Consider the following 288,358-nt stretch of genomic DNA (forward strand, 5'->3'; position numbering starts at 1 on the left):
CAACCACCAAGGATATGTAGGATCACAGATGCCATTAGATCTTATGCCCAGACACCCTTAGAGACCCACTACCTCAGCCTGGGGCAACCCAACAACAACTATAAGTAGAAGCTTTTTATATATTTATATATATTATATTTATATATATTATAAATGATCCAGTATCAATAAATTAATTTATTGACCCAGGAGAGTTCAAGTAGTACAGCGGATGTAAGATGTCAAGATCTGATAAAACCTAGTGGCTACATGGCTCCCTAGGGTGGGTTGTTGAGAGATGCCACTAATTTCTATGGGCCCAATGCAAATTTTACCTGTTTCCACTAACATGTAAGTAAAACTTCATGTTTTGATCCACCTTCCCTTATGATCTCATGGGGGTGAGGTGGTGCCTACCCATTGGGGAGGGGCAGACACTGAAATTCTCAGAAAATCTGAGTGGAGGCCAAGTACTCAGAAGTGAAAATTACTGAAGTCTCAGGCCTTTTGGGTCATGAAGGAGCCTTTGACACAAGGGTTACGCTGAAACAAGCCAGCCCTCATATGCAAATCATTGGGTGCTGTGGGGTCAGATGATGGTGAAGGTTAGCTTTGGAAGTAAAATTAGGTTGGGGGTGGAGGACATGACCTTGGACTCAGCCCTCTTTTTTTTCTACTCCCTTTTTCTTGTCAATCTCATTCCCTCCTACAGTCTCAATAATTGACTTTATTCTGTTAATTCCTAAATCCCTACCTCCAGCCCTGACCTCTTTCTTGCCTAAGTGAGAGTTCTATATTTCTAACTCCCTGTTAAGTAACTCCAACTGGGTGTTTTACTGGCATTTTGAACTTAACATTTCCAAAATGGAACTTGTGAGCTTCCCCCCCCCCCAAAATGTGTTCCTTCTTCTAACTTCCTTATTTCTATTGATGGTAACTCCAGGCTCAAATTCTAGGCATCTTTCTCTCATCCTACATATCTAACCAGCTGTACAGTAAATAGAGCACCAGGCCTGGAGTCAGGAAGATATGAGTTCCAAACTGGCCTCAGACACTTAACTAGCTGTGTGACCCTGAGCAAGTCACTTAACCTGTGTACCTCACTTTCCTCATCTGTAAAAATAATCTGGAGAAGGACATGGCAAACCACTTCAGTATCTTTTCCAAGAAAACCCCAAATGAGGTCATTGTCACATGACTGAAATGACTGAGCAAAAATAACTACAGTTGACAAACCAGCCCACAGATCCTCTTTGAAACTATCTCCTCCATCCATTCCTTTCTCTTAATTCCCATAGTTACCACCTCAGTCCAGGTCCTCATTTCCCTTATCAACTGATACCTTGGCCATCAAAATTACCTCCTAACTGGCCTCCTTGGATTTATCCAGCATACACTTCCAAGGTTACCTTGGTAAGATATCACTATTTGCTTGTGCTGAATAATCCCTGCCCCGAAATTGTCAGTGACTCCTCTCTGACTCCTGGATAAAGGTTAGGTTCCAGCTGGTTCCCTGAAACAGGTGGATTCAGGGATGGCTGGGGTAAGGGAAGAAAGGATTGGCGCATCTTCGTGTCATGCCTACAGTGCTAGTCAGAGAGGAGGCAGAAGGACCTTAGATGAACTTGTAGGATTGTAGGTGTTAGAGTATGATGGGACCTAAGATAATCTAGAGGATTTTAACCTTTTTTTTTATTTCTTGGACCCCTCTGTCATTTGAGTAAAGCCAGTGATTCCCTTCTCAAAATTATGCTTTTAAATACACAAAATACATAGGATTACAAAGAAAACCAATTATGTATATACATATTATAAACATAATTTTTTCTTGTCCAACTGCATGGACACTCTGAATCTATCTATGGATCCCTTCAGAGGGAGCTATGGGCCCCAAGTTAAGAATATATCTAGTCTACTTTCCTTTTACAAATGAAGAAACTGAGGCCCAGAGAAGGGAAAGGTCCATAGTCATAGAGGCAGTAAATTAATAAAATTTTTTATTTTATCTATCCACTGGTTCTTTTCAGGGGGAGGACAGTTTCTTGGACACTTGTGTAGCAATGGGACTGGAGAAGTTCATGTCCTGCAGTTTGAAGATAGAGAAAGGAAGGTGGCTGGCAAAGGATAAGCTTTGGAGGTCTTGTGCCATACTTGACGTTCAAGACTGGGTGTTTTCTGTAGCTTCCCTTCCCTCTCCCCTAGTCCAGGTCTGGGTACTCAAGTTTCTCTTTTGCCCCACCTCTGACAGGGAGAAGATTCCAGATCACAAGGTTAATGGGATAGTGCCTGGGGCAATGCAGGAGCATAGAGCTAGAGCTAGAAGAAATCTTAGAGGCTCCTGAGTCCATCCGCTTCATTTCACAATGAGTAAACTGAGGTCAAGAGAGGTCAAGAGACTTGCCCAGAGTCACACAACATTAAGTGTCTGAGGCAGGATTTGAACTCAAACCTTTTTGATTCCAAGTCCAGTATCCCATATTGCCTTTCAAAGGAACCAAAGTAGAAACATCTTGGGAACACCATAATTTATTTTGCTGAGTGATAATTAGGCCAGGCAACTGGGACTTTGCCTCAGGGTAGCAAAGTTTTGAAGGAACACATATGCAGAGTGCATCATGTGAAATGCCAGGCTGGATGAATCAAGAGCAGGAATTAAAGTTGCTGGGAAAAAATATCAACATCTCAGTTATGCAGATGATACCACTCTGATAGCAGAAAGTGAAAAGGAATTAAGAAGCCTCTTGATAAGGGTGAGAGAGGAGAGTATCAAAGCTGGCTTGAAGCTTAACATAAAAAAACTAAGTAAAATCTTGGCAACTGATTTCATCACTTTCTGGCAAATAGAGGGAGAAGAAATGGAAGCAGTGTCAGATTTTATATTCTTGGGCTCATCTTTGAGCCCTTGGAAGGAAAGCTATGGCAAATCTGGACAGCATACTAAAAAGTAGACACATCACTTTGCCAACAAAGGTCCATGTAGTCAAAGGTATGGTTTTTCCAGTAACAATGTATGGCTATGAGAGTTGGACTATAAGAAAAACTGAATGCTGCAGAATTGATGCTTTTGAATTGCGGTGGTGGAAAAAACTTTTGAGAGCCCCTTGGACAGCAAGGAGATCAAAGCAGTTAATACTGAAAAAAATTAATGCAGACTATTCACTGGGAAGTCCAATACTGAAGCTGAAGCTTAAATACTTTGACCACATAATGAGAAGACAACACTCATTGGAAAAGACCCTGATGTTGGGAAAGATAGAAGGCAAAAGGAAAAGGGAATAGCAGAAGATGAGATGGATAGCGTGTCATGGAAGAAGTGAACATGAACTTGGACAGACTTTGAGAGATAGTGGATGACAGTGGATGACATAGCCTTTTGGGCTATGATCCATGGGGTCACAAAGAGTTGGACACAATTCAACAACAACAATAACAACTTTATTTCAGCCCCTCAATGCCTCGGGGTAGAGTAGCCAATGGTAGTGGGGAGAAGGCCCCATAGTACAGAACTCACTTTTCATCATTCAGTGAAAGAGCTTTGGAGTTAGTGAAACAATCTTCCTTCTGTAGTGATGAAACTATGAGTATTGGCTAGGCATCTGCCCTATGATTAGTAATTAAATTCTTTAATCTCATTCCCATTCAACCAAAAATTTTTACAACAAAATTTTTATTGATTTTTTTGTCTTCACACTGTCTGAATTTTCCCCCTAATCCTTCCTTCGCTTCCTGCCTCCTGGAGAGCCATCCCATATAAAAAACGATTTCTTTAAAAAGAAAAAAGAAAATGAGGAAGATGAGAGAAAAAAACCAATACTTTGAAAAACTCTGACAGTAGAAGCAATATTCCACACCCATGCCCCACCACCGCCCTCTCCTGTAAAGAAGTTGGGGGAGGGGTCTTCTCATAGCTCTTTGGGGTTAAGTGCATTCTTTGTAATTCTGAAACTTTCAGTTTTGATTGGTTTGGGGCTGTTCTTCCCATTTACCTTGTTGCAGTTACTGTGAGTACTGTTTTCTTGGGTCTGTTTACTTCATTCTGCATCAGTTCACAGAGATCTGTCCAAGTTTCTTTGTATTCCTCACACATATAATTTCTTACAGCATAGTAACGTTCCATTACATTCTTGGACCAGAGTTTGTGGTAGATGGGCAATAAGTAAATGGGCAGCTATTTTGTTTTTAGTTCTTTGCTACCAAAAAAAGTGCTGCTATTAATACTTTGGTATATCTGGTGCCTTTCTTTTCATCAATGCCTTCCTCTGGATACCTGATGAGCAGCAAAATTTCTAGGACCAAGGGCATAAACACTTTAGCTCTTTATTTGAATGATTTCAAATTGCTTTCCAAAATAGTTGTACTAATTGTAGCTTCCCCAACAATGCATTCATGTGCCTACCTTTCCATAACCCCTCAAATGAAGCTTTCTTAATTACTTTTGATATTTTTTCATATCATGAATTATGGAGCAGCGAAGTAGGTCAATGCATACAGTGTTGCCTTTGGAATCAAGAAGACCTAAGATCGAATCCTGTTTCTGACAATTACTGGTTGGATGACCTTGGGAGAATCGCTTCATGGCTCTGGGCCTCCATTTCCTCATCTGCAAAATTAAGGGGTTGGACTCTATATCCTCTAAATCTATGATCCTTTAAGTATGAATAAGGTGGATATGAATTATTTCTTTTGCTTGTTATAGGCACCACAGTTGCTAGCCAGGGCTCCATTATCTTGTGAGGTCACCCAAGGACAGGGCAGAGGGACAGCATTGGAGGTAGTGGGCTCATCGGAACTCCAGGTGCTGGTCTGGAGGGACATTGTATTTGGTCTTGTGGGCTTCAAAGAGGTTGCATAGTTCTGTCATGTAACGCTGGTGCAGAGAGTCCACTTCCTCCTGGGATGGGTTGGCATTTTGCTCTACCTTGATGGGTTTCCCCACTGGGAGATACAAAGCAGAAATAGAGGATGAGAAGACTTATGTACTTACCCCACCCAACAGAGATCCAATGAATGGGCAAATTCTTTGGCCTAAACTGACATTCACACCAACAATCATATGTGACACCCTAGGGCTGAGGCTAATAATATACAAGATCTTGGCTTGTCTGCCTGCCAGAATTTATCTAGTGCATGCTAAGTCTTTGAAGCATTTCTAACTATCATGGATGCTCAGGTTCTCAAGGTTAGGGCTACTGGATGCCTAGGTATGAAATAGGCATTGGTAATAGAAATAAGGGGCAGCTTGGTGGCACCATAGTGTACAAAGCACTGGGCTTGGAGTCAAAATGACTCATCTTCCTGAGTTCAAATGTGACATCAGACACATACTAGCTGTGTGATCCTGGGCAAGTCACTTAACCATGTTTGCTTCAGTTCCTCATTTGTAAAATGAGCTGAAGAACGAAATGACAAACCACCTTTGCCAAGAAAACCCCAAAAGGGGTCACAGAGAGTTGGACACAACTAAAACAACTCAAAAGCAACAGAGAGAAGGTCCAGTGCAGGGAATTCACCACTGTTACCATTTAACCCAGTAGCTTCAGGGCCAGTGAAGCAAGATTCCTGCTGAAATGAAGGCCATGTATCACATATTTTAAAGGTGGAAGGGGCCATAGAGGTCACTGAATCCAAGATCCTTATTTTACAGACAAGGAAATTGAGGCCCAGAGAGGTTAAGTAACTTGCCTAGGGTCACCAGTATCTGAGGCAGGACTGGAATCCAAGTCTTCATGACTAAGTCCAAAACCCTATCCACCACTCCTCCCTGGCTCAGGCCACTGACTCTTATAGGAAGGTTTCCAACCCTCATCTTGCCAGGGCACAGGCCACATTGCAACTTCCCACATCTTCTTCCCCTGGGTGAGTCCTGCCCTCTCTCCCTTTTCTAGTTCCCCTAGATAAATTGCTTCCTCCATTAGGATGTAAGCTGCTTGAGGCTAACAGCTGTCTTGTTTGCTTGTGTTTGTATTCTCAGTGCTTAGCACGGTGCCTAGCAAGTGATTAAGAAATGTTCTCTCTCTCTACCTCTGCCTTTGTTTCTCTTTTGCAAAGCATTTTTTTGTATCTTTTTGTCTTCGCAACAGTCTTGGAAAGTAGATGCTACTGTTATGCCCACTTTGACTATGAAGATAATTGAGACAGAGGTGTCACTTGCCCAGGGTCACATGGCTATTAAGTTCTTTAACTCAGGTCTTCCTGACTCCAGGTCCAGCACTCTACTAACCTCTATCACCTGTATGCTACCTAACTCCACCTCTCTCTCTTTCTCTTTCTCTCTCTCTGTGTCTCTCTCTCTCTTTCTCTCTCTCTCCCTCCCTCCTGTCTTCTCCTCCTCCTCCTCCTCCTTCTTCTTCTCTCTCTCTCTCACTCCCTCTCTCTCTGTCTGTCTCTCTGTCTCTCTCACTCTGTCTCTCCCTCCCTCTCTCTCTCTGTCTCTCTCTCAGCATAATAATAATAGCTAGATTTTATATTACACTTCAAAGTTTGCAAAGTGTTTTATTTTATATATTTTTATCCTCACAGCAACCTGGAGGGTAAGTGCTACTGTTATACCCATTTTTCACATGAGGATAATTGAGGTAAACGGAGATCATCACTTGCCCAGGGTCACACGGCTATTAAGTGTCTGAAGTCAAATTTGAACTCAAGTCTTCCTGACTCTAGGTCTAAAATTTTATCTGCTTTATCCTTATGTGCCACCTAATTTCACTCCCCCTCTCTGCATGACATCAGTAGTACAAAGATTATTATGCCCACTTTACAGATAAGGAAATTGAGGCTCAGTAATGTTGACTGACTCTCTCCCAAGGTCAATCTAGTAAATGCTGAAACCAAAATATTAATAATGGTGACAGGAATACTGATGATGATAGTCTGGTAGATTCTACTAAGCTAGAAAGACTTTGAATATAGGTCTACTGCTAAGGACTAGCCTAGGGAAATGGGAAGGGCCTTATCATTAGGTGATCAAGATTTTCAGCCACAACAACTCATTAAATAAATAGCCTACCAAAGGATAGAAGAGCCATAATCTTTATGTGTACAGAGAGGATTCACATGAAAAACTACTCTGCAATTTAATACAACAACGTCTCCCTTCCCAGAAATCAGTTATGTAGCAACCTTCCTTTATCAGAAAACAGTTAAGAACTAAGCATGAAACAGACAGCCTCTGAATAGCCAAAAACACCTATCATAAAGCCCATAAAGTGCATGTCCTTTCCTCATTAGGGAGTGCTAAAATATCATTATTAATATTATTTTATGGTTATTATTTTAATATTATTAATTAAATATTATTATAATTTAATTATAATATAATTTTATTAAATATTAATAAATAATATTTAATATTATTATTGTTTTGGCCATCTCTCAGTGCCAATTTACTCTTCATTTGCACATAAGCAAAGCTCAATGAGCATCAGAATGCTATAGTAGCACTGGCTTTGGAGTTCAAGGACTTGGATGACAATCCCGGTTTGAAAAGAGGAGATTCGAGTAGTTGATCTGAAAGGTCACTTCCATCTCTATTTCCAATTTTCTGGACTTTTATCTCCTGCTATCTCATCTTGGAATTTCTTTCAAATCTAGGGCCTCAACATAACCCTGAAACATGCTGCCATCCTTGTAGCTGCTCACGTTGGAATATCTCTCTTTAAGGCTTGCCCCTCAGCTCCTACTGGTGGGTGACTCCTAGAAGCTCCATCTTGTGAAGGGGTCAAAGCCTTCTTTCATTCCCCTGCCTTACTGTTCCTGACTTTCTGGACTCCAAAGGTACCTTCACACTCTCCCTCCCTACTCTTGTTTTCAGTTTTCTTTTGTGAGATGTTGGGTAGGAAGTTTTCCTTGATATCAAATCTAAATTTGGTTTTCTGCAGCTTTTACCCATTTCCTCAGCCCTTCAAGGCCAAAGATAAGAGGTATTATCCTTTTCTCTCTTTTTTTGCAAGGCAGTCTGGGTTAAGTGACTTGTCCAGGATCACACAACGAGTGACTATCAAATGTCTGAGGCTGGGTTTGAACTCAGATCCTTCTGACACCAGTGCCAGCACTCTATGCACAGCACCACCTAGCTGCCCCTTTTTCCACAAAATTGCTCTTGCTCCTTGAAGCCAACAACTATGTTTCCTCTCCAATCTTCTCTTCTCCTGGCTACAAATCCTCAATTCCTTCAACCAATTTTCACATGATCTCCTCTTCTATCCTCTCACTATCTTTCTTATCCTCTTCTGGATGCATTTCATTTTTTTGAGCCTCCTTACAATGCAAGCCCAGAACTGGATAAAATATTCTAGATGTGTCTGATTAGAGCAAAGTTCAGTGGGATCATCATTTCCTTTGTTCTAGACACTAAGTTTAAGTCTCAGTTTAAATTCAGTTTCAGACACGTAGTAGCTGTGTGACCCCTGGAAAGTCAGTTCTACACTGTCTGCCTCAGTTTCCTCATCTGTAAAATGGGGATAATAACAGTTCCTAGCTCCCTGAGAGGATCAATTGAGTTAATATTTGTAAAGTGCTTATGCTTGGCACATAGTAAGTGCTATTATACACGGTAGTAATTGTTGTTGTTGATAATAGCAATAATAAAAGCTCACATATGAATATATTGTATTATGATCCTATAATAGTAACTGACATTATCTAGCTCTTTAAGGCTTACAAAGTGCTTTCTTCTAGAAGGACAAGATGCATCCTATCCTGGGGCAGAACTAGGGATATGGAGGCAAGTATGTAGGAGAACACACATGGCACAACGGTACCCCTCTCCTCATCTATAAAATGAAGAGATTGGACTGGATGATTTCTAAGATCTCTAAGCTGTAAATCAATGACACTATAACTCTAAGTTGCAGATACTTGTTTCCGCTCCATATAAGGAAGAGGCAATTAACAACCAACCCATTCTAAAATAAAATGGGCTGGCTGCCTTGGGCGAGGGCAGGGGAGGTTAGTGAGCTGCCTGTAACTGGAGGTATTCAAATGGAAGGTGGATGTTCATTTGTTGAGGATCTGTGCTTTGGGCTGGATGACCCTTGAGGTTCCATCTAATTTAGATGTTCCATAAGTCCTTGTTTGGTGGCACTGGACTTCACCCCAAACTGATGAAAGTAACATTCTGGTTTTGCTGTTTACTGCCTTGGTGAATTTGGGAAGAGCTACCTTTGCTCTCTGAGCATCAATTTTCTCATCAGCAAAATGAAAAGCCTGGATCAAGTTTCCTGCCAGATTTAAGTCCTTTGATCTTAGGACAGAACTCCTTTGTCTTTTGGCTTCCATAGAAGGAGATCTTAGAGATCAGAAGGGGAGTGTGGCTGTACTTGGAAGCTATCCTGGGACATAAGCAAGAATACAGCTTGAAGAGTGGGACGCTTGGAACCCATCTCATGCCAGTCCTGCATCCCTTGGCATCCTTGTAACTTACCCACAGTAGTGATTTGCTGCCGGTAAGGGAGCAGGCCAAAGTTGTACTGGAAGATCCCTCGGCCATGGAAGAGTGGGAGGGAGATGCCCATGACCTTTTGCAGTCTTTCCTGGATCCAGCGCAACCAGGACCCCTGGGGATTGTCAATTTGGTTGAAGACTTCATTTTCTCCAAAAGAGAAGATCGGCAGCAGAGGTGCCCTAGGGAGACAGAGACGAGATGAGGCAGAGGTGAGAAGAATGCTCATGGGGTGCTCAGGTACAGGGAGGACGAGGATTCTGAGTTCAGTACCAAGGCCCCTTCTCCAGGAGCTCTGGTCAACAGCCATTGAAGGACTCTGTGAAGAAAGCCGAGGCCACAATTCTTGACTCAAATTCTCCATTTGAGAGCAGGACTCAACCCTTAATCCCCCAAGTCCCCTCAGGTGCCCACAGCATCACAGAATCTCAGAGTTAGAAGATGCTCTAAAGACCACTTAGTCCTGAACAGGAATCAGTCAGTAACAATAAGCACTTTTTAAGGCACTGTGCTAGGCACTAGGGATAAAAAAAAATCAATAAGGAAGGGATAACTGCATTGGCTTAGGACTGAAAGTCTGCTCAATAAAATATAATTTATTTTGGCATCTTGGCACCAGAATATAAGACATATTGGTTTTAGAATGACTAAAAAAGCTAAGAATGAACCTTACCCATGAAGCAAAGCAAGTCTAACAAATCCTTTCCGTTTCCTCAGTAGTAGCGTGTAGCTTCCAGGCCGAGCATCCAGGGCTTCCTGGGATCCTCCCACAATGACCACCAGCAAATTTCCACCTTTCTTCTTGCTCAGCAAGTATGAGACACATTCCTTCTCCGATGTGACTAGACCTGATGGAGGTGGGGGTTAGGGAACAGGGAAGGAGAAAAAGGCACTAGGTCTTGGCTTTGGGATGGGATGCCCCTTGCACACAGGAATGGATATGACTCTCCTTGTCCCCTTGAGGGAAGGGAAGGGACCCAGTAGTCAGTGCACAGGAAGGCAACTGAAAGGGAGAATTTATGATGCATCCTAGAACAAGTATTATAATGCATTTTCATTTTCCAAAGGTCATCAAAATGTAGTGGAAAGAATGATGAATTTGGAGTCAGGACACCTGGGTTCAAATCCCAACTCTCAAACTTACTAGCTGGGTAGTTATGGGTAAGCTACTTTCTCTCTCTTAGACTTAGTTTCCTTTGCTGTAAAAGAGAGACACTTGTATGACTTTCCCTACAGGGAAGTAAGGTTGAGGGGAAGGCTGGAAACCTAGGTGTCATCCTTGACCCCTCACTCTCCCTCCCACCCCCTTAACCAGTCTGTTGCATATTCTGCCACCCTCATCTTTGAATCATCTCTAGTATGTGGCCTGTTCCCTACCCTGAAAGTGCCACCATGTTGGGGAAGGCCTTCATCACCTCATTCCTGCTGGCTGGTCTCCCTGTTTCAAGTCTCTCCTCTTTTTATCCCATCTCTCACTCCTCTGTCAGTGACTTTCCTAAAGTGCAGGGCTAGCCACATTACTCTCTCTATTTAATATATTCCAGTGGCTCCCTATTACCTCCAGGATCAACTGGAATATCCTGTTTGGTTTTCTAAGTTCTTCATAACCTGATCCTTATCTACCTTTAGTTGCCTCAATATAAGCTAGGTTCCTTGCTTTTCTTTGCGCAAGACACTCCATGTCCTGAACCCAGGCATTTTCACTGGCTGTCCTGAATGCCTGGAATACTATCTTTTCTTGACTTAGCCTCCTGGCTTCCCTGACTTCCTTCCAGTCTCAGCTAAAATCTGCTTAATGTAAGTGTCTTCTGGGGGTGTACTGGAGACAAATCAAACTGGTTCTTGAAAGCCTGACAAATATTTATAAGCCCACCTTCCCTTAGAAATTACTTCCAAGTTATCCTGGTTTGTATAGCTGGTTTCTACAAAGCTGTTTGCTTCTTGCCTCCCCCATTAGATTATAAGCTCTTTGAAGGTAGGGACTGTTTTTGACTTTCTTTGCATCCCAAGCACTTAGCACAATTCCTGGAATGTAGTAAATGCTTAACAAATGAAGCCTCTAATAGTTTCATGAACTTAGAGCTGGAAATTACTTCAGAGGTCAACTTGTCCAAACCTTTATTTTACAGAGGAAACTGAGGTTAGAGAGTTAAATGACCTGCCTAAGGAAATATAGTTAGTAAATGGCTGAGTCATGACTTGAGCCTGGGTCCCCTAATTCTTTCCTATGATCCAGTGATCAGTATTCCTGACTCTGGAAGTCTAGTTCAATGTTTCCCAACACTTATTACTGAAATCCCACCCACCACTCATTTAACAAAAATCTTTCTTATTGCATATCAGAGGCCATTGCCTTGGTAGAGGGATAAATACCATTGGCTGGTCTCTTTTAACAAGTCTTTCTATCTTTGTGAGCCAAGTCTCATCATTGTGCAGAGACATCCTCCTTCCCAAATCAGATATGGGCAGGGATTAACAATGGGGAAATGGAAAGGGAAAGAAGCATACCTCCACCCATGATATACTCCCTGAAGAAGGGAACTCGGAACCACAAAGTCAGCATCATCAGGTGGGAGCGGATCCCAGGAAATATAGAAGAAAAACTGGTGCCTTCAGTACAGAAGTTGGTGAAAGCTCCAACAGACAGAACACCATGTGGGTGGAAGCCAGCAATATAGTTCTGGTTTGGGTCCAACTCTGCTGTCTTGATGAGCTAGGGAGATACCAACCATTGGAACAATAAGCGCCTTCCCCATCTCAGTGGCTTTAGAAACCTCATGTTACAGAATCTCCCAGGAATGATCAGTGAATCTTGCCTTAAGAAAACCTGACATATATAAACATCTAAACTTGGAAAACATCTGAGAAGAGATGATTATCTATATAATGAGTACCATGCTAAGTTGGGCATCCTTTTGTACATTTATATTTTCATTACAGCTCTATTCAGGTGCTAGTGGTGTAGATGAGACCTTGAGTTCTTGAAGACATATTAATTTACTTGTCTTCTCAGTTCAGTTCAAGAAGCTTTTATTAGATACTTGATATATGTGGGGTTCTGTGCTAGGTCCTGGGGATACAAAGATAGAAATCAATACAGTTCCTGCCCTCAAGGAGTTTACACAGTTCTGGGGGAAGGGATACAACATTTAAGCGGATGGATATAATGTGAATTTAAGGAGGGAGAGAAAAGCAACAACTAGGGGAATCAGGGAAACCTTCACATAAGAGGTAGCATATGAGCTAAGTCGCTAAGAAAGCTAGGGATTCTAAGAAACAGAGGTGAGGAGCAAGAGCATTCCAGACACACAGGACAGCCTGTGAAAAGGGATGAAAATGGAAGATGGAATGCTAGACTGGGGGACAACAAATGAGTCAGTTTGGCTAGAATATAGAATGTGCGGAAGACAATAATGTAAAATAATTCTAGAAAGAGAGGCTGGACATTGTACAATGATCAACTATGATAGACGTAGCTCTTCTCAACAATAAAATGATCCAAGATACCTCCAAGAGACTCCTGATGGAAAGGGCTACCCACATTCAGAGAAGGGACTATGGAGTCTGAATGCAGAGTGGAGCAGATTATTTTCACCTTTTATGTTTGTTTTTTCTTTCTTGTGGTTTTTCCATTTTGTTCTGATTCTTCTTTCACAACATGACTCGTGGAAATATGTTTCCAAGGTTGCACATGTATAGCCTATATCAGATTGTTTGCTGTCTTGGAAAGGGGGAAGGGGAGGGAGAAAAATTTGGAACTCAAAATCTTACAAAAATGAATGTTGAAAACTATCTTTACATGGACCTGGAGAAAAAATAAAATGATAGAAAAAAAAGCTAAGTTGGAGGCAAAAAGAATGTGAAGGGCTTTCAATGACAAGCTAAGAATTTTGTAGCTTTTCCTTCCAGCAATAGGGAGCAAGTGAAGACTTTTAACTGAGGGGAGAAAGACCCATGGTTTCAACGTATCACTTTGGCAGTCATGTAGAGGACAGTGTTGTTCAAGCACCAATGCCTTTCTTGACTCCTCCAACAGCCAGTGCCCTCCTTCCCTAATTACTTTGTATTCATGTTATATCCATTTATTCTATAGATGCTTATTATATATGTACATATTATCTTTCCCAAGGGAATGTAAACGTTTTGGGGGGGAGGGATTATTTTGTTTTTATCTTTGTATCACCAGTGCTGGATACAGAGCAGATGTTTAATATATTCTCCTGACTCATCACTTCATTTATTGATGAATTTGGGGAAAGGGAGATTAAAAACAGGGAGACTACTTGTGGGGCCTAATGAGATAGTCCAGGTGAGAACTAAAGAGGCCCTGAATCAGGTGGGTGCATGTATGGATGGAGAAGGGAGATGCGAGAGACATTGTGGGGGAGACTCAGTAGTGAGTCATCTGAGTGAATACTGGTCATGAGGGACAGAGAAGAGTTAAAGAGGAATAAGAGACTGGAAACGGGGGTGAACTGAAGTATAAGGGCACCCTCCTAGGAAGTCTGGCAGAGGGGGAAGAGGAAACATAAAGAATTCTATTTTTGATTAGAAGTATAGATTGAGATCTGGATTTTTGTTGTTGAGGATGATATAAAATTGTTACAAAGGAAGATTTTTTCTTTGGAGGAGATGTTGGGTTAGGGAATAAAAAGTATCAATAATAATTTTTAATGTACAAATATGAAAGCAAAGAGAGGAGCAGAAAAGACACAAATAGGGCAATTTTGCAATTAACTTATTGCAATTAATTTGAAATTAATCTTATACTTATTTAAAAACCAAAACTGTCCATAATAGAAGTCCATAGTCTAGTCTACAATCCTCTTTCTTATTTTCCTTTGTATATTGAAATGTTTGTGTTTTTTGATGATTTAGGTCACAATAAATAATATTTTGATTTTGAACATGTTGAGTTGATTGTGCTTGCAGACTTTAAGCAGTGGTGGGCTCCTCCAAACCGGAAAGGCTTTGAGAAGGTTCCCAGTAACAGTCTGTACCTGCCATCCAAGGGCCAGCCTAACTGAGCAAAGATAGCCTCATCACTGGAAAACAGATCATATGGTAGAAAAGAATTTGGTCACTGGGATCGATGAAATAAACAGAAAGACAGAATTGTCAGGGCAGGCAGGGCTAATAAGGATGCAGTTTTTTATGATCTCCAAATAGAAATTTAGGTATTAATCTTATTGGTGTTAGTCTTTCAATGTTAGTTTTAGTTTTTCAGTGACCAACAAGTTGCCATATTACTGGAAGAACATTCTTTTTTTACATATTTTTGGCTTCATTTCTGATCTTTCTCTCACACCCCCACTGTCCCACATACCTACACACCCCATTCAACTTCCCAGGGAGCCTTGTATTTTTAACCTTGTATTTAAAAGAAAGAGAAAAAAATAGTTTAGCAACATTTGTCAATAAAGTGCCTATGTCTAACAGTATATACAATATTCCATTTCGAACAGAACCGTGTATAGAACTAAGCTCCCCTACCTCCTGTACTCCTGTTCCTAAATGGGGTTGCTAAATGGAAAAGGGCTTAGACAACCCAAGGAGAGAGCATTAGGAGAAACTGGTGAAAATTAAAGAGAGATTGATTTTTGCTCCTGATAAAGAAAATCTGTCCAAATGTTGAATGGGCTGCTTTGGAAGGCAGCAAGTTCCCTTCCATTGGAGGCCAGTAAATTAACAAACATTTATTAAGTGCTTGCTCTGGGTCAGACACTGTGCTAAGATCTAGGGATGCAAAGGTAACAATGAATAGTCCCTAGCCTCCAGGAGCTTATTTTCTATCTGGAGGGATCATATGTACAAAGAGGTATAGACACCACAGATACATAGTGATTTTGAGGGAAAATGTCTTTGAGTAGAGACTGAATTGTTACTTGCTGGGGGACATCTTGGAGGGAATTCTGTTACAGTAGGAGGAAGGCTAGATGCCTTTTGAATTATAGCCCTTTCTAACTCATACTCTCAGATTCTAAGAATAACACCACATCATACGCTTTTTCATATTACTGCAGCATATTGTATCAGTCAGGTAATGAGCATCTGTTAAGTGTTTTCTGTGCGCCAGACATTGTGCAAAGCATTGGGGATTGAAAGAAAGGCTGAAAACAATCTCTGCTCTCAAGAAGTTGAAACTCTAAAGGGGAAGATAACATATAAACATCAAGATACACAGAAGATACATACATAGAATAGATAGAAGGTAATCTGCAAGAAGAAGGCAGAATGAGCTAGGAGATTGGGAAAGACTTCTTGAAAAAGATAGGATTTCAGCTGAGTCTTGAAAGAAGCCAAGAAAACTAAAAGGTGAAGAGGAAGAGTATTCTAGGTGTGGAGGGCAATCAAAGAAAAGGTAGAGAGATCATGTCACTTCTCGCTGAAAGGGACTTCAAGGATCATCCAACCTCTTATTTTACAAATGAGGAAACTGAGGCCCAGGTAGGTTAAGTAACTTGTCCAATGTCACACAAATACTTACATCAGATGAAGCAATACATATAAAACCCTTTACCAACCTTCAAACACTATATACATTATACTCCAGCTATCTGTGATTTCATGAGGATGGGTCTTCCCTTCCCCAATGCAGATGTAGCTGCCTATGCCTTAGGGTGGGACCTAGAACCCTAGCAGGGGCTTACTAAAAGTTTGTTGATTTAAATGGAATTAAGAGATGGGTCTTCATTGGATGCTGTAACAAAACAATAACAATCCCTCCTTCCAAACCTTACAAAACTGTGCCCATGCTAGCCACCCCTCTGGGGATGAGCCTCTCTGCCCTCTCAGTCCAAAGACTGGTCGGTCCTTGGATGACCCCAATACAGTCCATCCTCAAGTCTAGACTTTAAGCTTTACCAACTAGGTAGATACAGAGTCACAGAATTTCAGAGTCAGAATGTATTTCAATAGATAGAAACCAGGCAATAAGCATTTATTAAATACCTACTATGTATCCAGCATTGTGCTACCTATACTCTGTCTCCATTTCAATATGTGACAGAGGTGGTCGAGCATCTTGCCTCTGCTTGAAAACTTCCAACGAGAGGGACATCACTCTCTTCTGAGACAGCCCATTTTTGTACATCTCCTTCTCTCCTACTAGACATTGGTTTCCATGAGATAGAGTGAAGGCCAGTTACAAAATGGAGTTGATTTGGTGTGGGAATCAAGAAAGTCAATCAGATTTCTATCTCATGAACACTGACTCCATCTTATGCTGCCACATATTTTCTTCTCCATCTTGTTTTTCTGCAAATCATCCATGGGAAAGCAGATGGTATAAGCCACCTATTGTTTCATAAATGCAGGTAGATGCAATTAACCAGCATCTTTCAATTCTGAGAAAAGAAAGATCTTGAAACATACTTGCCACCTGTCCAACTTGACCAAGACTCAACCTTCTTCCTCCCAACTTAGAAAGCTCCTAACCTTTCTTCCAATTAGAAATCAGATTGCCTAATTTTGTATCCTATTAATTGTTTTCTTTTAATTAATTGATATTATTTGATTAGTTTTTTTTAATACATAAAATCCATTTTACTCTGTATTCAAGATCTTTGGACTGACTGGGGAGTCCACTGACCCATTTATTATGCCTGTATTTCTAATAAATTGTATAGTTCACATTGTATTTCCTCAGTTATTATTAATTATCCACAACAGTCGGAACTGGGCATGATTTAGGATCATGGAGTCACTGATCTAGAGTAGGAAGGCAGCCCACACTCAATGTGGTCTAACTTCATTCACAGATAAAGGAACTGAATGGCAGGGAGGTTAGTTAACTTGCCCAAGGTAACCTGCCATCCTCAGGGGTAGTACTTGACTTGGGATCCTCTAACTCAGTGGAATACTAAAACATAGGGGATTGGACTAGATGGCCTCCAAAGCTCCTTCCAACTCTAAATGCTATGATTTCTATGATCTTTGGTTTTAGGAGGGAGACAAGTTCCCTGCCCTTAAAAAAATCCCATGAAGAAGGAAGAAGGGAAGAAAGGAGATTGAAAATGAGTTTTAGACAAGGAGGAGGAAAAGCAGAAAGGAACAATATCATGGAAGCCAAGTGAATTGACAATTAATTTATGAAATTATGAAATGAGGCAGGCACATTTGGTTCTTTGGGCGCTCCCTGTGAAAGAGCACAATTGGCAGCAAGGAACGAGGCTGAAATCATACTTTAATAAGGTGCACAGGGTGTAGGGGCAAATGGTGTAGAAAGTACGAAGACAAGTGGAGGAAAAGGATATGGAGGCAGAGGATGTGGCGGAGAGAATTGGGCAAAGGCTGGTGGTGTGGGACAAGGACAAGGAGGGAAAGAGGTCAAGGATATCACTTGCGTATCTATGGATTCCAGTTGAGAACACTAGGCAATAAAGACCCTTGGGAAATGAAAGACTGCTCAGAGGAGGAGTTTTCATTTCTATAGGGTATGGAGGGAAGAGACTGACTCTTATCTGTGCCACTTTGTGATTAGTTCATTAACATATACAAATTATCTCAAAGTTGTTGGTATAACTTTAAAGTTCACATGTCCTCATCATCCCAGAATTATCAGCACCATTTGGCGTTCTGCCAGTCTTATTGAAGCTATCTGGAACTTGTCTGAGACTTACTTCTTGTAGCATGGAAAAGACCTGACATCAAGGCCTAGATAGCTTCCCTGGATTCAGCGCATATTATCAGGATGCAGTTTTTAGTTAATATGTGCATGTAAATACACATACATATATCACACACACACATATATACAGATACATACATACATACACATATATATTTTGTTGTTGTCGAGTCATTTCAGCTGTGGCCAACTCTTCGTGACCCCATTTGGGGTTTTCTTGGCAAAGATGCAAGATGAGGGAATGGTTTGCTTTTTCCTTCTCCAGATCATTTTATATACAAACAAACTGAGAAAGACAGCGTTAAATGACTTGCCCAGGGTCACACAGCTAGTGTCCGAGGTCAGATTTTAACTCAGGTCTTTCTGACTCCAGGTCTGATGCTCTATCCATTGTGCTACCTAGCTGCCATTTTTTATACACATACACACACACACATACATATGTGTGTGTGTGTCTGTGTGTGTATATATATATATTTTATAATATGTATATACAAAATGTAAATATTTTTAGTTAATATAACAATTTGTAAACTATGCTCCTTAGATCTTTGAGATGGTTTGCACATGACTTCCAGGTTCCCCTTTGCAGTCTTCTTGTTACTGCCACTTTATACTGGCTATTTATAAACTTTCTTATTATACTGACTAGAAGGGTGGGTGATAGGATGGTCAGGGGGACCAGAACAAGACATAATTTTAACACACAGGAAGGAGCGTCCAAGAGAAAGAGGTGGTCAACAGTATCAAAAGGCACAGAGAAATCAAAGAGGGTGAGGGCTGAGACATGGCCATTGAATCTAGCAGTGCAAGATCATCAGCAACCTTGAAAAGAACAGTTTTACCCCAGTAGTGTGGCTGAGATCCAGATTAGAAAAGGTTAAGCAGTGCAGAGGGATTAGAGATGGGAGCAGTCGGTCAGAATTGTGAGGAAGAAGATTTAGGTTTGGAGTCAAGAAAAACTTCTTAACATTGGAGTTGTCCAAAAGTGGAATCAGTCTCCTTGAGATGGATGGATGGATGGGTGGATAGATGATAGACACATGGATAGATACATTGGAGGGCTGGAGGGCAGAGCACTAAGCTCCCAAAGTCTCCCTTTCCAGAGGGCTCTGAACTTTCAGAATCTTCCAGGCAATTCTCCATTTTCCATCAGCAGCTCTGCTTGGTTTCAAGTCCAGGGAACATCCTGCCCAGAGGCCAGGTACCCTCTAACAGTCCGCCCCTCAGATACACGCACCCCTGCCTCTAGCATTATATTGTAAGCTCTTTGAGGGCGTGGACAGCCTTTCTAATTTGTAGCCCCAGTGCTCAGTATAGTCCCTGGCACACAGGAAGAATTTAATGAATGTTTGTAAATCGATATTTAGCACTGAGGACAAACAACTCAGGAGGGCTAAAGTGGATAGCTTCAGTATTTAAAGGTCCTTCCACGTTTGTAAAGTGCTTTGCAAATCTTCTCCCCCAGCCCTAAATACTCCCATCCCTTCTATCCCGTGCCCTACCCTTTCTCACTCGCTCTCTATACCCTCCATTTAGGCCTCCTCCCTTCTAGTTCTCTTGATCCCCCCAGCTCTGCTCCCCCCGAGCTGTCTCTGTGCCACCCCAGCCACTTCTCCCCAGGTCGGCTCCCTCTCATACCTGTTCAGTCCTTACTCCTTCCAACCCTGTTCACCATCAGTGCTCCCTTCCCCACCCCATACTACCTACACCCAGATAGCCCTTTGCCCCTGCCATATTTCTCTCCAATTGCTCTAGTGGACCCAACAGTGATAGGCGCCATGTTTCATGGACCTGTGCCAGCCAGTTCTGGCATTCATGATCTTCAAGAGGATTGTGGGAAGCAGGTGGAGTCAAGAAAGGATAAGGAATAATCAGATGGGACAACGAAAGAGCACAGAGTTAAGGACTGGGGAAAAAAAGTATGTTAAATGAATTAGATGTTTTATTGACTGAATTTAGGAAGGAAAGTTAAGGTTATATGATATCAACTGGGCCCTCACTACTGCTAGGCAATCCTGCTATACCTCCCTCCTCACCTCACTCTCTACAGTAGCTCTTCCAAACTTTTTCATCCCTTCTCAAACCTTCCACGGCTCCCCCTTCTCCCATTCTATCAGGTAAGAACTTTGTCTCATATTTTACAGAAAAAAGTTGAGAGCATTTACCATGAACTCCCTCTTTTCCATCTCAAGTGGCCTTTGGCCACCACTATCTTCTCCTTCACCCCTATTTGTCTCACTCCTTCCCAACGCTAACTCCTCAATAAATCCCATTCCATTGCATCTCACAATAGATCACTCCTTCTGCCATTCCTACTTTGTCACTTAGCTGGTTTTGTACTGCCTACAAACATGTCCATATCTCCCCTATTGTTAAAAAACTCTCATTTGATCCTTCCATCCTTGAAAACGATCATCCTATATTTCTTCTGCCCTTTGTAGCTAAACTTGAAAAGGTTGTCTACAGTAGGTGCCTCCACTTTCTCTCCTCTCAGTTTTTTATTAATTTCTTACAGTCTGGCTTCTAACTTCATCATTCCACTGAAACTGCCCTCTCCAAAGTTATTAATGATCTCTTAGTTGCCAAATCCAGTGGGACTTTCCTCAGTCCTCATTTTCCTAAACCTCAGTGCAGCCTTTGATGCTGAAGATCACGCTCTCCATTTTGATACTCTCTTCTCTTTAGGTTTTCAGGATGTCACACTGGGCTGGTTTGCCTAGTTTATTGATTATTCCTTCTCCATCTCCTTTGCTGGATTCTCATCCAGAGCATACCCTCTAACCATAGGTATCCCACAATATTCTGTCCTGACCTCCTTCTCTTCTCTTTCTATGTTACTTTACTTGGTGATCTCATCAGCTCCCATGGATTTAATACCATCTCTGTGTTTATGATTCTCAAATCTACCTAGCCTGACCCAATTTCTCTGCTGACCCCCAATTTTGCCTCCAACTGCTTTGGACCTCCAACTGCCTTTCAGACATTTTAAACTGGATGTCTAGCAGACATCTTAAACTCAGTATGTTCAAAATGGAACTATCTGTCCCCTAAATCCTCCCCATCTCCTACCTTTCCTATTACTGTAGAGGGCAATACCATTCTTCTAATTCCTGAGTCATCCTGGATTCCTCACTATCTCTCACACATTCCACCCTCCTCCCCTGCATCCTGCCCATCCAAGTTGTTGCCATGGTTTGTCAAATTCATTCTGCAACACCTATCAAATACATCCTCTTCTTTCCTCTGACACTGCCACCACTATTGCAATAGTGGGATGGTGGGTCTGCTGGTCACAAGTCTTTCTCCACTCCAATCCATCCCCTATTTAGCCACCAAAGTGATCTTCCTAAATAACAGGTGAAACTACATCACCACCCTACTCAATATACTCCATTGGTTCTCTTTTGCCTCCAGGATCAAACACAAAGTACTAAGTTTGGCATTCAAAGCCCTTCATAACTCTCCCCCTAACTGTCTAGTCTTCTCACACCTTACTCCCCATTATGAACAAGACCCTCTATCTCTCTCCTCTGGGCATTTTCTTTGGTTGTCCCCAAGGCCTGGAATGCTTTGCCTCCTTATTGCTGCCCACTGTCTTCCTTTAAGTCCCAACTAGAATCCCATTTTCTACAGGAAACTTTTCCCAAACCCTTTTAATCCTAGTTCCTCCCTTCTCTTATTTACTTCCCATTTGTCCAGCATATAGCTTGTCTGTACATATTTGTTTGCTTGCTGTCTCCCATATTTGAATGTGAACTCCTTGAGGGCAAGGACTGTCTTTTGCCTCTTTTCTTTCTAGTGCTTAACACAGTGCCTGGCACATAGTAGAAATGTTGACTAACTGGATATAGAAACATTTCCTCTCCTCTTTTAGTTTGGACTATAAGCTGATGTTCAATAGTTCCTTCCTGCTTTTGTCTTGAACTCCAGGTTCTTTCCACCATGCCAAGGCAGTAACTCATCCAATCTCAACTCCCAGTTGAGCCTCCTTACCGAGACAGGAAAGTAGTCTGCCAGGTACTTCCACACACGCCATCGTTTTAGGATCTGGATCTGTCTCCCGCCTTTCCTTGGGGTGTCTCTGTCCAGGTACCACCAGGCTGAATAGAGGATGCTGATGAACCAAAAGCGGGTGAAGAAGAGTCCAATGAAGATGATTGGGCAGATTATGCCTGGGAGATGATATACAATGCAGTCAGCATGTCAGGCTCGGGCTCAAGTACCCAGTTCAGCATAAGCAGATACTTACATCAGGGTGGTCCAAACATGAGTCAGGTTGCTTTTTTGGGGAATGATTGTCTTATCAACAAAACTTGGGGGAGCTTCACTTGGAAGACATCACTTGCATATATTCTCTCTATTGTAGTATTCATCCTTTGATTAAGAAGAAGATCATGACATCAGAGAAATGATGACATGACTTGCATTTGACTTTGCTTTGAGTAAGGGAGGGCTGTGCAAGGTCACTAGCCTCACTTTCTCCTCCTGAGCCATCTGGATCCAGTGACCAGATATTCATCAGGATGACTGGAGATGGCCCAGGATGCAATGTGAGACCTTGGCCTTTTTAGGCTAGGCCTTATGACATACTCACTTTGAGGGAGGTAACACTCATTGAGGGAATAGACCTCTTTAAGAAGTAGTCAGCCCCAACTGATAAATGGTCAAAGGATATGAACAGGCAATTTTCAGAGGAAGAAATTAAAGATATCTATAATCATATGAAAAAATGCTGTAAATCACTTTTGATTAGAGAGATGCAAATCAAAACAACTCTGAGGTACCACATCATACCTACTAGATTGGCAAACATGACAGAACAGGAAAATGATAAATGTTGGAGAGGATGTGGGAGAGTTGGAACACTAATTCATTGTTGGTGGAGCTGTGAGCTTATTCAACCATTCTGGAGAGTGGTTTGGAACTATTTCCAAAGGGCTACAAAAATGTGCATACCCTGTGACCCAGCAATATCGCTTCTAGGACTGTATCCCCAAGAGATCGTAAAAATGGGAAAGGGTCCCACATGTACAAAATTATTTATAACAGCACTCTATGTGGTGGCCAAGAAATGGAAATCAAGGGGATGCCCATCAGTTGGGAAACGACTGAATAAGTTATGGTATATGAATGTAATGGAATACTATTATGCTATAAGAAATGATGAACAGGAAGATTTCAGAGAGGCCTGGAAAGACTTATATGATCTGATGCTGAGTGAAAGGAGCAGAACCAGGAGAACTTTGTGCACAGCAATGACCTCAGTGTGTGAGAGTTTTTTCTGGTAGACTTGGATCTTCATAGCAATACAAGGACATTAAAAAAAAAAATTCTCGATGGTCTTCTAAGGCAAAATGCCTTCCACATTCAGAGAAAGAACTATGGAATTCAATTGCAGAATGTAGCAGATCATTTGTGTGTGTTGTGTGTGTGTGTGTGTGTGTGTATTATGTTTTGGTTTGTTATATGATTTCTCCTATTTATTTTAGTTCTTCTACACAGCATGACTATAATGAAAATGTATTCAATAGGAATGGATGTGTAGATCCTATATAGAATTGTATGTTGTCTTGGGGAGGGAGGGGAGTAGGGGGAAAAATCTAAGTTTTATGGTAGCGATTGTAGAGCATTAAAAATAAATAAAGTGAATATATTTTTAAAAAGTAGTAGTCAGGGAATGGCCCTTTAAATAAGCAAAAGAAAAAAATATTTAAATCAAAGTGGGAGGGAAAGAGAAACTGTTAAAATTGATAATCACTATTGTTGTCCAACCTACGGGCTTCAGAATGCACTGGGTTTAAGGTCTTGAGAATGAGGAGGGAAGGAAGGAAGGAAAGAAGGAACGAACGAAGGAAGGAAGGAAGGGGAGAGGGAGGGAGGACATCTATACATAACTAAGAAAACCTATCAGGATGAGAGAGAAAAAGAAATTCCATTCAAAGTAACTAGAGAAATATACATTTTCTAGAAATCCATCCAACATGATGCTCACAGGACTTAACATGACTACTGCTACAAAACACTTTTTGCAAAAATTAAGAAAGACATAATTTTTTAAGATCAATCAATCAAATAAAAAGCATTTATTAAGCACTTACTATGAGCAGTACACTATGCTAAGCATTGGGGATACAAAGAAAGATAAGAGAAAACAGTCTCTGCCCTCAAAAGACTCACATTCTAATGGAGGAAGAGAAGGTTTAATTAGGTACGCACAAGTTATTCAAAGAGTGGATGGGAGATAATTTTAAAGAAGACACTACCAGCTGGGAAATCCAGGAGAGGCTTCCTGCAGATGGTAGGACATGAGCTGAGACTCGATGGAAGATGTGAAGAGGGAGAAAACTATGGGCACAGGGGCACACCCAGGGCAAAGGCAAATGTAGAACGCAAAGATCGAAGACAGAGTGTTGTCTACGAAGAGCATTAAATTCAGCCTAGCTGGATCAGAGTGTGTGGAGGTGAGCAAAGTGTAAGAAGACTGGAAAGGCAGGAAAGGGCAAGATTGTGAAGGACTTTAAATGCCAGAGGACTTAATATTCGATCCTGAAGGGAAGAGGGAGTCAAAGGAGTTTATTGAGGGGCAGGGGTAACATTAGATCTATGCTTGAGGAAAATCACTGTAGCATTTGAGTAGAGGACCAGCGGAAATAAGTAGAATCTCCGGAGGCAGGAGGGTCAGTTATTCCAGGCAAAATGGCCTACAATGGAGTGGTAACTGAATGAAAGGAGGAACCAGGTTGTGAAGGTAGAAACAAGATTTGGCAAGAGATTGAATAAATGAGATAAGTCAAAGTGAGGAGACAGCACCAAGGCTGTAAGCCTAAGTGCCTGGGAACTTTGTAATGTTCTTAATAGTAATACGGAAGCTTGAGTGAGAGGAGAGTTTAGAGGGAAAGAATGAATTCTGCTTTGGACAGACTGAATTACAAATGCCTACTGGCAATAAAGCCATTTAGTCATGTGGGACTGTAGCTCAGGACTAGGACTTAATATGTAGATATGGAAATCATCTGCATAGATATGATCATTGAACCCATGGAAGCTGATGAGATCACAAAGTAAAACAGGCTAGACTAAAAAGAGATGAGGGCCCAGGACTTGAAAGCCTTGGCTTCATCAACACTTTAGTGGGTACAGCGATTTCTGGGGGCAAAGTCAAGATAGTAGAGTAGAAGAAGCAGCTGAGTTCTCCAAACATTCCTTTCCAAACAACATTAAAATAATGTTTCAAATGGAATTCTGGAGTAGGAGAACCAACAAAAGGTGGGGGTGAGATATTTTACCAGCTCTAGGCAACTTAGGAGGGAGGTCAGAAGGAGAGGTCTGTGACACTGAGTTGGGGGCTGGCCTGGAGCCCATGTGGCAGTAACAGCAGCAATGGGCCTCCGAGGTAACAGCAGTAGCTTTAGGATCTCTCAAAGCACAGAGAGTAAGGGGATCAGGGTACTAGTCAGAAAGAGATTATAGGAGAACCCCTGTGCTAGCACTGGGCACAGAACATGGTGCTACTTGGTGACTCCATTGCCTATACCAACTTCCAAGTCATAGTTCCAAGGTGGAGAGGAGTGCTTGAAGTCCCAAGGGAGTGGAGAACCTGAGGAGTGGTTATCACTTCTGGTTGCAAAGGGTGCAGTGACCACACCTCTCCCCAGATCACCACCTTGGAAGCACTAAAAACTTCCAGCCCCCCCAAATTAGGTCTGAAAATAATATTGCAAAAAACCCTGACGCTTGGGATGGGAGCTGTACCCCCATCCTCATCCTGGGAACAGAGTCCAACTTTAACATAAAGCTTAAAGTTAAGAAATAGGCCAGAAAAATTATCAAACAACAAGAACAAAAAGAACCTGACCATAAAAAGCTACAATGATGATAGGGAAGATCAATACAAACTTGAAGAAGACGATGTCAAAACAGCTACAAGCAAAGACTCAAAAAAAAAAGTGAATTTGACATTATTGATAAGAATTCCTGGGAGAGATAAAAATGATTTAAAAAATCAAATAAGAGTGATAGAGGAAAATTTGGGAAAAGAAATGAGAGTGATGCAAGAATATTATAAAAAAGACAACAGCTGGTTAAAAAAGGGGGGGGGGCACAAAAACTGAGATGAGAAGGGCTATGTCTATCCAAGGCAATCATTACACACTGTGGCTGTTACTGTGTATAATGTTCTCCTGGCTCTGCTCACTTCACTCCGTATCAGTTCATATAAGTCTTTCCAGGTTTTTTTGATGTCTGCCTGTTCATCATTTCTTATAGCACAATAGTATTCCATTACATTCATATAACACAATAGTATTCCATTACATTCATATACCACAACTTGTTCAGCCATTCTCCAGTTGATGGGCATCTCCTGAATTTCCAGTTCTTGGTCACCACAAAAAGAGCTGCTATAAATATTCCTGTATATGTGGCCCCTTTTTCCATTTTATGATAACTTTGGGATACAGCCCTAGAAGGGATATTGCTGGGTCAAAGGGCATGTACATTTTTATAACCCTTTGGGTATAGTTCCAAATTGCTCTCCAGAATGGTTGGATCAGTTTACAACTCCACCAACCATGAATTAGTGTTCCAATTTTCCTACATCTTCTCTAACATTTATCATTTTCCTGTTTTGACATGTTAGCCAATCTGATAGTTGTGATGTGGTACCTCAGAATTGTTTTGATTTGCATTTCTCTAATCAATAGTGATTTAGAGCATTTCTTCATATGACTATAGACAGCTTTGATTTCTTCCTCTGAAAACTGCTTGTTTATATCCTTTGACCATTTATCAATTGGGAAATGACATATTCTTATGAATTTGACTCAGTTTTCTACATATTTTAGAAATGAGGTCTTTATCAAAGACACTGGTTGTAAAAATTCTTTCCCAGTTTTCTGCTTCCCTCCTAATCTTGGTTGCATTGGCTTTGTATGTGCAAAAACTTTTCAATTTAATGTAATCAAAATTATCTGTTTTCCATTTCATAATGTTCTCTGTCTCGTTTGGTCATAGATTCCTCCATTCTCCATAAATCTGACAGATAAACTGTTTCTTGCTCCCCTAATTTGCTTATAGTATCAGCCTTTATGTTGAACACATGTACTCATTTGGACTTTATTTTGGTGTACGGGGTCAGACGATCCATGCCCAGTTTCTGCCATACTGTTTTCCAGTTTTCCCACCAGTTTTTGTCAAATAGTGAGTTCTTATCTGAGAAGCTGGAGTCTGTGGGTTAATCAAATAGTAGATTATTATAGTCATTGACTACTGTGTCTTATGTATCCTTTTTTCCTAATGCTAACCTCTCCACTTGCTTTTACAATCCCTTCTTTCTAATCTTCAATCTCTCCCTTTCTACTGGCTTCTTCCCCAGTGACCAGAAATATATTCAGGTTCTCCCTAACCTTAAACAATACTTCCTTTAACCTGTCATCTCTTATCCTTTCTCTCCAAGAGGAGCCTGCCCTCAGGGCTTCCCCTTTCTCACCCTCCATTCACTCTTCACTTTATAGACTTAAGAACGCATACTGTTAGACCTGGAAGGCTCTTATTTTACAGATGAGAAATGTTTAATGTATTGTCCCAGAGTTTAACGTATTGTTCAAGGTCACACAGGTAAACATTAGCAGAGCCAAGATTTGAACCCAAATCTTCAGACTCCAAATCCAGGGCTCTGTCCTCTACACCAGGAAGTCTAATGTCTAAGTCCTACAGGACTTAGGAGATCCTGGAATATTTCTAGCAGAGAAAACATTTTTTTGACTTGAATTCTAGAGCCGAAGTGTCAGAAATGCAGTCTATTGGACTAAATTAATGTGCGGCCAGTAGGAATCCCTAAGAAGTGTATGTTTCTATTTGAGTTGAACACCACTGTTTTAGAACTTTGGTTTGAATCCCACCTCAGGCATTTAATAACAGTGTCTCTTGGAAAGGCACCTAACAGTTCTGTGCCTTGATTTCTTCATCCATACAATAAGGGAGTTGGACTCAGTGGTCTTTGAGGTTGATTCTGGAGGGTCATAGCTCTAAATCTAGGACGTAAACCTATAATCCTACTCATCTAGTATGGTCAGAGAGGAAATTACAGTAGACTTGGTGTCAAGTTGACATGCATTTGAATGTCAGCTCTGAAATCACCATTTGAGTCTGGGCTCAGAAGGTCCTGCCATTCTCCCCCATTGTTCAAATGTCTTTCCTGTTCACTTCCACCTGTCCAGGTCTCATTTCATCCAGCTCGTAGATTATGTGCCACACCTACCAGGAAGCCATTCCTGATTCCCCAAGCAGTCAGAGCTCTCTCTCCAAGGAAATAACTGTGTGTTTATTTATTTGTTTCCTTATGTGTCTCCCCCAGTAGAATATTAGCTCGGATGGTTTTTCACTTCTGTCTTTGTATTCTCAGCATTGAATAGTGTTCTGCTTATGTTAATTAGGCATGTAATTAATGTTAGTGGAATTTAATCGAATTTACTAGTTGCTTGAGCACCACCAAATCATGCAACCTATTCCTGTCTGAAGTAGGCTGCACTGAAGCCCAGCCATCCCCGGTGCCTGGAAGGCACTCCTTCCTCCCCCTTCCCTTGTACTCAGAAGCCTTCCTTTCCTGCTAGGCAGAGGGTAGGTACCCAGGCTTATTATGTATATGAACCCTCAGATCTCTCAGCTTTCCCTAGTACAGTCTTTGGATATTGCCTTTGCCCCCAACACTTCCTCTACTTTACATAAGGTTCACCGTTATGGATGCTATCCCTCCTCTCAGGAAGTCAACTCATTACATTACATTACATTACATTACATTACATTACATTACATTACATTACATTACATTACATTACATTACTCCAAGCCAACAGAGGTTGCATTGCACAAAAATTGTAACACACCAAGTATGATGTAATGACAGGGCTTGGTTCATAGTAGATGGTAATACTTATTCAGCAGAGAGCTCAGGACATAGTAGGTGCTTAATAAATGTTTGTTGAATATTGTTCATTTTGAAGTTATGGATTGAGCCTACAGAGTACTATATACACTTTCTCTTTTAGCGTCACAGAATGTGCCTATGAGAAACAGTGAGAGAAGACAGAATGTCCCCAAAGTCTAGTGCCCTTTGAAGCTTACACGTCTTAAAACGGCAGGGTGATTTAGGCAACCCTATGTCTGTTCTGTTTTACAGGAGGAAACTGAAGCTCGCCAAACTTGCCTAAGGTTTCGTAGTCAGTAAGTAGTAGAGTTGGAAAGGACCTCTAAAAGATCCAATCCATTCTTTTAGAGGCTGTCGGCCAACATGTTATGTTCTAGCTTTCTGCTCTCAAGACACTGGACAAGACCGCCACCTCTACCTCTATCCAAGGCACAGATAAAAGGTGAAGCCCACAAGGGATCAAGACCACAACCCTGGGCACCGTCTAGATGGGCTTACCTTTTGTCCTCTACGTGGCCTTTCCATCGCCCTCCCCTTCATCACCGAAACACCCTCGTGGAAAAGCAGATGGGGCTGAGGATCTCCCAGGCTACCTTCCAAGACTGTCCTTCCCTCGTCTCTACCAAGATCAGACTACAAATCCCTTTCCCCTCCAATTTCCTCCCATTCCCAGATCGCCTTTCATAGACCAACCGCTTGATTTTACAGATGAAGAAACGGAAGCCCAGAGGGGTTAAGCTTTGCCCAAGATCTCACGTAGGTAATGAATGACAGCGCTAGGATTAGAACTCAAATCTTCGAACTCGGTCCAAAAGGAGCTTTTTACCCCTCCGGCTTTCTTCCCTTCCCTCCATTCCCATCCATCACCAGGACCCTGGGGGAGAGGTGAGGCAGAGGGGCGCTAGGCTGAAGAACCCTTAGATTGTTAGCCAGTATTGGTCCCTTCTTTGCTCCTCCTCCTTCCTCTCCATTCCCTTTCTTCTCCCTAGGGGCCCTGAAAAAGGAAAGGACAAGGGGCGCTAGGAAGATCCCCATGGAAGGGCAGGCACATGCAGCACCACCTTCTTTCCTTACCCAAAGCCAGGAAACCGGTAATCCACTGAACCACAGCTAGAGTCTGCAGCCACCGCTCCAGCGGCACTGAGAGGGGCGCGAGAGAGATCATCGTGGCCCCAGGGACCTGGTTGTGTCAGCGAACTCTCCCGGGAGAAGGCGGAGGGAGCGGGGCTCTCTTGGGCTGTCTGGCGGGGACTCAGTCCTCGCGGAGCAACCTCCGAGGCTGGAAGACTCTGGCAATTTGGCCTCGCCCAGCCAGGAGCTCATTCCTTAGGGGCGGGACTTTGACTCTTCAGGGGCTGAGCTGGTCAACCTTTGCTTTGAGCTGTGCTCCTGCCCCGCCCTCCATGCTGCTTTCAGTTGTCACTCAAACCCCAGGAGGGAGGTGAAAAGACCTCCCTGAGCTTTCAGAGGTTGTTTGTCAGTCTCAGAGAGGGGAAGTGATTTACCCAAGGTCTCCCAACCAACAAGCCTCAGAATGGTGTGCTTGACAGACAGCTTGTTGGAAAACGAAAAGTGAAAGGGAGAGATGCTAGACTAAGGAGGTCCGTGAGGACCAACGATACGAATTTACACTTTTTTCAGACAGCAACGGGGACCCATTGCATTTTTTAGTCAAGTAATACGATTATAGCAGTGTATTGAAAAGAACTGCTCTGATTCTCCAATTCCCCAAAGGATATGAACAGGCAGTTTTCAGACACAGAAATCAAAGCTATCTATAATCATATAAAAAAATGCTCTAAATCACTCTTGATTAAAGAAATACAAATCAAAACAACTTCGAGGTACCACCTCACACCTATCAGATTGTCTAATATGACGAAACAGGAAAATGATAGACTTTGGAGGGGATATGGGAGAATTGGGACATTAATGCACTATTGGTGGAGTTGTGAACTGAACCATCCATTCTGGAAAGCAGTTTGGAGCTATGCCCAAAGGGTTATCAAATAGTGCATCTCCTTTGATCCAGAGATACCACTACTAGGTCTCTATCCCAAAGAGATTTTGAAAAGGCGGGAGAGGAAGGGACATATTTGTACAAAAATATTTATAGCCGATCTTTTTGTGGTGGCAAAGAATTGGATGTTGAGGGGATAGCCATTAATTTGGGAATGGAACAAGCTTTGGTATATGATTGTAATGGAATACTATTGTGCTATAAGAAATGATGAGCAGGATCATTTCAGAAAACCTGGAAAGACTTACACAATTTGATACAAAGTGAAGTGAGCAGAACCAGGAGAACACTGTATACAGTAACAGCAATATTGTACAATAACCAACTGTGAATGACAGCTGTTCTCAGCAATACAATGATCTAAGACAATTCCAAAGGACTCATGATGAAAAATGCTATATCCAACTTCAGAAGAACTGATGGAGTCTGAATGCAGATCAAAGCATACTATTTTTCACTTTTTTTTTTCATTTTTTTGTCTGTGTTTTCTTGTGCAACATGACCAACATGGAAATGTGTTTTGCATGATTGTGCATGGATAACCTGTATAATATAAAATTGTTTACTGTCTCAGCAAGGGAGAAAGGGAGAGAATTTAGAATTTAAAAAAATGTTTTAAATGTTAAAAATTATTTTTATATGAAATTGAGACTTAAAAAAAACCAACCCTGCTCTTTCAACAGTTTATTGGATGGATTGAAGAGGGAAAAGACAGGAGGTGAGAAGACTATTTAGGAGGCTTTATAGCAGTGGGCAGCTAGTTGGCACAGTGGACAAAGTGTCTTCCTGGAGTCAGGAAGATTCATCTTGATGTGTTCAAATCTGACCTCAGACACTTAATAGCTGTGTGATCCTGGGCAAATCACTTGACCCTATTTGCCTCAGTTTCCTCATCTGTAAAATGAACTGGAGAAGGAAAGGGCAAACCACTCCAGTATATTTGCAAGAAGAGATAAGGAAATCAATTAGAAAACCCTAACACAGTAATCTAGGCAAAAGGTGATGAGGGCTGAATCAACACCCCCAATCTTCTTGTTCCCATACCCTACCTCTTTAATGTCTGCCCCTTAAACTGAATACCCCATGTCCTCAGTCTCATTCTTTTGCCCCAATTCAGTCCTTCAAATTCCACTTTCTCAGTCTCCTCAGTTCAATTCAACTCAAAAAGTATTATTAAGCCCCTGTTGCCATGTGCTGGGGATATAGAGATAAAACAGTTTCAGTCTTTAAGGAACTCATATTCCACTAGCTTTTTCTTCCTTTGGGCAGAACACCCTCAGGTAAGGGCATGATATAAGAAGAGAAAAGAGGAGAGGAGAGGAGGGGAGGGGAGGGGAGATGAAGGGAGAGGGCAGGGTGAGCTGCCCAGCTGTTTTGGCTTGGACTACTCATAAGTCGTAGTTGGTCCTTCATTTCCAAGAGGATCATGACATCAGGGAGATGACAAGACTTGCAACTGACTTTGATTTGAGTGAGAGAGGGATGTGCAAAGTCACCAGCTTCACCTTCTCCTTCAGAGCCATCTGGGTCCAGTAGCCAGATATCATTCAGGTTGACTGGAGATGGCCCAGGATGTAGTGGGAGACCTTTTAAGCTAAGGTCTTTTCAAATTCTTACTTAGAGTGAGGCAAAGCTCATTAAGTGAATAAACTTCTTTAGAAAGTGAGTCAAGTGATGGTCCTTTTAATTAAAAAAAAAAAAATGAAACTGGGACGGGTAGACCCTCAGGATTTCTGACCAAAAGAGAAACAGTTACTATTCACATTCACTATGTACATTCACTCTGAGCCTTTGTGGTTTACTGTCTAGATTTCTTTCTCAAAGACCAAAGATTACTTTCTCAAACCCAATTCACTCTGGATCTTATGGACTGGACAATAGTTCCCTGCCCAAGCACCACTTTATGGTTATTTTTTGGGTCCTTCTGGCTCAGGATGAAGGTAAATAGTAACTATTTCTTCTTTGGACAGCAACCCTCAGGATTTTCTCCTCCCAGTTTCTTTCTTTCTTTCTTTGGAGTGGGAAGATTGAATGCCAGGTTCAAGGACCATCAAGTGGCTAGATTTAGTGAACATAAAGTTTGCAAATGGATGGATGATGAATAGTCAGTTTGGTGGTGCTGACTTCACATAGTGTAGCAATCCAAATGGGAAAAAGTATCAGTCAGAGAGTTAGATCACTTAGTTATTCAATCAGTTATTTATGTATTTATCAATTTAGTTATATCAATCAGATCATTAGTTTTTATGGAAATGTTCAAGATGGCAAGTTTTTTAAAAAAAGAAGCACATTTCCAAATACTCATCAATGGTCCTGATGAGATAGATATTCCAAGTTCAGCTGGCTACTTCTTCTGGTTATGTATCTTAAGAAATGGTAGTTAACAGCTGAGGCCATTTTCTTGTACCTGGTTGTCTTCCAAATCTTCCAGTATCCTTCAGTAGGAGGGAGAAAAGGCTTCCCATAGTTTTGCTTAAAGTAGCTACTTTAGATGTCAGTCATCAAAGGGGCAAAATCTGTGGTGCAGATGGACAATGTTAGATAGAACCCAAATGACCTAGGGTTTGGTTATATGTCTCAGTGAGTGAGCAGCAAGAACAGTTCTCAGTTACTTAGATTTACACCAGACCAGGAAAATAGAGATAAAGATGACAAATAAAGATAGTCAGCGCAAGGCACATAGTAGGAATTTAATAAGTAATAATTGATTGAGATAGTGACTGAAAGTGAAAAAAAAATCAGTACTACCTGGCACCAGGAAATTTCCTCAGGTTTTTTCCATTTGTTGCTTCCTAGATACATGTGTAACTTTCTAGTGTCTTCTACCTTTCTAGCTGATTGGAAAATTTCTTGCTGAATTTCTCATTTTCATAGTCAATTTTCATCTTATGTTGCTAGATTTCTAGATTTTTAGTTGGCATGTGATAACGTTTAATATAAAATTTTGGAATAATCTCTTTGCTCTCTCTGAAGCAAACTCAGAGAATGCCTCTTCCTATGTCAACAAAAGCCAGCCAAGGCTGACTTAACATTCCTTTAGAGACCTTTAACCTAAGACACTATCTTGAATAATGGGACGTTTTCTATTATCTTAATATTTGTAGACATATCTATGTTATGGCATGTTAATGGTAAAGTAAATACAAACATCTTAGGTCGTAATTTCTATTTGAAACTTTGTCAAATTTTATCTTATTGTATTTACAACCCATGCAATTAAGAAATTCCTTTTTAATAGTCTAGGTAATCACTTATGGAGATCATAAATCTGAAGGACACAGAACACTTCTTTGTCCTAAAACATATTTAAGGTTGTCCAATTCTTTGTATCGGTAGCCAGAACGTTTTTCTGGCTCCATAATGCATTATGTTACCATTTTCTTTAATAGGGAATTGATTAATTAATTAAATCATAAAATGTATGCATTTAGCCTGTTGCCTTTTCTTTAACCAAGTTTTCAGGTTAACACATGAAATTGTCTTGTTCTATTTATTGCTTTCTAGTTGGATTTCTAGGTTAAATCAATGGTTCATTTCATTGTCTTTCTACATTTTCCCCTGTCCTGTCCTGTCCTGTCCTGTCCTTCCCCCAAACCTTAAACCTACTTCACTCTGAAGTTCGGAAGCCAATGGGGCTCTGCCTAAGGGCTCTTCTGGACCCTTCTAGCTTTAGAGTGATTATCAATAGTAACTGTTGCTGTTTCCCTCCCAGCCCGATGTTTTTCTTTTTCTTGACCTCATTAAAGGCTCCATGCCCTGGCTACTTCTGAAACAAACAGGCCTATTCAGTGAATGGGCGTTGCCTCACCCTAAGTGAGTACCTGCAAAGATCTTGGTCAAAAGAGTACAAGTTCTCCCAGTGCATCCTGGGTCATCTCCCATCATCCTGATGAATATCTGGTCACTGGATTCAGATGGCTCTGGAGGAGAAGTGAAGCTGTGACCCGCACATCCCTCCCTCAGTCAAAACAAAGTCAAGCGCAAGTCTTGTCATCATTTCTCTGATGGCGTCGTCTTCTACGGCAAGGACAAACACATTTTCATTGGTTATCCTTTTCCCTGAGCCTTCTGGGAGTTGTAGTTCTGGCTTTTTCTTCACCATCTTTACCCCACTGGTCTCCTAGAAGATGTAGACCTGGCTCTCACTGCCTCATAGACTGCTGAGCCTCTGCTCTCTACCTGCCCCAAGAGTCAGGAGAAGTTTTCCTGGCCCCTATACCTGCTTAGGTTTAATATGATTGTACGTGTTAAGGTTAATATTATAGGGCTTCTGGGAACCGTAATTCTTCCTGTTTATATCCATATCCAGGGAATAATTAGAGCTTTAGACCTGACTCTTGTCTTGTATGTCACTGTAGTCGGCTATAAACACCAAAAGAGCTCAGCCAGTCTCATTCAGAAGCTTCGGCCAACACTACTGGAAGATGGGCGAAGGAGGTCAAGACCAAAGGGCTTGGTGATTTAATTTAGGAAAAGCAACAGTAGAAAACTGTCAGAGCTGCTAAACTCTATTTTTCTACAGTTGTGGGAAAGGTAAGTTCATACCTGCTGTGGGCACTCGAGAGATAGATCCAGCATTGGTTTGTCAAGAGCTGAAGTCCACTGTGCTGACATGAGCAGCCCCTCTCAGATGGCATCAGGGATGGGGCTTCTTAGGCCCTCTATGACTTTAAGCCAGGGGTGGGGAACCTATGTCCTTGAGGACACATATGGCCCTGTAGGTCCTCATACGTGACCCTTTGACTGAATCCAAACTTCACAGAACAAATCCTCTTAATAAAAGGATTTGTTTCTGAAGGGGATAAGAGGGGGGAGGGAAGGGTGATAAAAGGGAGGGCAGACTGGAGGAAGGGGTAATCAGCATGCATATTATCTCAGGGTGGGAATTAGGGGAGAGATGGGGAGAAAATTTGGAACTCAAAATCTTGTGGAAATGAATGTTGAAAATTAAAAATAGAGGGTGGAGCCAAGATGGCATAGTAAAAGCAGAGACTTCCCTGAGCTCTCCCCCAAAGTCCTCCAAATACCTGTCAAAAATGATTCTAAACAATTTCTAGAGCTAGAGAAAACTAAAAATAAATAAGTTAATTTACAAAAAGAGAAAAAAAAGGATTTGTTCTGTAGAACTTGGATTCAGTCAAAAGACTGGACCCAAGAACCTAGAAGGCCACATGTGGCCTTGAGACCACAGGTTCCACACCCCTGCTTTAAACTCTGCTTCACCAACTTTTCCTGGGTCTGTTCCATTAGGATTTATGGGATCTCATGCAGCAGCAACAGTGAGGAAATAAGATGTGGCATGTTCTACTGAACAAAAGATACCAAGTGACCATTAAAATCTCATCATTCCCCGTGAGTGTTCTACTTCCCTAATTAGCAACCCTGGCTATCATTCCACCACTTCCTATGTCTCACCCCTCTTAAACCTATTCTTCCCCTTTATGGAAACTTCTAATATCTGTACTCTTCTGTATTTCTACAGTATTACTTACCCCTCTATGATCTCACTTTTCTCTCTCTTCAATCTCAATCCCAAACCTCAGCCCTGGATTGCTAGCAAATCTGCCACCTCTGCTCATACTCACTAGGTGCTGAATGAAACTGGAAGAAATCTCCTAAGTGAATACATTAAAGAATGACAGACAACCTTATCAGGGTCCTCACTTTTAGTCCTCCCTAATTGATTCCCTGTCCTATTCCTCATAGAAGGTATTTCAACTTTCTCTTTTCTCCTCAAATCCTCACTCCTCCCTCACAACCTTCCTCCCCCGCCCCACTATTCCTACCCCAGATGATGACCCTGCCTCTCACTTTACTGTGAATATTTCAGCCATGTGACAACCTTCCTGTTCTCCCATTCTCTTCATCTCAAAACCCCTTGGCACCATCTCCCACTCTCCCATTCTTTTCCCCACTCTCTGATAAAGAAGCTACCCTTCTCATTGTCAAGGCCAACCCCTCTATGTGTGCACTTGATACCCTTTTGTCTTCTCTAGGATGATCCTTAAACATCCCTACCCTAATCTTGATCATTATCATTTTTTTACTTTGTGCCTGGCACATAGTAGACAATTAATAAAAACTTGTGGGTTGATTGGTTACCTTCAAACATGCGCAAGTCTCCCACCCTTAAAAAAGCCTTTATAGATCTTACCATTCCCAATGGCTATCATATCTCTGTCCTTACTCTTTTTTAAAAATTAGTTAATTAATTTTTAATTTTCAATATTTACTTTTATAAGATTTTGAAATTTCCCCCCTCCTCAAGACAACATGCAATCTGATATAGGTTATACATGTATAATCACATTAAACATATTTCCACATTAGTCATGTTGCAAAAGAATGAGAACAAAAGGGAAAATCCATGAGAAAGGGGGAAAAAAAGAAAAAAATAGTGTATTTCAATCTGCATTCAAGCTCCATAGTTCATTCTGTGGATGTGGTTAGCATTTTCCATCATGAGTCTTTTCTCTCCTTGCTTTCTGAGCCAAACTCCTTCTGAAGTCTGGACATTGGTTCCTTTCTTCTTCCTGGACCTGACACTTGTTAGTTTTTCATGTTTGAAAGTTTCTCTTTATCTGCACTTGCTGCTTTTTATGTCATCTCCTGTCCTTCATTTCTCAACCCTTTCCAGTCTGGCTTCTGACCTTCATCTGAAAGCACTCTCTCTAAAGTTGCCAGAGATCTCAATCTGATCCTTGCTCAATCGTTATCTCTCTCGACCCATCTTCGGGATTTGACATTGCATTCAAACACTGTATTTGATATCTCTCTTCCTGGATACTGCCTGATACCTCTTCTAGCTCTCCTCCAAAGTATTTGAGCACTCTTTTTCAGCCTCTGCTGATTCATCATCCACATCACGTTCCTTACCTCTGGGTATTCCACAAAGTTCCATCCGGGACTCTCTTCTACGTCTTCACTATCTCGATAACTTCAGCAACTTCTGTGAATTTAACTGCCATCTCTCTGCAGATGAGTCAGATCCATAGGCTCAGCTTGTCTCTCTGAGATTCAGTACTACCTCACCAGATGCTTCTTGGACATGTCAAATTTCGATATTCCAGAGACATTTCAAATTCAGCATCTTTCCCCCTAAACTAGGGGGTATGCTGGAAAGAGTTAAGAGAGAGCAATTTGTTCATTTTTCAAGGTGAGCATTTACACCTCAGAAATCAACAAATGCTACAAGACAGGACTTGGTCTCTTAGACTTTAAAAAGTGAGGGAGAAAACGTTAACCACACAAATTAGATTCAAAAGTGCATCACACATACATATCCAACCCCAGTACTGATAAACATTTACCAGCCCAGCCATGCCCTAAGCCCTCCCCACTTTCAAATTGAGTTATTTCTGCTGACGGCACTACCATTCATTTCATTCACATTTCCACTTGGCATGTTCAGCATTATCCTAGATCCTCATCTTCTCTTCTGCCACGTATCTAATTGGTTGCCAAATATTGCTGTTTCTACCTCCCAAAGTCTTTCTCAGCTGTGACCTACTCTCCACTTTTTATCATTACAACTTAGTTAGAGCCCTCATCACCTTTTACTTAGATTGTTGCAATAGCCTGGTAACTATTGTCCCTGCCTTTAATCTCTCTCTCCTTCCTCTCTATCCTAACACACTGCCAAAGTAATTTTCTTTAAGGGCGGATCTCACTACAGATCTGACTCCCCTATTGAAATCCACTGGCTTCCTATTGTCTTTTAAAAATTAATTAATTGATCGATTGATTTTTAAATATTTAAATTATTTATTTTCAGTTTTCAACATTCACTTCCACAAGATTTTGAATTCCAAAATTTCTCCCCATCTCTCCCTTCCCCAGAAAAATGTGTACCCCAATCACCCCTTTCCCCAATCTGCCCTCCCTTTTATCACCCCCCTTCTCCCATCCCCTTCCCTTCTATTTTAGCGTAGGGTAAGATAAGTTTCTATATCCCATTACCTATACAACTTATTTCCCAGTTGCATACAAAAAACAATTTTTAACATTCATTTTCTTTGTCTCAGTTCTAAAAAGCTTTTTCTTGCCTCTTTTATGTGAGATACTTTACTACATTCTACCTCTCCCTTTCTCTTTCTCCTAGTACATTCCTCTCAACACTTAATTTTACTATTTAGGTATCCTCCCTTCATATTCAGTTCATCCTGTGCCCCCCCATCTATCTATATCTATATCTATACACATACACACATATATACATACACACACATATATACATACACATACATATACACATACTTACACAGATATCATATACTCTGATATGGTCTTCATTGAAAATGAAGGATGAACACAACAATACACATACATATGTACATATGTATGTATATATGTGTGTATATGTGTGTATATGTACACATACATATATGCACACACATACATTCCTTCTAACTACCCTAATACTAAGAAAGGTATCATGAGTTACAAATATCATCTTTCCATGTAGGAATGTAAAGAGTTCAACTTTAATGAGTCTCTCATGGCTTTTCTTTCCTGCTTACCTTTTCATGTTTCTGTTGATTCTTGTATTTGAAAGTCAAATGTTCTATTCAGCTCTGATCTTTACAACAAGAATTCTTGGAAGTTGTTTATTTCATTGAAATTCCATTCTTCCCCCCTGAAGTATTATACTCAGTTTTTCTGGGTAGGTGATTCTTGGTTTTAATCCTAGCTCCTCTGACCTCTGGATTGTCATATTGCAAGCGCTCCAGTCTCTTAGTGTAGAAGTTGCTAAATCCTGTATTATCCTGATTGTGTTTCCACAATACTTGAATTTTTTCTTTCTGTCTGCTTACAATATTTTCTCCTTGACCTGGGAACTCTGGAATTTGGCTACAATATTCCTAGGAGTTTTCCTTTTGGGATCTCTTTCAGGAGGTGATCAGTGGATACTTTCAATTTCTGTTTTATCCTCTAGTTCTAGAATATCAGGGTGGTTTTCCTTGATAATTTCTTGAAAGATGGTATCTAGGCTTTATTTATTAGTCATGGTTTTCAGGTAGACCAGTAATTTTAAAATCATCTCTCCTGGATCTATTTTCCAGGTCAGTTGTTTTTTCAACTGAGATATTTGCCACTGTCTTCTATTTTTTTCATTCTTTTGGTTTTGTTTTATAATTTCTTGATTTCTCATAAAGTCATTAGTTTCCATTTGCTCCATTCTAATTTTGAAGGAATTATTTTCTTCAGTGAGCTTTTGGACCTCTTTTTCCATTTGATCAATTCTGTCTTTTAAGGCATACTTCTCCTTATTGGCTTCTTGGACCTCTTTTACCATTTGGGTTAGTCTATTTTTAAAGGTGTTATTTTCTTCAGCAATTTTTTTGGAGTCTCCTTTAGCAAGCTGTTGACTCATTTTTCATGATTTTCTTGCATTGCTCTCATTTCTCTTCCCAATTTTTTTTTCTACTTCTCCAACTTGCTTTTCAAAATCCTTTTTGAGCTCTTCCATGGCCTGAGACCAATTCATATTTTTGTTGGAGGTTTCAGATGCAGGAGCCTTGACTTTGCTGTCTTCCTCTGATTGTATGGTTTGGTCTTCCTCTAGTTGTATGCTTTCATCTTCCTCTTTGAAAGAAAATACCTTCTCGCCAAGAAAGTAACTTCCTATAATCTTATTTTTTTCTCTCATTTGGTCATTTTCCCTGACAATTACTTGACCTCTGAGCTCAGGGGCTTTGTGCAGTTGCTTTCTGAGATATCTCCAGGGACCTGTAAATTCTCAGCTCCTCCAAATTGGTATGATCAAAGGAGAGGTGTTAACTCCTCTCCTGACCTGCACTCTGGTCTGTGAGCAACCACAAGCACTCTTTTCTGCCCTGCATCTGCAAGTAGGATTCCCTCTCCATAGCTACCACCAGTTCTGCCATGCCAGTGCTCCTACTTGCACAGGGCTGGCAGCCAGGACTGTGACTCAGATCAGCTGCTTGATTTCCCTACTCTCTGTAGTCTGAGAGCTCCAGAAGCAGCCAGCTGCTGCAGCAGTGGCTGACACCACCCTGGGGCTAGGGATGGGATCAGACCCAGTTCATCCAGGTGAGAGAGCTTTCTTTTTGACCTTTTAAGCTGTCTTTGATACTTGTGGGTTGAGAAGTTTGGAAACCCTGGTGCAGTGATTCAGTGCCATGAGGTCTGTTCCAGTTCGATCGATGCCTGGGGCAACAGACCTCTTCTGTCAACTTTCCAGATTGTCTTGAGCTGTAAATCTGTTTTATTCTGTCATTTTGTGGCTTCTGCTGCTCTAGAATTTGTTCAGAGTCATTTTTTATAGGTGTTTTGAAGGGTTTGAGCAGAGAGCTCAAGGCAAGTCCCTGCTTCTACTCTGCCATCTTGGCTCTGCCCCTTACTGCCTTTAATAACAATAATTTACATTTCTACAGTGGTTACAGTGTACTAAGCACCTTACAATTATTATTTCATTTGATTCTCATAACGACCCTGGAAGGTAGGTGCTATTAGTATCACATTTTACAGGTGAGGAAACTGAGGCTAAATGACTTGCCCAGAATCACACAGCGAGTAAGTATCTGAGACTGGATTTGAACTCAGGTCTCCCAGTCCAATTCTCTATCCACTGCACCACAGTTTATTCTTTAAGAGAAACTCCTTTGTACCTTTTAAAATGTTGTATGACTTGACCCCAGCCTATCTTTCCAGCCTCATTAGACAGCATTCTTCCCTACACTCTGCAATCCAGCCCAACTGGTCTTCTCTCTGTTCTTCCCACACAACCATCTATCGCTTTTCTCTGTAACTTTGCACTGACCTTCCCATGTGGAATGGAAAAAATGTCCTTATTTCTGCCTCAGAGAAGCTTCCGCTTCCTTTGAGGTAGGTCAAGTACCACCTTTCCTCCTCATCAACTACAAAGGCCCTATTTACTATATTACCTTGTAACTAACTACTTTGTATGTATTTGTATGTATTCCCCTTACATTTATTCTAGATACATCTATATGGGTACTTATTGTCTCAAATAAGCTCTTTGAAATTAGGGGCCATTTCATTCTTTGTACTTATATCCCTAGTATCTGGCTTATAGTGGGTGCTTAATACCTGTTTGTTGATTGTCTTGAACAGCATATGTTTGTACAAACTATGTTGTGTCTGGTCTTTATAGACTGCATGGGAAGAGCTGTCCATATTTGTTTTATATCATGGGGAACTGTAATAAGCACTTATTTGGTGCCTACTATGTGTCAAACACTAGGCTAAGAGCTTTACAAATATTATTTCCATTTGATCCTCATAACAACCTGAGAAGTGAGTGCAAAATTATCCCCATTTTATAGTTGAGGAAACTCAGACAAAAAGAGAATAAATGACTTGCCCAGGGTCACACAGCTACTAAGTGTTTGAAGCCTGATTTGAACTTGTTTCCCTACCTTCAGGTCTAGCACTCTATCCTCTGGACCACGGGTGGGAAACCTGTGACCTCAAAGCCACATGTGGCCTTCTAGGTCTTCAATTGCAGCCCTTTGACTGAATCTAAGCTTCACAGAACAAATCCCCGTAATAGAATTCTGTAAAACTTGGTCTCTGTCAAAGGACTTCACCCAAAGACCTAAGGCCACATGTGACCTTGAGGGCACAGGCTCCCCACCCCTGCTCTGGACCATCAAGATGCCTACTATAGTATCCACCAGGAAATTCACAGGCGTGGAGAGAACATGGAGACCAAACTTCTGGCATGTGTAGACCTGGCAAATATCTCTGGAGTGGCAGTATTGACTGAAACCAAATCTAACCCATTCAAAGTAATAATATCTAATATAGTGCTTTAAGGTTTTCAAAGTGGTTTACAGATATTTCTCATTTTATCCTTATAGCAACTTTGGAAGGTAAATGCTGTTATTATCCCCATTTTACAGAAGAGGAAACTGAAGTAAAAAGAAGATAAATGACATGTCCAGGATCACAGAGCTAGTTAGTGTCTAAGGGTAGGTTTGAACTCAGGTCTTCCTGATTCCAGGTCCAGTATTCTATTCACTCTTTCAAGTAATAATTAATTTTTAAAAAGTAGCGATAACTAGCATTGGTAGAACACTTTTAGGTTTCCATGTTTCTTTACAAATATTTTCTCATTTTATCCTCACAACAACTCTGAGAGGTAGGTGCTATTATTATCCCCATTTTACAGTTGAGGAAACTGAGAAAAGCAGAGATTAAGTGACTTAGATTTGAATTTAAGCCTTGCTGTCTCCAGGGCTAGCACTCTATCCACTATGCCGCCTAGGTGCTGTAAAAGAAACGATCATAATGGCAATGATAATAATAGATAACATTTGTACAGTACTTTAAAGTTTCTGAAGTTCTTTTTTTTTTATAATTAAATTTATTTATTTAACTTTTAACATTCATTGTCACAAAATTTTGGGTTACAAATTTTCTCCCCTTTTATCCCCTCCTCCCCCAAACACCAAGCATTCTAATTGCCCCTATCACCAATCTGCTCTCTCTTCTATCATCCCTCTCTACCCTTGTCTCCATCTTCTCTTTTGTCCTGTAGGGCCAGATAGCTTTCTATACCCCTTTACCTGTATTTCTTATTTCCTAGTGGCAAGAACATTACAGTTGATCCTAACACTTTGAGTTCCAACTTCTTTACCTCCCTCCCTCTCCACCCCTTCCCTTTGGAAGGCAAGCAATTCAATATAGGCCAAATCTGTGTAGTTTTGCAAATGACTTCCATAATAGTTGTATTGTATAGGACTAACTATATTTCCCTCCATCCTATCCTGTCCCCCATTACTTCTATTCTCTTTTGATCCTATCCCTCCCCATGAGTGTCGACCTCAAATTACACTTTCCTCCCCATGCCCTCCCTTCTATCATCCCCCCCACCCTGCTTGTCCCCTTATCCCCCACTTTCCTGTATTGTGAGATAGGTTTTCCTACCAAAATGAGTGTGCATTTTATTCTTTCCTTTAGTGGAATGTGATGAGAGTAGACTTCATGTTTTTCTCTCACCTCCCCTCGTTATCCCTCCACTAATGAGTCTTTTGCTTGCCTCTTTTATGAGAGATAATTTGCCCCATTCAATTTCTCACTTTCTCCTCCCAATATATTTCTCTCTCACTGCTTGATTTCATTTTTTTTTTAAGATATGATCCCATCCTTTTCAATTCACTCTGTGCACTCTGTCTCTATGTATGTGTGCATGTGTGCATGTGTGTGTGTGTACTCCCACCCAGTACCCAGATACTGAAATGTTTCAAGAGTTACAAATACTGTCTTTCCATGTAGGAATGTAAACAGTTCAACTTTAGTAAGTCCCTTATGACTTCTCTTTGCTGTTCACCTTTTCATGCTTCTCTTCATTCTTGTGTGTGAAAGTCAAATTTTCTTTTCAGCTCTGGTCTTTTCATCAAGAGTGCTTGAAAATCCTCTATTTCATTGAAAGACCATTTTTTCCCCTGAAGTATTATACTCAGTTTTGCTGGGTAGGTGATTCTTGGTTTTAGTCCTAGTTCCTTTGACTTCTGGAATATCCTATTCCATGCCCTTCGATCCCTTAATGTAGAGTCTCCTAGATCTTGTGTTATCCTGATTGTATTTCCACAATACTTGAATTGTTTCTTTCTAGCTGCTTGCAATATTTTCTCCTTGACTTGGGAACTCTGGAATTTGGCCACAATGTTCCTAGGAGTTTCTCTTTTTGGATCTCTTTCAGGCGGTGTTCTGTGGATTCCTTGAATATTTATTTTGCCCTCTGGTTCTAGAATCTCAGGGCAGTTTTCCTTGATAATTTCATGAAAGATGATGTCTAGGCTCTTCTTTTGATCATGGCTTTCAGGTAGTCCCAGAATTTTTACATTGTCTCTCCTGAATCTATTTTCCAGGTCAGTTGTTTTTCCAATGAGATATTTCACATTATCTTCCATTTTTCCAATCTTCTCGCTATGTTCTGTGATATCTGTCTTTCTCACAAAGTCCTTAGCGTCCATCTGTGCCATTCTAGTTTTGAAAGAACTATTTTCTTCAGTGAGCTTTTGAATCTCCTTTTCCATTTGGCTAATTCTGCTTTTGAAAGCATTCTTCTCCTCATTGGCTTTTTGAACCTCTTTTGCCAATTGAGTTAGGCTAGTTTTCAAGGTGTTATTTTCTTCAACATTTTTTTAGGTCTCCTTTAGCAGGGTGCTGATCTGCTGTTCATGCTTTGACTTCATGTCTCTCATTTCTCTTCCCAGCTTTTCCTCTACCTCTCTAACTTGATTTTCAAAATTCTTTTTGAGCTCTTCCATGGCCTGAGCCCATTGGGTGGGCTGGGACACAGGAGCCTTGATTTCTGTGTCTTTGCCTGATGGTAAGCATTGTTCTTCCTCATCAGAAAGGAAGGGAGGAAATACCTGTTCACCAAGAAAGTAACCTTCTATAATCTTATTTCTTTTCCCTTTTCTGGGCATTTTCCCAGCCAGTGACTTGACCTCTGAATATTCTCCTCACACCCACCTCGCCTCCTGATCCTCCCAGCCAGCGTTTGGGGTCTGAGATTCAAATGCTGCTTCCAGTCTTAGGGCTTTTGGCGGGGGCAGGGCTGCTATTCAGTATGAGATTAAGTTCAGGTGCTGAGGTCGGGGCAGGGCCTCCTCTCAGGCTCAGTTCTCTCAGGGGGTTTATGCACAGACCTTCCACAATGGATTCAGGCTCCCGTCCACTTGGGGAGCCCCGGTCTGCAGCCGCCTCTCAGCTTCTACCTCCCGGGGGGGCCTGAATTATGGGGGCACCCCACTCCCCTCTCGACCCGCCAAAGAGACTCTCTCACCGACCCCTGTCACCTGTGGGTGGAGGGACTTGTGCGGCTGCTGGAGATCCCGTCCCTGAAGCCTGCTCGGATCTTGTCCTCTTGGTGCCGCCGCCACGGCAGGGCTGCACTCAGCTCCCAGTCCACAGCGCGAAGGACCCCCCGCGAGAGGTTTGCAGGTCTCTCTGGAACAGAAATCTCCCTCGCTCCTATGTTCCGTGGCCTCTGGGTGCAGAATTCTCCGTGAGTTACTTCCCTGTAGCCGTTCTATGGGTTGTGGGTTCGGAGCTATGTGTATGTGCGTCTTTCTACTCCGCCATCTTGGCTCCGCCCCCTCTGAAGTTCTTAACATGAACTAGAGCTTAATATCCATAAATGACCAAGTCTTTTCAGGGGAGTCTAGCAGCTGGGAAAAGGGGGTGGAAATTGGGACAGGCTTCAGGTAGGAGGTTACACTCCAGCTGGTAGGTGGGGAATATATTCCAAACACTGGAGAAATCCAGTCAGAACCTGATAGCTCAAGAGTGGATCCAGAGGTGAGTGCTGTCTTTGAGATGTTCTAGTGCCGAGTGAATGGAAGTTTCATTTCAAGGAGAATCTTGGCATGAGAACTGGGGGATTCTAACTGGTTAAGTAGGAAATGCCCATGGAGCAACATATAAAATCTACCTGAATGATTCCTGGCTTTTTTTAGAACAGTCTTGGAAGCGTTGCCTTCTCTAAGATTTAGCATCTCAAAAGTCACCTAAAAGAACAGCTATTTAGTGTCATCATCATGGAGTCCCTTAATCCATATAGAAAGTACTACCTATATTGAATGTGGACATTGTAGTTGCTGGAAGAGCTGGAAAATGCCATGCCAGAGATATTTGCCAGGTCTATACATACCAAAAGTTTGGCCTCCATGTTCTCTCCATGCCTGTGAATGTCCTGGTGGATACTATAGTAGGCATCTTGATGGTCCAGAGCAGGGGTGGGGAGCTGTGCCCTCAAGGTCACATGTGGCCTTAGGTCCTTGGGTGAAGTCTTTTGACTGAGTCCAAGTTTTACAGAATTCTGCTAAGGGGATTTGTTCTGTGAAACTTGGATTCAGTCAAAGGGCTGCAATTGAGTACCTAGAAGGCCATGTATGGCCTTGAGATCACAGGTTTCCTCATATATGAGGAAACTGATAAAATCACCTTGGGGATAATCACAGCCTCCCAGATAAAACATGAAGGAGAGACATACTGTTCTCATGACCACATAGAGACCTAGCATCAGGTGAATTAACTGAGAGCTCCTATATAAGTGTCTGGCCTCAGATACTTACTAGCTGTGTGACCCTGGGCAAGTCACTTAACCCTGTTTGCCTCAGTTTCTTCATCTGTAAAACAAACTGGAGAAGGAAACGGCAAACCACTCCAGTGTCTTTGCCAAGAAAACCCCAAATGGGGTCACAAAGACTGAAATGACTGAACAACAACAAACCTGTTCAAAGGCAGAGCCATGTCTGCAGGAATATAATGATGATTGCAGGGCATTATGTTTTATTAGTTCATTTGCATGTGACTGTTTTTAGAATTTTAAAGGTTATAAATGAGAAATGGTGCATCAAGTCACTATGTGGGAATCATAACTGACAGAAAGGTGGCATTTTTGACTTTCATACCCTGTTAGGGATGGATGACTAGAATTCACTCTTGGGAGCTATGATGGGGCATGGATTTGAAGCATGAGAAGCCAGAGGAGAAATTCTAGGAAGAAGCCAGTAGGAGTAAAGGAGAAGAAAATGTGAAGCTGAGTGCAAGGGAGTCAGGGACAGGGCTCAGAAAATGGAAGAACAGCTGCACTGAAGACTTATGGGGTCTGTAGCTGCCGGAAGGTCATTGGAAGAGAGGTCAGTCCTAATGTTGTGAGAGTGACTTATTGATTCCTGTGGGCAAATGAGAGCCTAAAGTCTCATGGCCTGTCTTTGTATGGCTTATAAGATTCTTTTTTTCGACTTAAATAAAGTTTTATTGGAGAACAGCTATGATTGTTCATTTAAGTATTACTACAGCATTCTTGAAAAGTTGCAACAGAACAGAGACTGTACAGGATATCCATCCCTTCGTTCAGTGCACACCCAATCACAATGATGCAGTTACAACTTGATGGCGTTTCAGATGTCACATTTTTTTTTTTTAAAAAAGTACCAGTCCATATTCATCATGTCAAAACCAGAAAAGAATAGGGAGCAGGGGGAAGTTTTGCTGAGATTTTTTTGAGCTCAGGACTGAGATGGAAAATTTTCAAAATAAGAATTGCCCTCAAATGCTATTATTAACACTGGATGACTTTGGAAATTAGCTTTTGCAGCAGACTTGGTACTGCCTCTTAATGAAGTTATTCTACAATTACAAGGCAAAATAGAATTTAATATGTGACTCATATTGCAGTAAAGTCCATTTGATGAAGGATAACATTGTTTGAATCATAAGTAATTTCAAGTTGCTTTAAACATATTCCATGCTTTCAAAAATTAAAACAAGAAGCAAGAGTTCCATTTCTACAGTTTTGCAGAAATACACTTTTGGAGTGCAAACTATAGTTCCATGGTGTTTTTTGGACCTCAGTGCAAGTGCAAAAAAATTTTCATATTTCAAAATCTGTTTAACTGTGCAATTGAGGAGGCTCCACTTAACCTTCAGGTGGAAGTAATTAATGTGTAATGTAATGACTTGCTAAAAAGCAAAAATCAAGACAAGAGTCTAATAGGATTCTACAAATGCCTTCCAAGTGATGAATATGTTCAAATAAAATCATACGTTTGTAGATCAATATCAGCATTTGGCAGTACGTATCTATTTGAAAAGTCATTTTCAAAGATGAAATGAGTCAAATATCATTAGAGATTAGTATTAGCTGATAAACATTTGCAATTGTTTTTGTTGATAGAGAATATTAACCTTGAACACCAATTCAGTGAAATATATTCCCCTAGAAAGAATTCCATTCTTTTCATTAGTAGACCTGTATTATTAAAAAGTGTATTCAATTAATATTAGTATATTTTAATTTCCTCAATAAAAATTGACAATTTGTTTTCTTTCTTTTTATGTAAGTACTTTTATTACATAAGTACTTCTTATTATATAAGTACCTTTTTTATATGACATCCTTGATTTTTTTCTCCCCTCAAAGCATAAAATATTTACTATCTGGCCATGTACAGGAAATACTAACCAAACTCTGCTCCAGTGTCATCTACAGAATGAAGAGAAGAATCCTCTCAGGAGAGCCTATGTTGCCTTCTACTGAGTTCTCCTGTCTGAGAGCGAGAAACAGAGGCAGGAGAAGATAGCCTGTGCAGTGACTTTCCTCTGAGAAGAAGTTTTGACTTTGCTGAAAGCTGAGTGGACAAAAAACTACTTGCTATTAGAAGAGTTTGCTAGAGGAAATGGATATTTACAGCTTGAGAGAAAGAAAATCTCCTTTGAGCCTCAGAGCAGATCTGAGGAGCTTGGCAATTCTCTGGCTTAAGGTACCTTATTGTCAGCACCCTGTAAAAGTTGGCTATGTTCTTAAAGAGTTTGTCACCAACTCTGCAACCTGAAAGTAAGTAGCAGAAAAGTCGCTTTGACTCAGGTGTGTTGTGAAGCCCAGACATGAAGGAGATTGAAAAGAAGTGGTTTTGCCCTTCATGGGAGATCGGATGTAGACTATTCTCTAAAAAGACCAAGGACATCTATCTATAGAATCATTTCACACGTATAATGGATATCATACTGCTTGTCTTCTCAGTGGATGAAGGAGGGGCTTGAGGGAGGCAAAGAATTTGGAACTGACAATTAAAATTTAAAAAAATCTGTTTGTATCCTTTGTCTACCCATCTGTTAAGAAATGACTTCTGTTATTTGCCTTGTTTATGATACAATTTGTGGTCTGAAAGTGCTTTTCCGCCTTTATTCTAAACGTTTTTGTTATTTACTTTGATATTCTAGATCTTTTATTCCTTCATATGAATTTGGTTTTTGTTCCTAGTTCTACAAAGTATCCTAATAGTAACTTTATTGCTCTAGCACTGCAATAAATTTAGGAGTATTGTCATTTTAATTCTATCGTCTCAACCCAACCACAAGTGCTAAACGCCTCTTCAATTATTTAAATTCTCTACTTCTTTAACAAATATTTAGTACTTATATTTATAAAGGCCTTACATGTGCTTTGGTAGATTGATTCCCAGATATTTATTCATTTTGTAGTTCTTTTGAAGGGGATTTTCATTTCTAATATTCCCTTCTGGATTTTGTTGTTACTATATAGAAATACTATCGATTTTTGTGTCATTAATAAATTCTGACACCCTCTAAGATTTGCTTCACAAGGGCTAAGGAAGGTAAAGGTACTGGCTAATTACAAGTTCATTACATACTGCCACACAGAGAAAAACAAAATGGAGGCTGAAGCCTTATCCTATAGACCTTGAATGTCTACATTTTTAAAGATGTCCACGGAAGGAATGGAGGTAATTTATTATGTAAAAAGGAAATAAGTCTTTAACACAGGAAACCATAACTGATACTCTGGGACTTCCTCTGGAAAGTATGCCACAAGTAGAAATAAATGTTGTGGCATTGGGCCAGTCCTCATTGCTCTGGCTGTTATCCTCTCATACTTGCTTCTGGCTCCACTATGCCTCAACCACCTTCTCTGCCCAAAGATTCCTCATGCCCTGTACCTCCCTCCTCCAACAGGTGAGTCCCCTTAGAACCTACATATTCAGGAAGTGCCCAAGCCAGCCATGCTCACTCCTTCAGCCATTTCCTTGCTCTACTCCTGACCCTCAGGACTTCTCTACCATAACCCTGTGTGGCAATCTTCTCTCCCCTGGCCACACACTCTCCAGCCCCTTTTTAATGTGTTGTCTTCTTCCATTAGAATGCAATGTCCTTGAGGACAGAGTGGTCTTCCTTTGTCCTTCCATTTGTATTCTCAGTGTTCAGCACAGTGCTCGACATACAGTAGGTGCTTAATAAATGCATATTGTCATTAACTTGTGTTGTAGATGATTTTCTGGACCTCTCTTTTATTCCAGTCAGTATTAATCAATTTGATAAGTTTTCATAGGAATAGTAATTGTAAGTTCTGATAGTGGGCCTCAGAGCTGTGAACCACAGACTGTAAGTTTACTTGCTTAATCCACCCTTGTTTTTCTTTGTTATTTTCCTTGTGATGGTGATCAAGCCCAGTGTGGCTGAGGTGACTCAATGACATGGAAAGCATACCAGCTATTTTTGTTGCCCCACAGTCCCTTGTCATGACTCTATTGCCTAACAGGAGGAGGTATGAGCAGGTAGCCAATGAGTGACCCAGGCTGCCATCCTGCAGTCTGCCCTTCTATCAGCCCATTGGCCCAAGTAGATGTTTTGACATCTGCTCACCAGCCCAACCCTATGAACCTGCTCTATGACTTTGGTAGGTTAGTCTATGTAAGGTCTGCTCACTAACCCTTTGTCAACCAAAGGAATTCTGTATTTTGTGTAGACCCTCCTAGAGGACCAAGGGCAAGGTCTATCAACCAATAAGATTCTATATTTTTTGTCTGCTTCACCTGTATTGTCTGGGTGTCCAACAACATAAGGCCTTGGAGGAAGGGGGCATCTCAGATCATGAGGAAGACCTGAAGGGACTGATGGGGTTCAGTCTCTGGGAGCCTCCTTGAGTTCCCCTTGAATCTTTTCACTTAATCTGGTCTTTCTTACTCATATCTAATCTTCCCATTTGTTCTGACAGTCTCAGGAAGCCCATGAGCTTTTCATCATCACTGTGCTCAGGTCTCTGCTGCATTCCCCAACTTTGATCCCATCAAAACCCCATTCCCCAGGCTGCTGACCACTCCCATCAAGATCTTCCCTAGAGTCTATCTGTATTCACCCCAAGGTACCAGTCATTCCCATACCACTCCTATCAAGATCTCTGGATTGCCCCACCTGCTTCCCACCCAAGTCCTCCATTGTCTGCTATCTCCTGATTAAATCTCCTGATTGACTCTAGCTGTTTATGAGTCACCCTAGTCCCACAGAGGACCTCCTTGGACTTCTCCTCCAGACCCTCGCTAAACCCCTCCTCCCATTACCCTAGACTACCAGACCACCCCCAGATCCCTCCTATAGTCTTTCCTGTATTTAAGTTCCATCTCACCTCCATGAAGGTGTTCAGATTCAATCCAGTTCAGACTCTCTCTAGATGAGATTCTATCTGGCCCGCTTGTGAATATAAGCATTACAAAGGCTTAGGCTCCTTAAGAGTCAACCCAATTTGGCGAATCTTTAATAAACTGGTTTTTTTGTGCCAGACCTAGAGGCCTGTGGGCTACCCGAGTCTTCCTTACCTGTCCCAGGTCTTCGGTTGGCCAAACCGGGTGCGCATATGAGAGAAAGGACGTTCCAGAGTCGAACAAGGGTTGAGCTTTATTTCAGGGTCTCGGTTACAAGTGCAGGGGGTTCTTCCTTAGGAGGAAGAGGGAGAATCTCCCAAGGAGGCAAAGATCTTACAATAAGAGATTGGAAGTAGAAGTACAAGCAGGGAGAGAGGGGGAGGGGAGAGAAGGAGAAGAGGAAAAGCGGAGCCTTGTGTCCTCTTTGGCTCCTCACGTGCTAAGAGAGCTTTCAGGCTTCCCTGATCCTACTTAACTCTCCAGTCGCATAGTTTGCATCTAAATACTGTGCTGTTAGATAACAATAGTGTGCCCAGATCCGGGACAATCTCGAGGGCGGGGAGATCTCTCTCCCATCACGTTTCTCACGGGAAGAGGCGGAAATACACGAGATAGCTCGGTTCACCTTGATTCCCAGCCGTTTCCTGGGGGGGGGTCTCGTGAGAGCTCTAAGATTTAGAAGTTCCCACCTTTACCCGCCCGAGACTGTCCACACGGAATTGAGCTTCCAACCCCAACATTTTTGGTTTAAGAAGGCTTGAATCGAATTAATTTGAGCAGGACCGGGTGTGTGGGTATTTCAGAGTCCTCAGCACCCCTAAACCTTATCAGGACCATGGACCATTTAATAAAGTTCCATTGGCTCAGAGCCCTGCCTCAGTGGTTTTTCTTATAGAGTAGGCAATTTTGAAAATCTCCACATGTGGTTGTCCTTGAGTGAATGGCAACTAATACAGGTAAAGGGCTAAGGACTACAAGAATTAATACATGCCTCTCCCTCCGCAAAAGCAGTATGACAAGAGGACTTACGTTTCATACTGTAGAGCAGAGATGTCAAGGGGCAAATGGTCCTCACAACTTCCAAGCAGGTAAAACTAGATTAAAATATAATTGGGAAATGTTTAACAAAAGTAGTAAAAAAAAAAAAAAAAAGTTTTTCCTCTTCTTTATTTTCCTTATTTTCATAATCATCATCATCTTCTTCATCAATATGAACCTGCTAGTTATATATGACTATCATCATGTACTCATTTGAGTTTTTGTTCAGTAATTTTTCAGTTGCATCCTTGCCTGACCTGAATGGACCTGTCTCTATCCTGCCCCACCAAAAAGAGAATTGGAGAAACAAGAAAAAACTTTGAATAGCAACCTTAACTTCCTTTCTTTCTTCCCAGCCTATAGGGGAAGGAAAGTTCATGTGTTAGTTATTTATGCATGGTGGTGTGTCTTAAGACCTCTTGTTCTCCTTCTTGGACTGTATAGAAATTCTTTAAAAAGGTACTCAGCATCCCAGCCCCTTTGACTTTGTAAACATTAAACATTAATTTGCAAGTAAAAAAAATGATAGTGTTAATTTGTGGGTTTCTAAGTCAACATGTGCCTTCAGGGATCCATTTCTATTTAAATTTGACACTTATGGTTGAGAGGTTGGAAGAAGGTGAAGCTACACAACGAAAGGTGTTCCTGGCTTGTAATTCATCCTACAGATCATTGTGTTCATCCTTCATTATTGTAGAAGATCATGCCATCAAAGAAATGATGACATGACTTGCACTGGTCTTTGTTTTGAGTGAGTGAGGGCTGTGCAAGGTCACCAGCCTCACTTCTTCTCCAGAGCCATCTGAATCCAGTGACCAGATATTCATCAGGATGACTGGAGATGACCCAGGGTGCTATGGGAAACCTTGGCCATTTAAGGCCAAGATCTATTCAGGAACTCACTTAGGGTGAGGCAATGCCCATTCAATGAATAGGCCTCTTTAAGAAGTATGATCCCTTTAATGAGACAGAAAAAAAACATCAGGCTGAGAGGGAAACAGTTACTATTGATAATCACTCTTAAGCCAGGAGGGTCCAGAAGAAGAAGTACACAAAGGAAGGCTTTTCAAAATTTTCTTCTAAAAATTTATAAACTTAAAAAGTAAAGTATTGTAGTGAATAGAGAACTGGCCTTGGAGTCAGCAAGATGAGTTCAGATTTCACCTCTGACCTCTTGTCTCTGTGACCCTGGAAAAGTTACCTAACCTCTCTATGATCCAGGCAATTCTCCAAGATTGTAAGTTGAAGAGAAGGTGCTAACCTACACTGGTAGAGAAAGTTGATTGCTGGGAGCTTCCTATGGCAATAAAACCTGAGATCTAATCACTATCCCTTAACTTATTAAAAACTTAACAAATATCAATAAAAGCACTGTATCTCATGTCAATATCCTCTTAAGTGCTTTAAAATTAATTTCAGTCATAAACTTGTGTTGATTGCTTTAATTTTTACATCACCGATATTTACTAATGTATCCCTCCATAGCCCCCTCCAGGGATAATCTTTAGAGCAAAGAATGAAATAAAAAGACATAGTTCAACAAAATTGGACAACATATCAAAAAAGTCTGACATTATCTATAGTGTTGTATATACCCATACTCTCCTACTCCTTCAAAGGACTGGGTGGAACTATCTTCTCATATCTCCTCTTTGAGGCCTTATTGGTCATTATAATTTCACAGCATTCAGTTTCAGTTGTTTGTGTGGTTCCTTTCTCCATTAAGTTGTAGTTATTGTGTATCATTTTCCTGGTTCTCCTTAACTTCATCTGTCTATATAGGTCTTCCTGTGCTTCTCTGTATTCATCTTGTTCATTATTTCTTTACCATGAAAGCCTCTTTCATAGCTTTCACAATGATTTTGGACATTTAAGCCAAGGGAGAACTCTGGAGCTGGTACAGAATAGATTTTATTGCCCCAGGATGACAGCATTTGTGTGCAGGAAGCATGATACCAGTACTTGGTATGTTCAATGAATCAAGAAATATTTAGTAAGCACTTACTGTGTGCCAGGCACTATGATAAGCACTGGAGGTACAAAAAGAGGCACAAGACAGTCCCTACCCTCAAGGAGCTTACAACCTGACAGGGAAGACAACATGTTGTAGTTGTTCACTTGTTCTAATTGTGTCCAACTCTTTGTGATCTCATTTGGAGTTTTACTGGCAAAGATAATGGAACAGTTTACTATTTCCTTTCTCAGATCATTTTACAGATGAGGCCCAGGGTCACACAACTAATAAGTGTCTGAAGCCAGATTTGAACTCAGGAAGAGGAGTCTTTCTGACTTCAGACCTGGAACTCTATTCACTGTACCACCTAGCTGCCCTCAATCATTTATTGCTCCTGTTACTTGCCAGGAACTGTGCTAGAAGATGTTGATACAAAGATATAATGAAACAGTCACTAGCTTTAAGAAATTCATTCTATTGGGAAGATATCTACATGTAAGTGTAACGGGGTCTTAGCTAGGTGTTGACAAAACTTGTAGGCTTTTCTTCAATCTTCTTGTTACCATGCTCATTCACATCATTTCTGAGTTCTGTCGTAATCTAGGGATCTGTCTGGATATTTCCCCATTAAATACTAACTTGGAAAACCTTCATTAATTAATTTATTTTAGAGCCCCCAATCTAGTTTATTAATTTTTTTAATAAACTAAAGAAACGGCTTTTCCTTGAAAGGGTGTGATCATGCTTCTCTAATCATGAAAACTCCTAATCTTTATGACATCATTTCCTCCTCTCATAAATATCCCCATCCCTTTACTCCCATTTTCTAAGGACCCAGTCATATCTGTTGCCCAATAATAAATCTCTCTCCTCTGGGGGATCAAGGACAGAAAGAGGATAAAGGCCAAGACCCAGGCATTTTCAAATCCCTGACATTGAGACCACCTTTCCTAACTCAGAGGAGCTAGGAGGGGGTCTGAGGGGAAAAAAAAATGCCTTTTTCTTTTCCCAGTAAAGACAAACAAACATATTGATGAACACATTGTTCTCTGTGAATATAATTATTTACATTTGCATGTATATATATGTGTGTGGGTTTGTTTGTCTCAGGAGCCTCAGTCTATGAATTCCAAAGCTTAGAGACCCATCATGGAATGATGGATAAAGTATCAGAAAGGGAATCAGGTTGACTTGATCAGTAACTAATTCTATGTGCCCTTTCCAGGTCCTAAACTTCCTTTTCTCTTTCTGGGGGGCACTGTGAAGGTCAACAGAGATGATGGATGACAGTAATGATGATGGTGATAATAACAATAGCAAGCGTTTCTATGTTACTTTCAGTTCACTTTACATATTCTGTTATTTGATCCTTACAACAACCCTGTGAGGTAAGTGCTATCATTATTCCCATTTTACAGAAGAGGAAACTAATATGGAAAGAAGTTAAGTGACTTGCCCAGGGTCGCAAAGCTAGAAAGTATCTGAGGCAAGATTTGAACTCAAGTCTTCCTGATTTCAAATCCAAGTTCTATCTACAGAGAAATATTATTCCTGTATATATGTATGTAAGTTATGGGGGAATCCCTAACAACTTCCTGTCCCTTGTTCATGGGATAGAGAGATCTGTGGTAGCTTGAGCCATTCAGTCACTTTCATGACTTGGGCTTCTTATAGGGGTCTGACTCCAAGAAAGGCATCCTAGCCTGGAACATGGGGCTAAATCTCATTGATTCTGCTTCCCCATTACTTATCACAGCTGTTCCTTCTTCTGCATTTCTATGACCATCCTTTTAATAGTCTCCTAACTAATTGCTAACTCCAACCATTGCACCAGGACATTAAAGCCTAACCAGTATGGGCATCTTGCCATTTACTCCCACCCTAACTCACCACCAGGAGTAGTGACCCTCTAGAACTTTGACTTAATCACACCATCCCACACTACTTAAAGTAACGGAGAAGATGCCCTTATAGCTTAACCAGGTGAAATCAATCTATAATCATAGGCTTGAGACTACTTTCTAGAGTCCTTGGAACTGGAGTGATATTTCACAGGAATTTGGATGGGCTAAAGAAACTTGGTCATGCCCTAGGGGTCACCTATATATTATCCAGTTAGGTAGAATCACAGTCATTTGAGAGGTAGAAATAATAAGAGTATTCCAATAAAAACCCTAGGAGAAATATCTAGGGCTGAGATAGAGGGTGGGAAAGGAAAGGTGTCAAATTCAGTTTTGGCCTAGGTCTCCACCCTGATGCCTTGCTCCCATTGGCTGGAGGAAGATCTTGAGAGCTTTGAAGGACTGGAAAGGTTTGGACTTTCCAACTTTTCATCAGTGATTTAGCAGCATCCCAGAATCAGTATTTGAACTGGAAGCCATGGCACACTGGTAGATTTATTTCCCCAAAGTGCCCAGGAAAGAAGTTACACTATGACTAAAGGGAATTTCTTGAGCACCTTGTAAACGGGGGTGAGGAGGAGAGGAGGAGAGGAGGAGAAAGGACCCTCCAGTAACTAGGAACTGCAATATGTACTTTTGGAAAGGGGTAGTAAACACCCCTTCCCAAAAGCTTCTTAAGACTGACTAACTAGAATGATTCTCCCCTGATAATCTTGGGGAGAGACACACTAGTGGGGGCTCAAGCTAATGGCAATGCTGATTCTTCAGGGATACCTCTAGGTCCCTGAGGAGACACAGCTTTACTCTGGTTAGTCAATATTTGTCTATGAGAATGGGAGCTGGGATAAGAATACACAGAACTTTTATGCGGTTAGATGAGTAGTTAGCTATTGCATTACTGATATGTGTGTGTATTTGTGCAAATGTAGCAGAGAGAATAACTAATATTGATTCTTTCCAGATAGACCAATTCTTTTTAGGAGAATCCAGTGCCATGGTAGAACAGACTGCTTCTATGCAAAGCACTGAGGGAGATCCAGAGCTGAGTATACTTGAACAGAGGGATTCCTAAAAGAGGGATAATAGGTGTAGATGAAGTCACGGAGTTTTCTAGCATGTCTCTTAGAAGGGACCTTAGTATCCTTGTAGGTAAGAGACCTTATCTAATCTCATATTTTACAGATGAGGAAACTGAGGCTCAGAGGGGAAACAAATAGTTAAAGGTTATATAGCAAGCTGGCAGAACCCCCAGTTTTAGAACCTGAGCTGAAACCAAAAGTCTTTCTACCACTTGCTTAATCGCTGGACTTTAAACTGTTGAGTCCAACCCTCTCCTTTTACAGATGAGAAACTGAGGTTCAGATAATGGGCTCAGACTCAAATACAAACAGGTCCCACTGAACCCTACACAAGGATCCCTGCAGCCATATAGTGATTTAGGAGACTACGTATTAACATTATTTATGTTCTATTGTGTTTTTTGAAATTTTGTTAAATATTTCCCAATTATGTTTTAATTTAGTTGGGTCAATGCAACCCAGTATTCAACACCTCTGGACTAAGCAATTTGCCTTAGGAATTGAGGGGCAGGGCCATCATAGAGGAAGCTGCTTGACCCAGGGAAATGAGAGGCAAGAACATACACTTGACTCCAGTTTTATCTCTATTAGAAAAATGTAAGAAACTTATCAAGAACTGCCCTTTGGTATTCTAAGCTTTGTCATGGACTGTTGCTGATTTTCCTTATCAGGCATTAATGGGTTAAGTTTCTCTCTGTTGGTTAATTAAGGCATAGCTCAAGCTGCTTCCCCAGAAAATCTGGTATAAGTGGTGTGCAGGGACCTCCAGTTCTCTAGTCCACTCTCTACCCCCTGCCAGGAAATTTCCCTGTGCCCAGATCTGGTAATGTGGCTCTTTTGCTCAAAGACTTCTACTAACTTCTTATCATTAATTGAGTAAAGTTCAAATACCTCTGACAAGCATTAAAGTCCTTTCACAATCTGGCACCACCCTGTCTTTCCAGTCTCATTTATTATTACTCTCTTTCATCACTTGTTCTTGTCCAGTCATTGGAGAATTTTGTAAGCTAGGTCAGGAGTCATCAAGAATTGGACTTCTTCCCTTTTTGTGTCCTGGACCCCTTTGGCACTCTGGAATCTATGGACTCCTTCTTGGAATCATGTTTTTGAATTCATAAAATAAATTGCATAGGATTGCAAAGGCAATCAATTACATTAAAAGTATCAAAATAGATATTTAAAAAACTAGACCCTAGATTAAACTTCTGTTTTAGAACTGAAAAAAAGGGATCATGGAAACACAGATTAAAAATTAATTGGAGAATAAATAACCTCCTTTTAAAGAATGAGTGAGTTAAAAAAATAAGTCATAGAAACAATAAATAATTTTACATGGTTACATCAATAAAATGGAGAAAAAGCAAGCGAATTAGGTATACGATTTTTAAAAACTAGACAAAGAACATATTAAAAATTCCCAATTAAAGAACAAATTGGAAATCCTAAAAATTAAAGGTGAGATTAATAGAAGTGAATGTAAGAAAACCATTGAATTAATAAATAAAACTAGGAGTTGGTTTTATTTAAAACTAACAAAATAGATAAATTATTGGTTAATACGATTTTTTAAAAGAGAGAAGAAAACCGAATCACTACATCCAAAATTAAAAGGATGAATGAACTACTAATGAAGATGAAATCAAAACAGTTCTTAGGAGTTATTTTGCCCAATTACATGCCAATAAATTTAACAATTTAAGTGAAATGGAAAAATACTTACAAAAATATTAACTACCTAGATAAACAGAAGAGGAAATAGGATAGTTAAATAAACCTATATTAGAAAAAGAAATTGAACAGGCCATAAATGAGATTCCTAAGAAAAAAAGCATCAGAACTAGAGGAATTTACAAACAAATTCTCCCAAACATTTAAAGATCAACTAATTCCAATATTAAATGAATTATCTGGAATAATAGGCCAAGAAGGAGTCCTACCAAACTCTTCTTATGAAACAAATATGGTGCTTATACTTACACCAGGAAGAGCAAAAACAGGGAAAGAAAATTCTAGACCAATTTTGCTAATGAATATAGATGAAAGAATCCTAAATGAAATACTAGCTAGGAGGCTACAACAATCTATCACAAAGATTATACATTGTGATCAAGTGTGATTTGTATCAGGAATGCAGGGAAACTATTAACATAATTGATTATATCCATAACAAAAGTAAAAAAAATCTTATGATTATATCAATAGCTTTTGACAAAATACAACACTCATTCCTATTAAAGATACTTGAAAGCACAGATATAAATGGATTTTTCCTTAAAATAATAAGAAGCATGTACCTAAAACCGTGTGTGTGAGGCAATTGGAATTAAGTGATTTGCCCAGGGTCACACTGCTAGTTAATTCCAAATGTCTGAGACTAGATTTGAACTCAGTTCCTCCTGTCTCCAGGAATGGGGCTCTATCCACTGTGCTACCTAGCTGTCCCCAAACACTTTTTATATTAAGTCAGATTTAAATAATTGGAGAAATATTAATTGTTCATAGATGGATAGAGCCAATACAATAAAAATGACAATTCTACCTAATCTATTTATCCAATGCCATCCCAATTAAATTACCAAAAAATTATTGTATTGAGCTAGAAAAAAATAATAAAATTCATTTGGAAGAACAAAAGGAACATTTTCATGTTGGAACCTTTTCATGTTGGAAGGCCACATAAATATTTAGCTATAATCAAATAAAGCCACATTTAAGAAACTTCAATTATATACTTAAGATGTACATTATTTTGTAAAAATCTAACTACTATGTACTTAATGATTTCAAAAAAAATGAAAAATATTTGTTCGTTTTAAGGTTAATTTACCTTTTAATGACTTGGTTGTGTCTGCTTTTTGTTGGAAAGTATTTGAATACTTGGTTGCAACAGTTTCAGTTTCAGCTGATCCTCTAGATGTGCATCAATCATTTCTGACCTTAAGGGCGTCTTGATTTGGGTAAGGTAAGAGGATGTAGATTCATAGCAATAAGTGGGTGAAAAGCAAGGAAGCATTTTGGGAGCATGTTGCTGAAGGCATAGTTATTCTACCCTACTTTTCTATATTTTGATTGGGTCTTTCTTAGCATCAGATGACTTTAAAATGTCATCTACTGACAGCTCAGTCAGTGCCTTGTTGATATCAACTAGGTGACACTGAAATGCTAATTTGAATGTGATGTCATGATTCTCAGTCAGTAAACTTTTCTTTGTATTCTCCAATTCACAGGTCTAGAACAGCTGTGTATTCTTTAAATGATTCACATATATCATCCTGCTAATCAATGACTTTTGCTAACTGGGGAAAATGTTCATCCACTTGGATTTTTTTTGCTACACATCATATATAGACTTAATTTTACCTTGCAAAGAAATATTTAAATTTATTTACCAAATTCAATCCAATTTCAGGACATTTATCTTGACAGTCTTTGGAGATATCTATTCCCCGTGTTCTGTTCACAAGAATGCCCACAGTGAATAGCTACATAGCAAAGAAAATCTTCTGTTATGATCCAAATGAAGTATGAAACCTATGCTGAATCAGTAGCATCAGTTGATTTATCCAAAGTTATTGAATAATACATATTTTCCTCTTGAAGTATTGCATGAAGTTGTTCTGTTAAGTCAAAGGTGAATTCATGCTGCCAATTAGTTATGGTTCTCCTTGAAAGAGGCAGTTGTTTGTACTTTGAAATGTTATCAGGGTCTAAGCATCCTACAAATTTGACAATGTATTCTTTCCCAATTTCTACATCATTGAATGGCTTCCATTTTTTCCTGATTATATAAGCTACTTTATAAGTTGCTTTAGTGGCAGTATTTCCAGGTCTTATTGATGCTTGAAAGAAATTTTGTCCAAACAAGAGACAGAGAGCATTACAAGAAATAAAAGGAATCATTTTGATTATATTAAAACAGTTTTTAAATTTTTATTTATTTATTTATTTTTGGATTTCGACATTCATTTCCACAAAATTTTGAGATCCAATTTTTCTCCCTATCTCTCCTCTCCCCCACCCCATAATGCCTTGCATTCTGATTACCCCTTCCCTCAATGTACCCTCCCTTCTATCACACCCCACCCTTCCCTTATCCCCATCTTCTCTCTTTTCTTGTAGGACAAGATAAATTTCTATACCCCATTACCTGTGTTTCTTATTTCATAGTTATATGCAATAATAATTCTCAACATTTGTTTCTAATACTTTGAATTCCAACTTCTCTCCCTCTCTCCCTCCCTACCCATTCCCACTGAGAAGGCAAGAAATTCAATACAGACTACATATGTGTCATTTTGCAAAAGACTTCCATAGTAATCATGTTGTATAATACTAACTATATTGCCCTCTATCCTACCCTGTCCCCTCCTTTTTTTATTCTCTCATGTGACCTTGTCCCTTCCCAAAAGTGTTTGCTTCTAGTTATTCCCTTCTCCCATTTGCCATCTCTTCTATCATCTCCATCACCCCACTTGTCCCCTCCTCCCCTACTTTCCTGTAGTGTAAGATAGATTTTCATACCAAATTTAGTGAGCATGTTATTCCCTGCTTAAGCCATATGTGAAGAGGGTAAGCTTCACTTTTCCCCTCTCACCTTCTCCCTTTTCTCCTCCATTGAACAAGATTTTTCTTATGTCTTTTATAAGGTGTAGCCTGCCCCATTACATTTCTCCCTTTCCCCTCCCAGTATTTTCCTCCCTCACCCCTTAATTTTTATTATTTTTATGGATATCATCTCTTCTGATTCAACTCACCCTGTACTCTGTGTGTGTGTGTGTGTGTGTGTGTATATGTTGAGAAAAATCTCAAGAGTTATAAATATTATCTTTCCATGTAGGAATGTACACAGTTTAGCTTTAGAAAGTCTTTTATGATTTCTCTTTCCTGTTTAACTTTTCATGCTTCTCTTGATTCTTGTGTTTGAAAGTCAAATTTTCTATTCAGTTCTAGTCTTTTCATCATGAATGCTTGAAAGTCCTCTATATCATTGAATGACCATTTATTCCCTTGAAGTATTATCCTTAGTTTTGCTGGGTAGGTGATTCTTGGTTTTAATCCCAGTTTCTTTGACTTCTGGAATATTCCATTCCAAGCCCGTCCATCCCTTAATGTTTGCTTTTTGTAGTTCATTTTCCTAGGTTCAGGCTACATTGTGAGCATCTGAGGGATTGATCTCCTTTGAACCCTGGTGATTCACAGCTGTGTTGAGTCATGTAGGTTTCATGCTTAACAACTGTGTTATCCTGATTGTATTTCCACAATACTCAAATTGTTTCTTTCTAGCTGCTTGCAATATTTTCTCCTTGACCTGTGAACTCTGAAACTTGTCCACAATATTCCTAGGAGTTTCTCTTTTCAAATCTCTTTCAAGAGGTAATCAGTGGGTTCTTTCAATATTTATTTTGCCCTCTGGTTTTAGAATATCAGGGCAGTTTTCCTTGATAATTTCATGGAAGATAATATCTAGGCTCTTTTTTTGATCATGGCTTTCAGGTAGACCCATAATTTTTAAATTGTCTTTCCTGGATCTATATTACAGGTCAGTTGTTTTTCCAATGAGATGTTTCACATTATCTTCTATTTTTTTAAACTTTTGGTTTTGTTTTCTAACTTCTTGGTTTATCTCATAGTCATTAGCTTCCCTGAACTCGATTCTCTCTTTTAAAGAATTATTTTCTTCAGTGAGCTTCTGAACCTTCTTTTCCATTTGGCTAATTCTGCTTTTTAAGGCTTCCTTCTTCTCACCAGCTTTTTGGACCTCTTCTTTCAATTGAGTTAGCCTCTTTTAAAAGGTGTTATTTTCCTCAACATTTTTTTGGTTCTCCTTTAGCAGGCTGCTGACATACTTTTCAAGCTCTTCTATGGCCTGAGCCCATTTCATATTCATTTTGGAGGTATTGGAGGCAGAGGCCTTGACTTCCTCTGATAGTATGGCTTGTTCTTTCTCATCTGAAAGGGTGGAAGGATACACCTATTCACCAAGACAGTAACCTGGTCTTACTTTTTTTCAATTTTGGGGGGCATTTTCCCATCCAGTTACTTGACTTCTGAATCCTTTGTCAAGAGGAGGGTCCTAGTGCTCCTCCTCTTCTCAGTACCATGCTCAAGACTGAGATTCAGACCAGTTGCTCAACTCCCCCAGGGGCTTTGAGTGGGGGCAGGGCTGCCACTGAGGGCTGAGGTTCAGATTAGCTGCTCAATTCTGCCAAAGGCTTTAAGCTGAGCTGCCTGGACAATGGACCCAGGTTGCTGTGGGAAAATTGGAACACTAATGCATTGTTAGTGGAGTTGTGAACTGATCCAAACATTCTGGAGAGCAATCTGGAACTATGCCCAAAGGGCAATCAAACTGTGCATAGTCTTTGATCCAGTTAAATATTTTACTAGGTCTGTATCACAAAGTGGTTATAAAAAAGGGAAAAGGACCTACTTGTACAAAAATATTTTTAGTAGTTCTTTTTGTGGTGGCAAAGAATTGGATATTGAGAGTATGCCCACCAACTAGGGAATGACTGAACAAGTTGTGGCATATGAATATAACGGGATACTACTGTGCTATAAGAAATGATGAGTAGGTGGATTTCAGAAAAACCTGGAAAGGCTTACATGAACTAATGCTTACTGAAGTCAGCAGAACCAGGGCAACATTGTACACAGTAACAGCAACATTGTGTGATGATCAGCTATGAACAACTTGGCTCTTCTCAGCAATACAGTGGTCCAAAACAAATTCCAAAGAACTCATGATGGAAAATACTATCCACATGCAAAGAAAGAATGAATGTAGTCTGAATACAGATTGAAGCATACTATTTTCATTTTTTTTTATGGTTTTTTTTCTTTTTGGTCTGTTTCTTCTCTCACAATATGACTAATATGGAAATATGTTTTACATGATTGCACATATATAACCTATGTCAAATTGCTTATCATTTTAAGGAGGGAGGAAGGAGAAAAAAATTGGAACTCAAAGTTTAAAAAAAGAATGTTAAAAATTATCTTTATGTGCAATTGGAAAAAACAAAATACTATTCATTAAAAAAATGTAATGTTCTCCTCCTCCTTATCCCAACTCCCTGGGTATTCAAGTAGAGGCTGAATGACTACTTCTCATGTGTGTTACAGTTGGGATTCCTTTTCATATATGAAGTCAACTAGATGGTCACTGAGGTCCCCTTCTAACTCTCATTTTCTGTGATTTTGCTGAGTTTCAGCAATTCTACCTTGTAGGCCTTCATCACCTTGTCTATTTTGTATACTTCCATAAATTACCCAATATGATATGCAGTCACATTCATCTTAACTATTAACCTTGTTTGAGTTTTTATTTCTTCAAAAAATATAAAAATGTTTAGCCTTGAGCAATAATTCAGAGAGAAACTTTCCTCTCATACTTAGCCTCTTTTTGCTATGTTCTGATTAACTAAGGTTTAACTGTGTCTTGAGAAATTTCAGTTCTCTGAGCTAATTCTTCAATATCTCTTCAATATCTCTCATGAAATGCAGATTGTATTCACAGTTTGTCATCTAATATCTGTTAGGAAGCTCTTACTTTTATACTATAACAGCTGGATATTAAAAACATCAATCCAGAGCTCTTAGCACAGGTGGGGACACTGCATATGTCTATTTGGTCTGGAAGCAATTGCTTGCACTTAATCAATAAAGATGACTTTGATTGCTTTTGATCTGAAATTAAAATGAGATTTGATTTCTTCCACAGATGATACTATTAACTAGAAGGGTATATCTTATACAAAATCAATCAATCAATATTTATTTGTAAATCAGCAAACATCTATGAAGTGCTTACTATGTGCTCAACACTGTGCAAAGCAAAGTATAAAAAAAGCCCCCCCCCCCCCCAAATTCCCTACCTTCAAGAAGCTTACATTCTAGTGGGGAAGATGCAAATAAATAGGTAAATAAAAGATATATACAGATTAGATGGAAAGGAATCTGAAAGGAGTAAGCATTAGCAACTGGAGGGAACTAGAAAAAAAGCATCCTATAGAAGATAAGATTTAAGCTGAGTCTTGAACAAAAGTCAAAGAAAATAAAAAGTGAGAGGGCAGAGAATTCTGGTCCAGAAGAAACCCAACACCAGTGCATTGACATGGGAAATGGATCATTGTGCTCAAGGAACAGCAGATAGATCAGAGCAGCTGGATTGTAGAGTATATGTAGCACACACACGTATGTATGCATGTATACATATATAAAGCATATACTTATATCTAAGTATAAAAAAACTGGAAAGCTAGAAAGTGGTCAGCTTAGGGAGAGTTGTACATTCCAAAGAAAGGACTATCTATTTGATCCTTGAAGTAATAGGTAGACACAGGAGTTCACTGTATGTATGTGGCAGGGATGGGTGAGGGGTGTTGGGGATGAAGTAGGGAGAGAGGGGAATGGTCCATCCAACACTTTAGAAAAATCATATTGGACATTGAGCAAAGAATGGACTAGATTGGGGAGAGACTTGAGTCTGGGAGATACCGCAGAAGGTTATTGCTAATGTCTAAGTGATGAGGGCCTGAGCTAGGGTTGTGGTTGTGTGAGTGGAGAGAAAAGGCCATATGTGAGAGAAGGATATGATGGTAGAAATGGTAACATTACTGGATTAGATTAGAAATAGATTACATATGTGGGACAAGTGAGATTGAAGAGTAGGGGACGTCACTGAGGATGAGGGCCTTGTTGATTGGGAGGAGGGTAATGCCCAAGACAGTGACAAGGAAATTGGAAGAAGTTGGGACAGGGGGAATACAGCAGATATAATGAATTCAGTTTTATATCTGTTGAGTTTGAGATGTCTATGGGACATGCAGTCTGAGATGTCCAAAGGCAAATTGGTGGTACATAACCATGGATCAAGAGAAAGTTGGAGATATAGATCTGGTAATTGACTGTTTACAGATGGCAGTTCAATCCATGGGAGCTGATGAAATCACCAAGTGACAAAGTTTAGAGCATAAAAGAGGGAGCAGGATAGAGTTTTGGATTTTATGCGCAATTAGTGGGTATGAAATGAAGAGCTAGAAATGAGACTTCAAAGTGTTTAGACCAGAAGAGAACTAGGAGAGAACAGTATCAGGAAAATTAAGAAAGGAGAGAGGGTATCCAGGAGGCAAGGTGGTCATCAGTGTCAAACATTGCAAAGGAGTCAAAAAGAAGTGGATTAAGAAAAAGTTATGTTATTGGCAATTAAAAGATTGTTGGTAATGATGAAAAAGGCAGTTTCTGGTGACTGATGGTGTCTGAAACTATATCACAGAGGATTAGAAGAGAGTGAGAGAAAAGAAAGTGGATATAGAAGTGTTTTCTTAAAGAGATTAGCCATGAAGGGGTAAGCTAGGCAATTTTTTTTAAAGGATAGGGAAAAGATGGGTGTGTTCGCAGGTAACATGGAAGGAACCAGTAGAAGAAAGAGTTTAAAGATAACAGAGAGGATGGGAATGGTAATTGGGTAATCTACTGGGTAGGAATAAGATCAAGGGTCCATGTTCTCCTTGGTCAGGAGAAGGGCCACCTTTTTATCTAAGACTGAAGGTACAATTACTGAGGGAAGACTATTTAATGATATGAGATGAAGAGACAGGGAGAAGAAGAAGCTTTCAGTAACTGGCTTCAATTTTTTTGGTGAAGTATGAGGCAAGTCCTCAGCGGATATGGAGGAGTGCCATGGAAGACCTCAGAGAAGAGTATGGGAAATTGGGATATTTAGTGCCTTCTATGTGACTGGGCGCATTCTTATTATTTTTCACCCTCTATGACCCTCCTGGCAGGCAAATTCCTCCTACCTGTTACTTTCTTTATTTCTATGTTATATAATCTCAGTATGCCTAAGAACAAAATACTCCCAACTCCCATCTCCTATTCTCTCATCTCTATCCTCAACTCTATCACTCCTTTGTCCTACTCCAACTCCTCTGTACTTTCCATTCTGAACTTTGGAATTACCATCAATAACTAACAAACCACCTCATTTTGGACTTCATACTCTGCCAGACCTAGAGGCCTGTATTGGGCTACCCGAGTCTTTCCTACCTCACCTCTGAGGTCTTCGGCTGGCCACGCCGGATGCACGTATGAGAGAAAGGACGTTCCAGAGTCGAACAGGGGTTGAGCTTTATTACAGGGTTTCGGTTACAAGTGCAGGGAGGTCTTCCTTAGGAGGAAGAGGGGGAGATTTCCTAAGGAGGCTAAGCTTAAGGGATTGGAAGTAGAAGTACAAGCGGGGAGAGAGGGGGAGGGGAGAGAGGAAAGAAAAGAAGCGGAGCCCTACTGTCCTCTTTGGCTCCACACGTGCTAAGAGAGAGCTTTCTGGCTTCCTCAATCCTACTTAATCTTCAGCCACACAGTTTGCATCTCAATACCGTGCTGTTAGGTAACTAGGTGTGCTCCAATCCGGGACGACCTCGAGGGCAGGGAGACTCCACCCATCACGTATCTCCGGGGGAGAGGCGGAAATACCCGAGCTAGCCGAGCTAGCTCAGTCTGACCTTCTCGAACCCCCACTGTTCATGGAGCGCCTCGTAAGACTCTAAGATTTAGAAGTCCCACTTTTACCCGCCCGAGACCGTCCACACGGAATTGAGCTTCCAATCCCAACAATACTCTTCACTTATTAACATTCATTGTGGTCGTTCAGTTGTTCAGCCTTGTCTAACTCTTTGTGACCCCCATGGACCATAGAATGCCACTATCATCCTCTATCTCTCAAAGTCTGTTCAAATTCATATCCATTCATCTCATCCTCTACCATCCCTTTTTCCTTTTGTCTTCAATATTTCCCCAAATCAGGGTCTTTTCCAATGAGTCCCAACTTCTAATTCACATTCACTAAAACCTGGCTTTTCCTAGATAGCATTGCATACTTGGCTACTGTCTCCATTCCTTCACTCACTTTCCCACATACACACGCTGCTTCTGGTGGAGGAGTCAAAATGCTCCTTGTTACTTCCACACTTTCTCTTTGCCACCATCTCTCTTCTTTTGAAGCTCATGCCATCAAAATCTACCATCTGGTCCAGATCACAGTGTCTGTTGTTTGCCAGCTACCAATTTGTAAATGCTACTTTCTCTAAAAATTCAGTACCTAACTCACTGTCTTCCTTTTCTCTCCAATTCCTGCCCTTATATAAGGAGACTTCCATATTTAGATTGATGATCCTTCAGTTCCTCAGTCTTCTCAAATTCCATGATATCCTGTCTTCTACCTCAACCATACATAGGGAAGGTCACTCTCAAAATCTTACCATCACTCACAAGTGCTCCAAAATCAAACATTCTGTTATTCATCTGATAATAACCCCATAACATTCTCACTATGCTTTACCTCCTTCTAACCTTATTCTTGTTTTAATTTTATTTTTTGATATCACTAACAAAAATATTAAGTTGATTTTTAAAAAGTTAACAGGAATTAATTTTTACTTTACCTTGCTCAGTTGGGGGAAAAAAGATGAGGAGAAGATATCACTGAATGGATGTTGCCTCAAACAAACTGAGACCTGGGAAAGACCTTAGCTTAAAAAGACCCAAGTCTCCTACTGCATCTGGGGCTATCTCCAATTGTCCTGACCTATGTCTTGCCACTGAACTCCGATGACCCTGGAGGGGACAGTGTGGTTGATGAGTTTGCCCAGCTCTTTGAGTGGAAGCAGCATGGTTTGTTGCTTGTCCTTCATTCTCAAAGAGGATCAATAACATCAGGAGGGCGGTGTCTTGACTTGAAAGTGAATTGGATTTAAGTGAGACAGAGTTGTGGAAACTCATCAACTTCATTCAGTGATGCAAGGTAGGTAAGAAATGAGGTAAAAGATGACCTAGTTTGCCTTCACAAACGGATCAGTCTGAGAAGGGAAGACTCTCAGAGTTTCTGGCCAGAACAGAAGTGACTGCTATTTACACCTACTCTGAGCTATCAAAATCCAAACAATGAGCAAGTGAAACTTGGGCTAAGTCCTACTATTGGCCAATCAGTGAGAGCCAGAGTGATCTGGGTTTAAAGGCATAGTCAAACATTGTTTTTGAATTCCAGTGGGCTTTATCAAGCCTGGTTGATCAGAGTGATATTTCCAGAAATAACTGAGCCTGGAGTCAAGAAGATTTGAATTCAAATCCTAACTCAGATGTTTCAATATGATTTGAGACCAGGGACCAAGATCAAGCTTGCTTTCCAACTCTGACACAGCAATTTACTTACTTAATTTGTGTTTGTTGAATTGAAATTTCAGTTAAATTGGATACAGTTGTCCTAAGCCTAGAACTGTTTCTAGGATATGAAATAATATCATTATAAGGTCCCAGCCTGCCTTGGAAACTGAGCAACTGACTAAGGAGCAGGAAGTGATACTTAAAAAAAAGGCTTGTAGCTCATAAACATGCAATTACTGTACAAACATTCCAGCTCTCTCTCTGCTTCCATGGAAGGAGAGTGGGTAAGACAGAGACTGGTTGCCTGACAAGGTCCACTTGCCCATTTCCAAACCCCTGCTTCAAGTTATCTTTTGAGGTTTCTCTTTCCCTTTACAAGGCTGCTAGCTGATCTTCTTTCCATGAGTTGGGTGAAGTCCTCCTCCTCTCAAGAACAGTAGGAGCCTGGATCCTTCAGAGGTTGCTGGGTCCCCACCTTCTCTTAGGGAACTTTATGGGATCCATATTCCTAAATTTTAGTCAGTGTATGACTTTGAACTTCATACACTTCCGGGAAATGACCTGGTCATTCTATAGTAGAAAGGATCCTGGAGGGAAAGCAGTGAAACTTGGGTTCAAGTCCTAATTATGTCACTAAGTCACTGTGTGACTATGGAAAAGTTACTCCCTCCTTCCAAGTCTCAGGTTCCTTATCTACGTAAAGTGGAGGTTGGACTAGGTAAGAACTCAAGAGTTCTTCTGGCCCCAACATTCCATGTGCTATGCTTACGGGACCTTCCAGCTCTAACACTTTGATGTTCTAAAGTCCCTTCCATCCCAGCTTGCTGATGTCTCTTTGTGAGCACTATTGTTCTTCTAGTTACCCAGGCTCAAAATCACAGTGATCATCAGCTCTTCCCTCTCCCTCCCTACACCTTCTACCTCCATTGAACCATTTGCCAAATTTTATGAATTTGACCTCTAAATTCCTTAGTCTTCCCCAATCCCACAGCCATTCTTCTTTGGGCTCTCATTGTTTCTCCTCTATAGATGTCTTCATTGCTTCCCTTGAATTCAGGCTCTTTCTTCTCCAAACTATTTTCCGCATAGTTCCAAACTGATATTTTCTAGGGCATAGGTTTGACTGCCACTCCTCTGCTATAGAAGCTTTCATGACTTTCTGTGACCTCTAGAATAAAATTTAAACACTACTTAGCACTCACAGCACTCCATCATCTTCCTTGTCCGTTTTCCCACAGATTCCAAATTATTCCCTCAAGCATTCTATGTTCTAGACAAACTGACCCTATTTGATGTTCTTTGTATATGAGTCCCCTTTCCCACCTCTACACCTTTGTACAGTCTAGCTTCTAGGTCTGGAATACTTTCCCTTCCCACTCCCTACCCCTCTGCCTCTTGGAATTTCTAGCATCCTTCAAGGATTAGCTCAAGTACCAGCTTATACACAAGATCTTCCTTGATCCTTCTTAATCTTAGTGCTTTTCCTCTGAAACTCTGCCCAATTTACCCTATGCTTATATCTATCTACACAATTGCTTCTATATTACATCTTCTATTAGACCAATAAGAGTATCTAGCATTGATGCAGAACTTTCAGTTTTATAAATATTTCATTTTATTATCACAATTCTGGGAGGTAAATACTATTATTATCCCCATTTTATGTATTACAAATACAGACCTCAAAATACCTGGGAGAACTCATCCAATAGACTGTGCTGAAACTGGACCTGTGTTACAACTGAACTGTTGCCTGCAATCATCTGAACATAGCATTGATCCACAAAATCTTAAGAACTTTTAAAAAATAGATTCCACCAAACCAGATATTCATAATCTCCAAGCTACCTGGAATGTAAAGCTTTCAAAATATAGAGACCTAGCACAGGAGGTCAAAATCATATGTGACCAGGGTAAAGTGCATGTCTTCCCTATTGTCCAATCTGCTGCCAGAATTGCCTGGGGATGCTTTCAAGGAGTTTATGAAAACCTATGTACCCTATAACACTTTTATTCAGCTACATAAAGCAGTTATTGTATACACCTATGTGATAGTCTACACACTATTAAATATAAATTAAGAATAGTACAATAGCGGTTTGTTCCAGGATGTTTCTATCCGAGCTACATTGAAAAACTTAGAATGAAATGATAATGATCATAATAATTGTCACACATAACACTTTACAATTTACAAATCATGTTGCATTCATTATATCACTGGATATTAGTTAAAATATTATCGTCTTAACTTTTCAGATGAGGAAACTGAGGCTCAGAAAGGTGATTTGACATTTAGGTGTGGAGCTGGGACTTACAAGCAGCTAGAGTAGGTAAAAATTCTGGACAAATCTTGAATCCTAAGCTTCCTCATTTGTAAACTGGGGATAATGGTACCATCTCCCTCATAGGTAACATACATACGGTGCTTTGTAAACCTTATAGTGCTATATAAATGCTAACTATTATTATTGAAGTCAAGTCTTTTCACTTCAAATCCAGTATTCCAAAAGTAACATTTTTTTAAAAGTTCTTATTATGGGTCTAATTAGATGGGTTTTAGTGATACACAGATGCACTTAGACATAAAGTGGGTCCTCAAGGAGTTTCTAGTTCATGATAATTTGACTATGGCTATGGTTTTCTCTCAGTATTTGGAGATGAGGTCATTTACAGAGTGAGGGGAGCTAAGGCATGGATTGAGGATTTCAGAGAATGGGAAAAGTTTGGAATCACCAAGGTGAACATTGATGGCCTAAGGGAAAAGGGAAAAGTGGAATATCAGGTTACATGAGGAGCAAGGGCATGAGAGAGATAGAAGGTTGAGAGTTTGTGACCCAAGAGAGAAATTCTAGAGTTTAGAATCCTCAAGGTCCATGTGTTTCTGGGTAATTAAAGTGGGGATGAAACTCATTGCAACTCACTCCTCTCCTCAAAAATTTTGGGTGTCTTCCTTTTGTCTCTCCTATAGCTTTTTCGATTGGCATTCAAAGTTCTTGGCAATCAGGTACCACTTTACCCTTCCAAACTTTTCTTACATCAGCCCCCTAAATTCACCCTATAATTCAGTCAAACCAGGTAGCTCTATACATGCCCTGTATTTTCCTGCTCCAAAACTTTTGATGGGGTTGTTCCCCCTGCTTGGAATGTCCTTTCTCCTTCCCTGTTTATGTCAATCAAATTCCCATTCATTCTTGAAAGAAGTCTCAGGATCTCATTCAAATTCCTGGCTTTGCTGTTTGATTGGGTAATTCACTTCTCTTGGCCTCAGTTTCTTCATCTGCAAATTAAAGAGATTGGACTAGATAATCTCTAAGATTGCTTCCAGTTCTAAATATTATGAACATTTAGTGTACTTCTACCCTGTGGGTAAAATTTTCCCTCTTGGGTCTCTGGTAATACTTTATTTTTCTCATTCCTTAATGGATGTATTGTGTTCTATTGCGTATTAGCACCACCCACGTATTTCTCTTCTGTGCCAGGTAGGCTGTGAATTTGTCTTACCCAAACTTTATGTCTTTTCCAAAACAGAGTCACAAGACTGTGTACACAACAGGTGCTTAATAAGTGTCATATGAAAAAATAAATGTGTGAAGGGGAGGGTGTAAATAAAAAACTGTCAGGGAATTGGAAGAGTCATTACTGTAGATACTGCCATCTCCTTTCCAGCTCAGACATTCTATGTTCTAAAGCCTTTTATAGCTCTGACGTGTTCTAGCATCCCTCTCAGTTCAGACATGCTATGGTACAAGGTCCATTCGAGTTCTAACATTCTATCCTCTAAGGTCCTTTTCCTCTCTTGCATTCTAGAATTCAATGATTCATAGAAATGATTTGTTGTCAAAAGCACTGTGAGGTTATGGAAGGTAGGAAGTAGGAGAGACAGGATCACAGAACACGACCAAGCCATCTGCTTCATCTGTGCCTGAACAAAAATCCCCAGTCATACAGCTTTTACTTAAAAACTTCTGTTAAGGGTTAGGTTTTCAACAGATCTGGTGTGAGATCTGATGAGTCCACCAGCAGTCTAAAACTTGCATGCCTCTATGAGGAGGAAGGAAGATTTTCTTCATTTCCTAGTGATGCCCACAAACTTGGCTTGCCAATAATTTAGACCACATGTGTAGCATTGCGTTCAGTTCTGGGGACTACATTTTTCCCTGTTAAAAAATGTATTGGTATGCCTATATATGAGTATGATTATAGATATCTAAGTGTAGATATATATGTATGTAAGTGTATGCATGTATGTGTACATATGTATGTGGGTGTATGTGCGTGTGCAGGTGTGTGCTTAATTGTAGCCTTCTGGGGGGAGGGGGAGAGAAAGGGAGAAAAAAAGAAAAAAGTAAACAGTCATAGCAGAGAACAAAGGAAACTTACAAGGAGCAAAGAAAAGATGGACAGCTCTGAACAAAATGTGTAGTATTCATTGTATAGGCTTTCTTGAAATGGAAATTTATTGCTTTATATTTTGAATCATCTCATGTTTTGTGCACATGGCAATGATTTTTTTCTTTCCTTATTTTGTATGTAAGTTTATAATATTTTTTTCTTTTCTTATTGTATATTTAAGTTCTAGTATTTAATTTTAAAATAAATTCATTGAATAAGATATATTGTTATTTGGCTGTATGTCAATTTAATTTCTAAATATATTCCCCAACCCTTCCCAATGCACATATTCCTTATAACAAAGAATACAAAAAGAGGTAAAGGTCAGTTCAGCAAAACTAACCAGCAGAACTGGGTCTGATGGTATATGAACTATTATTCCACACCCATAGTTTCCCACTTCAACAAAGATTTATCACTATCATCACATAGCATTCACTTGTGGGTATTGTTTTTTCATTTATGGTATCCTAATGATTGTATATATCGTCTTCCTGGTTCTGCTTACTTCATTCTGCATCACTTCATAATAGCATTAACCACCAGGTGGCACTGGTGAACAAGGCAGGCTGAGCCCTCAGTCATCACAGGATCCGCCCTTAGATAACTTGCTCTCCTACCTCTTTGTAGTGGGTGGGGCTATCTTTCAGGAACACCTCCTTTCAGAGGGCTGACTTTTCCTTTCTAAGCATCTTATACCCCCCTCTCTTTAAGGGAACACATCTTTCTTTGTGCCACATGGCTGACTCTAGGGGGGGAAAAGAGGAAGGAAAATAACTGCATTTTGTTTGCTTCCAGGAGTTACTATCAGCCATGCTTTTAAAGTATCTGGGCTTTGGGATTCCTTGCAATGCTTGTAACAATTCAATACCATCTCCCCACTTTGCCTTAATGTTTCTGCTTCCAAATTCAGCCATCCACATGTCAACCAACTATTTTGTATCTGTAAAAGATAGAATTCTCTCTCTTAATGTCTATTCGCAAACATTACATAAGATATACTCAGTTTAGTATTTCTGTAGCCAAAAGAGTTAAAATAGAATTTTTTTTTATTAAAAAAGACAGATAAAGAGCAAACAAGTTCACACATTTAGATAACTGGAAAAATGACAAGTAGCTTTATCAGAAGGTCAAAGGGCTCACAGGATCAGTACTGCCACATGTCTCCCTGCTCTACTGCTTTTGATGGTATTAGGTTACAGTACCAAACAGGTCCATATGATTTGTCTTTCAGCACTTGGTTACTCTTAATTGTGGTTGGTGAGCCACTTGTGATGGCTTCTTCCTTCCTCCTATTCACTTTCTTTCCTCATTGTTCCACCTTGCTTGGCTTCTGTATACATCTCTTCCCCAAGGTCAGGTTCAGTGCCACTCTGCCTAGTTGGACCACAGGTTAAATTTGAAACCTTAGGAAATGCTGGGAGAAAAGCTGTCCTCCAACAGACAGATATCTTTTAATTCAGTGGTGCTCAAAAGGCAGATTCAATTAGTCTTCTCATATTTCTCTAAATTCTATCACCTTTATTTACCACAATATGTCTTCACTACCCAATTTCTAGGCGTGTACTTTGTTTCCAGTTTTTTGATACTGTAAAAAGTGGATGGCATTCAGAGAAGGGCAGTTAGGATGCTGAAGGAACTTGAAATCAGTTAAAGAAACTGGAGGTGTTTACCCTGAAAAAGGGAAGCCTTCAGGGGAATACCATAGTGTCTTCAATTATTTCAAGGCCTGTTCTGTGGAAGGGGGAATGGTGTTGGGATTTGGAGCTCCAGAAGGCAGAACCAGGAGCCAGGGATGGAAGTTGTAAAGAGGCTACATTTAGGCATGATGCTAGAAAGACCTTCCTAACAGTTAGCGTCATTCAAAGGTAGAATGGGCTGCCCTGGGAGTAGTAGGTTCCCCCTCCTTGGAGGCCTTCCCGAAGGGGATGGTTAACCACTGGTCTAGTATGCTATGGTGGAGATTCCTTTTGTGTGTATGGATTAGATGAGGACCACTGAGGGTCCTTCCAACTCTCAAATTTGGTCTTTTTAACTTGTTCTGCTTGGCTCCAGAGGCCAGAACTAGGAGCCATGGGTAGAAGTTGCAAAGAGGTAGGTTTAGGCTTGAAATAAAGAAAATCTTCCTACTAATGAGAGCTATCCCACTGGGTTGCTTCGAGAAGTAGTGAGTTCCCCATCACTGAAAGTCTTCAAGCAGAGGCTGAAAGATCTCTTGTTGTATATACTGCAGAGGGGACTTCTGTTAAGGTTCAGGTTGAACTCTATGGCCTCTGAGGTATCTTCTAGCTCTGACATTCTGGTATTCTGATTCTATGATACTTTGAATGATCATAGGAAGATGATGGGAATAAGTTTCCTAAGGAATTAGGTTATTTCAATATCTAAGACAGGGGTTCTTAATCCTTTTTGTATCATGGGCCCCTTCGGTAGTCTGGTGAAGCCCATGGACGCCTCCATTTTTTTAAAAATTTGTTTATTTATTTTGAAATATAATTTCTTTTCCCCCCCCAATTTCATGTTTTTTCCACTTAATAGTATTTGTTTTTTCAATTCATGTTTTTAAATATATAAATATGTCTGCTCATTTATACATATGTAAGTACAAATATACAGCTATATAAAAATATAAATCATGTTTTTAAATGTATAATATAAAATACAGATTACCAAGGAAGCCAATTATATTGAAATACAGTTATCAATTTTGTTTAAGTCCATGAACCCTAAGGTGAAAAATTCTGGAAGAATTAGACTAGCTCAAGTTTCCATGGCATTTCAGTACCATAAGAAAAATATAGCTTCTGAATCAATGAAAAGAGACTCAGTTTTTAATCACTTAATTTTAATACATAAATTAAAATGCATAATTTAATACATTTAAATTTAATATGCTTATTAAGTGTCATACACAATCACAATGTTAATCCGTAATAATTGTAGTACATGGTGATTGTCAGATGCAGTGCAGGTGGTGGGAGAATGGACCATAGGGGATTATCCAGAGGTAAGGGTCTGCTCCAAACAAGGGGCTGCTCTCTTTGCTCGTCCCCGAGGGAGCCCTGCACACTTAACTGAATAGCAGTAGCATGGGTTACTTTCTGTCTGTAAGATAATAAACATGTATTTAGTGCTTACTATGCACCTTGCTCTATCGTAAGCACTAGGCATAGAAAGAAAGGTAAAAGAGAAACTTTGCTGCCAAGGAGCTCACAGTGTAATGGTTGAGACAATGTTCAAACTACATACAAACAAGAAGTACATATATATATACACATATATATACATATATACACATACATATGTATATATACATATATATACATATATATACATACATATGTATATATATGTATATATATGATAAATTTGTGATAATCTTACAGGAGAGTCACTAGTATTAAAAGAGAATCCACAAAAGACTTCTTATAGATGGGATTTAAGTTGGAACTTGAAGAAAGCTGGGGAAGCCAAGAGATTTCAATGAGAAGCAAGAGAATTTCAGGCATGGAGGAGAACCAGTCTGGAAATGAAATGAAATGAAAATGGCGAGAGAAAGGGATGGGAGGTTTTGTTCAAAGAGGCCAGTATCACTGAATCACAAAGTATGTGGGGGTGAGTAAGGTGTGAGAGAACTGGAAAGGTGGGGGAGGCTCAGGTTTTGAAGGGCTTTGAATGGCAAACAAAATTTTATATTTGATACTGGAGGTGATAGAAAGGGCTAGAGTTGTTTAATTAAATAAATGTTGGGTGGTGATATGGTCAGAAGTATGCTTTAGGGAGGGACCTCAGCTGTCACTGGTTCAGCTCATATTCAGAAGAAATCTTCACTATACACATGGGAACAAGTGGTTGACTGACCTCTGCTGGAAGACCTCCAAGGAGATGGAACCCTTCAACCCTTGTCTTCCCCTTGGACAACTTGTTAGTGAGTAGAATAGATTTAGTGAAGACTTCTCAGATTGTAATTCTTCTCCCAGGGGTGAGGTAAGACTGAGAGGCTCAAGGTTACAATATTTTTAGAGTGGAATAATTCCATATAAGGATATAAAACTGTGTAGTACATTAGGGTCTCAGTGATTAGATGAAACACATAATTCTTCGATGTCTTCATTTCAAAAGGGATTAGTTAGATTTCGCATCTAGAATGTAAGATCATATTCTCAGCCAATGAGGATAATGGTCAGTGGAAAGAGGTGGGTCTTGCGTTAGGGTCTATAGATATCACTGCTTCTCCTTTGTCTTCGGCTTTCCTAGTCCAGATGAACTAGTACAGGATTGTCCTGCTTCTCGAGAATCGAATAAATAAACTTTCTGTCATCACTTTGAGAGGCCTCTGAGTAATTAATTAAGTAGGGATCCAAGCCATCCCACACATTAGGAAGTGTTTCCTCATGTCAGTTTATCTCTTTGCAGTTCCTACTCATTGTTCCTAGTTCTGACCTGGGGATCAAGCAGACCTAGTCTGATATGTCTTTCATAGCCTTTTAAATGCTTGAAGTTGTCACAGTGGATAGAGTGCCAGCCTATAGTCAGGAAGACACTTACAAGCTGTTTGATCCTGGGCAAATCACTTAATCCTGTTTGCCTCAGTTTCCTCATCTGTAAAATGATCTGGAGAAGGAAATGGCAAACCACTCCAGGGTTTTTGCCAGGAAAACTCAAATAAGGTCACAAAGGGTTGAACACTACTCAACAACAACACCCTCCTAAGTCTTAACTTCTTCAAGCTAAACATTCCCAATTTCTTCAACTTTCCCTCATAAATATCTATTGACAATCTCGTAAGACATGGATTCAAGGACCTTCTCCAGTCTGGGCTCTTGTCGTCCTCTGGACATCTCTAGCTTACTAATCGTATCCTTCTTAAATTGTGGTGTCCAAGCAACATTATAGATGAGTGCAGAGTACATAGGGATTATCTCCTCCCTAATTCTGGAAGTGAATTCCCCCTTAATCCAGCTTTTCCCCTTTGCCTAGCCTTCTCTCTTGCCCTTCACCTTATCTCTTCACCCTTCAGCTTTTCAGAATTTTCCATTTGCCCTGCAACTGATCTCTCTTGAATGCATTGACACTGCCAATTAAAGCACAAGCACCTTGAGAGCTGGGATTATCTCATGTCCTGAGAGTTTAGTAGAGTACTTGACATGTGCTTAATAAATGCTTGTTCATTAATTAATTCATTAATTCACTCATACCATTAGTTTTCTTGGCTGCTACATCTTATTGCTGACTCCTTTTGGGCTTGCAGTCCACTAACCTCTCCCTTCCCCCCCCACATTTTTCAGAACAACCACTGTGTGTCCATGCCTTCCCACATGAAGATGATTGCACCTAAGTGCAGGGGCTTACATTTATCCCTATTTAATTTCATCCTATTTGATTGAAACCCATGCTCTAGCTGTCAAGATGCTTTTAAGGATCCTGACCCTGTGTTAGTTCTCCCTCCCAGTTTGGTGTCATCTGCAAATTTGTTGAGTATCTATCTAATCTGTGTCTTTATACAAATTATTGATAAAATTGGTAAATAGCCCAGGACCGAGTACAGATCCCTAAACTACTCCACTGAAGACCTCTTGAATGACATTGAACCACCACAGCTACGCTTTTGAGTCTGTCCATCCAACTAATTTTGAATCATCCTAAAATGTATTATCATCTAATTTATGTCTCTCCATCTTCTTCACAAGAATAAACAGATATTTTATCAAGCACTTTGCTAAAATTTAGGTAAATTATATCCCCACAGCATCTATTAGTTTAGTAACTGTTCTTCTTAAAAAAAAAAAAAAAAGGAAATGAGGTTAATCTGGCATTATCTATTCTGGAGGAAGGAATCTTGGCTCTTGGTGTTTGCTGCTTTACATTCTAGATATGTCAACCATCTCTTTAGTAGTCTTTTCTAGAATTTTCTCAGGAATCAAAGTTCAGCTCATTGGCGACTATGCACATTTCCTATTAGAATAAACGCCCTTCTCCAAACTTGTGGCAGCTCTTCTGTTTTCTATGGTCTTTCAGATATCATTGACAGTGGATCAGCAATCATATCTATGGCATTTTTCAGTTCCCGAAGTTAACCTGAACTCAAGACCAAGTGACTTGAACTTATCCAGGGCAGTGAGGTATCCTCTAACTTCCTCATTATTTATCTTGGGTGCTAACTGCCCATTGGTCATTTTCCTTCGTGTCTTCAAAATTTTATTTTTTAACATCTCTCACCCCTTATGTGCCGATTTCACCCATGGTGTTATACTTCATGGTATCCAACCTATTTTTCTTCTGAATCCTTTGAAAACGTCTTGCTCATAATCTAGGGTGTATGTCAGATTGTGCCCAGATTTTTTCTTTTCTCTCTGTTCTTTCTTCTCCATATCTCTCTTCTCTCTCTCTCTCTCTCTCTGTCTCTGTCTCTGTCTCTCTCTCTCTCTCTCTCTCTCTCTCACACACACACACACACACACACACACACACACACACACACACACACACACACACCCTAAGATGGAGAAGTTGCTTTCCCCAGGGTTCCATTATTTCCATCTCAGCAACCAGATCCCAAAATAGAATTTCCCCTTGCTGATTTGGCCACCCCTTGAAGAACATAAAATGCTGTCTCCTCTCATCTTTAACCTACTCTGTTTCTTTTGAACAAGCTCTAGCCATCTAGAGCCATGTCCAGGCATGAGTTTAATGCTACCAGTTCTCAATAATTTACCTATGAGGTCAAATTTGCATCATCCGTTACATTAAGACCTCTAATGGTTCTTCATTGTTGACAAAACCAGGGGCATTTGTGTTTAGATGTTTGAAGCCTTGAATTCTATTTATTACTGAGTCTTTTCTTTGATTTTATCTCCTGTGAATGTCTGGGTTTCTAAGCAGGTCTCTTTTCTTCTTTGTGGCTACTCTGTAAGTATTTAGCTTTGGGTATATATGTAGGCATCCTTCTCCTTTCCTCATCTTTTTTATTTGAAAGGTCTTTTGTTTAATTTGCAAGATTCCTAGAAAATATATTCTTACTAGCCTTTGTCAGGTATTCTTCATCTCTGATCCAAGTCTTTTTACCGCTATTTTTTAAACCATGTTCCAGAAGTCCAAAGTCCATTCTCAAACATCATCATCTTGTTAACAATCATTTCAGAAATTTATTTTCTTCTGCATCCTTTTCCTTCAATGGGCAATGGTGGGAACAACTCACCCTCTGCCCTTATGTTCGTTGGTTTCTTGCCCAAGACTTTATAATTGTTGGCAATACATTGCAAGGTTCTTTTTGGTAGTGACCACAAACCCATGAGACTCACTGGAAGTGGTTAGTTGTCATCCATTCTGACAAGTTCTTGAAGGCTTTCTTCTCTTCTTCCTCTGCCTTTTGGTACACACTTGGATCATTGCCCTCTGATGTCCCAGGTATCATTCAAGCTTCAGATCCAAGCACAGGAAATCTGGAAATCCAGCTCCATGCTTTTTCCTTAACACTAGTAGCTCTTAACCTTATCCGCACAAGTGCTGGAGTTTGAGTCCAGAGACCTGCATTCAAATCCTGTTTCAGATTCTTATTAGCTGTGTGACCATAAACAAGGTACTTAACTCACTAAGCCTCAGTTTCCTTGTTTGAGGATTGCTGGGGATGGAAGCTCAATTCCATGTGGACAGTCTCGGGCGGGTAAAGGTGGGAACTTCTAAATCTTAGAGTTCTCATGAGGCCCCCCATAAACACCAGGGAATCGAGGAGTGAGACCGAGCAATCTCGTGTATTTCCGCCTCTTCCCGTGAGAAACGTGATGGGAGGAGCATCCCCCTCGAGACTGTCCCGGATCTGGGCACACCTATTGTTATCTAACAGGCACGGTATTCAGGTGCAAACTATGTGGCCAGAGAGCTTAATTGGGATCAGGAAAGCCTGAAAGCGCTCTTAGCGAGGGAGGGGCGCGGACAGGACAGAAGACTCTGTTTTTCCTCTCTTCGCTCTCCCCTCCCCCTCTCTCCCCACTTACACTTCTGCTTCCAATCTCTTATTATAAGATCTTTGCCTCCTTGGGAGATTCCTCGCTCCCTCCTAAGGAAGAATTCCCCCTGCACTTGTAACCAGGACCCTGAATAAAAGCCTAACCCTTGTTCAACTCCGTAAAGTCTCTTCTCTCATACGTTTATCCGGTTTGGCCAGCCGAAGACCTGCGATACAGGTAAGGTAAGACTCGGATAGCCCTCAGGCCTCTAGGCCTGGCAGAGGATATTCATTGTACCTCTCTCACAAGGTTATTGTTAGGTTCCAAAGAAATTATGTATGTAAAGTGTTCTGGAAATCCTAAGGTGTTATGTTGGGGCAGCTTTGTGGTACAGTGGATAGAGTCAGGAAGAAAGACCTGAGTTCAAATCAAGCCTCTAACACTTACTAGCTGTGTGACTGTTTGCCTCAGGTTTCTTATCTGTAAAATGAGGATAATAATAGCACCTATCTCGCATGGTTGTTGTGAGATCAAATGAGATAATATTTGCAAAGAGTTTAGCAAAGTGCCCGGTACATAGTAGGTGCTATATAAAAATTAGCTGCTATTATTATTGGTGTCAAGAGCAGACACTATGGTGTGGGACTCCTGATTTCAAGAGGTTCATGAGCCAGGTTAGACCTGGAGAGTTTTACTTAAGACTTAGATTAGAAAGCTGAGGACCTGTTCAGCTTTGCCCTGTGTTATATTCATACCAATAATGACTTTATATGTTGTTCCTATTATATATTATTTCTGAATTAGTATCTAGAGGTCCTTTAAAAAGACAGAGGTCATACTCCTCAGAGTTACCTTTTGCCTTGACTGTCTCCTGGGGAGCATCTCTCCCTTTTGAAAGGGTCACTAGTATCATCACCAGTCCTTGGCCAGCTAATGGCTATGGCAAAGAACTTATTTACAACTTGGAAAGAGGTAACACTATAAACCCTTCTTTACTACCCTTTACTGATACTTCAACACCTCATTGTCTGTTACCTGTTCCTCATCCTCTATGATTTTATCAAATGGGCTAGTGGGATGAAGTAGGTGTCCTGATCAACTGTCCTCCCTCCTCACTACATGTAGATTCTTTTTTTTCTGATTAATAAATCCCCCAAATGCACTTTCATGTTCTGGAGTGTGTGGTGAGGGGGAGAAGGAAAAGAAGGAAGTCTTAGTTTTTGAGATAGATAGACAGAGAGACAGTCAGACAGACAGACAGAGACAGACAGATAGATAGACAGACAGACAGACAGACAGACAGACAGACAGATAGATAGATAGATAGATAGATAGATAGATAGATGATAGACATGTAATAGGTAGAGAGAGGGAAGAAAAATAGACTTACAACAGATAGATATGACAAACAGAAAAACAAACAAATTTTTTATTCCTTGTTAGGTACCAGGCACTCTGCTAGGCTCTGGGGATACATATATGCAAATAGATATAGATGCAAATAAGACAGGTTCTGTTTTCAAAAAGTTTATATTCCATTCAGGGAGGACAACATATAGAGGGGTGTTTGAGGGTAGAGGAAGAATACCCTCCTGGGGCTAGCTGGGAATGGAGAAGGAACTGTAAGGAGCAGGTCCTATGTCCTGTCCCTTCTAGAAGCAACCCCAAGACCCAGTAAGAAATACTGGCATGAGACTCTAGATAAGAGAAGTATCAGGCAGTAAAGGCTTCCCATAAGCCTCTGCAGAGTTCAAGAAGGAGATTAACTTGAGGGATACTAGAAAGAAAGTTTGCTGTAATCCTCTACTTCTTCAAGAAGATGAGCACATGAGAGTTAAGGCTATGGAGAGTATGTAGAAAAAGGGGTTTCCAAATAAGAGAGGCACATTTTTTTTTCCAAGCTGGTAAAAAAACAAAACTCACTCAGATGGTCTAGGCCAGATAGCTGGTTCCCCTGAGACAGAGAATGAATCTCCTCTCCTCTCCCCCTTTTCCTCTCCCTTTTCCTTCCCTCCTCTCCCCTCCCCTCTCCTCTGGGGTTCTACTCAGGGGAAGGTACACTCCATGGCCAAAAGCTGCCCTTTTTCTCCTTTGGGTTTACCAGTTACATTTCTTGCTCAAAGATCAAGCCTTAAACCCAATTCACTCAGGAGTTCATAGACTGGACAAGTCCCCACCCACCTAGCAGAAAGTGAATATAATAACTAAATAGTAGTTATTTCTCTTTTACCCAGGAGACCTAAAGGTCTTCCCCTCCTAGTTTGATTTTTTTTTTTTTTTTGGTTAAAGGGGTCATCACTTGAGTAACTTAAAGAAGCCCATTCATTGAATAGGTGTATCTCACTCAAAGTGAGAATGTGATAAGATTGAAAGGGCCAGGTTCTCATATTGCATCCTGGGGCATCTCCAGTCATCCTGACAAATATCAGGCCGCTAGACCCAGATGGCTCAGAAGAAGAAAGTGAGGTTGGTGACCTTGCACAGCCCTCCCTCACTCAAATCAAAGTCAAATGCAAGTCATGTCATCATCCTGATGTCATTGTCCTCTTTGAGAATGAAGGACAAACACAATACCATTAAGAATTCCACTGGCTTATCTCTACCACCTCCCTACATCATTACATATATTCTGGACTCCTCAATATGTATACCTTACACTTTAGTTATATGTGTACTTCCTACATCTATCTTGTCAAACATGACATTGATGAGTGGCAGACTGGGCATTCCTCAGTCAACCCAGACCACTAGTTGACTTAGTGCTGTCGCAAACCTGAAAACCACACCTCCCTATAGCCCCCTTTGAGGTTTTCCTGGTAAAACTCCTGGGCAGTAGATACAAAAAGTCCATGTTCCTTTGAGAGCTGACCACTCCCTAACCCCACTCCACATCACTTGGCATATTTGGCACATGTTTTGCCATAGTTTATCCTATATAAACTTTAACTCTACCCCCTCTAAGGTTGCGGATTCCTTAAGAACTTTTGTCCCCTGAAAAGCGTAAAAATAAACCTTTGTCAAGTTGACTTAAAGAATGCTGGAGCCCATGAATTCTTTCCAGAATACCCTGTCCAGTACTCTGACCCTTGAGGGGTCCCTGAACTGCCTCTGCAAACTGTATCACCACCATCCTTTCATTCCCCCAGGTTTCTAACCTTGGAATCATCCTTGATGATTGGATTCCCAGTTATCCCATCAGTTGCCAAGTCTTGATGTCCAATCCCTTACATCTGTTTCCCTATCCCCTCTGACCCTGAGTATCTTTTCTTGTCAAACTGGAACTAATAATCCCTGGTAAACCTCATCACAGGGCTGAAATCACGCTGCGAAATCATGGATGAGAAAGGGATCGAATGATATTACCTATGTAAGGGTCAAGGTAGTATCCTGGTTTTTATTCAGTCATGTCTGACTCTTTGTGACCCCATTTGGGATTCTCTTGGCAAAGATACTGGAGTGGTTTGCATGAGTGGTCCTTAAATTAATTAGAGGAATTTTAAGCCCTACTGATGAAAAAAACAGAACTGAGTACAAACTTTGAAATGCAAACACAGGAATCAAGAGACACCTAGAAAGGTAAATATATTTTATTTTAGACTCATATGCCAGAACACAAATAGAGAATAGAGAAAAGAAGCAGAAACACATCATAAACTTAAATATTGGAACTTAAATACAAAGTTAAAAAGAAAAAAAAGCATGTCGTGCATAGCAGAACATAAGAGAAGATTCAAATTATGTAACAATAAATTTTCATTTCAAGAAGGCCTGTATGATAAATAATACTTACTGTGTTGAAAATTGTTCATCTTTTCTTTGCTTCCTTATGAGTTCTTTTGTTCTCTGCTGAGCGCTTTTTCACTTTGTTCTTTTGTCCCCTCCTCCCAAACCCCCAGTAATGAAGTTTAGATACGTTTCTCTGTAGCTATAAATATATACACATACATATATACATACATATATAGACATATACTTTCCCAAACACATTCTACTCCTGATCTTTATTTTTTATGTTTGTGCGTATGTCTTGTTTCCTATCCCTCCTATTGCTTCTATTTTACTTCTACCCGCTACCTTGCCCTCCTATTATTTGCCTAACCTCACCTATCCTCCCATTCCTATAAATCTAAACAGCTTTCTATACCCACCTTTTTTGTCTATTCCCTCCCTCTCCCTTCTACAGATCCCTCCCTTGTCCTCTCCCCCTCTCTATGCCCCTTCCATTTTATTTCTTCTGAATTTAGAAAACTTTTGTACTCTTCTAAATATATATGTATTGCTCCCCCTTAAACCCATTCCTCATGAAAGTAGGTTACCAGAGTTATCAGCCCTTCTCTCCCATCTAATTCTTCTGTATTGATTCTTCCTTTTGTATTTCATTTGTATAAAATAATTACTTTTTTTTGGCTGTTCCTAAATGGTTTTACTTTTTAAATTCATATCTTACTCAGGTTTTGCCCACTCTTACTTACGAGCTAACCAATTATTAAGAAGAATTTTAGACACACATTTTACACTTTATATATACATATACACATATACAAACATAAACACACACACACATATATATGTGTATATATATGTATATATATATACATAAATTTAAAAGTAAATAGTCTGTCCTTATGAATCCCTTATAATTAGTCTTTGGTATATACCTTATATTTCTCTTGGTTCTTGTATGTCAAATTTTCTGTTAAGTTCAGGATTTTTTTTTAAACACTGTCTTGAAAGTCTGAGAGTTTATCAAATGTCTTTCTTGGCAAAGATATTAGAGTAGTTTGCCATTTCTCTCTCCAGTGTGCCCCAGTTTTACAGATGAGGAACTGAGGCAAACAGGGGTTAAGCGACTTACCCAGAGACATATAGCTATTAAGTATTTGAGGGCAGATTTTAACTCAGATCTTCCTTATTCCAAGTCCAGTGCTATATCCACTGTGCCACGTAGCTGCCCCTAGTCTAGCACATAGGAGGTACTTAATAAATGTTTATTTCCTTCTTTCTCCTTCCCTTTATTTCTTCCTTCCTCCCTCCCTCCTTGGGATGTTATGTTACTGGGCATTCCCTCTAGTACTGGTTTTTCCTTGTCTCACGTTATAAAACACACTAGGACAGGAGGAGGAATCAAGCAATCTCTCTGCTTTTTGCTGCCACTTCTAGACCCTCCTGCTGCCACCATCACTCAGAAACCCCAGTTCCTTTGAGGTTCACAACAACCTTCTGGAGTTTTGTTGCAGAGATATCATCTCCATCGTTTCCAGACTTAAGTGTTGAAGTGGGTAAGAGCACTGGACCTGGAGTCAAGAAAATCTGAGTTCAAGTCATACCCCAGAAATTGGCTAACTCTGTGACTCTGGACAAGTTACTTCACCTTTCTCAACCTCAGTTTCCCCCTCTGTAAAATGGGGAGAATAACACCTTCCTCCCAGTATTCTTGTGAGGATCAAATGAGATAATGTTTGTAAAGTGTTTAGCAACTCTTAAAGTGCTATATTAAAAAATGCTAGTTCTCAATGTCTTGCATGAAGTATAAACAGAAGAGCAATCTCTAGGGTTAATAAAATTGTGCTGAGTTTTCTGTCCACCTGTTTTCCCCTCTATTGCTTCTTGCAATTTTATGAGATTATACTGCTCATAATCGTTTACCATCTTCTTCCATAAAATTTTACAAATGAGTCAGTATTCTAAGCCATATTCTCCATAGTTTTCATTTCTTTCTGTTTTCTACAATCATCCAATATTTGCTGGTTCTGGTGGTATCTAGGCTCTTTGGGCCTCTTTGTTTTGGCAATTGATTGACATCGTTTTAACTTCTGTAGAAAATGATGATGGCCCAGTATCTGTTCTTTATACCAAGTCTAATTTTTCTGCACTGATAGCTTATTTGAATGTCAGGTTATAGGTCTTTTCGTTGTATATCAACTCTTTATCTCATTTTTATCTTTTCCTCTTACTTAGTGCTGATTTGGATCTTTTCTCAAACACAGCAATGGTCTGACTTACAGAGAGCTGTTTCAGAAACAACTCCTGTATCAGTCACTAGTTATTATTTTTGTGATATTGTGCAGTGCATGCCATGTCCAGCACTTTCTAACTCATTTCTTGAAGAGAATTATTTGTGATATAATGTTGTCAATGTTTCACACCTTCAACCTCTTTTGTGACCTTGAGTCATATTTTCCTACACTTTTTTCTCCATCTTCTCCTATACCCATCTTTACACTAAAGTTACTGAATATTTAAGTATATGTTGATTTATTTGGAGGGTCTTATTCTTTCATAGAACTTCTCTGTCTCTTTATCTTCTGCAATAGATATTGGTGCATAAACTGTAATTCATCCCACAGTGGTCTTTTAGGTCATCATACACAATGTAATGAAGATGTTTCTTCTTGCTTTTGGACACATGATGAGTTCATTTCTGCCTCCTCTCCAAGAAGAAACCATGAGCGATCCTTCCCTTTCAATCTTTACATCTTTTCATTTTATTAATAGAAAGAATGTTAAGATTGGTCTGATTCAGTTCTTACCATAGTATGTCACCTAAATGATCTTTGGACAAGAATTCCACATGCAGATTACCAAGAATTAAATAAATGTTGATTATTTTGGACTGGACTTGTGAATTTCATTGGTGTAGTCAATTTCTTATGAGGAAACATCTTCTAACAATTCAAATCAGTCCCAGTAATGTAGTTTATCATCTTAAAGATTACCTGGGGGCACTGAAAGGTTGGTTAAGTGACTTGCTCAGGGTCTTTCAGAAACAGGACATAAACCTAGGTCCTCCTGATTCTGGGCCAACTGTCTTTCCAACCCTATACTGCCTCGAGTTAATGTTTACAAATGTTATAAAAATAATGTGATTCTTGGAACATTCTGCCCCCTTTTCTGCCATTCTGTGCTTTTAGTCCATCTAAATCCAAAAGATATCATATTTTGGTGGAGAGATGTGCAGAAATGCTCATTTGTAGGTCAGGTCCAATTATATTTTCTTGGAGAGATAATTTTTAAAAAAATCACTTTAATGTTAAAAGAAAACCAGAAGTCATTCACCCTTTCCATATCTCAATTTCACCCTTTGAAAAATGAAGAGTTCCTTCTTAATCTAATATTCCATGAAATATTGGCTCCTAGAGAGAAGCTAGGCAATTTAGTGGTGCCATCGTGCACTGACAGTCAGGTTTGGAGTCAGTATGACTCATCTTCCCAAGTTCAAATCTAACCTCAGATACATACTAGTTGTGAGACCCTGGGCAAGTCACTTAACCCTGCTTGCCTCAGTTTCCTCATCTATAAAATGATCATAAAGAGTCAGACATGACTGAAAATGACCAAACAACAAGAAGAAAGTTAGGTGAATGGATGGTGAGGGAAGGGCAGGGAAGGTATGAGCCTCCATCACAGCTATGTAAGATGATGTTAGGTAAAACAACTTAGCTTCTCCCAAATGTTCATCAATAAAGGAGGGGTCACTGAGCTAAGATAGATATGTTAGACTCTCGTGATAAATCTACAGAAAAGGTCCCTTCTTGGATAATTACCACCAATCAGTAGAACTTAAAGCCTTACTTCATTTTTCAAGCCATTGTCTTCTTACTTTCTCAGGGCAGATCAGTATTCACATACTCTTTTGGGGAGAATGACATCTACAACGGATATCAAACTCCCAGAAATTCTGATTGCACTGAATATAGGATAATCTTCAGAAAATATCAAGTGCCTCTTTCCCAGTTTTCTACTGTCAGGACACTTTCCAGTATAGCCTTTGCAGGATCACCTCCACACTACTATGAGGCAGCAGAATAGGATTTTAGTGTAGCAGGTCAGTGATAAACTATATGTTGGTTGACCAAGGATTATTCTTGAAGCATCTAGAGAAGTTCATCATCAGATTAGCCAGAGAGTGATACATTTTTTGGCCTCAAAGATTATCTAATAATTCGTAGAGAGGTTTCTACCAGAGCTGATTAGAGGGAGTGCATTCATCAAGGAAATCACAGATATTTGAAGGATTAAAGTATAAATTCAACCCCCTTTTATATATGAACAGAAAATTAATTTTTATGCAAAGAAAAAGAATTAACTTGTGAAGGCAAGATATTATTCCTTTATTTGGTAAATAGTTTAGTTGTGAAAAGCGGCAGAATAAGAAAACTTCATAAGCTCTTGTTTATAAAAAACTGATCAAAATCAAGTGTAAAGAAACAGCATTTACATGAAATGATTTGAGACACAGAATTTGAGCACCAAATAGGGAAGTTAGAGGACTTTTTTGAATTCAGAGAAATTATTGAGGCTGCAAAGCATTATGGTCCCTCAACTACATTTGCATGTTACTTTTTTTAGACTTTGAGAGTTAAAGTTCACAAAGTGGCATATCAAATAACTAGACTACTTTTTTGATTGTTTAGTCATTTCAATCATGTCCAACTCTATGACCCCATTTGGGGTTTTCTTGGCAAAGATACTGGAGTGGCTTGCCATTCCTTCAGCAACTCATTTTACATATAAGGAAACTGAAGCAAATGGGGTTAAGTGAATTGCTCAGGGTCACACAGCTAGTAGGTGTCTGAGGCCAGATTTAAATTCAGAAACATAGGTAGGTTCCCAAAGTGTGCAATACTGCCCCCTGAAGGGCACTGCAATGATCAGGAGTGGGAGGAGTGGCAGTAGCCTTGGGTACAACTGGGGGACATCAAATAAAAATAAGGGAGAAGTGGAAACATAAAGAAAGAAGAAAAAAAATTTAAAAAACAATTCATACATGTTTCATCTGTTGTGTAACAGATTTAAAATCATAGTGATTACATTATTTTCCAAATAGACACACAAAATCCAAGTTTTAACTGATAAGTGGTCAAGTCCCCTGACAGGGGGACAGAGACAAGTGTTAGCAGGCCAGCCTCATCAGGAAGTCCAGCATGAATTGGCAGGAATATGTGCATGTAATGACTTATTTATAATTCAATAAGATATGGTTACATGATGCAATATTGTATCATCAAAATTTCAATGCAAACCCCCACAAATTCACAGTAACTTATTAAATTTAAGATGAGTCATTTTAAAGCATATATGTATATATTATTTTTTTTGAAATGATGCAAATTAAAAAAAAAATTAAAGGGTTAAAGAAAATAGATTTCCAGAGGGGTCTGAGTAATTTTTTTTAAAAAAGGGTGGTACACCAGATAAATTTGGGAATCTCTGCTCAGGAAGATGAGTCTTCCTGACTCTAGGTCAAATACTCTATCCGTTGCTTCACCTAGTTACCCAACTAGACTATAGGATGATTAAATATGTCTTCTGTTAGTTATAAAAATAACAATATTTTTAACTAGACCATAGGATGATTAAATAAGGACTGTTGCCTTTATAACTAACAGAAAGGCTGACTTTATGAAGCTCCAATTTCATCCATTGAGATTATAGAAGAACCTAGTGAAGAGGAATGACAGGAGAATTAAGAAGTTGACAGCAGGGGCACTCAGTTGACAGGAAGACTTTAACTGTTAGATCTGGGGCTTACTCATTAGAGGATAAGCATCACTTTTTTGACTTCCTGAAGAAAAGGCTGTGAGCCTGCCAAGTGGAAGAAAGCTAAATTCTGCTGTGGTCAGTTAGGTAGCACAGTGGATAGAGTGCTAGACCTGGAGTTAGGAATATACTCATTCTCTGCGTTCAAATCTGGCTTCAGACTTAACTAGCTGTGTGGCCCTGAACAAGTAATTTAATCCTGTTTGCTTCAGTTCCTTATCTGTAAAATGAGCTGAAGAAGGAAATAGCAAGCCATTCCAGTATCTCTGCCAAGGAAACCCCAAATGGGGTCATGGAGAGTTGGACATGACTAAGAAATGACTTAACAACAAAATTCTGCAGTGGGTAGAACTACTGCCCCTTTGAAGTATCTATAGTTTGAGAGAGATGAGGTTTCTAAGAAGTACTTGGTTGCTCTATACTGCTGCTTATATGGTTTGAGAGAAAAAAGCAGAGGGGAAAAGTTAGGATTGGCCACTGCTTTAAGAGATTTGAAGTTGGTTGAACAGCTTAGCTTACTACGATGTGAAGAGCTAGCTAGGCTTGTCTGTATTGACCAGAAATCCAATCTGAACAACTTTGCAATGCTCTGTGAGGACTAGAAGGACATCAGTTAGTAGAGAAGCAAATCGCTCGTGAGGGACCCAATGATATTAAGGGCTCAAGTACGTTGGTGAGTTGCCCTGAATAGGTTGCCTCCACTCCCTAGGTTTCTATTAATATGTGTCCACTCTCTCCCATGGATAATGTATGAATGCTTGTGTGACCTATGTTAATGTGTTAACTTTGATATATTATTACTGCATCGCTTTATATTCAGTAATTGTGACGTCATGATTATTCTCACCTTTGACTTATTGTCAAGTAAATGTTTTATGTTTGAGTGAATGATGTCACCGTTGCAAATGATTGGTTTTACATATGTGGTGGCTCAGGAACCATAGTAGTAAAAAGGCAGATTATATTCCCCCCACAGCAGGATTACTCTTAGGCCCCTGAGAATGTTTCTGAAGTAGCCACATGATGGTAGACCTTCTCTAGGAACCCAGACTTGCCAGTGTAAGGGCAGGACAGGGTGGCCCATACACTTTGGGGCCCCTGACAGTCCCCTCAGGCAGGTGATACAAAAGTAAATATCACTTCTAAAAGACCCTCCATCATTTCCTGTTATTCGTTATAATGAATGTGATTTTCTGTTTCCACATTCCAGTGCCTTAGTAAGAAGTACAATTTTAAGCATGTCTAAATAATAAAAAAGAAGGAAACACAGAATTCAGCTAAAGACTTTGGAAATTTTTAAATATAAAGGAAAATTTACACAACCCCCATAATGAAAGAATTTTTTTTGATATTTTGCATTAGGGAGGAAATAGTCTCTAGGTCTATTCTGTGGTTCTATCATAGTGGGTGGTTAAGACTGGTCACTTCTTTGTCAGCTTCAATTTATCTTCCTCACATCTAGCCTGAATGGTGGGCAGAGAGTCTTGATTTCAGACTCTTTACAAATGTTGCAATAAATCACCATCTGCCTGAACAATATTTAATCGTTCATCTCTTTTCATTTATCAAACAAATATTTGCTAAAAGTCTACTAAGAGGAGGACTCTCCCCTCTATCCCTTCCTGCTTATAATTCAAGAGGGGAGATGACTAGCACAAATGAAAAGAACAAGATATTCTGTGGTAAGTGCTTCACAGAAGAATTCATTTTAGGCTAAGATCATTGAGGGTCTAGAACAGGGCTCTTAAACTTTTTTCCACTTGCAATCCCTTTTCTTATTTCACCAGCATTCATTGGCATTGCATGACATGATGGCATACGCAATGCAAAGTGCATATGCTGTGTGTTCAGAAGCCAAGCTTCAGTGAAGTTATGTGATGCAGCATGGGCAAGGGCTGCCAGAAACACCTCAGATTCATTATACCTTTGGTTCTGAATTAATTTTTGGTCATTATCATTCAGAAACCTTTTACTGATGCCATTTTTAATGACCCCATATGGGGTCACAATCCACAGTTTAAGAAGCACTGGTATAGAACACCAGTGTCCTGAATCTAAATCTAATGCCCTAATTGGTTGCATAAAATTGTATAAGTAGAGGCTGTGGAGTCAGCGTCTCAACCTGTACTTGGTCTAATCGGTCACATCTCTAAACAGCAGTTACTACTTTTTCCTTCCGTACTCTAAAGGTAACCCTGAGCAGCTGAAGAATTTTCTCTAGTACTGTTGCCCATGAATCCCAATGTAGTGTGATTCAGTGTAACAGCAAGAACCCCAGCATACACAGGAGGGTCTAATGTACAGGTTCTTAGATCTGCTTTTCTAAAAGGAAAGCAACTAGTAAGGGGTCAACAATTTACTTTAATCAAGCACAAATATCATTCATTTAGTTCAGGGGGAAAAGTCAGCACCCTGAACTTCAGGGAAAATACAAGCAGAAATTACAAACAGAAAGACCAACAGACAGGGCTTCCAACTGTCTGACCATGAGTAATACATACATCCCAGATCAACAGTGAGATCTAACTATCTGACTCCACATACATAGTTACCAGAGAGAGAAGTAGCCCCAGTGATGGGTGGGGAAGATCTTTAACTCTTATTAACATAGTTAACATTACATTAAGCTGCATTCAGAGAGGGGTACAAGGGCATAACCCCTCAATCCTATACATAGGAAAAGAACAATTTTACAGGAGAATGATGCCCATACAGAGGAAGTAACTTTCTGAAAGTCAAGCACATAATCATTGTTGGGGGAAGAATTTGAATCCAGGTCCTGTAATTCCAAAGCCATACTCTGTCCTCTGTTATTCTGGATTATTTTCTGCTCTTTTTTTTTTAAGCCAGTTTTCTTTTTTAACCTGGACAAAGGTCTGTTGGTACTATTGACTCCCCCCTTTGTTCCTCTTTCTATCATCATATCTTCAGTGTTCTGCCAGGAGATAGGTTCTTGTACCTTCTCTTAGTATAGCTTCTTGGCCTGGGGTAGAGGCCTGCTTTTCATTCTTACCCACCAGTTGCTTTTCTTTCAGGTTTTAGATCCAGTCTCATGGACTGCTATCCTCCTGTAAAGGTGGGTATTGGGCTACACCTCTCACAGAGAATCTCAGGATGAGAAAGGATCTCAGAGGCCATATATCTACTCCAACCTGTCCCTCAACAAGGTTCTCTTCTACAGCATGCTGGACAAGTGGTAATCTATTCCTCACTGGACAACCCCCAAGGAAAGAGAGCATGTTCCCCTGGAGATAGCCCATTGCACTCAGGGACAGGTCTGGCCACTTGGAAGGTTTATCTGAAATCAACCTTGAATTTGTCACTTTTCATCTTCCAGTCAATGTTTCTTTTTCTGTCCTCTTTGACTTGCCTTGGGGCATCACAACTTCTAACAGCCTTTTCATGCTCCCCAAAAATAACGTTGATGAATTGGTTGGAACCTGAGGAGAGAGAATGAGTTGTTCAGTCCAAGGAAGAATTATATTTCTAACCTATATTTAGCAAAATGTGCTTTCTTTGTTGATCTCTTTTTATCTTTTGAGTATTTGGTTTTGTTTTTTTTGTCTGATAGCATAATGTTAACTTCTGCTTTTTCTGGATTTACCTTGATGCATATTAAATTTTTTCCACCCTCTCCTTTGTATTCTATATATATCTTTATTTTTTTTAATCTGTTTCTTATAAGCAACAGATTGTAGTTTGGTTTTTTTTTTTAACCCACTTTGTTATTCTTTTTCATTTATTGGATTGTTTAATCTATTAACCCTTAAATTTATGAGAATTGGTTTAGCATTTTCCTCCATTTGCCTTTAATAATTGAGGGTTTTTTTTTCCAAATTAGAACTTTTCTCTATTTCCTGTTAAACATGGTACTATATCTCTTCAGTTAATTAAGTTAAATCAATTTTAAGGCAATCCTATTCCAACCAGATCTCTTAGTTTCTACCTCAAACCCACTACTACTCATTTATTTTTTCATTTCCTAGTTTCGGAGTTTGGCTAATTGACTTCTTTTTCTTTCCTGATTTTAAAGGTATTTAAATTCTTTTCTTCCTAATGAAGGGATCAAGAAAAATCTCCTTTGTTCAATTCCTCTTCTTGTTTGTTAGTTTTTAAAATTTTCTGTGCCTTTTTTTATTAAAAAAAAAAAGATGTCTTTCCCCTATTCTATTCAATAGTTATCTTCTCTTTCCATCTATTCAAGACTTTTATTCTTTGATTTCTGGCTTGTGTATGTATTTAGTCCTTCTTTAGTGTCTGTATTCCTCATGGAATTAAAGCTTTGAAGGCACCTCTTTTGGATTCCTTCTTCTAAATAGTTTCTATGTTATTGCTTTGTTCATCTTTCCTCCTCCACCCCCATCCCTGCCTCCTTTTTTCTGTTGTGCCTCACTCATAGAAATATCTATTCTTACAGATGATAGAGAGGACATTGTTCTGTGGTAGAAATTTTCCTGTGTCCCTGATAGTGTAGTTCGCTATTTGCCTTGAGATCTCTTCCCTGGGTCCAAGTCCGTCCCATACTCCTCAGTGTCAATTTACCCCAGAATCTCTGATCCCTTTCTCCTGATGCAAGATGAGCAGTTTCTCTAAGAACCAAACAGGTACAGATTATGCCCATTATGTCCAGGGTCCAGATTTCCCTTTATAGAATATCTCTCTTCTCCCACTGGAATATTGATCAATGATGCCTCCCTCCCACAAAGGAAATACAGTTTCTCAATTTATTTTCCCCTTTTTCAATCCTTCCCTTTGCCCCCCTCTCTTATTCTGCTATAGGCTTTCTTCTTCCTGAGAGACTATGGGAGTTATTTTTCTTTCATGACTAGCCTTTAATTGAATTAGACTTGACTTGATTTGTGATTGTACATCTTATATTCCCCTCAATTTTGTTCCTTTCTTCTCTCCTTTTACATGCCCTCCCATTCTTTAATTTAGTCCCATAAAAAATATTGTTTCACCTGTAGGCAGGCTATTGTGAAATTTCATCCATGATATTATGGGTTTGTTTTTTTACTGTCACTTTTTTACATTTCTGCTTTTATCTGTGTCCTTGTGCGCATTTAGAAAGGAATGTATTCATGATATCTGTGCTGTTATTTTGGTGTTTGTTATCTTTTTTCTATATTTGTTATTATTTCTTATATTTTGATTTTCTGGGGTATTTGAGAAGTAAGTAATTTCTTCAGGTCTGATTTTATTTCTAGGAATGTTTTGAATGATTCTTTTTTATTGAGTGTCCAACTTTAAAAAACAATTCATAGTGAAGCTCACATTTGCAGTTACTTTGCATTACATCTTGATCTACTTTGCTCTTTGGAACACGTCCTGTCATTTCTTGTGGGTGCAGAATAGTCTCTGTTATACTAAAGACCTAATTATCTAAATGGCATTTTCATGGTCACATGTAGAATTTGCTGGTTTTCAGTAAAGTTGTTAAATTTAATCACTGTTATCTACTGGAATTTACAACGTGGGTTTTTATTTGTTTTTTTCTAGTGTCAGTCTTTGGATTCTTTTGTTTGACACTTGGCTCTGTGCTCAGATAATCTGGGCAGTTTTCTTATATCATTTCTTGCATTATGGCTTTTAGGTTTTTTGACTTGTTCTTCTATTAGACCTATAATCCCTAGCTCTTCTCTATGTATCTGGTCTTCAAGGTCAGTATGTTTTGCTTCTATCGAGACAATCTTTTAAGAATGTTAGTGTTTTTTGCTTCTCTTTTTCCATATTGTTTTTCGCTTCCATGTATTTGTATGCCCAATCAGTTATTTTCTCCTTTATTTCTTTGGTGCGATTTGCCACTGTGGACTTAACACTTTTTCCTATTCTGTTAATTATTTCTGCTGTGCAGGCCATAAATTCTGCTTTCACAAGTCTTATTTCTCTTTTAACCTATTCAGGAACATCCTGCTGTGCTTCCATGCACTCTTGGGAATCCACAGGGTATTTTGTCTTATTAGGCATTAATTCATTTTTCTGTCTTACAATATTTTTTCATGGATGCCTAGACCCTTTCACCTGATCTAGAGGCTATATTTTCTTCTGTTATTAATATCTCTTTTGCTGATTTATCTGCTTATGGTTAAGTTTTTTAATTTAGCTTTCTTTCTTCTGAGATCTTTGGTTATTTCAGTCTTTTTGGCCCTTATTTACCCCTATTGCTAACTTTCTGACTCTCCCCCGTCCCCTACTCTGATGTTGGTTTTCCTGGGGTTAGATCTTAAAGCTATCTCAGTTCCATCCCATGATGAGCCCTTCATGTTTCATAGGCTTCAATCTCTGGCCCAAGTGGCTTATGGGAGGGATGAAACTGGACCTTGGGCTTTAGTGGAGTGGCACACAGAAACACATGTGTGCCCTGCTCCAGTGCTACATTTTCCCCAGTTCTCTGGCTGAGTTCTCTTGTGGCATAGAGCTGTCCCTGTCTAAGTTAATTTCTGCAGCTCTTGGGATGAAATGGAATTCTGCTGTAAACTTGTGGTTCAAGTTGTATAGTCATACTTCCAGAGTATAGAAAGTGGTGAGGGAGAGGATCTTGAGCAAACAAATCATGGATTAAGGATTATTGGTCTTTTCTGTTGTTAGTTCATTGGGTTTTTGCCTGCTTTGGGATCTTGGCACACTACACTGTGCAAACAGTTGCAACTGTTTTATCTCTTGCACGTAATTTCTATTTTGAGGAGGTTCGAGAGGTTATAATGATCAAAGAAAATGTCTAGTCCTCCATCTTGTAAGTCACATGACCTGGAAGACTCTGACAATCCCTAACCTATGTTCATGAGCTACAGTCACTACTCTCCATGCTCAGCTTGGAAAGATGCTTCCATTTGGGGTGCAGAGATGAACATGATGGAGGCTTGGGTGTAGTTTCATTGCAGAAGAGTCCGGTGCAGGCAGTTCCATGGCAGAATTCTCAATTGGTGCTATGCTCTGCCTCTAAGTCAAGTCCTAGACACTACAAATAGTACCCTGGGCATACTCAGGTACTTTGTAGAGTGGTACATTTAAGTATTTAAGCTTCACTCTGTGAGCCATATTTAGAAGTGACATATTGACTTGAGTTCAATAGAAAGAGAGGTTATTCTCCCTGAGCCATTATAGCCCAGACATTGTGACTCTGTTCCAGGTTCCTGGACTTCCAAACAATGCTGTCTCATCCTAGAATTTCCCTGTGCCTGGGATCTCCTTACCTTGGAACATCTAACCATCCCTACAGCCTTCCCAACCTGGAACACCCTCTCTAAGTCCCACCCCCTACACTCATTAGTGAGTTCTTTCTATGACCTCCATTCTATTAAACTGTGCAGGCTGTTGTTCATTCTCTCCTCGTCCTGGTCTGGTGTTTTTTCCTCTGTTAATTATTTCTTATTTCTCCTGTATCCAGTTTGTTTCTACACTTGTTTGTTTATTGTCTCTCTGGTTAGACTGTGAGCTCCTTGAGGGCAGGGACTATCTTTTATCCCTCTTTGTATCCCCTGCACTTAGCACAGCACCTGGCGCACATAGTAAGTACTTAATAAATGTTTGATGATGATGATGACTGGGTACTATAAAGAATTGCAAGGTTAGGAAGGGCTTTGAACATCAAATAGAGGATTTTGTATTTGCTCCTGAAGGTGATTGATAGAAAGTCACTGGAATTTATTGAGTGGAGGTGACATGGTCAGACCTGTCCTTTAGGAAAATCTGTACTTTGGTGACTGAATGGATGAGGGACCAGGGGCAGGAGAGACATGGGGCAGGGAGACCCACCAGCAAGCTACTGCAAGAGACCAGTGATAAGGATCTGTACCAGGGGGTGGCATTATCAGGAGAGAGAAGGGGGCATTTTGGAAGATGTTGCAAAGGTAAAAACTACAACAACAACAAGAACAAGAAGAAAAACAACAACAAGAAGAACAAGAACAATAATAACAAAAACAAGAAGAACAAGAAGAAGAGCAAGAAAAACAACAACAAGAAGAACAAGAACAAGAACAAAAACAAGAACAAGAAGAAGAAAGAAAGAAAGGAAAGAGGATAGATAGACAGATAGATGATAGAACGTTTCCACTTCCCCCACCACTTTTGGCAGTCGATGTTCTATAGTTCTTTCCAGTTCTGTTTTGAAAATCTCATGTATTTGGTGTTTGTGCATATATATATATATATATATGTGCATGAATATATGTATATGTGTATAAGCACACACATACACATATATAATAGTGGCAAATATATAGTGCTTACCATGTGTCGAGAACTTTATAATGCTCATCTCATTTGAGTCTCACAAAGACCCTGGGAGGTAGGTGCTGCTATTAGCTCCATTTTATAGATGAGGAACTAAGACAATTGGAGGTTAAATGACTTGCCCAGGATCACACAGTTAGTCTGAGGCTAGATTTGCGCTCAGGTCCTTCTTACTCCAGGCTCAGCACTCTCTCCACTGTACCTATACAAATATCATAGATATGTGTATCGTATATATGTATTATTTATATCTGTGCATATATTTGTATATTTACTTATATATGTATACACACATATATGTATTAGCTTTATATCTGTCATATTTTTTACATATACTTCTTGTCTCCCCTATTAGAATGTCAACTCCTTGCAAGGAGGGAGTTTTTCATTTTTTGTACTTGTACCCCTAGTACCTAGTACAGTGCTAGGCATGTAGTAAGCCTTAATCACTACTGAAAGACTGACCATTGATCCAACTAGAGTAAGCTTATTGTGAGAAGGGACTATCTAGAATGTTCTCTGTGTATCCCCAGTGCTTTGGCCCTCAGTTGATCATACTTTTTCATTCATAGGCAGTTTTGAATCTTGCTGCAGCTTGAACATTCTGTATTCTGGGTTCTAAGGGAGATCCCATGCTCTTTGTTCTAACAGCCTGTATCCTGTATCCCACAATCTCTTTCATGTCTAAGGTTCTCTGTTCTAAGGCCCCTTCTATCTCTGACATTCTGTAATCTAAGCCCAACCACCATTCTCCAGGGGTTTTCTGCCTAACTCAAAACCCTTCCATACTGAGAAGAAACAGGTAAAATTCAGCTCACGTCCTCCTGTGCTCAGAACAGTCACCCTCCATTTTAATTATGACATGATTGATGTAAAATGAAAGCTGACTGCCAGGGACCTCACAATTTAAAGCCAGCCAGGCGTCTTTTAAAAAATGTATTCTCTCATTTCCCTATGACAGCGAGGAAGATTCCATGCCAGCAAACCCATTGAGTCAATTGCAGACAATGCCCTTTGCTTGCAGAAGATTGGCTCAGATCTTGGAGTTTACAATCAATCTGCAAAATGAATCTGCAATTTTTCTGCAGAAGGGAGACAGGGGTTTCTCTGTCACTGCCCTCTTCTCCCTTACCAAAATCCCCATGGCTTATTAGCACGTTGAGGGACTCCACTGGGAACCCAGATCTGACACCGTCTAATGAATAGAGCCTGGAGCCTGCTTCTGTCAACAGGTCTTGTCCATTTTTCCCCTGCAAAACATCTCTCAGATTAACCCCTTTCCCACAATCCAATGCTAACCCCGATCTCATCTCCTTTCCCTTTCTTGCTACAACCTTCTGACTATTGTCCAAGGTTCCAGCCTCCCCCACTGCAAACCATCCTATGCATCTAATATTCTGTGTCCTAAGGTTCCCACATCTCCCTCACCACCTTTCTCAGTCTATAGTCCACAATTCTTTTGTTTTGAAAATGTTTTATATATTCCATGTTACTGCATTTATCTCCCTAAGTATATAACATAGTACCTGGTGCCCTACTATGCGTTTAATGCTTTTTGACTGATTGTGTTAAATGAAAACTATATATTTACAAGGCAAGTAAAATGGAATAAAAATGTCTTTGGGTTTTTTTTTTTACATCATTAAAAATGGGGGAGAATGTATTTCTCTAGTTATTTAAAATCAAGGCTACAGAGCTAGACTTGGTTTTGACCCCACCTTGGACACTTAATACCTCTGTGGCTACCTCTCTGAGCCTCAGTTTCCTCAAATGTAAAATGGAGATAATAAAAGCTGGAGTATCTACTTGCTCAGGTTTTTGTGAAGCTCAAATAAGATGGCATATTGCACACTTTAAAGTGTCATACAAAAATCGGTTATTACCATTTTCCTAAGGGTATAACTATAGGAAACGAATACTCTAAGATCCCTCCCAGCTTTGAGACTCCATGTTCTCTGCTTTAACATTTTTCTGATATATGGTACTGCATTCTCATCACAGTCACAACCACAGCTTTACTGACTCCCCATTCCCCTAGAGAAAAATACCAGTTCCTTTCTGTGGCATTTAAAGTCCTTCATTCTCAGCTCTGTCCTACCTTTCCAGCTTCACAGGCCTCCCCTTTACATACCCTTTGTTCTAGCCAAACTGAGGGATCCGCCCTAGTTTCATCCTGATCTTTTCCCTTGAGGAGCATTTGTTAATGGATCTTGGCAAAAGCACTTAACCTTGTTAAGCCTCAGTTTCTCATTTGTAAAATGAGGGAGTTGGACCAGATTCCGAAGGTCCCTTCTGGCTTTAAAGTCTATAATTCTGTATGATTTATCATTTTGCATGTCTAAAATGGAACACTTAGCTCTCTCTCCCCTATTCCACTGTTCAGCCGAACTGTCACCAGTTGTTCAATTACCTCCCTCCTTTCAATGTTCAGTCTAGATACCTCCTTTTCCATGAATCCTTGCACGATTCCTCCATTGGGAAAAAACCTCTACAACCCCTGTTTTTCCTGCAATACGTTGCCTGGATCTCTCCTTTATCCTTACCATATTCTGAAGACTTGTAACATTGCTATTTATCTAACTCCTTATTAGAGCATTTCCTCAGTTCCTGATGAGACATGCTACCCACATCCAGATAGAGAGGTGATGGATGAAGAGTGCAGAATGAAGCATATATGTACATAGATACATACAGAGACACACACATATACATATACACACATAAATGTATATGTGTATAGATGCACATACATCTACATATATACACACAAATACATATCTAAGTACACACGTAATATTTGTACATACTGTATTTGGGTGTATACATACACATATATTACATGGCCAATGTGGGAATATGTTTTGCTTGATTCTATGTGTCTATAATGGGTTTTGTTTTTCTTGCTTTCTCAATATGTGTTGGGTTGGGGGTGGGGCTATCAGAGAGATGGAGAGGATGCAGACCTAAAAATAAATGAAATTGAATTTTTTAGAAAGGTAATATCCTCAGTGCTGAGCACAGGGACTGAGCAGAATAGGCAATTAATAAATGGTTATTAAATTTGGATCAAATAAAGTTTCTTAATTTACACTTCTCAGGAAAGGAAAAATCTTATTTCTTGTTCTTAATTTAATCACTATCTCATTCCCCCAAAGAACATTTGCATATACAAAATACAACAGGAAAGGATCATTTTAGGTGACAACAGAGATCTATATTACATACAGCTTGCTTTTTTAAAAGCATATAATAAGTTCAATATGCTACTATAGTTATTCCTTCCATGTCATGACCTTCCCTGTCATAGTTCCAATATATTGTGGGTCAGCATAAGAAATTAAATGGGAAGTTTGGGGGAGATTTGCAGAAACCACAGATGACACACAAAGGCCGGCAAATGACGTACAAAAAGTTTAGAAACTCAGAAATGCATAAAATAAATGCCTAATTGTATAATATCAACATATTTTATCTTTTAATACCACAATAATTCAGACTCCTTCTCTAGTACAAAGGGAGGGCCAAAAAATTTTATGCAGATTTTCCAGATCTCAGGGGCACTGCGCCCCTATGCCCTGCAATGTGGAGGGCATAACTATACTTCCAAAATTGTCCTGCTTGTCTATGTGTCCTTCTGAACTTTTTTTCTGTTCTCTTTTTCATATTGCTTAAAAATTTCAATGGCCTCTTCTTTCTTTTCTTCTTTGTTCTTTTTTGGGGAGTAACCTCAATAACCTCCCTCTGCTCCCTAAATTCTCCCTCCTCAACAATAAAAAAATCATTATAAAAAATAAGATCAGACAAGCAAAGCAAATCTATACACTTGCCATATCCAAAAATACATTTCTCATTCTGCCCCTTGAGGGGGCATGGTCCCTCTATCAGGATGTGGGCAGCATGTAGTCCATATGGGTTCTGGATTTACTAGACCAACTCCCACACTAAATTGTCTCTCCTCGGGATTCTAGGGGTAGCCCTGGGGGGTTGAGGGTTGTCTTTCTGGTGCTATAAAGCTCACAAAGCCCCCGCTGGCTTGCTTCCAGACATGATTATCAGTCGATATATGTTAGCCAGACAATTAGCTTTCAGAAAGGGCTATTGTACTATGGTAACACAATGGTACAAACCATCCCTCTTCTCCCCTCAAAAGCTAAGGCACACTCTCCCACCAGTACATGTAGAGTTCAGGAGAAAGAGTGAACTCAAGCTTTTGAAAGTCCATGTCATAAAGTGGGCAACTTATAGCTCCTGCTAGTCCTAGGTTAGGCGGTAGTTTTCTCCTGCTGGGTTCTTTTCTCCTGTACTTTCAGAGCCCCAAACTTGTGTCTAAACAGTCCTTGGTTTTTAATGCAGACACTACTCTAAAGCTATTTTGGGGGCGCTGTTATGATGCCGATTAGATGAGAAGGTCAAAATCCTTCCAACATTGAGAAGCTCACAAAATTCTCCTTGTGTGTGGGGTTTGGGGAGGGGGGTGAAGAGAGGAGGAGGTCTTGCATCTAAGGCCAAGACCAAAGCCTCCTTTTTCTCTCTTCCCCCTCCCAAGAAGTCCTTTTTCAGAGGTTTGGCAGAAACACTTTCTTCTAGCTTGATACTCATTCAAATCTTTGATTCCAACAAGGTCATGGCCAATTAATTCATTTGACTGATCTGAATAGACCTGCTATTGCACTCTGGGAAAATACCAGGCCTTGCTCAGACACAGCCAATAATTGATCAATATATTGGGGCTAAGTGGAGCAGAGTGATTTTGATTCTGACCTTACATATGTCTCCTCATCAATTCCACTGAGTCATGGTTGACCAGAATTCTTAAATCTTTCAGAGTTGTTGGTGTTCATAATGTAACTGTTGTTAACTGTATAAATTGTTCCCCTGGTTCCGTTCACTTCACTCTGCCTTAGTTCACATGAGTCTTCCCAGGTTTCTTTGTAACCATTCCTTTTACCATTTCTTATAGCATAATAATATTTCTTAAATATGTCAGTTATTTCCTTAAACATCTTAGATATCAGAACTTTGTCAGAGAAATGTATTGCAGTTTTACCCCCAGTTTAATTCTTATTTTAACTACACTGATATTTTTGTCCCAAATCTATTTAATTGTATGTAATGAAAATTGTCCATTTTATCTTCCATTTTCCTCTCTATCCCTTGTCTGGCCATGAATTTTTCTCATATCCATAATAATAAAACTCAATCTTTGTTCCTTTAATTTGTTTATGACATGACATTTTATATCTGATTCATGGATTTGTAAGATGTTGGACTATACATAATTTCTGACTGCCTGCTTTCTAGTTTCCTAATAATTTTTGTTAAATTATGAATTTTACCCTTGCAGCTGGGGGGTCATTGGGTTTATCCAACACTCTACCACTATGTTCACTTGCTTCTGTATACTGTCTACTTAATCTCTTCCACTGACCAACCTCCCCATTCTTTAGCCAGTACTAAATACTTTTCTTCTTTTTTTATTTTTAAATAACATTGAGTTGATTACATCAAGCCTAGAAATGCTACAGGATCCACACAAGAAAAACAAACAAACGGTTGTCCAGACAACCTCGTGCAGTAGCCTATGAACTATCCTAAGCAGGAACTTAAATTTTAACTAAATTAAAATTGTAATTACTAACTTAAAACTACTGTTATACTCTCTCAGATGATTGAGACAGATAAACTATTCCATCACTAGACCTCAAGAAGAATGGACAGTGAACTTGGCAAAAAAAGGAAAAAAAGATTAGGAGGAAGAGAGTAGGCTAGATTTAATTTGAGAAATTTCAAACATTTTTTTAGAGATCCCAAGTTGCTCCTGGAAACAAAGAATCTCTCCTTTCAATATCAGTGTTCTTCCAGTGATGCCATCTGACTATGGCTCACAGGACCCAACAATAGCCAAAGAATAGCAATTGTAAGTGACCCAAAGGGAAATGAAGTGATATGTGAAGGGCATAAAAGATTTAACTTATGAGCTTTAGGATCATTAAAGGTGAAGGATAAGCTACGGGTAACCTACGTGCTTCACTGATACCCCTGTATTGGTAAAACTTTCCAGCATTGTGGGTGCTTACTCTTGGTTACTTTTCTTCCCTAGGCCTCAGTTTCCTCATCTGTAAAATGAAGTGTTAGAACAGATGGTCTCTAAGGTCCCTTCTAGCTCCAAGTATTATCTTATGACATTTTATAGCCTCTGCTTAAAGTTCTCCAATGATGGGAATGTGTGCTTCCCAAAGTAGCTCATTCCACCTGTATACAGATCAAAATTACTGTAGGTATTCTGAGAAGAAGCCAGCCCTGAAATCACATAGCACCCAGTACAATTTCTTCCTAATGAGGGTAGTCAGATTGTATCATAGTGTTTATCAGAAATGTGCTTCCCAGTGACGAGATAATAATGCCTGAGACACAATTTGATTTATGGAAATAAAATTATATCACTAAAGAGCACGACCTGAGCCTGAGGAAGTTTAGTAGATAATTGACTTAAATCTGAGCAATGCTTTCATCCCATATGATTCTCCAAGTAAAAGAAAGTGTCTGTGTTTGACAATCAATTCTAATTTTAAAACATACACAATGATTTTTTTCTCTCCCAGAAACATCCTTTATTACTGGTGGCGAAAAGCTCTCTACAAATAATGATTGTTATTCCTAACAACCGGAACTAACAATGGAATGCATCACCTCCAGAGGTGGAGAGTTCCCTGTCACTGGAGACCTTCAAATGGAAGCTTAAAGAACTAATGATCCCTAGTTGGGTGAGCCATAAATAGATACAGGGAAACAGATAAGGTGGGTTAGATTATATGGCTTCTGGTCTCTCTTCCAGTTCTAAAAGATGTGACTCTATGAAATAGGAAAAAAATACATACATACATATATACCCATACATACCTAGATATATGTGTATATGTATGTGTGTGAGCATATATGCATGCATGCATGCATGTATGTATGTTAGATTCTATAGCCAAAGACAGTGGTGGAATAGGGGAGTCAGTCAGTCAGTCAGAAAAAAAGTATCTATAAAGTATATTACAATGGCAAGCATTGGGCATATAAAAGAAAGCAAAATAAGGCCCTGCCCTCAAGGAGTTTATATTCTTTTTTTACTTTCCTTTATTTCTTTTTTACTGACATTTCATTTTCTCCCCAATTATATGTAAAAATCATTTTTTAGCAATTTTTGAAGTTTTGAGTTCCAAATTTAAATTCTTTCCCTCCCTGAGACAGTAAGCAATTTGACACAGATTATACATGTGATATCATGTAAAACATTTCCATAGTAGTCATTTTGTGGAAGAAGACTCTGAGAGAGAGAGACCAAGAGAGACAGACAGACAGACAGAGACAAGAGAGACAGAGAGAGAGAGAGAGGGAGGGAGGCAGTAGGAGTATGCTTTGGTCTATATTTAGATAGCATCTCTGGAGGTAGATAACATTCTTCATTGTAAGTCTTTTGGGATCATCTTGGATCATTATTTTGTTGAGATCTAAGTTATTCACAGTTGTTCATCATACAATGTTGCTGTTACTGTGTATGATATTCTCTTGGTTCTACTCACTTCAGTCTACATCAATTCATATAGATCTTCCCAGATTTTTCTGATACCATGCCCTTCATCATTTCTTACAGCACAATCCTATTCTATCACAATCATATTCCAGGCATTCCCCACTTGATGAGAATCCCAATTTCCAATTCTTAACCACCACAAAAAAGCTGCTATATTTTTGTACAAATAGGTTATTTTCCTTTTTTTTTTTTTAACATCTCTTTGGAATACAAACCTAGTAATGGTATTGCAGGATCAAAGGGTATGCACAGTTTTATAGCTCTTTGGGCATAGTTCCAAATTACTCTCCAGAAAGATTGGATCAGTTCACAACTCCACCAACAGTGCACTAGTGTTCCAGCTTGCCCACATTCCTTCCAAAATTTATCATTTTCCTTTTCTGTTATAGTCTCCAATCTGACAGGAGTGAGGTAGTACTTCAGAATTGTTTTAATTTGTATTTCTGTAATCAGTAGGGCATTTTTTTCATGACTAGAGATAGCTTTGACTTAATCTTTGTCTGAAAACTACCTGTTCATATCCTTTTACCATTTATCAATTGGGGAATGACTTGTATTCTTATAAATTTGACTCTGTTCTCCATATATTTGAGAAATGAGGTCTTTCTCAGAGATATTTGCTATAAAAATTTTCCCTCAGTTTTCTGCCTTCCTTCTAATCTTGGTTGCATTGGTTTGGGTTTTGTTTTTGCAAAAGCTTTTTAATTTTATATAAACAAAATTACCCATTTTACATCATGTAATGCTTTCTACATCTTGTTAGGTCCTAAATTCTTTCCTTACCCATAGATCTGACAGGTAAACTATTCCATATTCTCTTAAATTCCTTGTGGTATCATCTTTTATATCTAAATCATGTTCCCATTTTAACTTTACATGGTATATGGTATGAGATATTGGTCTTTATTTAGTTTCTGCCATACTGTTTTCCAGTTTTCCCCACAGTTTTTCTCAGATAATGAGTTTTTGTCCCAAAAGCTTGGATCTTTGGATCTATCAAACACTTAATTACAGTGGTCATTAATTACAATGTATTGTGTACCTAATCTGTTCCATGGATCTACCACTCTGTTTCTTAGTCAGTATCAGATTGTTTTGGTAATTATCACTTTACAATATGGTTTGAGATTTCATACTGCTAGGTCACCTTCCTTCACATTTTTTTCATCTATTCCCTTGATATTCTTGACCTATTGTTCTTCCAGATAAATTTTGTTATTATTTTTTCATAGCCTTATAAAATAATTTGTAGTTTGCGTATGGTACTGAATAAGTAGACTAATTTAGGTAGAATTATCATGTTTGTTATATTGGATTACCCTACCCACAAGCAATTAATATTTTTTCTAATTGTTTATATCTGACTTTATTTGTGTGAAAATTATTTTTGTGCTCATATAATTCCTGAGTTTGTCTTGACAAGTAGACTCCCGAGTACTTTATATTGTTTATAGTTATTTTAAATGAAATTTCCCTTTTTATCTCTTACAGGAATTTATATTCTAATGAGGGAGATAAGATATAATTAACTAGGTATATACAAACATACATACAAAGTAGATAAAGGTAATCTAGAGGCTAAGAGATAGATGCTAAGGATACTGGCAGAGACCTGTAGAAGAAAGTGGTATTTGAGTTGAATTTTGAAGGAAACCTGAGAAGCTAAGAGACCAAAGTGAAGAGGGAGTAAATTTCAGACAAGCCAGCTGGGTTGTTAGTCCCAGGTGTACTAATTCCATGTTTGATATTGAGCAAATTAATTCAATTCAAGAAACTTCAATAAACATTTATTAGACATCTACTATGTGCAAAGGCAGTTAGGTTGCACAATGGATAGAGTGCTGGGCCTACAGTCAGGAAGACTTGGGTTCAAATCCAACCTCAGACACTTACTACCTCTGTGGCTCTTGGCAAGTCAGGGGTCTGTAATTTTGCTCAATTTCCTCATCTATAAAATGAATTGGAAAAGGAAATGGCAAACCACTGAAGTATCTTTGCCAAGAAAACCCCAAAAGGGTCACAAAGAGTCAGAAATGATTGAAAACAACTAAACAACAATAACTATGCCCTGGGGAAGCTACTTGGATGGATCTGTGATCTAGTTCCTATAGCCACTTACTCTGAAGGTGGCAATCAGCACAACTACCATACTTTCTCACTTGGGTAACTCTTGTTCATGTCTTCCCACAAATCAGCATGGGCTGGGGAGAGTCCCAACAAGATGAGATACTTCATTGACATTTCTTGAATTGAGAAAAGAAATGTTTGTTGTTTAATCATTTTTCAGTCACGTCTGACTCTTTGTGAGTGGCAGAGATACTAGAGTGGCTTGCCATTTCCTTCTCCTTTGTCATTTTTATTATTTAGTAGTATCCAACTCTTCATGATTCCCATTTGGGGTTCTTTTGGCAGGGATACTGGAATGGTTTGCCATTTCCCTCTCCAGATCATTTTGCAGATGAGGAAACTGAGGTACACAGGGTTAAGTGATATGCCCAGGGTCACACAGCTAGTAAGAATCTGAGACCAGATTTGAACTCAGGAAGAAGAGTCTTTATCCACTCTGCCACCTAGCTGCCCCTGAAAAAAAAATTTAACTTTATTCTTTTTGAGCATAGCTTATATGAAAGACAATATAATGGCATGGGTAATGAGCATCCTTCCTGCCTTGAATCTAGGAAGATATGGGTTTAAGTCCCATCTCTGACATTTCCTGTCTGTGTAACCCTGAGCAAATCACTTTCAACCTTTCTGTGCCCTGGGCAGCGCTTCAAGACTATAAATTGCAAAGAAGGTGCTGACCTGAATTAGTAGAGGGAGTTAGTAGTGGGGAACTCATGAAGGAGTTCCCTATAACAATGAAATTCAGTCCCTAAGCTTTGTATTTTGTATAAGCTTATAGATGTACACATTGACTCTCTAGTAGATCATAAGCTCATTGAGGGCAAGACTGTATCATTTTTGGTCTTGTATCTCCAGCACCTAACCTAGGGCTTGCTGTACAGTAGGTGTTTAATAAGTGCTTTTTGATTATAGTATTCATAAGAAAGGAGCACGCAGGCTGCTCTCTACCATTATGGTTGCTTCACTAGCCCATACTCTTTCTCATCTTACATCTCTCTAGAGGATGGTATCCTTCAGGAAACTTCTCTTGAACAATTCTTTAACATCAACTACAAAATAGCATATTCATGCTCACCAGGGACCTCTCCATTGCCATTTGGGGAGGTATAACTTTAATTCTTTGGACTTTTATTTTTAATAAGCATTTATTAAGTGCTTACTATGTGCCAGGCTCTCTGCTAAGCATTTTGCAAATATTATCTCATTTTATCCAAAGGATAAAACAATACAACAACCCTGGGAGGTAAATGTCATAGGTGAGAACCCTGAAGAAAAGATAAATGACTTGGCCTCTGGATTAAGGGTCATCAGGATTGTAGGTTGTCTGAGGCTGGATTGAAACTCAGGTCTTCTTGACTCCAAATCTAGCAGCCTACCACCACCTTTGTTGTTTTTATTATTTAGTAGTATCCAACTCTTCATGATTCCCATTTTGGGTTCCCTTGACAGAGATACTGGAGTGGTTTGCCATTGCCTTCTCCAACTCATTTTACAGAAGAAGAAACTGAAACAAAAAGGGTTAAGTGACTTGTCCAAGGTCACACAGCTGGTAAGTGTCTGAGACCAGGTTTGAAGTCAGGAAGATGATTCTTCCTGACTTCAGGCCCAGCACTCTATCCACTGTGCCACCTAGTTGCCCCTGTCACCTATCAATCCTTAGTTGCAGAGGTCACTCTCTCTAGTAGTTTAATGGTAAAAGGGAGAGAAGAGATAGTATGAAAGCGTGAGGTCATAAAAGGTCAAAGAAAGGTTTTTGAAGGAAGGATAAAGGATATATTAGAATATGAAGAGGGGAACAAGATGATGATGATGATGATGATGGTGACAACGAGCATGATAAAGATGAAGATGATGATAATTATATGAAGAAAATTGTTGAATTACTTTTCTGTGAATTTACTCAAAGGCCCAAATTCTATACCAACATCATATCTACCTGTGTAGAGGTCACCTTCTCCATGTCTTGAGTTTTGCTTATCTTTCTGTTTCTCAAGAATCTGTTTTCCTCCCCAGCTTCTGAGATAAGAACTCACTGTGGGACAAAAATTTCTGGGAAAACTGGATAACAGTGTGGTGGAAACTAGGCTTAGACCCATGCCTGACACCCTACACAAGAATAAAGTCCAAATGGGTACACGATCTAGGTATAAAGATGGATACCATGGACAAACTGGAGGAGCAAGAAATAGTGTATTTATCAGATTTATGGAGAAGGAAAGAATTTTTGACTATAGAAGAGATAGAAAGCATCATGAAATGCAAGATGGATAATTTTGATTACATTAAACTGAAAAGTTTTTGCACAACCAAACCCAATGCAACCAAAATTTGGAGGGATGTAGTATATTGGGAAAGAATTTTTACAGCTAATCTTGGGGACAAAGGCCTCATTTCTAGAACATATAGAGAACGGAGTCAAATTTACAACAATACAAGTCATTCCTCAATTGATAAATGGTCAAAGGATATGAATAGGCAATTTTCAGAGGAAAAAATTAAAGATATCTATAATCATATAAAAAAATGCTCTAAATCACTTTTGATTAGAAAGATGCAAATCAAAACAATTCTGAGGTACCATATCACACCTATTAGATTAGCAAACATGACAGAACAGGAAAATGAAAAATATTGGAGAGGATGTGGGAGAGTTGGAACACTAATTCATTGTTGGTGGAGCTGTGAACTCATCCAACTGTTCTGGAGAGTGGTTTGGAACTATTTCCAAAGAGCTACAAAAATGTGCATACCCTTTGACCCAGCAATATCGCTTCTAGGACTATATCCCCAAGAGATCATAAAAATGGGAAAGGGTCCCACATATACAAAAATATTTATAGCAGCACTCTTTGTGGGGACCAAAAACTGGAAATCAAGGGGATGCCCATCAGTTGGGGAATGGCTGAATAAATTATGGTATATGAATGTAATGGAGTACTATTGCGCCATAAGAAATGATGAACAAGAAGACTTCAGAGAGGCCTGGAAGGACTTATATGATCTGATGCTGAGTGAAAGGAGCAGAACCAGGAGAACTTTGTGCACAGCAATGACCACAGTGTGTGAGAGTTTTTTCTGGTAGACTTGGATCTTCATAGCAATGTAAGGACATTAAAAAAAAAATCCCCGGAAGTCTTCTAAGGCAAAATGCCTTCCACATTCAGAAAAAGAACTATGGAATTCAATCGCAGAATGTAGCAGGTCATTGTGTGTGTGTGTGTGTGTGTGTGTGTGTGTGTGTGTGTGTGTTGTGTGTGTGTATTATGTTTTGGTTTGTTATATGATTTCTCCCATTTATTTTAGTTCTTCTATACTGCATGACTATATTGAAAATGTATTCAATAGGAATGAATATATAGATCCTATATAGAATTGTATGCCATCTTGGGGAGGGAGGGGAGTCGTGAGGGGGTAGGTAAGGGGAAAAAAATCTAAGTTTTATGGTAGTGATTATAGAACATTAATAATAAATTAAATGAATATATTTTTAAAAAAAGAATCTGTTTTCCTGCTCCCATAGATGAGACAGATGCAAATCCCTTTTCCTAGAGCCTACATCCCCTCTGATACTATTTTGCCCCTGGAACAGAATTTTTTTGGCATCCATTCCTGTCTGGTAAATTCATATCTAGAAAGATAGATAGTGTTATATACACCATGTCTCTTTCTTAGAGAGGCAACTACTCTATTTGTTATCAATAGCAAAACTTGCTGATATATCTGCATCTATCTGACTACCCAAAACAAAGGAGAGAAGGGCACCCTTTCTCCTCTTCTTATTAGCCCAGAGATTGATACATGTGCTGGATATTGACCAAATATGGGATAAATATAGGGAACATGCAGCATGGGGAGGGTCACTTGCAGATTTCAATTGTTATTGTAGCCAACTGATCTGGATGACCTGATCTTGTCTTCCTTGACATTTCTTCTCCTTGGAGAGACCAAAAATGAGATGAAGTGAGTTGACTCAGCAAAGGGGCAATGTCCCAACTACTACATCAAATCCTTGAACCAATAGTACTATGGAATTGGGAATCTGGGGCTAATTATGTGAATGATAGCTCTGGAGCTGGAAGGAGTCTTAGAAGTCAGACAGTCTAATCCTTAATTTTACCAATAAGGAAACTGAGACCCAGGAAGTTTTGGTGACTTGCCTAAATTCATAAAGGTAGAAAGCATCAAAGGTGGGGATTTGAACCCAGCTCCTCTGACTCTTGGAGTCAGGGCTCTTTCCACTGTACTGCACAGCATAACTGACGTGGCTGGCCGTATCAGAGTCCACAGTAATTGGATTCACTAGTGAAGAGGCAGGTGACTTCCATCTGTTCTCAGGTTGCTGTTTTATCCTTTGTTCTCAAAGAGGACCATGACATCAAGAAAGTGATTCTGTGATTTGCAAGTGAATGGGATTTAAGTGAGAGAGGGTTGTGCAAAGTCACAAGCCTCACTTTGTCCTCCATTGGCAATAAATCAGGATGACTGGAGATGGCCTCCCATTTGTTCTCAGATATCTGAACAATAACCTCACTTCCTTCAGGAACCATGTTCCTTGTATGGTGACTTACCGATATCTCATAATTTGGACCTGAGCCTTGATCAGTTGTTCTGCCATGTTGATATAAATAACAAAAATGATAGTTACAAAGAACTCTGCAGTTTATAAATTCTTTTCTCTCCACATCTCAGTTGAGTTGGCCATACAAGTGTTATTCTCCTAGGTTTGCTTGGGATTCTTGCCCAAGGTCACCTAGACAGGAAGTCACAGAAGTTAGATAGACTCAATGTCCAGTTTTTTCAATTCTGTTAGACCGAACAAACATCTATTAAGTATTTACTGTACTTGGCTCCAAGGGTGTAAATACAAACAACAAAACAGACCTGACCCTCAAGAAGTTTAGATCCTAAATGGGGAATTGTGATGGGATACAACATGTATACAAATAATCATAGTGCAAGGAAAAATGAAGGGGGAGGGTGCCTTAACAACTAGAAATATTGGTTTCATGGGAGAGGTATGCATGGGCTGAGAACTGAAGGAAGACAGGATATTGAGGAGAGAGAAAGAATAAGGACCTTTCAGGCATGAGGGTGGGCAGAGAAGGGGGGGAAGGGCAAATGCATAAGTGAAAGTAATTGGAATATTCAGTGTATTACATGCAGTCTGTAGCCTAGTGCTAATCCTAGTGCTACCTACCTCATAGGGCTGTTGTAAGAAATGAGCTTTGGAATGCACAGCTCTGAACATGGGACTGTCTAACTCAACCTTTCAATGGCTCCCTACTGCTTATAGGCTAAAGTCCAAACACCTTGGCTCAGCATTCAAAGCCCACCATCACTTGGCCTCCCTTTACCTTTCCAGATTTATCTTACATGCCTCCTCTTCCTTTCTGCTACCCTAAATGCTTCATACTATTCCCCTTTATGCGCTTGATGTTTCATGCTATCTTTAAATATTTAAAGTACTGTAGAAGATGGATTAGGCTTATTATAATTTTTTTTGTGAAGCAATTGGGGTTAAGTAACTTGACCAGGGTCACACAGCTAGCAAGGGTTAAGTGTCTCAGGTCAGTTTTGAACTCAGGTCCTCCTGACTCCAGGGTTGGTGCCCTATGTGCTGCTCCACCTAGCTGCCCCAATTAGGCTTATTTTGATTGACCCCAGATGGAACCACTAGGAGCAAAGAACAGAAGCTGGAGATGGATTTCAGTTTAGTACAAGGAAATATATCTTAACAATCTGAACTTTCTCAAAGTGTCATGACCCATCTTTTGGTTGGTGTGTTCCTATTCCCTTGGAAGTCTTCAAAAACTTAATGATTACTTGGGGACAGAGTACGATAGAGTAAAAATCTGGATAGGTACCGGTTGGACTAGATCTCAGAGATCCTTCCAATTTGAAGATTCTTTACTGTAATGTATTATACTCTTGTGCACACATCAGTTCACACCATTCTTTTATTCAAAGACCTTCAGTGTCTTATTATTGTCTCCCAAGTAAACTTCAGACTCCATCTGCCATTCAAGCTTCTCTATAATTAGGGACCAACCTGCCTTTCCAGCCTTATATTAATGTTCACCCCTTCAATCTATGCTCCAGCTAAATTGGAAAAGTCTCTTTTGCCCCAAATACCTTCTGTGCTCTCTGCCTGTTACTATGCCTGGAGTGTCCTCCCTCCTTATCTTTGCCCAATGTCTTCTGTTATGTGGAAGAAGCATTGAACTTATTCTGTTAGGCCACAAAAAGGCACAACTAGAGTGACAGGGTTGAGGCATTAAACAGTAAGGAAGATTTCAGTTTCAGGTGAAGAAAACATTTTCTTTCTTTTTTTTTTTTTTAAAAATATGCTTTAATCTGTATTCAGACACCCTCAGTTCTTTCTCTGGGGATGGATAGCATTTTTCATCATAAGTCGTTATCTTGGACCATTATATTGCTGAGAATAGCTAAGTCATTCACAGCTGATGATCTTACAATATTACTGTTACTTTGTACCCAGTACATTTCACTTTGCATCAGTTCATGTAAGTCTTTCCAGGATTTTCCAAGAGATTCCTGCTCATCATTTCTTATAGCACAGTAGTATGAAGAAAACATTTTCTAAAAATTAGAACTGCCTAAAAATGGTATAAGTTACTTCAGGAGTTACTGTAGCTGATTCTCCCTGTACAAAAGATGCTTCTGGGAAGCTGCCAAAGTTTTGGGGGTATGCTTGGGACTGCTCAAGAAACCCCACTGATCAGAGACAGAGGGGAAAGTTACTTGGTCTGAAATGTATTTACTCCCATTTCCTTCTGAGCTGAGAGTTCTTTCCCCAGATCCTCTCTCCCTTTCAACCTCCCTCTTGGCTTTGAGGAAGGGATCTGTCCAAAAGCCTGGACTTGAATAGCTATGTTTTATATTGAGATTCACAGGACAACTGAGGAGCAAGGGTCCTTAGAACATAGAAGGTTAGAGCTAGTGGGGACCTTAGGACATAGACTATTAGAGCCCATAGGGGTCTTGGAAACCATTGAGCAAAACTTCTTCATGTCATGGATGGGAACTGTGACTCAGAAGAAGTGACTTGCTCAAAGTCACACATCACCAACAGTCACAACTAGAAATCAGATCTCTTTAATTCCCAACTCATTCCCCCACCCCAGCATTCGTTAATTTGCCTTCCTTCATATACTAATATGCAGTCAGCTTATACTACACCCATTGTGTGGATACTTGGGTTCTAGTCATGTTCCTGCATTTACCTTTCATGACTTTAGTCATCACGCCTCTTCTCTGAGCCTCAGTTTCTTCCTCTGTAAAATGAGGGCATTAGATTTAGATTGCCCCAAAGGAACCTTTTAAATGTACCATTTTGTGATGTTGCTACTTTTAAATTCTTTAAATCATTTTCAGGTGTGTTCAGGTATGTACTCTGCCTAAAGGCTAAGATAATAGATTTATCAGAGCCAGAGTTCAAGCTCAGGTCTTTTGACACCAAATCCAGAATTCTTTCTATTACACCATGTTGCCTCTGATCCTCTGGCTTTCTCTCTTTATGCCCTTGTCAGAGGTGTTGTGCCTAATAGCACTGAAGTGTGTGTGTGTGGGGGGGGGGGGGAATGGGAAGGAGTCAGGAAGGGATCTATCCAAACTAATTTGCAAATTTCAGTCTGAAGAGACTCAGGGAATTTTAATTTGAGAGGTAAGAAAAGTGCAAAAGGAACTAAAATTGTGAATTAGAATACCTAAGTTCAAGTCCCATCCCTGGCACTTAATAGTTGTATGACTGACTGTGCAAGCCATTTCCTTTTTCTGAGCCTAAATCCACCTTACAGGAGCTGTTCAGTGATGATTAAAGGAGAAAAAAAAATGTAAAGTGATATAGAAGTATGTTATTATTTCTAGTTCCTTAGAAGTTGTCCAGCCACAGACGTGGTCCTCTTGTCCATAGGTTGTAGGGTGTAAGAAAAAGGCCTGGATTCTGCTGCTGTCCCTTCTTTGGTGCTAAATAGCTGGGGTCTGCATCCTTCATTACATCACAGTTTGCAGCGGGGAGGAGGGAGGATTGAGGAGCGAAGACTCTCCTAAGACCAGTACCACTACTCAGGGAGAATACCCATTCTGTCCTAGGATACCGCTCCCTGAGTAAGTCAGCCTTGAGGATGACTAAAATATGTTCCCCACCAAATAGGAGAAATTTCTCTTCTCCCTACCAAATAACAGTCAATAACCTCCCTCCCCCCACTGTGTCCGCTTTGTCAGGCCTACTATGTGTCTCTCACCCAGCAGGACACAGAGAAGTAAATAAACATTTGTAGTCTGCATCAAACTGAATTCCCAAAAGGGTCTTTAGTGTTTTCAGGGCGCGGCTGAGCTGCCTGCGATGGGTTGGGGAGGGGGAAGACCTTTGAAAGGGGTCAGCCGCCTTAACCATTTCTTTCCCTTCTGCATCCTTCCAGAGACGAGCAGCTGCTCCAAGGCCTGGCTCCCAGCTGAGCAGGAAGTAGTTACTGAGCAGCCGGGGGTGGAGTGGGGTGACGAGCTCACAGACGCTGCGCGCTGACGAAAGCAGGTGATTTCTCCGCAAAGCTCTCTCCCTCAGCATCTTCCCTGGTGTGCGCTTCTTTTTTTCCCCCTTGCTGTTAGTGGGTGGGGTCGCTTCCCCTGCAGCAGTAGCAACGGCGGCGGCAGCAGTAGCTGCAGCAGTTCCAGCGATGCTCCGGATTCCCAGCAGATGATCACCTCTGGGCAGGTCATTCTGTCCTCTCTCCTCCTGGCTTTGCCAACTGGGAAAAGCTAAGTAGACCAGGCGGGGAGCGGGGAGCCGAGAGTGGGGAGAAGGATCTGGGGAACGGTACTGCATAGGGCTAGACAACCGAGAAGCCCCGAGCCAGCCAGCCCTCCCTGGACCCTGCAGGCTGACAGGCAGCCCCGCCCGTCTCTGCAGCAGGGCTTAAACCTGCAGCATCCTCTGTGGGTTCTGCTTCGGGTTGACTGGCGACACGACCCTGGGAGAAGATCTGGCACCTTTGTCTGCAGTTACAGCCGATTTGCATCCTTTGCAGGGCAGGTCGCACGCTTGCAGACTTTTTCATCACAAGGAACAGTACTGATCCCGAACTTTGGTCTGATTAAGTAGGGTGAGTGTGTGCTTTTCAATAAAATAAAAACTTAGCGGTAGAGGGTAAGGGGCAGCGCAGGGAGGCTAGCTCTTTCAAGGGAACAAGATCGGTGCAGCCTAGCTCGCTTAGGTGGGAAGAGAAGAGGTAGGCAGAAGGAAAGATCTTTGGACACAAGCATCATGGCTTGGCCATGCATCACTCGTGCCTGCTGCATCGCCCGCTTCTGGAACCAGCTGGACAAGGCGGACATCGCGGTGCCCCTCGTCTTCACCAAGTACTCGGAGGCCACGGACCACCCGGGTGCCCCACCGCAACCGCAGCAGCCCCGGGTGGCGCAGCCGCAGCATGCTCCCCCCTCGGCGCGCTCCGTTGCCATAGAGACGCAGCCGGCCCCAGGCGACCTGGATGCTGTTTCCCGGGCAACGGGACCCAGCGGGGAGCGGGAGCCTGGGCCTCCCAGCTCCCAGGCCCAGGCCAAGACAGCCGCTGGCCTGGGTCCAGCAGACTCTGTGATGCGTCAGGATTACAGGGCGTGGAAAGTTCAGCGCCCGGAGCCTAGTTGCAAACCTCGGAACGAGTACCAACCGTCCGACATGCCCTTTGAGAAGGAAACTCAGTACCAGAAGGATTTCCGGGCGTGGCCGCTGCCGCGGCGAGGCGACCACCCCTGGATCCCCAAGGCGGCCCCGCCGCCCCCGCCACAGGCGCTGCCCGCCCCGGCCTCGGCCTCCCCAGGTCCTCCCAAGGCCGAGGAGCGCCGGCGAAGGCCTCAGCAGAGCCAGGAGTGGAGGTCCGGTGAGGCCCCTGCCCAGGCTCCGGGAGATGAGGAGGGGGGCGGAGAACCCGCTGCTGGCAAAGCGTCCGGACCAGACTCGTGGGAGGTGCGCAAGAAGGCGGGGCCCGCGTGGATGCTGAGGAGGGCAGAAGGCCAGAGGCCACAAGGGTCCGAGCCCCAACAGGCTCCGGCCTCGGCCTCCCCAGGTCCACCCAAGGCCGAGGAGCGCCGGCGAAGGCCTCAGCAGAGCCAGGAGTGGAGGTCTGGCGAGGCCCCTGCCCAGGCTCAGGTTCCCGGAGATGAGGAGGGGGGCGGAGAACCCCCTGCCGGCAAAGCGTCCGGACCGGACTCGTGGGAGGTGCGCAAGAAGGCGGGGCCCGCGTGGATGCTGCAGCGGGCAGAGGGCCAGGGGCTGCAGGGGTCCGAGCCGCAGCCTGCCCCGGCCTCGGCCTCCCCGGGCCCACCCAAGGCCGAGGAGCGCCGGCGAAGGCCTCAGCAGAGCCAGGAGTGGAGGTCTGGCGAGGCCCCTGCCCAGGCTCAGGTTCCCGGAGATGAGGAGGGGGGCGGAGAACCCCCTGCCGGCAAAGCGTCCGGACCGGACTCGTGGGAGGTGCGCAAGAAGGCGGGGCCCGCGTGGATGCTACAGCGGGCAGAGGGCCAGGGGCTGCAGGGGTCCGAGCCGCAGCCTGCCCCGGCCTCGGCCTCCCCGGGCCCACCCAAGGCCGAGGAGCGCCGGCGAAGGCCTCAGCAGAGCCAGGAGTGGAGGTCAGGCGAGGCCCCTGCCCAGGCTCCGGTTGATGAGGAGGGGGGAGGAGAACCCTCTGCTGGGAAAGCGTCGGGACCAGACTGGTGGGAGGTGCGCAAGAAAGCGGGACCCGCGTGGATGCTGCGGCGGGCAGAGGGCCAGGGGCTGCAGGGGTCCGAGCCGCAGCCTGCCCCGGCCTCGGCCTCCCCGGGTCCACCCAAGGCCGAGGAGCGCCGGCGAAGGCCTCAGCAGAGTCAGGAGTGGAGATCTGGCGAGGCCCCTGCCCAGGCTCCGGTTGATGAGGAGGGGGGCGGAGAACCCTCTGCTGGGAAGGCGTCGGGACCAGACTGGTGGGAGGTGCGCAAGAAGGCGGGGCCCGCGTGGATGCTGCGGAGGGCTGAAGGCCAGGGGCTGCAGGGGTCCGAGCCGCAGCCGCCCCCCGAGGCCGGAGGCGGCAAAGGGAGGGCGGCGGCCGACGCCCTCAATCGCCAGATCCGCGAGGAGGTGACGAGCGCTGTGAGCAGCTCATACAGGTGAGGCAGCCCGGCGGGCTAGGAGGGAGGCGAGAGGGAGGGGCGCCGCTGGTGCTCCAGCATCCCGAGCCGGATTTCTTCTCTACCTCTACTCTTTGTATGATCTTAGGACACTTACTGTAACTCCCAGGGCCTTAGTTTCCCCAGCTGTAAAATGAAAACGGGGGGACTAAGGTAGCCTCTGAAGTCCCTTCCCTCTCTAGATTTGAAGCTGGACCCCGCCCTGTGGTCATGACTCCACCCACCTCTGGAGGATACTTTCAGGGATCATTTTGTATTCTTTATCTCAACAGCACTTAGCACAGGGTTTGAAACTTGGTAGGAGTTTAATAAATATTACTTGGCTGACTGACTGCTTGCAGCTCACGGGTCCACTCAAACCTGTGCTCTGCCACCGCAAAGCCACAACACCCTTCCTCCCTTCAAGCAGCTCTCCTCTCATTTCTGTATCTGACTTCTTCCTAGCCAAGGGACCTCAAGTCATCTTCCCTCCACCCTTACTATCATCGAAAAGTCCTCTTGGTTTTACGTAGTCTGAATCCTGATAAATCCTCCCTACTCCTCTCATCCTTCTTGGACCCTGTTTCACACATATTTTCTCATGCTGTTGACTACATCGCGGTACTGCGGTTATCGTCTTGTTCTCCATTCACATTCTCCTTTTGATCCATCCTCCATCCTTCATTCTCTCAGAAAAAAAAAATCAAAGGCTCCCACTGCATCTAGGGCCATCTTCAGTCTTCCTGATCTCTATCTTGCTAGATTTGCACAGCCCTCCCTCACTTAATCCAATTCACTTGCAAGTCATGATACCTCTTTCTTGATGTCACAGCCCTGTTCAAAACCTTTGAGGAAGAGGAGTAGCTGCCCCACATGGGACCCAACTGACCAGTTCCACTTGAGCAAAGCAGTTCCTTCCTTCTTTCTTTCCTTCCTTCCCACCTCTGCCTCTGTCCACATAGAGAATCATACCTTTACCTACTCAGTGTGCTGCCCAAAGGAATATAAATTTTGATTGCTGAAATCTAGCATGATATTTTAGGGTTTACAGGCTAGATTTCTTTTTTATGCACCATTCCTTAAACCCAAATTACTCTCTCATTGATTGGCCAACAATGTGTCCCAGTCCAAGCCTCTCTGGATCATTGTTTGGATTCTGTTGGCTCAAAGTGAGTGTAAGTAGCGATTGTTTGTTTGGGCCAGAAATTATATTTATCTAGGTAAAGAGGCCATTCTCTGCTTCATTTCTTACCTAGCCTTAATCACTGAATGGGCGTTGCCTCAGTCAAACTGGGACTTGTTAACGACCTTAGCCTACAAAATGCAGCTGTCTCTCTTGCATCCAGGGCCATCTCCAGTCCTTCTGATGTATGTCTTGCCACTGGACCCAGATGGCTTCAGAGAAGTGAGGCTGGTGACTTTGCACAGCCCTCCCTCACTTAAATCCAGTTCACTTGCAAGTCTTGACATCTCCTTCCTGATGTCATGGTTCTCTTCCAGAACCAAGAACAATCACCAGTATCACCTTTCTTTTGTTACCCATATCATAACTCTTTCCCCAAGGCCTTTGCTTTTTTTCCAAGCTGCTTAAACTACTCCTTCCCTCATTTTCAACCCAAACCTTCTCCAGCCTTCTTGCTCTGTTGCTCCTTTCACCTTCCTTTCCTTCATATTATCATCTAAACTGACTCCTTTCTGACCCAGGAGGAAAAAGGGAGCCTTTGAATTCTGAATATTTTGAATAACTTTCCTATTTCTGCCAAAAGCTCTAGCTTTCTACTAGTCGCACTAGTCATCCTTCCCTCTGTTGTCATTTTCAAGAGCCCAGCTTCCTTCCCTGGTCATCATTCTCTTATTAAAACATAAATTCATTGAGGGCAGGGATAATGTTAATTTTGCATTTGCATCTTCTGTACTCAGCACAGGGTTTGGCACATAGCAAACATCTAATAAATGCTTTTCATTCATTCATCTCCTTACCACTTTTGGCTTTATCTGAATAACCTTCTCTCCAGTACATCACAATTTTCAAGTAAATGTTCTGCTCCCCACATTTGTAACAACCCCTTTCTCTGGCTATCTATTCCATGCTCCTACCTCCCTTCTGGCTTTCTCCCTTAAGTACATGCTTTTTCCACTCCTACTTTGAGCTTTCATTTCAAGCTAATGAGTAAATAGATTGTACTGTAGATTATTTTGGAGAGACTGAATATGAAAAACTGGGCTTAAAGTCTCTGGAGAATCCAGATGTGTACAATGAATAATTAGACAAGAGGTGTCCAATGTGTGGCGCCAGGGTCCTGCATGAGGGCCACAGCCACCAGCTTCTTTCTCACAGCAATTCAATGAGGAAGACCACAAGTTTATTATATGTTGCCAAAAAGTCTACAATCATTTTGAAATCCAACTTCATGTGTTAGAAGTAATTGTCTTATCTCTTTATATATATGTTTATATACATAGGAAACTATTTTACAGATGTTCTTGCTATATTTGTAAACTATATTACAAATATAGTAATGAGGGCTGATGAGAAGTGATATTAGAGCTACCACACCCATATTATTCATTATTTTTAATATTCCTTTTACATGTAAATTTATTACACAGATGATTGGTTTATAGACAAGTTAATGAATTAACTTTAAATAGGGAGGAAGTTTTTAATGACCTTGACAGTCTAAGCACAATCTTGGACACTGTTCCATTTTTAATGGGCAATTAAAATATATAACAGTTGATGTGAAACTTAACTTTTTTTTTGATTCAGAAGGAAGGCTGACCAGTAATAGAGTTATGTACTTTGGAGGAAAGCAGTTGTGAAGAAATTGGATATTGTATAAAGATCTGGAAATGATCTACCCTGAAACATTGTTTCCCCAGTGCCCTCATCTTGTCTCATAGTCTTTGCCCTCTTGTGTTTCTAGGCATTTCTCTGATTCAAATATATTCCTCATCTGTTTCAAATGGATTTGAGAGGCCATATTGGTCCCACTTCAATGACAATTTGATTTATTATTCCTCATCTCTTCCAGAGTAAATCACAATGTGTTCAGGGCACAATGACTAATTAGTTAATCTCATGGGCTTTAAAGATGGCATCTGCTGCCTGATATTAATGTTAATAGTTCACTTACATATGAAAAGCTCCCATAATTTACCATTTTAATACATCTATAGTTTGACATCCAGATTAAAACCATAAATAACAATAAGGTGTCTTTACTGGGGAAATTTAGTTGTTCTAGACATAGAAATACATTGTTAATAACATGAAGATTTTGAGAGACCCCTGTTTATCAGTCTCATAGTCTGGCCACATCATCCTGGGATTTTGACATCAAGTATCATTCAAAGTGTGATTTTGAGTTATTGACACACAGCATTGAATTAATGCAATGAGCTATGCCACTGTCAAGTCTGTCACTGTTTATAATCCTGAAAGTGCATTTCACTGGGCAGACTTTTGTAACAGATTTAGCAGACACACTTGTTTAGAAGATCAATTTGTCATTGGGTGAAGGAACAATACTCTTTAGGGGGAGGGAGGTGAGGGAGAGGGAAAATTATCCTTCTAATCAACCTCTCTGCCCTTGCAGTAAGTTAATAGGGATGGATGAGGGTAGCAGGTGCTCCCCATAGGAATGCTAATGGGAGAGACCTTTCATGGCAGAAGGCAGCTGATGCTCTGGGAGATAGAATCTATCAACCAAGGAGAGAGAATTTCAGGAAGGAGGAAAAGTGACATGGTCATCCAAAGAAAGGAAACATTGGGTTTAATATTCTAGGGCCATTCCAGCAAGGCTGGAGAAAGTGGGAAAAGCCCTATCCTTAGTGCCAGATGAAAACCACATTTTAATTGTACATGGACAACAGGAAAGAAAATAGTTATTTTTCTCTTTTCTTTTCATAGAATCAGAGAATTCTTGTTAAGCTGAAACAAATCTAGTCCAACCCTTCCCTCAGCAGACCTTTCAATAACACAGATACAGTGAAAAGAACATTGGTTTGGATTCAAGGTCTTGCTCTGACACTCTGAGTTTGGACCTCACACTAATTTTCTTCTATCTGACCCTCCATTTTTTAATCATTAAAATAAGAGTGTTGACTAGATGATCTCCAAGGTCCTTCCCAAGCTAACATATTGTGAAGTAGTTATCCAGGCTCCTCTTCAAGACTCCTAGTAATCAGGAACCTGTTATTATGAAGCGACCCATTCACTTTGATCTATTAGGAATTTTTCTTATATTAAATTGAACTTGGCCTTTGAAACATCCATCATTGCTCCTAATTCTGTCCAATGGAAATAAACAAAATAAGTGTAATGCCAATTATAATCCTCAGCCCTTTGAATGTTTGAAAAATGCTATTAGAACCTAAGTATTTTGCAAGTAGAGATTATTGTTGTGTTGATTTTGTGTGTGTGCGTGTGTGTATGTACGTGAACCTAGCGCCGATCATTGCTCATGGTTAGCATTTAAATGGTGGTTGAATTTGAATCATATATGCCCCTAAAATTTCTTTTTCCTAGGTTAAATAATCAATGGATCCTTAATTGATGTGATTCAAATCCTTTTCATTATCTAGGTCCATCTCCTATTTCCTCTCATACGTAGTAGCTATCAATGACCATTTAAAATGTGATCCCAGAAGTCAAGACAATGCTCCAGAGATGATCTAGTTAAGGCAGATGAGACTCCTTCATTCCAAACATGTTTCTTCTCTTTGTGCCACCTAATAATGCATTATCTTTTTTTATTGCCATGTCAAACAATTGATTCATATTTAGTAGAACCTGGAGTCAGCACAAAGACAGATCCCTCATTGGGAACTATTTTAGAAATTCTGCTTCCTTCTAGATTTTCACCAATTAATTAATCAGTGTACTTTGGTTCCAGTCCTTCAAACAGTTTTAGATCCTTATAACTGAACCAGGAGCTAGCTCACCTCTCTCAACTTGATCCATAAAGATATCAGAAGATACTTTACAAAATACTTGGCTGAATTCCAGATGTCCATGGCATTCCCTCACAAACAGACAAACAAACATTCATAAACCATCCCTTTAAGGATGTATTTTAGAATTTTGTCAAAAACATGTCACATTCCCTGGTCTATTGAAGAACATGTCTTCTTTTTGGAGAACTAGGGCCTTTTGGCATCTCTCCCATTCTCCATGAATTTTCAAAGATTACTGGCTATGGCTCAGTAACCATTTCTATCTGTTCTTTCATTTTGTCTAGGCTGGTCACTTAAGGGTGGTTAGTTGAATTCTTGCCAACTCTTCATCCACCTTAGGTTTTGAATTCCCTCTTAATCATTTTTATTCTATACTTTTCAAGTCTGTAGGGCTTCCCCCTTTGGTAGAAAAAAAATGGAAGCAAGGTAAGAAGCACAAACTTCTGCCTTCTCTCTTTAGTCTGTTTTCATTGTCTTATTCACACTAAACAGAAGTCTAAGATCTCATTTTGTTTAGCATTTGTCACTAACAATGAGCTTGGTTGGGGTGTTAAGACTCAACACCCTTTCAGGATCACATTTTCAATCCATTTACAGTTGATCTGTCCTTACTTTCATATTTAGAACATGTATTAGCTCCCCTTTTTCTTTCTCATCAGAAACATTTGTGTTTGGATCATTCGTATTTCCTTCTGGAGTTCTCCCAATACTTTTTTGTCCAGTGTCCCTGTGGAATTTTCAGTCTATGACCTACCTGAATTTCCTACCTGTTTTTGCTCTATCTCTTTGAAATTCACTCTTTTGAAATTTAGAAGTTTTGGGTAGGGAAGGACAATGGAAATGATCTCATCCAACGCTTTCTTTTTACTGATGAGAAAACTGAAACCCTGAGGTTAAATGATTTGCCAAATCCTGCAGGATTCCAACCCAAGTTGACTCCAAATCTAGTCATCCTGTTCTATCATACTGCCAATAGATGATGCCTAGCATTTCCTTCCTTTTTTATTTGCAGTCCTGAGGTAATACCCTTGCTTCTCCCAAGTTTCCAGTTTTAATTGTGTGTTTGGCTAGGAGGGAGCACATTAAAGGGTCAGCTAGCTCTGTGGTTTTACACTGAGCTGTTCGATAAAACTAAATATTTTTCTCTTTCTACTCCTATCCCTCCCCCTGACAGTTTTAATGTTAAGCAAAAAGTAGTTATCTAATGGGGTTTGGTTTTTATAAAAATTCTACTTTTTCATTTTCAAAAGCATTCAACAACTGTACATTAAGTGCCTACTTATACATAGAAGGAGACACTGTGCTTAGTGTTCAGGTAGATATGAATAGATTTTTTAAAAAGAACAGTGCCTCTCCTGTTGGTTTTATAGTCCAATAAAGGGCGATAAAATGTATCCATGAGTAAATACAATGCAATTTAGAAAAGGATAAGGGCATAAGAAAAGTAGAAGTGCAATGAGTTCCAAAGATGACAAGAAACTTCAGGGAGCATTGAAAGTTTCACAGAGGGGGTAACATTTTAACTTATTTTCAAAAGATGGAAAGGCCATGACAGTATAGTGTAGTGAAATGCTGGGCTTGGGTCAGAAGAAGAAAAAGAACCTGAGGAAATAGACATGGAAAGAGAAGAAATAAAAACATCACTATTTGCAGATGATGTGGTAGCTTATTTAAAGGACCCTAGAGAGTGAATTGAAACAAATGAGGTCAGTAAGCATTTATTAAATGCTTACTATGTGCCAGGCACTGTGCTAAGATATAAAGAAAAGCAAAAACAACCCCTTACTTCAAGGAGTCAAAAATCTAAAGGAGGAGACAACATGGGGAAAAAAACCAAACCCTATGTATGAGCAAGTTAAATACAGGATATATGGGAAGTAATCTCAGGGAAAGCACTAGTATCAGGGAGGGGACCAGAAAATAAGGTTTTAGCTGAAACTTGAAAGAAACCAGAGAATCCAGAAGATGGAGATGAAGAGAATTCCAGGCATGGGAATAGCCTATGAAAATGCACAAAGAGGAGATAGAGCATCATTTAGGAGAAATGGCAGAGAAGCTATTATAGGTAGGAAAGGGTCAGATTGTAAAGGTCTTTAAAAACCAAAAAGAGGATTTTATATATGATCCTGGATAAAATAGGGATCCAGTGGAGTTTATTGGGGAAGTAACATGGGTAGGTCTGAATTTTAGAAAGATCAACCTGATAGATTTGTTGAAGAAAGACTTAAGTTGGGAAGAGACTTGAGGAAGGGAGACTTTTTCAATAATCCTGGCATGAGGTAATGAGGACCAGTGTGGTTTTTATAAAGTAGCATTATATAAAATAAACCCATAAAATCATCAGCCTTTATTACCAACAAAGCCCCTCATGAAGAGATGGAAAAATAAATACCATTAAAAGTTATAGAATGCATAAATTATCTAGGAGTCCATCTACTAAGACTCACTCACAACTTATATTAATACAACCAAAAATATTTTGAAGAAATAAAGGAAATTTTAAATAATTAGAGAGATTTATTATTCACAGTTGAACTGTTCCAATGATAAAAATGATAAATGATAAAAATGATATTATCAAAATTAATTTACAAATTTAATGCCTTATAATTACAGTTGCCCAGATACTATTTTATAAAGCTAGACTGCAAAGTTAGAATTCATCTGGAGAAGTAAAAGTTAAGCTTCTCAAGGGAAATCCTTAGGGGAAAAGAGTGAGAATAAAGGGGACTAGCAGTACCAAATTCCAAACTATGTGACAAATTAGTGATCACCAAAACTATTTGGTATTGGTTAAGAGGCAGTTGGTGCTGATTAAAAAGTTGATCAATGAAACAAATTAGGTAACCAATTGAACAGAGTAGAGCTATATTCAGTAATCTAACAGCTAATGCTGGACTAAGTAGTCCCAATCTGACAAAAACTGGGAAAAGTAGAAGATAGTTTGGCAGAAAATAGACTTATAAGTTCTCACATTATATACCACATGAACATCAAATTAGTACATGATCTAAATTTAAAAGGTCAAATAAAAATTAGAGAAAGGAAGGAGCTACCTTTCACAACTGTGATCGGGGGAGAATTCTATTCTAAACAAGAGACAGAATGATCATAAAAGATAGAATTTGTTGTTGTTTATATAATTTCAATTATAAAATTGAAAAGTTGCACAAGCAAAAGAAAGTCAGTGAGAATCATAAGGGAAACAATTAATTGGGAAAAATCTTCACAGCCAATTTCTATAATAAAGTCCTGAAATCCTATGTGTAAAGAATTGATATGACTTTATAAGAACAAGATTTATTTGTTACCAGATGAGTAGCTAAATATGAATAGGTAAGTCTCAAATGAAGAAATATAAGCTACCAACAGGAGGTGGTTAAGTCTCAGGGACTAGAGCTGTGGGCCTAGAGTCAGAAAGACCTGAGTTCAAATTTGACCTCAGATAGTTTACTAGCTTTGTGACTCTGGCAAAAGTCATTTAATCTTTATTTGCCTTAATCCATTGGAGAAGGAAATGGCAAACCACTCCAGTATCTTTGCCAAGAAAATCCCATGGACAGTATGGATCCATGTGCAGGGGTGGGGAACCTGAGGCCTTAAGGTCACATGTGGCCCTCTAGATCCTCAAGCGCAGCCCTTTGATTGAATCCAAACTTCAAAGAACAAATCCTTTTCTATCAAATCCTTTTGTTCTGTGAATTCTGGATTTAGTCAACAGGCCACACTTGAGGATCTAGAGGGCCATATGTGGGCTTGAGGCTGCAGGTTTCCCACCCTTGGTCCATGGGCTCACAAAGAATTGGATGTGACTAAATTGACTGAACAACAACAAGCTATCAACAACCATATAAAATGTTTCAGATTACTACTAATAAGATAAGTGTAAATTAAAACAACTCTGAGGTTCCACCTCACATCCATCAAAATTGGCACAGATCAAAAAAGGGGAAAGTAAAAAATTTTGGAGGTATAATGGGAAGATGGGCAAGTCAATGTATAGTCATTTGAGCTGTGAATGATTCAACCTTTCTGAAAAACAACTTTGAGCTACACCCCCCAAATTTTCCTAAACTGTACGTTATCCATTGATCTAGTGATCCTAGTATCAGGCATGTGCCCCAAGAAGGAGAAGGATAGATCTGAATATAGCTTATTGTGACCTCCTCAAGAACAGGGACTGTCTTTTGCCTCTTTTTGTGTCCCTAGTCCTTAGCACAGTGCCTGGAATATGGGAGGAGCTTAAATGTGGATTGATTGAAATGCTACAGTTCAACAAACTATTATTAAATCTATGGTCTGCAGAGCCCTGTGAGGCAAGGGCTGGAAGAGATACAAAATCTAGATATGATACATTCCCTGAACTCCCAGTCTAATAAGAGATCTCTCAGCAGTTGGGTCTTGGGATTTCAAAGAACATGATCTCTTCCACCTTAAGGTTTTTATTGATAGCATTCAGACCACCTATGGAATACTCACTCACACGAAAAGAAAACAGGAACAGAAGTTCTGTTCTACCATCATCCTTGGGTTCCAGGATCTCAGTTGGGCTCCAAGAATAAGAAAACCAATTGTACATGTTAACTGCTCACATAGAACATAAAAATAATCTCTGTTTAGGCAAAGGACAACTCGAGTTGGAATGAGGATGTTAAGGGCCATTCATTTTAATAGAGAAGTAGATAAAAGGATTAGGGGCCTTTTACAAAGGCACAAGTCTAGGGTATCTGAGGTACCCTGAATTTACCAGCCACCAGGAGGTCAATTTAAGTTAGGCACAGGAGTGGATAGAATTACTTTGATGTTTGGACCATAGTCATAGCTCTTAATCCATTTATTTTGGCTGTATCTATCAACATTTAGTCTCCTCTCCTCATCCAACCCCCTTGAAAAGAGCCTGATCTGACTAGCTTGCAATAGTGAATATGCCCCACGCTATATTACATGTTAAATATATAAGAACAGTGAAAACAAAGTGTTTTGAGAGACCAGAAGGAAAAGGTCAAGGAAGGTTTTATGATGGGAGGAGGAATTTGAATTGAACTTTCAAGGATGAGTAGGAATATAGCAGACAGAGGGAGAGGATGGATATCTCAGGAATTGGGTATATGAGGAAAGACCCAGAGAGGGAGAAGAACCCAGGTATATTTAGGAAGCAGAGAGTTGTCTTGTTTGGATAGAGTGTAAAGTGCATGGAGTTACATGAGATGAGGCTGTAAAGGTTGGTAGCACCAGGTTGCAGAGGACTTTGAATGCAACATATAGGCAAGAAATGACCATATTATATGTGAAGGAACGCTGAGCTTGGAATCAGAAGGCTAGAGTTTGAGCTCAGGCTCTGCTACTTCATAACTTTGTGACTGAACAAACCTTTTCACCTTCCTCAGCCTCATCTATAAAATGATGGAGTCTAGTCAGTGATTTATAAGTTCTCTTAAACTTCTAACATTCTAAAATAGGGAGCCCCTGAATATTTTTGAGCCGTACCTAGGCAAGAAGGACATGCCTAGCTCCATCCATAAAGATTATGAGTTTGGCAGTGGTAAAAGGAAGGGCCTGAAGGTGTAATGAACTCATGTTATGGATACTGTAGCAGTGATCTTTTCACGATTGGGAAGTTTTATTAGATAACCCCTGAGGTCTCATCCATCTATAGAGACTTCAAGATTCTATGATGCCTTGTGATTTCCAGAAAAAGTACATTAAAACAAGAAAACAGGTACACAAATATTTTAAAATATATTTAAATAAATTAAATTATAATTAAATTATTTCTAAATAAATAACTTTTAAATTAATTAATTAAAATATAAAATAAATATAATAAAAACATAATGAATATGAAGAATACAGAGAAGTATGGGAAGACATATATATGTGTACTTACATAAAGGAGACACAAAGAGAGGCAAAATCAGGTCCCTAACCTCAAGGACCTCATGTTCTAATGGGAAAGACAACATGAAAATGACTATGTACATACAAGATATATACAGAGTAGAGGGAAGGTAGTATCAGATGGAAGAGAAAGCCTGTGACTGAAGGACTGGGGTAGGGGCGTAGGGGCTGGGTGTGACCTGGAGAAGATTCAGCATTAGGAGACTGAGTAGCCGTCAGCCAGGTAGTAAGAGAACCAGGAGAGAGCAGATGGGGAGAAGGAGAGTATCTAGAAGAAGAGGATAATCAAAGGTGTGAAATGCTATAGAGAAGTCAAGAAGGATTAGAATTGAGAGGCAGAAATGGGGGCGGGGGATGGGGAAGAGAGGATTCACATTAACTGTAGCAAGGTCAATGGGAAGGAACAAAAGGTTGACAAAACTGAATGCTGCATGACTTTAATGACTGAGGAAATAGGAGAAGAGAAAATGTCTCTCCCTCCTTCCCTTGCAGAATTGAGGGACTGTGGGTGTGGAACAGTGCATCTGCTCTAGTACAATGTCCCACGCAGAGTAGGTACTTGACAAATGCTTGATTGTTTGATGCTTAGTTGATGTGTTGGTTAATTTTGCTGAATTTTTTTATCTTGTTCTTTGTTATTAGCAATAACTCTAGGGAGAAGGGGAGAAGGGCTATATACAGGTGGATAGATAGATTTACATATATACATGTAGATATGTTGTTCAGTCATTCAGTCATGTCCAACTTTTCCTGACCCCCTGAACCCTACAATCCATGGGTTTTTCTTGGCAAGGATACTGGAGTGTTTTGCCATTTCCTTCTCTAGTAGACATATGCATATGTATGTATGTATGTCTTTATCCCTATATGTATATATGGAAATTAAGGCAATGTAAAAACTCAAGATATAGATGCACATTTTAAAAATTGTAAATAGATTATATTGTGCACCTGGAAAATGACAAGTATGAAGAACACAAAACAGGTATATCAAGTAGGTATATCAAGTAATACAAAGTGAGGAGAGCAAAATTGGGGAAAAAGTAGGCCTTATCTTTGACAATATTTAAATAACTAAACTTTATAAGAAGGAAAAGAGCAAAAGGGAACACAAAACAAATATATTTTCATATGTTTTCACAATTTTGTCTAAAAATTACAATATACTTTTTTGTTTTTAATAGAACTATACAGTTCAGACTTTTAAAAAATTAGGACTTGATTCCAAATTCTGTTCATTTGTATTGGCTAAGAGGGGTGTAGAGTGTGTTCAGGAAAGATTAGCACCTCTAGGGTAAAGGCTGCCAAACCCTTTTCAGGGCTGCTTTCCACCTTTAGTGTCTACCTGATTCACCCAACTTTCACCTGTGCCTCCAAGAAGTCCACACACCCTGGCAAACCCTTTCAGCAGACAGGCTAACCGGATTGAGGATAACCGAGGGGTCTCAACCCCTTATGAGTTGGGAGGGTATCTACCACAAGTAGGGGAAGACTTCCCTCACCTGAATGGGCAGATGAGAGCATAGTTCCAACAGTCATAAAGGTGACTGAAGCAGGTGCTGTGGACGATGTTAGACATTGGTTAAACATAGAAGAACCCAAGGTCATCCCCTGCATTCTGAGCCATTACCAGTTGTGTTGACCTTGTCATGCCACTGGACTCAGATGACTCTGGAAGAGGGAGTGAGGTCTTACAACTTTGTGAAACTTTGCCTCACTTAAATCCAATTTATATGTGAATCAAAAGATATCACCCTTACCATTTTACCATTTTTCCCTACCTCAAAGTCCTTTGGAGATGGGCAAGCGATGAAGCAACAGATGCACATACTCTGGGAGCTATAGTCACATCCATGCACACAGGTGGCCCAGGCTATAGAGTTGTCTTCTCACTGGACAGAAGCAGCAGTGGGATTTAGCAGCATCCTGGGTGTCTGAGTAGCCTTTTTTAAGGACCACATTGCTCAACTCCTAGGGTAAGGAAGGGGCTAGAAAATTGTCTGCTTCACCAACCCAAGTCCACTTACTGTAGCACACAGAAATCCCACCTTGTGGTCAAAACACACAAAAAAAAATGTACAAAAACTTCTGCAAAGATGATTCCAGTCACCATCAGTACATGGAATACATGCACATTTATAGACAGCACAAAATCCAGTTGAAAGACAAATAATTCTTGTTGTGAGAGAACTCGACAGCGACACATCCAGATAGCAACCTTGTGCGAAACAAGGCTAGCAGATGAAGGCCAGCTTACTGAATTTTGAGCTGGATACATGTTTTTATGGAGTGACTGCAGTGAAGGGGAGCACCATGAAGCTGGTAGAGGTTTTACGATCAAAACTAATCTAGTCAACAGGCTTGTATGCCTGCCAAAGAGAGTGAATGACAGGCTCATGACAATGTGATTGCCACTTGCAGGAAAGCACTGTGCCACCATCATCAGTGCATATGCTCCCACAATGACAGACCTTCATGAGGTCAAAGAAAAATTATACGAAGACTTTATCATCAATGTACCAAAAGAGAACAAGATTATAATTCTGAATGACTTTAATGTAAGAGTGGGCATAGACTACCAGACATGGCAGGGAGTCCTTGGGAGGAATGGAGTCAAAAACAGCAATAGCAATGTTTACTTACTACTAGACTTGTGCCTCCAACACTGTCTTCCATTTGCCTAAAAGCAATACAACTTCATGGATGTTCCCTCATAACAAGCACTGGCATTTAATAGACTATGTCATTTTAAGAAGAAAAGATAAAATGTGAGAATGACTAAGGGGCTCTGTGGCAAAGAGCTGGACTTATCCTCTATCCTCTCCAAGCTAAATATTCATAATCAATAAAAGCAGAGCCCCCAAGGCATGACAACTACCAGAAGACTTATTGTCAACAGATTAGAGCTCTTTGTGTGCAAAAAAAAAAAATCATTGTTAAATTAGAGGGAAAGCTAAGCCAACACAGGTTTAGCAGCAGATCAAAAAAGGAGTAGGTAGCTTTCAGGGATTTATGTACAGCATTGCATTTACTCATCTGAGCCAGAATACCCATAAACACCAAGACTGGTCTGACAAAAATGATGGAGAAATTCAGAAGCTGGTAAGTAAAAAAATGAGAACTCCACAGGGCTTACCAGCAGAATAGTTCTTCAGTCCCAAAAAGGCAGCATTTATTTCCATCAGAAGCAAAGTGCAAGCAAAGCTTGGGGAGATGCAGGATTCTGGGCTCAGTAAGAAGGCAGATGAAATTCAGTTTTACCTCAATAGTAACCACTCAAAGTGCTTTTATGATAGCCTGAAGATTATTAATGGGCCAAAGACCTATATAGTGCATCTCAACGACTCAGTGATGGTGGAACCACATTGATTAATGATAAGGACATGATCCTGGAGAGATGGGCTGAACACTTCCATAATGTTCTCAACAGACCATCATCCATCAATGCTGAGGTCATTAATTTATACCTTAGGTTGAAGCCAATCTCTTTTTAGCTAAACTTTCAACTGAAGCAGAGGTTTTGAATTCCATTCAGCTCCTCTCCTGTGGCAAAGCACCTGGTGTTGATTCTATTCCAGCTGAGGTTTACAAGGCAGGGGTCCTCTGCTTATAGAAAAGCTGACTCAAATTTTGGAAAGAGGAGGTTATTCCCCAGGAGTCCAAGGACATCTCCCTTGTCCATCTCTATAAAGGTAAAGGAAGTAGATTGAGATAATCACAGGACAGTGTCTCTCTAAGCCATGATTTGTAAGATTCTTGTTAGAATCTTCCACAATAGGCCAATCCTTCACCTAGAAGATGGTCATCCACCTGAGAGCCCATGTGGCTTCAGAAAGGGCCAAAGAATAATTGATATGGTATTTGCTACCCAGCAGCTCCAGGAAAAATGCCAGGAGCTGAAGAGAGGTCTATAAACAATGTTCATTGATTTGACCAAGGCCTTTGATTGTGTCAGTCATGTGGGATTGTGGAAGATCGTGGCAACATTTGGTTGCTGGGAGTTCATTAGTATTGTACACCAGGTCCCTGACAACATACTTGCACGGTTTCTGGATAATGAACATGTTCTTACACTTTCCCAATCACCAGTGGAGTGAAGCAGGGCTGTGTGCTTGCTCCCATGGTTTTTAGCACGCTATTTTCAGTCATGTTGTCAAATACCTTTAATAAGGACAAACCTGTGAAGCATCAAGGCCAGCTGCTGTACTGATGGTAAATTATTAAACTTGAAAAGGCTACAAAGACCAAAATGGAGGGAGAGTTGGTGTGTGACTTTTTGTTTGCAGATGATTGTGAACTCAATGCAGCCTCTGAGGCAGAGATACAATAGAGTAGGAATTCTGCTGGTGTTCATTCTGGCCTGACAATTAACGCTAAGAAAATAGAGGTTCTCCACCAGCCAGTACCACACCATCCATACATAAAACCATCAACTACAGCAAATGGAGAGATTTTGAATACTGTTGATAAGTTCACTTACCTTGGCAGTATGTTTTCCAGAGATGTACACATAAATGATGAAGTTGAAATACAGATGATTGGAGTTAGTTCAGTATTTGGGAGGCTCTAAAGGAAAATGTGGGAGAGAAGCGATATTAGGCCAGCTACCAAACTGAAGGTCTACAAAGGTGGAATGTCTTGTTTGTGTAAGAGTCAGAAGGCCAGTGTCACTGAACTGAGGAGTGCATGTTGCTGGGGGTGGGGGGTGGTATGGCGTAAGAAGACTGAAAAAGGAGGGAAGGACTCTGAATGAAATTATGCAGGCTTGGTTCTCTCTAAGTTGAACAGATATTTATTGAGCATTCATTATATGCCTAGCGATATACTAGGTTCTGTGAGTAATGTTAGAGACACTATGAATGTTGATCTCAAGAAGCTCATCCTTTAGGTCTGAATAAGCTTTTCCTCAGCTCTGACATTCTGTGCATCTGCAACCCTGCATCAAGGCTTCTGACTCCAAACCCACTTGTCTTCTTCATACTATACGACATATACCAGACGTATTCACAATCTTAAATTTGTGTTTGTGTGCATATGTGTATAAAACAGGAACATTTTAAATATATGTATGCATATGTTTGTGTGTATATATAAAATATTTAAATAACAAATTCAAGAATTAGAATGATATCCTGTTATATATACACACATATGTATGTATGTGTGTATATATATATATATATATATATATATATATATATATATATGATGCAACATATAATGGGAATCCTGATATACTTCAATTTGAGATTTTTAATAGCAAGTCTGATACAGTGGAAAGAACACTGGACTTAATTATATATATAATATACATATATATGCATATGTATATATACATACAAATACACAGTAAATCAAGAATTATCATTTTATATATGTATATTTTTATATATTATATATTTTATTCACAAACACACACACACACATATATATACATACATCATGGTGCCTATGTAAAAGCAAGCATCCTAACACATCCAGGATGGCCTGCTATCACAGGTTCTTTGATTTGCTTTTCTAAAAGGAAAGGAGTTTTTGCAGGGTCAACAATCACTTGAATCAAGCACATACATCATTCACTTAGTTCAAGGGGAAAAATCAGCACCCTGAACTTCAGAGAAAATGTAAACAGAGAAACAAAGATCAACAGACAGATCCAACTGTCTGACTATTACATACATAGTTACCACAGGGTTATCAAAGCCAGGGGGGCTCCTTAGCAGCTGCCCAGAGTCTTGTCTGGCCAAACAAACACTTCCAATGAGTAAGCCCCAAAGTAACACCTCACCTCAGAGTACTTATATACTTTACAGACCTGGAGGACATGACCCTCTGACTCAGTGCCTCAACAGAAATTAACAAAAGGAATTGAGGTCTAGTAATGGGCAGGAAAGATCTTTAACTCTTCCCCCAAACACCATTAACCTTAAATTACCACCATAGCCTACCATGTATTATATTAACCATAGGCTCCGAGTCACTCAGGAACAAGCATTCTGACCTTGTAAAAACAACCATAAAAATGCACATATAGAATTTTTCTAATTTGCATTTTTAGATTAGCAGGCATCTGGGAAGCCCTAAGCTCTAATGGTTGTATGCCAGTTTTTGCTGTGTATAGAAATTGGATTTTCTGCCTATCAGTTCATATCTACAAAAGCATAGCTCTGCTTAAAGTGACTCCTGGAAGGTTAAAATTCTTGTTGAAACTAAGATTTGTTATTAATAATAATAATTTTAAAAACTAATATAAAACATCTTATGATTGCGTAATGTTGTATATTCATTATTATGTTTGAGCTTCACAAAGACACTTTGAGACCAACACCATTCTAAGTACCATGACATGCAGAGTTCCTGTCTAAGCTCTACCACTCATTCATGGTGGTGCCGGTGGTTCTTGTCATTCTTGTTTTCATTGTTCTTGCTAGTCCTTTGTTGTTGAAGTGGACCAATGATATCAGTAGGGTGATGTCTTGACTTGCAAGTAAATTGGATTGAAGTGAGGCAGAACTGTGCAAAGTGGAGACCATGGGCAAACCATTTCCCTCTCTGGACCTCAGCTTCCTCCTACGTAAAAGGAGGAAATCAGACTAGGATGACCAAGTAGATTCCTTCTAGCTCTAAAACTCTGTTAGTCTGTGAGATGGGTAGGATTCTTCCCATTTTACAAAGGCAGTAACTGAGTCAGAGAGAGAGAGCACAAGAGTTTACCCAGGTCTTCTGACAAGTCCGGTAATCTTTCCAACACACATTGTCTTGAAGTAATCAGAATGTTGGAGCGAAATGCCACCTTATAGATCTGGTTGTCCAGCTGTTTTATTTTCACAAGTAAGGAAGCCAGTCGGGGATCCTGGAACTTGCTTAAGGTCCTATAGCTAGCAAAAATGTCTGAACTATCCTCAAATCTTTCTGCTGCAACAAATTTGAAATAGGAATGATCTTTAAGTGAGTATTAAGTAATTTACCTAAATCTGCTAAATCACTGGTTGTTGTTTTTTTTATTCTATTTTGATGCCACCAGCTACAGAGTGGGTTGACTGTCTGCAAAATATGGCTGCTTCTACCCCAGAACCTGCAGTATTTGCAGCCAGATTTCTGGGCTGATTTGGCAGCATTCTACTGACTTTTTCCTAAAGCCTCCATGGACTCTCCTAAGAGTTGGGCACGTTTGGTATAACTTTGCCGAGCTCTTTCATATGCTACAGAACACTGTAATTTACTTCATAACATCTCTAGAAATTCAAGTCAGTTGTAGTCATAGAAATAGCAACTTATATTTACTGAGTACTTTGTACCCACTCTGCATTTTTGGAGTTGCACAGCAAGCCAGAGAGCTAAGTCAGTAAGTTCACCATACAAGCTGTATCGTTTCCAGTGCATTTTCCTCATAAGAACCCTCTGAAATATAGGGGACATGTATTCACTATTCCTGGATTTGTGGAGGAAAAAAATGAACTAAAAATAAAAAGGTCTATAGGTTGTTCCACACGTAGAATGTGGCAGATCATTGACTAGACAGGTGGAGGGAATCTTAGTCCAAACCCCTCATGTAATAGAAAAAGAACCTGACATCCAGAGGCATTAACCCAACAGGAAAGGTCTGAGCATGTTTCTTCTTGGCTCAGGAATCTTCACTGCCCCTAGGATTAAATACAGTTTCTGCCCAGCATCCAAGGCCCTCCATAGCCTGGCTCCAGTCTACTTTTCCAGTTGTATGATGGTCATTCCCCTTTATTCAGTACTCCAAGGTCTTAAAAGCACCTTCTTATAACATTCCTGTGATATAGAGGGTACACATATGATCACTCACATTTTACAAATGAGGCAGCAGAAGCTTTTAGCAGAAACTAACTTGCCCAGTGACACACAGCTAATAGTAATTCTGGAAACTGGGATTGTAAGTGATATTCATTTTCATGAGGTATTGGCAAGACAAGGTGGTAACCAGTTGTTAAGCCAGTTTTCAGGATGGTCTGAAAGATGCTTTGTACTTCCTTAGAATTTAGCATCATAGAATAGATCAGCTGCAAGAGGCCATAGAGATCTGTTAATTCAATTCATTGATTTTACTGAAGAGAAAACTACAGCCCAGACTGAGGAAATGACTTGCCTGAGGAGAAGTGTCTTGGTCAAGGGCACAGAGTTGGTAGAAGAATTGTAATTAGAACCCAAGTTGGTTACAGAACTTTTTCCATTTAATGTTCATTATTAAGTAAATGGGGTACCTAGGTGGTGCAGTGGGTAGAGTGCCAGACCTGGAGTCAAGAGAACTCATCTTCCTGAGGTCAAAGATGGCCTTCAATACTTAATAGCTATATGACCCTGGGCAAGTCACTTAACCCTGTTTGTTTCAGTTTCCTCATCTGTAAAATGAGCTGGAGAAGGAAATGGCCAACCACTCCAGTATCTTTTCTAAGAAAACCCCAATTGGACACAATTGAAATGACTGAACATCAATAATTAAGGAATTATTGATTATAGGCAAATGTCCTAGAAAACATAACTCTTCCTAAGATTATGCTGTTCTGACCCTTCCAAGAGACAAGTTAGCTGATTAAACGTTAGAGGATCCCTAGCTCATCATCTGCCTAATTCTGTAAAATATTCATTTCCTCCTCAGAGCAAAACAAGACCAAAGAATTTAGAACTGAAAGGACTCTCAGAGACCATCTAGTATGTTTCTTTACATCTGAAATGGGGGATGGAAGCTAATTCCAGCATGAGAACCTTCTTTGTACTCACAGATAATGGGTTATAAATTTGTGTCTGATGGCAAGGAAGACTATGCTGGCACTGGAAGCCCCATTGTGTAGTATTAGTTCTTAGCAGATCTGACAATCAATGAGGGAGAGTGGCTATAAGTACAAATAAGTGCCCAGGGGGCTGAACTAGGAACAGTAATAACAGTAGCTCACATTTATATGTTGCTTTAAGGTTTGCAAACCAGAACTAGTGGAAGCATTTGTAGAAGGAAAAGAAGGAACGAGATTAAATGGGGATAAAAATTCTTGCACTGAATTCAGTGATGGTTGGTGGATCCATGAACCAGTAGAGTGACGTTTGGAAAGGCTCCTCACCAGGTTGCCTGTGGAGGGTGGTGATTTTTCAGTTATAACCACTCTTGAAGGCTGTCTACCAAGTTCTTGAGTCCATGGGCAGGGACTTAATGCCCATGAAATCGCAGGTCATTGAATTAAGGCATTATGAAGTAATAGTCCTGAGTCTCCTTATCTCACAGGCATGTTACAAGCAAAGAGCTCTGTCATCCTTCACGTGCTCAAGAAACATGAGTATTATTAACAACAGAAAAGATTCACATAATGCTTGTCTTACTACAGCTGTAGGAGGTTGAATAAGACAAACATTATGATTGACATTTTATAGATGAAGGAATTGAGGCTTAAGGGATAGAGTAACTAGTCAGTAAGTGGCAACACTCAGATTGTAACTCAGCTTCCTGACTCCAAGTCAGTTATCTCCCCCACACCAGCAGCAGGAGCTACACAGGAGGTAACCCAGTAACCCCAAAGGGAATTGTAATCGTGAAGGACTTTCTTAAAGCATTTGGTCCCTGGCACCACAAAATCATCTTTTCAGAATAGAGGACCTCTGCAGTCTTCACGCATGCAAAAAAAGAATCTCCGTTATTAATAATGTACGTGGCCACAAGTTGTTATCCAGCTTTTGCTTGAAAACCTCTGACAAAGCATGGTGGCACACAGTCTGTTGGCCAAACCAAATGTTTCCTCTGCATCAGTCAAGGGCAATCTATAAATCACAGAGCAGTTTGGTGATTTCAGTTCCAAGCGACAAGTTGTAGCCATATAGCTTCTCTAAAAGAAAAAAAAATTAAAGGAGCCTGGGTGCTAGTGTGGCAAGAACCATGGATTTGGAATCAGTCACAGTTCTACTGCTTGCTAGCTGTATGACATTTCCCTTTCCGTACCTCAGTTTCCTCTTCTGTACAATTAAGGAGTAGAATGAACTTGTTTCTAAGGTCTCTTCCAGCTCTAATGTGCGGTGACCTGGATTCACCTCCACACCTCCCACCATCAGTTCTGCCACCATGTGAACTTGAGTTAAAGTCACTTCTTTCTTCCTTTCTCTTTGGACCACATAATCAGAAATCCCTGTGTGTTTAGAGGCACACAGGTTGTTTACAGTTACAATTACTAGTTGTCAGCCTCTGACCTCCTGGATATCAGTTACACAATTATCCAGCGATCTAGTCCTGTTCATATGTACTAATAAGGTTAAAAAAAAAAAACTAAACATTTCCAGGAGGTTTCTTTTGGCCCTGTGGACCACTGGTTGGACGTTTTGGGAATAAATCATCTCTGACATTTTCAGTTCCAACATTCTACTTCTTAGAACCCTCCTGTAAGGGGAAAACAAGAATATCTTATGTCTGCAAGGTGACCACCATTTAAAAAAAAAGCTATATCTGAATCTGGTCAGAAAATGTTATCTTTGAGTTGAAACTGGGCTGGGGAAGTTCTTCTGTTCCCTGCTTTAGGCAAACGTATCCATAAAAGCATAGATTTCCCTGCTGAAGAAGAACAAGAAAGGAGCCAGACTGGGAGTCTGATTGCAAAAGTGATCAGGGCACAATCACAGCAGCCGATTCTGTTCAATGCCCAGTGAATAAAAGTGACAGCCTTTGACCATCTGCACTGAGTGATGGAGACTGTCTGGGAGAGAGGCAAGTATCCATGGGAACACTGTAGTTGGAGAGCTCTTTGGCTGCCGGCCAGAGAGGAGCACTGGAAGAAAGTGGAAGGCAGTGAGGCAGTGCTGTGTGCTCGGCAGGGAGTGGATAATCCAGACCCAGCACCTGGTACTTCAGACTCAAGCTGCCTGCAGACTTGAGCTGAGGTCAGACAGAGGAAGGAGGCCATGTTTGTTTACCAGGGCACTCTTCGGGTTTGCACTGTAGAGAAGACATTTGTCGTGGGGTTTGGAATTAAAACCTTGTCTTGGCAGGAGCTCTGCAGTAGACATGAGTAGTGGATTTGGAGTCAGAATCTGAATTCAAATCCCAATTTTGCTCCTTTAAAATAGATTCAACTTGACATCTATTTAGGAAATGGCTTTTTTGTATGAAGCACAAATTTAGACGAGGCACACTGACTGGAGAGTGCCCAAAAGGAGGGTATCTATTAGGAACTAGTGGGATCAAGGAGAGATCAAATAAGAAGGAATGTTATCTAATCTCAACCTAGCCCTTCTAGCAGCAAAGTGGTCCTTTTCCTCCCCAGTTGATTCTCTACTCCACTCACCAGAATGCTACTCCTAACCTTCTCTCCTTAAGTCCTCCAGAGCACCCCCTTACATCACTCTACTGACTGAGGACTATGCTTTATATTTAACTGAGAGAATCAAAGCCATTCACCCTGAGCTCCATCTTCTTCCTCTTCCTGTATCTCAACTTCCCCCCCACACCCTGCCCAGTCTGACATCATCCTCACTATCTTCTCTTTCTCTTCATTCAACCCTTTTCATTGCCAAGGTCAACTTGTCTGCTTATGATTTCATCCTCTCCAGAAAATTACCTCTGTTGACATCCTCTCTCCCTCAGTCTCTCTCTCTCTCTCTCTCTCTCTCTCTCTCTCTCTCTCTCTCTCTCTCTCTCTCTCTTCTCTCTTTCTATCTCCCCCCTCTCTCCCCCCCTCCCTCCCCCTCTCCTCCCCTCACTCTCTCCCTATACTGGCTTTTCTTCTGCTTCCTACAAACATGCCAAGTCTCCTTCATCCTTAAAAAACAAACCTCACTAGATCCTAACCATTCATGCTAATTATTATCCTCCATCTTTCCTCCCCTTGAAATCCTTGAAAAATCCTTGAAAAAAAGTTATCTCCATTTCTCCTGGTTCCTCCCATACATTCTAATTCTTTCATATAACAAGACTAATGTGAAAATATGTTTAATGAGAATGGACATGTAGATCCTATTTTGGATTGCACACCATCTTGGGGAGGGGAAAAGGGGAGGGAAGCAGAGAAAATTTAAAACTTAGGTAAGTGAATGTTGAAAATGAAAAATAAATTTGTTTTTTAAAAAAGTTATCTATACTCAGTGCCCCCATTTTCTCTCCTTTTCCTCTCTCCTAAGTATCATCTGCAATCTGATTTCTTACCTCATTCTTCAATGGAAACTGCTCTCTTCAAAATTACTAATGATCAACCAATGGCTACACCTAACATTGTTTTCTAAAGCCCCATCTTTCTTGACATCTCTGTAGCATTTGACATTATTGTCTGCCCTCCTGGATACTGTCTTGTCTCCCAGTTTTCATGGCGCTGCTCTCTCCTGGTTCTCCTCCTATGTGTCTGACCACTTCTCATTCTCTTTTGCTGGATCTTTACGGCATACCTTCTGACTGTGGGTATCCCTCAAGGCTCTGTTGTAGGCACTCTTTTCACTACACCCTCTCATTCAGTGACCTCATCAGCTACCATGGGCTCAGTTGTCTCTCTTGGATACTTTGAACTGGAGGTTCCTTACACATCTCAAGTCTAACACATCCAAAATAGAGTGTGTTATCTTTCCACAAAAAAAAACCTGCCCCTCTTCCACATTTCCTTGAATGCTGAAGGCACCACCATCCTTAGGTTCATAATCTCAGTGTTATCCTCAACTTCTCCCTCACTGTATATATGTCACCAGCTGCCAAATCTTGTTATTTCATATCCACCTCTCTCAAATGTACTTCCCCTTCTCTCTGCTCACTCAGGCTTCACTCTACCTCAGATCCTTGTTATCTTTCAGTTACTGCTATAGCCTACTCAGTGGTCTCTCTACCTAAAGTCTCTCTTCGATGGATGTCCCATCACAAACTTCCGGTTGCATACTTTGATCTGGATGGATATCCTTTATACATCTCAAATTCAACATGAAAACTGAATTCATTATCTTCTCCCCTGCAAAAAAACTTCCCCTGTTACTGTCAAGCGTACCAACATCTCTTCCAGACTCTCAATCCAGGTGTCATCCTCAACTCCTTGCTCCTTCTCACCTCTGACTTCCAATCTCTTGCCAAGTCCTGATGTCCATGAGGTTGAAGGCTGACAAGTTGCAGTTGTAACTATATACTTCCTTCTCTCCTCTGGCACTGTCACTAGCCTGGTACAAGTCCTCATCATCTCATGCCTAGACTATCACAATAGCTTTCTAGTTGTTCTCTCTGCTCTCGTTCTCTCTCCACTCCCGTCTTTCCTCCACTCAACTGTCAACTTGAACTTCCTAAGGCAAAAGTCTAATCATGTCATCTCCTTATTCATTAAGTTCCAGTGTGTCTCTATTTCTTCTAGGATCAAATGTGGAATCCTCTGGCATTCAAAGCCATTCATAACCTGGACCTTCCTACTTTCTGGGCTTCTTACACCTTAACTCACCCCAATATATTCTGCCATCTAGTGATGGCCTCATTGTGCCTCAAATAAGAAACTCCTCTTCCCAACTCTATTTGTTTTCATTGGTTGTCCCCCATGCCTGAAATTCTCTCCTCCTCCTTCTCTCCCCTTTGGCTTTCCTCATTTCCTTCAAGTCTTAGCCAAACCCCACTCCCCTTTCTACAAGAAGGCTATCCCTATCCCCATTAATGCTAGTACCTTCCCTCTGTCAATTATTTCTCATTTATCCTGCCTATATCTTGTTCGTACAAAGTTATGTATACATGGTCCTCCATTAGACTGTGAGCCCCTTGAGGGCAAGCACTGTGTTTTGCCTTTCTTTATGTGCTTAGCATAGTTCCTGGAGTATAGTAGGTGCATAATAAAAGACTCACTTCAGTCCCTCTTCCATTCAGCCACCAAAGTGATCTTCCAGGGTTCATTCCTGTCTCTCCTCTACTCAGTGAATTCCAATGGCTCCCTGTTACTTCTAAGAGAAAAGAAAGTCCTCTGTCTTTAAAACACCTCACAATGTAGTCCCTTCCTGCTTTCCCAGTCTTCATACACCTTCTTCCTCATTCTACACTCTCCATACCAATCATGTTGGCCCACTTGCTGTTCCTGCCACACACCTCCCTGCCCTTGTAGCCTGTGCCCAGAATGTTCTTCGTCCTAAACTTCCTGGTTTTTTCCAAGACTCAGCTCAAGCACCACCTTCTGCAGGAGGTCTTTGCTAGTCCTACTGCTCCCTCCCCTGGCTGCTAATGCCTTCTCCTCCAAAGGGGATAATGATAAAACCACCATAGAAGCTAATATTTACATGTGACTCATTATGTGCCAAGCACTGTACTGAGCACTTTACAAACAATATCGCATTTGATCCTCACAACCCTGGGAGGTAGGTGCTGTTTTTATCCTGATTTTACAGATAAGGAACCTGAGACAAACAGAGGATAAGTGACTTGCCCAGGGTCACACAGCTTAGTGTGTGAGGTGAGATTTGAACTCAGGTCTTCCTAAATCCAGGAGCGGTGCTTTATCCACTGCACCACCTAGTTGTTCTTTGTAGGTGCTTCAGGTCTACTTGGTATGTATCTTGCACATACTTGTACATGTACATATTGTCTCTCATATTAGAATGTAAGGTGTTTTTTAAAAAAAAGAATATGTGGTGCTTGACAGCAGGGATTGTCTTTTGCTTTACAATGCCCAGCACATATTAGGTACTTTAATAAATACTTGCTGATTAATTGATCTTGGACAAGTTAGTCAGAGTGTCCCAAAAATCTTCATTCGGCTTTAAGCTATTAAATCTACAGGCTCCCCAAGGCTCAGTTTGCTTATCTATAAAATAAGGAGAATACTAGATCAAGGGCAACTGGGTTTTTTTCATTGGTGGACCACATGATCAGAAATCAAGCTAGGTTTAAGTCATGACATTATTTTTGTAATTATAAATTCATTCTCACCTGTTAGCATGTCACCTGGCAACTGTCAGGTACTCAAGAGAAGAAGCAGACAGGGAGGGGTCACTGTGTGTGTATGCATGTGTGTATGGATGATCTCTTACTAACCTACTAGTTCTGGTATGCTAGCTAATTAAGTAAAAACCTTTTTTTGCTAAAACATCTCAAGTGGGATCCTTCCCTGGGTAAAGTGAGCTGTATTTGGCCCTAGCCAACATGTTCGGTATCTGCAAACAGGGTGATGTCTAAGGTCTCTGACAGCTCTAAAATTCTATGTTCTATGTCCCAGAGTTCCTCATGGTTTTGCTAGTCTATGGGTCTAAGAAGTTCATTGCTTAATTTATTTGAGAAACACTCATTTTCTTCTCCCAGATCACATGTACATAGAACTTCTAAGGTTTGCAAAGGGTTTTACATGCATTGTCTTATTTGAGTCTCCAAACAACCTTGTGAGGTAGGCTTACTGGTTCCAAATCAAGCATTCTTATCTACTACCTTGCATAGCTTGTCATTTACAAGTTTATTGCTGTGCTAGGCCCTGGGAGGAATACAGAGACAAATAAGATACCATCTGCTCTGCTGCTTCGCTACTCCTAAATGTAGATCAAGATTTGTGCTCCCCTTTTCTGGCTACCCTCCCCCGCAAAGTCCTTGAAGCAGTCCTTATCCACTTCAAGAAAGTAAAAGCCAGGGAGGCAGAGACAATGGAGAATAGGGTTCAGATTCCATTTAATGTAAATGGAGTAAACCTCTCCCCACCAATTAAAAGAGAATCAAGTTAAAATTACAAATTAATTTAAAACAAATTAAAAGAGAAAAGGAGTCATAGCTCTTTAAAGAATTGCCTACTAATTCTTCACAATGCTTTATTTAACTTATAAGCATTTATTAATCCAGTGCCAGGTACTATGCAAGATCTGAGTGATATGATATTAGGCAATTGGTATGAGTGATAGGAATCCAAAAGACACTGAATACTTACTCTCCAGGAGTTGACATTCCCATAGTTAGAATATGACTTAGTTACAGATGAGAAAATGTAAGAGATATGCAAAATAAACACTCAGTGATTGCAATGGGGAAGTGAGAGATAGAGGGCATTGCAGACATCCCAAAAAACCTGGAAAAATTCCACTGTTATTGTTGGGTTTTGGTTGCTGCTCAGTTGTTTCAGTTGTATCCAACTCTTCGTGACCCCCATTTGGGGTTTCCTTGGCAGAGATACTGGAGTGGTTTGCCATTTCTTTCTCCAGCTCATTTTTTTACAGATGAGGAAACAGAGGCAAACTGAGTTAAATGACTTGCCCAGAGTCACAAAGCTAGTATGTGCCTGAGGCTGAGTTTAAACTCAGATCCTCCTGACTCTAGTGCTCTACCGACTACACAACCAAGTATGTTCTTCTTTTTTTTACAGTTAGGCAAACTATATTGCCTATTCCTGAATATCTCCTGCAAGTTTTTGCCAGCTTTCATTCACGGTATCAAATCTATCTGAAATATTCTTCTCTTGGGCTCCATTTCTACCTGTCCCAATACTACCCCATCCTTCCAAGCCTAGTTCTATTGCTAACTGCTCCATTAAGCTTTCCCACAGCCATCTACACATAATCTCTGCCTCTTCTGAACTACTGCAGTGCTTTATCTATGCCTTTTTCTGTCGCTGCTATCCCATTCTATCTACCTAGTATAATACCATTTTTATTCTTCATTTTACAGTTGCTGAAACTAAGGCAGACAGAGGTAAAGTGACTTGTCCAGGGCCACACAACTACTATGTGTCTGAGGTCAAATTTGAACTCAGATCTCCCTGACTCCAGGTCCAATCCGTTATCTGTTGCACCACACAGCTAGCTAAAAAATTCTGGTCAATACCAAGGGCTCATCCATCTTGAATTCTGAGCTGCTCATTCTCTGCACACACTCCTATTCTGCTAGTAATTTACTATACTGTAATTAGTAGGCTGGTAATTACACCATTAGTAACTTGGCATGGGAAAGCCCAATAGGCGACAGATGAAAAGGAATGTTTATGGCTGTGAGTTTACAAATGACAAGTTTTCAAAGCTCTAAACAGTCATTAAAAGTATTTGTGGTAATTTTTTAAAAATGCCAGAATATCTATTAATTGTTATGCTTTTCTTTAAGGGGTCAAGCATTGTTCAACCTAAAAAAGCCTTGATTATAAATCGAAGAGGTTCTTCATAGTGTCCAGGCATCTTAGAATTCCCTTCTAGAATTAGTAATGGACCTTAGACCATTGATTGAGAGAGATCTAACTCTCAACCTTCTATAGGAATCAGTTTCTTTATCTGTCAGATGAAGGGGTTGGATTATTTTTAAGGGGCAGCTAGGTGGTTCAGTGGATAGAGCACTCAGCTTAAGATCAGAAAGATTCATCTTCATGAGTTTAAATCTGGCCTCAGACACTTGCTAACTATGTGACCCTGGGCAAGTTAGTTAAACCTGTTTGCCTCAGTTTCCTCATGTAAAGTGAACTGGAGAAGGAAATGGCAATCCACTTCAGTATCTCTGCCCAGAAAACCCCAAATGGTGTCACAAAGAGTCAGCCACAACTGAAATGACTGAACAGTAACAAAAACAAGGTCTTTCATTACTGATCATTTTTTAAATTCTCGATACAGAATGAGAAGCTATCTTTTTGTGAGATTACCCTCTCTTTATCGTTGATTTTTAAGAATCTACCCCTTCCTATTGCCTCTCCATGAAACAATGACAACAAAATGAAAAATAAATCCCTTATCGAGAAATCCCACAATTGTCCATGTTAGTCTAAACCTAATTTCTGCCAGACTGCTGTCCAGTTTCCCCATCAGTTTATGTCAAATAGTGAGTCTTAACTGGGGCGCTTGGGTTTACAGAACACCCTGTTATGGTGTTTGTTCACTACTGTGTGTTTTGTATACAATTTGTTCCACTGATCAACTTCACTATTTTTTAACCAGCCTTAATGATTAATGCTTTGTAGTACAGTTTGAGACCTGGTGCTGAGAGAACTTTCTCCTTGCCACTCTTTTCACAGCTCCTAAGATTCTTCACCTTTTTGTTCCTTCATATATGAATTCCTTTATGATTTTTACTACCTCCACAAAAATATTACCTTGATTATAATACTGAATATGTAAATTTATATAGGTAGTATTCTAATTTTTATTGTATTGGGTTGACTTACCATTGAGGACTTAATGTATCTCTAATTGTTAGACCTGCCTTTATTTCTTCAAAGGATTCATATAGCTCCTGGATAAATCTTTATAGATAAATTCCCAAACTGTTTTTATAGGTATGACAGCCATTTTGAATGGAATTTCTCTATCTAGCTCTTCCTTTTTTTTTTTGATAACACATAGTAATGCTAGTGATTTACTTAAATTTATTTTACATCTTGCAACTTTGAAAAATCTTAATTTTTTCCAATAAATTTTGTTTGACTCTTCAGGGTTTTTTTAAATAAACCATTATATTATCCGCAAAAAGTGATCATTTTTTTCTCTTTGGCCTATCTTAATTCCTTTTATTTCTCTTTCTTCTCTTATCACTACAGCTAGCATTAGTAGCACTGTGTTAAATAATAATGGTGTTAATAGGCATTCTTGCTTTACCCCATTCCTATTGGAAAGGCCTCTTTAACTTTTCTCCAGTACATATGTTTGCTCTTGGATTTAGATAGTTAGGAAAAGGTCCCTTTATTGTATGCTTTCCAGAGACAATAAATAGCTTTATCAGAGTAATAGTAGAAAAATAAACTCACAAAAAATCAGTAGCATTTCTACATACTAATAATAAAATCCAGGAGGAAATAAGAGAAGTTCCTTTCAAAATAATTTTTTAAAATGTGTAAAACTTCTAGGAATCATTCTACCAAGGCACAACTCAGTACCTACACAGATATAATTATAAAACTCCACTTAAAGAAATAAAGAATAGTTTAAAAACAAATGAAGCATCATTCATTGCTCATTATTGGGGCACGTCCACAAAATAAGAATAACAGTACTAATAAAATTAATTTATTATTGTGCCAATGAAACTTTCAATGGGATGCTTTATTGAGTTAGGCAAAATAATAACAAAATTCTTTTCAAGAAACCTCAAAGAAAATAATAGTGAAAAAAGTAGGAATGAAAGGGGGATAGCACTTCCAGACAACAAATTATACAAAAAAGCAGTAATTATCAAAACTATTTGGTATTGGTTAAAAAATTAAAAAGCAGGTCAGTAGAAAAGACTAGATTAGGAAGAATCAGAAACTATTGAATTCAATAACCTAGTATCCATTAAGCCTTTACATTTTAATCACACACCACAGTGATCACACCCACTGAGCATAACATCACCCACAGGTGTTCAGTTACTGTGATCAAGAGTTCTGAAAATCCCTTCACCAACATCTTCCATAACTTCATGTCTTTCTGTGCGTTAGGCATCCTAAACTTATTTTTTATCGTTCCTGTGATCCCCAGTCCCACCAGCCCACGGAATTGTCCTGGGCCATCTCCCCTGTGTTGCTTCATTTTCCCTTCTTCCCAGTCTGATGCCCCTATGGTTAACCAGTGTAACAACACTATCCCCTACTCTTGAATCCCTTGCCCCCCTGTCCCACTCATTAATCCCAATATCTTTCTCTTCTACTCCCAACCATGTATGCAAAACAAAACCAGAGAAAGTCATAAAACTGTGCTGTTGGGTTCACTACAAATTTATGTTATCTAATCTTAACTGGGCCCCACACTGCCCCCAAACCATCCCTTTCATCACTCTCAAACTGGTACTCTATTGAACTCCCCATGGCAGCTGTTCCCAGTCATTTTTTATCTGGTCAACCTTCCCATCATCTCCCCACTGCTCCAACTCTCAGCTGAGGTAGTAGCCTCATACTTCACTGAAAAAACTGAGGCTATTCCCCATGAGCTGCCTTCTTCTCTCCTAATTACATCTCAAATCCCCTTTATATCATTACTATTCTCTCCTCCTTTCCTCCAGTCTTTGAGGAAGAAGTGGTCCTCCTAGCCAAAGCCAGTCCTTCTATATGTACAAAGGTCCAGTCACTTCTTCCAGTTTATAGCTCCCACAATCATCTCATCTTTCTCCCTGATTTCAGTTTTTCACTATGTACTCATTCCTTGCCTTTTGCCTACATACATGCACAGGCCTTCCCTGTATCCTGCCATCTCCTCAGGCTGGTGTCCTATATCTTTCCCCTTCTCCCGATTCATACAACCACCACTGATTCAAGACCCTCCTCGCCTCCCATATGGATTATTGCAATAGTCTTTGTATGTCCAGTTCAGGGCCGGTCACCTGGCAGGCACTTAAGAAATGCTTGTTGGTTGATTAAACTTGGGATTATATAGCGCTTTAAATTATTTTTTTCAGTTAGTCAACAGACCTTTATTAAGGCCCATGTCCTGTATTGTGCCAAATTCTGGGAATACAAATACAAGGAAAAAGAAAAACAATCCCTACCTTCAAGGAGCTTATGTTCTAACAGGGAACAGCAACACACACACACACACACACACAAACACACATTTGTGCATGTGCACACGCACACACACACATATATGCACACACACACACATGCACACAAATGAAGCTGAGAAGCAGTGGGAGTGAGGGGTAGGGTGGGTGCCAGGCACATGGGTGTTGTGAGAAAATCTGGAATTACATTGACAAAGGGCTTTGTTATTCCCATTATGGAGATGAGGAACCTGAGGCTTAGAAAAGGGTAGTAACTCCCCCAGGTTCATATAGCTAAGTGTTGGAGCTAGGATATGAAGCAAGGTCTCCTTCCTCCAAGGCCAGCCTCCTTTCCACTACATAATGCTGTAATGAATCCCTTGATGGAAGGCAAGTGATGGCACTAAGAAATAAGCTCTTTTCATTTAAATCCCTTTGGTCTCAGAATACACGGCTCGGTATTTATAGTAAAGCCTGTTATCCTTTGTCAGTAAATCACTTTTGAAAGTCTGAGAGCAAAATTAATTCAAAGCTCACCATCCTTTGAAGCAAGATTTTAGCAATGCCATCAACCAAAGCTTTTCATTTTGAGATAGTTTTTTTTTAAGTTTTACTGAGGGCTTTTTGATTTTATGTTACAGCTGTTTCTGGATAGAGCCCCTCTGCCCTACCCATTCCACGCACACCCAGTTTTAAGCAAACCCCATCTCACAATGTACGAAGTATTCATCACCCCTAGTTATCACACCTTACCTGACAAAAACATTTCCTCATCTCTGGGGCCACCTGGTCATTAGTTACAGAGCATTCCATTTCAATTTATTGCTCTTTTTGTTTACATTGTTGTAGTCACTGTATACATTGTTTTCCTGGTTCTACTTCACCTTACATCAATTTATTTTTTTTTATTTTTTTTTTTATTTAACTTTTAACATTTATTTTCACAAAATTTTGGGTTACAAATTTTCTCCCCTTTTATCCCTCCCCCCCCAAACCCAAGCATTCTAATTGCCCCTGTGACCAATCTGCTCTCTCTTCTATCCTCCCTCTCTGCCCTTGTCTCCATCTTCTCTTTTGTCCTGTAGGGCCAGATAGCTTTCTTTACCCCTTAACCTGTATTTCTTATTTCCTAGTGGTAAGAACATTACTCGACAGTTGATCCTAACACTTTGAGTTCCAACTTCTTGACCTCCCTCCCTCTCCACCCCTTCCCTTTAGAAAGCAAGCAATTCAATATAGGCCAAATCTGTGTAGTTTTGCAAATGATTTCCATACTAGTTGTGTTGTATAGGACTAACTATATTTCCCTCCATCCTATCCTGTCCCCCATTACTTCTATTCTCTTTTGATCCTATCCCTCCCCATGAGTGTTGACCTCGGATTGCATTCTCCTCCCCATGCCCTCTCCTCTATCCTCCCCCCCACCCTGCTTGTGCCCTTGTCCCCCACTCTCCTGTATTGTGAGATAGGTTTTCCTATCAAAGTGAGTGTGCATTTTATTCTTTCCTTTAGTGGAATGTGATGAGAGTAGACCTCATGTTTTTCTCTCACCTCCCCCCTTTATCCCTCCACTAATGAGTCTTTTGCTTGCCTCTTTTATGAGAGATAATTTGCCCCATTCAATTTCTCCCTTTCTCCTCCCAATATTTCTCTCTCACTGCTTGATTTCATTTTTTTTTTAAAGATATGATCCCATCCTCTTCAATTCACTCTGTGCACTCTGTCTCTATGTATGTGTGCATGTGTGCATGTGTGTGTGTGTACTCCCACCCAGTACCCAGATACTGAAATGTTTCAAGAGTTACAAATATTGTCTTTCCATGTAGGAATGTAAACAGTTCAACTTTAGTAAGTCCCTTATGACTTCTCTTTGCTGTTCACCTTTTCATGCTTCTCTTCATTCTTGTGTTTGAAAGTCAAATTTTCTTTTCAGCTCTGGTCTTTTCATCAAGAATGCTTGAAAGTCCTCTATTTCATTGAAAGACCATTTTTTCTCCTGAAGTATTTTACTCAGTTTTGCTGGGTAGGTGATTCTTGGTTTTAGTCCTAGTTCCTTTGACTTCTGGAATATCCTATTCCATTCCCTTCAATCCCTTAATGTAGAGGGTGCTAGATCTTGTGTTATCCTGATTGTATTTCCACAATACTTGAATTGTTTCTTTCTAGCTGCTTGCAATATTTTCTCTTTCACCTGGGAGTTCTGGAATTTGGCCACAATGTTCCTAGGAGTTTCTCTTTTTGGATCTCTTTCATGCAGTGTTCTGCGGATTCCTTGAATATTTATTTTGCCTTCTGGTTCTAGAATCTCAGGGCAGTTTTCCTTGATAATTTCATGGAAGATGATGTCTAGGCTCTTCTTTTCATCATGGTTTTCAGGTAGTCCCAGAATTTTTACATTGTCTCTCCTGAATCTATTTTCCAGGTCAGTTGTTTTTCCAATGAGATATTTCACATTATCTTCCATTTTTCCAATCTTCTCGCTATGTTCTGTGATATCTGTCTTTCTCACAAAGTCCTTAGCGTCCATCTGTGCCATTCTAGTTTTGAAAGAACTATTTTCTTCAGTGAGCTTTTGAATCTCCTTTTCCATTTGGCTAATTCTGCTTTTGAAAGCATTCTTCTCCTCATTGGCTTTTTGAACCTCTTTTGCCAATTGAGTTAGGCTAGTTTTCAAGGTGTTAATTTCTTCAACATTTTTTTGGTTCTCCTTTAGCAGGGAGCTGATCTGCTTTTCATGCTCCTCTTTCATCCCTCTCATTTCTCTTCCCAGTTTTTCCTCCACCTCTCTGACTTGATTTTCAAAATTCTTTTTGAGCTCTTCCATGGCCTGAGCCCATTGGGTGGGCTGGGACACAGAATCCTTGATTTCTGTGTCTTTGCCTGATGGTAAGCATTGTTCTTCCTCATCAGAAAGGAAGGGAGGAAATGTCTGTTCTCCAAGAAAGTAGCCTTCAATAGTTTTATTTCTTTTCCCTTTTCTGGGCATTCTCCCCAGCCAGTGACTTGACCTCTGAATATTCTCCTCACACCCACCTCGCCTCCTGGTCCTCCCAGCCAGCGTTTGGGGACTGAGATTCAAATGCTGCTTCCTGCCTTAGGGCTTTTGGCGGGGGCAGAGCTGCTATTCAGTGTGAGAATTAAGTTCAGATGGTCAGGTTGGGGCAGGGCCACCTCTCAGGCTCAGTTCCCTCAGGGGGTTTATGTACAGACCTTCCACAATGGATCCAGGCTCCCGCCCGCTTGGGGAGCCCCTGTCTGCAGCCGCCTCTCAGCTTCTATCTCCCTGGGGGGCCCGAGCCATGGGGGCACCCCACTTCCCTCTTGACCCGCCAAAGAGACTCTCTCACCGACCCCCGTCACCTGTGGGTGGAGGGGCTTGTGCCGCCGCTGGAGATCCCGTCCCTGAAGCCTGCTCAGATCTGTACCTCTCGGTGCCGCGGCCGCCGCAGGTCTGGGCTGGGCTCCGCGTCTGCAGCGCGACGGACCTTTTGCAAGAGGTTTCAGGTCCCTCTGTGGGTGGAGGGACCCGCATGGCTGCTGGAGATCCCGTCCCTGAAGCCTGCTCTGATCTTTTCCTCACGGTGTTGCGGCCGCTGCAGGGCTGCCCTCTGCTCCCAGTCCCGGCGCCCAGTCCGCAGCGCGAAGGACCCCCCCGCGAGAGGCTTGCAGGTCTCTCCGGAACAGAAATCTCCCTCGCTCCAATATTCCGTGGCCTCTGGGTGCAGAATTCGCCGTGAGTTGGTCCCCTCTAGCCGTTCTGTAGGTTGTGGGTTCGGAGCTATGTGTATGTGCGTCTTTCTACTCTGCCATCTTGGCTCCGCCCCTCAACCTCACCTTACATCAATTTATGCAATTTTCTCATGTTTCTTTGACTTCCTTATATTTGTCTTTTCTTGTAGTTCAATAGTCTTCCATTATATTCATGTACCATAGTTGTTTAGCCATTCCTTAAATATAGGATCACACTATGGGTTAGGAACTGTGCTAAGCCCTGGGAATAGTAAGAAAGACAAAAAAGAAAATGTTGCTTAGCCATACCTGATTCTGTGACCCCATTTGGGGTTTTCTTAGCAAAGCTACTGGAGTGGTTTGCCATTTTCTGCTCCAGTTCATTTTACAGATGAGGAAACAGAGGCAAACAGGGTTAAGTGACCTGCCCAGGGTCACACAGCTATTAAGTACTGGAAGCAGGATTTGAACTCAGGTCTTCCTGACTCAAAACCCAGCACCCTATCCACTGTACCACCTACTTGCCCATCCCTGCCCTCAAAGAGTATACATTCAAATGAGGGAGACATACTGCGTAGAGACAGATAATCTCAATGAAAAGGCATTAGTAGGTATGGGGGGTGAAGCAGGGGAGAAAAAAATGGATCAAGAAAGGCCCCTTGTTTAAGGTAATATTTGAGCTGTGTCTTGAAGGAAACCAAAGTGTGAAGATAGAGCATCGGAAGCATGAAACTTCAAAGAGAAGGGAGAGATACTATGGGATCATACATTTCAATCAGTCAGCAAGCACTTATTAAGTGTTTACTGTGTGCTAAACTTTGGGGATATAAAGAATAAGCAAAAATAGCCCCTGCTCTCAAGGTGTTTCCATTCTAATAGTAGAAACAACATATAGAAATCAAAACATACAGGATAAACACCAAATAGGTGGACTATAACCTTGGAGTGGATGTCACTAACAGGAGGACTAGAAAGGAGCTCCTGGAAGACTTGAGGAAGGAAGGAAGAAAACATACATTTATTAAGTGCCTCCTATGTGCCAGGTACTGTGCTAAGCATTTTGCAAATATTGTCTCATTTGAACCACGTAGCAACCTGGGAGGTAGGGGCTATTATCGTCCAACCCTGGCCCTTTTACAGGTGAAGGAACTGAGGTATAGGGAGACTATGACTCCATGTAGCTAGTAAATGTCTAAGGTCAGATTTGAATTCAGCTTTCCCTGATTCAAACAGTCTTAAAGGAAACCAGGGATTCTAAGAGTCCAAGTTTGGGAGGAAGAGCATTCCAGGCATGAGAAACAGCTCACACAAGGTAGTTCAAGGGACCAGAGTCAGGAGATGAAGCTTCTAGTTTGAAGAACAACAAACTGGTCAGGGTAGTGAGGCTGTATAGTGTGTGGAAGGAAGTAGAAAATAAGTAGCAAGGAGACATATTATCAAGAATTTTAATTGCCAAATGAAGGACTGTATATTTGATCCTGGAGATAATAGGGAGGCAATGTAGTTAGTGGAATTGGGAGAAAGAATGGAAGAGCATGATCAGACACCTTTATAGATGGAAAGAACCTTGGAATACATATGGTCCAACCCCTTTGTTTTACATATGGGAAAATTGAGACTAAGAGAGGTTAAGTGACTATCCCCAACTGACACAAAGGTATAATTTGAACCTATGTTCTCTGACTCCAAAGCCAGTGGTCTTTCTACTCTACCTCCCTGTGTCTTCCATTTTGTTTATAAATCTTAAAATGCTTTGTGTTAAATAATTAAAAGTATAATTATAAAAACTATAATGATAATATAATAAAACTATAATATTAATAATAAGCTATAATAAATAATAACAAAAAATTGTTTTCCAGAATGGTTGGATCAGTTTACAGATCCACCAACAATGTATTAGCATACCTATCTTTATCCCTTCAGTCCCTTCTACAGGGACCATTTCTATCTTTTTTCCATCTTTGTCCATTTGCTGAGAGTGAGGTGAGAGAGGGCAGCATTATTTTGATTTGCATTTTTCTTTTTAGTCATGATGTGGAGCAGTCCTTCACTTGGTTACTCATAGTTTGCAATTCTTTTGAGAACTGTTTTTAACTAAGACCTTTTGTTGTCTTTTTTCATGGCATAAACCCCTATAATAAGACCTCTGAACTTGTTCCTCTATTTGTCTATGACATGGTCTTCTATCCTCTCATTATCCTGGAGAAGAAAATACTTAGAGGGGATGTAATAGCCATGTTCACACATATAAAGGATTGTCTTGTGAAAGAGGGATTATACTTGTTCTACTTGGCCCCAAAAGATAGAACCAAATGTAATGGGTGAGAGTTGCAGAGAGGAAATCTGGAGCTTGGTGGAAGGATTTCTAACCCTTAGGGCTGCCTTGTCAAGTCCTTTTCATTGGTGTGTTTGCATGGAATCTGGAATCCCCACTTGTGGGAGATGTTATAAAGGGATTTCTTTTCAAATAGAGGTTGGGTTAAATGGTATCTGAAGTCTCTCCCAGCTCTGAGTTTCTGTTTCCCAACCTTACTTGACTTGTAAAAAGAAATACACCTAAAAAAAATAATTTACCGGTGTCTTCAAATGCAAAAAGAGGGATTATCCTATTCTTTATAAAGATAATATTGTTTAGTGGTTGCTTGGTTTTGTGTCAAGGAACCTAAAAGGCCAAGAAAATTGGAAGGAAAGATTTAAGAGGAAAGGAGTGGAAAAGAGAAGAAAACTCTTAGATGAACATCAAATCCCAGAATTTTAGAGGTAGAAGAAACACTTGGTATCTATCTGGCATAACTGGCACCTGACCTTCAGTTACATTTATGACCTCCCCTGCTGAGATTGTTGAATATTTGATTCCTATTTAGATCCCAAGTTGAAGTAGATGACCTTAGAGATCCCTTTTAAATGAAATTCTCCAATATCTGGGGTGTCCCACTCCAAATACCATCAATAACTTGTCAATATAGCTATATCGCTCCTTGTTGCTGCCTGATTAGGAAGTGGTTATACACAATGGCCATCTGCAGATGGATTTTCAACTGTCTCTTTTCAAGGTTCCCCAGGGATTTTGCTGATAGCTTCTATGTTCACTGATGCAGAATGACAGCACTAATTCTGTTGTTTAGAAAGCAATTACAAGGGTCTTCTTTATGAAATAATTATTAGCAAGCAAATTATTTTTCAACCTCAGATCATACTGTTCTATAATCATTGCTTCTGCTGTCCATCTTTCCTTGTTAATTGGTGCTGAGGCATATCTTTTTAATATTTATTTATAACATGATATTGTACATAAAGATATACATCTTTTATATTTTTATTAAGGAAACAGTTTTTAAACCAGGTGTGTTTATTAACTTAGCTGTTGGTATTCTTACTGAAATAATTGATTTATACTGGCTATGATTAAGAAGTTGTTATAGCCATGAAATCAAAAGATGAGTGACACAACTGAGGAATGCTTACTATAGCAGAGCTGGCAAGACTGTGTCTTTCATTAATAAGGATCTATTTTAAGCTCGTGTTTCTCTAAACCCTGGTAATCCTTCCTCATCCTACAGCTGTCCCTCCCCACTATTTCTAGAAGCAAAGAAGAAGTTTGGGGTGGGAGTTGGTGGGGGAGGGTTGGTGGGTGGGGGAAGAGTATAGTATCCTGATACAGTGACTGCAGCAAGGGTATAGTAGTCAAATCAGAGTGAAAAGGATGGAAGAATATTCAGTGGTAGGTAGGGGGGCTTTATCCTAGAATTCTTGCTTATTGTTCTCATCCCACTCAGTGATAGGTTAGCACCGATTAGACAAGGTCACAGGTCCTTGCCAGCAGCCAGATAGTTGAAATTGAAGAAGGGCCAACACAGTGGAGCTCCAGTTTGCACCAGATCCCATGTCCCACTCTTCTAAGTCATGAATGAGACAAGATCCCAAATCCAGAGTTTTTAATATCTATACTTGATCACTAATTCTAAAGGAAGTATGAAGCATATACCATGTAGGTATTGTGTCATTGCCCTCCTTTTCTTGCCCAGGGATCAGAATAAAGGAAACAAAAGATGGAAGTGGAGTATATTCCTGTGTCTGTTACTGGGGAGGTACAAAGACATGAAGCTGAGGAAAGAACAGACATTTTATTTTTATTTTTTTTCAACTTCACTTAGTTCTTAAAGAGGAGAGTACAACTTAGAGCTTTAGCCCAAGTCATGTTTCAAGATTCCTACTGAAGGCCAATGGCCTACCTCAACCTCTCCCTTCTATTCTGCCTCCTTGTCCTCCTTTCAGCTCCTTCTAGCTATTGCTGTCTCTGTGTCACTGATTTTGCCAGCTTGTTAAGTCCCAGGTGGGGTTGAGGAGGTCATCTCTCTGCTTCTTCCTTGCAGTCTGCTCTCCCAAAGGCTGTGTGTCTCTCTTAAAACTCCCAGTGTGACTAAAGTGCCCTTTCCAGCTCAAAGATCTCAAAGGGTTGTGAGGGAAAGCTCTGAATGATATAGATCCTGGGATCTATATCAGTGTCATTTCACGCTTCTACTACATATCTTCTTAAAAATATATTTTTATTAAAGAAACAGTTTTTAGACCATCTATGTATATTCACTTAGCTGTTGATCCACTTGCTAAAGTAATTGATTTAAAATACTGAATAGGATTCAGAGCTAAGTAAAGTCATAAAACATGCCAGTGGAGGCCCTGCTTCTGACACTGATATTCATTATTTTTCTTTGTAAGGAATTAAACAGACATGAATCCACCTATCCTTTGACTTACATTCCTCCCTTTTGTCTAAAAGAAGATGTGTTATCTTGTCTTGTAGTCTAGCTTACATAGTATAACCCTGTTTAACCATCTACTAGTCATATGAGAAAAGGAAATAAAATTAATTTAACATGGTCTGATCTTAAAGATCATTTAACTCTTGGGGATCCTTGCTTTTCCTATTGGCTCACAAATTGTTTCATAATGCCTTCTAGAACTCTGCCTGAGACTAACTTCACATTTAACTTTGCAATATCGACTTTGAGACATTTACTCTTATCTCATCTTTTGATTTTTCTTTTCACTGTAATTTTTTTCACTAATTATTGAAAATGTTTCTGCTGTTGTATTCTCACTTTAGCTACTTAGTTAGTTAGTTAGATGGAATAAAATTCATCTGAAACCTGAGTTCATTTCAAATGGCTTACTGTCCTCTTGCTATCACACCTACTGTGGTCTTCAGTTCTCTCACAACAATGTTGACTCCACCCTTCCCCATTTGTACATCTTTATTTTTGCTGGAGAAGAGGGGGGAAATGATTATTAAATAGTTCTGCTTTCTGCCTTCCATCCGTTAATCTTACATCATCTTCCTCAAGAAGTGGGACTGTGCCTTTCCTTATTCCTTTTTTTATTGCAGTCATTAGCTCCTTTTTGACACTAGCTTTAACTCATTCTGGGTTTAGCTTTACTGACATACTTACAAGTCTGTACCCTTCTTCTGTATTTGTCTTTCTTTGACCTTCCTTCCATCCTTTTCTTCTCACCACAGTTTTAGTGTTTTTAATAAGCTTTCTTCTTGATCACATGCACCATTCAACATCCCTTTGAAATGCTAGATATAAACCAGCAGTGGTCTGACAAAGTGAATTATGGACCTCCATTTTCTTCCTCCCATCCTCTATCTTTGCCCTTTTAAAATCAGAACTTATCAGAAATCTCCTTGAGCAATTCCATTGATTTCTTTAGATACCTAATATTTTCTTCCTTACTGGAATCATCTGTGATTATATAGTTAGCATTTTATTTCTAGATACATCTCACCCTTCTTGAACCATGTTCTGTTCCAAAATCCCTGGCTCTGGTATTTCTAAACTTTTAAAAACATAATTTCATAAAATCAAATGTATGCATATTGTATTTTTCCTTTACTACAATGTATTCTAAGGTAACATGTTTGCTTCAACAAAAGTTCCTGGTATTTCAGATCTCCAACTGATTCCTCCTTGTTATTTGGAATTAAGAAGAAATATAGAAGGGCACACAAACCAATACAGCAATTTTGTTACTATCTGGTTATAGTTAACATGTATTTATGTGTATTTCTTTTTTTTTTTTTTACTGTCCATAACAAGTTCACATTTCTCTTTTTTTTTTGTTTTTGTATGTTGAAATATATGTTGTTAATTACTAAATTCACAATTTAAAAAACCCAAAATTTAAAAAAAAATATTGATGGGAGGGTAGAATTAATAGTTTCTGAGATCTTTTCTAGCTAATATTCTGTGATTGTATCAAATAAACTTATTAATGCTTACTTATACAGTCACTTAAACAAGTTTCAGTTTATTACAGAAAACTCAGAAATCTGAAAACCATCATAAAGGTCAAGAAACCCTCAGGTCATCAAAGGAAATTCAATGTGTTAGGCTCCAACACTTGGAACAGAATTTTATTTTTATTTCTATAGAACATTATATAATTAGTGTTTCCACAATAAGAACCTTTCATTTATTTAATCTGTTCTGCAGTGAAGTTGGAAGCTTTACTCATAATCAGAATGAACAGCCTCTATTAAAATATATATATATATTTGTTGAAGAACTTGGAATGTTTATCTTAGAGAAGATGATACTCGAGACATGAGAAGTTTTCTTTGAGTATTTGAAAGAATCTCACCAAAAGGAGAAGCAAACTGATTTTGCTGGGTTCCAGAGAGTAGATCTTCCCCCCAAAGGGAAAAAGTTGCAGAGTTTGATTTGATATGAGGAAAAAATGTGCTTATCTAAAAGTAGGATGAGCTTGAGATTGCTTGACCTTTGGTTGTTGCAGAGAGGAATATTGTAGAGAGGAAAGATAAAGATGTACAAATGGGGAAGGGTGGAGCCAACATTGTTGTGAGAGAATAGCAAGAGGACATTAAGCCATTTGAAATCAGTCACAGATTGGGCATTAAGCTTCTGAGCTTCCTTCTGACTCTGAGATCTCCTGATTTTATCAAGTGAATCCTGACTCTGCCTTGTTAGCATTGTCAGTTTGTCATTGGACCTGTATACAAAGACTTCCCATCTCTTTTGGACATGCCAAAGCTTGTGTTTCTCTAGGATAGCCTTCAAGATCTCAGAATCACTTCCATATCATGGGGAGGTATAAGTGTGGGGAGGAAATGGGTGGAAAGGGAAACAAAATGCCCCCCAAAATGTCCACATGAAACATTATAAAGAAATATTAAACTAACAAAAAGGAATCTTTGTGGTTTTAGCTTTGTTCTCCCTAAAACTTAATCTCCTTAATCAAAATGTCATCTTTAGCTTTTTTGCATATACCTAGGCATAATGATAATAATTATAACTCCTTTTCTGTACTCCCTTAATGTTTACAAGTCACTTTCTCCTTAGCTGGCCTGTAAAATAATTCATACAAGTACTAGTAACTTCATCTTACAGAGGAGAAAACTGAGTCTCAGGGAGGTGACATGACGTAAGTGCATATACAGAGTTAGCAAGGCCAGAGCCATGCCTTCCAGTTCCAAACCACTCATATTACATTGTAACATATGGCCTTTTATTTTATTTTATTGCGAAGGAAGACAGCACAGTTTTGCATTAGCCACTATAAGGCACAGAATCCACAGTTGTGTTATTGTTGCCGTTATTATTGGCAATGTGTGCACCAAGAACGTATAGAACAATGATTTTAACTTCTTCTCTTGGTTTTTGGTCTTGCCCAGATTCATTTGCATGCCAATCTATTGAGAATATGGGGAACAAGGTGGGCTCCATAGTCCAGACTCCACATAGCTCTGATTTTCTTTAGCAGACTTCCCCTCCCAGAACATGGATTTTATGAACATAGGATCCCCATAATGGCTTGAACTTGAGTTACAAGTAACTTCTGACCATTAGTGAAACTGTTGTTTGGGGCAGTATACTTTGAATCAGCACCAGATACAAGTACCTTAGTTTGAGAGTCCTAACTCTCGCTTACCAACGTGTGGTGGTTCATAAACCATATGAACAGAATCATCTATCAGCCTGCCCTTATGAGAGGAAAGTGGTCTGGTAATTGCACCTGTAGATATGGGCACTAAGACAACCCATAGATGACCCTAAAGAGATGAAGCCCAGAATCTAGTAATAAAAAGAAACTGTGTCCAAGGTGGATAACATATTCAGAAAAGAGCAAGGTCGTGATATTGAGCATAGACAGAGTTCCCAAGTGAAGATCAGAGACTTGAAGGCTGGTGTGTAGTAGTATGACATCATCAAAAGACATCACCATTCCTTTAGCATTAAAGATATGAGTCACCTTGACCAGTGCATATGTGTCCTTTATGTGTGTGCTCTCTCCATCTGTGACCCAGTCACATGGATTCCAGGCATGTGCTCTTTCATGTGTGTTATCAAGTCAGATGCCTTCTTGGCATATGTGCCCCTCACACTAGTGGCACAGTCATTTGTGGAAGAGAATGTCCCATTTGTGCATAAATGTTTTCCTTGTTACTTTATTCACTGAACTGCTTGATTATTTTTTTTATTTTGAAGTAGTATGTCTTACAAAGATCTCCCCTATAATATCCCTAACAAGTAGGGGAATCAGCTACCCATAGAGCCAACCCGTTCTGTTTTGTCTAGCAAACCTCTCTTTCTTGTGTTAGACAGAGTTGAAGATATTGAAAGTGCATTAGTTTTCAAGTACTTTAATTGAGACACACAGTCTATTGACTAATATATATTATATATGAAGCTGAGCAATGCAGACAGGATTGATTAGGTAGACATTTTACATTAAATATTAATTGCTTTCACAAAAACCCTCTTGGATACTTTTCCACTATGGCTCTAGATTAGCTGAAAGCCTGAGTTATTTTAACTAAACTAGCAATCTTAATTAGTAACAGGGTTAGTAGCTTCCCTATTGGAGTTTAGGAATTGGAGGCTATGGTAGAAGGAATAGTAAATCTGATGGTTAATATTGGAGCATCCAGGAGTTTACCTCTTTCTCTGAATTTATGCCAAATTATCTGAAGTGATAATAACCTCAAATTCCCTATGGATAAAAGGCCTACCTTTTAATACCAACATTACCCTAAGGTTGCTGTAGAGCAATGAGACATGAAATTCAATAGTCCTCAAAGAATTAGACATGAATTGGACACAAAGGGCAGTGGAGAAGTGTATGGTGGATGTGAGAAGGCTGTAACATAGCCAATGAGGAATTTTGAAGAATAAATGTAAAAGATGTCACAAAGGAAATATACAGTAAGAAGAGAAGGTAGACTACGTGGACAGCCAGAGGGCATCCCTTGCAATGTCAAGAAAGTGAGTCAAGCCTCCAGCATGTTGGATAGATCCTCTGGGTCAAAGAATTTGAAAGATTTGGTCAACAGTTGCACCAGATGGTCAATCATGGGAGAATTCAACCTCAATCAGAAGAGAAAACTCTCAGATTAATGAGAGCAATCCATCAGAGTATAGGAGAGAATCGAAATCTTCCTATTACTCTGTGGTGGTGATGAGGGCTAGAGGGAGAGGGTGAGACTCCCACAAAGACCAGAGTACCAGGGGCAGGTCACCTGGAATGAATTTGTGGACTCAAGCATTGTTGAGGTCTAGGTAAAGATTTATTACACTTTTCAGTGGTCAAGAGTTCTTAGGGAACCTACAACCTTAGAGGAGTACAGGTAAAATTTATCTAGGATATTCTATAGGAAACATGTGCCAAATATGCTAATTAAGTGATTCAGGCTGAGATGAGGGAGTGGTTAAGGAGTGGTTAGTTCTTAAAGGAACAGGCACTTTTGGTATCTACTGTGTACCCAGAGTTCATTGGGAAAAAGCCCAAGGTGGGGCTACCTGGAGGTGTGGTTTTAGGCCCAAAATGTCACTAAGTCAACCAATGGTCAGGCTAACTCAGGATTACCCAGGCTGCTCTCATCAATGTCTTGTTAGACAAGATAAAAATAAGGGAGTATATGTATATCTAAGTCCAGGATACATATGATTGGTCAGTGAGTAGTAAATGTTGTTGTGACCTAGTACACAGCCAGATCAGCCAGTACACAGCTGGTTCAGACTAAGAAGTTCTATAGGTATAGCTGGCTGCTGCAGCAGGAAGGGAGATAATGGTTGTTGCTGGGGCAGGCTCTGTCCTTGGGCTGGAGACAAACTGCTTGGGATAGTGTTTTGAGGCTAGGGAGAAAGGTGCTTTTCAAAGAGAAATATGATTTTAGAATTGGGGCCCAAGCACATGCACCCAAGCACCCCATCAGGAGGGGGGAAAGAACATTCCATAGAAATTAGGAGACCCAACTCTGCTGCTAACTTGTGGGAACTCTTCTTGGGTCTCATATAACATGAAGGAGTTGGATTAAATAGCCTTGAAGATCCTTTCTGGTTCTAACATACAATCATTTATTTTTGGTTCTTATCTATAATTTCATTGGTGTAGGTTAATGGTGTCAAATTCAAATAGAAATGGATTCCTACAGTGCACATATTGACTTTGAAAACCACAAATTAGCATTACCTATGTTATATTTTAATTTTATTTATTTTGTTAAGCATTTCCCAATTATATTTATATCTGTTTTGGAGGACTGCCCTGGTTTGACACCTCTAATGTACAGAACTCCTGAGGAGGAAATTCCTTTTATTAATGATTGACAATTGACAATTTATAGTCTTAGAGAGATTCCTTGGGGCACTGAAAGATTAAGTTACTTGCCTATGGTCACACAGACAGTATAGATCAAAAGCAAACCCCGAACCCAAGTATTTCTGTTGCTGAGGCTACCTCTCCTGCTATCACATGCTGTTTCAGTGGTGATGATAAAACTGTCTATTAGGGATTTAAGACTCAAGTATAAATAACCATATGTATGATACAATATTACAATCTAAGCATATCCAGGAAGTATAAGACAAAGTGTATTATCTGAGGTTTGAGGGGAAAGGGTAACAAGGAGGATGAGGGAAGACTTTATGGAGTAGGTAGCATTTGAATTGGGGTTTAGAGAATGGATAGTATTTCAGTCAGTAAAGAGGACAAGGACATTCCAGGCATGGACAGTAACATGATCAAAATCATGAAGCCTGGAGGTTTCTAAGCACATTCATTGGGCAGAAAGAAATCCATTTTGACTGAAACATAATGCATCTTTAATATTTTATTTTTCCAATTACATAAAAAACAATTTTTAACATTCATTTAAAAAATTTGAGTTCCAAATTCTCTTCCTCTCTTCTCTACCCCCTCCTTGAGATGGCAAACAATTTTTATGTAGGTTATATATGTTCAGTCATCCAAAACGTATCTGCATATTAGTCATGTTGTGAAAGAAAACACAGACCAAAAAAATCATGAAAAAAAGTTAAAAATAGCCTTCAATATGTATTCAAACTCTATCAGTTCTTTCTCTGGATATGGAGAGCATTTTTCATCATAAGTCCTTTGGAATTGTCTTAGATCACTATATAATATAAGCCAATCACAGTTGATCATCATATGATATTGCTGTTACTGTGTACAATGTTCTCCTGGTTCTGCTCACTTCACTTTGCATCAGCTCGTGTAAATCTTTCCAAGTTTTTTTGAAAGCATCCTTAGAGCATAGTGTATTATGGGCAGTAATATTACTTTATTCAGTGGTCTTCTGATTGTCAAGGTGAAATAGAATGTGAAACAGAAAATCAGATGTTGGCCACAGGTGATAGCCAATGCCTTGGAGGATGACCAGTGTAGAGTCAAAAGCATCATAGAACTTGCTCTGAAGAGGTAATTTAGTTCAGCCTTTGACTCAGGAGTGGCATATTACCACAATCAAAGAGACAAGGGTAATCAAAAGTAAACTTTGTAAAACTCGAAGTGGTATATAAACGTGTTATTGTTATTTGTAAAAATAATAATCAGTGGATCAAAAGGCAAGAGTTTCTGTCCCTAGCACTAAGGAGATTCCCAGCCCTTAGGCAGGGAATAAAAGCAAGGTGGGCTAGAACCTATGGGCCGCTGTTTATATTATATATACTGACATTGTAGATCTCTGTGTGTTGGAAGGTTTAGTCGTTTCAGTCATATCCAACTCTTTGTGAGCCCATTTTGGAGTTTCCTTGGCAAAGATACTGGAGTGGTTGGCCATTTCCTTCTCCAGCTCATTTTACAGATAAGGAAACTGAGATAAATAGGGTGAAGTGACTTGCCCGGGGTCACACAGCAAGTGTATGAGGCTGGATTTGAACTCATATCCTCAGGCCCAGCACTCTCCCCGAGCCACCAAGCTGCCTGTGATCTCAGGTAGTGTTATTTAATGTTATTACTATCCCAATCACATAAAGATGTAATTGAGCATAAATTACTAGGTGTAAATATTATTCACCCCAGTAGTAACTATCTGTGGTCTCTGAGACCATCCTTCCTTCCTTCCGTCACATGTCTCTGATAATCACTTTTCATCCATAAGTCATTGTTAATGATCTTCTGTAGCCTGCCCACACCCACCGTGCATCTTTCTATTAGACTATATATTGCCCCATCATTTTCAGTTATGCATCATTGGAAATATATTGTTAACAAAGTAATAGATTTTTTTTAAAATTTAGCAGTTATGGCTTATTGAAAGTCCTGAAATTTCCCAATTCTCAATATCCTCTTCTTCCTTTTCCTTCCTTCCCCCTCCTCCTTTTCTCCCTCCCTCCTTTCTTCTTCTCCTTCTCCTTGTCCTTCTTCTCCTCCTCTGCCTCCTCTTCTTCCTCCTTCTTTCTTTTCCCCTTTCTCTTTTCTGTCCCCAGTTCACTGCCAGTCTGCAGCATTTGTATGAATCCTCCATGTTGACAGGGTAGTTTAATAGTTTACATACACAGCTCTGTGTCATAGGCTGGCCAACATGCAGGTATCTTCCTTCTGCAGTGGTTTTATTCATATCCATCTCTCCTTTCTACTCCCACTGCAGTCACTCTGGTTCCAGCCCTCATCTCCCATCCTCCCCAACCATTGTAATAGCTTTCTAACTTATCTTCACTTCAACTCCACATTTAATTAATTTCAACAAACATTAAATGCCTTCTTGATGCAGAACACTAAGCTTGGGATATTTCAAATTTTGAATAAGACAGTCTTTGCCCTTATGTAACTTATACTCTGGTAGGAAGAAAAGGCACACAGAGAAAAGTAAAAATATACTGTAATATAAAATAATCAATAAACATTTATTAAGGACCTACTGTGTGCCAGATGGGAGCAGCTAGGTGGCACAGTGGATAGAGTGCTGGACCTGGAGTCAGGAAAACCTGAGTTCAAAACCAGCCTCAGACACTCACTAGCTGTGTGACCCAGGGCAAGTCACTTTACCCTGTTGCCTCAGTTTCTTCATCTGTAAAATGAGCTGGAGAAGGAAACGACACACCAGTATCTCTGCGAAGAAAACCCCGTATGGGGTCACAAAGAATCATAAATGAACAACAACAAATGTGCCAGACACTGTGCTAAGGTCTAGAGATAGAAAAAGAGGCAAAAAAGCCCCTGCTTTCAAGGAGTTTACAACCTAGTAGGGGAGTCACTGCCTCCATTCCCACCTATCTCCTATGCATTCTTCACATCACTGCTTGGATAATCTTACACTGTGCTTTCTAGCCTCCATTATTTTCTCACACCATTTCCAGGACTGGGAATGAACTTTCTTACTGCATCTTCCCCTCTGTTGAACACCTTTCTATTCCTTTGGCACAATGGACAGAGCACTGAGACTAGAGTTAGGAAGACCTGAGCTCAAATCCAGTCTCACATAATTATTAGTTGTGTGACCCGGGGCAAGTCACTTTACCAGTTTGCTTCAGTTTCTTCATCTGTACAAGTGGGGGTAACAGTACCTACCACACAGGGTTATTGTAAAAAGAGTAATATATGAACATGAAGGAGAGATATGGAGGCAGCTGGGGAAAAGCGAGTCATAGAAAGGCTATGAATATTTTTACTTGTTTTTAAAGTATGGTACCAGGGGAAGGCTGCCATGGTAATGTAAGTGTTGCCTCCCACTTGGCACTCTGCCAAGATTCAGTGGCAGACTATTTCCTGGAGAGCTCAGTTTCCATAGTGATAGCCTCTCGATTGAGGTTATTGAATGAAATGGGCATGAAAAACCTTAAAGCACCATACAAATATTAATCCTCCCACACTGAGGGTGAAAATAAAAGATTTGTTGGCAATGAAAGCTTTACCTAGTTGCCCAGATTCAAAGAACTTGCTTCTGTCAGTGTCAAGGTCTGGTGAAACTCATTATACAAAGAGGAAGCAGTGACCTGTGGAGGGGTAGTGATTTTCTCAAGGCCATATGAATTGAGTGGTAGGTAGCAGTCAGGTTTTGTACCAGATCCTCTCATTCAAAATGCAGTCCATTTTTGACATTCATAGTGACGTTTTCTGTCCTTAGCTTACTCTCAGTGTGCCTGAGGGCAGAATCCTTGGAAATTAAATGAGTAATTATTTATTGAACACATCCTTGTGCTGTTCGCATATCCTCACTAATGGAAATAACCTCAGACTCTTATCTGCCTTGTAACACTGCTGAATGAGAAAGTCTTAAGTAAATCACTAATGACAGTAGCTCATACTTGGGTCTGCTTAAAAAGGGGATAGAGCAGTTCACCACTGGGAGGCAGGCTGGCGAGGTGGGGGAGCAGGGAGGGGATCTTCCAGGATGAGAAGGTGGCTGAGACATGCTGATTTGTTCCAATAAAGTGGGCGCTTTGGTTTCCTCATCTGTAAAATGAGACTGACCTGGATGATCTCTGAAGTGCCTTCTACTAGCCATGTCCTAGGAAACCCAATGAAAGGCAAACTTCACAATGAGTTGTAATTTTTCTGAGGGTGAGGGCTTTGCCCTGTCAGTCTCCCCTCTCCCACAACCAAGCCCAGCACCCACACAGAGCAGGCTTCAACTGATAGGCCTTTGTGCATAGTAAGAAAAAAAAAAAAGGTTTTTCCCCTCCCTCTGCCCCCTTACACTCATTCTCTCTCCTTCTCTCTCTCTTTCTTCTCCCTTTATCTCTTCTCTCTTCTCTCTCTCATTCTCTCTTTCGCCTTCTTTCCCCTCTCTTTCTGTCTCTCACCTTTTTCTCTCCCTTTTCTCTCTCCTTTTCGTCTCTCTCTCTCTCTCTCTCTCTCTCTGTCTCTCTCTCTCTCTCTCTCACACACACACACACACACTTCTCTATCATATTAAAATATATTAGAAGGCAATGTGTTGTTGCCCTTTTCCAAACTGTGGGACATGTCACATGTGAGTGGACGGTGTTTCTCCTGTGGGACTGTGCACATTGGTAATGTCAGGATGCAGTCTAAAGCCAGCCAGAACATCCCTTCTGCATTAGCAGTTAGTATTTTTTGTTGATGCTCAGTCAAATCTGCTTTTTCAGAAAACATTTGTCACTTGTGCACCAATAAAAATTCTCCAACCTTCCTTCTTCATTTCTGTGGTTAAGGCCTGAAGACCCTGGCGCCTTTGTAGTGCTGCTTCTTTGATTTTCTTATGTTAGAAAGCAGTGGACTGACAATGATAATTATGGGAGGTGGCAGGTGAGAAACCCAGACTGAACTAGGAACAGGAGATGAGTTTGAGAGAAACTACCTTCACATAGTTTAGGGCAGAATTGCTCCAGGTAGGTCTGCAGTATATTCAACACCAAAGTGTCATTACAGAACAAGGTGGCTTCAAGATACTTTGTCCCACTTGTCGTTGAGTCAGTTCAATCATGTCCAGCTCTCCATGACCCCATTTGGGGTTTTCTTGGTAGTGTGCCATTTCCTTCTCCAGTTCATCTTACAGATGAGGAAACTGAGGCCGAGTGCCAGAATCACGCAGCTAGTGAGTGTCTGAGGCTGGATTTGAACTCAGATCATACTGACTCCAAGGCCAGTGCTCTATCCACTGCACCACCTTGCTGCTCATCTGTGAGCAGTTAATACAGTAATGTTAAAAACAACTCAAGTATTTATTACGTTTGAAGGTTTACAAAGCCTAAGGGCACAGCTCCAGGATCACACGCAGACTGGTTTGTTCTAGGGGAACCTGGCCTCTAAAGACAGGATTCAGGCTTTCTCATTGTCCCGGGGTCTTAATGTCTCAACCTCAAGAACCCTGGGAGAAATCACTTAAAGCTTAGATAGGACTCCCAGCTAGAGTTTCTGTGTACAGTGTAGAGCAGCCATGAGACAGCTATTTATTTTGTCCACACAAAAGGAATGCTTAATGCACAAAAGACCACACACTGACAAAGACTTAAAACATGAAATGTTAACCCCCAAACTTCTGATATACTGACCTGGGGGAATAGTTGCGTTATTCCAAACCACCAAGTCCTTAGTTGTTGAGCCAAAACACACATGGCCCACCAGCAGTGGCCATGAGAGCTGAGCTGCTCAGCTTGCTTCCTTGGGCTCCATGGGAGTGTACTCTTACCTGAACATATCAAATGGGGTGGGCATTGAGAGGGGGAGGATTATCCTCATTGTATGTGTATAATTGGCACATCAGCCCACGCTTTGTGCACTTCGCAGTCTGTGTCTAAGAGAAATCAGTAATAAATAATCAGATAATTTCATTTTACCCTCACAACACCTCTGGGAGATAGGTGCTATTATTGTCCCCATTTTACAGATAAGGAAACCGAGGCAAACAGAGGTTAAGTGACTTGGTAAGGGTCAGACAGTTAACAAATATGTGTCTGAGGCTGGATTTGAACTCTGATTCCACTCACCACTATTCTAACTGAACCACGAGGGATTTCCTTCCCACGTCTTTTAGTTTGTTTTGTTTGTTCAGTCAGCTAACTTGTTAGGGAAATGAGTCATGAATTCCTGTTTCCCAAACTTAACATATCCAAGATAGAATGCACTGACTCTTCCCCTAAACCCACTCATTCTCTAGTCTTCACTCCCTATTTCTGTTGAAGGGAACCACCATCCAGTTTAGTCACCCAGACTCACAACCTCATAGTCTCGATTCATTCTTCTCCCTCACTCTCATAGCCAATCCAATTTAATGCAAGCCCTTATCATCCCTTGCCTGTGCTACTGCAATACTAACTGGTCTCTATGTTTCCAGTTTCTCCCTTCTCCAGTCTATCCTTCACAATCTGCCAAATTAATATTCTTAAAATATAAGTTGGACCATATCAATGTCCTGTTTAGAAATTCTCAATGATTCCTTATACTCAACCACTTCCATAGCTCCCAGACAGACAAAAAGAGTGAGCTCCACATTACTGAGCACAAGATTAGCTACCTGAGCATCCAGTCAAATCATCTTTCTTCCATGGTGCCATCAAAGTTCAGACCCATGAAGGGTATGGCTGAGATGTATTAGGAGACTGAGTCTTGAAGTTCAGTCCGTTGGAAGTTCTATGGTTTACAGATCTTACTTTGTCCTCTTTTTTGAGAATCAAGACTAGTGTCCTTCAAGTCCCATTAATTAAATTAATCAATTAAAATCTCTCTTATCCATGAAGCCCTTCCCAGTCTCCCTCAATTCTTATGCTGCACCTCTGTGGATTATTTCCATATTTATCCTGTATAAAGCTTGTTTGTACATAATTTTCTGCTTATTTCCGCCATTTGATTGTGAATTACTTGAGGACTGTTATTTTTCAGTTGTGTCCAACTCTTCCTGACCTTATTTGTGATTTTCTTGGCAAAGATAATGGAGTGATTTGCCATTTCCTTCTCCAGTTCATTTTACAGATGAGGAAATTGAGGATGACTTGCCCAGGGTTGCACAGCTAGTAAGTGTCTGAGGCCAGATTTGAACTTGGACCTTCCTGACTCTAGGCCCAGTGCCCTATCCACTGTGCCATCTAGCTGCCAATACTTGAGGACAGGTCCTCTCTTTTTGCATTTCTTTTTATCCCCAGTGCTTAGTATGGTTCTAGGCATATACTTGGGGCTTAATAAGTGCTTACTGATTGACTGAGCACAATGGCCCTTCTCCAGTCCTATGTAAGTCTCTACTGTCTTTTAAAGATCACTGCCAGTCACTCAACAATCACATCTACCAGTTCTCTCAGTACCCAATGATGTACCCAATGATGTACCCAAGTCTGGAGACTTCTATCCATCAAGAATAGCTAGGTGCTTTCTTATTATCTCCTGAATTATCTTGAGAATCAGCTTCCAATTATCTACTTTTCATCCAGCCTTTCTAATCCAAAGATCATTTTTCTTAATGTTATATTAATATTAAAAACAAGAAGAGAAGGAAGAGAAGAAAATTATGAAGTGGGGTGCAGTGTCTTGTCTCAGTCCTTCATTAGCACATTCCCATTAACTTCCAGCAGCAGTAATATCCCTTCTTTGAGCTAAATTTAACTTCTTTCTTCCTCTTTTCCCTAATATAACTTTTAAAAGAACCCAACCACCCATTTTATTATCCGTGGCTTTCCTTACCAACCTCAGCTCATTCTGAACTGTTATTATTCTTTTAACATACTGTCATGTTTTTCTAGTCATCAACAATTTTCCCCCCTTCTTCTATATACATCTCACATAAACCTAAGTCAGTCAGTGAATTCCACACCTGTCTCCTTTGGCCACTCCCACTTGTCCTGGTCATTGCATTCTTTCACTTTCATTCCTCAAGATTCTATTCGTCAGAATTATGGAATCCTACCTATCCTTTCTCGAAGCCAGAAGTTCTTAACCTGGAGTCTGTAAAAGTGTATTATGTATTTTTTTTCACTAACCCCTGACTAAAATTTAGTATCTCCTATTATGAATTGGTTTTTTTTTTATTAATTTTATTTTATTTTAGACTCAAACACCAGAACACAAATACAAAATAGAGAAAAGAAACAAAATCATATCATAAACTTAAATATTGGAATTTAAATAGAAAATAAGGGGGGGTAGAAGCATGTCATGTGCAAAGCAGAATATTAGACAGAATTCAAAATGTGTAGCGATAAATTTCAAGAAAGCCTATATAATAAATACTGCACATTGTATTGAGAGCTATCCATCTTTTCTTTGCTTCCTAGCCAAGTTTTCTTTTGTTCTCTGCTGTGCATGGCTTTGCTTTGTTCTTTTTTCCCCTGCCCCCTCGGCTACAAATGTGGATATATTTCTCTATAGCTATGGGTATATAGATATACATATATACATACATATATAGACATACACTTTCCCAAACACATTCTACTCCTGGTCTTTGTTTTTATATTTGTGTATATCTCTTGTTTCCTATCCTTCCTGCCTCCTCTACTTTACTTTTATCCACTACCTTGCTCTCCAATTATTACTTGCCTACCCTCTCCAAGGATCCCTCTCATGTCCTCCCATTTCCATAAATTTAAACACCCTTCTATAGCCCCCTTTTACCTATTCCCTTACCCTCTCCTCTAAGGATCCCTCTCTTGTCCTCTCCCCCTCCCTATCTCCTTACCATTTTATTTCATCTGAATTTAGAAGACTTTTATTCTCTTCTAAGTATACATGTATTGTTCCCTCTTAAATCCATTCCTAATGAAAGTAGGTTACCAGAACTACCAGCCCTTTTCCCCCACCTAATTTCTCTGTATCAGTTCTTCTTCTTGCCCCTCAGTTGTATAAAATAATTATTTTTTTTAGCTGTTCCTAAATGGTTTTACTTTTTAAATTTATATCATACTCAGGTTTACCCCAATCTTTCTTGCGAGCTACCCAATTATTAATAATTATACATTACATTATACATTATACATATAATAATAATATATTTTGCATTTTACATCTATAAGAAGTAAACAGTCTGTCCTTATTGAATCCCTCATAACCACTCTTTGGTACGTATCTTATGTTTCTCTTGGCTCTTGTATAATAAATCTTCTGTTAAGTTCAGGTTGTTTTTGTTTTTGTTTTTGTTTTTTAACAAAGTCTGGAAAGTCTGACATTTGATCAGATGTCCATTTTTTTCCATTTCGGATTATGCTTAACTTCACTCGGTATGATATTTTCTGCCAGAGCCCCAATTCTTTTGCTGTTTGATATATAGTGGTCCAAGACCTGCATTCCTTTAATGTCACTTCTGCTAGGTCTTGTGTGAGTCTAATTGTGGCACCATCATATTTAAATTGTTTTCTTCTTGTTGCCAATATTTTATCCTTGAACTGAGGGGTTCCTATAATATTCCCGAGTTTTCTTCCCAGGATCTCTATTAAGTGGTGATCAATGGATGTTTTCTATTTCTACTTTCCCCCCTTGTTCTAATGCTTCAAGACGATTTTCTTTAATTATTTTTTATATTATTGTATCAAGATTCTTTTTTTGTTCATAGCTTTCAGTTAGTCTGATTATTTTTATGTTTTCTCTTCTTGGTCTATTCTCCAGATCTATTGTTTTTTTGTGTTTCATTTTCTCTTCTATTTTTGCATCATTCATATTTTGTTTATTTCTTGCTCTTATGTAATTTCTTTGCCTTGTTTAATTCTAATTTTCAAAGTGTTGTTTTCTTCCTTAAGATCCTGGATCTCCTTTGCTAGTTGGTTGACTTTCCTTTCATAATCTTCTTGTTTTTCTTGGATTATTCTTTTTTTTTTTTTTTTTTAGTTTTTCCTCCATCTCTGTCATTTGATTTTTAAAGTCTTTTTTAAGATCTATGAATTCTTTTCGGGCAGGTGACCATTTGACATTACTCTTTGGGGTAGAAGAGGATTTGTTTGCTTTAATATCCTCCTCTGAAGATAAATCTTCCTCTGTTCCCATAATGGCTTTCTATGATTGGATTCTTTCTCCTTTTCCTTGTGCATTTTTGTGTGTGTTAATACTTAATTTTTATAATCACCTCTAGCCCTGGGTTATGGGAAATGGTGCCTCTTGCCCCAGATCTTCAGTTCTCTCCTCTAGCCTGGAACCAAAACCTAACTTCCAGCCTCCTATAAGTGCCCACAGCCAGGAGCTTTCTGCCCCACTGCTTCTGGATTCACCATGCATGCACTGGTTCCTTCTCACCTCCACCGTTAGCAGCACAGCTGGGTCTGGCATTTCTAATCAGCAGAGGTTCCCTCAACCTTTCCTGGTTCAAACACCCAACTCCCCTCACTACCCCAGGGATGAAAGTTCCTGTGGCTGTAGCTGAGGCAGCCTCTCAAACCAACTAACCTCAGGGTTAAAGTTTAAAGGGGACCCTCACCTGGAGGAGGTGTTTACAGGGACCAAATCTCAACCTGGGATTTTTCTTCTTATCTTCTCAAATTGTCCCAAGAAGACCCCTGTTGTGCCCCTATTCTTATTTACTTTTTACCCACATTTTGTTCCCCCTAAAGTGCTATTTTATCTCTTTTGTATGGGAAAATCTTGAGAATTTGGAATTTTCTGACCTACTCCTCCATCTTCCCAGAATCCTCTCCTATTTTATATGTTTTTATAATTGTATTTCAATATAAATCCCATGTATTTCATTTTATTCATTTGAAAATATCCTGACAAGGGGTGCATAGGCTTCACCAGATTGCCAAAAGAGTCTGTGACACAAAAAGAGGTTAAAAATATCTGCCGGAAATCTGGTCTCCTAAAATCTAGGATGCTTGTCAATCAAGAAATATGCATTTATTAAGCTTTGGTTATGTGCCAGGCATATACCAAGCATTAGGGATACAAAACAAAAAAGAAATTTAAAAACCCTGCTCGATCCTAAATCTATAATTCTCTGAGTCTACTCAGGAGTTTTCATTTTATCAGGAGAGACAACATGTACATATATGTAAGTATTATAGAATAAAGATATCTATAATACAATAGTATTAGGAAACTGTAACACTATAGTATATGTGTATATTTGTGTATATGTGTGCACACAAAAAATATGTAAAATTAATGCAATGGACTCAAGTACAAGAAGTAGCCAGAGGGCATTGGCAGTTGGCATCAGGAAGGGCTCCCTGGAGGTCATCCTTCAGCTAAATCATGAAGGAATGAGGGCTTCTCTGAGGCAAAGGTGAGGAAGGAGAGAGGAGATGGAGTATGTGAAGCTTGATTAGACCACAGAGTGTGGGCAGGGGAATAAAGGAGTAGTGCCAGGTATGGCTGGACAGCTATTGGCCGGGGCCAGATTGTGAAAGGTTTTAAATGCCAAAGAAGGCAGGGCCAAAACAGCAGAGAAATAAACAGTACGATGAGCTCAGGTCTAGAAAATGCACCAGACCAAATCCAGTCAGCAACAATAATAAAATCCTAATTATCAAATAAAAAAATCAGTGACACATTTTTTTCTAGCCCAGAGAGAGTTTATAGACAATGGGGGTGGGGTCTAGTCAGGAGTATGCCACATAGATCCTTCTTGATCAAGGAGAGGCTACATAAAGCAAGAAGAGGTCTCTGATCCCACACAGAGGGACCTAAATTTGTGTAGGGCATAGGAGCAAATGCCACCTGGCAACTCTGTTGTTCCATCTCCCAGTTCCAGGTCCTAGATTCAAGTTGGACCAAGAAGGGGTGGTATTCCAGGGTGAAGAATGATCATGGGCCACAGGCTGTTTACTGAGCAAGGAGCAAGTTCAGAAGTAAGCAACAGCTATGTGACTCAGAGCATAGTAGTGGAGTGAGTTCTTATTTCCAGGTTCCAGCTCAGTCCAAAGCCTGCAGTGGAATAACAAGGTCAGGAACCATGGTGTAAATGGAAGCCTACCATTCTGTTTTTCTGAACTAGCAGAATTTTCCAGCTGGCTGATAAGGTCTGTGTCCAGCAACAGTCTGCCAGCACTCCCAATAGGGCAATCCCATGGGTAATTACTCAGAACCCAAACCAGGTCAGGAACTTGCAGAGCTCTTACTATCAGATTTTGCCCTAGATCAGACTATTTCTGGAACATTGAAAACTTTCAAGTCCCCAGCTTGAGTAACCTCTAGGATCCTGAAATATCACAACACTCAATACCCCAAGAAAGAAGCAGCAGGACCAGACATTTCCCCCAAAGTATGTCAGACTCTTCCATAGCATATGAAATCAGGAAGTGGGCTGGAAGAATGAGCAAACCAAAAAGGATCCCATAATTAGAAGCTCTTACAGTGACAGGGGCTGTCAAGACAGAAGAGAAGAATGTCTCCATCAGAGAAGAAGAGAATGTCTCCAAAACATTTATAAGCAAAGCCTCAAAAACAAAAGTTGGGCACAAATTCAACTAGAATTCCTAGAAGAGATGAAGCAAGAGTTTTTTAAGTAGCTAAAGACATATTTATTAATAAATGAAAGCACTGGAGGAAAAAATGGAAAGAAATGAGAGATATGGAAGAAAGAATTTGAAAGGGAATTAACATCTTGGCACAAGAGGTACAAAACTGGCCAAGCAAAAACTTCCCTGAAAATTAATGAACCAAATAAAAGCCAATGACTCTATGAGACATGAATAAATAGTGAAACAAAGTCAAAAGACCAAAAAAAAAATAGAAGAAATTTATGGCATCTCACAGCAAAAACAGCCGACCTATGAAAACAGATTGAGGAGATATAACTTAAGAGTCGTTGGACCAACTAAGATGTGATTCCCCCCACCAAAAAAAAGAGCTAGGTGTCATATTTCAAGCATTTAAAAAAAACCTGCCCAGATCTCTTAGAAGTAGAGGACAAAGTAGAAATAAAAAGAGTCATTGGTCACCTACTGAAAGAAACTTGAAAATAAAAACTCTCTGGACCATTACAGATAAAATCCAGATTTCTTAGTTCAAAGACGAAAACAGCTCAAACAGCCAGAACTAAAAAATTCAAATACTGAGGAGCCACAATCAGGCTCACACAAGATTTGACAGCCTAAAGAAGACTCTAAGGAAAGGGAGAACTTGGAATACAGTATTCCAGAAGTTACACAATATGAACTTACAACCAAGAATAATTTACCTAGTAAAACTGGGTATAATCCTACAGAAGAAAAAAAATGGATCTTTAATGAAATAGAGAACTTCCAAGCATTCCAACTCGAGCTGCACAGAAACTTTGAAGTACAAACACAGAAGTCAAGAGAAACTGTTTGATAAAAAGGTAAACATGTGTGAACAAACATAAGGTTTAAATAAGTATAAAGTATTTACATTCTAGTATGGGGAGATGATACATGTGTCTCCTCTGAACCCTATCATCATCAGGGGTCATAGAGAGAATCTAAATTAGACAAGTCTGTTATATCTTAGTGATCTTAAAAGAAGAATAAGAAGCAGAACCATGGAAACAATTTATACAGTGACAACGATGTTACAGTGACAACAACTTTGAAGGAACTCTGATGAGTATAATTGCAAGCCATGATTCCAGAAGACTCATGATGAAACATGCCACCCACCTAATTAAGAGATGAAAGACTCAGAATACAAAATGAGATTTTTGAAAATATAGCTAATGTGGAAATTTGTTTTGCTTAACTTACATTTGTAATAAGATTTTGTTTTTTGCTAGCTCAATGGGGAGATTAGGGAAGAAGGCAGAAGAAATTTTTTGCTGAATAAAAAATATTTTTTTAAAGATACCAAATAAAAGAGTTTATAGGCATGAAAACCAATTAGAGACCATTGTAATAATCCAAATGAGAGAGGGCCTGAACTAAGGTGGGGTCTATGAGAATAGAAAGGAAATAGATATTGTGAAGTGTGAAATAAGATCTAGCAACTGACTGGATATGTGAGAGGAGGGAAAGTGAAAAGCTGACAGCATCACATACACGAATGTGAGAGATGGAAAGAATTGTGGTACCCTTGACAGAAATAGGGAAGTCTGATAGAAGGGCAGGTTTTGAGGGAAAGAGAAATTTGTTTTTGGGGATGTCAGAATATGCCCCCCTTTCCTCTCCTCTATTACAGATTTCCTCAAAGTAGCATACCATTATCCCTTCCACATCATGACTTTCCCCATCAATGTTTTGAAATACTGTGGGTCAGCATAAGAAATTAAATGGGAATTTTGGGGGAGTCTTCCAGAAGCTACAGATGCCACACAAAAGCCAAAAGACAACACAGAAAAAGTTTAGGAACTCAGAAATGCGTAACATATATGTATAATATCAGCTTATTTTATCTTTTAATTCCATAATAATTCAGACTTCTTCTCTGGTACAAGAGAAGGGCCAAAAAATTTTACATGGATTCTCCAAATCATGGGGGTACTGTGCCCCAACCTCTGCTATGTGGAAGGGATAACTGTCTATTTTTTTATTTTTCCAATGCTGCTTCACCACCTCCATCTTCTTTTATGTATCCTTTTCTTCCCACCCTCAGTGATGGCTAGAAGAAGGATTTCAAATATGCCTCCTCACATTAGGATTTACAGTAACAGTTCACTTTGTTTGTTAGCCATGCTTTGTGGATTCTGTAATGCCATGTAAGACCATTGTTTTTTATTTCTGGTTTCTTGGATTCCACGTCCTGTAAAAATCTATATCATAGATACACTCTATGGCATGAGCTCTTAAATTTTTTTTGAGTCCTGGTGAAACCTATGGACCTCTTTGCAGAACAGTGGTTTTAAATGCACAAAATAAAATGAATCAGATTACAAATAAAACCAATTATTGAAATACAGTTATAAACAAATTTTAAACAGATTCACAGACCCCCAGGTTAAGGACCTCTGCTTTATGGTATCTAGTTTGGTATGTGAGAAATCTCTTTGTTTTATTTTCAGTTTAAGGTCTTTTGGATTCAACTTAAAAGACTCCAAGCAAATATTTTTCTTTCTACTAGTCCTTGTTTGTTTCATCCCTAGTAAAAAACAAAACAAAACAGGTATTCCTATATTTAAAACCATGGTACAGCAATAAAAGTTCTATAATTAAACATAATCTTTACTACCTTTTTGTTTCTTGGGGGGTTTTTTGGTTGTTGTTTTAAAAAAACACACTTCTATTTCCCTTTAAAACGCCTGCTATTGCATCTTAAAAATCAGATTTACCATCCCCTCATCCCTTTCTCTTGTTGTTGTTCAATTGTTTCAGTCATGTCCAACTCTTCATGACTTCATTTGGGGTTTTCTTGGCAAAGATACTGCAGTGGTTTGCATTTCCTTCTCCTGCTCATTTTACAAGTGAGGAAACAGGCAGACAGGGTTAAGTGACCTGCTGAGGATAGCGTAGCTAGTGAGTATCTGAGGCCAGATTTGAACACAGAGAGATCAGTCTTCCTGACTTCAGGCCTGGCACTCTATCCACTGTGCTACCCAACTACCCCTCCTGCTGCCCTTAATTTCAGGGAAAAGAACACATCATCATGATAGCAATTCACATTTTCCATTCATTTCTCCCTCCTCCCCACCATCTGGTTGCTCTAATAACTATGAGCTGGGGCACGGCCCTTAATCACAATAAGGCTAATTTTCCTCTTCTACAAAATGAGGAGAATAGTATTTGCAGTATAAATGCCTCACAAGGCTATATGTGAAGATCAAATGAAAGAATATATGTGAAGGATTTTGCCCATGGCAAGGCGATATCACCATTAGCTATTCATATATTCTAAACATATGACAATAAACAAGCTATGAAGTGGTACCTTTGGCCTTTAATCAAAATCAGCTTTATTATACCAATTATGCACATAGGGCCTATTCAGCTCTGAATGTTAAGTCCCTAATACCTCCAGATGTCCAAGGGAAACCTTCAGTGGCTCTCAGAAAGGTTCTGTTGGTTACCTGGGGCAAGAAAAATGACCAATGAGCACTTGACTACTCAGTTAGCCAGGGTGCACTATATTATCATTGTTTGATATTAGCAGGTAACAAACTGATCCTTGGTGATTTATTAGCTCGCCTATATAAATTAATTTATATTGCAGTTAATCAGAGTTCAGTCCTAAGGAAGCTGAAGTCACAGGCAAGAAACTGAAGATGTCAGGGACAGAGGTGGTATCACTGCTTGTGACTGACATTCTCAGGAGACATATGTGGAAAATAAGTAGCTTGTGGAGTGAAGTAGGGGTTGTGTTATACGGCCCTTGAGGTCCCTTCAGACTCTGGGATCCTGTGATTGTCTGGCTGTCCTTTTTGGCAGCCAGGTGGTGCAGTGGGCGGATAGAGTGCTGAGCTGAGGAGGACCTGAGTTCAATTCAGCCTCAGACACTAGCTGTGTGACCCTGGACATGTCACTTAACCCTGTCTGCCTCAGTTTCCTCATCTGTAAAATGAACAGGAGAAGGAAATGGCAAACCACTGCAGTGTCTCTGCCAAGAAAACCCCAAATGGGGTCACGAAGAGTCAGATGTAACTGAAATAACTGAACAAGGACAACCAAGGCCTGAAACTGAAGGGCCCATACCCCAAGTGGCTTTTGTGCATATTGTATAGGGCACAAAGCTGAGAGTGGCCCATTATGACCTTTAAAAAAGAAGTAGAAAATAACCATTTAAGGTAAACCTTTTAGGGTACATGAATAATTTCTTCACTCCAACTTGAAGGGGGCTAGTCATTGGATAATAATAGCTAGCATTTACATAGGGCTCTAAGGTTTGCAAAACACTTCACATATATTATCTTATTTGATGCTCACAACAACCCTACGAGGTAGGTGCTATTATTATCCCCATTTTTACAAATGATAAAACTGAGGTCCAGAGCCATTAAGTGACTTGCCCAAAATCACACATCGAGCAGGTATTCCCAGCATTTAGCACATTTCCTGGCACACAATAAGCACTTAATAAATGCTTATTGACTGAGTGCATGCATACAACAGGCTGCAATGGATGCTTATTTAGAAAGGGTGCCATGACTATGTATTATATATTTTCAAATGTGAGTGTCAGTATCAAATGTTGGCCTTCTCTAGTGCGGGTTTGGGAGGGAGGAAAACAGTTTGGCACTCAAAAGGAAGGAAGAAAATTGACAAGGAGAGCTACCAGGGTGGGGAGGGGACCTAAAAATCATGCTCGAGGAGGATTGTTACAAGGAACTGGGAATATTAGCCTGGAAGAGGGAAAGACTTTTTGGAGGTACCATCACTCTGTTCAACCATGTGAATGTGGCCTTCATAGGAAGAACCAGAGACCAATAGTGACAAGTGTTAGGAAGGCACATGTTGGCCCAATATGAGGAAGAATTCCCTAACAGTTAGGGTACATAGACTGCTGCATGAAGTACTTATGACCTGTTGTAGGAAGTATCAAAGCAGAGGATGAGCACCCACCAAAGAGATTGCAGAAAGAATTCAGGGGCTTGGCTAAAATGTCTTATTAGGCCCATCTTCCTCCAAGATTCAGCGATCCTAAAGTACCATTTTCTCAGCTTTGCTCTCCAAATGTCCAGCTACAAATATATTTCATGTTTTTGTGTATGTTTTTTGACTTGCAGAAATGAATTCAGAGCATGGACTGATATTAAACCTGTGAAACCTATCCGAGCCAAGTCCCAGTACAAGCCACCAGAGGACAAGATGGCTCATGAAACCAGCTACAGTTCTCAGTTCAAGGGTGAGCCAAACAAGCCCACACCAGCAGATAATAAAGTCATTGATCGCAGAAGAATCCGCAGCCTCTACAGCGAACCTTTCAAGGAATCATCGAAGGTGAGTTGCGTACCAGAGCCAACATGGAGAAACACACAGACATTGTCCTGTACTGTCAAGGCACAAGAACCCAGGCGCACCCTGAAGTATAGGGAAGGGCTCAAAAGTTGTTGCCAGAGATACAACTCAAACAATAACAGTAACAGCTCACATTGATTTGGCTACTAAGATTTGCAGTGCTTTCTAAACAACCCATCAGGTAAAAAGTTCAAGTGTTGTCACACCCATTATCCAAATGAAGACATGGTAGTTAAAAGAAAATGAAATGACTTGCCTATGATTACACTGCTAGGAAGTGCCCGTGATTACACTGCTAGGAAGTGCCCATGGCAACCATTTGAACCCAGGTCTCCTGAATCCAAGCATAACACTCACTGACCTTGTAACATGGACTAATCCCTTCCTAGCTCTTTCATATACTCTATATGACTTAAGACCCCAGTAAAGCCCAACAAGATTCTCTCTGTCCTCAAGGGAACACAGATTTAGACGCCCAAGGAATGGCACCCAGTTCATCAGACTCCCAAGAGCTAACGGAGCTCTGCCACACTGAAGTCTCACATGGCACTATTGCTCCTTCCCTCAGTCAGTATAGTCAGTGTGGGACCCAGTATAGTATGGATCCAACGTAAGATTCCCTGGCTTGAGGGGAGAGAAGGTGATGCCCTTATTAGAGCTCTTGTCCACACTTGTAGCATTCCCTTTCCCATAATTCTATTGTCCTGGTTCCCTGACACAGATTTTTTCCAAAAAAACTTTACTGATTTCTTTCCATCTAAACAGAACATATATATCAAATTCAGTTACAAAGATCCACAGGGGACTTAGGAGTTTTTGCTGCTATTCTATAACTGTCTTGAATATTACTTAAATGAAATTATTTCATTATGCAGAAATTTTCATTGTAACGGGATCTCTAGTCCTGACCTTTCCATTTCTTCATAAGTTGACATTTGCATTTGCATTCCACATCTCACTGTTGATAGTATAATGCTCTAGGTATCATTGTTCTTTCCATGTCACAACATGACACATCTTGGTAGGGACAGTCACAAACTGAACCCAGCCAGAGGACATCCAGAATGAAGAGGAGAAGGCTGGAGACTATGCCATCCAAGAATCCTTTTAAAAGAATCCACATTGCAAAATGGTGGACTAGTTGTTTTCCATAAATCTGAAGTCCTCAGAAAAAGGAATTATGTGACAAATACAATGTGTATTAACTAGAGCTGAATCTACAAGGTAAGAAAATACATTACATGAAGTAAAAAAACAGCTCATGAAATAACCATAATACCTAAGGTCTCATAATGCCCATCAGTGTGTATCCAGCTTGTGCAGGCTTGTAGGCATGTGCTTCAGGCGTTATTTGAGAATGTTCCTCCCTGCCCAGGCATCCTATATCAGTGACTTGGCCTGAACTATCCCCACAACATTCTACCAGAGAAGGCAGTCCCAAACACTACTCAGTTACCCAAAGGAATGTGGGAATAACTGGTTGGGAGGGAGGGAGGATCATAGGAAAGATGTGGTCAGTGGACAGCCATCGGGAGGGAGAAAGAACAGTGACTGTGGAAGGGGGAATGGACTTCCAGTTGGAGCCAGTTTTTGATTTCCTAAAGTTCACTCTTGGCAGAGCCTTGGGGACACATGCCAGTACTAGGAGGCTAAGGACATCTAACCTATGCAGAAATAGAAAGGGTTGAGGCCGAAGAGTGAGGGAAGAGAATGGAAACAAGCAACCAGAAATACAAGAGAAAGGCTGAAAGACCAAAAATCCAAAGGAGGAAGCCTGAGCACAAACCTAACTCACAAGCAGATAAACCCACAGAGTAGCTGAAAAAGATAAAGAAAATGAGACAGCATTCAAAGAGAGGCCAGAACACAATGGGAAAAATATTATACTACAAAGGAAAATTAATCAAAAATCCTCAAAGAAAAAGAGAATTCTGTGAACTCTGCAGAGGCCATAAAATGACAAAAAACTCCAGAATGGTTCAAAATATAAGTAAAACTTTTAAGAGTCATAAGGAATTAAATTAGGTTAAAAATCAGAGCTCTCAACATAGAACGTTTTTTTAAAAACAAGGTACAAAAGTTAGTAGACAAAATGGAGAGTCACCCCAGAATTAGACTTTGAAAGAATGATACATTTGAGACATAAAAATACAAAATACAGAAGACAATTTTGCAAAAGAGAAGCAAAAGCAACAGTCTTAAGAAAATACATGAATTCTATACAAGCCAAACACACTGATAGTAGGCACAAAGAAAATATAAGGATCATAGTTCTTCCAGAAAAAAATATAGCAAATCACAAAATCCATCGTATGACAAGAAAAAAATAGAAAACTCAGCAGAACTATTGATGAAGACAACAGAATACTATGAGAGCAAATCTATATATTGGTACTGGAAGGGAAAAACCCGTGCTCAAAACTCCAAAGCATATAATGGCTAAGTGAGCAAAAAATTTTGCAAGCAGCCAGAAGAAAGACCTTTACCTGTGAAGGCGAACACCAATTCAAAGAAACAGAATAGCTCTGTAGTCATGAGAAATAAAAGGAGAGAATGAATAGTATTTCTAAAAAGCAAAGATCAGTCAACAGTCCACCACAATGTATCCCACAATGCTGAATTCAGCAGGCTTTCAGCAAGAGGCATTGGAGGCGTTCCTGAAGGGAAAACTAGAATAAGATTAATAGCATAGAGGTGAGCACAGTATGCAACTTACAAATATACCCAGTGAGAAACAGCAAAGGCAAATACAATTATTAAGATTTCATTTGAAATGAAATCAGTTTTCTCCTGGTTAGTGGTTGTTGTTTAAAGAAAAAGGGATCCTTATCAAGGGACAAAAAGCTTTAAGAGGCACATAAAAAAGCGGAGAAAGAAAGGAGATCTATATTAATACTCTGTGGACTAAACCCTAGGGTCCTTCATAAGTGAATCAATATCTTTGGAGGGTAAGATAACCAAGTGGGAATTTGCAGAGGTGAGGGACACGTGGAAGCAGATGTGCCCTCACCAGTCTCTAGAGGAACAGAGAAGTGAAAATTATTGCTTTAGTCTCTCAATAAGGAAGCTGTGGAAGAATATGACAAAAGCAACTGAGGGAAGGAACTAGGATGGGGATGTCATTCCTGAAGAGAAAAGAGAAAAGTGTTGCTAAGGAACACTCCTAGGGTGCAGGTTGTATATCTTTGGTAAGACAAGTAGGCCTTTTACCAAGATTTATCTTGGGGAAAATTGCTTATTAGGACACCATCTCATGTTGGAAAGAGTTGTATCTTCCAGTAGTATGCCCAGTGTAAAACAAGCAGACATCTGAGTCCCCAGAATTGGGCAGCACCCAGGGTGATAGCAAGAACTTAGAACCAGTGTCAAGATAACTTGTTTTTAGGAGAGGTGAGTAAAATGAGTAAGACAGACTGTAGGCCCAAGCTGTGTGACTCCAAATACAATGCTATTATCCCCACCACACAGTAGAGTTTCCTTTTGATATTGCCTTCTTAAATGAATTAATATTTCTAAAAGCAAGGTACGATAGGGAGCAAAAAAGGAGCATTGGGTAAGACCAAACAGAGAAATAAAGGTGGGAGGTTGGCCCTCATGAAGGCCACAGAATAAGGTAGAAGCAAGTAATGGTTGAGAGCCTTTCTCCACATGGAATCAGAAGATGGAGTGTCTTGTTTGAGGAATGGCAGAGGCCAATGACACTGGATCATAGAATACATGAAGGACAGTAGGGGATAAGAAGACTGGAAAAGGTAGGAAAAGGCTAGACTGTAAAGGGCTTTAAATGCCAAACAGAGAATTTTATATTTGATCCTGGAGGTAATAGGGTGCCACTGGAATTTATTGAATGATAGAGGAGAGGAGCAGGAAAAGAGATGACATAGTTAGACTTGTGCTTTAGGAAGATCAGTTTGGCAGCTGAGTGGAAGATGGATTGGAGCAGAGAAAGACTTGAGGCAGGGAGACCCACCTGGAATAGAGCAATAAACCAGGGGTGGGTAACCCTAGAGCCTGGAGGGCACATGTGACCTTCTAGTCCTTGAGTGCAGCCTTTTGACTGAGTCCAAGTTTTACAGCACAAATCCTTTTATTAAGGGGATTTGTTCTGTGAAGTTTGGATTCAGTCAAAGGGTCACACTTGAGAACCTAGAGGGCCACATGTAGCCTTGAGGCTGCAGGTTCCCCATCCCTGCAATAGTCCAAGTGTGAGGTAATGACTGTCTGCACCAGAGTGGTAGCATTGTCAGAGGAGAGAACGGGGCATAGATTAGATATGCCCTGAGTAAAACTACAAACATAATTAATTGTGTTAATTAAGAGAACGATAAAAATCATTTATCAATAGATGTAGAAAAATGTTTTGCCTAGATACACCTATTTCTGTTGAAAATACTAGAAAACATAGGAATAAATGGATTTTTCCTTAATATGGTAAGTAGTATCTAACTAAAACCAAGAGCTGGAATCATAGGTTATGGAGAGAGACAAAGTCCTTTCCAGGGATTAAGCAAGCGTGGTCATTGTTGCTACTACAATTAGATACAGTACTAGAAATGCTGGCTGTAGTAATATAGGCAAAGAGGAAACAAAATGTTCACTTTTGTAGATGATGGTTTGCTTGGAGAATCCTAGAGTTAACTAATAATTAATCCAATTAATAACTTCAGGAGAGTTGTAAATCCACATAAATGGTCAACATTTATATACCTTACTAACTAAACCTATCAGGAAGACATAGAGAAATTCCTTTTTAAAAACTAGAGAATGTAGTATTTATAGCATTGTATATACAATGTTTGGAGTATACCCTATCAGGACACACACAGCAACTATACGAATGCAACTACAAAATACTCTTTCTAGAAATAAAAACAGACCTAAATAATTAGAGAAATGTTAGTTGTTCATGGTTAAACTGGGTCAATATAATAAAAAAAAATGTCAATATTACTTAAATTAACTTCCTTAGTGCTGTGCCAGTAAGACTACCAAAGATTACTTTGTAGAGCTAGAAAAAAATAATGATATTGATATGGAGGAATTGAAGGTCAAAAATATGGACTGGAAGGAATAGGAGGGGGGAGTGGGAAAGAAGGGCATCTAGCAATAGCAGATCTCAAACTATACTACAAAGTAGTAAGCATCAAAACAGTTTGGTACTGGTCAGAAAACAGAGGGGTCAACCAGAGAAACAGAATAGTTATGCAACTTAAGGAAGCAAAAGAACATAACAGCTTGATAAACACAGTAGTTTGATAAACCCAAAGACCCCAGCTACTGGGGAAACAACTTATTATTAGATATAGAATTCTAGGGAAACTGGAAGCAACCTTGCAGAAACTGGGTATAGACAAATTTCGTGTACCATTTACCAAAATAAACTCCAAATGGAGATATGGCTTAGACATAATGGGTTACATCATAAACAAATTAAATGAGTAAAGATCTGTAGCTTTCAGATCTATAGATAGAGGAAGAGTTCATGATCACACAAGGAATAGTGAGAATCACAAAAGGTGAAATGGACAGTTTTTATCACAGAAAATTAAAAAGTTTTCCCACAAATTAAGTGAATGCAGCTAAGATTAGAAGGCAAACAGTTAACTGGAGGAAAAAACCCTTTGTGTCAAGTTCCTGGTGCAATAAAGATCTAATTTCTAACATATATAATGAACTGATTCAGGTTTAAAAAATAATAACCATTTTCCAAATCAATAAATGGCCAAAGAATATGAATAGGCAGTTCTCAAGGGAAGACATTCAAGTTACCAATAACTATATGAAAATATGCTCCAAATCACAAACAACTAGAGAAAGGCAAATCAAAGCAGCTGGGCTTCTTCCTCGTTCCTATGAAATTAGCAAAGTAGACCAAAAACGGAAAATGAAATACAGGAGAGGATGTGGGAAAACAGGCACACTAATGCAGTGTTAGTGGAGCTGTGAATTGGCCCTGCCATTCTGGAAAACAATTTGGAACTATGCCCCAAAGATTATTGAATTGTAACTTTGACCTAGTTTACTGTGTCTATATCCTAAAGAGATCAAAAAGAGAAGAAAGGAACTCCATTATGGAACAACTCCCGTTGGTGGGAAGTTTTTCTTCAGTCAAAGCAAAATCTACGTCCCTGTTACTTCCTCCCTTTGGTTAGTTCTGCCATTAAGGGCCACACCAAATAAATTGGATCCCTTTTCATCATGAGAGCATGTCAGACACTTGAGACACAAAGGTAGTGATCATGTCCCTTACTGTCTTCTCCCATTCAAGCTAAAGATCCTCTGTTCTTTCAACCAAGGTTAGAGCTTGGTCAAGCATCCTGGGTCATTGCCAGGCCTGACTTTTGTCCTGCCACTGGACTTCGATGACTCAGGAAGAGAGAGTGAGACTGATGACTTTGTGCAACTCTGCCTCACTTAAATCCAATTCACATGCAAATCATGTTTATTATTTCATTATTATTATTATATTTATATTATATTTTTATTATTATGAAAAATGACAATATTACCTAAATTAACTTCCTTGGTGCCATACCAGTAAAATTACCAAATATTACTTTGTGGAGCTAGAAAAAATAATGAAGTTCATATGGAGGACCTAAAAGTCAAAAGTAGGGACTGGAAATAATTGGGGTAGGGGGAGTGGGAAAGATGCCTGCAATAGCAGATCCCAACTATGTCATTGGTCCTTTTTGAGAACAAAGAACAAATAACAACACCTCCACATTCCTTATATGTATAAATACATGTGTATACACACACCCCAATTACAAATACATAAAATGATCATATAATACTTGCTCTTATTTCTATAATACTTTGCACTTACAAAGCATTTTTCTAACAACCACCATAAGAAGTAGAAAGTATAAATCATGTTACCTAACTGAGGACTCCAACACATCTTCTGGTCATGCAGTAAAGCTGATTGCAAGAGAATTTTGTTGTGTAGGCTCTTCGTTGACAATTGTAAGCTCATTCTTTTTCTTTTAAGTATACGCTAAAATAAAAACTTACATTTCAGGTGAATTTAAGATTCACAAAATCTTTTTCTTGGAACATCCTTGTGAGGTAGACAGCTGCTATTGTGTCAATTTTACGCAGCAGGTAACTGAGGCTGAGGGAAGTTTTTAAGTAACTTGTCCAAGGTCATATAACTATTGCAAGTAGGGTTTTAACCCAGCTCTTCTGACTTCAGGTTTAAAATTGTGCCTCTGAAAGCTTTTGCTTACTGTCCACAGCTGTTTGTCAGATCATCACAATCAAAATATCAGATCCTGGTTTTATACTAAAGGGCGTACTTGAGAGATGAGGGAACCTCAAAGAGTGTTCTCTATAGTGAACAGAGCAGTTGACTAAGTCAGGAGATCAAAGTCATGCCTTGGCCGTGCTACTATCCACAGGCATACTGCCCCTAAAGTTCATAGAACTCACCAGATGCAGAAACTTAACAGACTCCCATGGAGTCTGCTTTGGAGTTTGGAGTGGGGAGAGAAGAAGACCATGGAGAGCACCAGAGGACCAGAGATCAAGATAAAAAATTAACTTTCAAAACCAGTGTCCTGAGGGGGGTGTGTGTGTATGTGTGTGTGTGTGTGTGTGTGTGTGTGTGAGAGAGAGAGAGAGAGAGAGAGAGAGAGAGAGAGAGAGAGAGAGAGAGAGAGAGAGAGAGGGAGAGAGGGAGAGAGGGAGAGAAGAGGTGTCACGTACTTCACAGGAGAGTTGGGAAGAAAGTATTTAATTGATATTACTGTTCTCTAGAAATTAGAATTATGGAGGTGGTGTTGGCAGTGGTGGTGATGTTGCTGATCGTGATGATCATGTCTTTTTTCTGTGACACAGCCCCCTCCTAAAGCAGCAAACAATGTCAGAGCAGAGTTTCAGCTGAATCAGTCAGTGTGTGGTCCAGAGTCACAAGTCAACAAGGACAGATGCAGACTATCACATATCAAAGGCAGGGTTCGCTAAGCTAGGCATCATCAGTCTGTGTTTCACTTTTTGCTGCTGCCTTCTTAGGCCACTCCGATGGATGGTGGCAGTGGACACTCTCAGCCTCAGTTCCCTCATCTGTGAAATGGGCACAAAACCCGCACTACCTATCTCACACTGTTGTTCCTGAACAAAGTATATTATCAGTTATAAAATGCTAGGTAAATGTGAACTGTCATTACCGTTTCTCTAGATTCTTTTTGAAATATTTGTCCAGAACCTTGTCATAATTAATTGGGGGAGGGACGGGGAGAGGCAAGAGGTAGAAGGGAAATTATAAGTCTAACGTCTTTCCTCTCAATCCATTTTCCTGCCTTTCTCTTCCGTGTTTCTGTGTTTCCATGTCTCTATGTATGTGATTTGTCCATTAACCCATTCAGGTAGAAAAGCCCAGCGCTCCAACCCCCAAACCAAAAAAGACCCCGACAAGCCATAAACCACTGAAAAAGGCCAAAGAGAAGCAGCTGCCATCTGGCCGGAGCACCAAGAAGAAGGGCCCAACGGCCAGCGGAGCCAGCGGGGCTGGGCCACAGGACAAGGAGCAAAGTAAAGAGATGAACAATAAACTGGCTGAGGCAAAAGAGTAAATTTCCTTGCACCTTCCTTCCTTCCTCCCCCCTCTTCTCTCCTTTGGGTTTTTTGTTGTTGTTTTTTATTTGTTTTATTTTTTTTAAATAAAGGCCACAAAATTAATTAGAGCTTCTAATCTGCTTTGGTTATAAACCGGTTAGAAGCTTTTTGGGGAGGGAGAGGCTGAGGAGGGGTGGTTGGTTTCTTTTCCCATGGCTGGCTAAGATCACACAGATTCCATCATGCTTCCAGCACTCCAACCCACTCTAGACATACAGGCCCATTAAGAGAGGGAGGCACAGGGCTCCAATTACCTGTGCATGCCTATCCGTGTTAGTACCCATCACTCTGCATCCCTCTTGGGAATGAGATTCAAGGGGAAGGCTGAGAAAGATATTGGAGACAGCACACAGAGGCGTGGTGCTATTGATAGATCACTGGCCTGGATGTGAGCCCTGATTTCACCATAAGATTGAGCATTTCATTTATTCTTTCTTGACATCTGTTAAATAAGGGAGCTAGAATAGATGATTTCTATCAGCCTTTAAGGGTATGAGTTTCTATGATTCCTCAAAATTTGCCAATTTCACAGGGGTCTTCTTGACCTTCTTGGAAATCTCCTGGTGCTGCTTCAAAGTATCCACAGAAATGCCTTCTTATGCTCATTTTTGGGGTCTTTCATGAAAGACATGTTCATTTATCAAATTCAGATGATTATTATGTGTTGCAAAGAAATGTCAGTAATTATTTGTGGAAATATAATGAATGATCTTGGCCTTAATGTAGATAAAACAAAATTAGTCACAACTGTCAGGATTCGTTGTGTTTCTATAGCAGGCTCCACTAGAAAGACAGAGCTCTGTCTGTTTCCAGTAATTACCCTTGAAATTCTGTGTCAATTCACAAATATCGGAATGTTTTAGGAGTGTCCTAGAAGTCAGGATCAGTTCAGGGAGCAGAGATGGAAGCAGATGTTTTCCCTAGTGACTGGATATTATTTTGGCTCAGTGCCTCAGACTTTGTTGAGAAGACCAATTCAAAGTAATGAAAATGAAAGAAGAATCCAAGAGTCGTTGATCTAGAGATTTTAGAAAGCAATCATAATGCCTCTTAGAATAAGGTAGAATACAAAGTAGGGATAGTAGTAAGATTTGTGGTGGGTTTTTTTTTTTTTAATTTTCCTCCTTTCCAAACTCTTCTCCCTTCCTCAGAGAAGGACAGAGGTTGTTGAAATGTCACTTTGTAGGAAAGTTTCTAGGACTTAGTTGGAGATTGAGAGTTGTATGATAAATGTGATTAGCAAGGGTTTGGGGCCTAAATAATGACCTAGTAAAGAGCTTGGTGTATTGTGTAATGTGTCCGTATGGCTTGTGCCCCAGATCTAAGGGCCAAATTTTTCATATTACCATGGGGATCATTCCCAAGCTTAGCTTTAGAGTAGGAACTAGTTAGGATGTCAATGTGAAAATACGTTCAGCACTTAAGAGGGCACCACGGAAATCACCCAGGCCTTGAGACCCCTTGAGGACATAACTCATTCTGACATGAATGCTTTCATGGATCACATCTCACTGATCTAACTCACAGTGATCTTCAGTGTCCCCAAACCAAGGAAAGTACCTTCACACTGCTTGACAGCAGGCATCAGCTGTTGGTTGTGTTTTTTCCTTTCATGTAAATGAAGGAAACTTTGATACATCTTAGTGGAAGTAGAATAAAGGTCTCACAGTTCCTCATTTCAACACCCTTGGGTCTTTCCTGCTAAAAGGAAGTGGACTTTCACTAAGTTCTCTGGGATTCTAAACCTTAAGGCCAGAGCCTCCCTTTATACTTGTCTGTTTACGGGTTATGAAGTGTCTAACTATCCAACTTCTCACAAGTTGACTAAGTACTTAAAATACCTCGTACTACTTATCAGTGCCCTGTTAGACCCACCAGTCCCACCTTATCTCGGGATATAAGACTGAGATAGAAAAAGAGCTATAGAAAATGACAAGGTCAGTCAAAATCAAACCATAACCTCTGATCATTCCTACTTAAGAAAGTTTGTTTCCAGATGCGTTATGGATGAAGTCCAAATCTCAGACATTAGCTGAAGTTATTGATCAGAAGTCATTGTTAAGAGAGAACCAGATAACCTTGACAGTGCTCAAATTTCCACTGCTCTTTCCCAAACTCAGCATTCATCAGACAGGCTGACCTTAGCTATGGTTTGAATTTTAGGTACAACACAATCATATAAATTCCTTTCAGATCATCTTGAATTCCTTTAAAAATTTAGAGCATTTCAAGTTGATATTTCTAAGTGTGAATAACTTAGAAGATTTTTTTTTAACAGTGGGCCCCATTCTTGCCACAGTATGGTGCCTAGCAGAAAAACCATTTTGAGAACTTTTCCAACCGACTGATTTGGGGGCAAGGTAATTCACATCTATTGCCTACATGGTGTCTGTCATAGAGTAACAAGAGCTCTAGTCTTGAAGTGAGGAGACCTGAGTTCATACACGGACTCTAGTATTTACTAGCAACATGGCCCCGGGCAAAACACCTTCCCTCCTGGGACCTGTTTCATCATCTGCAGAAAAGGGGTAATAATTCACTTCACAAGAGTTCCATTATGAAAACGCTTTGCAAACCTTAAATAACCAATATTTCTATAACCCCTTATGGTTTATAAACCGTAAAGATTACAAACACTTTACAAGCCATCGTCCCATCCTACCAATGGAGAAGTTGAGGCTCACTGAAGTTAAGCGATTTATCTGGGGTCACATGGTACTACATCAATGGGAATTAAGAATATTACACAGTCACACAAAATGATTGTATTTGTGGAAGTCATTATACACAGTGGCATGGTTTAAAATGTTTTGTAGTTATGTTTTCAAATATAACGATTCACTATTCAGTTTGGCCTGAAGCTACAGATGGCTTCTACAGCTCTGCACAAAGGATAGAATTTGACTTCTTGTCATTGAACTTAGCGAAGTCTACATTACAGCCCTGGTCCAGACAGAACAGAGCCCCAAATGATTCAATCTAGGAAGTTCAGGTGATAATAGCTCAGAAGCATTTGGTGTGTACTATGACTGGATAGGGAGAAAGGAGCCTGCAGACCATTTACACGGGGTAGGCCACATAACTAAGGAGTGTCATCAAGAAAGCACATTCATTCATTCATTTATTCAACATTCAGCAAGCATTTACTAAGCACCTACTGCATGCCATTTAGAGTTTCCTTTGAATCTTGTGCTTCTTTGGAAAATCCTTTTTCCCCATTTCAAAATATAGCTCACCAAGGGTTTGACCACCAGATGATGAATTTTATTGGCCACAGCAACTCATGAAAGAGTCTGCTGAAGCATGGAGGGGGGTTGCGGTCTGTCTTACTGAGGGGAACGCTCACAGCAATGAAATCACATATCCTTCAAGTGTTAAAGGATAACTCCAACAGATCAGATTCCACTCCAGCTTAATTTCCATGCCAATTTGTAATCAATGTGGGTTTCATGTAAAATGTACCATCTCTTCCTTATGAAAATGGAGGTGCTTTGACCACTTGCTTCCTACCATTTGGGATTTTGCCCTTTGCAACATCACGCTCAAGCTGTTCTTTTGTTTGTCCTGAGAGTTTGCTAAATAAAAATCCATGCTCTTGCTTACCTGCCGTTTTCTGTTTGCTACATTCTTCTCATCAGACCTATGGAGTTTTGCCTTGTTGCACCAGATCGGAAGCATCTAATTACTATTTTGTGGCCTGGGTTTTGTCACCTCTCATGGATTATCTATGTACTGTGCTGAGCCTTCTGTCCTTGCTGTAGTAGGAGAATGACACAAAGTACCCATGTATAGCCAATTGATTGTGACGTGCTTGTGGTCTCTGCTTGCTCAAAAAAAAAAAAAAAAACATACACACATACACCGTTTTTTCTCAACGATAAATAAATGCTAAAGACAAATACCATTTTCTTGATCTCGTTTCGTTGATGAGATGCAGTGGGTAAGTGAAGGAGCTTCCAGCCTTCTCTGTCTGAGCCCTGTCCCATAGCATGAGCTATGCCGTGTTGCCAGGGTTCACCATAATGCAGTTTGCCTCTTGTAGATTGACACCCAAATCCTAAACATATGCTGTACGAATTAACTCTATATTGGGAAAGATGAAGATGGACCCTGAGGCTCACTGACCAGACCAGGTAGTGTGATTTTTTTTTTTAAATTTCAAATACTGGTGAAGGAATGACTGCTTTCATCATCACCATCCTGCATGCTGAGGTGTGTAAACCTTAAGATTTGTCAATAGCTTTCTCTGAAACAGTTCTATGAGGTAGGTAGCATATGGAGGATTATGGCAGTTTTACAGATAAAAAAGCTGAAACTCAGAGCAAATCACTTGCCCAAGATCATAAATGAAGCCTAGAATTTCTGCATCCAGTGATACTCTTTTCATTATACCACGTTGCTTCCTGTCTGACGGATTCCTTACATACTTCCTTTTGAGTATCTGAAATGTCAAGTACTGATTAAGGAGCAACTTAGTAGGGTGAAATGGGCACTGGACTTGATGACAGAAGATTTGGACTTAGATCTCAATTCAGTCACTTACCAGCTATGTGACCGAACACAAGTCAGCAAATCAGCAAGCATTTGTTAAGCACCTACTATTTACCAGGCACTGCCCTAAACACTAGGGATACAAAAAAAAAGCAAAAAAAAAGTCTCAAAAAGCTCACTACCTAGTGGGAGAGACACTTTGCAAACAACTGTGTACAAACGACAAATATCGGGTACAGTGGAAATACTCTTAGAGGGAAGGCACGAGCATTAAGGGCGATTAGGAAAAGGACATGCCACTTTTCTCTCTCAGTTTCAGTTTCCTCATCTGTAAAACAAGAAAAATAATATTCAGACAACCTACCTGATAGAGTTCTTATGAGGAAAGTTCTCTGTCAACTATAATATATGTGTATGTATGTGTACATATATATGTGTATATGTTTATGTGTGTATATTTCTGAGAGGAATGGTAATTATCTTTTATGACCAGGTTTTATTCCATGAGATGGCAAAAATCACTGGAAAACGCTCCATAACAAATTTACTCATTAAGATTGCAATTCTTAATTTTGTGTGTGTCTGTATATATGGATATACATTATATATTCATATAAATGTATATGTATACATATCCATATATATGTGCATGTACATGTGCATATATATGCACATATATACACGTGTGTCTATGTATACAATATATGTGTACATACATAAACATATATGTGTGTACATGCATATATATCTTTGTACATATCCTAAATATACATACATACGTATGCATACATATACTTATCTATTCCACTTGTCAATGACCAGTAAAGGAGAGACCAAAGCAGGATATAAAATGGTAGAAAACTAGATTAGGAATCAGAATTCTTGTATCTTAGTTCTGGCCACTGACTTGGACTTGGACCAAGTCCCTTCTTGTCTCCAAACCTCAGTTTTCTCCTATGGAAAATGAGATATTTTGGTGCTATGTCTAAGATTCCTCTCAGCTTTAATGGTCTGTGAATCTATACCACATACCTTAAGTGTGTGTTAGCGGGAGAGTGGAGGATAGAGAAGAGGTGAAAAAGACAACTCAAAAGAAAAAGAATAACTAAAAGATAAAAAGAAAAATGCAGAGAATGAGTTTGAAATAGAGGAAGACACAAAATCAACAGATGAAAGAAAGGTGGGAAGCTCTATTAACAAATATATCCCATGATGTGCAGGAGAGTGGTTATACATAATTTAGCATACCTCTGATTGTGAAAATGCCTCTTTGATGCCTGCCAAATCTAGCAGAACTCATTAATTCTCCCTTGAAAAAATAGACTATTTTAGATGTAAAAGAAAATAATTGTGGCCAAAACTTGACATGAAGCATTTGAATTCTTATGTAAATTCAGGAATTTTTTCACCTTTTTCAATTGAAGGTAAACTAACTCTCTGCTCTTGAAATTCAGAAGGGTTACATGTCATTTGATAATGGAGAAGGTTATTTCAATCTTAAAGGCCATTGATCTTGAGGACACAGCTATCAAGGTACTTTAAAGACATTTTGTGTCTTCAAAATTATAGCAAAAAATAATATCTAATGGAACTTTACACATGGACCATATGAAATTGTCAGGGGCCAAAGATGCCCTATCCCTGCTTTTTATCGTGGGAGACTTTAAGATGCCAGTCAGGACAATAGGCTTAGCTCAGGACTATCCCCCAGCACCTAGCACAGGCTTTCTTTGCATGTGCTCATCTTATTGAATTGAATTATGAGTTAAAAGGAAGTTTTTAAATGGTAGATCATACATTGATATTTCTCCATTAGGTAAGAAAAGTATCACGTTTCTATAATGCTTTAAATATTACAAAGCACTTTGCAATACACACACACACACACACACACACACACACACACACATACATTAATCTCCCTTTTACAGATGAACTGAGGTTCTAAGAGGGCTCCGTTCAATAAAGACTTGCCCAAAGTCACAGGTTGTGTCAGAGCTGAGATTAGAACCCAGAGCACCTGAGTACAGAATCTGAGTTAGAAGGATCCCTCAGAAGTCATCTAGCTCAACCCAAATTTGGACAAGAATCTCCCTCTACAAAATAATTGCTTTTCTACATTCAATATTTAATATTTACCAAGTACTATCCAATTACTTTTTTATCCTCACAACAACCCTGGAGAGTTGGGTGCTATTATTATTATTGCCATTTTACAGATGAGGAAACTGAAACAGGCAGAGTTTCAGTAATTTTCCCAGGGTCACATAATCAGCAAGTGTCTGAGCCTGGATTTGAACTTGGGTCTTCTTAATTCCATGCCTGGCACTCTACTGTGCCTCCAGCTGATACTAACTGTGAATCCAAGTTGGCTTAATCTAGGTAGCATATAATGGAATTATATATATAAATTATATAACTATATAAAGGAATTATCTCCCTTTATCCTGGGTACTATGTCTCTCTAATGTGTGCAGACTAAAATAGCATTAACCTTTTTGGCTAACATGTCCCTGTTGATGGATATTGAGTTTGCAGTCAATTCTAGGCATTGCATCACCCCTTATTCCTATAGTTCAAGCAGTGGTTCAGAAATCCAAACCCTATTCTCAGATACCATCTCCTTACCCAGGAATAGATTGTCCAACTGTCCCTTCCCAATCCTATATTTATGAAGTTAATTTTTTGAACTGTAGTGTAGGGCTTTGCATTTGTTCTTAATGAATTTCATCCTGTTAGATTCAGCCCCCCATTACAGTCTGTTGAGATCTTTTTGGAGCTGAACCTTATCTTCCAAAATGTTAACTATTCTTCATGTTATCTACAAAATTTGACATGCCCCTATCCAAGTGATTAATAGTATTTACAGCATTCTGGTGATCTAACAGCCTGACTACCCCATGAAGACTAGAAATGCATCTCATATGGCATGATGAGCTCTTAATGAGGCCATATTGACTCTTAATGATCTCTGATTTCCTAATTACCCACGTCATCTCTTTAATCATGTATTCTAGAAACTAACCAGGAATTAAAGTCAAGCTCATTTTCCTATAGGTTGTAGACTGTTTCCCTTTTTTGAAACTCAGAACAACATTTGCCATGGTGCAGTACCTCTCCCTTTCTCTAAGACCTTTCCAGTTTCACTGGCATTGGTTCAAGAATCACATCGCCAATTCTCTCTGTACCATCTATTTTGAGTTTCCAGTCCCTGGAAACTTTTTGTTTTCGTCTTCCTAATCCAAATGTGATTGTCCATGGAAGAGAACACTGGCATGGGGGGGAGGGGGAGGAGCAAGGAAAGTGTTCAGGTAGTTCAGCTGTCTTGTCATTCTTCATTATCTTAGTACAGGACTTCCTACAGGAGTCACTTGTTCCTAGAATCCTCAGTCTTTCTACTGAAGCAGCTAGTTTTTGGAATCTCATTCCTAAGTATTATTAGTCCTAGAATAGCAGTTTCCTTTGTCTCTTCTTTCACCTTAAAAATGGTTAGCATTAAAGCAAGTTACAAATTATCTGTTGCTCTGAGAGAGAGAGAGAGAGAGAGAGAGAGAGAGAGAGAGAGAGAGAGAGAGAGAGAGAGAGAGAGAGAAGAGAGAGAGAGAGAGAGACATTGATTTTAGGCGTTGTACAATCTTTTTTTCAGTTGTATTGGACTTTTTGTGACACTATTTGGAGTTTTCTTTGCAAAAGTGAAGTGGTTTCCCATAGCTCATTTTACAGATGAGGAAATTGAGGCAAACAGGGTTAAATGACTCACTCAGGATCACACTGTCTGAGGCCACATTTGAACTCATGAACTTCCTGACTCCAGACCTGGCACTCTATCCCTTGCACCACCTAGCTGCCCAAATAGTCGATACCCCTATCACAACTATATTAAACTTCCGTTCCTAGTTTGTGATATGTTTCCCATGCTCCTCAAATTCCTTCTTTTGTACAGATGGTTTGTAGTATACTTTAATGAAAATACTCTATCTCTATTGATGTTTACCCAAATGCTCTCCACCACCATTGTGTTCCTGGATTTCCTCATCTGTTTTCTCACTAGACAATGCTGCTCTGCTTACCAAACTCTCTTCTTCTGTCTTCCGTTTTTTGTTTTAGGATCCAGGTTTGTTCGTCCCATCCCACCAAGTCTCAAAGACACCTATAATATAAAAATTGCCTTGTTGGATTAATTCATCTTGTTTTTAGTCTCTGTCCTTGGTGCATTTGTTCAGAGATGTGGACAACCACAAGTTTTCTTGTCAATATTCTTCTTGACTCTTGTTTACTAAGAATTACTGATTCTTGTATCACTTTTCTTCATCATACTCACAATTCTTTAAGGTTCCAAGTTTGTCCAGTCTAATTAAAGTTTCTTTTTCCTTTTTTCTTTCTTAATTTAAACTCCTCTTGTTTTGATTCCCAAGACTCTAAACAAACGTGTGTTTTTTGGTTGTGGGGTCACTGCATCTCCCCTCTCCCTGCCCCCTGAGCCCATCATTTGTGCACTTCGAGCAGTGTACCAGACATGAGCCACTCTTCCAACACCTTGCCTTCCGAAAGTACTGCAGTAATTAACGATGTGATCCAAACTCTGAAAACTTGTCAGGTAGTGGGAGAATAATAGCTCATGTACTTTAACGATACAAAAATACATCCTCGAGTCAGGAAGACCTGAGTTCTAATGTAGCTTCAAAGACTTGCTAACTGTGTGACCCTGGGCAAGTCATTTAACCTTACAGTTAATAGAAGTTAACTGTAAAATGGGGATAATACCCATTGCTACCTCATAGCATTGTGTAAGAATTATTATTGTGAGGATCAGATGGGAAAAAAATTGTAAAACATGCTTAGAACAGTGCCTGCCACATAGTAGGTGCTGTATAAATGCTTATTCCTTTCCCCTGCCTTCCCTAGCCTTTTCAAAGTTTAACCTCAGAGAGTTTTTTAAAAAGGAGTCATAGCAGGCTGAATGCCTTTACAAAGAATGTTTAACTAAGACGAAAAAGATGAAGAGTAACTATTCAATTCAACATTTATCCAAATGCCTGCTTTGTTCAAGAGTTTCTGCTGGGCACTAAGGGAGATACAAAGACTGTCACCATCACAAGGTGACTGTCATCATCACCACCACCATCATCATCATCACTAGCATTTACATAGCATACTATGGTTTGCTAAGCCCTTTACACATGAATTGACTTAACTACCTCCATTTCCATCATACTTCAAGATTTTCCAAGCACAGTTTGTGATGGTCCCATGTGAGTCATAGTGGAAGGATTGTCATCCTCATTTTCACTGGAGGAATTAGGCCCAGAGAAATGAGATGACTTGCCTAGAGTGACATAGGGAGGAAGGGCTGGAGCTAAAATGCATTCCAGTTCCAATGGCTGCTCCAATTCAGGTACTCCTTTCATTACACCATGCTGCAAGAACACAAGTTCTAGATCAGAAAGAGGCTTTAGAAATCATCTAGCCTAATTCATTTTCAAGATAAGGAAACTGAGGCTCTAACAAGTCAAGTGACTCACCCCAGGTCACACATGTAGTCAGCTGTAAGACTGGCTTCCAATCCAGACCTTTTGACTCCAAAGGTAGTGTTCCGTTCCCCTGTCCATACCCTCATGGAACTTATAACCGAGGAGGAGGAGATGAGGACAAGAAGAGCTATAAATAAAGTCACATGACTAAGAGCAAGCATAAGAGGAAGGGACAAAGTGTTGGGAGACAGGTAAGGACTCAGTTGAAGGGGACAAAAAACAATCACCATTTACCCCAGCCAATGGTCCATAACTGTGAGCAGCCACAAAGAATGATACTTAACACTTTGTTTTTGTGGAGAGGACACCCAGCCAGGTGAGCTGGATTTCTTGCTCTGCTACTCACTAGATGAGTGACCTAAGGTGCATCAGTGACCCTGCCTCGTGCATGTCTGCTTAACAATGGGAAAGTTGTTTCCTCTCCCAAAGCCTGTTTCTTCATGTGCCTTCTTCAGGGAGGCTGAATTCAATCATCTCTAAGGCATCTTCCAGCTCTAATATTCTATGCTCTTAAGATCCCATCCAGTTCTAACATTCTGTGTTCTAAGATTTCTACCCACTTTAACATTCTTTCTTCTGTGTTCTAAACTCCTTTCTATCTCTAATATTCTATGTTCTATGGTTCCTTCTAGCTCTAACATTCTTTGTTTTGTGTTGTAAATTCCTTTCCATCTCTAACATTCTATGTTCTGAGGTTCCTTCCAGCTGAAACATTCTTTGTTCAGTGCTCTAAACTCCTTTCCATCTCTAATCTTCTATGTTCTACAATTCCTTCCAGCTGAAACATTCTTTGTTCTGTGTTCTAAACTCCCCTTAAGCTCCTACATTATCTATATTATCTGAAAATTGCAATGAAAATTAGAGAGCTTCTCTGATTCCTTAATCTCAGTCTCCAAAGATAGCAACTTTTGCTTTCCTGGATATTACTCGGTTCATTTTTCTTGACATGGCAATAATAATTTAGTGTTTTGGGAAATCTTTTGGAGCCCCACCTGACAGAAGCATGTGTCAGTTTTAACAGCAGGTATGGGTGGCAAGCATAACAGCAGGGACATACTATCAAGAGACACCTGCAGTCCTGAGGTTTGTCTATTTGATAGAACATTCTGTCACTGAACAAGACAAAGAGGAAAATGTTTTTTTCAGATGCCACCAGATGTTGTGTGTGCCCCCACAAGAATACTTCAGAAAATGATATATCACAGACCATACTGGCTGGGGATTGGCAATTCCATGGTAGTAGCAGATGTTACGGGAGCAGAATAAAGAGACAAGTACATTAGCAACAAATAATAAACAGTCTGACCTTAGGTTCAACCAACGACTAGATTAGACATAATGCATTGGGCTGGGTTCTGGTCCCAACTCAGTCACTGATTTGCTTGTAATTTTGCACAGGTCCATTCTTCCCTTTCTAGGCCTTACTTTCATCCTCTGTAAAGTGAGGAAGTTGAACTAGGTAATCCTTAACATTCCTTCTAAATCCAAAAATGACTTTTTAAATGAGAGTGGTAAAGGAAAAAAATGGGAAAAGAACTGAGAGCTGTACAAGAAAGATTTGGAAAGAGAGCTAACAGCTTGTAACAAGAGGTGCAAAAAAACCTTATCTGAATGAGTTTGGAAAGACAGATTAAGGCCAGGTTGTGGAAAGAGCTTTAAAAGGTAAAGGGGCAGGGCAACATCCTGGGTACAATAGAAAAGCATGAAGTGAATTGATTAATGTGAGTCATCTGGGTGGAAATGATAATTAAACCCATAGGAACTGATAAGGTTACTGAGAGAATGTGCAGAGAGAAGAGGGCTCAGACTAGAACCTTGAGGAACTCCCTTTGTTGGGGGTGTAACATGGATGAACCAACAAAAGAAATAAGGAACTGTAAGGTAGGAGGAAAACCCAGAGAAGAGAGAGTATCCAGGAGGAGAATGGGTTAACAGGGTCAAATGTAGTACATAAATGAAGGATTCACATGGAGAAAAGACCATGAGATTCGATAGAAGGTGGGTGGTAACTTAGAAGAGAGCAGTTTCAGTTGTGTAATGAAGTCGGAAGCCAGTTTGCAAAAGACCAAGGAGTGAGCAATAAGGGAGGGCAGTTTTTCCAGAAGTTTGGCTGGGAAAGGAGAGATATAGGATGACAAGCAGATGAGAGGCAGAACTAAGTGCTCTCTTTACTAATCTCCTCATTTTGGGGTACCAATTCCTAGCAAGTCATTTTTGTCCTATCATTTCCAATGCAAAGACCATCCTCAGCAAAGGAAACAGAAGCCAAACGTGTGGATTTATGTTTCCACAGGAGTCTCTTCATCCAACTGTTTTTCTTCTCATTGGAATTATTTCCCTTTGTCTCTTCAGAATTTAATTCTTGAATATCTGATTCCTCCACCTTCTGAAGGATAAAATTATCACTAAGGCAACTGAAGAAGTTATTTGAATCTCTGCTTTTCCCAGAGAGTGCTCAAGCAGATATCCAGAAAACTGAGATCCCTAATCACTACTCTCATACCAGCCTCTGTACCTGGCTTGTAATCAGTTTCCCAAACTTCTCATCTACTTCTTTATTTTATTTAGATGGTCTCTAGTTATGACAGGACTTCTCTTTCTCTCTCCGTTGGACTTCACCTAAATGCTCTGATCCAGTTCTTGGATTTCCTCACGTAATAGAAATTCAATCAGTCAACTAGTATTCACTAAGCATCTACTATGTGTCAGGAACCATGCTAACTAAGCACTGGGGGGAGGGATGGGGCTGTGTGTTCATCCTTCGTTGCTGAAGAAGACCACGCCATCAGAGAAACAATGACATGACTTGTACTTGGCTTTGTTCTGAGTGAGGGAGGGCTGTGCAGGTCACCAGCCTCACTTCTCCTCCAGAGCCATCTGAATCCAGTGACCAGATATTCATCAGGACTACTGGAGATGACCCAGGATGAGGCAACTGGGGTTAAGTGACTTGCCCAAGGTCACACAGCTAGTGAGTGTCAAGTGTCTGAGGTGAGATTTGAACTCAGGTCCTCCTGACTCCTGCACTGGTGCTCTATCCACTGCACCACCTAGCTGCCCCCAGGGGATGTTAACAAAGAAAAGCGCCAAAAAAGTCCTTGCTCTCAAAGAGTCTAGTGGGGAAAAATATGCAAACAACTAACTATGGACAAACAAGATAATATAGGATAAATTAGGGGTAGCCTTAGAAAGAAGGCACCAAAATTAAGGACTAGAAGAGGCTTCTGGCCTAAGGTGGAAGGTTAGCTGAGAAATTAGAGAAACCAGGAAGTAGAGATAAAGAGGAAGAACATTCCTGGCATGGGGAACAGTCCCATGAAATAAAATGCTCAGAGGTGGACAGCTAGGTGGCACAGTGGATAGACCACCAGCCTTGGAGTCAAGAGGACCTGAGTTCAAATCTGACCTCAGACACTTACTAGCTGTGTGACCCTGGGCAAGTGACTTAACCCTGCTTGCCTCAGGTTCTCATCTGTAAAAATGAAGCACTCTAGTATCATCTGCCAAGAAAACCCCAGTTGGGATCAGAGTACTGGACACAACTGGAAAACAAAGAAAAGAAGAAAGAGAAAGAGAAAGAAAGAAAGAGAGAAAGAAAAAAGAAAGAGAGAAAGAGAAAGAAAGAACACAGCAGGAAAGAAAGAAAGAGCAAGCTCAGAGAAGAAAATGTTCAGCATTGAGAGATGGATTGACTTTTTGGAGGAACAAGGAGGCAGTGATACTGGATCATAAAATACGTGGAGTAAGGTGAGTGAGGTGTAAGAAGCCTGGAAAGATGCAGGGGGCAAGAGAAGGCTATGAAGGATTTAAAAGTCAAACAGCAGATTTTATATTTGATCCTAGGAGAATTGGAAGCCACTGGAGTTTATTGAATAAGGATATGATATAATCAGACTTGCATTTTAGGAAGATGACTTTACAGCTGAATGGAGGATAAACAGGAATAGGGAAAGATGTGTCAGGAAGAGCATCACGGGGCTATTGCAATAGTCCATGTGAGGTGATGAGGGCCTGCATGGGTTGAGGGAGAGGAGTCAGGGTTGCAATATCAGAAGAGAGAAGGGGGAATATAGGAGAGATGTTACAAAGGAAAAAATGATAGGACTTAATAACTGGCTGGATATGTAGGGATGAGAATGATTAAGGACTCAAGGATGACACTTAGGTTGTGAGTCTGCATGATGGGGAGGATGGTGGCACCTTCAACAGTAATAGAAGAGTTGGGAAGATGGGAGAGAGCTTGTGGAGGAAAATAACAAGTTTTGTTTTGGACATGTTAAGTTTAAGATGCCTTCAGGAATTGTTTGAGATATCTATTTTAGTATTTAATATTTAAGTATTTTTAACAATTTCTCTTTTATTCAGCAACCCTGAGGGTCTTCCCCTTCCAGTTTGATTTTGATTTTGATTTTTTTAATTAAACTCATCCCTTGAGTTGGTTGGCTGGTTGTTGTCCTTCGTTTTTGAAGAGGACCAAAGTGACATCACCATTGTAAAGTAAAATTTCAGTGTGTCCGACTGTGGCTGATCAGACCAATACGAGTTCGAAATGCTCTACCACAGTTTGGGCACAGATAGTCCGTGTGAATATTTGGGGTGGATATCCCAAATTTGCACCTCTTGCATTTACTTTGTGCTGTCTCAATTCTGCTTTGCTCAAAGAGCACAGCACCTTTTCTGATGTGGGCACGTCATGCTGAGCAGTCCTGTGCCAGTGTCTCCCATGTTGCACAGTCAAACCCAAAGTTCTTGAGAGAGACCTTGAGAGTGTCCTTGTATCGTTTCTTCTGACCACCATGTGGTCACCTGCCCCATGCAAGTTCTCCATAAAATAGTCTTTTTGGCAAGCGTACAATTTGCATTTGAACAATGTGGCCAGCCCATTGGAGTTGCACTCTCTGAAGCATAGTTTGAATGTTTGGCAGTTCAGCTCGAGCAAGGACTTCAGTGTCTGGTACCTTATCCTGCCAGGTGATCCTCAAAATCTTCCTAAGACAGTTCAAGTGGAAGCGATTCAGTTTTCTGGCATGGCATTGGTAGATTCCCTTGAGTAACTACTTAAAGAAGCCTATTCATTGAATGCATGTATCTCATTCAAAGTGAGAATCTGATAAGACCTTAGCCTAAAATGGCCAGGGTCTCACATTGCGGCCATCTCCAGTCATTCTGATGAATATCAGGTCACTGGACCCAGAGGGCTCAGGAGGAGAAAGTGAAGCTAGTGACCTTGCATAGCCTTCCCTCACTCACATCAAAGTCAATTGCAAGTCATGTCATCATCTCCCTGATGTCAAGGTTCTCTCCAAAAATGAAGGACAACCATAACAACCTAAGATATCTAAGAAGTATGTAAATAGGAGACTGGAGGTGAGGAGAGAACTTGGGGATGGGCAAGTAGATCTGTATTATTCTGGATGTTTCAAGTGCTGTTACAAGGAGGCAGCTATGGAGTCAATGTAAGAAAAGCCTCCTTAACACTTAGAGCTGTACAGGAATAGAATGGATTCCCTCCTCATTAATGGACATCTTCAAGCAGAGGGAGGCTTGATGACCAATCTTCATGGGAATTGTGAGGGAATTCCTACTTGAGTATGAGTTGTATTATATGACCCTTGAGATCCTTCCAGCTCTGAGACTGTGTAATTCTATGGTTGTCCTTTCTGGCAGCCAGGTAGTGTAGTGGATAGAGTGCTGGGCCTGGAGAGAGGAAGATCTGAGTTCAATCCAACCTCAGACACTTTCTAACTCTGTAACCCTGGGCAAATCACTTCACTCTGTTTGCCCCAGTTTCCTCATCTGTAAAATGAGATGGAGAAGGAAATGGCAAACCACTCCAGTAGCTCTGCCAAGAAAAACCCCAAACGGGGTCAGAAAGAGTCAGACACAACTGAAATGACCAAACAACAGCAAAGGTTGTCCTTTACAACTACCGTGAGGTTGATGGTCCTACCTTCCTGAGGGCATCTCTAGTGAGGAAGCTCATTGCCTCATAAGGAAACCTATTTCAAGACATAATAATTGAATGCATACAGTCTAGAAAGTCATAGACATGACTGAAGAAATGAAAGATTTTTCCAATATGAAAATGAGAATTTAGAGTTTGATGCTCCAAATTTCCACATGATGCTTATATCTTCATAACATCCATTCAAATATAAACATTTTATTTACAGTATAGTTTTGCATTTATTTAGGTTTCTTAGATGGGCACAGCATCTCCTCAATAGGAAATACCCTCTCCAGTGGTTCAGATCGCAAACCTTCCACACCTTGTCATCCTGTCTCATCCAACCCTTTCTGGAAAAAATCTTCTGTAAAGTATCCATCCAGAACGTTGGATGCCTTCCTCCAGCTTTATCTCACCGTATATTTTTTTTGCCAAAAACTAGAAAAAAAAGCCCTCTTCAATTATCCTCATTGAATTACAATCTGAAAGGGAGTAGAGAATGGCTAATAAATTGTTTTCCCTGTGCCATAGGGTATATGTGAAATAACGCATCAGGTAACTTGGACACCTGGCTGAGCACATGCCATCATCGACAGCCCCTTCACCTGGCACCATGCTTGTGGTTTGAGATTTCAGTTCCCAATCAATGGTCCTTTTGCATAAGACCCTTAAAAGCACTCTTACTTATTCTTGGCTGGATTCCAGTCTAAAGAGAAGAAACATCTAATAATTAATGCTCATTAATCAAAAAGTGAGATAGAATGAACCCTGGATGGGAGTCAGGAGACCAGAGTTCTAATCCAAGCTGTGACACTGACTCGCTGTGTGACTCCAGGTGATGCACTTCTGTGACTCCATTTCCCACTCTATAAAATGAGGTGATTGGACCAAATAATCTCTATAAATTTTCTCTTACAACTTTAATATTCTATGTTCTATAGAATACTGTAACAATCTATGCTCCAGTTTTAACAATCTGTCTCTGTTCCTTCTGTCTGATAACCCTCATCTCATTATGCTCCATTTTGTCATTGTTTGTGTCTATATCTTATACCTCCTATGAAACTGTGAGTTCTTTGTGGTTAAGGGCTACATCTCATTCATCTTTTCATCCTCCCTTAATGCTGAAGAAAGGGCCACATACAACAATTGTTCAGGGAATGAATGAATGTATAGATGGATGGATGAATGGATGGGTGGGTGGATGGATGAATTGGAGTCTGTTGAATGGTAGTTTTTATATAATACAAAAACCATGACACTAGGGTTAGAATGCGTAGCTTTAAATCCTAGCTCTGCCATTCAATGAGTGATTCTGAACAGATCACTTAATGTCCCCCAAGCCTCACTTTCCTCATTTGTAAAAAAAGGGGGGGGGTAATAATATTTGTACTACTTATGCTACAGGATCATTGTAAGGAAAACCTTAAAGCCCTATAGAAATGGAAGCTACTGTTATGTTCTAATATCCCTCCCAGCTATGACATTTTGTATTCTGTGATCCATTCTAATTCTAATATTTCTATGTTAAGGCCCCTTTCCGACTTTAATAATCTATTTTATGTGAAAATAGATGGAGAAAGTATGCTTTGAAAAAATGATCAAGCCATATAAATGTAGATTACTGCTAGGGAGGCTAAGTATTCCCACTCTCATTTGGTATATGCTGTGGGCTTTGATTTCCCCATCTGTAAAAAGAGGAAGTCTGACTTGATACCCTATAATAACAAGAGTAATAGTTCATATTTATACAGATAGTGCTTCACAGTTTGGCCTCAAATCTGTTCCAGCTTCAAGTCTTCATATTCCTGGGCTAAACATGTGCTTTTTCATCACATGGTACCAAAGCAGACCTCAACCTAGCCTGTACTAAAACACTGAAATAGTGCACTTGAGGGGAGAAATGAATGAATTTCCACTCCAGTGACATATAGTGCCACCTTCATGCATTGTGACCTCTATGATGGTGAATGCCCATGAGGGAAGGGGGAGAAGTAATTAAAAGACCACATGACTGTACAGAAATGGGAAAGTGAGAGTCAGTGGAAGCAGGAGGTAAGGGCTTCTTCCTGTCTGCCGTCATTTCAGAGTCCTCACCCCACCTGGAATCAAAGCCACCAAGTCTACAAAAGTTCCTGTGTGAACTTGAGCAATTCACTTCCCTTCTTTGGGGCAAGTGCTCTGCTCTACCCACTTCTCAAAGATTATTATGTAGATCAGATGACATAAAAGTCAACTCTCCTCTCAGAGTGTCAGTGTCCTTATCTGTTAAATGGGGGTGATAAGACCTCCCCTACTCACTCCCTGAGGGTTATTGTGAAGTTCAGTTGACTTTGGAGAAGTCACTTCCCCACTTTGGGGGTCAGTTTCCTCAACTGTAAAATGACAGCCCATGCTCACCACTTTGCCAGGGAGAGAATAAAACATCAGAAGACGGTGAGAAGACTACTTCAGAAAACACATTCCTGACGGCCTTGGAAAGTGGGACAAAATGAGGAAGCAGCAGTGGGATTAGCTCTTGGAGTCTTTGTTTTGTGATCTAACATGGAGGGACATGCCAGGCTAGCTTGAAGAAGGAGCAGGAGAGAATGACCTAAGCCAAGTGTGTAGGGCCAAGTGTGCCCTCCACAGGATACTGAGTCTTGGTATAGTATCATCATCATGTCATTGGGGATCTGTTCTTGTGGGCCACGGGCAGGTTATAATCAATTGGCAAGTGCATTGAACAGCTAAACCCTGATCCCAGCCCCAGTTCTAGCCTTGAGAATATGCTGGTCTTAACAGCATTCTAACTGGATCTCCAGTTAGGGGTCATCTTCCTGGGTCTCCCTAGGGTGTCGCCTGTTAGACCACAACCCATCAGACAGTATGTGCTTGACTCCTAGCCATGGCTATCTTTCTGTGGCCTCCACAATGACCATTTCTCTCTCCTTTCCAGGACCCCAACCCAACCCACCAACCCAGCTCAACCCGACGCCACTGGGGATTCAGATAAGGATCAAGGTCCCGTAGGCCAGAAGCCACCTGCTGTGGCTGAGATCCCAGAAGCACCCTGCACAGAATGTAATGAAGGGTCATCCAAGCCCTCAGTCCCTGAACCGCTGCCAAAAGAGCTGCCCATAAAAGAGCTTCCTTCTGAGGGCCTGTGAAGATACATTCATAGTCTGCATGAAACATGTGCTGTATTGTCTTACTGGAGTCCAATAAAACTGGTGACATTGATGAAATTGGCTCCACTGTGTCTGGTCAGGTGGGATATGCCTGTGGGGAAGGGCCTACAAGAGAAAAGACAAAAGGACCAAAAAGGCTGTTGTCAAGAATGTCACCATGATTTACTATGTGAGAGTTAACATTGCCCAACTCAGATATATGCTACACCTTAAACCTTCAGCCACATGAAGTTGTCCCTAACATAGGGAAGGACAAACTGAAATATCAAGAAAACCACCAAGGAGTCTCAGTAGGGAGTGTTGTGGTCAGTAGCAAGCACCAGATGCTGTCAATCAATCAAACAAAATTATCCCCACTTGTTAAATATCCCACTCAACATCAGAAGGCACTCTCAGGTCATCACTCAGCTCTCTCTGATGCTCAGAGAGCTGATTGTCTCTCCTTAGCTCTGACCCATGGCGGGGTGGGGTGCTATCATCTCTCTCCTACTCTGAGTAATTCACACATAAAAAGTCCTGATCAAGCTCTTGGCTCAGCCCCCATTCTACTGGGAAAACTGTTTCCTTTCTTTATGTTCAATCAATCAACAGGTATTTCTTAAGTACCTACTACAGAGTGCACCAGGTACTAAATTAAATTATGTTACATGCTAGAAACAGAAATACAAAAGTGAGATGATCCCTACCCTCAAGATGTTTACATTCTATGACATTATTGCCTTGTGCTTCTTTGATTCACTTACCAAAAGTTTCATCGAAATTTTTATCATAGTATTAGAAATCAATAAAGTAACATTAGTTGACCCAGTACAATAGCCCTTCTCCTCTTCTTGTCTATAGGCAGTTTCCCTCCTAACTGTTCTTACAAGGACCTGATGAGGTAAAGATGCCAAAGCTTTTCCACTTCACAGTAAAACCTCTCAGGTGGTCAGTGTCTAGTCTCTTGGTATGATACACGAACTCAGAATGCATCTGCCAAGGTAATGTGGACTCCGAAAACTGACTGCATCTAGGGATGAGCACTTGCTGTCTTGCCATGTCTCTGTCTTTGTCTCTTTGTCTCGGTCTCTCGATGTCTCTGTCTTTACCTTTCTCTCTGTTATTCTCTGTCTCCTTTTCTCTCTGTCTCTTCCTCTCTCTCTCCCTCTCTCTCTCCCTCTCTCTCTCTCTCTCTGGCAGCCACTTCTCAAATTTCTACTATTTTCAAGTGCTCTCCTTTACTTGTCTCTAACCCATTTCACATCAGCAGGTGTGAAGAACCTCAAAGGTATAACCAGTCTGGGTCTTGTGGTCCCACAAATCTAAAGCAAGAACATGCTTTTCTGAGTTCCATTCCCAGAAGATTATTCATATTCAGCTCCTATAGTATCCATAGCATCAAGAAAAACATGTCAGCTACCATAATCTCTTTTTCTGTTTCACCTTGAAAATTACACACTACAACCCTCAGTCCAGCAGCCAGTGCCAGCAAATGTAGTCTCTTTTTAAATATCCCCAGGTGTATATACCCCAATCCATGCCCCCAGTCCATGTGACGATGTCTCCACCTTTTGCACAGGCAATCATACTCCCCAGAACCATACGATGTTGTTTCAAAGAGGTGTCATCTCCTCTGACTTCCTGTTTCTCTCATTTGCCTTCCCGAGGGCCCAGTGAGCTCTGGTCTGTGAGAGCCAATTGAAAAACACTAGGTTAGAAGCCTAGGTTAAAACTACTACTAGTTAAAAGCTAGTCTGCTTTGTATAGGCAGGCTACAGGAAACCTCGAACAGGGAGACATACGAGTGCCCTCACTAAGAATATTGCTAGCAGTTGCTATCTTCCTGCCCCATAGCATTTTCCTGCTTTCCTGGGTGTGATTTTAAAAAGGGGAATCTCTCACTCCTCCATGCAGTCAAGTGGTGCGGTGGATAGAGTCCTGGTCCTAGAGTCAGGAAGACCTGAATTCAAATCCAGCCTTAGACACTTTCTAGCTCTGTAACCTTGGGCAAGTCATGTAACCTCTCTCTTCCTTAGTTTCCTCAGCTATAAAATGGAGGTGATAATTGTACCTCCCTCCCAGGGTTGCTTCAAGGATCAAATGAGATAATATTGGTAAAGTACTTCACACAGTGCCTGGAACCTAGCAGACACACCATAAATGCTTATTTCCCTCATTCCATTGAACCAGGCAAGCTCTCATAGAGTCAGTGGGCAGAAGATCCGAGGGGGTTTCTGCCCAGAAAGGATTCCACAGGGAATAGGACCCAGTGGGAGGGGCTCAGCAGCTACTGATTTCTGTCTGATACTCCTGGGAAACTTATCAATAAGAAAAATTCACATTTCTTTGTAGCTCTTTAAGTTTTACAGGAAACTTGTCCTTTGGTATCCCTGTGGTGTATAAGTAGGACAAATATTCTTACTTTATAGAAGAAGGAAGAAACCAAAGCTTGATGAGCCAAAGCAGTTTTACCATGGATACGGAATGAGAAAGTGTCAGAAGTTAGGATTCAAACTCAGGTCTTTGGACTCCAACTGTTCTTTCTTTATTTCTCTTTCTTCTGGTCTCACTGCATGGAGTAAGTGATTGGGATTTTCACAGGTTAGAGATCACTACATAACCAGAACTCCATCCACCATTTCTGTACTTGTCTGTTCTTCTACCAGCTCATTTCTTCTCTCACTGTCCCATCTCTGCTTTCTGGAATCATGCATAGATACACATGAGATACCATAAGACAGTATGTAAAGGGCTTTATGGGGTCAGAGGGAAGGAGGGAGGTGGGACCCTGGGCTGTGGGGCAATCTGATGGAAATAGAACACTAAACAGTCATGGTCATAAGACCTGTGTTCAAATCCCAACTCTTGATACTCCAGAAATTGAGTCTTCCTTTCCCAACCTACTCTGTAAAATGGAAGCAATAAAACTGACTACCCACTGTGGTGAGAAAAGTATTTTAAACCTTAAAACATTATTAAAATTATGAGTCCTTCTTATCACAGAGGAGGGAATAAAGCATGTATTAAGTGCCTACTATGTGTCAGGCATGGTGCTAAGAAGAACTCATTTGATCCTCACGTACACTCCGAGAGGGAGGTGCTATTGTGATCTCCATTTTACAGTTGAGGAAACTGAGCCAGACAGAGATCAAGTGATTTGCTCAAGATCACAAAGCTGGTAAGTGTCTATGTTGGATTTGAGCTCAGATCTTCCTGACTTTCTGCCCAGTACTCTATCCTCTGTACCAGCTTGTTGCCTCTAAGGAAGAGCCAGAAGCTGGGTCAAGAGTCTAGCTGGAGTAGGAGCCAGTGCCAGGCTATGCGTATGGAAGCTACAGAACTGGAATCTCAGCATCTCAGAGCAGGAAGGGCCCCTCAGGGTCATCTAGTACAACACAAGCCTGAGCAGGAATGCTTTTCTGTGTAGCATCCCCTCTAGGCTGACTCTGCAAACCACCATTCGCCCTGGCAATTGACAACTTTTCCCTTCAGTATTCTAGGGATAGCCCTGAGTGGCTGGGGTTTTTAGTACTGTCCCTCATGAACCCCCATTTGGTGTGCTCTTCCAAAGCATCATTTAAATAGTTGATATCTCCCTATACTTAACCCTGTTTGCCTCACTTTCCTCATCTGTAAAATGAGCTGGAGAAGGAAATGGCCAACAACTCCAGTACCTTTGCTAAGAAAACCCCAAATGGGGTCGCAGAGAGTCAGACAGGACTGAAATGACTGAATAGCAATAGTCTTCCTGCTTTCAATTAATCAGTTGATCTCATTGAGCTTTTATGGGAATTTACTGAGAAAGCATAGCAGAGAAAGAAGGTATAATTTTTCCCAAAAAAACAGGAGCACATCCTCCTTTTGTATATTCTCAATCCTTAGGGGAGGCTGGGCCAAACTTAAAAATACAAAGGTAGGAAACACACGTGGCTGGAGTGGGGAGGGGGTATCTCAAGACTCCTAGCCTGAGGAGTCCTTTCTTCTCTTCTTAGAGAACCCACTGAATCCACTTCTAAGACTGGCATCTCACTGCACCCTTGTTCAACTGGACTAGCTCATTGCCATATTCACTGACTCAACTGATAGGACAATCTACTGATAGGCTTGGTCAATCCAGTGCTGAACTGAATTAAGGAGGTTGCCCAGTGCCTCCACAGGATCCTCACTAGACTCAGTTGCTGCCACCAGCTCCAGGATCTCAACTGTAGGTGCCACCTCAGGCCACCTTGATGGATCTACCAGTCTCACCAATTGTCAGGACACTCCCCTGTCAAGATGTGCCCTCACCTATGATCAACCAAGAATAAACACAAAAGAAGTAGGCACTATGCACTAAGGGACACATTGTAGGGGGGAGATGAGACAGTGGAAGCCATGGCTCCTCCCTACCCATCCCATCTGAAGACTCAGCTGGTTTCTGCTCCTGTAGATGTCAAAAAAGGAAAGTGGGAAAAGGCCTGAGGAATACCACTTCTAGGGCTGTATCCCAAAGAGATCATACAAATGGGAAAAGGACCCACATGTATGAAAATATTTATGGTAGCTCTTTTTGTGGTGGCAAAGAATTGGGGTTGGCTGAACAAGTTGTGGTACATGAAAGTAATAGAATATTATTGTGCTCAGAAATGATGAGCAGGTGGACTTTAGAAAGACCTGGCAAGACTTACATGAACTGATGCTGAGTGAAGTGAGCAGAACCAGGAGAACATTGTACACAGTAACAGCTACAGTGTGCGATGACCAACTTGAATAGACTTGGCTCTTCTCAGCAATGCAAGGTTCTAAGACAACTCCAAAAGTTGTCATGATGGAAAATGCTTACCCAGTTCCCTAGAAAGAATAAGAGTATGAATGCGGATGGAAGCCTACTATTTACTCTCTCTTTTTTGTTTTGTTTTGTTTCTTCTTTCTCCCATTGGTTCCAATTCTTCTTTACAACATGACTAATGTGAAAATACGTTTAATATGAGTAGAGCCTATTGCACACCATCTTGGGGAAGGGGGAAGGTAGGGAGGGGGAGAAAATTTAAAATTCAAAAGCTTGTGAAACTGAGTGTTATAAACTAAAAATAAATAAATTTTTAAAAAAGAAAGAAAAAGGCCAGAAGGAGAAGGTATATAGATTCTTTTGTATGCAAACCCAGTTCTGTTTCAATCATTAGTCTTTCTGGCACCAAAACCAACCAAAAAACTCCTTAGCATATCTCATAACTAGAAGAAGAATTGAAGCCAGAATATAAGTACACATCCCTAGACGTAGCCCTGTATTGCTATACAGACTGGGCTCTTGCTGCCATGACTGTAATCAGTCAGCTTCCCAATACACCCAGTTTTCATTAAAAGTCTCCAGTTATAGGGAACTCACTGCCTCTCAAAATAGAGCCGTGGGTCATTCTCCCATCAAGCCATCAGCAAAGAGTCTAGGGAATTCACAAAAGCCCCAGATCCAGCCAGGCACTCCAAAGAACAGAAGCACAGAGGGAGACCTTGTAATTCTTTAGCTCTGCCAGGAAACCTTTTATTGTCCTCAGAGTCAGCAGGATTCAGTAACTTCCAAAATGGAGCTGGTCCAGAGCCTGGATCTTACAGGATATGAGTTCAACAGGCAGATTTATATATTAAAGGGCCTGCTACTTCCTGCCTGTGTGACCTTAAGCAAATCACTTAACCTGTGCTGGCCTCACCTCCCTCAGCTAGAAAATGAAAGGGTTGAATTAGTTGATCTCTGATGTCACTTTCCAGCTCTAAATCTATGATACTATGATTCTGACATCCTGAATCAACAGAAATTACCTATACCTGTCCTAATCTCCAAACCATGACTCCCTGTGATGGCCAAGCACCTCGGCTTCCCCAGAACTCAGTGGGCCCATATAACAATCACGAGCATCTGGCCCCGACTTTCCAGATGCCATTTTGAACAGCCCTATTCCCAATGCTAGGGAGTGCAAGGCAAGCAATGCTAGGGAATAACTAGGAGACAGCTGCCCTCTGGTGGCTGATCAGTATGCAGTTGCTCATTCTTGACATCCACCTGTCTAGGTGTCTCCATGCACAGTTCAATCCAGTTGAATTCAGCAAGCATTTATGGAACACCAGTTTGGCCTTGGATCTGGCCACTCCACAGGTAATCTCTCTGACCCAATTTTCTCAGTCCCTTAAATACACACCTATTTTATGACTGAGAAAACTAAGGCAAGAAATGTCTTAAGCAAAGTTCTTATGTGGAACAGAAAGCTAAATTTTCTCATTATAATAACTGCTGCCTCACGCTAGCCTGTACTATCAATCAGAGAATAGTCCCGGGTTTTATGTATTCTCTACCTACTCACATACACACACATGTGTGTGCATGTGTGTGCCAATGTGTACATGTCAATCACTGAAAAGACATAATAAATACAGCAGCCTCTATACAGCTCTCCAAGTTCTGCAGAGCACTTTCTATATGTAATTTCATTCAATCACCACAATAGCCCTGATGAGTAAGTAGTATCCTTACCCCCATTTTACAGATGGGAAAACTGAGGCTGAGGTCAACAGATTTGCCCAGATTCACAAAGCTGATGGTCCGAGGCAGGATTGGACCTCCAGTCCTCCTAACTCCAAATCCAGCACTATCCATTGTACCACCCAGCCACCTCAAAATGCAGCCACAGTTGAGGAGAAAGACAAGGAGTAATGGTGGGAAGTATCTTCAGAAAGATGTTCATGTCGACCAAAGTCATTCCATAAGATCCTAGATTTAGAACTAGGAAGAACCCTAGATGTCGCCAAGTCCATCCACTCATTTTACAGATGGACACTGAAGCTCAGAGAGTTTGTAAATGTCTTACCCAAGGACACACAGGTAGTAAGTACTGGTCATGAGATTCAAGCCCAGGTCCCCTGACTTCATGGTGTTCTTTCTCAGACCCCATACTGAGCCTAACCTAATTGGTTAGGAGTCTCCAGCTAGTGGATCACCAGCTCAACAGGAGTCAACTGGACACCAGTCGTTCAAAGCTCCAGGCTTTCTTCTGCGTGGGTACTGCATGAACCTTCTCCAACTTTGTGCCAGAGTAGCCACACCACTGTAGCCAACCTAGCAATTAGCCCCCCACAGTTAGCCTAGCTGGGCGGCTGCCTGGAGAGACAGGTCAGAGAAAAACAGAAGACATCAGCTACAATGTTTTCTAAGAAAAAGAAAAGTTCCAAATGAATGAAGGAGCCCAGAGCCATCAACACTTGATTTCTTTGGTTCCTGACTACAGTGAATCTGAGATTCTAAAACTGATTCTAAGATTCTGCTATTCCCTGTTGTTGTTTGTCTTTCATTTTCAAAGAGAATCATGACATCATAGTCATGTCTTGACTCTATAGTGAATTGGATTTAAGTGAGACAGACTTGCACAAAGTTGTCAGCCTAACTATATCTTCCAGAGTCATGGAAGTCTAGTGACAAGACAAAAATCAAGATAACTGGCGATGACCCAGATTGCCATGGGCCGTTGGAACAAATTGTTCTCATCCACCCATTCCACCCGGGGCATCTTCACATGCCTAGGGTAGGCATCCCCCTAATTTATCAATGGGTTTGAGACCTATTGGTTAACCTCACCCTGCTTTAGTCCATCTGCCAAGATTCTGGTTTTACTGGGGTGTGGCTACTGTGCATGATACAGCTTCTTGGAGCCACTGGAGAGAATTGGGTGACAAGTGGACACTGTAAGTGGATGAGCACTGCTAAAAAGAGCTCTGCAAGTCCTCACATAAGAGGTGCCAGTCCTCCTTGAGTACTCATACACCCCAAAGAGAATATGAGAGGCGTTATAGAAGTAGAAACAACAAGATTTGGCAACCAATTATGTCAGATGAGGGAGAGTGAAGAGCCAAGGATAATTCTGAGATTGTGATTGGGTGATGGAGTGACTACTACTGTTTGTACTTAACATCAGATTAAAATAAGATTCCAGGGTCCTAGGATTTTAGCCTGATATGTCCTAAGTGTCAGGAGAGTGATTCATTTTAAGTTTTTCTTTATAGTAGTAGCAGGGCTAGCCCTGGACAAAGTTGTAAAGTGTCTAAAGCTCTTGTTTGAGACTCTAGATTCTCCTTCCATTAGTACTCCTCTACTCCACTCCTGAATTTAGAGAGAAAAGAAAACTTTTGTGTTTTCCTTTTTTTTTTTTTGGAGGGTCTCCTCCTCCTCCTCCTCCTCCTCCTTCTTCCTCTCCCTAGAAAAGCTGAAATATAACAATACTGACCCCTAAGGGAATGAAGTACTAATTAGTGATTTCAGGTTTGAAGGAAAAACAGGAATTCTTAGTCAGCAGGGTCTTCCTCTATGCTATTGATCCACAGATTTGGATGAGGTAGCTGAGCCCCAGGGTGGTTAAGGGACTGACCCAAGGTCCCATATATACTATATTACCTCTCTTCTGAAAATTTTAAAGTGTTACATAAATGTCAGTTAGTTATTATTAGTACTGTTCTTATCGCTTCTAGATTATGAATTCCCTCACCATAGGGGCAAGGGCTTTTTAATCTTTCTATCTTCCCAGCTCCTGTGCAGAGATAATAAATGTGGGAACAAGAAAGTATGAGGAGGGGAGGAAGGAAGGAAGAAAGGGAAGGAGGGAGGAGAGGAGAGGAGAGGAAAGGAAAGGGAGAGAAGGAGAGAGGGAAAGAAGGAGGGATGGAGGCGGGAAGGAAGGAAGGAAAAGAATGTGCAAAGAAAGAATGTGGTACCCTCCATTTGAGAGCAGATAATTAACTCTTTGACGTAGAGTCAGCTGGAGGGAAAGACAAGAACAGACAAAAGTAGAGATAGACAAGCACAAACAAGATCCAGGTAGGAAGGCAGAAAAAGAGGCAGAGAGGCATGATGAGAGACAAAGAAAGGCAGATGGCACAGTCCTGGGTGACAAGGGAATGTGTTCATGGAATCCTAGAATTCCACCCCCAGCCTTCAATGTCCTCTCAACTCTGCAGCTTTTCTCTGCTTCCCCCACTGGTCCACTTTCCTTTCTTTCTCTCACCCTGCTACAAAAACATCTCCCTAAGGAGCCTTCACATTTCACCTGGCTCTGATCCTGCCATATTCCTCTCCATCTAGCTCTCACCTGGCCTGCTGTTGCCAGATGGCTTTGGAGGTTGTGAAGGCATTTTTTCCTGCATGTCCCCAGCCCCCTCCTTGGACAGAAGTGTGCTGGTAAATGTTTAACCACTGTTTTTCTGAGAAAAAAGTACCTGTGACAAACACTTAAGTTTAATCTGCATTTTTAATACATTCTGAAGTCTAGAAATTGACAAAACAATAAATCAAGGCCTGATTTGCAGTGTTTACGGATTTCCAACGTATGAGTAAATGCTCACACTGAAAATTTAACAATGGTTTGAGCAGGTACTCTTCTGTGTTGAGACCAGGGGCTCCCTCAAAGCAGGGGCTGTGTCTCCCTATCTTAAGAACAGAACTTTGTCCTCCCCCCTTGAATAGGGGCTCCTTAAGGGAAGTCTTTCTTCTTTCTCAGATATGGGGTTTTCTCATAGCAGTGCCTTATCTTCAAACCTCAGAGCAGGAACTCCTTGAGGGTAGAGCCATATCTCTCCCCTATATTCACACACACACACACACACACACACACACACACACACACACGCACGCACACACTTAGGACTTCCTATGGACAGAGGTTATGCCTCTCCCTCAGACTAGAGGCTATCAGCAAATCATAAATTTAGAGCTAGAAGGGAAATTAGAGGTCATCATTTTACACAATTGGAAACTGAGGCTTAAAGAAGTTAAGTAATTCACCTAAAATCATACAAATCATCAATGACTAAGACAGGACTTGAGCCCTAGGCCTCTGGCCCTGTACCAGCAGCACTCTTGCACCATACTGCGCTGCTACCCCAGCCCTCTTTGCTGTTGGGTCACCGCATGCTGCATAGGACAGGATTGAGTTCTTTGGACCTTGTTCAAAGAATCCATTATTAGCTGGCAGAGTTAGAAGATGTGTTGATTTAGTCCTTCCTCCTAAGCCAGACTGTGCTCCCCTCCCCCTGGGCCCCTACTTAAGGCCTGGCAGCAAGAACATTGAATTTGAGATGAATTGCAACTCTAAATGCTATGAACCTGTGCTTCTCCCTCCTGTCCCTTAGCCCTTATTTCTAATGTTCCTTCTCCCCCTTCCAGGCCTCACTCATAATTCCTCTTCTATCTGTCAACATGATTGGGTGCCTGGGGGAGGGAGAGCTAAAGGCCACTCATCTGCGAAAGAGAGAAGACCCAGTGTCATGAATTCTTCTGTCCAGTTGGATGAGGTCACTGACCCCAGGGGAAGGGGAAAGCTGGCGCTTTCATCTAAGACAAATGTGAGCCCTTTAGAATGAACTTCTGGGCCTACTACCGAAAGAGGAGAAAAAGTCACACAGGGAACAAAATGTCCGTCAACAAGCCATTTATTAGGCATGTTTCTTATGTGCTAAGAGTTGGAAAGAAAGAACAAGATCTCTGTATGCAAAAACTCATATTTAAATGGGGGAGAAAACATACAACTGAGCGTGTCCATATATGTACAGTATAAATGAGGGGCAATCTGGGAGAGGTGGGGGGCAGAGCTGGGAAAAGCCAGAAGGTAGGATTTAAAGGAAAACAGAAGAATATACTTCTTCCAAGGGGACCAGGGGGAAGGGAAGGAATGAGTGCAATTCTAACATCTCCTGGGATCCTCTAGAAGTTGGAGGTTCTACCTCAATTTCTCTTGCCTTCCAGAAGCCCCCATTGCCATGCCTAACCTCCTTCTGGTCTCTGAAGCCTCTGAAAAACCTTGATCAGACTCCAGAGTACTACCAAAGAGTGGGAAGGGCCTCTAGTTCCTGCTACATGCCTTCCTTACCTATCCCTTACCTAAACATCTATTCCCCACACCCATTTCACATCACTAATAGAAAAGTCTTTCTTCCTGTCTCCATCTCATAGAATCAGATTCTCAGTTAATAGGAACCTCAGAGGACATCTAGTCCAAACTGTACCTGAAAAAAAGCAATCTCTTGGACAACACAGTGAACGAATGGGCACAACACAGTGTGTGATGACTGACTTTGATAGACTTAGCCCTTTTCAGCAGTGCAAAGTCCTAAAACAACTCCAAAGGATTCATGATGGAAAATGCCATCCACATCCAGAGAAAGAACTCTGGAGTCTGAATGCAGAGCAAAGCAGACTATTTTCTTTTTTTTGTTTTGTTTTCTTTCTCATGGCTTTTCCCATTCTTCTAATCCTTCTATACAACATGACTGATGTGAAAATATGTTTAATGTGGATGTATATGTAGAGCCTAGATCAGATTGAATGATGTCTTGGGGAGGGAAAAGAAGAGGGAAGAGAAAATTTATAACTTAGGGAAGTGAATGTTGAAAACTAAAAATAAACTTAGCAAAACAAATGGACATCTAATTTGAAGTGTGGATAGGGAGGGCATATAGAAGGAATGAAGGAGCCTCATACTCTAGCCTTTTCACCTAAAAAAATACGCAGTATGAGAGAAAGTATAAGAAAACTGGAGAGAGAAAATGAGACAGGAAAAAGACACAAATGAGAAAAATCCAATCAAGAAGAAAGAAAAGAGAGGAGACAGAAACAGACAGACATTTAGCTTGAAGAGGAAGTGATTTAGGGAGGACAAAGGAAAGGACAGATTTACTTTGCTTCTGAAGAATCCTGGGAGATGGTAGAATTGTACCTTCCCCTCCATCCCCATTCTCCTCCCCTCAAACCTCCCCCAGGCAGTCCCCTTGACAGTCATGTAGGGAAAAGTGTCCTGGAGACCTGAATTATTCCCAGTCTATTTCACTGACTCCCTGTTTAACTCTGGGTGATCCATACCCCTTTTCTGTTTCCTCTTCCGTTAAGTATACTAACTCTCCCTGAATCTTTCACAGGCTTGTAGTGAGAGGCAATTGATAAAAGATTCTGATAAACTGATTCAAAGCTGTTCTCTCTATAACTTCAAGGCTCTCCAAGGCCACCACTCCCATCCTTAATTCAAGCTAAGGTGTGAATGACTGAGTACATCTGAGAGTGAAGATTTACCAAAGAGATGTGCATTTTAACAAAAATCCAAGCCTTCAGCTTGTCTATGACTCCTGTCCCTCTTTGATCCCTCCAGGTTTATATTCTAAAGCTCAGTTCTTATCACACATTTCCTGGGCTCAAAACCTTCCTTGGCTTAGAGGAATAAGTCCAAATTCTTGATCCCAGCTTTCAACACCCTCCACTATCTATCTCTAAATTTGCTCTCTACCCTGTGATCTTAAGATTACACTAAATCCTTGAAATCCTCAAACAAGTTCTACTTGCATCTCTCTCTCTCCTCTCCTCTCTCTCCTCTCTCTCTCTCTCTCCTCTCTCTCTCCCTCTCTCTCTCTCTCTCTCTCTCTCTCTCTCTCTCTCTCTCTCTCTCACACACACACACACACACACACACAACACATATACACATACACACCTCCTAGAAAACTGAGGCCTGAACAAGCATTATATTGTAAACTTAGGTCTCTCTTGGACCCTGTCACACCATACTATCCTTGGCCAGGCCACATACAAGTTTCTACTGTATAATTACATGTTTTGTCTCTCATCCAGGTAGTTACTGTAGCACAGTATGTTTGGACCCAGAGATGCCCTCAATAGAAATAGAGAAGTTTAGCAAAGGAGTGAGTTTGGAGGGGGAAAGGTAATGGATTCTATTTTGGACATACTGACTTTCAGTTTTTCCACTTATAAATGGAGATGCAAAAAGTCAAGTCATCCTATAGACTCCAAGGCTGTAACTCAGCTGCCTTCTCCCTCTGTTCCTAATGCCCCCTTTTCCCATTGGTGAGTTCTTTCCAGAACCTCTTTTTTGAGAAAGGGCCCATCCTTTCTTCCCTAGACTTCCCCACTGTGCCCTATTTGGGGACCTTCCTACTTCAACCACCTCTCTACTTTTCTTCTCCCTTTTATGGATTGCCTTCTCCCACTAGAATATAAGCATCTTGAGGTCAGGGAGAGAATTTCATTTTGCTTGTATTTGGCACACAGTAAGTGCTTAATAAATGCTTCTTGGTTTGACATGCCAGACCAACCAGGATAAATGCAGAGCCTCAAGTTTAGGATATACAAGAATTGATTGAAGGAATTGAATATTCAGCCTGAAGAGTAGGGGAGGACATTTTAACTGGCTTCCATAGTATCTGAAGCATGCTCCTATGGCACCGGGATTCATTATATTCCTTTAGTTTGTCCCCAGAGGAAAGAACTAGGGAATAACAGAGGGGAAAATTGAAGAAAGGTCACTTTAGGCTTGAAATAAGGGAAAACTTCCTAATAATTAGAGCTATCCAAAAGTGCATTCCCCAGCTGAGCCAAAAAGCTGGGGATCTCATCAGGTATGTTATACTGTAGGGGGATTACATGTATGAATCGGACTAGATGACCTGAGGAGCCTTCCAGCTCTGTGATCCTACACCTCTGAGACATTGTCTTTGGATGCTAGGATCCCAAGATTCTAAAGTTATGTTTCTGTGTTTTTCAAATTCTCTATTTTGATGATTCTCCAACCACTCTCAATAACCTGAGTGTAAGATTTTATTATTCTATATCATCTTCATCATCTTTTTTTTCCCAGTGTTTTCCTTTGACATCTTACTCCTCTTCATCATCATCTGTTTCATCATCTTCATCACTTTCATCCTCTTCATCATCATCTGTTTCATCTTCATCACTTTCACCCTCATCACTTTCATCTTTGTCATCATCATTTTCATCACTTCCTTCTGAAAAGTAAATGAAATTTATGAAACAAAAATGTCCTGCTTTGGGTCTGGACAGGAGGATTTACCCCATCACAGAAGGGATATACTCAGGGATCAATATTCAGATGTTAAGTGGAATCTCAAAGAGAGAGGACTTGTCCAAGCTCACATAGATAGCCAAGATGGATTAGACGCAGGACTTGATTCCTAGGCTCCAAGTTCAGGGCTCTTTCCACCACACCACACTTCCTCAAAAGCAATCTGTCCTCCAATCACCTGACATAATCCAAGAGTCTGACTCCAGACTCCCAGGACTCCCTGACCTCAGCATGGAATCACTGACTAGCAACGGGATTTAATTTAATAACAATGGCATCCTTCATGATATATAAAGAACTGTGGATTAGAAGTGAGGAAACCTAGATGAGAGAGACCCAGGCTCCAGAGATTGGTACAGTTTCAGAAGTGGGATTTGCATCCAAGGCTTCCTGACTCTCAGTTCAGAACTCTGTCTGCTCCATCATTTGCAACCTATAAAACACAGGAGGAATGGATTTTTTATTTGAACAACAGCATAAAGGAGTAAGGGACACTAGGTGGTGCCATAGTACCCCGATATTATGAGTCATTGGACAGCTAGGTGGTACAATGGATAGAGCTCCAAGCCTGGCATCAGGAAGACCTGAGTTCATATTCAGCCACAAACACTAACTGCTATGTGATCCTTAGCAAGTCCCTTAACCCTGTTTACCTCAGCTTCCTCATCTGTAAAATGAGCTAGAGAAGGAAATGACAAACAACTCCACGTATCTTTGCCAAGGAAATGGCACAACTGAAAAACAACAACAACAAATGATAAAGGAGTAAACAGAGAATTAAACTTGGATTCAGAAGATATGAGTTCAAGTCCCAGCTATGACACTTACTACTACGGGTACTCTACTAAGCCTATATGTCCCCATCTGTAAAAAGGTCCTATTAATTCACTAGGCTCCACTGAATCTCATACTCTCAGAGCAGCAAAGGACCTCCCTAACCTTCACCTATAAAATAGGAAGAATCTCTACAATACTATCCCCCAACAAATGGTTATCCAGTCTCTACCAGTAGAGTTAGGTGGTACAGTGGATAGAACATTGGACCTGGAGTCAGGAAAAGCTGAGTTCACATCTGACTTTAGACAATTAATAGTTGTGTGACTCTCTGCCTCAGTTTCCTCATCTGTAAGATGTTTTCTAATAATAACACCTTCTTCCCAGGGTGGTTGTGAGGATGAAATAAGGTAAGCAAAGTGCTTTACAAACTTTAAAATGCTGTTATCATTTTAACCACTTCAGTTCCTCACTAGGGTTCTTAGGAGAAAAATGCTTTGTAAAATATAAAAACACTATAAAATTATTCACTTTTCCAATAATTCACAATATTATTGTTCAGTCAGTTCAGTCATATTCAACTCTTCATGACCCCATTTGGGGTTTTCTTGCAAAGATACTATACTGGTTTGCCATTTCCTTTTCCAGTTTATTTTTTACAGATGAGGAAACTGAGGTAAACACAGGTGAAGTGACTTTCCCAGGGTCACATAGCTAGTAAATATCTGAGGTCAGATTTGAACTGAGGAAAAATAATTTTCCTGACTCCAGACCCAATGCTCTACCCATTGTACCACCTAGCTGACCTATAATATCAGTGAATTATCATCTTCCCTGAATCCTAAGGCCCCTTGAGAAGTGATTAGTAAACCTTTATTGAAGTATGGTCTTAATATCACCAAGAGCAAAATAACCATATAAGATAGAAACATGGAGCCTCCACAGAGTACAGTCAAGGATGAACTCCCCCACCCTGCCCCCTTCTGCATAATGGTATACTGAGGTTTAAACCTTGGAGCACCCTCACCAGCCACATAAAATCTACAGAGTTGACTTGACCCAGCATACCCAATTCAGGTAACCGTGGGCCATTGAAGAACTGTGCAGACTGAAAGAAGTCTGCCAACAGGACCCAGGATGTTCATGCTAACCCCTCCGAAAATAGTTAACATGGGCTAGCTGCATCATTTAGCTTTGGATAGGGTCTCCAACACTGGTGATCTGATGCCTATTGCTTTCCCTGCTCATTAAGTTTACAGTAGAGAAAAGCCCTGTGAAATTCTGCAGCTAAAGTCATTACTGTTCAGGGCTTTGCCAATGACCCTGTCCTGTCCTTGCGTGCATGTAGCATTCCTTTCTCAACCTGACCCTTAAAGGAGTCTTTGTGACTCTATCTTGGTGAGAATCTTATCCAGGAGGAGATATGGTTTGTTCCTGTGTTCCCAGAAGAGCAGGAACCCCGGCAGAAGAATGGGAGATGTTTTTTGGTCTATCTAAGCCTAAGGAAAGATGGGGACTAGTTTAGGCTGCTCCGGTGGCAAAGGGGTCCTGCCATCTGATAAAAACTGGCCTATCAGGCTAGGACCTTGTCAGAAGGTGTGACTATAAGGCTCCCCTATCTCCATTGTCAAAGGATGACCCCCATGGAAGAAGACAGATGATCCCCTTCCATGGAGCCATCATGGTGAAAGGCAACAGGAGAGTGTTAGTCCCAGGCCTAACTCACCTTGTTGAATTTTCTTAAGGAGCATATTGGCCACATCTTGCTGGTGAATAGCTTTTAGAACCTTCAAGGTAACTTCCAGGGCATATTTTTCTCCATAATACTTGACCAGCATTTGAGCAAGATCATCGCAGTGGGCAGGTTCCAATTTCCCCCAAGGAATGGGCTTATAACATTTCTTTAGTGCAATGTGGTATAGTTTCCTCTTAAACTTCCTCAGCTCATGTTCAACAAGCTCATCGAGAGAACTGGTCAGATGCTGGTCCATAGCCACTGGTACATGCACTTGACCTGGAAGAGGAAGAAAGAAATGACCTGGCAAATATAAGAGAGGGGGAAACAAAGTATCATAACAATAATAATGATGATGATGATGATGATGATAATGGCTACACCTTCCATGGTATTTAAGGGTTTGGGAAACACTTTCCTCCATCCAAATAACAGTGTGAGGTAGATAGGGCAAGAATGACTTCTCAGCCTCCTTTTATATAATGGGAAACTGAGGTTTAAAGGGAGTGGTTCATCTAATACTATACAGTAAGTTAATGCCAAAATGAGGATTAGAAGTCAGCTCTCCTGACTCTGGTATGTGAACGAGGTAGGATGGTATAATGAAAGGGGCCCTGAATTTGGAGTCAAAGAAGCAAGGATGAATCCTGACTTAGTGACCTTGAACAAGTCACTCAACCACCTCTTGCCTCCTTTGTAAATTGAGTTTGACCTCATGATCTCTAAGACTAATTTACAGCAATAAGGCCTTTAGACTCTATGACTTCATGACCAAGATTCTTTACTCCATGAGTCTGGTTTGCTGGTCTTCTGGTTCTTCCTGTACTGAAGGACAAAGCCATTGACAAAGTCCCATCTCCCTAATGCATAGTTAATAGCCAGCTAGCATTTGTATATAGCACTTTAGGGTTTGCAAAGCACTTTATATGTTAACTCATTCGATCCCCAAAACAACCCTGAGAAGTAGGTGCTGTTATTTATCCCCATTTTACAGCTAGAAAAACTAAGTCAAGAAGAGGGTTAGGTAACTTTGCCCAGGGTCACACAGCTAAGTAAGTGACTCAGGCTCACCTACCTGACTCCAGACCCAAGCACTTCATTCACTGTGCCACCTAGTTTCCTTACAAAGGACACTCAATTTGGAGTCAGGAGACCTGGGAATCTGATCCAGGATCTGACATTTACTTCCCCAGAGCTTGTGTTTCTTCATTTGTAAAATGAGAGGGTCAGACTGGATGCTTCCTCTTGTCCCTTCTAAGCTCATGTTCCCTTCATCCTTCATGCAGCCTATTCCTAGTGACTGACTGGAATGCAGCTAGGAAGGGGTTTGTTCTGTTTGGATTCAGTCAGAGGACTGCACTTGAGGACCTAGAGGGCCACATGTGGCCTCAAAGCCACAGGTTCCCTAGCCCTGAGCTAGGTCCTGATTAATGAAAATGATGAATCCCCTGAAAGCAGGTGGTTGCATGTATTCAAATTCACACTATTTGAAGTTATAATTTTGTAAAATATGGTCATTGGTTCTGATCCAATGAGCACAAGATAAAGGGAAGGGAATAGGAATTAAGGAAATAAGGATTTATCAATTACCTAGTATGTGCCAGAAATTGTACTAATGCTTACAAACATCATCTCATTTTAGCCATACAAGAACCCTGTGAAGTAGGTGCTATTATTGTCCCCATTTTGGAAGTGAAGAAACTGAGGCAGATAAACAGTTAAGTGACTTGTCCAGGGTCACACAGCTTAATAAGTTGATTTGAACTCAGGTCTTCAGAGCTCTATCCACTGTGCCCCCTAAGTGTCTTTAGATGAGAGGAATAAAACAGATTTTGTATAACAAATAATGGGAGATAGGGTAAGGACATCTGAGAAGTAGGAAGATGGATGTGGAACAGGGAGCAGAAGAGCTACTTGGCAGGTAATGGGAAGGGAGTGTGACTACCTAGGCTGTCTAGAAATTGAATTATAGGGACTCTAAGAGGTATGCCGGCTACACACCCTTTCCACTAGAAATGACAACTAAATCCCAAGATTTATCTATGCAAAATTTATGTAGCTCCACGGAATAGAAGGCTCCCTGAGGGCAAGGTTTGTTTCATTTTTATCTCTGTAAGCCCAGCACCCAACTCAATTGCCTTCCTAGAATATACCAGGGGCTTGCTAAGTGAGTTTAGACTGGTGAAAGTAAAGTGAGCTTGTGGGTGTCTCTGTTACACCTAAGCTCCTTCTTCTCAGTCTTGTCCCAAATGACCAGGAAGGAGTCATTTAGGCCAATTTGCTCATTTTACAAGTGAGGAAACTGAGGCCCAGAGAGAGAAGTGACTTGCCCAAGGCTACCTAGGCAGTTGAGAAGAGAGCTGCCATTTGAACCATCTTATGATTCGCAATCTACTGGCCTGTATTAGCAACATCTAGGAAAGTGTGAGAGGCAGCCTTAGTCCAGTCAGTGAACAAGCTTTGATTGAACACCTACTATGTGCCAGGCACCATACTAAGCAGTGAGCATACAGACAAAGACAATCCTTGCCTTCCATGGGGAACTAAACTTGCATATAGTTGTGTAAATGGAAAGTAATCCCAGAGGAAGGATATTAGCAGTGTTGGGGGTGGGGGCCACACAAGAAAAGCTTCCACCAAAGGATGGCTTTGAGCTAAGTCTTGGAAGAAGCCAGAAGGAAGAGGTGAGAAGAAGAGCATTCTGGGGATAGGGATAGCCAGCTCAAAGTGATGCCATTGGGAGATGGGAGTGCCCTGTACAAGGAACAAGGCCAGAGTCACTGGGTCCACAGAGAAAGATGGGGCATCTCTATCAATCACCCAGAGCAAGAGAGGTGGTTGGGCAGGTGAGCCTGATCAGGCAAGGGAACAGATAATAAAGGTCTGTGTTGAGGACCTGGTCCTAATCCAGGCCTAATGTGGGGCCTGAGGATGAATTGGAAAAGGTGGAGTGTTCTACCCATAAGGGCCTAAAGAAAGATTAATCTTTGATCTACTTACCCTCCACTCATCAGCGAGGACAGCTTTACTCCAGTGTTGGTTGGGGGAGTATCAGAGAGGATAGTGGGGAGGGGGAGCTTGGCTCAGAGATAATAATTGAACCCCTAATGAGGTCACTGAGAGGGAGGGTAAACAAAGCAGAGGGATCAGGCAGAGCTGAGGTCATAGAGGCATGGGTTGATAGTCAGCAGGGGCTGGGCCAGTGAGAGTGTTCACAACATCGCCGGGCTTAACCATGCTCAGTGCTACCCTGATTTGAAAAGTTATGGTTACTTCCCCACCCAGAAAGAAGGCTGTGATAATAAAAAGATGCTCTCACCTTTGGCTTTTAAAGCCCTATGTAACCTGGCCTCTTTTTGCCTTTCAAGTCTTTACAGACTTTATATTCCTCTTATTGGACTTAGTGATCCAGTGACAATTGGTTTCCTTACTGTCTCTCACATGGGACAATCAATCTCTTGACTTTGTGCCTTTTCACTGGTGGTCCCACAGGCCAAGAATGTTCTCTTTGCTCATCTCCACTTCCTGGATTCAAGTCTCAACTAAAATCTTACCTTCTACAAGAGGCCTTTTCTGGTCTTCCCAATTCCTCCCCCCCCCCCCCCCCCCCCACCGCCTTTCCCTTTGAGACTCCCTTCCATTTATACTATAGATTTCACTACAGATAGCTATTTGCATGATGCCTCTCCAATTAAAATTTGAATCCCTGGAGAGCATGGACCATGTTTTCGCCTTTCTTTGTATACCTAGAACTTAGCACAATGGCACATAGTAGGTACTTAATGTTTACTGAATGACTGAAAGACCACTTGGTGCTTAGAGCCAGCACATCATCTCAGTTTCACATCCTGCATCTGTGTTTTGTCTACCCAACACTCCAACCCACTCCCATCACCTCCACCACAGCAAGAAGGTCAACAGAGGATGCAAAATGAACTGTCAACCCTATGGTTTTGAGACAGAAGCCCTGGCCCTGGCAGGAGCCCAAATAGAAATGGGGAACCCAAGGAAATGACAATCTCATCGGCTCCTACAGGTTCAATTATCATCTCTCTGCAGATGATTCTCCAATTAATTTATCCATCCCTAACCTCTCTCCTGAGCTCCAGTCTCACACCTGAAATTGCCACTTGGATATCTTGAACTAAATGTCTCATAGGCATCTCAGCCTCATCATGTCCAAAACAGGGCTCCTAATCTTGTGCCTTAATCCCCGCTTCATCAGAACGTTCCTGCCACTGTCAAAGGCATCATTGTCCCAGATACCCAGGCTCCCCATCTCAATGCAGTCCTCAACTCCTCTCTCACATTCACCCAACTTATCCAATCAGTTGCCAAGTCTTATCTTTTCTGCCTTCTCATATGAGCCTTCTTCTCTCCATTTACACAGCCTGCACCTTGGCACAGGCCCTCATCACCTCATTGGACTATTGAAACAGCCTTCTGGTTGAACTCCCTGCCTCCAGACTCTCCCCACTCCATTACATCCCCTGCTCAGCTACCAAAGTGATTTTCCTAATTCTTAGGTACGACCATGTCACATCCCTACTCACACTCCAAATGGTTCCCCAGACACATCTAGGACCAAATAGAAAATCTTCTGATTTTTAAAACCTTTCACAACTTGGTGTCTCCCTACCTTTCCAGTCTTCTTATACTCCCCTCCATGGACTCTGCAGTACAGTGACAATGGCCTCCAGAATGTTCCTCACATGTCTCATTCCACCTCCTTACTCTGTAGGGCTTTTTAGTGATGTTCCTTAAACATGGAATGCTCTCCTCTTCCCTCCAACTCCCAGTTTCCTGGCTGCTTTCAAAACAGCTCAAATCCTTCTTTCTGCAAGATATCCCTTAATATTAGTGACTTCCGCCTGTGGATTCTCTCCAGTCTATCCTGTATAGGTTTGTACATAATTGTTTATAACCTGTCTCCCTCAAACTATAAAGCTCCCTGAGGGCATGGACTATCTTACACCTTTCTTTCTATCCCTAGCATTTAGCACAGTGCCTGACACAGAATAGATATTTAATAAACAGCTGTTGATGATTTTCTCTTTGGAATAACAAATCCTTGACAACTCTAAGGTCCCTTGTAGAGCCAACATCCTAAGTTCTAAGCTCTGTGTTGCTATGATACAAAGACAGTGCAGTTTTTAGACTCTGAGTCCCTGATATAAATTCCTCATCTTTCTCAACGAGAGACACTCATCATTCCAGGGGTTGACAAGCCAAGAGCTCTAGACTTAGAATCAGTTTGAACACAACAGGGAGCATTAAAGGAAATTATAATAAAATAAGACTGGAAAGGTAGATGAGAGACCACACTGTGGATAATTTTAAAAGGCTAATGAGAAGTTCACTTTTGTCCTAGGGGAATTGAAGACTTTTAGAAGGAGTGACATAGTCAAATCTGTTTTGTGGATGTCGATCTGCCAGCTGTGATGAGGAAAATATCCTGAGAGAATCCAAGAGAGTAGATTTATACTGGTCCCTATGGTCTGGCTACTGTGGGGACCAAGGCTGATAACAGATGAGAACAGAGGGTGGACCTTGTTCTGGTATTCAGCGGGCCTCCTGTGATGTAAGAGTTAGGAGAGAAAGGGAACAAAGTGTTTCTTCCATTTTCATAGAGCAACAAGACAACACCAGGAGCCCATCAGGTTTGCAAACTAAAAAAAAATTACAAGTGGCAAGCAGCCTCAGCAAATAAACAAACATCCGTGGCCAGATCTTAGAGGAGCCTAGTGAGAGGCAAGGTCTAGGCAGCAGGACATGAGCTCAGTGCCAGGAGACAGTTGTCACATTAGACAAAATCAGGCAATCGATTTGTTGCTGTATCCCATCACATCTGAGCAACTAGGCAAATGCTGGAGCTGGAGTCAAGAATCTTACTAGTATGTAACTCTAGGCAAAAATAACCTTTCAGCCTCAATTTCCTTACCTGTAAAATGGGGATCATAATAGTACCTACCTCTCAAAGGATGGTGTGAAGACAATATAAAGTGCTAGGCAATCCTTAAAGTTCTACATGAATGCTAACATCATCGTCATCATCATCACTCATCCAAGTATTCAGCTGAGCTCTGTACTGGTGAATTCCTTTTTTCCAGTTCACTTAAACCCCACCAAATGGAGAATTCCTTGTATTACTCCTACTTTCATTAATATCCATAAAATTCAGCAGATGGGTTACAGGTTAGGAAGTATCCAGAGAATAAGACTTCCCAAGTGATCCATAAATTATTTGCATTAATTACTACTTTGAAAAGAAGCACTGAATTCAGAGAGCTCCAATGACATATTAATGACTTACTCAATGAGTTTATTGGCTGATTGGTTAAGAAGACAGGAAGTTTTCCTTTTGGATTTCGTATAAAAGTTTAGCTAAACAACTTCAATATGAGCCTACTAATCTGACTTGGAATCAGAAGACCTGAGAGCACCAAAAGAACTGGCCCCACCTCTATATTAATGTGGAACCTTGAGTCAATCAGTCTCTTTTCTGGACTTTCATTTCCTAATCTACAAAAACAGGCAATAAGACTACGTAGAAAGTCCCTTCCAGTACTAGAGCACTGTCTTCCATGTTTCCTTCCGATCCTCATGTTCTAAACTCTCTCCAGCGCTGACATTCTATGTCCTAGATTGCCTGCCAGTTATGATATTCTGTGTCCTAAGGTCTTTTCACCTGTAACATTTCCTGCCTCAAATGTCTCCCTCCTCCAGTTCATCCTCCACACCACTGCCAAAGTATTAGATATTAGATAGAGATTGCTCCCCTTCCCATCCATACTCTGTGTTCCAACCAAAATGACTTTCTCTTTGTTCCCCAAATTGTTCTTGTTGTTTGTTCAGCTGTGTCCATCTGTTTGTGACCCCATTTTGGGTTTTCTTGGCCATGATACTGAAGTGATTTGCCATTTCCTTCTCCAGCTTATTTTGCAGATGAGGAAACTGAGGCAAACAGGGTTAAGTGACTTGTCCAGGGTCACAAAACTAGTGTCTAAGACCGGATTTGACCTCAGGTGTTCCTGACTCCAGTCCTAGGGCTCTATCCCTTGCACCACCCAGCTTCTGTTCCTCACATACAACATGCCGTCTTTCATCTCTGTGCCCCTGAAATGCATAGAATCCATATCCCTGGAATGCATAGAATTCCATGCCTAGAATCTTTCCCTTTTTCTAATGGAACCTCTTTTTTCCTTTAAGATGCATCTCAAGTACCATTTTCTCCATGAAGTTTTTTATGCTCCCCCAGTCGCTAGTGCTCTCCCTCCCAAACTACTCTGTATCGGTGTACTTTGTACATATTTGTATTTGTGCACTTCATGTTTTTTCTACATGTGTTTAGGTACTTCTTGTCTCAAGCAGGAGTTGTTTCATTCCTTGTTTTTGTGTCCTTACCACCAAGCCCGGTGCCTGGTACACAATAGATGTTTAATAAATACTTGTTAATTGATTGATTATAGATAGCTCCAATTCCGGTATTCTACACTCTAGGGCCCCTTCCAGCTCTGACATTTTGTGTTCAAGAATTCTCTCCAGAGTTTACAAGGGGTGAATCTATAAGCAATTGCCACCTAGTGGTGAAAACACTGCACTTTGCACCAAAAGCACTAGAGAGAGGTGTTAAGTCAAAATTTCTGGACACACTTGCTCCTCTTAAGGGATGGAGCTAAGTTATGAGCATGATCACTGAAGTACAAAGACAAAGTACATTTCATTAAGTGAATTAGCCCTATCCCCTATCACAGGGCAAGCAGAGCTTTGTCCCAAATATCAATGATTTAGGGGAGAGGGAGAGATGGGGGCAGGGAGGTTATTACCTCCTTTCAGCCAGTGACATCCCCTCACCTCACTGTTCCCCAAAGGTATGAAGTCACAAAAATCTTCCCCATCAAGGGAAGCTTGATTAGGGGAGATTTGTTTTGCAGTAAGGCTCATACCTTTTGTTAATTTCTAACAAGGCACTGGTTCTCAAAGGTTGTGATGCCCTCTGGCTCTGAAAAGTGTATACATACTCTGAGGTGAGGTTTTGTTTTGGAGCTTATTCACTGGAAGGGTTTGTTTTGCTTGACCAGACAAGATGCTGGGTAATGCTATGGAATACCCCTCCCCTTCTCTCTCTGGTAATTATGTACGTATGTAATGGTCAGACAGTTGGATCTGTCTGTTGATCTGTGATGTAGGTATTGCTTATGGTCAGACGTTTGGAAGCCCTGTCAGTCTTTATTTCTCTGTTTGCATTTTCTCTGAAGTTCAGGGTGCTGACTTTTCCCCCTGAACTAAGTGAATGATGTATGTGCTTGATTCAAGTGATTGATGACGCCTTGAAAGTTGCTTTCCTTTTAGAAAAGCAGATCAAAGAACCTGTACAGCAGATCCTCCTGTGTATGCTGGGATCCTTGTTGATACACTGTAAAAGAAACTTTGAAGGTGCCAGTTGTCACAATATGGAAGGTAGAGAGAGAAGATGCCAGTGGAGAGAATGGACTGTCAGGAACAGTGGGATGGTGGACAGGATAGAGATATAAATGCACCCAAGGCCTTCTCTTCTGATTGACAAATCCTTGGCCTGGATCATTATTATTTCAGGCGGTTCCCACTTTCACTTCCTTCCCAGCTCTGCTCATCTTCACTCTCTGAACTTTTCCACCTCCACCACCAATCTTACCTCAACCTTTTCTAGCTCCCTCTTATGAAGTCTTCCCCCACTAGAGTGTAAACACCTTGAGGGTAAGGACTGTCTGATTTTCTTGCATTTATATCCCTAGGACTTAGCACAGTGCTTGGCACATAATGAGTGTTTGATAAATGCTTCATCTTTCAATCTAATCTATCAGGTCTTTGATACTAAAGAGAGGAAGGAGGAAAAGGTGTCCCAATGTAGGGGGGAAAGGCTCTCAATCAACCCAAAGCGTTTTCTTACTTATTCTTCATTGGCATTCGATTATATCACTAATATATTCTAAGATCTCATGATTAAGAGCAATAATTAGGAATTTTGATCCCTGGAACAAATTCAGTTGAGGCAGAGGAGAGGGGGTGGAGTTGAGTAGGAAGATATCCCAGCTGTCCAAAAGGACACTTTGAGGGGAAAAATCTTACAACGTCTTAACAAGTTTCATTATCCAGCCTTGCTTGGAGACCTCCAATGAAAAGGTACCCCTTACCTCCTAATACCTTTTCAGATTCCCCCAATTGGGAGGGCTCTACCTCCAACTTCTCCCAAGTACCCTACCTTGTACCTGTTTTGTATATTATGTCATATTTACTTGTCTGTATATTTGTTGTTTGACACCAGTAGAAAATAAGCGCCTTAAGGGCATATGCTGTTTTCCTCTCTGTCTTTGTATGCACAGTTCTTGGCACATAGTAGATGTTTGATAACTGGCTTGTTGAACTGGATTATCTATCTTAGTACAGCCCCAACTCTATTATATATGGCCTTTACCTGCGTATACCAGTCATAGAGTGTATATATGCATGTGTTTATGTGTATACATACACACACATATATGTATAATTATATTGGGGGGGTGTTGGGGGCAGGAGGGAGGGGTAGGGAAAGTTCTGGTTGTGAGCTGGAGTGTGACCCATTTGTTTTTCCTAGTCCCACCAACCCCTTGGTTCTTAAAGGCCCCCTTTCCCCTTTCCCTAACTGTTTCTCCCTCCCCTCCATGCTCACTCTAAGGACTTGCACCTTAAAGAGCTGGACCAGGTGTTTTTTGGTTTTGGCAGAGTCCTAGAGCAGTTGCAAAATGCAGCTTTGTTTTTAATTCTGGGTGGATACTGAAGAGTTGGAGTAGTCAACATACAGGTGTAACAGTGTGTGTGTCTACATGGGTTATCTAAGTCTATCGTGGGAGAGGCACTGATGTCTCTGGGATTTCACATACCCCCCTGTCTAAGCACATTGCAATTCCTGGCTCAAGGGGAAGTAGGAGAAGGCCCACAATCCTGGGCACTCTTTCTACAAGTCTCTGAGAGATGTTGGTCTAAGGGTATGATTTTTAAGTTCAGAACAAAAAAAAGTTACCTCTGCCAAAATGGATGGCACAGTGGATAAAACATTGGACCCTGAGCCACAAAGCCCTGAATTTAAATCCACCCTTCCAGCACATACTTTCTAACTATGTTACCCTGGACAAGTCAATCAATCAGTAAACATTTATTAACTGCCCACTATATGCCAGATACAGTGCTAAGCACTGAATACTTAACCTCTATCTGCCTCAGTTTCCTCAATTGTAAAAAGAGAATACTAACACATATCTCTCTGTATTGAATCAAATAACATAATATCTGTAAAAGCATGAGGGACATGGAGCGGGGAAAAGAATAAAAATACATAAATGTGTGGATAGATATGTAGCTATACATATGTACACACACACACATGTGTGTGTGTACATATTTGTGTGTATGTATGTATATGTGTATACACACATACACACACACACACACACACACACACACACACACACACACACACTTATTTCCTTTCCCTCCCCACTTCCCTTGGCTTACACTTGTCAGTTTGGCTTCTTTTCACCAAATGTTTCTGTGTCAAGTCGCATTAAATTCCTACTGTGTGCCAGGCACTGTGCTAAATGCTGGTTACACAAAGAACCATCACACATAGTAAAAGCAAATAAACCCATTTATCCCAACAAATTTTATCCAGTTTCTCATAAACTGGAGAATTTGATATATTAGAATACACCTGAAAATACGTAGGGGTAAATTAGCTCTTTAGATGAAAGATGAGATCTCAGCTCAGCCAAGAAGGACACTTTATCATCACCCAGAGAAAGTTCCTCTAAGGCTCTGCCTTGCTTGAAATAAGGGCATGTTGAGGAGCTGACTTTTCCTATGTGTCTGTGGCTTTTTTTTATGTCTTTCTCTTTCTCTCCACATCCTGGGCCATCTCTAGTCATCCTGATGAATATCTGGCCACTAGATCCAGATGGCTCAGGAGGAGGAAGTAAGGCTGGTGACCTGCACAGCCCTCCCTCACTCAAAACAAAGTCAAGTGCAAGTCATATCATCATCTCCCTGATGTCGTGGTCCTCTTCGAAAATGAAGGACAAGCACAACAACATCTAGAGTCAGTCCCCAAATGAGTCTGGAACCACATTTGTGCTCCTGCAGAAACAGTGGGTGTCATTCTTCTCCAAATCTCTCTTACCAGCTCCACTCCTTATGCAAGCCTGCAGTGTCCTGTCAGCATTCTCTCCACCAATTAACATTTATGTAGCATTTATTATCTACCAATCACTCAATAATTATTATCTCATTTCATCCCCCGACAGCTTTGGGAGGTAGGTACTACTATTACCTCCATTTTATAGATGAGGAAACTGAGGCAAACCAAAGTTTAAGTGACTTGCTCAGGGTCACACATTACTAAGTCTGAGGCAGAATTTGAATTCAGGTCTTCCTGATGTCAGGCCCAACAGCTCAATCCACTATTCCACCTAGCTGCCAATCAAAATACCCCAGGTTTATCTGAATTACGCTATTTCCAAAGTTAAGTGGAAACAGTGTTATGTTATTAACTCCTAAACCATGGGGTCCTTCCACATACAACAAAAGGATGTTGCTGAAAGGTCAGCATCTCACTACTGTCAAGAAGAGGCTATCCAGAAACATAGATGTGCAGCTGAATTTAATCAGCTCAGGACCATGTAACCAATCAGTTACAATCAACAGAACTGGGTGAGCACAGCCTGACCTGCGAGTGGGGAACCTGTGGCCTTCTAGGTCCTCAAGTGCAGCCCTTTGACTGGATCCAAATTTCACAGAACAAAAAAACCAAACACTTGGGGAAGAAGATGAATCCCTTTCAACTGGCATTATCATGGGGAAAAGCAAGAGAGCCTCCTTTCCCCTAGACACCAGAGTACTGCCTCACCCTACTAGGCTTCCTCAGGAAGCATCTCATCTATTTATGGTTGACTTTAATTAGTTGGAGGGCAACTAAATCCTAAATCCAAGGCTCTTCCACAAGAGAAGGGAACTAGATGCTCTAAGGAGGAGTTTATGTAAGGTGAATTTTAGTGTAAGTAAAGTGGATTTTAGTGTGTGTCAAGTGAATTTTTGTTATTTTTTAGAGGTCAGTTCCCCAGGATCTGTAGCCATAACAAATCCTTTTCCTAGGTATTAAATATGAGTTCCCACAGCTATGGTTCAAAACATTTCTACCATACTTCCATAGTTATATAATGATCAATGATATAAACATCTGCTGGGGCTGCGCAGTGAGATACAGGGATGAGGTGATGTAAACTTGTGAGGCTATTGCTAGCAATATGCCTTCCTTGTCTGATTCCCTATAAAAGAGGTAGTCATTGGTCAGTGAGTGGGGAACCCTTAGGGTTGATTGCACAAACTAGAGTGCTATGTGTGCCTCAACTGGTCGCCAATGAGGCTCAGGGGGAACCTTAGTGGGAACCTTAGGGCTGAATGCACAAATGTTGTGCATGCCCTGATAAACCCCCATCAAGGCTTGGGGGAAATCTGTGTTTGCCTCAATTGGCCCCCATTGAGGCTTGGGAGGATTTAGGGGAAGCACAAGTTGTGCCTGTCTTTATTGACACAATCAAGATATACGGGTAGTTGCCTCCTCTTTCTCACCAGCCCCTGTGAGAAGGGTGATTAGGGAATACTTGTAAGAATTTGTGCTCTCATTATCAGCAATGCCTCTTCTGAAAAAATTAGACTAGAATAAAGTAAGATCAGGGACCCCTTCTTAGTGTCTGTCCTGTCTGACCAAATCAAGAGTGAACCTATGCTAGCAGCCAGCCTGTGTGCTATGTTTATTTGTCTTACAAGGAGGCATATGCTTGTCCTCCAAGGAGTGATAAAGTCACAAAAACTCTCTTAACTGAGAGAACAGTAAGAAAGGTGAGGGAAAGAAGAGTGGAAATGGTTGACAATTCCATGAACAAAGGTATAGAAGCAGCTATTTGTCAACCTGATAAGAGCCATAGAGAAGTCTGTTATTAAGACATAACAGAAGAAAGTCTCCATATATGTTAAAATATTGAGAGCAGCACTTTTTGTGATATCTAAGAATTGGAAACAAAGTAGATGTCCATTGACTTGGAAACTGTGGCACATGAATGTAATGGAATATTACTGTGCTATAAGAAACAATGAGTGTGATGAATACAGAGAAGTATTGAAAGATTTCCATGAACTGATGCAGAATGAAGTAAACAGAACCAAGAAAACAATATGTGCAATGACTATAATTCTGTAAATGGAAATAACAGCCAAATACAAAGTATCAAAAGTGAATGTAACAAAACTATAAAGATCTAGCTATTGTTGTTGTTTGTCCTATGTTCTTGAAGAGGACCACGATATCAGGAAAGTGATGCCATGACAAGAAAGTGAATTGGCTTTAAGTGAAAGACAGGTATGCAAAGTCACTAGCCTCACTTTTTCCTCCAGAGCCATCTGTGTCCAATGGCAAGATATATGTCAGAACCACTGTTGTTTGTCTGCAGAGGACCATGACATCAGGGCAAGACTCAAATGAAGAATTATGAGAAGATATCTCCAAACCATCTCTTCTTGGAGGTAGCAGATCCACAGGTGTTGTACATTGAACATTTCAGATTTTTTTCAACATATCCCTCATTTTCAGTGATTTTTTTTCTCTTTATAAAAGTTTTTTTTAAAAAAGTTCAAATCCCTACTCTGCCATTTAGTGGCTTTTAGTGACTTTACCTTAGGTAAGTCACTTGAAAGCTATAGGTCTCAAGAGATTTAGTTTGAGAGGACCTCTAAGCTCCCTTCCAACTCTAAATCTATGGTCGTTTGACCTATTCCACTTGCTCGCCAAGGACTGCCTCTTTGTAATGGGCCTCATTCTGACTTAGTGTCAGAAATCCTAAGTAACTCATTGCTTAATCTCCACATAGCAAACGCTTTTCTGTCAACATTAGAGGCTTTCCTCCCACCCCACAACAAACTTGGAGGGCTCTCAGAATTTCCACAATTTCTCTATTCCAAAACTCTTTTGCTCTCTCATGCAAATGAAGAGGAGAAAAAGAGACTTCAGGACAAAAGTAGGCCCAGGAGGCAAGGTCTTTGTCTTTCCCAGACTAATTGCATTCCGGGCCTTTTATATGCCTATGTAGCCTGTAAACTTTTCCAGACTTCCAGCCCATTCTATATCTCCCAAGGAAAAAAACAGCTCTTTGACAATTCACACTTTGGCAGCTCAGAGAACTGTGATATTGATGATCTATTTGGCAAAGAAAGGCACTTTCTCATATTTAAGCCAGAGACCAACAGTTTGCTAGATCCTCACAGAGCAAGCTGGTATAAACCCTGAGAAAATATTCATTGAGCACTGTGGTAAGTCTCTGAGACAACACAAAAAAGAATATGATCCAGTTCCTTCCCACAAAAAGCTCACAGTCTTCCTGAGGAGACGAGATATACCTGAAATAAAGAATAACACAAGGTGTTATGTGACCCATTATCAGGCTCTGTGACTCAGAGCCACAGAGTATCTGCCTACATAGTCTCCATGTACACCTGCTTGAGCTGCACCTCTTTACATAACATTATAGCCAGCATCTCATCCTTCTGAGTTGCACAAAGTTCAAAAGGCAGGTATAAAGCAAGTGTCAATGGATAAGGGGCAATCTACTGTCATATGAGAATTTTATCAAGTATAATAACGTTGAGGGTACAATCTGAGCTGTCCAGGAGCCCAACTTTAACACCTAGGGTCTATAAACTGGTTTTTTAAAAAATATATTTTGAAAGCTATATTTCAGCATAATTAGTTTCTTTTGCAACCCTGTGTATTTCGTGCACTTTTGTTTTATGCATTTAAAAACAGTGTTCTTTACTATTGCTCCATAAGAAATGATGAGCAGGCCGACTTCACAAAACCTGGAAAGACTTACATGAACTGATGCTGAGTGAAATGAGCAGAACCAGGAGAACATTATACATAGTAGCAGCACATTGTGAAATGACTGACTTTGATACACTTAGCTCTTCTCAGCAATATAAAAGATATGTGAAAGAGAGAGCATGGCATAGTGTGTAGTGTTCTTAGTATCAGAAAGGCACAGGTTCAAATCTTACCTACAGCAAATTGTGACTGTGTGATTCTGAGCAAATTGCTTAACCTCCCGGGGCCCAGGCAACTCTCTAAGACTAAATTACCCAGTAAATACTGATGTGCCTTTGTAAAGGGAATTTTCTCAATGCAGTACTATATTCCAGTGAAATCAACAGTCCAAACAAAAAACAAATAAAAATTTCAAGGAACAGGAGAATAAGAACAGGTAACAGCATGACCATAAGTGGGTGGCATAATCCTATAAAATGTATTAAATCCTATAAAATGTGTTAAATCCTATAAAAGGTTAATACCTCTAATCCATGTAATGCCTCTTTTCTTGTTTAGTTGTGTCTGATTCTTTGTGGCCTCATTTGGGGTTTTCTTGGCAGAAACACTGGAGTGGTTTACCATTTCCTTGTCCACTTCATTTTACAATTGAGCAAACTGAGGCAAACAGGATGAAGTGACTTGCCCAGGGTCGCACAACTGGTAAGTGTCTGAGGCCAGATTTGAACTTAGATCTTCCTGACTCCAGGCCCAGTGCTCTATCCACTGAGCTACTTAGCTCTCTCTGTAATGGTTTTAGAAAATCTGTTCTTTCAGATGGAATTAGAGGGGCAGTTTGCTTTTGGCTGAGCTCAGCCACAACCCTAATAATCCTTAAACTGCAAACTTTCCAGTCTTGAAACACAGCTTGAGGGAGGAAGGAACTTGGTGGGTGTGACTTCTATGCTACTACCACAAGGCAGCAAGAGAGGTTTTCTCTCTTCTTGTCCTCATCCCAATATGGACAAAGTATTACAGCAGAACTATTTTCTCCCTAGAGATACCACATTCAGTAGAGCAATAGAGAAAGCCTATATGAAGGCAGCAGATTCAAGTCAGCAGGGAGATGGCTGTGGGCTCAAGAGGAAGCTAATCCTCCATCATTAAGAGTGAAGCTGCAGGTAGGAGCAGGACCCAGGAAGAATATGGCCATTCATTCTCCTCCCAGCTCTATTTCTGACTTCTCAGACTTTGCCACCTTGTCTCATCTTAGAACTTCTCTCAGTGCCTGGGGCCTCCTCACCCTGAAACATCCATCTGCTCCCCTCAGGTCTTCTCACCCCAGATGATTCCTCCATCTCTCAATAGTGAATTCCTCCCACGGTCTCTGTTTTAAGGAGGGGTGATTCTAACCTCTGCTTCTAACTGATACCATACCGCTATGCTTCCATGTAGGTACCTTCCCCAGACCCTGATTTTCAGCTCCCTTTTGTGTGTTTCTCCTTATTACAATATAAGCTCCTTGAGGACAAGGATTGCCTTCTTTATAAATTTTTGTATGTATTTTCTTTATATATTTCATTGTAGATTCAGTGTTTTAACACATTCTCTGGCATAAGTGAGCATTTAATGAATGCTTGTTGCTTTGCCTCTCCACCAAAGAGGGAACTATATGAGGATTCTATAAGAAGAGAAAGTGCACTGGGGCCCTGAAATGCCAGCAGTAGCTTCACTAAAAGTGAACTCCAAGTTTGTGCCCACTTTTCCTAGAATATTGTGTGTGTATATGAGGGAGTGTGCCCCAGGTTCATGGCAGGAATTTTTCTAACTGTTGTTCTTACTTTGACATCTTAGAAAATGCCTTTACTTTGTGTCTACTGGCTGGCTATTCAAGGTAAGATCACCAGTGGGAGCTCATGAGTAATGTGGATCCAAAGAATACCTTGAATCTGGGAAAGGTCACATATTGCCCCCACCCTAATCCCTGCCAGGGACTCAATCTGAAATCTGTAAGTGACACATTAAGGAGGCAGAGGAATTATTATATTTAGTTTTAATGGAAAGAATGTAAGTTACCTGGACTAAATGGGTTATTTCCTCAAGTACCCTAAGAAATGGCAGATAGGATTGCTGAGTCATTGTTGGTGATATATGAAAGATTATAAGAAAAAAGAGAGATATCACAGAACTAGAAAAGGGCAAATGTGACCCTATTATTTTTTAGGAATGAGAACAAGAGTCTGTAAAATTTAGGTCCATGAATTTTAATTCAATTCCTGAGGAAATTCTAGTACCAGTCATTGAAGAGATGGTTAAATCAACATCTAGAAAAGAAAGTGTGTGATAAAGTATCTCATTATTCTTGAAAAGAAGAGGGAAAGATATATACTAAGTGTATAGTAATGTGGATCCACAAAGTGACTTGAACCTGAGAGAGGTCATATATCTCTACTCCCATAAGTCCCCAGGGATGCAAAACACAAACTCGCAAGTGCCACATTGGGGAGTTAGACTAGAAAGAGTACTAGATTTAGCTATAATGATAATATAATTAGACAGATTCAGAACCATTTGAAAGATATTACATAACAAATAGTCATGAAGGGTTGTCATGGAAGAGAGGAGTTAGACTTGTTCTATTTATTCTTTAAGGGCAGCTAGGTGGTGAAGTGGATAAAGTACATTCTGGAGTCTGGAAGACTTCACCTTCATGAGTTCAAATCTGACCTCAGACACTTACTAGCTGTGTGACCCTGGGCAAGTCACTTACCCTGTTTGCCTCAGTTCCTTGTATAAAATAAGCAGGAGAAGGAAATAGTGAACCACTCCAGCATCTTTGCTAAGGAAAATCCCAAATAGGGTTACAAAGTGTCAGACATAATTGAAAAGACTAAACTTCAAAACTTGTTTCCAGAGGAAGTGATGGGGTGCTTGGGTGCCTGTGCTTGGACCCCAATTCTAAAATCACATTTCTCTCTAAAAATCACATTTCTTCCTAGCTTCAAAACACTATCCCAGGCAGTTTCTTCCCAGCAACAACCATTATCTTCCTTCCTGCTACAGTAGCCAGCTGTATCTATAGAATTTATTAGTCTGAACCAGCTGCATGCTGACTGAACTGGCTGTGTAGTGGGTCATAACAACATTTACTGCTCACTGACCAATCATATGTGTCTTAGATTTAGACATACGTATACCCCCTTACATTTATCTTGTCTAACAAGCTATTGATGAGAGCAGCCTGGTATTCTTTAGTCAGTCCTGACCACTAGCTGACTTCGTGACATTTCAGGCCTAAAACTCTGAGTAAAATACCTGTGCTGTAGATTCTAAAAGTGCATGTTCCTTTAAGAACTAACTTCTCCCTAATCCCACCCCGAATCATCTAATTAGCATATCTGGTACATGTTTTACTATATAATATCCTTTATAAACTTTACCTGTACCCCTCTAAGGTGGCAGGTTCCCTAAGAACTCTTGCCCACTGAAAAGTGTAATAAATCTTTACCTTGACCTCAAGAATGCTTGAGTCCAAGAATTCATTCCAGGAGACCTGCCCCTGTACTCTGGTCTTTGTGGGGGTCCCCCCACCCCCACCCCCCACCTCCAGCCCTCATCAGAAAGGGGAACATTTATGCCCTTCCTCCAGTCTTGTATCTCAATCAACCCCTACTTTAAGGGTCATATTCTTTTGAAGGTACAATAAGCTCATGCTAGAAGGAGTGAATTTGGAACCTAGAATTTTTTTAAAATGAATGTTCAAGATAGATTTTTTTAAAAAGCCTATAAGTTTACACTGCTTGTTCATCTACTGTGTTTGTTTCATAGGCTTCCCACTGCAAATCTACACCCTCCCTATGCCCACTGACACTTGAGATCAGGAGGCAGCCTGGTATAGTGGAAAGAGCATGGGCTCTAAAGTCAGAGGAACTGGGTTCAAACTCTGCCTCCAATGCTTCCTAATTTAGTGACTTTAAGCAAGTACCTTGGCCTCTTTGGGTCTTAGTTTCTTCATCTATAAAATGAGGAGGTTGGACTGATGACTTCTGGGATTGATTTTAGTCCGATGCATAATCTTTCTGTTCATCCACTTAACAAACATTTCCTAGAAATCAAAATATCTCATGATGATAATAATAATAGCTAACATTATATAGCATCTGCTATGAGCTAGGCAATGTGCCAGGTGCTTTACAATTATTTCATAAGATCCTCACAACAACCCTGGAAGGCAGGTGCTATTATTAGCCTCAATTTACAGATGGAGAAACTGAGGCAAACAGAGGTTAAAGTGACTTAGAAGGGACCTTAAGGATCCCTTTATTTTACAGATGAGTAAACTAAATCCAAGAGTGGGAAAGTGCCTTGCTTCAGTGATGTCATATTTTCTGCCCAGTTCTACTACAGAACAGGAGTTGATACCTCAAGGTCACCCCACAAATAGCAAAGGCAGGATAGAAATTTGGTTCCTTTGACTCCCAAACCACTGCTCTTTTCTCTTACAACATGTAACTTCTCTTGATTCCAAAGTATACAATTTAATAGGGCAGATGCAACATTGACACAAATAATCACCAACAACTTGTATAGCACTTGGAGGTTTGCAAAGGACATTCCAAATATTATCTCATTTAATCCTTTCAACAACCTTGGAAGAAGGGTGATATTTTTACCCCACTGGTCTTTCACCAATTGAAACCTTTTCCCTGAGACCTCAAAAGGACTTTGGTTTGTACTTTCAAAATGTATTTATCATGTATCACTTTGTGTTAATTTGTATCCATATCTTATCCACCTATTAGAAGATAATTTGCTTGAGATCAGAGACCATCTTTTGAACTTTGTATCTCTCTCAATGCAAAACACATTGGTCAGCTTGCAGTTAAGTGCTTAATAAATGAATGCTGAAAATAAGAAGGTGAATAAAACTCTGGATAAGGTACATATGGCAAATCTCTGGAGAAAATTGAATGAGGATAGAAAGGAATATACCTTTTTTCTCAGCTATACATGGCACATATAAAAAAACTGACCATGTACTAGACCATAAAAACCTCACAATCTAGTACAAAAAGGCAGAGATAGTCAATGCGTCCTTCTCAGATCATAATGCAATAAAAATTATACGTAATCAAAGGCTATGGAAATATAAACCAAAAACTAATTGGAAACTAAACAATCTAATCCTAAAGAATGAGTGGGTTAAACAACAAATTATAGAAACAATCAACAACTTCATTCAAGAGAATGACAATAATGAGACAACCTACCAAATCTTATGGGATACTGCAAAAGCAGTTCTAAGGGGAAGTTTTATATCTTTGAATGCCCACATGAATAAAACAGAGAAAGAGGAGATCAATGAATTGGGTGTGTAGCTGAAAAAGCTAGAAAAAGAACAAATTGAAAATCCCCAAGTAAATACCAAATTAGAAATACTGAAAACCAAAGGAGAGATTAATAAAAATGAAATTAAGAAACCTATTGAACTAATAAATAAAACTGAGTTAGTTTTATGAAAAAAGCCAATAAAATTGATAAACCTTTGGTCAATTTGATTTAAAAAAAGAAAAAAGAAAACCAAATTAACAATATCAAAAATGAAAAAGGTGAACTAACCTCCAGTGAGGAAGAAATTAAAACACTGATTAGAAATTACTTTGCCCAACTGTATGCCCATAAATTTGACAACCTAAATGAGATAGATGATTATTTTTAAAAATATAAATTGCCCAGATTAACAGAAGAGGAAGTTGAGTACTTAAATAACCCCATCTCAGAAAAGGAAATTGAACAAGTCATCAATGAACTCCCTAGAAAAAAAATTTCCGGGCCCAGATGGATTCAAGTGAATTCTAACAAACATTTAAAGAACAGTTAATTCCAATGTTATATAGACTATTTGGGAAAATTAGGGAAGGAGTCCTCCCAAATTCTTTTTATGACACAAATATGGTTTTGATACCCAAACCAGGAAGAGCCAAAACAGAGAAAGAAAATTATAGACTAATTTCTCTAATGAATATACATGCAAAAATTTTAAATAAGATATTAGCAAAAAGAATACAGCAACTTATCATGAGAATAATACATTATAATCAGGTAGGATTTATACCAGGAATGTAGGGCTGGTTCAATATTGGAAAAACTATTAGCATTATTGATCATATCAGCAACAAAATTAACAGAAACCACATGATTATCTCAATAGATACAGAAAAAGATTTTGACAAAATACAACATCCATTCCTATTGAAAACACTGAAAAGCATAGGAATAAATGGAATTTTCCATAAAATGATAAGCAGTATTTATCTAAAAACCATCAGCAAGCATTATATACAATGGGGACAACCTAGATGAATTTCCACTAAGATCAGGGGTGAAACAAGGATGTCCATTATCTCCACTGTTATTCAATATGGTATTAGAAATGCTAGCTGTAGCAATAAGAGAAGAAAAAGAAATTGAAGGAATTAGAATAGGCAAAGAAGAAACTAAGTTATCACTCTCTGCAGATGGTATGATGATATTCTTAGAGAATCCCAGAGAATCAAGTAAAAAACTACTTGAAATAATAAACAACTTGGGCAAAGTTGCAGATTACAAAATAAACCCACATAAATCATCTGCATTTCTATATATTACTAACAAAGCCCAACAGCAAGAGATAGAAAGAGAAATCCCATTTAAAGGTACAGTAGACACTAAAAAGTATCTGGGAGTTTACCTGCCAAAACAAACCCAAGGACTATATGAACACAATTACAAAATACTTTTCACACAAATAAAGTCAGATCTAAGTAAGTGGAAAAGCACCAGTTGCTTGTGGGTAGGCCACAACCCATAAAAATGACAATTCTACCTGAATTAATTTACTTATTCAGTGCCATAGCAATCAAACTAGCAGATAGTTATTTTCTAGAGTTAGAAAAAATAATATCAAAATTCATCTGAAAGAACAAAAGATCCAGAATATCAAGGGAACTAATGAAAAGAAATGCTAGGGAAGGTGGCCTAGCTCTACCAGATCTCAAATTGTATTATAAAGCAGAAATTATCAAAACCATCTGGTACTGGCTAAGAAACAGAGGGATAGAACATTGGAATAGGTTAGGTACTCAAGCTACAGTAGTTAATGAATATAACAATCTACTGTTTGATAAATCGAAGGACCCCAGCTTCTGGGATAAGACCTCACTGTTTGACAAAAATTGCTGGAAAAACTGTGTGGCAGAAACTGGGCATAGGCCAATGCTTGACACCATACACAAGAATAAAGTCCAAATGGATACATGATCTAGGTATAAAGATTGATACTATAAACAAATTAGGGGAGCAAGGAATAGTGTATTTGTCAGATTTATGGAGAATGGAGAGATTTATGACCCAATAAGAGACAGAGAACATTATGAAGTACAAAATGGATAATTTTGATTACATTAAATTGAAAAGGTTTTGCACAAACAAACCCAATGCAACAAAGATTAGGAGGGAAGCAGAAAACTGAAAAAGAATTTTTACAACTAGTGTCTTTGAGAAAGGCCTCGTTTCTAAAATATATAGAGAACTGAGTCAAATGTACAAGAATACAAGTCATTCCCCAATTGATAAATGGGCAAAGGATATGAACAGGGAATTTTCAGAAGAAGAAATTAAAGCTATCTATAATCATATGAAAAAATGCTCTAAATCACTAATTGATTAGAGAGATGCAAATCAAAACAACTCTGAGGTACCACATCACACCTATCACATTGACTGACATGGCAAAACAGGAAGATGGTAAATGTTGGAGAAGATGTGGGAGATTTGGAACACTAATTTATTATTGGTGGAGCTGTGAGCTGATCCAACCATTCTGGAGAGCAATTTGGAGCTATGCCCAAAGGGCTACAAAAATGTGCATACCCTTTGACTCAGCAATATTGCTTCTAGGACAGTATCCCAAAGAGATCATAAAAACGGGAAAGGGTCCCACATGTACAAAAATATTTATAGCAGCTCTCTTTGTGGTGGCCAGAACCTGGAAATCAAGGGGATGCCCATCAATTGGGGAATGGCTGAACAAGTTGTGGTATATAAATGTAATGGAATACTATTGTGCTATGAGAAACGATGAACAGAAAGACTTCAGAGAGGCCTGGAAAGACTTATATAAACTGATGCTGAGTGAAAGGAGCAGAACCAGGAGAACTTTGTACACAGCAACAACCACAGTGTATGAGGAATTTTTCTGGTAGACTTAGTACTTCATTGAAATGCATGGACTAAAAAAATTTCCAATGGACTCGAGGCAAAATGCCTTCCACTTCCAGAGAAAGAACTATGGAATTCAATACTGGTAGAAACAGACCATTTTCGTTTGTGTTATGTTTTGTTTTGTTTTGTTTTATGGTTTCTCCCATTCATTTTAATTCTTCTGTGCAACATGCATTTAATAGGAATGTACATGTAGAATCCATATAAGATTGTATGTCATCTTAGGGAGGGATTGGGGAGGGAAGGGTGAATGGGGGGAGAGAGGGGAAAAAAATCTAAGATATATGAAAGTGATTGTTGAACAGTGAAAATAAATAAATAATTCAATTTTAAAAATAATAAAATAAATAAATATATGCTGAATTCAGTGTAACACAATGGGGAAAAATATAATGGATGGGGAATATGTAAAAAAATACAATATAATAAAATATAATAGATGGGGAAACTAAGGCTGGGAGATGATAAGTGACTTGCCCAGAGTCACTCAGTGAGTGTCTGAGGCTAGATTGGAACTTGGGCCTTCCTAGCTACAAGTCCAGGGCTCTACCCATTGTGCCACCTAACTCTCTACAAACAAGTTTAATACTAGGTAGAATGAGGAAGGCCAAAATGGTCTAGGAAAGTTGAACAAGAAGATGGTACTAATAGCTTGAGGGATCATGGGAAGGTTTCTAAAGGAGGTGGTGCCTAATTTGGATTTATCCAACCATGACTAACTCTCAGGATGCTGGTCATAAGGCCATTTCTTTAAAAGGTAGTTTGCTGCACTAGAAAGAAGGTTGGATCACTGTCAAGAGACCTAGCTCCTATTTAAGGCAAACCAACCAACATTTGTTAAGCATCTATCATGTGCAAGGTATTGTGCTATATGCTTAACAAATATTATCTCACATGATCCTCACAACAATTGCAGGTGGTAAGTGCTATTATTATCTCCATTTTGCAGTTAAGGAAACCAAGGCAGGCAGGCAGGTGACTTACCAAGAGTCATGCAGCTAGTGTCTCAGGTTGTATTCAAATTCAAGTCTGTCTCCCTGACTCCAAGTCCAGCACTCTATTCACTGTACCACCTGACTGCCCAAGGAGACAACATGGGAACAAGTATGTACAACCAAGATATAGAAAAGATAAACTAGAGATAACTGATAGAAAGAAGGCTTTAGCATTAAGGGGCAGCTAGGTGACACAGTGGATAGACTGCTGGACTTTTGAATTGAGGAAGACTCCTCTTTGTGAGTTCAAATCTGGTCTTAAGACACTTACTAGCTGTGGGACCCTGGGAAAATCACTTAACTCTGTTTGCCTCAGTTTCCTCATCTGTAAAATGAGCTGGAGATAGAAATGGCAAGCTATGCTGGTGTCTTTGCCAAGAAAATTCCAAATGGGGTCACAAATAGACACAATTGAAAAATGAGTCAATGACATTAGCATTAAGGGAAACAGGAAAGGCTTACTGGAGAAGGTGAGTGTTTAGCTGGGATTTAAAGGAAGCCAGGAGGCGAAGATGAGGAGGGGGAGTGTTGTAGGTTTGGGGAACAGCCAGGGAAAATTCACAGTCAGGACACAGAAGTATCTTGTGTGAGGAATAGCTAAAAACATTAGTGTCACTGAATTGCCAAGGGGGAGGCCAGGTTGTGAAGGGCTTTAAACACCAAACAGGGGATTTTATGTTCTATCTTAGAGTCACTGGAGTTTACAGAGTAAGGTCAGAGCTTCACTTCAGAAAAATAAATTTGACAACTGAGTGGAAAATAGATGGAAGTGAGAAGAAACTTGAGGCAGAGAGATCAAACAGAAGGCTATTATAATAGACGATTAATTAATTCTGTGACCTTGGGTAAATTACTGCTTTCAGAATCTCAATTGTCACATCTATAAAATGGGGATAAAAGTACCTACTCTATCTTCTTTCCAAGGTTTTCAAAAGGAGACAACAGATTAAAAATATATTTCACAACGATAGTTGACACGTAAGATTTAAGATCTGCAAAGGGCTTCACAAATGTTACCTCATTTGATGGTAAAAACACTTTGTGAATTCATCTATTGTTACTTCCAACTGTACCACTTACTAGTTTTGTGTGCTTACACGATTTCCCTCCACCGATGCAGCTTTAGAATGAGGGGGGTATTTGATGTTTTTATCATGAGGAGGCATACAATAAATTATCCAATGACACAAAGCTAGGACGGACAACTAACAAAGTCAGAATCCAAAAATATCATAGTAGTTTTGATATCATAGATATAAAAATATCATATCATAAAACTGAATATGGATTAATGTAAAGAAAGGCCTATACACCCAGTTTATTTTTTAAATCAATTATATATATATATATATACATATATATATATATAATGATGAATAAAACATTGCTAGAAAACAAAATGTGCAAAAAAGTTCTTGAGATCTTAGTGGACCACAAACAACATGAATTAACAAGTCTATACAGGCACAAAAAAGTGTTGACTGTGTACCTACTGCATTTCAAAAATGATATTCCTAGGCTCAGTTGCATTAAAAAAGGAATCATATCCACAATAAAGGAGGTGATGTTGTTGTTTTCAGCCCTAGACAGATCATACTTGGAGTCATGTTTAATTCTGGGCTCCACATTTTAGGAAAAGCAAAGGCAAGGCTGAGCATTCTAGAGGAGGGTGGCAGATTAGCGAAGGACCTCAAGTTCATGCTATGAGAAGATCAATTATTGAAATGGGTTGTTGAGTCTAGAGAAGAGTAGATTTAGAGGGAACATGATTCATATCCTTGATTACTCCAAGGACTGCCACCCATTAGGTGGAAGTAGGAATAATGGGTGGAATTTTCAGATTTCTAAAATTTTAGGACTGATATAAGGGAAAGTTTCCCAACAATTTTGGTGATTTTAAAGTGAAACAGGCTGCCTCCTGAAGTAGAGTCTCTCTCATTGGAGGTCTTCAAGCAAAAGCTGTTGGACAGCTTATGGAAGAGTTTTTTATTCAGATATGGATCAGATAAGGTGGCCTCTAGAGATCCCTTTCACTTCTAGAATACTGTGACCTTGAGACTAAATGATCTCTAGGTCCCTTACATCAACTCTTCCCTTACTCTTGTGGTACCTCCAAAGGAAAATTCCCACAGAGGCCCAAAGGTGGCAGTCAAGATCTGTTCTTTAATCAATCCAATTTGGGGATTTTACCCAAGTCTCTAACTCTAGATATAGACACAGAATCCCCAGACCAAGAGGAGCTCCCAAGTTTCTCCTAGTCCAACCCTATTGACCCCATGGAGCCTACCACAAAATCCCTGAGAAATTATTACTCACTCTCCTCTTTCCCACTGCCACTGACAAAGACACTCCTGAAGGAGATGATTCATTAAGGCCAGATGAGATCTTGGAGGTCATCCTTTCCAACCATTGCATTTTACATATGGGAAAATTGAGGCCCAGAGCAGGGATGTGATTTGCCTAAGTATAAGGGAATCAAAACTGTCATATCCATCATCCATTTCTATTGCAGAGCTGTGGAAGTCAACTTAACAAATACTCATTAAAGCACTTCATAGAAACATATAAAGTTGACATGACATGTTCCTTGCCCTTACAGAGCTCACAATCTAGGATGGAAATTAAACAATCAATACAGAATAAGAGAGAGCAAATGCATTAGAGAAATGAAGAGACACGAGTATTATATGAGATCTGAGAGGGTGAAAAGATTTTTACTGACTGGGGAATTTGTGTCCAAAAATGTGTTTTGGAGGCACCACCTGCATACAGCAGAAGAGGGAGAAACCTGGCAACCAATAATCTCCTCACACCAAAATTGCTCATTTGGAAAACAGTCCAGAGGCTCAAGAGAGATACCTTTACACAACACCAAACCCTCAAGGAGTAAGAACTAGTCATTTACATTAGGTCCAATGAATCAACATTAATTTGGAAGTCTCTAGTGGAATGCCTGGGGGATCTGCCCTTGACCTGTACCATGTTAAACATGTTCATCACTGACTGAATGCAGACTTCTGTGGTGTCCTTACTACATTTTCAGATTCCAGGAAGCTGAGAAGTTTAATTACTAAATGACAAAGTAAGGTTGCAAAAAGATCTCAACAGGCTAGAATGTGTGCTGAACCAATTTGAATGAGATAAAATTTTTAAAAATTTATTTTTAGTTTTCAACATTCATTTCCACAAGATTTTGAATTCCAAATTTTCTCTCCATTTCTTCCCTCTCCCACCCCAAAACACCATGCATTCTGATTACCCCTTCCCCCAATCTGCCCTCCCTTCTATCACACCCCTTGCTTCCCTTATCCCCATCTTCTCTCTTCTCTTGTAGGGCAAGATAGATTTCTATGCCCCATGACCTGTATTTCTTATTTCCCAGTTGCATGCAAAAACAATTCTCAACATTCGTTCCTAAAACTTTGAGTTCCAGCTTTGAATGAGATAAAATTTAACAAAGATCAGTTTACATAGCTTTAATCATGTCCTACTTCCTATAAAAATGTTCAGTGGATTCAAGAAAAAAATGTAGTCCCCCTCCTCTTTTCTCATGCCCTTTGCCATTAAAAAAATAGCCCTTGTTTGATTCTATTTTGTCCCCATAATATTATCCTGTTTTCAGTCATTTTCAATCATGTCTGACTCTTCAAGACCCCATTTGGGGTTTTCTTGGAAAAGATACTGGAGTAGTTTGCCATTTCCTTCTCCAGCTCATTTTACAGATGAGGAAACTGAGGCAACCATGATTAAGTGATTTTTAACTCAGGAAGATGTGTCTTCCTGACTCCAGTCTGGCACTTTCTCCACTGTGCTACCTACCTGCCCCATTGTCCTATATAACTACACATGAATTACTAGGGACAAAGTAAAATAATTAAATGTATTACCATGCAATAAATCTTACAACTTTTTTACATCTTAAAAAAATAACTTTCAAATGTGCAGTATATTTTCTTTTTGAGCCAAGTCATCTGTTTTACTCATTTAGGGGTGGGTTAGGGAGGTCCTTTCTAACTCTGAGACTGTGAAATTCAGTGGAGCTAGTGGATTATTAGGCATATTTTACAGATGGGGACATACAGGCTTAGCAGAGTTATAGTTGTAGTAAGTTTCAGAGCTGGAACTTGAACCTATATCTTTTGTCTCCAAGTTTAGTGCTCTGTTTACTCCTTTATTTGTTGTTTTTGTTCAGTCTTGTCTGACCCTTCATTACCCTAAAAGGGTTTTCTTGGCGAAGATACTGGAAAGGTTTGCCATTTCCTTATTCAGCTCATTTTATAGTTGAGGAAACTGAAGTAAATAAAGTTAAATGACTTGGTCACACAGCTAGTAAATGTCTGAGGCTGGATTTGAACTGAGTCTTCCTGGTTTCAGGCCTGCCAACTCTACCCACTCTATAGCTGTTCCTTAGGTGTCCAGAAAGTTGAGTAAAGGGAGGCAATAATCAATTAGTTTCCAGCATTTTCTTTGTTTCCTCTTAGGGTAAAACTGACTCCCATTGAAAGGAGAAGGAGGAGAGGGATGGGAATCCCTGGTAGATACTGACCTTATCACAGTCTTAAATGAAAATGTGATTTTCATCAGTAAAAATTACCTTTTTACAATCTTTAAGACTCCACTTTCAGCATTGCCTTGTCTATGACAAGCATTTTTTTCTTCATAGTGATGTTTAGAAGTTATTTTTACTGGTCTTCTCTCTGTTCTTTCATCTTCATGCAGCAGATGTAGAACCAATAAAAGACCTTCCATGGTTCTTGGCTTGTTTTCAGAGGATTAATTGGTCGATTTTGGCAGCAATACTTTGTTAGTCCTTTGTGCTGAAAAAATGCTGGATAGGGAAAGGGTGTCTAAATAACAGCTTGTGTGAAAAAGCTTGAGGAGGGGGGAGTTGTCAGAGAATTGCATGCTCCACAATGAATGTAGAATGAGCCAAAAGTCCATTGTAATTTTAAGCTCCATTAGGAGACATAGTGTCCAGCAACACAGATTGGCCTTTGCTCTGATCAGAGCCTATCTGGAGTACTATATTCGATTTTAAGCACCACATTTCCAAAAGATATAACCCAGGGACATTTTGCTTCATTTCCACTGTTTCTTTGATGCTCCTGTGGGTCCAAGACAAACAAATGAGAGTCCAAGACCCTTTCTGCTGTCAAGAGACGGTCCTTTAGCCTGCCCACTAAGTACTTCACAGCTTGATGGCTATGACTGATGACCTCTTTTGTAAATTGTTGCTACCAGCAACGCACCAAAGTGATGGGCATTGATCAGGGATTGTGTGGGAAGACAAACCAGGAGCATCTATAATCCATTGTCCCTGAGGGAAGAGATGAAAATCCCTTCTCCTCCACCAAGCCGTGTTTGGAGAGCCTCAGGGACCTGAGGACACTTTCCCCTAAAGTACAGAAGATAAGAGAAGCAAAGGACAAGACAGGCAGTGCTCTCAGCTCAGGCTTTCCCAATCACTCCTTCAATGTTTATTAAAACTGCAATGATCTATATGTTGTGTGTATGAATTAATAGATGAGAATACCCTAAGAGATTTCTCTCAAGAGATGGGAGGCAGAACTACCTAATTACCATATTTTAAAATATTAATATTTCATCTCCTAGTATAGTAGTTTGCCCAAGAGAGAAAGTCACTTTGGAGCAAAGCAGAAAAATGAATTTAATGTGGTGAAGTGGAGTACAGGGTCTGGAATGAGGAAAATTTGAGTTGAAATTTAGCTTTGGGCGTGTACTAGCTGTGTGACCCTGGGCAAGTCACTTACTTCAGTTTGCCTCAGTTTCCTCATCTATAAAATGGGAACAAAAATATCATGTACCTTCTTAGGGTTGTTGTGAGGATCAAATGAGATAATAGCTGTAAAGTGCTTAGCACAGTATGTGGTACATAATATGCACTATATAAACATGAGCTTGAGTCTAATTTATCCTTAAGGTTCCTTCTAGTTCTAATGTTCTCTGGTTCTGCCACTTGTTTCTACTGTCCATGATAGGCTCAAGGTGATTCACTGGGTTTTAACCTGCTTTCTAACCCTCCCCTCTGTACCAGGAAATGCTTCCCTCAACCCATCAGCCAAAGCCCTCTTTGCCAAACCCTGCTGACCACAGACCACACGAAACTGCTCACTGAAAAAAAAACACATTTTATTGCAAAACACATTTGATCGCAAAAATCTTACAAACGGACCCTTGCTTTGGTAGATACAAGGGCTAATTTTTTTCCCCATCCCTTCCCCACCCCACCCCAACTTTGAAAAAAGACTCCTTTTGAGAAAATAAAGCTGTGCGGACCACGTGGGCACATGCCGCACAAAAATTCCTTCCCCTCCCGTCTCCTTGCTCTCCGGCCTGTCCTCCCACCGGCCGGGAGGGTCACAGTGCAACATTGGGGCCCCAGCCCCGGGGGGGCAATGGGAGGAGGGGCCAAAAGCAGGTGTAGGTTTGGGTGTGACAGGGTGGAAAATACTGCATTTGGGAGTCAGAGGCCCTGTACCAGAATCCCAACTCTTCTGTTATTGCCTCACAAGTCACTCTCCCTAAGTCTCAGTTTCTCCTTTCGTAAAAATGAGAGAGTTTTACCAGATGACTTCTTGGGTCCTTTCCAGGTGCAATGGTCTGTTACCCTATGTATGTGTTTGGGAGGGGCACTGTTCTTTGGCAAACTCAATTCTTGAAGTGGCAAATTACCGAGTAGCTGGGTCATAAAATATGGCTTTGGCAATGTGGTACGCCATGAGATTCTGGTCCCTGCTCATGGCTAGGTAAGATTTCCTTGGTGGTAGTCTCTAATACAGAAGAACCAAGGCAGCCTGGTAGAGATGAGATTTGCATTCTAATTTGCCACTTACTGTATAATAGTAGGCAAGTCTCTCTCTGGGCCTCAGTTTCCTCATCTGTATAATTGGGGGGGGGGGGGAGTGTAGACTAGCTGGTCTCTAAGGCCCCTTCCAGCTCAGAGAGAGACACAAAAATGACAACTGGTAATAACATGCCAAGTAGGGATGGAATGGACTCTAGATGAGACAGCTAGGGGACCTGGGGAGGGGGGAAGTCTGCAGGGGGTGTTTCTCAGCCCACTTTCAGAGAACCCCGGGGGTACTCTGAGAAGAGAGAAGCACCAGAATGCTTCCCTCCCCAGGGGCATATGAGGGGGTATGAAAACCCACCTCTCTCAGACTCCCAGCCCAAACCCCAGAGGATCTATCATCCACCCACCCCCCCTCAGCAGCACGCCCCTAATATCCGGAGGGACGGTCCAGGGCACTGGAAAAACCAGCCCCCTTTCCTGAAACTCCAGGGAACAGTGGAGAGGTGAGGTCCACCACCTGAATCTAGAGGCCCCTGCCTTGATACTGCCACCACTACTGAGCCTCGGTCCTCCTAGCCTTGGCTCTGACCCAGCCCCAGCTGGCCAAAATAGCACCCGTTGAGTTCTGCCCACACCCACCACCCACCACCCACCCACCCATCCACCCCCCCCCCCTTCCCTACCCCTGTTCAAGGGCCTAAAGCTCATCACGCATCTTGTCACCCTTTGGCCGAACTAGGCGGCCGATGAAGAGCAGAGAGCCACTTTGGGCATCCTTGACCAGGAAGATGAAGGGATGGTCAGCATAGAAGAGCTTGGGGCTCCGCAGCTCCTCACGCCCGTAGATGTCCTGGTCAAAGGGATTGCCATCAGTGTCCCACTCAAAGGCTGTGGCATGGAAAACACTAGCCAGGTAGAGGTCTTTCTTGCCTGACATTCTAGACAGGTCTGCCTTGTTCTTGTCAATGGCCTCGGTCAGGCCCAGGCCAGCCAGATGTTTCTGCAACAAGGATGATGACCAATTAGGACAATGGTTCTTAATCGTGGGTCGATGAACTTAGTCTTTTAATATTTTATTAACTATATGTCAATATAATTGGTTTCTTTTCTAATTCCAATATATCCTACCTTATATATTTAAAAATGTGGTTCTGAGTAGTCAAAGAAGTCTTCATCAGACTGCTGCCAAGGGGTCCTTGATACTAAAGAGTCAGGGGCCAAGCAGTAGAGGATAAAGAGCCTCACACACCTAGTTGGAAGGATCAGGGTTCAAATCCTCCTTCTGACATTTAACTACCTGTGTGACTCTAGGTCACCTCACTAAGGTTCTGTCTCTTCTGTAAAATAAGTATCTTCCTATCCGGGTTGCTTGCCTTCACAGGACCATTTTAAGGAAAGTACTTGGAAAGCCTTAGGTCACTAGAGAAAAGGGAGTTTTTCAGGGAGAGGCAGCTGTGTTATGATTTAAAAAAAAAAAAAGCAATGACCACTCAGAGACCTGGTCCCACATTGATCCTGTGACTTGGATCAGGGGGGTCAAACACATGGCCCACAACACTTCCAAGGGAAAACCAGACCAGATTTAAATCTAATTAGAAAATATTTGACCAAATAAATGAATTAATAAAAATTATAAAGATATAATAATATAATACATATGCTATATAAATAAATGTTTTCTAAGTTAGTATGCAGCCTTTAGGGAACTTTACATATGTTTGGTGACTTCTGTTTCTATTTGCTTGACATCATTGAACTAGATAACCTCTGAGGCTCCTTGAGTGCGAGGGATGGAGAGGGGAAAAACAAACATTTATTAAGCACTGGCCATGACCTATCACATGCCAGGCACTATGCTAAGCACTTTACATATAAGATCTCATTTGATCCTCACAACAACCCTGCAAGGTGGGTGCCAGTATTGTCATCATGTTCACAATGAAAGAACCAAGGCAAGCAGAGATTAAGGGACTTGCCCAGGTTCCCACAGCTAGTCAATGTCTGAGATTAGATTTGAACTCAGAGAGAGGAGTCTTCCTGATTCCTGGCCTGTTGTGCTATGCATTATGGTACCACCTAGCTGCCCTGAAACATTACCAAACATTAGGCACTTGTGAGTCACTGGGAACACAATGACAAAAAACACAACAGTCCCTGAGTACAAGGAACTTCTTTTCTACTTCTCTTCTACGGAGGGGAGGGAAAAGAGGAGCTTCATGCTTAGGGTAAAGAATTAGACTAAACTAGGGTAGGGGGAACCTGTGGCCTCAAGGCCACATGTGGCCCTCTGGGTCCTCAAGTGTGGCCCTTTGACTGAATTCAAACTTCACAGAACAAATCCCCTTAAATGGCTACATTTGGCCTCAAGGCCAAAGGTTCCCCACCCCTGGACTAGAGAACCGCTCCAGCTCTGACATTCTAAGAACCATTGAGAAGATTATTAAGTTCACTTTCCTCAAAGACCAAAACAAAGGTCTCCTATGTACCAAATAAGCCTTAGCAGCACTGTGGGGTAAGAAAGAACTGGAAATGAAATGGGTACCCATCCACTGAGGCCTGGTTGGAAAATCTTTGGTAGATGAATGTTATGGAATATCATTGCATGGCAAAAAAAAAAGAAAGAAACCACTAGAAATGGGGGAATTGGAGTAAATATTGATAGAGTTGTTTGAAGTGATACTGAGCAAAATAAGTAGAACCCAGAGAATCAAGTACAAAATGCCTACAATGACTACAGTAAGGTCCTTAGAAGGAACTCTGAATACTGGAAAATCCAGTGAAGGTCCCAGAAAGGAGATAATGCAATATGCCTCCTTGCTCCCAGCAGAAAGGTGAGGGATTACTGGGTCAGAATACTGCATATGCTGTCACATTTAGGATACGGGCTAGATATTGTTGCGTCCTTGTCTTCATCTACCACAAGATTCACTCTGGAGGGGGTAGAAGGGAAATGCTTGTATGTACACAACTAAGGCATCATTAATATGTATTTTTAATGAGTTCATTTCCAGTCATGTATGTACATGTGCATCTATGCCATCCAATCTTTGCTGACAAAAATCCTCCCTGGCCCTCAGATCCAGATTAGAACTCCAGTCTCCTTCCTGAAAGCCTTCATGGCTGCTCCCAAGCCAACAAAAGCCCAGAGAGGGGAGGAGGCACGAGGAGGGGCTGCCTCTTTGGGGGAAAAGACAGTACGGTGAGTGTAACAGGCTGGATGAGCGTGTACTGGGTTCACATGTGCCTAGGATGCATTTTGTGATGACTGGGCATATTACCTCATCTATGTCCTTAAGTGGACTGCCAACTTCCCAGGGGTCCCACTGGTCTCCCTCCACAGGACTCAGTCAAACATGTTGTCTCCACCCCCCCCCACCAGAATGTGGTCCCTGTGGGTAGGAACTGTTTTATCCTTTCTTTGTGTCCCCAGTGTTTAGCACAGTGTCTGGCACACAGTAAGCGTTTTATAAATGCATGAGGAGGAGGACAAGGATGACAACAGGGCACTATAAAGGACTGCATGTGGCAGATCTCTAAAGCAGACCAAGGGATTAACAAAGGTCATGGGATTCTGGAGAGACAGAGCCCGAAGGAGCCCTAATCAAAACTCATATTCCTAGAGACTCTGAAAGCTCTGAAGTACCTTCCTTTACAGAGACAAGCAGTGAAATCACACTCATCTGCCTTTACAGAGCGGGAAACTGAAGCCCAGAGAGACAAGATGACTTGTAACAAGCCATATAACTTCTAAGAGAGGTGGAATTTGAGCCCAAGTTTACTGACTCATGGTCCAATACTGTTACAGCTTCCTATCTGGAAAGGAAACTTCAAACACAGGCTGTCAAAACTGGAAAAACAGTAACTACCACCACCAAAACAATTTTAGAAACCATATTAGTCACCTCCCTTCTTCTTGGGGGAGGGGGGAACTGATGCCCACACTAGGTAGGGTCAGATACCAAATATGTCCAAGGCCACACAGCAGAATCAGAACTGACTCACAGCTCTAAGGTACTCAGCTGGATGTTTAGAAAATAGGACCAGAGACAAAAGTACCCAGAGATTTCCTTGAATCAGGTCCAAAAAGGAAGGACCTTCTTCCCCAGGAAGCTTACAAGACTCAGGGAGACTTGGGCCCAGGGCTAGATGCCCAGGCCCTGAAAAGGATCCTACCTTCTGCCCCCTACCCCACTCCATAGCTCAGGACTCCTCCTGGCTGAATCTGCTCCTTACCTGGAGATCATGAGTCACTTCCACGACTCCCTTGGGAAGGGAGATGGCCACAGCTCTCTTCTTCATCTTGCCCAACCAGGTCTTGAGCTGCTCCTTGGTCAGGAGCTTTTCCAGCCTCTCCAGAGGCTCCACATGGTGGGGCATAATGATGATGAGGCTGGAGAGTTTATGGGCCAAAGGCATCTCAACCATCTGGAGTTTTTCTGTCTCATCATCATAGTAGTTATAGAGACCTGGAGGATACAGGATGTGGGCTAAGGAGACTGGACAGACTAGGAGTTCCAGGTCAAGGCCAAGTCTCCTACCTTCTCCTTCCCTCCCCTCCCCTCCTCACTCCACCCTCACCATACCCTCCCCAGCTAGCCACCAACCTACCTGTGCGATGCATCATGGGCACGCCTACCGTGTAGGATCGAGTCACCATGAAACCTCGATTGTCAACCATCTTATGGTGGAATTTTTCATCCCAGTGGGCTGCAGAAAGGAAAGAGGGAAGTCAGCCATGCCTCAAACCTCAAATACCACCTTTCCTATCACATCTCAAGATCACAAGCTTTGCTTTAGGACTAGTGACCTTGGAGATCACCTAGTCCAACCCATAGTTAGGCAAAGAAAACTGTGGCCCAGTTCAGGGAAACCTTAATGACCTAAGATCACACAGTGAAGTAGAGCACTTAGTATGTACTCTATGTTTATCTCTTATTCCTCTACAAGAGGAGAACTTTATCTTAGTAAGCAAAATTCATATATTCCCCAGTAGCCAGCACAATTCTCTGTATACAGTAGGTGCAAAATAATTGTCTAGGAAGCATCTAGATAAGCATAGAGTTGGATCAGGAGTTAGGAAGACTGGAATTATGCCTCAAACACTCCCTAGCTATGTGACCTTAGACAAGTTCCTTCACCACTTTCTGCCTCAGTGTCCTCATCTGTAAAATATGGATCATATCACCTACCTCCCCCAAGGCCGTTTTGAGGATCAAATTAAATGAACAATTGCATTTCAAACCTTAAGGCGCTCTATAAATGCTAGCTAATCTATTAAGCAGATTTTGAATGAATCAGAGTGGGCCAGGACAGAACCCAAGCCTCCTAACTCCTCCGGAGTCCATGGTACTTATCTCCTCCTATCTACCTTCCCAAGATCACTTCTAGCTACAACCCTCTGTGTCCCGAGGGCCTTCCCAGCTCCCCCTACTCACGCTTGAAGAACATGGCGTTGACAATGAGAGCTCCATCGGTCTTCTCCACATCCTTGGTGACCTCGGGCAACTTGCCATCCGTGGTCTGGGAGGCCCACTCGTTGATGGACTGCAGGGCACTCCGCTTGTCCCGGAAGTTGATCTTGGAGTGCTCATAATTGTAGTGCTTCTTGCTGCTCTGGACAAAGTCATCAGCAAAGCTGACTGAGCTGGGCCCATAGAGGCGGTTTCCCAGCTTCCACGTCACGTTGCGAGCTGTGGAGTTGCTGACAGAGGCGAGCAGCTCAGCCAGGCCTGTGTGCACATCATCGTCCCGGAGCTTGTCGGCACTCAGTACTGCCTTGGCCTGAGAAGCAGTGGTCGCCTTCCCACCCAGAGACACCAGTCCCAGGGACGAAGCCACGACCACAGGGGATAGCAAGATGTTCTCTACCCCCTTGTCCTGGGCCATGGCATGGTAGAGGTTGAAGGCCAGGTTAGCGCTCCGCTCAGCCAAGGTGGTTGCCTTCTCACTCAGCTTTGCCTCCCCAGCCTTTCCCACTGCTGGCTTCTTGACTTCAGCCGCCCTGGCCACTGCTAGGAGGCAGAGGGTGCTAATGAGCTGTGTTGCCCACATGGTTGCTGGGGAACTAATGTCCTTCTTCTAGCTGCTAGGAACCTGTGGGTGCAAAACAGAGGGGATGCAACTTGGTGAAACAAGGGCTTTGCTTCCCTCAATATATTCAACTCAACACTTAACAAGCACCTGTATGCTAATACCAACATGAAACTGCCCTCCCTCTCTGTCTGGGGCATGAGTTTTCTTTACTACCAACCTGTTCATCAAGTAGTCATCTTATAAATGGTCACAATCAGTGCATCTAGAGCTCCTCAGGGCAGGAGATGCCTCTTGAGTTTCTTAGTATCCTTAGTACTTAGCATAGTGCCTGGCACATAGTAGGTGCTTCATAAATGTTTATTGACTGACAAAGTAGGTGCTTAATAAATGCTTACTGACTGATAAATGAGGAACTAAGGCTTAAAAAGGTAAGGTCACACAGCCAGTTCTTCTGATTCCACCCTCTTTCCACCACCCCAAGATCATAAATGTTACTTACAATCTTTAAGCGGGTGATGGGGGATGGAAGGATATATAATGCCTACCATGTGCTAAGCATTCCCATTTGAACCTGCTATTATCCCCACAAGGAAACTTAGGCAGAGGTTAGTCCAGGATCACATACTATTAGGTGGCTAAAGCCAAATATGAATCTTCCTGACTCCGAGCTGAGCACTCTATCCACTTCACTACTTGACACATGACATAATTTGATGTGCTTGTGAACTAGGACCAATGGCTGAGGATTTTATACAGGGAAACTCTTGATAGCCACTATTATCCCATGGTGGGACAGGCTAAGCGGCAAAACAAAGTGTCTGGGATATAGTAGGAGCTTAATAAGTGAACTGAACTGGAAAAACTTGGATGAATAAACGGGCTAGATTAGTCACTTATTTGGAACATAGATTGTGTTGCTATTTATTCATGCCACATTGAGGCTCCATGTCACCAATGACTGGGAAGGTTAAATACAAATGAAAAGCAATATGGTAGAATAGTAATGATAATAGTAATAATAACAACAATAAAAGCTAATGTAGAGCAATAGGCACTACGCTAAGCGGTTTACAGTGCGGTAATCATCCCATTCTGTTGTGGTAGAATACAAAGAGCATTCATCAAATGGCCTGGCGTTGCAATCCCCATACGTGACTGGGCAAGTCACTTTCCCTTTCATTTCTGGGTAAAAGAAAGCTGCTGAAATGATGGACTCTAAAGGTCCCTTCCAGCTTGAAAACTTGTGGACCAATGTCACGGGAAAAATTTTTGCTCCAGTACAGGAGTTAAAGTAGAACTGCGGGCCCTTCCACTGCTGAGACTATTTGGAGTTCAAGTCTTACTTTAAGGACCCTAAACCTAACTAAGCACTAGGCCTCAGTTGGGTCACCGTGAGAATGGGAGCATGTGGTGCCAACCAACTGTTCCCTGAGGGTAGACAAAAAGTCTCCTTGGCTTTCACAGTAGAGAGTGATTTAATCAGGGGCCTTTCTTTGGGTGGAATGTAGCCAGTCTTGTATGCAATGAGCAAAACGCACAGCTTGCATTTCACTGGTAGGGGGTGGAGAGGTGGGTAAGAGCCCTCAAAATGAGGCCGGAAGAATGAATGCTGCCACCACAACTCCACTGCACTCACTCCTACCCCCAGCCTGGGGCCCAGGGATCATTCTTCACATACCACTGTGGGTCAGGCAGAGCGAGGTTAATGAGTCACCCACTGGTTCACTGATTAAATAAGACAGACTGGCCTGAGAGACAGAAGATCCGCCTTCTCTCCCTGCTCAGTAAGAGCTCCTGGGTGAGCCTGAGCAAAGCCCTTTCCCTCTTGAGTCCCCTTTTTCTACATGGTTTGGAAGTAAGGAATCTCTAAGGAGCCTTCCCCATCCCTGCTTTTCTCGTCTGTTTCTAGGCCTGAGAGCTGACATTTGCCTCTCACACAAAGGCAATAGCTGATCCCTGCCAGTGGAAGGGAAAGGAAGGGCTTCCTCTGAGGTCATGAGCAGGATGCAAAAGACCCTGGGGCTTCCCTAAGAAAGAGCCTCCCCGCTTCAACCTCTCTTCTCAGGGAAGTCTGGCTGGGCTCAGACACCATCCTCCTTCCTTCTCCCCACCCATCTCCAGGCCTCATCCCTGTCCCTGACCCAGACAATGGACTTTAGGAACCTTCCTGACAGAATGGGACCAGAGGCAGCCGCTGTCAGATAGATTATTTCCAAACCACTCCCCCTTCTCCAGTCTCAGCTTTGCTCTTCCCTGATTCTTTGCTGCATGAGTTGGTCCAAGGCCACAACAATTTCAGGCACAAATTCTTCAACTGGAAAAGGGCTTATTTTGAAGTCCATTCAGAACTGATGTTCCAGTTAAGGGAGTCAGATCTCAAAAGGTGGCAGGAAGAGAGGGTGGGAGAAGGGAGATGGAAAATCAGCAGAGAAGCATGGATATCATACTAAGGGTCATCTCAGGAGGCAGAGAAAGAAATTTAGAATAATGGAAAGGAGAAAGCATCTAATTGGGTCCTCAGACCATTTTGCCGAATAACACATTTATGTACCACTTGCATGGGAAAAAAACGGTATCTGATGGGAACTGGGGAGGGAGGGTGCTGGGGGGGGGGGAGAGTGGGCTGGATTTGGAGTAAGAGGTCCTGGGTTCAAATCCTACCTCTAACACTTACTGCCTTGGCAGACCTCTAAGGCCCTTTACAATTCTAAATCAATGATCTATCAAAGAGACCTTTGGATATACTTGGTATTGTTGAGACAGGGGAATTGAGGAGGAGTAAACCTAAGTTATTTATAGAAAGAAAGACTCCCCCTACTTTACCTCATTCACAGTGGACTGAGTACCGGGCTGGCAAGACCCAAACACAAAACTGGCTTCAGATACTTACAAGTGAGTGACCCTGGGCAAGTTCCTTCACTCTGTTTCCTCAACTGTAAAATAGGGATGATAATGGAACCTATCTCTCAGAGCTCATAAGGATTCAATGAGATAATAACTATAAAGTGCTTAGCACAGTACTTGGCACACAACAGGCATTTAATAAATGTTTACTTCCTCCCTTCCTCTCTTCCCAGACTGCTATAAAGTAGCAGTCACAACTGTGGACTAGGAGTCACAGTTATGATATATGTTAAAATATCAGCTACGACTAGGAGTTACAACTGTGAAGACACTGAAGAGGCTTTAAGACCTCATGACTACTTCAACAGGATTAAATCCCTAATGAGGACATAGTTGTGTTCCTTCTGTCTTATCACCAGCAGATCCTTCAGGGCCCAGACAAGGCTAGGCATCAATCAGTCAAAGCTAACTCTCTACTCTAGGAAGATGAAGTTGGTATTCTGAATGTCTGGAATGGGGCAAAAGTCCCTGGCTGGCTCAGACAAAGAGAAAGAGGGGGACCCAGAATGAATCTCCAAGGGTCAAAGGATTTCACTTATATTTTAGCTAATGGACCTAGGAACCACCAACCTCCACCCCCATTCCCCAACCCTGCCACGTAGGCAGTTCAAATCACTATGCCCTACCATCCCGAAACCTCAAATGACAGGAGCTGATTTTTCATGTGCAAGCTTCAAATGATAGGCCTGAAGCCTCTCCCTCCCAGCCAGCTGCCTGCCCCCAGGGATGGAGGGGAGAAGGGGGAGGAATATGGAGAGAGATGACGTGGCAAGGAGAAAGACTGAATTCCTGAGGTTCTCCGCCAGGGGCTGCCACAGCAGGGCTGGAGGGAGGGAGCTTGTGGTGGGATTCAGGGAGGGAAGACAGACAGCCTTCTAGGCATCCAGGGAATAGAGTCACAGTCCCAAGCCACAGATTTGGAATTAGGAGCCACAGACTCAGTCCCCAAGTCTCATTTCCTTGACTCTAGGCCTCAGTTTGTATCACCACAGCAAAACAAGTGGGTTGGACCATATCAGTTCTTGACCTGGGGTCTGTAATCTTGTTAAAATATTTTGGTAATTGTTATTTTAGTATAATTGTTTTCCTGTCTCATCTTCTGTATCTTATTTTATGCATTTTAAAAACATGACTCTGAGGAGGTACTCATAAGTCTCCCAAGATTGTCCAAGGGTTGATGACCCAAAAAAGGTTCAGGAGCCCTAGGATGAGATGAGATCTAAGACCCCTTCCAGCATTCACATTCTAGGATTCTAAGAAGCAAACTCAAAAGCAGAAAAGTAGGGGTTTAGATAGGGGAGGGAGAGGGGAAGAAAGACAGGTGGAGAGAAGCCAGTACCACCCTCCAGCTACTGCTAGAGACAGAGAAAACAGCTGCCTCCACACATGTCCCCATAAGCAGACCAAGGCTTGCTTCCAGGGCCATTCAGAGAGGCAGCAGTTACCCAGTTACAGAACGAGGTAATTTATAGCTCACAGGCTTCCTTCCCTATAGGGAAGAAAAAACCCAGTTTAAAAAAACAAGCCCTTGCTTTGTAGACAGGCCTGGGTTTCATCCTGACCTGTAATTGGGCCTTGGGAAGCAAAAGAGGTAGGGGTGGGGGAGGGAAGAGGAAAGGGGCCCTTCCAGGGAGATATTCAACTTTCACCCATCAGCAGGGCCAGGAAAAAGAGGAGGAGAGGAAGAGGCAGGGCACAGAAGGGAATTCAGACATTTGGAAAAAGTCAATTTCAATCAGAGACCAAGATACCTTGAAACTCTCTCAGAGGGAGGTCAGGGCTTGCTTTTTTCATTCTGAAAGAAAACAGACACATGAGGTATAGCAGTTCACAGAATCTCAGGATGCTCAAGCTGGAAGGGCCCCTGGAAATCATCAAGCCCACCCCATTGTCTGGCAGATGAGGAGATTGGTACTGAGAGCTGTAAAGTTCAAGGTGTAACAGGTAATAAAGAGAGGTGGGATTTGAACCCAGGTTCTGTCTTGGGATTTTTGTTGGATGGCAAGAAAACGTATGCATCTGTACCTCTAACAGTGAAGCCCCAACCCTCTTTTGTTTGTCCAAGTTGTTTGGTATGGTTTTTTTGGGGGGGAGGGGGTGTTGTTTTTTCAGGAAGGAAGATGGAAGGAGGAAGAGGCTACTGGGTGGGAAAATCTAACTTCTGCTACTATTCCCTCTCCAGGCAAACAGACAGAATGCAACCACAAAGCTGGAAAGAAGGCAGGGTGAAGACCAGAGATAGGCCTATTTTGGCAAGCCCAGTTGAACAAAGACCTAGCCAGAATCTCCCGGGGACCCAGGAGGGCCCTTGGAACGGGAGAGATGGGAGGGATGACTCCAGGCTAGGCGGGGCCAGAGGTGCAGAGGCAGAGCTGAGCAGTCTGGGACTCCCCTCCCCCACCATTTCCTCTCTAGCGCCTAACCACAGTCAGGACCATAGAAGTAATAAAAGGAGAGGGACTCAGGAATCTAATCTCCAGATCTGCTCTATTATCTTGGGTGTCCCTCAGATAATACCATGGCAGGGGGTCAAGAGACCTAGTTTCTAATCCTGATTTCATCCACCCTGAAGACCATGTGTAATATAGAGCAAATCAATTCCCAAGGCCTCAGTATACCCCTTCATCAAACAGGGATAATACCTGCCCTGCCTACTGTAGAGGGCAAGGAGGGGAAAAATATTACCTCATTAAGGTTTGCAAAAGGTTTTACTGAAGCACCCCTGTGAGACAGGTAAAGCTGGGAGTATTACCCCCACTGGAGAGAAGAAATTGAGACCCAAAGAAGTTTGATTTCCTGGGGAGCACAGACTGACTCCAACCAGGCTTTCCTGACTCTGGGTCCTGAGGCTTCCACTAAATCATGCTAATAATTGATGTAAAACCACTACTTTTGTTTAAAATAAGCAATAAATGTAAAGGGACTGCTATTGTCCTCAATTTTAAACAGCTAGTTTCTAAATCCTTTTATGCCCAATTTTTCATAGGGAAAAGCTTCAGTAGGAAAGGAAGAAGGGAAGGGACAGAGGTAGGGAAAGACGACTGGATCTGGGAAAGCACCCTTCCTACAGCTTCCAGCATCTGCACAGCAGCTGTTATGACCTAAGTGATGCCCACAGTACCCCAACAACCAGCCCTTAAGTTTCAAGAGAGATCCCACCTTTCTCCAGAAAGGTCCCCTAAGGAAATGGAGAGCAGGAAGAATCAGACTTAGGAGGCCCCTGAAGACAGAGGAACAAAGTCATCTGTGATTATCTGCCCGGTCCCTCTTGATTACTTTGTATTGGAGGAATCCTAAAATTAGGATTCTGTATAGGTGGGGGCTCTTCCCCTTGCCTAGCAGAAACACTCCATCCCAGCACACAGGAAGGGCTCAAATGGAACTTGATCATTCGCGAAGGATTCTGTTCCTTTTCGGTTAAGTTGCCCCGGTATTCAGGTCAGAAGCTTCAGGGAGGGGAAGGAGAATAGGGAGGTTCCAAAGTCGGACAAGGGGGTCCCCAAGGCCGTTCGGATTCGGGAGATGGGGGAGGCATGCCTAGTTCTGTGCCCACACCCACCCACCGTCTTCCTTCCTACCATTTCGATCCCGGTCCCTGTGGGGGCTTTTCTAGAAGGTCCGGCAGTCTCTCTCCCCAACCCTCTACTACCCAGAAATCCCTCCAACTCTACCCGCATACCCCCAGAAGCTGTCTCCCCTTAGCTGGCATCGGGGTCCTCCCTAGCCCGTGTCCCAAATCCTGCCAAAGGTGCCTGGACCCCGGCGAAAGCCCGGGACCGATGCCAACATTCGGATCCTTTCCTTACAAGTGGCGACCCTCCACAAGCTGCCGGGAGCCAGGAGAGGGGTTCGGGACAGGGCGATCATCGCGGGGTGGGAAGGTTCCGCTCGGTGCCCGAACCGCGGTCTGTCTCTCCTAGCCACCCTCTCCCTCCTTATGTGCTCCCCGGCTCCCCTCACCTGGGTTTAGGGGGGCAGAGATGAGGAGCCCTCCCCCGTGCCTCTCAGGGCTGAGATCCGCTCAGCTCCGTCCCGGGACTGTCTCTCCAAGAGCACAGCCCCCGTGCCAGCCCTATATAAGAGGCCCCCGCCCCAGGCCACAGAAACTTCTGGAAAGTTGGAAAAGCTCTTGGGATGGGACGGGAGGGGGGACTTAAAGGGGGCGGCCCCCGGATAGGTTGCAAAAGAATAAAAGCTCTCCCCTTCGCCAGTCCCGCTCCCCCCACTCCTTTCCCCCATCCCCCCACTTCTCTTGGTGTTCCAGAGCCCCTGGGTCCTACTGCCCCTCAAATCAGGGGGAGTGGCCTGGGCCGGATCCCCTACCCCCACCCCTTCTTATTGCTGAAACGTTAGCTAGGAAAGGGATGCTAAAGAATCTCAAGTCCATGTCTTTCATTTAGTAGGGGTCCAAAGAGAGGGATGAATGTGCCCGAAGTCACAGAGCAGGATTAGAACCCAGATCTCCTGACTCTCAGGCTTGGATTCCAGACTACAATGTTCTTTCCAAGACTCAGCCCCTGATTTTATTTCAGGGAAGAAGGCAGGATTCAATCCATACCTAAAAATGTCTATCAAGTACCTTTAGGATTAACTAACTTCGTAGGGTTATCTCACTGGAAGCGACCTAAGAAATGCATAGATGGGGAAACTGGTACCTAAGAGATTGTGACTTCCATGATACATAAGTGTGTGTGCAGTGGGATTTCAACCCAGGTTCTCTAACCTGAAATCAAGGATAGTTTTCTTTTCTGGCTGTTTTTTCCCTCTAATCTACTTTGACTAATCTGTGAGGGAGCCCTGTCCCCTCACTGCTTTGTTCTGAGTCAGTTCTCAGGATTTAAGAATTTAAGATTTAAGAGGAGCAAATAAGACAAGAAAAAGATCCTTTACAATATCATCCAGACAATCAACAAGCCTTTATTAATCATCTGAGTTCAAATCTGGTCTCAAACTAGCTAGGAAATCCTGAGCAAATCACTTCACCCTGTTGGCCTCAGTTTCCTCATCTGGAAAATGAGCTGGAGAAGGACATGTCTTTGCCAAGAAAACTCCAAATAGGGTCAGGAAGAGTAGGACACAACTGAAGTGACTGAACAAGAAACAATGTAACAAACACTGAGTTAAGTGTTGAAGATACAAAGGTAAAAAATTATCCTGCCCTCAAGAAGCTTACAGCGTAATGAGGGAGACAGCATGCAAACAACTGTGAAAGAACAAGCCATATCTAGGATAAATTGGAACTGATCCTAGAGGGAAGGATCTACGATAAAGGAGGACCAGGAAAGGCCTCTTGCAGAAGGTGGAACTTTAGTGGAGAATTGAAGGTGGTTCCAGACATGCAGGCAGCCAGCGAAAATGCATGCAATCAGAAGATAGTGTGTCTTGTTTGAGGAACCCCAAGAAGGATGGTGTCACTGGATCACACAGTACATGGAAGGGAGCATGGTGTAGGAAGACTGGAAAAGTAGGAAGGGGCCAGGGTATAGAGGGTTTTCAAAGCCCAACAGAGGGTTTTATATCTGACCCTGGAAGTCATAGGGAGCTACTGGAGTTTACTGAATAAGAGTATTACTTGGTACAGGTGCACTTTAGGAAGATCATTCTGATCACCAAGTGGATGGATTGGATTGAGGAGAGTTGGGGCAGGCAGACCAACTATAGGTCCAGGCTTGAGGTGAGGACAGCTTGCCCCATGGTCTTTGCATTGTCAAAGAAAGGAAAGGGGCAGTGAGAGAGGGGGCTAAGGTTGAAAAGGCAGGTTTTGGCAACAAAATGAGGCAGAAGAAACTTGCAGTGGAAATAGCCTGGATTATCAATTACAGGAATTGGGTTGAATTCCGTAGCAACTTTGTGACTTTGGACAAGTCACTTGGCCTCTATAAATTTCAATTCTTCTTCTGTATCATGAGATTAGATTAAATAACTTCCAGTTTCCTTCCAGCTCTAAGTTGGTGATCAAAAGAAAGGAACAGCTGGTGGCCCAGTGGATAGAGAGGACCAGCCCTGGAGTCAGGAGGACCTGAGTTCAAATCTAACTTCAGACACTTACTAGCTATGTGACCTGGGCTAGTCACTTAACCCTGATTGCCTCCCTCCCCAAAAAATACAAAAGAAAGGAACTCATACAGGTTTGATAGGGGCTCAGCAAAAGAAAATAATAATTTATTTGTATAAAATATATGAATATGTAAATATAAAATAATATGTATTTGTAATAGACTGGAGTTTTCAAAGGAAGCCTAGTCTTGGTCACTTATTGAATGTCCTTTCTTTGCTCTTACCAGTCTTCTCTTATCTGAGCTCTGCCCATTCTAGCCTACTTATCTGCCCCATCACATCAAACTTGCTATGTATAGGTCCACACAGCACTTGTTTCTGCTTTCCTAAGCTGAGTCTCCAGTCCCAACCAGAATATATATGGAACTTAGTTTGCAAAATGCTGTACATATATTACTTCATTTGATCTTTGAGATACTTCTCAGAAATCCTATATAATATAAATCTTGAGGGAAGAAAACTTCCTCCAGCTTTCTTCCTCTACCAAACAGATTTCTTTCTAAAACTTAAAAAAAAATCTTAAGAGTTAGATGCTATTATTATCCTAGGGGGCAGCTAAGTGGCTGAGTAGATAGAGCACAAGGCCTAGAGTCAGGAAGACCTAAGTTCAAATCCTGTATCACATACTTAATTAGCTGTGTGACCTTAGGTAAATCACTTAGCATCTCTGGGCCTCAATCTGTTTCTTCATCTGTAAATTGGAGATAATAGAAGCATCTTTGTCACAGAGTTGCTGCAAGGATCAAATGAATTAATACGTATAAAGTGTATTTGCAAACTTTAAAGCTCCACATAAGAGCTAGCTATTATTATTATTACTATTAATTTTCACTATTATATTATTTCACCATTATTAATTGTTATTATTAATTATTATTATTAATTATAGCTCATTCTTAAGGAGCCTGGACTTATGGATCACTACAGACTTTGCAAGGGAATAATAGACAGTGTGTGACATGTGTTGTAAAATGTAGCACCTACCAAATACCTTAGAAAGACATAATCCATTGGATAGATTATACACCAGAGGTTCACTATTTTCCAAAAACTAAGAGATGGCAAGTCCCTATACTGCAAATACCAACCTCAAAATTCCCGTGAGAATTCAGCAAATAGCTTCATTGCATCCATGGTATTATTACAGATAAAGCCACCCACCCATGGTTTCTTGGACATAATACTGATCTATAAGAATTTAAGAAGAGTATTTTTAATAGATATTGCCCTACCCTAACATTCATAGCCTCTTCAACACCTGGAATGAAAGCTCTCAAAATATAGTGCTCAAATGGAAGAAATCAGAATTACATGGAAATGAAAAATAGAAACCATTCTGTCTACTACTGGAATTGTCCAAAGACCCTTTTGATGAGTCAAATGAACTTGTATTTCAATAATTTATTCTGTTCTATTATTATTTTTTCTACCTGTGTCATAGTTCTCCAAAATACCCATAAGTTAAGTCAAAAAGCATTTTTCAAGGACCTGCTACATGACAGGCATTGTATTAAGTGCTAGGAATGTTTATTTTAAAGGGGGGGGGGGCAAAAATAGTCCCACCCTCAAGGTCACAATCTAATGGGGGAACACAATATTCAAATGGCAAATAACTATGTAAAGACAATTTATATATGGGATAAATTGAAAATAACCAACAGAGGGAAGGCTCTAGCATTGAGGGGGCTCAGGAAAGATTTCTGACAGGTGAGATTTTCAGTTTTAAAGACCTGAAGGAAGCAACAGAAGACAGGATGTAGAGATGAGGTAGGAGAATATTTGGCATGGGAGACAGCTGGTGAAAGAGTCAGAGATGATTGTCTTGTGTGAGGAAGATCAAGGCACCAACATTACTGGATTATAGAGTATGGGCTGGTGGGTGGGGGGTGGGGGGACAGTATAAAGTATAAGAGTTTTGGAGGGAAGTAAGGAGACAGCTAGGGGACACAATGGATAGAACGCTGAACTGGAGTCAGAAAGATCTGAATTCAAATCTGGTCTCAGACACTTAGTAGCTATGTGACCCTGGGCAAGTCATTTAACCCTGTTTGCCTCAGTTTCCTTATCTGTAATGGAGTGGGGAAGGGTTGGACTAGGTGATCTCTAAGGTTCCTTATGGTTTTAGAGTTTTGATTATCCTGGTACACCTTCTCTGGACATTCTCAAACTCATCACTCTCTTTCCTAAAATGTGGCACATTGCTCCAAATGTCAACCAACAGGGGCAGAGTATGGTACTACTGGCATCTCCCTAGTCCAGGAAATGAACTTTTCTTAATATAGCCCAGATGACATTCACTTTTCCCTTTTATTAGACTTGCAGGACACAGAGAACTTCTAAAATCATTTTCAGACACACGGCTCTGTTCCATGTTGTATTTATGAATTGATTTTTTTTTAAATCACAGTTTGAGACTATTCATGAATCTTTATAAATGCTAATAAGATAGTCCAATGTTTGAGAACATCGAGATTTTTGAATCTTGACTGTCATCTAAAGTGACATATTATATGATGATCACCTATGGTAGACTTAGCTCTTCTCTGTAATACAATGACCCAAGACAATTCCAAAAGACTCATGATGGAAAATGCTATCCACATTCAGAGAAAGAACTGTGGAGTCTGAATGCAGATCAAAGCATACTATTTTCACTTTTTTTTTTGGTTTTTGTTTTTTCTTTCTCATGATTTTCCCCTTTTGTTCTGATTTTTCTTTCACAACATGACTAATGTGGAAATATGTTTACATGATTGCACATGTATAACCTATATCAGATTACTTGCTTTCTTGGGGAGTGGGGAGGGAAGGGAGGGAAGAGGAAAAATTTGAAACTCTGAATCTGACAAAAATGAAAGTTGAAAACTATCTTTACATGTAATTGAAAAAAATAAAATACTATGAAGAAAAAAATTAAGTGACATATTATTTCTCCCCCACCCCCAGCTTGGCAACATCTGCAAGCATGCCCTTTATCCAAACATTGATGCTAGTTTTGAACAGCATGGGCCCCAGCTTGGACCTTTGGCACACCCCTACAGAGATCTCCTTCAAGGTTGACATTAAACTATTTGGATCTGGCCTTTCCACTAGTTTCTAAATCACCTCACTGTCTCAGCCCGAGTCTCTACTTCTTGTCCATGACGATAGCATAATAAGTTTTATGAAATGATTTGCTAAGATCTAAGTAAAGTATAGCTACAGCATTTCTCTATCTTCCAGTCCACTAAATCTTATCAAAAAATAAAATCAGGTTAGTATGGCATGATGTGTCCTTGATGATGCCATGCTGGCTCTTTTTGATCATTGTTTGCTTTTTTTTTAGGGTTAATCAGTCAGTCAATTTGCATTAATTAAGCATTTATTATGTGTCAAGTGTTGTGATAAGTACTGGAGATACGAATTATAATAATAAAAAGACAGTCTCTAAGAGCTTATGTTCTAACAGGGAAAACAGCACATAAAAGAAACAGATGGATGAGAAGTATAGGAAAGGCACCGGTAGTGGGGCATGGAAGGAGAAAGAAGTACAGAGAGTCAATAGTAGAGATTTGGAATAAAGAGCCAATATGGCTGGCCTGGTGGACCTTTCTAAAAGTGGAGGATCCAGGAAGAAACTTGTATGTGTGTGTGATTTGTCCTTTGTTCTCAAAGAGGATCATGACATCAGGGAGATGATGCTATGACTTGCAATTGACTTTGATTTGAGGGAGGGCTGTGCAAAGTCACCAGCCTCACTTTCTCCTCCAGAGTCATCTGGGTCCAGTGGCCTGATGTTGATCAGGACTAATGGAGATGGCCCACCAATCAGAGGAAAGGGCTACAGTAGCAGAGGGACTTCCAAAGTGAGATGTTCACCAACTGCCTAGAATATCACCAGGAATCAAAGTCAAATTCACGGACCTGCATTTTGCAGACTTCATTTTCTTCCCTGATTTGAAAATCAGATTATTTTATTTTTTCTGTAAATCAATCAGTCGATTGACATATATTAATATGTTCCAGGAGCTAAGCTAGGTCCTGGGGACACAGAATGGCAAAAATTGTTCCTGCCCTCAAGGAGGTCCCATTCTAATGGGAATAAGCATGTATATAACTAAAAACATACCAGATTCTTACAATGTAAGTGGAAGATAACTTTACTGGGAAAGGCTGTGGCACCTGGGGGGGGGGGGGGGGGCGGGGAACCAGGAAAGGCCTCCTGCTTTTGATCTAAGTCTTGAAGGAAGCCAAGGGATCCTTGGAGACTGAGATGAGGAAAGGACCCCCAGAGCAAAGGTATAGAGTAGAAAGCTATGGTACCGTGTGTGAGGAATGTCAAGGGGGCAGTATTGGTTGAACCCCACCCTATACTATGTGTCAGAAGACTGGAGAGGTAGGAAGAATCCAGGCTGTGAGGGGCTTTAAAGGTCAGTCCTTCAGTATCTTTCCCTTCCTCAATGATCTTTGAGAGATCACTGACATATCATATAATTAGCATAAACATTGTTGAATCCTCCCTTCAATTCAAGCATTTTATAGAAAATTAGAGGCGGAGCCAAGATGGCGTAGTAGAAAGACGCACATACACATAGCTCCGAACCCACAACCCATAGAACAACTACAAAGAAGTAACTCACGGCGAATTCTGCACCCAGAGGCCACAGAACATTGGAGCGAGGGAGATTTCTGTTCCGGAGAGACCTGCAAACCTCTCGTAAAAGGTCCTTCGTGCTGCGGACTGGGCGCCGGGACTGGGAGCTGAGTACAGCCCTGCCGTGGCCACGGCACCGAGAGGAACAGATCCGAGCGGGCTTCAGGGACGGGATCTCCAGCGGCCGCACAAGTACCTCCACCCACAGGTGACGGGGGTCTGTGAGAGAGTCCCTTTGGTGGGTCGAGGGGGGAGTGGGGTGCCCCCATGGCTCGGGCCCCCTCGGGAGACAGAAGCTGAGGGGCAGCGGCAGACCAGGGCTCTCCAAGCAGGCAGGAGCCTGGATCCATTGTTGAAGGTCTGTGCATAAACTCCCTGAGGGAACTGAGCCTGAGAGGCAGCCCTGCCCTCACCTGAGCATCTGAATTTAATCTCACACTGAATAGCAGCCCTGCCCCCGCCAAAAGCCCTGAGGCTGGAAGCAGCATTTGAATCTCAGAGCCCAAACACTGGCTGGGAGGATCAGGAGGTGAGGTGGGTGTGAGGAAAATATTCAGAGGTCAAGTCACTGGCTGGGAAAATGCCCAGAAAAGGGAAAAGAAATAAGACTATAGAAGGTTACTTTCTTGGTGAACAGGCATTTCCTCCCTTCCTTTCTGATGAGGAAGAGCAATGCTTACCATCAGGCAAAGACACAGAAATCAAGGCTTCTGTGTCCCAGCCCACTCAATGGGCACAGGCCATGGAAGAGCTCAAAAAGAATTTTGAAAATCAAGTTAGAGAGGTGGAGGAAAAGCTGGGAAGAGAAATGAGAGACATGAAGTCAAAGCATGAACAGCAAATCAGCTCCCTGCTAAAGGAGACCCAAAAAAATGTTGAAGAAAATAACACCTTGGAAACTAGCCTAACTCAATTGGCAAAAGAGGTTCAAAAAGCCAATGAGGAGAAGAATGCTTTCAAAAGCAGAATTAGCCAAATGGAAAAGGAGATTCAAAAGCTCACTGAAGAAAATAGTTCTTTCAAAATTAGAATGGAACAGATGGAGGCTAATGACTTTATGAGAAACCAAGAAATCACAAAACAAAACCAAAAGAATGAAAAAATGGAAGATAATGTGAAATATCTCATTGGAAAAACAACTGACCTGGAAAATAGAGCCAGGAGAGACAATTTAAAAATTGTGGGCCTACCTGAAAGCCATGATCAGAAAAAGAGCCTAGACATCATCTTTCATGAAATTATCAATGAAAACTGCCCTGAGATTCTAGAACCAGAGGGCAAAATAAATATTCAAGGAATCCACAGAACACCGCCTGAAAGAGATCCAAAAAGAGAAACTCCTAGGAACATTGTGGCCAAATTCCAGAACTCCCAGGTGAAAGAGAAAATATTGCAAGCAGCTAGAAAGAAACAATTCAAGTATTGTGGAAATACAATCAGGATAACACAAGATCTAGCAGCTTCTACATTAAGGGATCGAAGGGCATGGAATAGGATATTCCAGAAGTCAAAGGAACTAGGACTAAAACCAAGAATCACCTACCCAGCAAAACTGAGTATAATACTTCAGGGGAAAAATTGGTCTTTCAATGAAATAGAGGATTTTCAAGCATTCTTGATGAAAAGACCAGAGCTGAAAAGAAAATTTGACTTCCAAACACAAGAATGAAGAGAAACATGAAAAGGTGAACAGCAAAGAGAAGTCATAAGGGACTTACTAAAGTTGAACTGTTTACATTCCTACATGGAAAGACAATATTTGTAACTCTTGAAACATTTCAGTATCTGGGTACTGGGTGGGGTTACACACACACACATGCACACACGCACACACACATAGAGACAGAGTGCACAGAGTGAATTGAAGAGGATGGGATCATATCTTAAAAAAAAATGAAATCAAGCAGTGAGAGAGAAAGATATTGGGAGGAGAAAGGGAGAATTGAATGGGGCAAATTATCTCTCATAAAAGAGGCAAGCAAAAGACTCATTTAGTGGAGGGATAAAGAGAGGAGGTGAGAGAAAAACATGAAGTCTACTCTCATCACATTCCACTAAAGGAAAGAATAAAATGCCTACTCATTTTGGTATGAAAACCTATCTTACAATACAGGAAAGTGGAGGATAAGGGGATAAGCAGAGTGGGGGGGGATGATAGAAGGGAGGGCATGGGGAGGAGAGTGCAATTTGAGGTCAACACTCATGGGGAGGGATAGGATCAAAAGAGAATAGAAGTAATGGGGGACAGGATAGGATGGAGGGAAATATAGTTAGTCCTATACAACACAACTATTATGGAAGTCATTTGCAAAACTACACAGATTTGGCCTATATTGAATTGCTTGCCTTCCAAAGGGAAGGGGTGGAGAGGGAGGGAGCTAAAGAAGTTGGAACTCAAAGTGTTAGGACCAGCTGTAATGTTCTTACCACTAGGAAATAAGAAATACAGGTAAAGGGGTATAGAAAGCTATCTGGCCCTACAGGACAAAAGAGAAGACGGAGACAAGGGCAGAGAGGGATGATAGAAGAGAGAGCAGATTGGTCATAGGGGCAATTAGAATGCTTGGCGTTTGGGGGGGGAGGGGAGAAAAGGGGAAAAATTTGAAACCCAAAATTTTGTGAAAATGAATGTTAAAAGCTAAATAAAAAAAAAAAAGAGAAAAAGAAAAAAAGAAAAAAAGAAAAAAAAAAAAAAAAAAGAAAATTAGAGCTTCTGTTTTATGACACTCAGCAATCATATCTGCCAGTCCTTTTAGTAACCAAGGACATAACTCTTCTGAGACCCATGTTCTGATCTCATTAAGGACAGCTCAGGGTTCCCTTGCCCCATCCTTACTTGTGTTTGATTTCAACCCTCTATTAGCCATTTTGGTTCTGGGGTTTGTTGGTTTGTTTGTTTTTTCAGGCCAAATGTTCTCTTTTGCCTAGAAATCAGATGCAAAATTAGAGCTGAGAAATGCTGCCTCAGTTAGAAAAGCCTGGGTTCAAATACTGATATTTATTAGCTCTGTGGGCAAGTCATTTAACCCTCCTGCCTCAGTTTCTTCATCTATAAAATGGAGGTGATAATAATCGTACTTACCTCCCACAGTCGTTGTCAGGATCAAATGAGATAATAGCTGTAAAGCACTTGTCACAGTGACTGTCACATAGGGGGTGCTATGTAAATGTTAGCTATTATTAATAATTAACTACTATTATTATCTGTAAAACAATAGTAATAATAGCATCTACTTCAATGGGTTGTTTTGACATACTATATATAAAGTGCTTTGCAAAGCTTAAATTTTTTTTTAATGTAAAGTTAGCTATTGCTATGATCCTACTCACCCCCAACTATCAGTCTTAGCCCTTCCTCAATCTTCCTCTTTTCACTATTACATATTAATTACACATATCAATATCACTAATGTTACAAAAGGACAACCTACAAGGGTTTTGTTTTTGTCCTTAGCTTTCCTCGTCAGTTTCATCTTATTCAACACTTACTTTCCTGATATTGTTCTCTCACATGGTTACATTCGGCATTTGTACACGTCTTTTTAAATCTAAGCTAATGGAAAAGTTCCCTATGCACTCACAACATTCTCTTTAGACAGTTCCTCTTTCCCTCCATCTTCAGAACTGTTTCTCTTTATGTCCTCAGAATTCACCCTTGAAGGTTAACTCCCAGGCTATCAAATTTTAATCCAGAGGATCCTATCTTTTTCTTGAAAGATTGGAAATTTTTCATTATCTGAAATCTGCTTCCCCTCAAATCAAGACATGTCAAACTATGCCCAGCTTTCCTCTCCTTGTCTATTACTAATTTTAAGATGTAATCCCTCCCTGAGCAGAAACAAAACATTGTACACAGTAACAACATTGTACGATGATAACTGTGATTGACTTAGCTCTTCTCAGCAACACAATTATCCAAGACAATTTCAAAAGACAATGCTATCCACACCCAGAAAAAGAACTGATAGATTCTGAAAGCAGACCTGAATGTATTATTTTTCTTTATTTTTTATTTTTTTGTGTTTTTATCCTTTTGGTCTGTTTCTTCTTTCACAACATGATTAGTATGGAAATACATTTTACATGATTGCATATATATAAGCTATATCGAATTTCTCACTGTCTTAGGGAAGAGGGAGGGGAAGGAGGGAGGGAGAAAAATTTGGAACTCAAAATTATATTAAAAAATGTTAAGAATTGGTTTTATGCATAATTGAAAAAGAATGAAATATCCTTTTTTTAAAAAAAAATATATAATCACTTTCCCATCACCACCAAGGTTGCATCATTACTACAGAGCAATCATTTCCCCCTTATTAGTGAGAATCAGATTCTGAATAATTATTCCTCTCACTTGTTTCATCACCTGGAATTATCATAAAGGCAATTATTAGCTGCTCTGCTTTCAAAAGGGAGAGAGTTCTAGAAGTTGTCCAGATAATTGAATTCCCCCATCACTCCTATATTATGTCTCTTTTCTCACAAACTGCCATCTGGACTCCTCTGTCAGGCTCCCAGAAACCTCTTTATCCTAGATCATTTCACATCTTGCAAGTACCCTTATCCCTTGGAGCCCCTCCCTCTAATTGGCTGACTCCTCCCAGCAAGAAAGGTCTCCCAGGCCAGTCTTTATTTCTTTCCAGGCTTCAATCCAATCTCCTCTATTATATTTTACTACAAGTATCTTCTTTCCTCCCCCTTCCCCCCACTCTCTTTTCAGTTTCCTTTTATATGCTATCTTCCCCATAAGAATATGAAGTCTTTGAGGGCAGGGAATATCCTTCTGCTTGCTCTTTTATCCCTAGCACTCAGCACACTACCTGGCATATAGTAAGTGTTTAATAAATGCTTGTTTAACTAACTGGACCAGTCTTGTAATTTTTTTTCCTAATCTCATTTACTTCCACTTGCTGTTCGAGTGGTCACAGCATACTCGATGACAATATTGTTTTTTTCTCCCCAAATTTACCTTCACCTAAAGTCTCCCCTTTTTTAATATCCAAAATTTTCTTGAACCCCCATTTGAGAGTGCTTGTACTTTTAGAATTCGTTGTTTGATCATATATAATGACAGAAAGCTCCCAAGAATTCAGAAATGCTTTTCAATGAATTTGAATTTTATTAATCACAATAGCATCTTCATATATTTGCACAACAGCAACTCCTATGTGCAAGATGTCATTTGTGCAATCTACTGTAGGTAGGTCTGCATATTTATTATAAGGACTCATTCCATGAACTAGACACATTACAATGACTCCATAATCCCCAGGCTAGAAAACCCTGACTTAAAACATAGAATATCAGAACCAGAAGGTACCTTAGATTATAGAATATTAGAGTAGAATAGGACCTTAGGACAGAAAAAAAGTTGATCTAGAAAGGACTTTAGAGATTATCTAGTCCAGTAGCTTCAATTTATAGAGGGTACAGAAGGCTAGAGAGGAGGAATGATTTGCCCAAAGTCATCTGTTAAGTCAATAAACCAGGATGGGATTCGATCTCAGTTTCGTTTTCTCTTTACCAAAGGTACAGGAAAAGTATGGAGCTCTCTCAATGTGAGAATTCCTTAGACTAATTCAAAATCCCATTCAGGCTATGACTTAGACAGTAAGTCCTAGAGAACTGCCCGAGACCTACTGAAGTTAGGTGGCTTGCTCAAAGTGTCAGAAGCAGGATTTGAAGTCAAGTATCCCTCAACCTGAGCCCAGAACCCTCTGAATTGTTTCCTATTCTCTCTATTGGACCATAAACAGAGCAAGGCATATAAAGAATGTGATTATTATACATAATATAAATATCAATATTATATGTAATATAAATAATATTTATATGTAGTATAAATAGTTTGCCCTAAATACACTTTCATCACATCACTCCCCTATTAAAGAGCCTACAGTGATTTGCTACAGCCCATAATAGTGATCTCCAAAGTTTTTTGGTCCTGTCCCCTATCAATGGAACAGGAAACCCTTGGCTTAGTGGAGAGAACACTAGGTCTGGAGTCAGGAAGACTTGAATTCAAATGCAGACTCAGAAACTTCCTAGCTCTATTACCTCAGGCAAGTCACTTAACATCTCATTGCCTGACAAAATGGATACACTGGAGAAGGAAATAGCAAACGGTTCCAGTATCTTTGCCAAGAAAACCCCAAATGGGTTCATGAAGGTCAGACATGACTGGAAAGATTGAACAACCCCATTAAGAAAATTTTTAAGCATGGATCCCCAATATATGTAGATCTATTTACCTGTAAACTGTAAACATTACTACTGCACTAACATATCGTGTATACTATAAAACATACAAAAATTTAATGAGATAAAGATGGAATATTTTTAAAGTATTTTTATTTTATTTGTTAGTGTAAAAAACATTTCTGCTCTTTTTACTCTTAATAATATTTTATTGGGAGCACATGATTGAAAAGGTTTCATTATTTTCCAAAAATAATATATTTCTTTATAACGATGAGATATATCACTATATAATTAATATGTAATCATATGTGTGATTATTATTATTTTTCAAAAATGATGTGTAATAATTTCAGACAGAGTGTAGGAGTCTGTTTTGTTTGCCTATACATACTCATTACAATAGTTTTGATTTTCTTTTTATGTGTAGGAGGAGGGAGGTAAGAGGGAGAAAAAACAAATGCTTGTTATTTGAAAAAATAGAATCAAATAAAAAAAAGAAAAATTACTGTGTATGTATGTCCTGAGGGATAAGACAGACTTATAAATAATAATTTTTGTTCACAATTAATTATACAATTAATTTGGTCAATGCAGTTAATAACCAAACAGGTGAGTTTCTTCTTTAAAGGTATTTTTTTTTAAATAGAAAGAAGTGTAAAATGCCACCATTATGCATTCTCATATCATCTAAGATACAGGCACCCAGGTGGAAGATGCTGGATGCCTGCTTCTGGGAGAAGACATTCTTCCATCCCCTATCACATTGACAGAACCAACCTCTTTCCAAGGATGCACAGCTGACATGGGTCTTATCTTTCAAACTACCAACCTAGGACAGTCAATCTCTGTCTCTGACATCATCAGGGGATGAAAATCCTGCTCACCCATAGCAGGAGCACCATGAACTACTCCTTCATTCTTTATCTAACGCTTCCTCCTTTGGCAGCTGTGTAAGCTTTCAAATGCCCTGCTTTCTGCTCCTGAGAGTCTGAGGCAGCTGGTGGTGCAGGAGATGAAGTGCTGGACCTGGAGTCAGGAAGACCTGAAATCTGGCCTCAGATATTCATTCATTGTGTGCCCCCAAGCAAGTTACTTAATCTCTGTTTGCCTCTGTTTCCTGATTTATAAAGTGGGGATAATAATAGCACCTATCTCATAAGGTTGTTGGAGGATCAAATGAGGTAGTATTTATAAAGCACTTAGCACAGTGCCTTAGCACGTTGTCGTTGTGTTTGTCCTTCATTTTTGAAAAGGACCATGGCATCATAGAAATGATGACATGACTCGAACTTTGTTTTGAGTGAAGGAGAGCTGTTCAAGGTCACTAGTCTCACTTTCTCCTCCTGAGCCATCTGGATCCAGTGACCAGATATTCATCAGGATGACTGAAGATAGCCCAGAATGCAATGGGAGACCTTGGCCTTTTTAGGCTGACCTTTTCAGGTACTCAGTTAGTGGGAGATAATGCCATTTAGTGAATAGGCCTCTTTAAGAAGTAGTCAGGGAATGGCCCCTTTAGTGAACAAAAGAAAAAAATAACTAAATCAAGCTGGAAGGGAAAGGGAAACAGTTACTATTGATAATCACTGTAAGCCAGGAGGGTCCAGAGAAAAGTCATGAAGTGGAGCTTGGGCAGGAACCTATTGTTGTCCAGTTTATGGGCTTCAGAGTGCACTAGGATTAAGGTTTTGGGAAAGAAAGAAAAAGAAAGAAAGAAAGAGAGAAAGAAAGAAAGGAAGGAAGGAAGGAAGGAAGGAAGGAAGGAAGGAAGGAAGGAAGGAAGGAAGGAAGGAAGGAAGGAAGGAAAGAAGGAAGGAGAAAGGAAAGGAAGGGAAAGAATGAAAGAAAAAGAAAGACATCTAGTCAGTAAATCCCAAGTTAACTGGGTAGCCTCTGGCCACCCAAATTTACCTTCCTTTGAAGAGAAGAAGGAAGGGAAGAGGGAGACAGAAGGGAGAGGATAAGCTGACCTCCCCAGGTAGCTGGGTCCCCTCTCAGGCAGCTCAGTCTAGTCACAGGTTGTGTTCTTCCTTCGTTTTTGAAGAAGACCATGACATCAGAGAAATGATGACATGACTTGCACTTGACTTTGTTACTCAGATGGACTATCCCACCCTTCCCATTTTTTTATTTCAAACAAACAAACAAAATCACCCTAACTAGATCTGACTATAGCTCTCCTACCTTTCTTGGCTAAGTTCTTAGAGAATGCTGTCTACACCTGGTATCTGTACAACTTCTCTCACTCTCTTCTAAACCCTCTACCCTCTGGTCATTCTACTGAAACAGATTTCTCCAGAATTACCAAAGATGCCTGAATAACCAAATCTAACAGCCATCCTCTTTCCTGAGCTCTCAAAAACCTAGGACACTATTGATTACCTTCTGATCCCCTTTCTTCTCTGGCTTTTCATGACATTACCCTCTCCTTAAAGGTTAACCATTATTATTGGTATTATTTTGTTCAATGGAAATGTATTTCTCTTTCACTTTAAGGTTGCATACAATTTTCTAAGTTAGATGGTGAAAATATTATCTCCCACCTTTTATACAGATGAGGAAATTGAGGTTCTAGGAGTTTAAGCAGAGAAGGGGACAGGGAAAAGATTATAAGCAGTATCATCTTCTTATAAATTTAGTGTGAGATCCATCTAAGCCAGATAATCCCAACAGCATTTATAGATGAAACTTGAAGGCAAACAATGAATGCAAAATGAATAGATTTGCCAGCATTTCTATAATAATCTATGAGGAAAATGTGGTAAGAGCTCCACATTTAGACTTTAACACCTCAGCTTCCAATATGCCATATGAGGGAGTTGAAATGGCACTTCAGAAAAAGACCAAATCTAGAATCAGGAAATCTGTGCTGGAGGCAAGTCAATTTTAAAGACACTTCAGAATTGATGTACAAGATATATGCGTGAGAAGAGTGCTAAAGAAAAGCAACAATCATGAATATTATTATTGTCTCCCCCCACAAAAAAAGGTGGCTCAAGAGACCCCAGCAAATACTAGC

General features: G+C 40.6%; 4 protein-coding genes and 2 long non-coding RNA genes across 12 annotated transcripts in view; 1 reads left to right on the top strand and 5 right to left on the bottom strand.

The window, feature by feature from the left end:
• Positions 1 to 3,392: 3,392 nt before the first annotated feature.
• Positions 3,393 to 30,277, bottom strand: LOC140505144 (2-acylglycerol O-acyltransferase 2-like). Its single transcript, XM_072610805.1, has 6 exons — positions 30,049 to 30,277; positions 22,044 to 22,222; positions 11,927 to 12,131; positions 10,092 to 10,266; positions 9,401 to 9,600; positions 3,393 to 4,914 (listed from the first exon to the last, which is right to left on the bottom strand). The coding sequence occupies exons 1-6, from the start codon at positions 30,137 to 30,139 to the stop codon at positions 4,760 to 4,762; spliced, it is 1,005 nt and encodes a 334-aa protein (XP_072466906.1). The 5' UTR covers positions 30,140 to 30,277; the 3' UTR covers positions 3,393 to 4,759.
• Positions 30,278 to 93,223: 62,946 nt separating this feature from the next.
• On the bottom strand, positions 93,224 to 203,260 carry LOC140505146 (uncharacterized). Its single transcript, XR_011967392.1, has 3 exons — positions 203,087 to 203,260; positions 136,387 to 136,472; positions 93,224 to 95,391 (listed from the first exon to the last, which is right to left on the bottom strand). It is a non-coding gene; the product is annotated as an uncharacterized lncRNA (long non-coding RNA).
• Positions 118,471 to 212,269, top strand: MAP6 (microtubule associated protein 6). 3 transcript variants are annotated; one of them, XM_072610806.1, is made up of 4 exons: positions 118,471 to 121,049; positions 184,223 to 184,436; positions 192,824 to 193,026; positions 211,981 to 212,269. In XM_072610806.1, the coding sequence occupies exons 1-4, from the start codon at positions 119,176 to 119,178 to the stop codon at positions 212,189 to 212,191; spliced, it is 2,502 nt and encodes an 833-aa protein (XP_072466907.1). In that variant the 5' UTR covers positions 118,471 to 119,175; the 3' UTR covers positions 212,192 to 212,269. The 3 variants fall into 3 exon arrangements, with proteins under 3 accessions (XP_072466907.1, XP_072466908.1, XP_072466910.1); XM_072610807.1 differs by having other exon boundaries at positions 192,824 to 192,989; XM_072610809.1 differs by lacking the exon at positions 192,824 to 193,026.
• A 13,516-nt stretch (positions 212,270 to 225,785) lies between these two features.
• On the bottom strand, positions 225,786 to 231,674 carry LOC140505147 (pyrin-like). Of its 2 annotated transcripts, none has more exons than XM_072610810.1 (3): positions 231,578 to 231,674; positions 228,569 to 228,856; positions 225,786 to 225,991 (listed from the first exon to the last, which is right to left on the bottom strand). In XM_072610810.1, the coding sequence occupies exons 2-3, from the start codon at positions 228,831 to 228,833 to the stop codon at positions 225,861 to 225,863; spliced, it is 396 nt and encodes a 131-aa protein (XP_072466911.1). In that variant the 5' UTR covers positions 228,834 to 228,856; positions 231,578 to 231,674; the 3' UTR covers positions 225,786 to 225,860. The 2 variants fall into 2 exon arrangements, with proteins under 2 accessions (XP_072466911.1, XP_072466912.1); XM_072610811.1 differs by having other exon boundaries at positions 228,569 to 228,880; positions 231,578 to 231,669.
• Positions 231,675 to 258,826: 27,152 nt separating this feature from the next.
• On the bottom strand, positions 258,827 to 272,642 carry SERPINH1 (serpin family H member 1). 3 transcript variants are annotated; one of them, XM_072610812.1, is made up of 6 exons: positions 272,409 to 272,575; positions 270,200 to 270,243; positions 264,947 to 265,604; positions 264,120 to 264,218; positions 263,745 to 263,977; positions 258,827 to 260,511 (listed from the first exon to the last, which is right to left on the bottom strand). In XM_072610812.1, the coding sequence occupies exons 3-6, from the start codon at positions 265,560 to 265,562 to the stop codon at positions 260,209 to 260,211; spliced, it is 1,251 nt and encodes a 416-aa protein (XP_072466913.1). In that variant the 5' UTR covers positions 265,563 to 265,604; positions 270,200 to 270,243; positions 272,409 to 272,575; the 3' UTR covers positions 258,827 to 260,208. The 3 variants fall into 3 exon arrangements, with proteins under 3 accessions (XP_072466913.1, XP_072466915.1, XP_072466914.1); XM_072610814.1 differs by lacking the exon at positions 272,409 to 272,575 and adding an exon at positions 271,608 to 271,720; XM_072610813.1 differs by lacking the exon at positions 270,200 to 270,243 and having other exon boundaries at positions 272,409 to 272,642.
• A 12,985-nt stretch (positions 272,643 to 285,627) lies between these two features.
• LOC140505149 (uncharacterized) overlaps positions 285,628 to 288,358 on the bottom strand; it is a 10,184-nt gene continuing 7,453 nt past the window's right edge. For both annotated transcript variants that reach the window (XR_011967394.1, XR_011967393.1), the window contains exon 3: positions 285,628 to 288,358. This exon is cut by the window's right edge and continues 3,804 nt beyond it. This is a non-coding gene — a long non-coding RNA (uncharacterized lncRNA).

Source organism: Notamacropus eugenii, chromosome 5 (assembly GCF_028372415.1).
Source record: "Notamacropus eugenii isolate mMacEug1 chromosome 5, mMacEug1.pri_v2, whole genome shotgun sequence".
Classification (NCBI taxonomy): Eukaryota; Metazoa; Chordata; class Mammalia; order Diprotodontia; family Macropodidae; genus Notamacropus; species Notamacropus eugenii.

Bases quoted from the DNA above. Each gene is read 5' to 3' on its own strand.
- LOC140505144 (XM_072610805.1), bottom strand. From the start codon at position 30,139: ATGATCTCTCTCGCGCCCCTCTCAGTGCCGCTGGAGCGGTGGCTGCAG. The intron at 22,223-30,048 runs GTAAGGAAAGAA...ATCATCTCCCAG, and splicing joins TACCGGTTTCCTGGCTTTGG to GCATAATCTGCCCAATCATC. The intron at 12,132-22,043 runs GTAAGGAGGCTC...GTATCTCCCTAG, and splicing joins CAGACTACTTTCCTGTCTCG to CTCATCAAGACAGCAGAGTT.
- MAP6 (XM_072610806.1), top strand. From the start codon at position 119,176: ATGGCTTGGCCATGCATCACTCGTGCCTGCTGCATCGCCCGCTTCTGG. The intron at 121,050-184,222 runs GTGAGGCAGCCC...TTTGACTTGCAG, and splicing joins GCTGTGAGCAGCTCATACAG to AAATGAATTCAGAGCATGGA. The intron at 184,437-192,823 runs GTGAGTTGCGTA...TAACCCATTCAG, and splicing joins CTTTCAAGGAATCATCGAAG to GTAGAAAAGCCCAGCGCTCC.
- LOC140505147 (XM_072610810.1), bottom strand. From the start codon at position 228,833: ATGGACCAGCATCTGACCAGTTCTCTCGATGAGCTTGTTGAACATGAG. The intron at 225,992-228,568 runs GTGAGTTAGGCC...TTTACTTTTCAG, and splicing joins CCTTAAGAAAATTCAACAAG to AAGGAAGTGATGAAAATGAT.
- SERPINH1 (XM_072610813.1), bottom strand. From the start codon at position 265,562: ATGTGGGCAACACAGCTCATTAGCACCCTCTGCCTCCTAGCAGTGGCC. The intron at 263,978-264,119 runs GTAGGTTGGTGG...TGTATCCTCCAG, and splicing joins GCCCATGATGCATCGCACAG to GTCTCTATAACTACTATGAT. The intron at 260,512-263,744 runs GTAAGGAGCAGA...TCCTTGTTGCAG, and splicing joins AAGTGACTCATGATCTCCAG to AAACATCTGGCTGGCCTGGG.